General features: G+C 47.3%; 1 protein-coding gene across 2 annotated transcripts; it reads left to right on the top strand.

The window, feature by feature from the left end:
• Window positions 1-63,016: 63,016 nt before the first annotated feature.
• Window positions 63,017-207,382, top strand: LOC8041131 (runt-related transcription factor 1). Of its 2 annotated transcripts, none has more exons than XM_029992700.4 (6): window positions 63,017-63,763; window positions 130,533-130,637; window positions 177,100-177,255; window positions 199,591-199,776; window positions 204,416-204,633; window positions 206,343-207,382. In XM_029992700.4, the coding sequence occupies exons 1-6, from the start codon at window positions 63,370-63,372 to the stop codon at window positions 206,931-206,933; spliced, it is 1,650 nt and encodes a 549-aa protein (XP_029848560.3). In that variant the 5' UTR covers window positions 63,017-63,369; the 3' UTR covers window positions 206,934-207,382. The 2 variants fall into 2 exon arrangements, with proteins under 2 accessions (XP_029848560.3, XP_029848559.3); XM_029992699.4 differs by having other exon boundaries at window positions 63,244-63,763; window positions 130,533-130,646.
• Window positions 207,383-241,935: the final 34,553 nt, after the last annotated feature.

The following is a 241,935-nucleotide window of genomic DNA, read 5'->3' on the forward strand; positions in this document are numbered from 1 at the left end:
AGCGACAAGGAGGGTTAGAGGATGAGTATAACGAGTGAGGGTACGTGTGTGTGAATGAGAGAGCGCTTGAGTGAGTGATTTAATGGTTAGTCAGTTCGTGTGTGATGCGAGAGTGATTGAGTCAGTCCTTCTGTGAGCTATTGAGTCACTGAGTAGGTTAGTACATAACTGAATGAGAGAGCGTTTCTTTGCGTGTTTCATTAAATAATTAGTAACTCGCTCGATTATTCACTCGCTCACTTACTGATACGCTCACTTATCATGGGGGAGTGCTTGAGTGCATGAATGAGTGTGTGAATTTAATAGGGGAGCGGATGACTGAGTTTGTACATGCTAGAGTGAGTGAGGAAGTGCGGCGTGAGTCCGTGAATATATGGGTGAGTAGGTTAGTAGATGAGTGGGTGAGAGGCGTGTGTGCCCGCATTGGTGGATGAGTGCATGAGTGAGTGATTGCATGCCCGAGTGAGTGAGTTGGTGAGTAAGTAGTCAGTGAGTGATAAAATGATTATGTAAGTGAGTAAGTCCCCCCTCACCCAGTCACTCACTCACTGATGCACTCGCTTATTGTAGACGCGTGCGTGAGTTAGTGAGTCTGTGAGTAAGTGATTGCGTGTACGAGTGGCTTAATTAGTGACTGGGTGGCTACATAATGAGTGAGTCGGTTAGTACATGAGTGATTGCGTGGGTGAGTGCATGCATTATTCAGTGGGTTAGTTTCTGGGCAAATGAGGGTTAGGGGCGTGAGTGAGTGGAACGGCGAGTGTAGAGATGAATGCAGTATTCATAGGGGATGTGAGTGTAAGTGCATAAAAACAAACGAGTGCGTTAATGAGACGGTGAGTGCATGTGTGCATGAGTGAGGGTGCGAGTGAGTCCTTGCGTGCGTGAATATTTAAAAGTTTAGTTCATAAGTAATTGGGTGAGTGTGCGTGAGTGAGTGATTAGTGATAACTCCCTATATCACTCCTCATTTGCTCACTGACTCACTGATAGCTTCGTTAATTGTAGGGAGTACCTGAGCGAGTGTGAGTGCGTAATTGAGTGCGTGAGTAGAGTAAGTATGTGTGTGAGTGTGCGAGTAAGTTAGCCAGTGAGGGAGCGAGCGAGTGAGTGAGTGAGTGAGTGAGTGAGTGAGTGCGGGTGTGTGAGTGAGTATGGTACTGAGTGAGTCTGTGAGTAGTGTGAAGTGTGTGTGTGAGTGTGCAAGTGAGTAACTGAATGAGTAAGTGAGGTGTGTGTGAGTGTGCGAGTGAGTAAGAGGGTGAGAGAGTGCGTGAGAAGCGTGAAGTGTGTGCGTCAGTGTGCGAGTGAGTGAGTGAGTGGGTTAAAGCGCACACCCAGCTCGACGCGCTTGGAGCGAAAGCTCGCGCTGCAGAACCCAGGGATCCTGGGTTCGAGCCCCACCCCTGCCCGTTTCGTTCTGGATGAGCATCGTACCGGCGTGCGGTCGTGTATCACTACTGCGTGGTGCACGTTAAAGACCCCAGGCTAGCGGTTGTACTGCACTGGCTAAATTGCTTATCTACAGCTGGGAGACTCGTCGCAACTTCAATGGCTGACCAACTACACGCTGTATAAATATCCCCATAACCCAATTTTTTTGCACGTATCAGTGCCCGCGTCTCGGATCACTGATGGAGATGGGCGGGCAGTGGTTCGAATCGAAATAGCACTGAGTGACTCAACAATTTTACATTCCAAAAAAGAGGCTGTTTGCAGTGTCGAAGCTATAGAAATGATGCAGTGTTTTTGGATTCGGAGCATTATTCGTCCACCCCTAATCAATGCTTGGCATGTCATAGTGTAGCGTGGAACGTGATTGGACCTGGCGGCCCGTGGTTTTGGCCTTTAGTCCATCGTAGGATGAGACTAAGTATAGTTACCCCCGCCGCCCCTCCCCCCCCCCCCCCCCCCCTCGGATTTATTTGACTTTAGGTGTCCTAATGCGCAGTAGGCATGCGCAGTAGACAATTTCAGCTCACATTCTCACATTTCTTCACATTCGCACCCTGTCCGAAGGACCTGACGACCTTGACGTCGTCGGAGAGGTCGTCCTTGAGGTCGTTCTAGAGGTCATCCCGCCTTAGACATCGTCTTGAGGTCGTCCTAAAGGTCGTCCTAGACGTCGTCCTTGAGCTCGTCCTTGAGGCCGTCTTAGAGGTCGTCTTAGAGGTCATTTTAGAGATCCTAGCGACGTCTAGACGTCGTCCTTAAAATAGTCCTAGAGGTCGTCCTTAAGATCGCCCTAGAGGTCGCTCAAAACGTCGTTCTCGACAACGTCCTAGACGTCAACCTTGAGGTTGTCCTAGAGGTCGTCGTAGACGTCATTTTGATGCCGTCCTTGAGGACGTCGTCCTCGACGTCGTCTTAGACGTCGTACTTGAGGTTGTTCCAGACGAATGCTATCGCAATTCATAGAAAACCAGCAATAGTGGTTTCGCATACGTAGCAGAGCGCGTTGGATAAACTATGGTACATACAGAAAGAATACAACCGCTGAAATGGACGAAGGACAGACACAGTTGTCTGTCCCTCGTCTCGCCTTTCCTTGCCTTATACCTTCAGTCCAAACCCGTTAAAGTAGCAGTGCCGTTGCATCCTTTCAATCAAAGCCAATCAGAGCTCGGCGTCGTTCTGACGACGCCGTAACTCCTGTGCAAGAAGCAGACTTGCCTTACGCATACAATACGTGCTTACATTGATGGTTGAGCCGTGGTAAAGAGTGAAGGTGACTTAGAGTCGCTAGTCACCGGGTCGTCTCTTGGGTTGTAGCTGCTTGCAAGGCCGAAGAAAGGTTCGGCCGTCTCCGAGGCGTCCGAGGACGATGCCGAGCCCCCCTGGTCAGTGGTGTAGCCAGGGAAAGGGAAGCTATAGGGCTTAATCCCACCCTCCCCCCTTTCAAAAAAATAAAAATGCAGTTGGCTCCGCAGGGTTGTATATATCTTTCAAGCTTACAGCAGAGCATCTGACGAGCACAAAACAATATTTTAGATCGCGTTTCGTTTACATGTCATTATGATCCTTTGAGTTGCTCACAAGCGTTATATATATAAAAAAAACCTAGAAGCACAGCAGCTGAAAGGAACGCATTCTTTGCGTTTCCATAGAACGCTGAGGTAGTGACTTATGTACTTGTGTTTGTTGATTTTAATATTTTTTTCAGGCATTCTGTTAGCGTGCATAGACAGACGCTTGTATTCGTACCTGCCTGGTGAATTAACTGATGCTACAGCACCGCCTTTGCGGTCGCGTCTCAGACGCCACCGTCAGCTTTAGATGGTCGCGTTTTGGAAGTGCGCTCGCTCCAACTGGCCGAAAGAAGCAGGCCTACAATATACAGATGCCCCATGAACGCCCCCACTTCCCCCCTTCACGTACCCCAAGTCATGGACGTCCCAGTTACCTCAGCCCAGAGCCGTGTATAGAGAGAGTTTGGTCAATTGGAGGAGCGGGCAGAGCCAGGGCGTGCGCCAGACGCAGATAGAGGGCTTGGCATGCTTTCTTGGCCAACAAGAAGGCGAAAAAAAAAAAAAAAAAAACCTTAGGGGTGGTAGCGAGAAACAGGTTTAATAAGGGCATAAGGGTTAAATGTAGTAACTCTTCATGGTTGAAAATGTGGTGCACGTGATGTTTCGGTTAAGATCATGCAGAAAGACGTAAGAAACGAATATGGCGCTCGAACTCTGTGTTGCTCGGACAGAGTGTGGCCGCTCGGGCGGCAGATTCCCGGCCATCGGCGCCTGGCGCACGGATTATATCGATCGTTCATGGTAGTCGCGCCCTTCCAACATGATTTTGGATGGCCGTGATTGAAACATCACCTGCACCATATTTTCAATCACCAAGAGTTACTCCGACGCACATATTAGTTTCGTTTCTCGCGACCACCACCAGGGTATTCTGTCCGGCTTCTGGTTGACCACATTCGAAGTTGTGAAGACGCCCTGGAACACGACCAGCCCGCTTTCGGTCAATGGTGCCTCCTCATTTGACTCCTATGCTTCCCAATAAATGGCCAAACTCTCTATATATACGGCTCTGCCTCAGCCTCCTGCCCCTCCCCCACTCCCCCCCTCCCCCACTCCCCCCTTCCCCCCCCCCCCCCCAAAAAAAAAAAAAAAAAGAATTCCGTCTACGTTGTTGTTCTTTACCCTTTCGGTTAGGCGTAGCTCGGCGTCTGGCGTGGAGGAGCGTCACAGCCCGGAACGAAGAAGCTAAAAGTTCGGGTGGAGTCACCGATAAACTCAGTGGGGTAACTGCTTAACTTCCGGCATCGGGTGCTATCCAAGATGCGGGGGTTATACCCCTGTTACGCGGGCGCCGTTAACCGGGGTTAACTCAGCTTTAACTGCTGTTATGCGGAACCACAGTTACCGCACTATATTTTCGGACACACACTGTACTTCGCAAGAAGTGAAGAGCGCACGTGCACTGCTTTGATGAGTGCTCAAGATGATCAAACGGATGTTCCTCCATAGCTTTGACTGCCTAGCCGCAGGATGTTCGCAAGTATTGTCGCTAACTGTGGCTTAGCGCAACTGCTGTTAAGTGTGGCTGTGTTATAAAATTGCAATACGGGTGATTTTTTCGGAGCTCAATTAGCGGCGAGATGTTTCGGTGGCGCCCTCGTTTGGTTACCTTTCGTGACGTCATTAGTGACGTCATTACCTGGTGAACAACAAGTTTCGATAGTGTTTGTAATGGGCATGGTGGAAGCCCGAAATCATAGCGCTCTCAAAGCAACACTGCCAACACCGTCAAAATTGAAGTTCTTACATTCCTCTTATTTCCGTCGATGAGACATACTTTGCTGACGTCATAGACAGCATTCGGCCAATTCTGGTGGGCCGACCACAGCAACGCTTTCGATCGCTCACGTCGCCAATACCAACTGTTGTTCTGCAGAGCGAGCGCTCGCTTTGCAGAAGAGAGGTACGCATGCACAGTGTGGTCTCATGTAAATGATAAATTGGATGTATACGTACGTTGGGAAAACAGCGGTTGAAGACTTCAAGCCGGAGCACGACGTGCTCAATCCGTTTTCCAACGGGCGCTGCAGGAGCTTGTTTGATTCGCTCGATTGGCCTGATGTTGTGAATGTTGTCCTCCGTGCTCTGTGCGCTGCGTGCTGCGGTAAGGGTAGCGGTGTGCTCCCACGGAGTGATAAAGTCCGATACAAATGAACAACTTTTAGGGGTTTTAGACGCGCTCAGTGTGCGGAGAAGTTTTAAGAAGCACATGAAAGCTATTCTGTAAGGTCCTCTTTATAGCCATGGGGGAAATTGACGCTCATTGCCAAAATAGCTCATTTGCGTTTTTACGGCCCAGTTCCGGTTTGCGAAAGAGAACTGTACATTGAATTTAATGCCCAAAAGACGGGACATGTTCTGTTCGACTTTTCTTCCTAGACTGAAGGTACAGTTCTGTTTGTGAAATAAAAAATACATTGGATGTAATGCCGAAAGACGGGACATGTTCTAGTCATCATTCTCCCTTATACTGACGTTTTTTTAAGAGTGTAGCCTTTTAGATGACCTTCGTGACATCGGCACAGTCATCGTTGATTTCTTTTCGTCCCTTTATCGCTTGGAGTCTGTGGTGCTCACTCCAAATTTTGCCGAGCAGGTTCGAATTTTCTGTGGTGGGCTATCGTCATGCCCTGAATATTTTAGTTCCCCCCTGGTGCGCCCCACCACACGCGACGATCTGTTTGACCTCCCTCGTGCAATGAAAGTTGGGTCTTCTCCCAGTCCTGACGGCTTGCCTGCATAATTTTATAATCCCCTTTGGGACATCCTAGCACACTCTCTTGTCCAACTAGTCAACCACTTCTTGATTACTGAGGAAGTCCCTTCTTCCTTCCGGTGAGGTCGGGTGGTCCTTCTGCCAAGGATGGGCCTGCGGCATGGCGTCTTATCACGCCCCTGAACGTGAACTACAAGCTCGTGGCATCTCTGTTTGTCTCGCGTCTCCGACCAGTCCTGCCCCGCGTAGTGAGCTCATGCAAACCTGCTCTTCTGCTTGGCAGAAATATCTTTTCCTCTTTGTCCCGGCCACACGCAACCTTTTTGCCTACGCACATTTCACCAAATTGTCAGGAACCTTGGTCTAGCTTGACCCGATGAAAGCCTTTGACCGCGTCGAGAATTGCTTCTTGTTCGTAGATTTGTTTTTCTTTGGTTTTCCCGAGGCGTTCACTGCCCTGCTTCGATCCTTGTACAGCCACTCGACCAGCCGCCTCCTCATTAATGGGTGGCTCCTTATACCCTTTCCCGTCACTCGGGGAGTACGGCAGGGCTGCCCTTTGTCCCTTCTGCTGTATGTTCTGAGCCTCGATCCCCTCCTTGGACGTCTGACATCCTGCTCGGAGATTCCCGGCTTCCCTTCACCCGGCCAAGGCTCTGTGTTGGTCAGTGAATACGCCGACGACATTTGCTTGTTTGTCCGAGATTCTGAGAGATTTGAAGTGACCAGGAAGCTCTTCTCAGAGTATGGTACCCTCTCTGGTGCGAGCTTAAACTGCTCCAAGAGCCAGGCTCCCTTATTTTATGCTGTGTATCCCCCAACATTGCCAAAAGACGTTCCGGTTGTCACCGAGCTCCGCGTCCTCGGCGTTGTCTTCGACTACCGGAGTGTGGCGCCCCGTACGTGGGAGACTGCGAGCGATAGGTCTCGGTTGCAGAAGCATTTGCATTGTCCATCCGGGACCGAGTATACTTGGTTAAAACTGCTTTCTGCGGCCAACGTTTTTACGCTGCTCCAAGTCGCCATTCCAACCCTCCGTTTCGTCCAGCGGGCGACTTCCTGTCTCTTTCGCTTTCATTGGACCAAGGGCACCGAACATGTCACAGGGCCAGTGCTTCGCTTACCTACGTCCCTTGGCGGCAAAGGTATGCCGTGTACTGACACCATGTCCCGTCTGTTGGCTCTTCGCATTGTTTTGGGGGTGCTATAGAAAATAGAGCGCGCTGCGCTTTCCCTTGCTTTTTATTTTTTGGGGCCTTCACGTCGTACGCTTGTCCCACGGGCCTTGGGCAACCTCCATCCAAGTGGCTATTCTACACCCTCTTTTTAACAGGCGACGGTGGGCCTCTGTGTTGAGCTGATGCGCAGGTTCCCAGGCCTTGCAGTGGGCAATGCACCACCTGCTCGCCTTGTTGAGGGTGTCTGTGTGCCGCGGGTAACCGCCAAAGAGAAACCCCGGGCGACTGCCTTTTCGTGGCTGTCGCTAGTGCCCTGCCGTATGCCTGGGCCCGTGGAGGATTTTGAATGGCTCCGAGGGTGGAGGATACTGCCCACCAGACAACGTCTTCACCGATGGGGCATGGTCCCTGACCCCCGTTGCCCGAACTGTGGGCAGGTCGAGACTATATCGCGTATCTACGTTGCTTTCCCACTAGTGTAAACTTTCTGGCGGCTCATTCACCACGGTTTCCGAACCCTCCGGATTCAGCACATCGCCCACCAAGACCGGTGCCTTCAAGGATGACTTACGCTTCTTCTCCCTGCAGTTTGTCAATTTTTCCTTTGGCAGAACCGGTGCCTTGCGGATGGCCAACAACGTCGCACCAGAGTCATTAGGCCTTTGTTGTCCTGTCTCCGCGGAGTCTTGGTACTCTACCTTGATGCTGAACTTTTCTAGTTGGGGGATAGGGAGGTCCTGCGGAGGTGGTCTTGTCGCTACGTGACCCTTGTGAATGGGAACATTTTCTTGTTTTTCGCGCCCCTCACCGAAGTGTGAGCAATGGTCGCACGTGGCTGGGCCCTCTCCTCTAGACAAATACTGTCTTCCGTAGCGTAATCGCGCTTCCGTAGCCGGTGCCTCACAGCATGGCACGTCCTTAAAGACGTCAACCTTGTCGATTTATTAACTGCAGGCGTTTCACTGACTCATGCATGTAGATTGGTATACGAAATGTAAATAAACTTTGTCTACACATAAACCGGAAGTTCTTTGGGACAGTCAAATACTGGAGCACAGCCTGGTGCCATTTGCCATGAAAAGGGCCTATATCCTTTTTCCGGGGAAGGTATACACTTTCCATGTTTTTCTCTGTAGCCTGCTACCCACCTGTCTAACACAAAAAGAGGCGTTCTTGTTAAAATGGGGTACTCCTCCTCCGCCTATTTGCTACCCAACGACCCATGGATGGCGGGGCGGTAATTTTAGGATGGTGCTTCTCAGTGCGCTAAAATTAGTTTATTTGGCTACAAATACGGAGCGGTCAGGGGATATTTACGGGCCTTAAAGGGAGGGGGGTGCAATGATTTCCGGACTTCGGTCAAAAATTTGTGGAAGTTGCCCTCTGACACTTCTGAAGTAAAGAGCAGAAAACCGATTTCGCCTGCGTGTCCTAGTTGTTGTAAAAAAAAAAATATATATATATATATATATATAAAGGTTGGCATTTCTGGCAGCCCTCAACTCAATCTCGGCCTTGTGGGATTTCCCTTGCTGCTACCCGTCTTGGGGAATGACTCAGCACACCGGTTCCACAACACGTAAACATTTTATGACCGATATCGCCTGCGCCACGATCCCAACAGCCCCCGCGCATACGCTGCGATGGCCCTTTATCAGCGGCGAAGCGCCGCTCGCGTGGCCAGTTGCCCTTGGCCCCCTCGTGGTGAAGATGACCACTCCTGATTGTCGGAGGGGCAACCTGGGCCAAACATTTGGAATCCCCAGGTTGCCCACAGCATTCAGGGTCACACCTAGTCCCCCTCCTAGTGACGTAACTCGGGGTGCCGTGTAGGCTGTACCTTCCCGTGTGCTCCCTCGGAGGACGCTTCCTCTCCCTCTCTCTGCTGACATTAGCGGGCGTTATGCTGCAGCTTAGAGCCGAGCGAGATCACGTAATCGTTTCGCCGTAGTTCCCTCGGCTGCCACCAGCGGTTGCAGGTGGGGGGAAAAGCTCGACTTTTGCTCTGCGATTATGCAACGAAATCGCGACATTTTTTAATGAAGAAAATGTTCTCTCTATCCTCCGGGACACGATAAACAGCGTAAAAAAGACGAGATGCAAATTCTTTTAATCTTAAAATCGTTGCACCCCCTTTAAGAAAACGAGCATGTTGAGTTTTTAAAGTTGTGTAGAGTAACACAATTCATATTTTAACGCACTCACATGTTTTAAAATTGAAACTGCATGATGCACGAACGCGACGACCAAATTCATGTCGAAGCAGCAGCACCAAGGCCGACAGTCCCTGTCAACGTCTCGGCCGCCATTCCAGCTCCTCTGGCTCTTTGTTCGTCCGCGAGAGGGCGAGCGGCGAGATGGTGTTGCGAATAGCGGTAAACACTGGTAAGTTTAAATTAGAGATACGAAGAAATTGGCAATAGAATTACCACTTCGTATTGCACCAAAACCTACAAACTATTAACTGGTATAAATTATATTAAAGAACTCCGAAATTAAGTTCTTCGAGTCCATCGAGAACAATATACGTATGCCTATGACCACTGACCAGTATTGTACGACGAGCCAAATCTGGGTTTGCATTCCGGTAACAACCCCACACCGTGTCACCCCGGCCTTGCGAAATCTAATTCCAGTAAACCTTGTTTGAAGCACGGGTGATGCGAGCCCTTTGTGACTTTCAGCGTGCCGTTACAATTCTGAACAGTCCCTTTTTATAGGTTCCGACAGTTTTGTGCCACAGCAACCCCGGTCTGAAGAACACGCCATACTTTAACCAGAAAACAATCTCTGTAATTACCAATCAGGGCTATTTGAACTAAGAAACTGTTCACGTGTTCTAATGATACAACTAATAACGACCATTCGCGACATTCATACAGGTCGTATACAAAACTCTACATCCCTATTTTATTGTTTCAAAGAACCGCGCCACCTCGCGTAAATCCCGTGTAAAGAAGTCGGCTCGAGCCGACTACAATAACCGGCTGCCTAATTCCAATTCCAGCAGTTCTGTTGTATCTTTGGTAGCGAGAACCGATCATTTCTCTCGGTCGCCGCTAGGGAGAGCGAGAGCGAAAGAGGGAGGGCGTGATGGAGAGCGACGGAACAAGAGGGAAGATGTTAGCCACGTAGCCACAGAGAAAGCCGGCTAGCGATCCTATCCAAGCCAAGCCGGCCAGCAGTAGCCGACCAACGTAGGGGTCGGTGTTTCGAGCTGCAAATTACGTTAAGCACGCGCCGACTGCGTCGTTCCACGAAGCCCTGGGGCTCGACACGCGGGGAGAAGTGCGTGGCCTGGACGCCCGTTTGATGTGGGCGCCGTTATACTCCGTCTCACCTTGTGATGGACCGCAGCGGACGGCCGTCCCAGCCAATCCCCCGCTGTTGACAAATCACGTGATTGCACTCCCCACGTGTCTTCGAGTCTTTCTCAAGGGTCACGTGACACTGACACGACACTATATTGGTTGATATGGCTCGTAGCATCCGCTGCGGTCCATCGGAAAGTGAAACGGAGTCTAGGACCGTTTCCCCTGTCCGGTGCTATACACTCTAAGAAAAAATGGAGGAAAAAAGTAGCAACGGCGCGTCTTCCTCCCTTCTACCGACGCGCCGCCAAGCGGACACGAGAAAAGGGGAGGAACGATACGTTTTTCTCCTTCTCCAGGCAGACGGGAGAAAGCTTTCGCCCTCCCGACTCATCTTCTTTCGGTTTCGTTTTTCGAGCAGGTCGCGCACGTTGTTTAATAAATAGCTGTTGAGTTGATTGAGCTTCAGCGGCAGTGAAGGCCGCCTGTAATTCCGTCTTCGAGTCCAAACGTGCAGAACATTTCGGTTGCATTGACGTTTTTATCACTAATTTTATCAAACGAGCAAACGAAGCCGCTAAAAACAGCGAAGTTCCGGAGCAGTGCCAGCAGCGCCAAGTACACTAGGGGATGGCTGTCTCCGGATCCTCCGGATAGCGGGACTGGCGGGACTCTCGCGGCCAGGGGGGTAAAGGTGGGTGAGGAGGAGTGGCAAATCCCGTGCGCCGACATCCTGGGTCCCGAGTGAACGATCGCGAAAGAGAGCGACAGAACACGAGAGAAAGAAAGCAACGTCGCCATGGTAAACGCGGTAAACGCGAAGAGTGCAAACTCTCAGCAATATAAACAGTGATAATTTAACGTTGTAAACTAAATTCTGAGCTATTCTAACGCTTATAAAAAGCAATAAAGTCATTACGCTGCATTAACTTCCCTTCTGTCGAAATCTCGGAAATCTGGTGGTTGCGCAGTTTCGTATTCCTCAACCGCGCCCAGCCGCGCTCCACCAGCGAAGCCGGGTATATGGTTTAGTTTAGCGTTAACGCGAGGCCGTACATCTGCGCGCTATGCAAAAAGAAACCTTCGAAAGGAACGCGAGTATTTTTCCACCGGTAAGTTCGTGGATTGTTGAAGTTCACGAAACTGCTCTGATGATGTAACCGTGTTTGGGACCCAGAGGGTCTGCCTGCGTGGTCCGCCGCTTGCGGCAGCCAGAATGTATGGGAAAATGGCGGACCTTTTCCTCTAGATTTAGTATATGATCTCTATGCTCGCGGCACGGAACCGACGGGACTACAGCACTACAGTCACTACAGTAGCGAAACCACGCGGAACTGTGTCGACGTTTTCGACGTTAACGAAACCGCAGGAACTGCGTCCAAGACAGGCAGGTTTTGCTGCCGGCTGCCTGGGTGCCTTCCCCCCTGAGTTCGGTTCTGTTTTCCGATGCCGCGTGCAACCGGTGTTCAACGTGGTTCTGTGTTTGTGCGTGTCAGCAACATAGCAGCAACATCGTGATGGCAGTGCTGTGGGTTGCGAACAGAATACTGGAATTATCGCCGATGTGACCGTGTGTTCGCGTATCAGTGGTGTAACAAGAAGATGAGATCGTAAACTGTTGGGCATTGATGCCGCTGGTCGGGCCGTAATCGGAGGGGGCGGGGTGTCGCAGGTCGACATTCCGCTTTACATTAAAAAGTTTAATACCACTTGAGGGATTACGTGCAATCGATCAACGTGCGGATAGTCATGTTGGAACGCTGGTCTAAACAGTAGAAGCTCCTATCGTACAGTGGCCAATGTGACTGTCGGAATTGTCTCGTCCCCGAGAGCGATTGCGCTCTGGGGCAAGGACTGAACAGTACGAAATCGTGACGGAAAGCATGTATATTTACAGAAGGGAATTTCGGAATTAAAAAACAAAAGTAGGTAAAATCGAGAAAAAAAAAAAAGCTACCCTTTATTTTGCTGTTTAAATATACTACGGTTCCTGGAGAAACTGCCCTCCGTGGCGCGCTGGGATGAGCGAGTTTTCGGGAACGCTACGGCGTAGCTCCGTACACTTAACACCTGCCGCAAGTCGCGGCTTTGACTGCATTCAAGTTGATCGAAAAGCGATTTCTCAGCCCGTGAAACATTACTTCCAGCTGAGTCAATATCCGCTCCAGAGAGATTAATTCAAGACGGCAATTGCAGCTTTGCGCGAACAGAACAAATAGAAAAACCAATAGAAATACAGGCTACGACGTGCCGTGTGGGGAAACAAACTCATGGCTTCGAACCGCATTGGAGCGGCTTGATTTATTGGCTTGCAAATAATTACGGCATGATCGAGCGTTTACTTTTTAATAAGAGATTCATCCCCTGAGCCATTAAAAATACTCTCAGAGGTATGACATTGCTGGGAAAAAATCAACATGCTGGGAATATTTTTTATTGCTTAGGGAGTCACCGAAAAGTTCCGTATGTTCAAAACGACCAGTATAAAAGACGGAAACGCAGAGCATGGGTGTAGTGTTCGGGTTAGTGTGGTGTTCCGTTGTATTGATATTTGTGTGTGCCGTGTATGTGCTCAATGTGTGTTCACCTGCTGCTTGTAATAAGCGTAGTGTGTGTATAGTCGGGATCCCTAAGCCAACCTCGTTGCCCCAAGCGCAGTAGTGGCTTGAAAGAAGCAAATTAGTTTTTGTAGAACTTTGAATTGGGCGGTACCTAGCGCCACCTAGCCTAGCTAGTTGCAATTACTCTGCTTGACCCCGCCATCTGGTGGCTAGCGATGTAACCTTCTTTCACGCTACGCGATAAACAGCGGCTTCGAGTTTGTTCTTTCGAGAGCGGCTTTTGGTTTCGCGGATTGAGTTTGCCCTTTTCCGTGATGTGCGGTTGACTCGAGGAACACCAAAGGTAAGACGCAAAGTGCGCGAAGTAACTAGGTATCGGTTGTCTCCGTTTAATATCGCAGTGCTGTCGACGAGAAGACTGAGTAACTGCTTCCGAAACGCAAGTTTCTGTACCTGTGGGGGGAATGTGGCTTCGGAAATAAACACAGTTTGCGGAAAGCTCGTGTTACGCTTTTATTTGCTGCTGCTCTCGTCCCGTACAAGAGACGTAGCGTCCTCGTCAAGCCTTTTTGGGCTCTATTTGCTCGATTCGGGGCCGCCATATTGAGATGCAAGCGATGGAGGAACTTTTCTCCCCTGCTTTAGGGACGAACGTTTGTCCCTTTCTAAAGGAACATAGGTTACAAGACCGTTCCTCCTCTAAGGGAGGACTATCCATACCCTTTTTTCTAAGAGTGTAGGTGCCTTCCCTGCACCCGTCCGCAAGGAGCGTTGCCTTCGGTGTTCCGTAGTAGCCGACTGACGAGGCCACAATGGAGAGTGCAGGGACGCGATGGAGGACAAAGTATGGCCCGACAGCGGCTACCTCTTACTGTGGGGCGGTTTTGAGCGGCGGAGGCATAGGAACGCAAGTTGGTGAAAGACTGCCTAGTTGCGTTGCACGTTTCCCACGTAGTCATACTGCGGGATCGTATATGCTGCAAAGTAGCAAAAAAAAAGCGCATAGCGGTATTTTCTTTTACTATTTTTTGTTGTTGTTGTGCCAAAGCTACTAAAATTACCAAGGAATCGCTCCTACAGCCGGCGTGCGGTTTGCATTCCGGCGTGGTGTTCTTCCTTTTCGTGAAAATACTGTGAGTGCGCAGGCGAGCTGGTAACAGCTAATTATGTCGTTTAACACCTGAGACTGTCGTACAGAAACCAAAAAAAAAAAAAAAAAAAAACTTTTAGTCGAAGGAACAGACACAAAAGGGAACGTGTCAGACTCAGCTATCTGGTTTATTTATCAAGCAACCTATGTATACCCACACAGCCACTCTCAGCTCCCTTGTGCGCAGAGATATTCTTTATTGAAAGAAATTTTCAATACAATGGACATAAACATTCACAAGAGCCCAAGCGGTCAAACCCGAAATGCAGTCATTCCCAACCACCTTCTCCACAGTGATCTCTTTTGTTGAAAGCGTTCTCATATACAGAGAATGTACACATTTACAAGAGACTACGTGGTCAAACCCACATTACGATGCCCTTATCATCAAGAACGACGGGGAAGGGTTTGGGGACCTTTATTTGGGTGACCTTAGGGTGAATTCTGCTCGCAGATCTCGAGCGCTCCAAAAGTGCTCCATTTGGAGCGCGCATATTCCGCTCGCAGATCTGACTCAAGTTGGTCATCTTCCGCTCGTAGATCTCTGGCAGCGCCCGCTCCACGGAGCGCCCCAAACTCCGCCGAACTTGCTCTGCGGGATTTTACGGATCTCTCCAGAAGCTGACGGAGCGGCCCACATGACTTCCGTCTAAATCGGCGGTGCGCATGCGCGGCGAGGTTGGAGAGATCGGCGGGCCGGTCGGGTCGTGGAGTTGGATCTGTTCGGGTGCGTCGGTTGTTTACTCTGGATTGTGACGGCTCAAACGCTTCTACCTCGCGTAGATCAGGGATAAAAAGCCAGGACTGTGGAACGTGGCAAATCGTAAGCGCTGACGTCTGTGATCGTGAGAGGAAGAACGAGAAAAAGAACAACAGAAAAGCCGGAGGCAGACGCAAGGTTAGGCCTATTCATTCTGCAGCCAGTGATTGTTTACCTTTTTACACTGCATTCCGTCGGCGTTTTCCCATGAAATAAAGCAAGAAGTGGTTAGGCAACGACCGCGCAAGTGATGGTTTGTTACCTCTCTGTTTATTAAAGTCGTACTACAAATCTGAACTCCACGCTGGCAATCGCTGTCCGTGCCCCGCCGCTTCGAGGCGGCCGAAAGGTATGTGACGGTGCCGAACGCGGACGTCTTCGTTATTCGTGACATGGGCGCCGCGGTACGTATAATTTCGCCCGGCCTGTGTCGCGTGCTACTTCTGCAGCTAAGCAGGGACAGTCGTCACTGGTCGTTGGAAAGATCAGCCGGCTGAGGCGTTGGTGGGCTGGTCAAGTTCAAGCAGCGGCCATTTTGTACGGCGGAGGGAGAAGGGGTGGGGAGGAGTGTGGGGGAGGTCGCTCCAAAAATGCAAGTTTATCTTCCCCTCGTCGATTAGGAGCGGGTCCCTCGGAGCGGAATTTTGCCTCCCTCGCGGATTTTGGAAAGCGCTCCAGATCTACGAGTGGAATTCACCATTAGAAGCACGGTGACTGCTGCGCTTCGTACCCCTCCCCAAATAATTACACCGCTTCAAACACCTTTCTTTACTTATGTAAAAAGTCACAAAACAGGGTGCTGTTTATAATCTGAAAAAAACTTTTAGCCGCGGCTTCCCAGCTGCATCGAGGCTTGGCTTATGCAGTTTCCGCATTGTTTTTTTTTTTTTTTTTTTTTGCTCTATATTATTTTTATCTTTATGTATAACTTCAGTCTCTGACCAGTACGCAGTACAACTGTTGCGTTCTCGAATGTGCTTTGCTATTTCTAATTTCAGAGCAGTGGTGCTTAAATTCATTTTATGTTCTAATAACCTGTCGTTTAAGCATCTCGAGGTTTGTCCCACGTGCTTGACCACGCATGCTAACGATATCTCATATACCACACACTCCGAGCAAGGAACTGAAGGGTCCCGATCAGCTTTCTGGCAGCCTCTACTTTCTAAAAAAAATGACTACCCTGCAGGCACGTAGCCAGGGGGGTGGCCCATGGGGCCCGCCCCCCCCCCCCCCTCCCCTGATATCTTCCATTCTGCTGGGACCTCCCCTCCCCCCTCCCCCTCATACAGCCTTTTGTCATGGCCGGCCCCCCCCCCCCCTTCCCCCTCCCCCTAACAAAATCCTGGCTACGTGCTTGGTACACTGGGTAGTCAAAATGGCGTTTTGGAGGCTTTGACTACCCCAAAGTGTGAGCGACTAGTTGTTGAGCAATGTGACGACCCCAAAATGCTGTGGAATGACCACTTTTCTACAGGTGACGAAGGGGCTGGTCACTTTCGAATCCGATATTCACGTGCAGGCAGTCGTAAATAATATTAGTAACTTAGATAACTACAAAACGACTATAAAATAATGTAAAACCCTTAATGTTCGCGAGCAACTGATTTTTGACGAATTTTGCGAACTTTACTGGCCGCCAATATTTCTATTGTGTGTAGAGGCGAATTCCGGCCTTTAGAATTCGTGAAATTTAATGGTCGTGTATATGACCCCACTGCCCAATTCGGGAAAAATCGGGGCCGCTAAAATAAACGGTTTTACAGTATGTTCATACTTAGCTTTCATGATCCTTCAAGATCTGTCAAGATCACATATGTTGTGCAATTCGCGTAAATTTGCGGTATAAAACTTTTGTCGGCACGGGCAGCAATACTGGTTCTTGACGGATGAGAGACAGCCATTTGAGACACCTAAACACAATAACAACGAACGACCGCGCTTGGTTTGACGTGAGTGTTTGTCGAAATAAGGCAACGATATTCTTTCTACCGTATTTTATTGTGAAGCTTCTTATTAAAAAAATCACAACTTGTATATCTGATCGTATTCAACACTTCGACCGACGATCGACAGGGTAAGCATGCTCAGAGGTATGTGAGTGTGTCGCCCGTATTGTTTTGCTCAATCCCGGACTTTGGTCGAATTTCTGTGCTGCACTTGTCGTTGTCGTGATCTCCTGGCTGTACGTAGCGCTTGAACTTTCCGATTCCCTAGCGGGTTACAGTTCAGCGGCAGTGCACTAACAGACCTATTGCTAAATTACCTAAGCATCAAGGAGAATCCAGAGATTGGTGTTCCACGCGCCACACGCGCACGCCTTCCCCGTAGGAAATTCAAAGCAAATCACCAAAATAAAGCGTTGACGAATGCGCGCGCAAGATGCAATTTGTTTTAGGCATTTGCTTTAGAAAAGTTACTAGTGCTGAGGCCAGCACGCGTGGCGCGTGGAACACCAATCCCTGCATTCTCCTTGATGCTTGGGTATTTTAGCAATAGGTCTATTCACTTTTACTAGATTGTTGCGTCGTCACGTGCACTATTTGTTCTATTATAAGCGCCAGCTCGAGCCCGAAATCGCACCGCTTTCGCCATTCGTGTTCTTCAGTTCTGATGTTCTTCTCTATGATTCACTATACCTAAAACCCAAAAGCCCACCACGTCTGCCTCGGCTCCCGTCAGGGCACCCATAGCCCGGATGCTCAACCTGCCCTTCCCGGATGTCTCCTGCTGCCAAGTAGCAGCCTGATCGTCGAACCGCCAACATCGTCGCCTCATTCATCAGAGAATCACTACTTTTTGGTGCGTCGGCACTAAATTTTGGTGTGTGGGCCGCTACTACATTTTGGCGCGTCGGCCGAGCCTGTCGGCCCATCCCATTCTTTTAACTGTTTCTCGTTTCAGGCATAGCTTCGCGTCCCGGTCGCAGAGTTTGCGAACCGGCACTTCTCGCAGTTTTTCTAGCTTTTGTGGCATTTGATTTTAACTAGGCAGGCTAATCCATTGCGGTTTTTTGCTTCGGACGCTTTGACGTTTCATCTCGTATTTTTTTTTCTTATTTCGCTTATTTGAACGCCTCGCGTCTCGATCTCTTTCCGGTGCAAAAAATAAGCCCCTGCGACTTTTCACGGCGTTCTTATGCTCGCGCTCGTTCAGTTTTTTTTAGTAGTAAATAAGCTCCTGAGGTTCATTGGAGTGTACCAACGCTTGTGATATTTTAGTTCTTTCAGGGCAGTAAATAAGCCCCTAAGGTTTTTTACAGTGTTCCAAAACTCGTGATATTCAGTTTACACGTCTGCCCTGCAAGACGTGGCCTTCCAAATCGTCTGATCTTTTCCCTCTGGCCGGCCCCTCTGCTGTACCCGGTTTTGGACTTTACGAAATGTTATTGCCTTGAGGCATGTTGGCCATACACTCTGTTTAAAAAGGTTTTGAAACCAAACATTTTTTATTGTAATTATTTATTTTTTAGGAGTCTTTTAATCTTATGAATTTTACTGCGCTTATTACGCAATTTCACCGCACGCTAACACAGTGTTGCGATTGTTGGTGGTGTCGTTGTTGCTCTTGGCGGTGTTCCCGCTTGCCACGCAGAGTCATCCCAACCTAGGCTCACCGGTCTACTGATGGCTGCTGGCCACGCTGCTGACGTTTCGCTCGCACTTCAGCGCACGCTGAAAAAACAGTTGCGCATTACCCAATCCGGCATACGGTTTTTGAATGTCAGTAATGGTGATGGAGAGATGTTTATGTTATTAGGCTTCTGTAGTATCTGGAGGCCGCGCGTGGCTGTCCGCCATGCCGACTCTAATGCGAAGGAAGTGCGGTTTTATTTTTTCAATCTGGTTAAGCAGGTACAAAGTGTGTTTTCAAACCGAAATACCAAACTCGAGTGGCTCTACCTTTCCAAACCGTTCACTGAAATGGGAAGCTTTTAATATACTCTACAAAATACTTCTAGAGTGTTTTAATGTAGTTATACCGATGGTGCTTTCGTTATGCAATAAAGAAAAAAGAATAGGTAGCAGAGTCGGCAGCGCGCTGGGCTCACGCGCTGATGGCTCGGGTTCGATTCCCGGCACTGCATGTCCTTCTAATTTTTATGTAAGCAGAAGATTCGAGAAGGCTTGAGAGCCGTCTAGCTTGTTCATGTAAAGAATGTATAGTTATTATTACGAACCAGCGCAAGTAGACAGTTATTCAAAATCCAAACACACAAAAAAAAAAACACTCACACAGCGCTGTTGTGTTTGGATTTTGAATAACTGTCTACTTGCGCTGGTTCGTAATGATGCCTTACCAACTCGCCCAATCTGCAGTATTAAGAGAATGTATAGTCCAAGAAATATCGAGACAGAATATTCTAGGCTCCCATGGAAGGATTAAAACAAGCTGCGCCGCGTCGTATTCGCTCTTTCTCGCGTAAGTTGACACCTGGTGGCGCCAATATGCGAATAGCCCCCAGCCACTTCCGGATCTGAACTAGACGGCGGGTTTTGCAGTATTTGCAAAATCAAATATAACCGCTATCTTCTGGAAATGACCACTAATAGCCATGTCAGACTTAATTCACTCCTATGATAAAAGATTGACGAGTAAAAAGTAGAAGTACGTGAACTGGAAGTGTGCCGGGGCTACTAAATAGATACTAAATTTGGCTAGAAACTGAGTTTCTAGCCAAATATAAAAGGGCGAATAAGTGAGTCTTTCGCCAGTGCTAGATCCTGCTGATATGAAAACATCGACGCTCGCGACACCCGGTTATCGTACCTTTTATTTTGGCAGAAGTTCGCCTCGATTAAATCGTTATTTCATTTCGTTTCCTTCTGTTTCATCGTGTCATTCGTGACAATATTCATTTATTAATCCCCTCTTAGTTCATGCCAGCGCCCAGATGGCGTGATCGCCAACGCCGTCCCTCTCCCCCTTCTTCATCTAGAGGCGAATAAACGCTTTCTGAAGGGGTGAATGGCGCTCTTACATGCCTGACTTGCAGCACCAATGCGGTTAATTCCCGAAATATTCGCAAGTGTGAAGTATAGAAAGAAACGTATCCTCGCAGGGGGCACCTGTGAAAGCAGGTGTTTGGAGAGTGGCGTCTCCACGGACCCCGAGCCCTGCAGGGGGCGCCTGCACCTTAAGTACTAGGTACTTGGTGAGTAGCGTCACCACGGACCTCAGTCACGTGGGCCACCATACCCGCACGCAGTAGGCACCTACTTTAGTAGGTGCTTGGTGAGTGGCGTCACTACAAACCCCGAGCCATGTGGGTTCGCCCACCCACGCCTGGCTGTGCGTGGCTTAAGCCATGTCCGCGGAAAAGGGGATCCTGGTGGTTGAGCTGAGCCCGGTGTAAATTTGGATCCTTCGGGGCCCCCCGGGCGAGGCAATACACCGCTTCGGCCCCTGCTTCTCGTAGACGGGTGCCCTGGCTTGGCCACACCAGGATGATTCAGTCAGTCGCCTCTTCTACCCTCTTCTTTATTTCACTCTTTCTTACACCTGTTTACTTTTTATTCTACACTTTCTTCCTTCCCTTTTCACCTTCTTAGGCGGCAAGGGCCAACCTTGTGTGGAAACAGGTCATGTCCCTGCTACCACCCTAGGGTATAGTGCCCAGGCAGCATCGGTAGATTAACTGTGTCAGCCAAGCCCTTCCTGCCATGGCACATTACCTACCCCCTTGTTGGGCTCCGTGCTGAGCGGTGCACCCGGACACTGAACTTTCCTTCCCATCTATATCGGTTCCAAGCAAAACAACACCTCTGATCGAACCCTGAAAGGGGTTCGCAATTAAGAAAATTTCCCTCCTTTGGAGTTACGAAGTAACACCGACTATATTGCCAAATCTTTTGTAGTTCATGCCGAAGACGCATCCAAGCCACTGTATAAGATGTCGCTTTTCCTTGGTGCAAAGGTTCTGAAAAGTTTCTTAGGGGAAAGGTTTAACTGCAAAAAGATGTTTACTGGTGACCGCTTAGTGGAGGTATTCGAGAAAAAAAAACCAGGCACTGGCTTTGCACTGCCTTAACCATATGCAGGAACCAAATGTAATTGTTTCTGCTCACCGGAGACTGAACACCCTCCGTGGTGTTATTACGGAGGATGACCTGATGGACTATTCCGTGGAAACAATTCTTGAAGGTGTGCATGGCCAGGCCGTTGTCGCTGCCAAACTTATCACCATCTGAAGAGATGGGAAGGAAATCCCTTCAAAGCACATCATCTTCACTTTCGAACTAAATATCCTACCATTCTCTGTTAAAGCAGGATATTTGAATTGCGGGGTCCGCCCTTACGTGCCAAACCCTATGCGCTGCTTCCGTTGCCAGCGGTTTGGGCACGGCTCGCGTTTCTGCCGTAGTCGTGAGACTTGTGCTAAATGTGGGAGCAGCGAGCACACTGCTGATGATTGCCACGAAGATCCCAGGCGTGTTAACTGTAAAGGGATTCACCCGGCGTATTCAAGATGTTGTGATCATTTCAAGAAAGAAAACGAAATTCTAACCATGAAGGTAACAGACGGTGTTCCCAACCCTGAAGCGAAGCGACGCCTCTCTGGGTTTCAGAGAGGCTCGTTTGTCGAGGAAATGCGCAGGGGACCTGCACCGCCTACGGCAACTGTGGGAACGCAAGTGTCCTTCTCGGAGCTGGCGCAACAACTGAAGTCCCCAGGTCCCGGGTTGAGACTCCAACTCCCTGGGCGTTCCATCTCAGCTGAACAGGCAGCTGCTGCACCGAGCCATAGTAAAGGCTCTGGTGCACCAACAAAGGAGATGGAGGCCACCCCGTCGCAGACGGAAGGTAGCTCCTCTCCAGGGTGGGTCGCAGAACCCAGCAAAAAAAGGTGGACATGTACCGTGCCGTAGAGAAGCTCGGATCGAGGCATTAGCAGAGGAGAAGGAGGTTACACCGTCACAGATGGAAGGTGTCTTCTCTCAAGGGGGGCCTCAAAACTCACCCCAGACAAGTGTTCCAAAGGAGACAATAACTAGGATCACTGGCCCATAATTCGCAGCCCTCTTGTTTTTGGTTTTTTGACCAGGGGCCTTATGCAATGGAATTGCAGAGGGCTTTTCATAATTTAGATTATGTACATTTTCTGTTGCAGAAACATGAGCCAGTAGCACTCTGCCTTCAAGAAACAAACTTAAAACCATTTTTTTAAATGATGTCATCTATTTAGAGAGGATCGTTTAACCTTCTCTTGCCCTTCAGGAGGAGTTTCCATTGTTGTGAAGAGTGATGTTGCACCTGTGAAGTAACTCTAGCCACTCCTCTAGAAGTTGTTGCAGTACGTATTTTACTTGATCGGTGGTTACTGTTTGCTCATTGTACATACCACCTTCATTTCCTTTATCAGCAGCAAATCTTGAACAGTTGGCGAGAACCCTTTTTTATACTTGGGGATTTTGATGCACACAATCCACTTTGAGGGGGGGGGGGGGGTCAATGGTTTGACAGTCGGGGAAAAGTGATTGAACATTTCTTCTCATCAAGGGAACTCTCTGTGCTTAATACTGGTGAACCAACATATTTCAACTTACCTTACCGCTCTTTTTCTTGTATCGATCTTTCCATTTGTTCCCCGGATATATTCACCTTTTTTCAGTGGAGTGTGATTGATCACCCAATCGGCAGTGATCACTTCCCAGTTGACCTGGCCCCAACGCAACTCCAGCCCAGATTGTCGTCGCGTACTTCCCGGTGGAAGCTTGAAAGTGCAAACTGGGAGCTTTTTTTCAAAATACTGCTGTGTTCTCCCATGACTTCCTTGACACGTTTCCTGTAGATGAAGTAAACGACCATATCACAACAATCTTAATAGAGGCAGGGCGGGTTTCTATTTCACAAACAACAGGCTTTTTTCCTAAACATCCTAAGCCTTGGTGGAACGAAGAGTGCCGTGAAGCTAGGAAAACAAAAAATTAATTCTGGAGAATTCTGCGTCGATATCCAGCCCCTCGAATGTCTTGTCTTTTAAGCAGGAGCGTGCGAAAGCACGCTATGTCCGAAACCAGGCAAAAAAGAACTCCTGTATTGGCTACACCTCCTCCATCAATAGTTCCACACGTGTCAAGGTCGTCTGGGACAGGGTCAGGCAAATAGACGGGGACTACCGTCAGTATTCATTTCCTTTAATTTCGTCACCAGACGGTGATACCCCCTCCTCGCTGGAAAAGCAAGCTAACATGCTGGGCAGGAATTTCCAAATAATACCAGGAAGTGGAAATTACAGCACTAACTTCTTAAGTCACAAGGCAAGGGCAGAGAAGGTTAGGCTTATTAATATTGGCAACAACAACGAACAGTACAACCAACTTTTTACACTTGCTGAGCTACGTTATGCTCTTGCATCATCAAAGCCTTCAGCCCCAGGTTCCGATAGAGTTAATTACATCATGCCAGCCCACCTCGGTGAATCATAATTTGATTTTCTTAAATTTTTAGTCGCGTATGGAGAGAAAGGCAGCTACCCAATGAGTGGGAAAAAAGCCATTATAGGCCATGATAATAATTCAATTATTATCATAATGGTGAATTGCAATGTTATTTTATTTTAAAGCTTGCTATTTAGTTTTGAAAGAACTTCGTGGTTCCCATGGCAAAGTTGCAAACATTATATTGGTGCGCTCAAAACCAGTCCAAGGTCAGAACTAATGCCAAGGCATCTAAAAAAAATAATGCGACCAGAAACAATGTCCTTTATTATGTTGTCAAGCTAGGCCTCGCACATGTTAGCCAAATCGGGTCCACTAATACCCACCCATGTAGGAGGGTGTCTTTAGTGCCCATGCTTGTTATTTAATTAGACCTTGAGCATGATTCATTACTACGGAGGACTTGCATTACTAATGAGTTTTCTAGTTAACGGTGGTGTTCCTGTTAACAAACCACTGTATTAGGTGGGTAGAAAATAAGAGTGAAGAAGTGAACTTTGGTCTTCAATGGCAAGTAGGTTCATATGGAATCATTTTTGCTTCAGTGGAGGCTCAAGTATGCACGACACTGAAGAGATTCTCCTTTCAGTCGACCGAGACAAGGGTACCACAAGAGCCAGTGAGGGAAAGGGAACAGGACCTCTTGGTGTCAACGCCTTGCCGCCTGCGTGGCTGTGCCCCATACCGTGCAGTTTTTGCCGAGGTAAACAATTAGGCCATTTGAAAGTTTTGCGGATACAAAAGCATGACTCACTTGCATCCCTTGCTGTAAACAATTAAATGCAGCACTGAAATTTGTGAGTCGCAGATAATGTCACAGGTAGGATAGATAACCTCTACATTCTCAGTTCTCTGGACTAAGGGGCTGCCCAAAGATTACACAGCAGGATGGCGCCCCGCTACAGAGCACCAGCATATGTCGTACCATAGCCTCCTTTATACTGAAAAAAACCTGGCAGATTGCCACGAGAAGCGGTCACCGAAATGGAAAGGTCGAGCGACATACAACGGAGAAGAGTCTCGCCGCAGCGGACGCGAAACAGGAAAGAAGTATGTTTCAGGTCCTCGCCACTGCAAAAGCTGTGTGCTGACGACCAGGTTCCCCGAGGAATGGCTCTTTAATGCTCTGTGCTACCGAATCCTCACGTTCCAAATCTGTGACCAGGCACTCTATGACTCCGTCATCGAACTGGCAGGCTTTGTGAGTATAGAGGTGCTATGGTCATACTCTAATCCACTTTACTCCCTTTTTTTTTCAGGGGACGAGCATCTTTTTGTTTGCATTCTTAAAAAAGAGGGTTAGACTGTTATGATTAATTTGGTGCAGACAACCACTAACAAGCTCCGTTTGCTTTCGTCAAGGCCTACGCTATTCTTATCAATGCCGATCTTCGCAAAAGAAAACAAGATGGGGGAAGGGACTAGAGCGGAGGAAAGCCGTGCCGTTTGCGTGGTCGATGTAACTACGCATGCTAAAGATAAATCACATGTAACTATGTTTACAAACATACAGATTTATCGATAAATCGAACAGATTTATCGATAAATCGAACAGATTTATCGATAAAACTGTTTGAAAGGGTGTCTTCGCTATGCCAATCTGTAAACATATATTTTTTTTAAAGCTGGAGTCCAAGTGAGATAAGTATCATCCGCTGTCTTCTCAATTGGTTATTTCAATATTTTATTAGGAGTACTTTGCCATGACTTAAAACAAACTAAAGACAAGATTCGGGCTCATGTTCGAAGGCGGTTCTTTCCTGCCAAACTTCAGAAACATTTATCTAAGCAAAGATGATAAACAAATTACTATTAGTTTTAGTGCCCCGCCATTTCTGCATGCAAAAGATGCCTATATCGGTACAGCACACGAGAAGTTATAGTATACTTGGTAATGCAGAGATGCATTATTTTGTTACTCAGATAGAAAATTCTGATGATTACTACCTTGTACATGAAGCGTTCCCTCACATGCACAAAGATGTTAAAGCAAGCTTTTAGCCCTCTCTAAATTCCATCGTGGTTTGCTTTCGTTACAACTAAAAAGGGAGCACAATAAGACGGGGACGAGAAAGGAAGAAGCAAGTGCTCACTACCAACTAGTTTATTCAGAAAAAAAGTCTTCCCTTCCTCCCTTGTCCCTGTCTTAATGTACCCTTCTTTCATTGCAGCCACAAAGCAACTCGCCCAGCAAAGAATTTTATAATGCTTTCTTTGACTGTACTAGGCACTCTCAGTAGATAAGCCCCAGTCTTGCCTAGCACCTAGCTTATGCAGGGTGCTGCAGAACAGGTACAGCTAGACTTAGTACCCTCCCCTCTTTCCTCAGCAGGGACCGTGCCTTTTGTGCTTCAAGTGCTCTCAGTGCACTTACTGATTTATTACTTACGTTCCCTTTGAGCCTTAAATTGATATTCTTTTAAAAGAAAAAGTAGCCAATAGCAGCAGCAGCCTCCCCCGCCTTTCCACTCTCTATCTCTCTCCATGGGAATATTTTAGGTTCCTCCTGATGGCTAAAATAATTTTGAATGCAATGGTCTGCATTTTTATGGTGTCCATCTGTAACCTGATACATCATCAGGGTGTCTACCAACCTGAAATTCTCAGGGAAATCCTCAAAAAGTTGGCTTCATCAGGGAAAGTGACCACTGAAAGTGGAACGGCGGTACGGAACAAAGCTTGACGGTTGCGCATGGGCACGGCTATGCTGAATAACGTTTCTGAATTGTGATCCTTCGACCCAGAAGTGGTCAGGAAGTTTTTATCAAAATAGTCAAGGGAAATTCTAGAAAAGTCAAGGAATTTGAAATCAGTAATTTGGTAGACACCCTGAGGCACTGATTCCACTGTGCGAAACACTTCACAGTCAAGTGAGAATTGGGGAAAGCGAAATATAGAAATGGCAGCAACGGGCGTCTGCCTCACTTGCCTTCACTCTGCTGCATGGACTTTCCATCTATGACACTGTGGGCACTTAACATGTCCTCGACAATTTTAGTTTGCTCACCTACAACTTCGTCTGACTTCCAAAACTTATTTCTTATCATTGGCTTTTTTTTCCCCCAGGACCCAGTAAAGACTTTCGGGAACCCGACGTTACTTTTCACTGGAAAGCACCCATGGACATCTGGCAGCATGTGCGTTGTCTGTGAGGACCTATAAATCGACGTCCTGGACTTTTCAGCAGGAATCTCTCGGGTATTAGCCATGTACTGAGCGTAGAAAGGTCCGTTTGTGGGGGGGAATCGACGAAGCACACTTTTTGTGCTCATGGGTAAAAAAAATACAAAGATTTCGGTAAGAGCCGTGAAAGTTGTGACAGCACTCGGAGCACATTCCTAGAACAGGGAAAAATAATTACCAATAACGGTTACTGTTTTAATGTTTTCCATATGTGTTTGGTGAATATCCCAGCTATAATACAAAGGTTTGTGTGTTCCATTGTGTATCCAAACTTCTGTTAGATTTCTTTTTTTTGTGTGCATCTGTTGATCTGAGGATCCAAACCATAAAAGAAGAAACTGCAAAAAGAAAAACAAAGCTTTGAAAAAACAGCAAGTAGGCAAATCAAGTTTTTAGGAAACTTGTCATTTTTTTTAAATTCTAATTTAATCCTCAACACCAAGCAGGCAAAGCAAGCCTTCAAAAAAACTTGTCATTGTAATTTATTTTCGTTCCTGTCTTGTAGTTATACCAGTTTTGTGTATCAGTATTATTTCTTATGATGTTATTTGTTTAGTTATTGTGATAAAACACCTGGATAAGCCGAAGCAGGCTTTTGAGCCAATATGTATCACATTAGTTTCTAATAAAGTAATTGTTTTAAATACTTGTGGTTTGTTTTGCAGTACCTGCATGGTAGGACTCATGAAGTTGCATGTGCACAAATGGCAGTAATATGAGCTGAGACAAAACAGCTATCTTTATTGTTAAATTTGAAGATTCCTGCAATTTATTGCCCCCCACCTGTCCACTCAAAGCAGGCATGAAGCAACAGAACATGCTCGTTCACACCAGCTCTTGCCAAAAGTCCGGACATCTGATGAAAAAGATATACAACCTATTGTAAATGATAAGTATAATCAGACTAATAGAAAGTTAAGCTGCCGATTAAAAAAACTTTTACTTTTTTTTTGTTGTCTGCGAATTCCAATGTAACAAAACAATGCTGTCCTGAATGCTTCTGTTGTGTTTCATGATAAATTTTAGAGCAGCATTCAGTTCAGCATCGTTAAGACCATCATCGTTCATTTTTCTATGTTTCATTAGAGGAAATTGTAAGATATCAGTTCTGCATTTCGACGTTTACACTTGCAGACAATTGATGTTACCGCTTCTTTTAGGTGGAATCGAAGTTTCCATACAACTTTTATACTTTCACACAGTTGATGTTACTACCCTTTTTCTAGAGAAATTCAAGTTGAACCTCGCAGGCGGCAAGAAGTCTCCTAACGATCACAATGCCTCCCTTTGTTCAACAAACTGATACTTGACTAGGGCTGCTATACTCAAGACAAAGTGAGAGTCAGCACTGACTATCTTTCGGAGAGTCGCTCATACACTCCCTTGACTCTTTTGCAATAGGAGTCGGGGGACTCTTCATAAAAGGAGGGTCCTCACAACTCTTTTTACAGAGTCACGGGGATTACCAGGAAGGAGTCGTGTGACTTTTCTCCGTTGGATAAGAGTCGTTAAAGAGTCGGAGTTGACTACGTCACCTGGAGTCGCCCATACACTACCATGACTCCAGTGTGATGAGAGTCGCAGGACCCTTTTTTTAAATAAGAGTCAAGTGACTCTACAAACTGGAGTCGTGGAGGAGTGAAATCTGCGGCGCGCCAATACCCCCCAAAGGGAGTCATAGCGACTTTTTTTTAAGAGTGTAGAACAAAACTGCGAGGGCAGATAACAAAGAACTGGCAAGAGGAATGGGACTCTGCCACTCACAATAAACTTCACTTCATATAAAGCCCTCTAACTGAATGGAAGATTTGCAAGTATCGTGAGCGTTTTTACGAGGTTATTTTGTGTCGATTGCGGATTGGACATACGTATGTCACTCATGAATATCTTCTAAGAGGGGAAGAGGCACCCGAGTGTGATTCCTGCTCTGAGCCCCTAACTATTGTACATATTATCTTAGTCTGCTCAAAATATGAGCGTGAACGTCGCAAACAATTTGAATTGTTTTACCATGAGCACGCTCCATTTCATCTGATACTTTTGCTTGGGGAAGAACCTCTCATATCTCATACACAGGTTTCTGAGTTCTTGAAGGATATTGGCCTTAAACACCATCCCTAAATTTTTTCTGCTGCTTTATGATAGCTGACTCTGTTATCAATCTGTCTTTTCTACTTCTTTTATCATAGTTCTGGTGCACTATGACCTTTGTTGCTGATGCGCAAAAAAAAAACAGTTTCATTCATTCATCACTGTCTCTTCGTGATACTGCGCACGCTTCCCTTCAGCACCTACGGGATACAAAGCCTTTGCACTGAATTTCCTGAGTCATCAAGAGAGGGGAAGCGCGCTTTTCTGCCCTTTCCACTCCTTCTTGTTCCGCGCGATTTTCCTACACCACCTGTTTCTGCTCCTGTCTTTCTTGCCCTTTCCACCCCTCCCGCTCCTCGCGCTTTCTCACACCAGCTGCTTCTGCTCCTCCTTGTCCTGCGATCTGGTTCCGCAGCTCAGTCAACAGCGCAGTCGGCTTCTACGCCGGTGACCGGGGTTCGGTCCCCGGCACCGGTTGGCGTTTTTTTTTTTTTTTTTTCATGTTGTTTAGCGGTTGTGGACTGTCCAAACTACACATTTCGAAATAATGCGGCTGCGGGTCCTGAGGTTGGCGTGCCCTATAAAGCTAATTCTTTAATAATGGTTACACGGCTTTTGCTCCGGCAGCAGTAAGCCTCCATCAAAATGCTGTCGTCTCGAACAGAATTCATCGAGTCGACTACCTTTATGAGTAGCTATACGTAGCAGTAGTAACCATAAAGCCGTCCTGTATGTTTAAAAAATATTTCGAGGCTGCCTAATAATTGTTTAACGCAGCAAGCAATACGTGTGTTCGTCACAATTCAAAATCTAATGTTAGCGGAAGCTCGTAATGATGTTTGCGTAAACATTGCATGTCCCTCCAGTGTCCCTGCAAGTGCACGTACAAGTTATTACGCGGTCTCAAGAAGCGGGAACGTAGTGCCGATGACCGTAAAAATCAGCCACACAGTCGACAATTGCGTTGCTTTTATATTTAGTTGGCGATGGCATTTAGTTTTTAAGTTTGTTTTATTTTTATTTTACCTTAGTGCGAACACGCTATAATGAAAAAAGATGCCTATAGGTATTTCAACGTTTCGTTTCCAAGAAAAGCCACCACTCGCTAATAGGGCTTCTTCTTTTTTGCTTGGTAAAGATTCCCCGGAGAAACAGAGAACACGGAGTTACCAGACCCCACTAGCGTCCCAGGCTCTCTTTCACGAACGCCTAAAAGCAAACGAAGGGCATTGCAAAAGAGAAAAAGAGAAACAAGCAAAAAGAAGCAAGCAAAAGACGAGAGATGGCAATTAACCGTCTGAGAACGAAACACACAAACAAGCACCGAGACTAGAAAACAACAGTAAGACAAAACACATATTTGGCCTTGAAACCTGGAAAAGCGATCGCTTGTACGGAGAAACCAGAAAACAAAAAGTGCGCCGACTTGGCTGTGGAGGATAAAAACTCACATGGGGGAGGAGATAACACGCCCCTTCCCTCCCCCCCCTCCCGCCAAATGCTTTCTGGTTAATTTTGAATGCCCCTCCCTTTTAAGCGCGTCTACTACGTTGTTCCCTTGTTTTGTTCTCGTTTTTGTTTGTTACAAAAGGAAAGCGAGGAAGAGCGGAGTTGACATGAAGATGGAAGAGGGAAAGAGAGAGAGTTTGACGATGAACAATGAGTATGATTTCCTGCGTTGTTCTTCTTCATTTGCCCGCTCCTCTCAGTGCTCGAGCGGGGCCCTCGGAGACGCCGGCTATTTGGCGAAACCCCAGCAAACAACGGCAACACGCAATTGCCGAAGACGGTGCCCGGCCGCTTTCATAGGGTCGAAAGATGGATCTGATCATAGAGGAGGCGACAGAAAACGAGAAAGCTAGGGAGGTGCCAGTCAGCTTCTAGAAAAAAAATAAATAAGGGGGTGTAGATTTTACGACACTTTTCTGCCACCACTGGAAGCAACCGCAGATCAGATTATTCATAATGATAGCTTTAGAGCATGTCGCCGAATGATATGTGTAATATATGTAACCAAGGCCGAGCAACTTTTTTTTTTCAAGCTCAGTGGTTTACCATTAGCAGTTTTTTTTCTGTTTTCTAAATTTAGACAACAGAAATTATTAACCTAATGCCCGCAAACAAAGCTACTACTATTAGCTGCATACACTGTAACACTGCAGGTGCAAAAATATTGACCCAGGGTTTATCCGATAGTACATATGTTTATCATCGAATTAACATTCTGCTTCTTCAAACGCAGCGAAAAGACTACTTTGATTTTCAAGATTTCGGCAGAAATAATATTGGCAACGATAGGTTTATTTTGGTACGTACCTGCACTTTCCTAGAAACTGCTAACAAATCGTGTGAGGGTTATTTTCCACCCTATCCAATTGTGACTCCATGCCACAACAGGTTTTGAGCCAATACGTTATCTGCAAGCCCATGCCCTTTCAGCGAATCAACGGCTATCTAATTAGAACAGAATGGGTAACGCTACCTTTTTCTTTAAAAATAATGTATTTGTACTATTGACTATGCCACAATGTTTTGCAGAAAACCACCAGTCGCTAACGAATGCCGATGACCAGAGGCGTATCTCAAGTATTGGTGTTAAGCTCCATTCTCTTCTCGGCTTGCAGACGATGATACGCCTATAACGTATTCTAGGGACGCCATAAATAATATAAAAAATTGTAAAGACCACCATTTTTGGTTGCCTATGAATTCCGATAGCATTCATGTGACATTTGCACCAATTCAGGTTCCCCGCTAAATTTAACGGGGAACCTTAATTTCCCTGTAAGTCTCGTGACGTCAGGTCACGGACATAATGTTTTCCGCCAAATTTAGCGAGGAAACGGAATCGGTGCATAGGTCACGTGACGTAAATTTTTCCGCTAAATTTAGCGGGGAACCTGAATTGGTGCATAGCTCACGTGACGTAAATTTTTCCGCTAAATTTAGCGGGGAATTTGAATTGGGGAATAGGTCCTGACGTTAATTTTTCCTCTAAATTTAGCGCGGAAGCTGAATTGGTGCTTAGGTCAGTTGACGTCAATTATTCCGCTAAATTTAGCGGGGAACCTTAACTGGCGCATAGGTCACGTAATGTCAATTTTCCGCTAAATTTAGCGGGAATCAGGACCTCCTTCCTCTCCCCTCCACCTACTACGTTAGAAGCCAGATACCTAGACAGAAATCTGTGGTCAGTAGCTTAATAATGCTATCACATTTAAAAGCAATCAATCAAGAAGGAAACCTCATCGAAAAATGGCGCAAGCACTATATCAGACCAACAACAAAGATATGCAAAACAAGGAACATAACTTTTAAGGCAAACCGAAAGCCCATAAAACCAGAGGAGTGCAGTATCTATAAAGGCCAAAGCACTAGAGTACCCTGTCTTTTCAATTCGTTGGCGCCTATAGTGGTCTCCTCCTCCAATGTGGAACCTTCTGTACATATCAAAATAGGTAACTTACGTACGCAAATTGAAGTCTTTTCAAAGTTCAACAATATTTCGAAAGCGACACGTTGAGAAAAAATTTAGAAGTTTACACGGCAATTTCTTATATATACTTGGAATATGATGCTTCACATAAATCTCGTCTCTTAGGTCAATAATCGACTTGATCGCTCAATTCGTATACTAGACTATTGCTAATAACACTCCAACAGAGCTCCTTTATTTGTGGGAGCCACTGGTTTCTCTCCCTCGGTGAAGACGTACGCCCCGGACGTTTTGGCCGGGGTCGTCTAGCTTCGAGCCTACTCGTTCCGTATCGTGTCTGGTAGGGTACGCCACCATGATGGCATACTCTCTCGCACTCCTCCGAGCGTCTCCCGTTTTCGAGGGACCCACGACAGATCGCGCGGGACAGTCGGGTGTTCCCTCCTTCGATTGGATGGCCGCCTGGCGAGGAGTACTGCAGTGGACTTCGGGCGACGGGTCGAGTCGCGGCGTAAGCTCGTCGGACCAGCGATGACTAAACCCTATAGCGTTTCCCCTGGCTCTGAGAGTCGGCCTTCCGTCCTCCAAGTGGACGTCCGTCTGCAGAAAGCCCTGACTTGATTTCCTGCGACGACGGGCGACGGCTAGCAGCGCTAGCTCGTCCCATCGACAATGACTCTGCTCGCGATCTCCTTTGGCTCTCAGGTCGGCGAGAGCTGCGGGCACCTTCTGTCCACTGCTTGCTTAACCGCAGTGTTTTGTTGGGAACCCCTGTTTACCAAAAAACCCTGTTGAATACCGGGATCATTGTTGTTGGCACGTTGTTGGCGAACCGGGCGAGGCGGCCGTGCTTGCTGGTAGCCGTCGGCCGCGCGGTGGAACGGGCATTGGGTTCCCCTTTAGTACCGGTCCCTTAACGTAAAGGTATGAAGTCCTCCCACATTCCACAAACTACAGGTAACGCTATTTCTGTCTTTGCGTCAGTACGTAGTCGCTGCACTTGTCTACGTTATAGCTATCAAAAATAGTCCTCTTGGAGCTCACTGCTTCTGAATAGCTGACCCCACTACAGAGGGTAACTGAATGTCGAAATGTAAATCATGCACCCTGTCATAACTTATATGGTGGACGAGATAAGTTACTGGTATTAAAATTTGAAATAGTTTTTTTTTTTTGCATAACCCAACAACCTAATAACAGGGGAAATATTAAGAAATACTTTCCTTCCCTAACACATACGTAAAATGCATTGTATGGACAATTTAAACTGTTTGCAGAAATTACCTTGCCAATGTAGGTAGTTAAATTGTGTACGCCGTTCTTTTTTTCAGGCTTCGTGTGTATTGACTGCTGGCTTGTGTATGTGCAGTCTTGAGAATTATGGTCGGTCTCGACAAGTGAATACTAGGCTAGTGCTAAGAGTCGAGATATCAGAATATGTTTCCATTTATGTTTGTTCTAAGACACAACAATAGCAACATAAAGTGGCAAAAGACCATATCTAGTGTTTAAAGGATGTGCATGACCCTGTTCTTGGATCTCAACAAAAAACAGTGCTCGGTTGCTCAGAAATTTTAGAGGAGTCGTGAAATGCGCGTTTGTAGTTCAAATCTTTATAACTTCAACTCCTTGACTCCTGCTTTTTATTACATAATAACTGATGGGAATGTCGGGGCTCAGGCACGTAGCCAGGATTTTGTTTCGGGGGGGGGGGGGGGGGGGGGGGGGCGGGGGGTATGACAAAATGCTGTATGAGGGGAAGGGGGGAGAGGAGGATCCAGCAAAATGGAAGATATGAGGGGGGGAAGCCGGGCCCCATGCCCCCCCCCCCCGGCTACGTGCCTGTCGGGGCTGTTATCGCGGTGTCCATTATTCGGTATGAAATCTCCCACATCATTCATTCAATTACACAGAAAATGTTTCGCTCTTTTCACCTATGTTGAGTGCATAGGAGAAAAGAAATTTATCATGTATGACTTTCCTATGTAATGGGTTAACTGCCACATGTTTGTGCTTCCGGTAGTTTGTTTTCAACGCCGTTTAAAATATTGGTGTCTTAATTTGGCGTGACCTCAGGCACGTGGCATTCAGAAGAAATGACAGCTTTTCGTGTCTACTCCCGCTTGCATTTGTTCATTGCCGTTATGAGCAGGAAGTAGAAAAACAATGCAGAGTGATACATGATTGGTATTGAAGGTACGTCAGCCGCCATTGTGGCGGCTTTGCCGCTAAGCGCATACTTTCTAGAACATGCATTTCGCCCCACCAAATTTCTTCTCGTCTGCTAAAAATAAAGTAGGAATGACCGCCTACATATATTATATATTTTCGTTCTTCAGGTCAACCGCCTGAGTGAAATGGGAAAGTGCACGATCAACGGCATAAATCAATTTAAAATAAACAGCTATATATGTAAATTGAAAAGATGACTAATGCCTAAATAATTAGACTTCTACATTTAAAAAAAAAATAATCTCACGCCCCTCGTCAGGCTGATGACATAAAGCGCTGGGCCTGTTGATTTGCGTCCCAAGTGACCGTTGAGACTCCACGATGATTTCTCGACGGAGCTATTCGTTTAGTACCAGGGGACGCTGTCGAGGTGTCCTCTGGCTCCGTGGAGGTGGTCCAGGTTACGACCGGATCTCAACCGCTAGGTACCAAGGGTCATTGTCTTGGTACTCTAGATACCTGCAGAGGGCTGCGGGTTCGAGTCACGGTCGAATAACTTGCATCTCCGGGTCATGGCCGAGGTATGCAGCCTATTCATGGCACCACCGAATCTGTTGGCATCGGCGGGTCACGGCCGAGGTATGCAGCTTCTTCGGGGCACCGTCGAATCCGTCCACTGCTCCAGCCCCATCCCCTCGAGCCTAAAAATGCATGCATTTTGTTTTTCCGTATTATAGAAAATTGTTTTGGGGAACGCAGGTATTTATTTTAAGGAGACATCACTGTACACAACTCAAAAAATATCACAGTATTCAATAATCTTGGCAACACCTGCTATTGGTTTTAGTTTTAAACTTGAACCCTTAACTGCGTGCTCCGAACAACATACTTATCAGAAACTGGCTATCCTTCGAGAAAAATAAAACGTACACAACCGCCACGTTTCATTTGTGGATGAGGCTTCTACTTTTTTGTAGCTTGTGGGCGATTTCATCTCGAATCGCGCAGCGAAACAAAGGACACGTCTCAAAAACTTTTGAAAAGAAAATATATATAAGATCAAAAAATTCTTTACTAGGACGAAACTGAAAACCGTTTTTACGTCCTATCTTCAGTTTTCGAGTTTTTTACTTCTCAAAGACCAATGACGGATTCTGGGAGTTGGGCGACCATCACAGGTCGCGTATTTGGGAGCTTCTCTAGGCTTATATACCATTCTTACAACAAATAAACCTTTTACGTGGTATTTAAAACTACATGACAAATGCAAAATTCTCCTAATTTTTTTTTATTTTTTTTTTAGCCAGAACTTTATTTTTTTTTGATAATTTACCAGGTTTGGATGATGATACCTCTTGTAACATTCAATCTTATGACACAAATTACATATCATATGAAAGTTTAAACTGGTACCTATTCAGCGAGCACAATTTTGTTATAATAAAACAAAGCTATTTTGGCAAAAAAAAAAAAAGCTCCTATGAGTAGAGGAAACTTAAAAGTACAAATTTCAAAGCCAATTTCCTAAAAAAATCTCTCTGTCTCTCTCTATCTCTTTCTCTCTCTCTCTCTCTCTCTCTCTACACACATATATATATATATATATATATATATATATATATATATATATATATATATATATATATATATCCTGGCTCCGCCGTTTTTTGGCTTTCGGCGGGTTCCTGAAAACTTCAATTCTTTGATTAATTGGATTAAGTACGGTTCATTCATCTGCACATATTCGTTTATATATAGATATTATTTTTTTGCAGGACGAGTTTTTGGTAGGGCACAAAACAGGAGTTTTTGAATAATTTCTCAAGAGGGCCGGATGGGGGTCCTGTTGCAGTCTCGATGGCCGGCAATTAGATAAGACGATATAAACGAAGAAATAAGAAAAAGTAAGACTTTAAATACCGAAATTTATACTTGAGCAAACATTCATAAATAAATGCAAGGTAGACAACCACATATTCTTATGGAGTTTAATTTGTTATATGTTGTCCATGGCCAGGTTAGAACAGATGTCGGCCCATTGCCGTTAGCGCGCGCATCGTCATCGTTCTCAGTAGGTGCTTGCACGCGCCTCAGCCGCACATCTACAAGATAATTTTAGAGCGCAGCTCTTAGGCGCCCGTTTCCGGCTTGAGCGGCGTCGCCGTCGCCGTCGGCGTAACCAAGGTCATCCCAAGGTCACGTGACCCCCATAGTCACCCCAAGGTCACGTGACCCCTTCAGGTCACGTGACCCCCCAAGGTCACCTCAAGGTCACGTGACCCCTCCGAGGTCACGTGGTCCCATTCCCAAGGTCACCTCAAGGTCACGTGACCCCAAAGGTGACCCCCACGTGACACCCCAAGGTCACGTGACCCCCTCCCCGAAGTCACGTGACACCCCCCCCCCCCCGAGGTCACGTGACACCCCCCGGAGCATATTAAAGAATGAGGGGAGGAGGAGGAGAAGGAGGAGGGGTCTACCCTCCCCTCAGTACCCTTCCCTCCTCCTCCTCAAGAGCTGCGCTCCAATTCGGCGTTACAGGGAGTTGTAAACGGCTTTCACTTTTTTTTAGGTGCAATATTTTATCTATTTATGACATTCTAAAATAATCGTTACCCCGACAACTCACCAGTCATAAATCAAAGCGCATAGGAATTTTGGCATATCACACAGGACAGAAGACGAATGAAAATCGTAGGTCAAATCAGATCACTATGCACGATATACATGTGAACGCAAATGAATTTTTTCACAGTTACGCTGACATGACGTTGAGAGCTACAAATAGTAATTCTTGTAATTACCATAAATAATATGCCGAGAGAACCGGCGTTTTTAAGCAGTTTTTATGCTCCGTTTATTTATTTATATATTTATTTATTTATAACATACTGCAGACCAAGATGGTCCAAGCAGGAGTGAATAAGAAAGAGTAAATCACACTCCGTACATGACAATATACAAGCAATACCGTCGACAGGAAGTACAAATAAAGAACTTTTATACAGAGCATAAAAAGCCACTAGCAGCAGAAGGAAATGTAGCAGTGAGGACCTATGAAGTCATGAACTGGGAGGAAATGAAGAGCATTCCAGTCACTAATTGTCCTGGGGAAAAATGAAAATTAATTTAAAAGATTGGTGGCGAGCAATGTAAGGTACCAGTAAGTGTGGCTGATAATGTCTGGTCTGTCTCGCAGTAATGGGTTTTAGGTATCAGTGCCGATTAATAGAAAGTCTATCATTTGCAAGAAGATACAAGAACTTCAGCCTAGCATTTTTCTTCTTTCCTGTAACAAATTAGTTTCGTTTATTTGCATTAGTGAGGAGGAAGAGTCGGATCGCTTGAATTTATCGTAAATAAATCTGACTGACCGCCTTTGAACTTGTTCTAGTTTATTTAGATATTTTTTGGTAAAGGGGTCCCATACAATGCTGGCGTATCCAAGCTTAGGTCTTACGAGTGAGTTGTACGCTAGTAATTTTACATTAGAGGGCATATTCTTTAGTTCGGGCTTAATCAATCCAAGCTTCCTAAAAGCAGCAGATGTTGTGTTGTCTATATGTTTAGACCAGCTAAAATGTTTGTCAAAAGTCCAGTCCAAGATACTTATAAATATCTACCTCAGAAACGTTATAGTCCCTTATTTTGTACTGAAAGAAAAAGTTTTTTTTTTTGTTCGTGATTCTAAGAAAAAGTTTTCTCAAGATTCAGGCTCATCTTCCATTGGTCGCACCAATCCTGTATAGAATTTAAACTCAAATTCAGTGCAACTTGATCACTCAGACACGTTACTTCTTTAAACAACGCACATTCATCCGCGAATAAACGGATGCTCACACCTGGGGCTACAATAGAAACAATATCATTAACGTATATCAAAAACAGTAATGGCCCCCGGACACTTCCCTGGGGTACTCCGGAAGTCACATCAAGCATCCCTGAGCGGCCAGCACCAACCTCTTCATACTGTTTACGGCCACGCAGATAGGAGCCAATCCATTTTACTATGACTGGATCAAGACCAATACTTTGCAATTTCAGGAGTAGTTTTCCATCTGGTACTTTGTCAAAAGCCTTGCTGAAGTCGAGGAATAAAACATCTATCTGTCCAGATTTGTCCAACGTAGAGGCAAATTCGAGTACTGTGGTAACAAGCTGAGTTACTGTTGAATACCCCTTCCGGAATCCGTGCTGAAACTCGGTCATTAAGTTTTTTCTATCGAGCAAGTCAGTCACCATATTTGAAATCACGTGTTCTAGTAGCTTACACGATGTAGACATCAAAGAAATCGGTCTGTAGCTGCTCATAGATAGGTGGTCCCCTTTTTTAAACACCGGCACAACTCGGGCCAAGAGCCAATCATTTGGCAGAACGCCCGACAAGGAAGAAAATCGAAAAATCACTGTTAAAAAGCGTGCCAAGGGATCTGCAAAATGACGCAAAAAGGCATTGGGTATCTTATCGGGCCCAAGAGACTTTTTGGTTTCTAAATTCAATAACATAGAAAAAAATTCCTGCATGAAATATGAAGTCTGCGTTCAGATGTGACGATTCACGATTTTCACACTCGTACATTTCAGCGTCGGAAAGTATTGACTAAAAGTCGGCATTAAAATGACGAGCGATTTTTGTGTCATCAGCAACCACTGTACCGTCAACAGATATTTGGCTGATTGGTTTTCTTTTGTTGCTCAAATAGCTCCAAGACGTCTGAGGATCATTTGTAAGAAAATTAGTCAGTGTAATCACGGGCGTGTTGAATGCATCGCCCCAGCTCGCTCTGCATGTTCTCTAGCCGACCGTTGTTAGCATGTTTTGTTTTTCTAAGGCGTTTAATCCTTCGCTTTAAGTGAACTATTTGCCGATTGATCCAGAAGTTAGCCTTATTTACGCGTTTTTTCTTACTAGGGACAAAATTATGCAAACAATAATGGCAGATAACCTTAAACTTGTCCCATAAAACATGCGCGTCATAGCTGTTAAAACTGTCAAGTGCCATTTCAAGATAGTCCAGGATGTATTCATCATTGACGTCCGAAAAGTCTTTAATGATTTTAACTTCACTTTTCCGTTCAGATGCTTTTCGCCGAAGTGCAACAAAAGTAAACAAGCTTATGATCGGACATTCCCCTCTCGACACTGACCGTATATTCAGATATAAAAACACAAGATCTAGAACGGAGTGGCTTGTACCTCGCTCCCATGTGTTTTCCGTTACAACTTGCTGGAGATCATAGACAAACAGAGTGTCAAAAACAATTTACTATGCTGACATGAATCATCTGACTATCTAGTCCAATCTATACCAGGGAGGATGAAAACACCTATGACTGCAAGATTATTGTTCCGGTACAAGGACTTGTGGTTATATAACTGATTTAGAAAGTCGGCTGGAGAATTGGGAGCTCTATACACAGCGCACAGAACAATGCTGTTGCCCCAGCAATTCAGCTTCATACATAAGCTCTCATGATTCTCGCTCTGGTCTTAAAGCACAGCTTGAATACTGCTTTTCACTATTACAGGAACCCCTGCACCACGTGATGGGCGGTCTCTACGGAATATCTTATAGGATGGAGGGACAACACAGTCATTGCCAATCTCATCATGCAACCACGTTTCAGTTATTACTGTAATTTGAGGGTCCTAATTCAATAAAGGAAGTTCCAGTTTGTCAACTTTATTAACAATGCTTTGTGCGTTTATGTTTAAAATGCGGAGTTGTTTAGATACGGCAGAATATAAGCGTCATTCACTGGAACGTGGCCGCGATGGTGGTAATCGAGCACGGGAATTCGCAACGTCATCCCAGATCATCATTTATTCGGAGTTTGTCATGCACCAGAAAACTTTTTTTCCCTTGCTCCTTATCGTCCTTGGCGCTCAACCAAAGCGACCGATGTTTTGCTAGTGTACGTGACGAATAGTCGTTGCGAATGAATATGCGTGTATTTTTTTAACTTCTTCGCATTGCGAAGTACTGCTTCTTTTTCGTTGAAATCTTGAAAGGACAAGATGACAGGCCTTTTATCGCTAGATTTGCCGAGTCTATGAATCCTTGAAAGAGAGGTGCAGGATACACCTAGTATGCCGTCCAGAACGTCTATAATCACTTTAGCCTTAAGCTGCATCTCCATTTCATCTTTTGTCTCAGCGATCCCGTAGACTACGAAGTTGGATCTACGGCTTCGATCTTCGAGTTCTGTAAGTTTCCGACTTTGAAAACTGACAGTCCCTTCAAGATCTGTGAGGCTGCGTTCAAGTACCTGCATTCGTTCCGTTTTTTGCCCGAGTTCTTGCAGTAGTTTAACAAATTCAACAAGCCTGGTATTCATCCTGCCGATCAAAGCTTCAGCATTAACTTGTCGTGTCTTTAGCTCTAAGATTTCTTTGTGAATTTCGGTCTGTCCGTTTATTATTTCTTCAAACATTTCTTCGGTCGTAGGGCCGGGATTAGACTCAACATCCCCGCAAACAAGCAATTTGCATACATGTATACAGTTATACATAATGGTAATACACGTCTGTGGGCATGGCACAACATTAACGTAAGACTACCGCTAGAAAAATGGGAGGATTTGTCACCAACTTGTATCAGAAAAAAACGTTGTCTTAGTTGACACCATGCTCCTTGTCGCTTTCGCCTTGCCCACATAAGACGAATTCATAAGTCAGTCCTTTTATAGGCGTTACTGCACTTGACGTCACAAACCCTGAGAGCAGCACTTCCACAGCTGGGGGCGGTAAAAGAACTTAGTCATTCTTGGCTGCTGGCTTGTCGCTTCAATCCGTTCCGCAATCGATGGGCGCTCCAAGATAGGAACACCGGTAAAGGCCCGTTCACACCCTTGCAACCGAGTACGACCGAGAGAGACGAGACTTGTTAAAACCTCTTAAAATTTCTTAGGACGAGAAAACACACTGGCACGGTGGCGCCATCTGTGCGGTGACCCTGGAACTGCATTTCACAAGAACGAAGGTTTTTCGGTATTTCCGAGGTCAAATGTGCGTAATACCTATAAAAAAGGCTCATTTATAACGTTGGCAAAAGTTTTTCGAGCCAAGAAAGAAAGGATAATGCGCGAGAGAAATAGATAATATGCCGGACCGCGAAGTTTACACTGCTACCCAATAGATGACGCCAGTGTGTCCTCGTTGTAAGAGGTTTCAAGGAACCCAGTTTTAAAAGGTCGCAAGAGTGTGAACGGGCCTTAAGATAGCAGGGCCTGTATCAGAAAAAAAAACGTTGTCTTAGTTGACATCATGCTCTTGCCGCTTTCGCCTAGCCCACTCATTTAGTTTTCTTCGTACCTTTGCACTGCCCCTCTAAATTGAGACTAGAAGCTCCGCCTTCAGCTCAAACTCGCTTCTTTCTGCAGTGCTTTGGTTGCACGTGCCTGCGCATTCACACTTGTGTTAGCAAGGGCAGAAAGCTCGCGCTGAAGGCGGAGCTTCTAGCCTCAGCTTAGAGGGGCAGTGCAAAGGAACGAAGAAAACCAAACGTTGCACCGAAGGTCGTGCCAATAGGAGTCAAACACGAGCGTTCGATGACGACATTGGTCCAAAGCGTCGGATAATGACGGCATAGAATTCTAGAGGTAGCACTGGCTGCAGAGGTGCACTTGACCTCTTCTGATCTGTTCAAGCACGTGATTCTTTGCTTAGAACACCCGTAAATTGGTGGGGCGTTCACATCTTCATAACTGAATGTTAATTCCAGCAATTCGGAAGATCGCGCACGGTTGTTGCACGCTCTTGTCGTTTCGGTTCTCTATTGGTTTACACCGAGAATGTCATCACAAATCAAAAATGTGCTCAAAATTCTGAACTTCTTTCACATGTTATTTTTAAAATATTAAAAAAATACATCAGATTTCTTCTTTATTTTATTTTAATCTGTTGCTAGAGTCTCACACACTAATTAGAGCGAACGAGGTGCAAATTAAAGAAGAAAAAAAACGGCCAGAAACGTTTTGCAGGGCCCCTTTAACCGCTCATTCGCACTGGAAGCGGATCCGCGTTCGCAAAGCGGTTGCGAACGCGGTTGTATAAAAATCCAGTACAATTGCACGCGCACTCGATGACATCAAGTGCGCGTGCAATTGGTACTGGATCTTTATACAACCGCGTTCGCAACCGCCTTGCGAACGCGAATCCGCTTCCAGTGCGAATGAGCGGTAAGGGTGGACGGAGTATAGGCATGTGCGAATAGTTTTGAGTTCGAAGCGAATTCGAAGCGAAAAGTGGTTCTGACCGAATATTTTCAAACCGAATATCAAATAATGCCTTCAAACTTTTCACTTCTGAACGATGTTTTAACGAAAAGCCATATAAACTCGTAAAGGTTGTCCCAAGCTTCCACGTGTCCATATGTAAGCTAATTTTAATCTACCTATATTTATGGGCAGTGACCTATACCTAGCGATATTTATGGGAATGGCAGCTAAACGATGCTTCTGACATAAAATTAAACTTATAAGTATGCCCAGCTATACATAATCGAGGGTATTTGTAAATATTATTACTATATGCAAATATTGTTTTCTTTTAAATCAAGAATATGAGAAATAAAAAAGACAATTATGAATGATATACGTAGGTTGTCAGGACATCACTGCTTTCATATACTTTTGCATCATAGCCAGAGTTTAGTTTTGAAAATTTGACTGTAGCGTAGATATTAATACTCACAAAATTTTCGCTTATTTTTATACAGACCACGCGCGTGCGTGCACCATCTCGCTTGGAAAGCGGGCTTTCCCCTGAGGAACATGACTGAATTTTTTGTACTATTCGATGTGTTGATCGCGGTGAGTTAGCCGCGTTGACCGCGCTTCCATCTTAAGGACGGTACTCTGCAGAGAAGTCACACACGCGGAAGCGAGCTCCACGGGTGTTGCCTCTATGCAGTCCACCGTTGCTCGGTAAGAAGCATGCTCAACTGAACTAAACTCCAAGCGGTCAACACTTTCGAAATAGACTAATGTCAGAGTTAATTTCAAAACGAATATCGAATACCTTATTATTCGAACCTATGATTGAAAATTCGAATATTCGCACAACACTACAGTTTTCGCTCATTCTTTCTGTTATATCTTCGTTTGCGCTTTTGGTGCGTGTCGCGGCGCCCATTTTTTTCAAAGCGCTTATTCTTTTGCATTGGTAGCGGTTGGCCGCGGGCCGGGCGCACAGGAAAGACCAGGCCATCCGCAGGCCGTCCGGAACAATTAAACGGGCCGGAGTCTTGAGACCGCTGGTCTAAAAAATCAAATAAAAACCAGATATATTATACCGTTTCGTCATATAGATTCGTACATGTAAATATATGAAATTTTTCTAGTTATATCTCAAAATACGAAGCTTGGTCGTCGTCAATTAAATGAATATTAACCCAGACAGCACACGACGTCGGGCCAACATTGGTATTAAATTGGCAAACAATGGTCCAATATTGGGCCAATGTGGCCATCGTAGAACCAATATTGGTGGTACACTGGAATATACTGGCCAACGTTGGCCTGACTCGACCAACGGCTCACCAACGTTGGTAATCGATTGGCTTAGGCCGGCCAACATTGGCCTACCTCAGCCAATGGCTTACCAACGTTGGCAATCGATTGGTTTAGACTGGCCAACATTGGCCAAACTCAGCCAACGGCTTAGCAACGTTGGCTATTGGTTGGCTTAGGTTGGCCAATATTGGCCTGTCTTAGCCAATTGGTTACGAGCATTGGTAATCAATTGGCTTAGGCTGGCCAACATTGGTCTATGTTAGCCAATGAGTTGCCATCATTGGTAATCGATTGGCTAAGACAGGCCAATGTTGGCCAGCTTAAGCCAATCAATTACCGACATTGGTAATCGATTGACTTAGGCTGGGCAACATTGGCCTGTCTTAGCCAGTGGCTTACCAATGTTATATATAATTGGCTTAGTTCTTTTAATGTGCTGATCGCGCACGCTGAGAACAATCTCTAGCTATGCCTCCGGGGGGAATGATTCTTCTGTTTTCACACGCAGATCAGGTTAGCAACTGAATTAGAACGCTGTATGCATTGCGAGCTGTAGCAAGTTTGAACGTCCACGCAGAAAAAAACAGTGTTCGGTGAGAGGTTAAAAATAAACGCTGGGGAGGAGGTCGACTCCTCCTGATCTTTCGATCTACAGATATGGAAAGAGATGGGAGGAGCTTCTACCACCTGTCACCGACTATAACTAACACCCGTCTTCCCAAAACTGATAGTTATGCTTAGTAAATTCCACACAAAATACAAAATGCACGCTTCCTTCGATTTGTGTATATGTTTATACGGCAAAAAGCATAGTGCCTCTTCTCTTATGCCCATTTAGCGACGCAGCCGGGAAACCTTTCCAAAGAGGCGGGGGGGGGGGGGGGGGGGAGGCAGGGTTCAACCCCGAAATTTCCACCCGCCTCCCCAACCTAGGACACGGGTGTATTGTCAGCTGTATGTGATCTTGAAAATCTCAAGGCAACCCGCTTTACTGAGCCGCAAAACGCGGCCTATAATTCAGACTGAACCGGACAAAATTAAAAAAAAAATAAATAAAAAGCACTAATAATTTTAGCAAAAAAATAAAACCTTAAACAAATATCCAGCTTCACGAATAAAAAATTGCGTTGAATTAACATCTCGAACACCATATGTTTGAGGTAGGAGGTGACATAAAGCTGATGCGCATTTCAATCTGCAAAGAAAGGTTATCACGCAACATATAGACCTTTCCAGAAAAGGGCTGCTGGCCGGTTTCATTTTCAGTGTTCGTGCATATCGTGCGTGATTTGCTCGCTTTCCGAAGCGACGCACACGCGCGCGCTGAGCTGTCGAGATCGCACGCTGAGCTGTGGATTTGTAAACATTGGAAAGGTCTATAACAGAAGAAGCTGAGCATTATGCCTGCTTGCCCAAAAATGACTTCAAAGTGCGTACAAAATACGGCAACTGCAGTACTGACTACGGTAGTGACAACGGCCTCAGAAATATAAGCTGTAATAGAGCCAACGGGTTACCAAAGTTGGCAATCGATTGGTTTAAGCTGGCCACCAATTGCCTGTCTTAGCCAGTGGCCTACCAACGTAGCGGCGAGATGTTTTGGTGGCGCCCTCCTATGGTTCCCCCTTGTGACGTCATTACCTTGCGAACAACAAGTTCGATGGTGTTTGTAAATAGCATGGTGGAACCCTGAAATCATTGCGCCCTCAAAGGAACACTGCCAACACCGTCGAAATTAAAGTTCCTTCATTCTTCTTATTTCCGTCGATGGTATACCCTTTCCGACGTCATAGTCAGCTTTTGGGCCAATCGTGAAAGGCCGACCACAGCGACGCTTTCGGTCGCGCACGTCGCCAATTGATTGGCTTAAGGCCGGTTCAGACACTTGCGTTTGAGTGCGTTTGACTGCGTTGCGTCGAGTATACCGAAAGCGAGTCACCGGCACATCTGTGCTTCGTATGAAGCGTGGAATCCAATTCAAGGAATCATCTTGGCACGCGATATAAGCAGCAGGGATGTCCTGGTTTCTCGCTGCCGCAACGCAGTAAAACGCAGACAAACGCAACTGTCTGAACCAGGCTTTAGTCTGGTGTGATGAGCGATCCCGCGACCAGCCGAAGAGGACGAGAAAAAAGAAGACGAGGTGGGGGCATGCGAGGAGCGCGAGAGGGGATTCGGGCGGTTGACAAAGGACGGTGCAGACGCGACCAGGCCGGACCTCCGTCGGCGTGACCAGACGTCAAGAGGCCCGACCCACAACCCACTTCTCACGCAGTCCGGGCGCCAACCTTCCGGAGGTAGACAAGACTGCATGCGTGGCGCAGTTGAACACCCGCTGCCACTCCGTGCCACAGACGTTCTGAGCCTGACTCAAGCCTTCGGCCAACGCCCAACTGCCTCGTCGCTACGTCCTTCGGCCCAGACCTTGGCGGACACCTGGTCATAGGCTGCCACCGGCGTACGGGGCCTGATTCAAGCCTTCGGCCATCGGTCAACTGCCTCGTCACTACGTCCGGACCTCGGCGCTGACGTCGTAGACCCCTGATCATCGGCTACCACGGGTGCTACGCCGCAAGGACTGGAAATTCGTGAGCGAGGGACTTTTTAGGGGACACTCAAACCTTAACATTTGTTGAAGTGCTGCTTGGGAGTGTGCTTTACTAAGACCAATGTGGGTTTGAAAGCGTTGATCTTTGACCTTTGGATCTTTTCGTAGATGCCATCAGTGCGAAGCTAACAATTGAAGAATCGGCAGCTTAAAAATGGTGCTGAAGTGGCTGCCAGGGTCTTGCGACAGGGGAGGCTGCAGGAAGAGGCGTTCGGAAGCCGTAATGGCTCCCCAGCCCCAGGACTCGCCCCAGGACCTTCCCCAGGACCAGGCATAGGCTCCCCGCTGAGCTTCCTCCCTAGCCTCTTTCAATAAAAGTTCCGAAAAAAGTATTAATTGATCTTGAAATAGTCATTTGCTCGCCAGATAAAATAGTGCACAGACAAAGCATAGCAGGACCTTGCCATTTGTGCCCAGAATGTTTTTCTTGCAGTGGGCTGCTAATAAGAAACAGGCCAGGGGTTCTTAAAACCCATGGTTGGAATAACCAGGATTTAAACACATTGCCATCATTGCATGGCCAGCATTAAAGATATGGCATTAACACTGGGACATGCCAATGAATCAGCTTGACTGCAGATAACGGCCTATTCAATGATTGAACTTGTATACCAATGATGGCATAGCCATTGAATTAGTGTGAAAGCCAAAATTGGCATAGCCAATGATCATTGGCTATGCCAATTTTGGCTTTCACACTAACTCAATGGCTATGCCATCATTGGTATGCCATCATCCACACTATGTCGACATAGTGTGGATGCCAACGATGGCTGAAATATTGGTTTAACGATGGCCTAAAAAAGGTGCCAATGATGGCTGGATCATTGGTTGAACGATGGCCCAACGTTGGCGCCAATGACGGCTGGAAGGTTGGTTGAACGATGGCCCAAGGTTGGTGCCAATGATGGCTGGAACATTGGTTGAACGATGGCCCAACGTTGGTGCCAATGGCTGGCCAACATTGGAAGAAGTTGCGCTCGGCCAGAATACCAATGTTGGACCAATCTCCGGAGCCAGCGTTTGCCATTGTTGGCCCAATGTAGGTCCAACATTGGTGTGCTGCCTGGGAATTCATTAACATTTGGCTCCTTATCAGAGTATTTTCTGGCTTCAATTTAATACCCAATTATATATAGTAAGGCTGATGCGTAGAGGGCATGTTATATTTAATATATGAATTGTTTTCCTTCAGATATCCAATTTATTATCATTTAAACAATCCGAAATCACAATAAAGTGGTTTATTAAATTTTAAGAAGAGAATTAAAAGCTTATAGATACTTCCCTCTAAAAGATTTATGCGGAATGACTTATTAATTGGGTGAAACAAAATATTTTCGATGAGCCGACGGCCCTAGCACGAAACTTGAACGCTTCTCAACTCTCGCTTCTCCACGCACACTGAGCCTTGTAAGTAAGTAAGCTTGTTTAAACCTACTGATATTCGGGTTTTTTTTTTTCAGAAAGAGAAGGCTTGCATATACAGTGGGGAAGTACATACAATTACACAAAATATAACGTAACGCATGTGGCAAAACTTTCAATATTACCGAAATTGTGCCGTCAAAGCGAGTTACAACATTATTCTCGGTGCTTAGTCGTTTAACATAACATTGAGGAACCCGTTCTTATTTTGAGTTTTCGTTCATAAGTGGCATGACCGAATGTTCTTCACAAAACTTACGGCATTCCGATCAATTTTCTTGGCGTCGAAGTTGTGAGCCATACGTGCTGTGACGGCATGCGGGGAGTGACAGGTGCTTGTCGCGGTGTGTGGAGACCACTCAAGCATCAAGCCTCCGAGGACAACCGCCGATTGACAGAACTTAAAAAAAAACTGAACGTACTGGGGACTTCGTTCAGGTAGTTGCACCTGAAGCCTTCAATTATTCTTCCGCAAAACGATGCAGAACGCCTAACCTACTGCTGTGACGTAAAAAAAGAAAAAGTAGGTGGCTTGTAAAGCTAGTTTACACACTTGCCACCCCTTAGAACCGAGTGCATTAAAACTAGTAATTGGTCAAAACATTTCCCGAAACAGGTTTCCGACCCGAAACACTGGCTTTAGAAAGTCCCGAAAGAACGCCTGAACCTCGGTGTGTTTCGGATAGGCTCGAATAGTTTCGGAGCGTTGCCAGAGTAGCCAGACCACATTATTGCGCGTTGAAACTTTTTTTAACAAAACAATCTTATAAAACATATTCAATAATTATAACTTTAAAGGAGCTGTGCAACGATATTCAATTGGAAAGTTTTTCTCTCTACACGAGCTTACTGGCACACCTGGGACTCAAGGATACTCACACGCAACGCCATTGGCCAAGAAACTCCTTTGTTGCGGTGTAATTTCAAGGACAAAAGCAATCATTTTCATTCAATCTCTCCTTTGCAAAATTTGATGACGTAACTCGGGGATCGCAGTACACCCAAGTGACGATTTTTGAATGCGGTTCATAGATTGGACCCGAGCATTGCGTGGGCACTCGACTTGGGCTCGTGACAATTGCTAGCTCGAGAAGCATTCGGGTTGTGACCCGTGTTCAATCGCTGCAACGACGACAATAGCCGAGCCATAACAATGTCTGGAACTCAGCGCGTGTCCTGCGCTTTGCCAACCCCAGCGCGTGGCTATGATCAACACTGGCGGCATATAATCGGCTCCAGATCACGTGGCCGCTTGTTCTGGCTGCGAGTTGAGGGGGTGAACGCTGCTCGTTTTTCTTAAATTTTTTCCTGGGACTTCTATTGCGTGGGGTGAAAAACGAACGCGTGTTTCATAGGTCATTAACGTTAGGGATCCGTTTTAAGCGGTATTTGTGCACACTACAAAAATTGTTGCACAGCTCCTTTAAATATAAATACTTAATTTAGCAAAATAATCTTTTTCGGATAAAATGTAAGATACGGACAATTCCATTAACGGACAACACAACACAAAATGTTGACATTTTGTGTTGGTCAAAATGGTTTCGATTACTCGACTTCCATAATCACGTCGTCACGTGACAAAAACAAAGCAGGCCGGTAGGTTAAGTCGATTATAACAAATCGCAATGCTCGTTTTTATCACATTAATAGCTCGACGACGTGTGTGGTGTTCGTTGCAAGCGCCGGTAACGTTGTGCTTTACGTTGACACAACACAGGGGCCATGTGGAAGTGACTGTGTCGGAAGATCTCCATCTGTGTTATTGCAATCGAGAATATGCGCACATGCTGCCCGAAACCCTATGTACTGTATATATGTAATATGTTTATCAGAAATAAACATTGTATATCTAGGTACAGTTGGTTTCAACGCACTTGAAAAGCATATCATCATCACGGGTGCTTACGTACGTTTCCAGGGGGCTCACGGATGGACTATTTTTCACAGCAGCACGGGCTGGAAACGGGTGTATTTCGAAACAACCCATTCTGATTTTAACCCTTTTCGTTAGAACTCATTCGCGAAACGCCCTTCGCGTTTTAACCTTTCGCGTTTCAAATCTTTCTCATTTATACCCGTCTCATTTGAACCCATTCTTATTTGAACCCTTTTTGTTTGAACCCATCCGCAAAACGCCCTTCGCGTTTTAACCTTTCGTGTTTCAACCCTTTCTCATTTTAACCCGTTTTCATTTGAACACATATTTGAACAAGGTGCTCAAAACAAAGCGCAGTGAGGTATAGAAGGAAGGAGGAACAGTTGAGGGATGAAGATTGAAGAAGAAGCGAAGGTGGTACATAGATGCTTCAAAGTGGCGCCATCTCGTGCATAGCACATAGAACAATTTTCATTATACCTGCGTGCCGCCCCGAGTCTGTTGGCGTAGCTACGTGGTCACATGGTGACGTGGTTTCAAAAGTGCTAGCGCTGTTTCGGTACTCTGCTTCCCTTCTGGCTCTCTTGATGTCGTTAAGTTGTCGTCGTGTGGAGCGGATGGATCGTTGTGCTCGTCGTGTGTTATTGCTTGTAAGTACCGCAGAAAGATTGCGAGACCATGATGTTGGACTAATTCGGGTTCGGTGGTCACGTCGAGAATGCGAGTATTATACGCATACTCTTTGAGATGAGCACGTCTATACCGGGGGATGTTCATTGCTCCAATGCTGGGGGGTGTGCACTCCACACTCTTAGAAAAATGGGTATGGATAGTCCTCCCTTAGGGGAGGAACGGTCTTGTAATCTATGTTCCTTTAGAAAGAGAGAAACTTTCGTTCCTGAAGCAGGGGAGCAAAGTTCCTCCGTCGCTTGCATATCAATATGGCGGCCCTGAATCAAGCAAAGCGAGCCCAATAAGGCTTGACGAGGACGCTACGTCTCTTGTACGGGAGGAGAGGAGCAGCAAATAAAAGCGTAACACGAGCTTTCCGCGAACTGTGTTTATTTCCGAAACCAGATTCCCCCCACAGGTACAGAAACTTGCGTTTCGAAAGCAGTTACTCAGTCTTCTCGTCGACAGCACTGCGATGTTAAACGGAGACAACCCATACCCAGTTACTTCGCGCACTTTGTGTCTTACCTTTCGTGTTCCTCGAGTCACAATTCCTTCGTCAACCGCACATCACGGAGAAGGGCAAACTCAATCCGCGAAACCAAAAGCCGCTCTGGAAAGAACAAACTCGGAGCCGCTGTTTATCGCGTAGCGTGAAAGGAGGTTAAATCGCTAGCCACCAGATGGCGGGGTCAAGCAGAGTAATTGCAAGTAGCTAGGCTAAGTGGCGCTAGGTACCGCCCAATTCATGTTTTACAAAAAATGATGTTATTGCCTCAGGTCACTATTTCGCTTGGGGATCCTCTACTATACACACATTACGCTTATTAGAAGCATCAGGTGAACATACATTGAGCACATACACGGCACACACAAATATCAATACAATGGAGCACCACACTTATCCGAACACTACACTCGAGCTCAGCGTTTCCGTCTTTTATACTGGTCTTTTTGAACGGACGGAATTTTTCGGTGACTGAATAAGCAATAAAACGTATTCCCAGCATGTTGATTTTTTCCAGCAATGTCATACCTCTAAGAGTATTTTGAATGGCTCAGGGGATGAATCTCTTATTAAAAAGCAAACGCTCGATCAGGCCGTAATTATTTGAAAGCCAATAAATCAAGCCGCTCCAATGCGGTTCGAAGCCATGAGTTTGTTTCTCCGCACGGCATGTCGTAGCCAGTATTTCTATTGTAGTGTTTGTTTTTCTGTAGAAATAAATGAACTGCGTAAAGGACGAGGACAGAGGTAGAAACGAGTACGATACACGGAGCGCAGACTTCCAACTGTTTATTTGGCGCAGACACAACAGTATATATGACAGCAGCAATCAGTTTGCGGTTAAATAAGGTTTAAACATGAACATCCAAAAAAGAGAATTTCTTGTCTGATAGTGAAACAGATTGCATACTTATGCAGTCGTGACCTTTCTTTTTAATGAAGTAGGCTTCTACGAGTTTTCTTTCCGTTGCCTCATTTGCTCTTGCGAGAACACGTGTCCTTTGCAAATCAGGATGAAACCGCATTTCAAACAATGTACAGACAGATGTCCGCCTGTGTTTTTTTTTATCGTCAAACAGACAGCGTCAAAAGCGCACCGTCATGGTGCTCGTCAAGTTTCTGTACGTGTGTCACAACCCCCGAAAAATCGAGAGAAAGTTCCACGCTCTGGTAGAGTCTGGCCAATGAAGAAAGACAAAGACGTATGACAAAAAGACGAAATAAAATTAATTTGGTTGCGGTCAGAAAGCTATTTACGATACACACTCTCTGCACAAATCGCTTCTGTAATATTGGGTATGACGCTTACGAAAACATGGTTCACAAATCTAGGTTTACGGATGCTGATACAATCACTAATAGAGCTACTACGAATAGCCGAATGAAAATATGATAATCACAAAAAGTAGCGGCGAGTGCGGAAAGTCTCATTTGACGAGTCGATGGTTGACGACGTCCCCCTGCGCGGTCCGTCCAAGGTGGAGGAGTTCCGGTGGTTGACTGTCTCCCAATGGGCGGGGCCCCCTGGCCTCGCACCCACTTCTTGAGATGGCACGCACGCACTCGATGGAACTCCATCCTGAACTTGGCGTGGAGCCGTGGGCAGTGGTCTCGAAGCCCAGCTGGACGACGCGATGCGTCCGTTCGCCTCCGAGCCTCCCTCTCGCACTGCCCTTTATTCTTCACACTCAAACTCCCCATTCGCGCACCAAGCGAGGAAATCACCCCCCCCCCCCGCCCCCCCCCCCCCTTTCCGGACGGTTATTGCCCTGCGGGTCTGTCCTTTGGCCCCCTAAACAGTCGGCCTGCCAAGCCCAAAACATTCCCCGCCGTTTCACATGACAGAAGCCTGCTAGGTTCATAGACCTCTTGGTATGTGTTTTTTGGGCACAGTCACGGGAAAACATGCCTCACAAATATTTACGACTGTGGATGCCACAGGCGCGACCGTCTGCCGCCTATGGCCTTGGGAGTAACCCGAGTCTCGGGCAGGGCACTTCAGAACCAAGGGATACAGGCGTTCCCCCCACCGACCGGGCAGGGCACTTCAGAACCGAGGTATACAGGCGTTCCCCCCACCGAGCGGGCAGGGCACTTCAGAACCGAGGGATACAGGCGTTCCCCCCACAAAGCGGGCAGGGCACTTCAGAACCGAGGGATACAGGCGTTCCCCCCACCGACCGGGCAGGGCACTTCAGAACCGAGGGATACAGGCGTTCCCCCACCGGGCGGGCAGGGCACTTCAGAGCCGAGGGATACAGGCGTTCCCCCCACGGAGCCTGGATGGGCGAGGTGCCGATAGACACTCCCCGCACGCGTCGGGGAATTCGAAGACGGGGGAGTACTCCGGCAAACTAAAGTCACTGCATCTGGGAAAGTATTGGCATTGCCTTCCCACCTGCCAGCCGGACTCAAACAAATACCTGCATACAGACGGCAAAACCTCTCAATGTGATTGGCTCATCGCTGTCGGTTGCCATGGTGATCGCCATTTTGGACCCTTTCAAACCTTCGCAGCTTCGAACGGGTCGTCAAAACCAGTCCCACCAAGATAGCTATGGAGCATCATCGTACTAAAAGCGTTCCTCGGCCAATGAGAGTCTTCGACACAGTGCATTTAATAAGCTTATAGACGCTTTACACACGCGCCAAATTACAGCCGCCATTGCTGACCTTCTCTTGTCTTACCGAGATGCCGAGCAACTGAAACGGTAGTTGACGATCCTCTACAAAGGCCGATGCTTCAGAAAAAGAACACAGTTGAATCTAATATGGCTATAACCAGGCCTGCTATGGTAATGATGAAGTGAAATAAACGGAATAAGAGGAAACAAAAACTGAAGGTCAGTTATGGCGGCGTCCATGCACAGCTGCTGCAAAGCGTCTATAACTCATGCTTATTTACCCAGAACTCTTACAATTATGTTCCTCTTCTTGCTTGTTTCAAGACAGTAAAATTATTTTTCGAAGCACCGAAGCCGCGTGTGATACCGTATATCTTTGTACCGCCATCACACGCAACGTCAGTTCTTAGAGGCATTGCAAAATAATTTTACTGTCTTGAAACACCCAAGATAAGCAACCTAATTCTAAGGGATCTGGGGAAATAAGCATGAGTGATAAGTCTATTGCATGCACAGTGTCAAAGACGCTAATATTGGCTGAGGAGCGCTTTCCGTACGATGATGCTCCGTAGCGATCTTGGTGTGACCGGTTTTAGCGACCCTTTCGAAGCTTGAAAGCTTTGAAAGGGTCTGAAATGGCGATCACCATGGCAACCGAGAGCGATGAGTCAATCACCTTGAGAGGTTTTGTCATCTGTAGACTGTATGTTGGTATTTGTTTGTGTCAGGCAAGCAGACGGGAGGGCAATGGCGCTACTTTCCCCGATCCAGTGACTTTACGGGAAACCTGGCGGCAGCGTACGTCGTTAGGCATTCCCTCCCGACCTTCGTAACTACTCTTGTCATTTTGTGTGACAACGTGTTTTATCATCGTTGAACCAATCACAGTCAAAAAAGGCACTGTGAATTTCCCTTTTTGCCCTGCCTGATAGGTCCCATTTCCTCATAGCGTCGGCTGCGTCCAGACTTAATTTGAAAGTAAGTGTAAAAAAAAAAAAAAACGATGTTTCCTCTTTCCTCCCTCCCTCCCCCCGACACGCTTCGACTAAAATAATGTGAAAAATACTTAAAAAACAAACACTAGGGTCTACGAAGGAGGAGGTCAACCTTCTACGAAAGGGCACAAGGAAACTAAACTTTTGGGGAAACCTGAAGGTCCCATTAACCAGCAGTGACAGAAAGAAGCTCATCTCAATTACTAAGAGATTTTGGAGTCGTATGCTGACGGTCAACCCAAAGCGACAAACGTAAAAAAAGAAAAGAAAAAAAAATAGGAGTTTGACGAACGTCTACATAAACCATATTCGGTGACAAAAAGAAAAATTGCCACATGTACGAAAATATTCAAAAACGGGTATTTTACGGTTTTAACCGATTTGTTTTTTTTTTTTTTTTTTACTTTTGAAACTGGTGGATGTTCTTCGGGGGTTTTCGGTGAAAACCGAAAAGTATACGGCCTAATTAGAAGTAATTAGTTACTTGTAACTCGTTACTTACAGGTCTGACACCACGTGTAATCGCAAGCTTGCCAGGTTGTAATGTATCCCGGGCGAAGCTCAAGCCACGACACCGAGGAGCGTCCAGATGTGCTTTTAATGGCGCCTGGAATTGCAATGCCCGAGCACCCGTCCCTGCTCCAGGTCCGTACTCTTGAAAAGCGCGGGATAAGCGCGTGTGCCCGGTGACGCCATCTCTGGGCCACCAGCTGATACATGACACTTCCCCCTCACTTGGCTGAGAACCCGAATCTTTCTGGCGGCCGTCGCACGCGAGTGCTGGTGCGTATGATCGGCTGGGTGGAACATGAAGGTCCTGTAGGTTGTGAAGGAGCAGTAGCCGGCCCTTGAGGGGTGATTGACACCTAGCAAGGCTCCATGGCCAAGTCCCACACAGGTAAAGGTGTAGTGGTCGTTCTGCGCGGTGGCATGGAACTTCTAGGTCGTATATGTTCCATATGTCACCGTGTCTGCCCCTGATCGGTGTCGATCATCCACGACCGAGGGCCCAGGCGTCTAGTGATGGTACCCGCCATCCATGTGCGTCCACTTGTAAACTTGCGAATCCACACTGCTTGTCCCACCAAAACTGCTTCCGGGACTGTCGAACTCGTGGGTTCATAGTTGGGTCCGTGGAGGAGTCTCTCGAGCGGAGACGGCAACTCTCGGCCAAGTAGCATTTACGCGGGAGTTTTTCCTGTCGCTGTGTGTACGGTAGTGTGCTGCTTGTATAAAAAGCGTGCCAACGTACAGTCCAACGTGCCCTTTCCGCCCTTCGCCAACGCCTTCTTTAACTGCTAGACCATTCGTTCAGCTTGGCCGTTAGTTGCAGGGTGATAAGGGGCGCTGGTGACCGCTGCGATGCCGTTGGAGGAGTAAAAGCTCTTAATTTCTTCCGATACAAAGGCAGTCCCGTTGTCGGACATTACTTTCCGTGGTATGCTAAAGGTTGCAAACACGCTGCGCAGTTCTGAAATAACCGTAGATGACGCCATATTCCGAACTGCACGAACTTCTAGCCATTTGGAATACGCGTCAACAATTATAAGGTAGACTTGCCCCTCGATCGGCCCGGAAAAATCTAGATGGATGGCGTCCCATGGTGCCGTAGGTCTTTCCCAGGTTAGGTTTTCGGCCTTTGATACTGCTCTCTGGTTCACTTGGCACGTGTCGCATTGAGCTACACAGAGTTCAATCTCTTTGTCGATCCGAGGCCACCACAAGTAGCTCCGAGCGTATGCTTCCATGGCAACGATGCCCAGGTGCCCCGCATGTAGAAGTGCTATGGCCTCAGATCTCATTGACGCGGGAATTACTACGCGCGATCCCCAGATGAGACAACCCCGATGAATTGACAATTCTGCTGCCTTGAGCTTGTATGCAACGAAGCGATCACCGTCCAGCTTTCTCACTTCGCCATGTTTGACCGCTTGGAACATTACACAGCTATTCACGACTCCGGCAATCCAATCGGGGACGCCACTATCGGGAAAATATGGCGGATTGATACAGGTCGTTTCGTGCCATGTGCCAGCTCAACGCACACCGCTGGGGTATCAGCATGCAAGCATTGAACTTAAAATGATTTGCCCCGCTTTTTATCCTTCACGTATCGAACCTGCGGCGACGCGTTGGTGTAAGTGAGCGTCCAGAGGCTCGACTTTCTTTAAGGAAAAGATGAAGGGACTGCCTACTCTCCTTCCACGGTGCTGATGAACGTTGACAAACGCGGAATGTCTGGTTCATGCCGTTGCTTAGGTTGCGTGCAGAGCAACCTGGGAATAAGCTTATACTACAGTTACTAAAGAGTCACCTATCGTGCAAATCTCCGACAACATGTGATCACGGAAGCCGCAAGAGACGAGCAGATATCGCGATTGAACCTGTACTGGTCAGTTAAGTGTTTTTCCGCCAATTACGGTCCGTTTTGCTGGAGTTGCGAATATTCCCCCGCATTGACACCAGTCGTGACGTCTTTCTCTGTCCTTTTGGAAATAGCAAGATTGCGCGTGCGTAGCTTTGATGGGCGTTGAAGATGCGCGAGAGCAGATATTCTGAAAACTCCTGATCTGACGTCATGCTCCGGGAAGAAGGGACTTCAGAGGTACTTTGAAAATTATTTTTTGTTCGGCCTCCATGCACTCAATTAAAAAAATAATCCAAATATTTGTGATTCTGCAGGCCAAATGAAGACGATTGAAGTGTTTTTCCTTAAATATAAAACCGTTTCGGTTTTCCGTCAAGTAAATAAGCCGGACCTGTGTATGAAAACCTTAATTTATTATATATTAATATAACATGCTTCAATATTGGTTAAATTGAAGCTGACCAGCACTATGAGTAAACGCCAACAAAACAATTCCGATGACACCTAAGCACTTCTTATGAGTTGTGAATGCGAAAGCATGGATGTCGTCCTTCCGCTCCCTTAGTTCGTCTGCGGTGTACTGGCATGGACGGCCACGTTTCGCTACTGCCGAGCTTGCGGACGCCGACGATATAGATGCCTCAGGCGCCGCCATGTTCCTCGGCGCTGAGCGGAGCAGAAGCGGATGCAGCCCACCAGCCCCCTCCAGCCACGTCTGACACGAGAGCGGCGGCCAAGCGGGCGTTCTCGTGAAACGGCCGCAGCCTCCCCCCCCCCCCCCCCCCCTTTTCCGGCCACGCCTGACACGAGAGCGGCGGCCGAGCGAGCGCTCTCGTGAAGCGGCCGCCAATGGCTATCTAGGAGCCGTTTCGCTCAGCCAATGAGAGAATGGGCATTTCTTTCGCGTTCTTTCGCGGATGCAGACGTCGCCGGCTCCGCTCCATGGGATGGTCAATGATTTCGCATTAATAATAATCTGGTAAAAACAAATGGATATGACCTAACTTTGCACCTTATAATAGAACTTAAACAAAATATCGTTTTATCGAACGTTCGAGTTTATGAGTCCCAACAATGTATTACATCATATTTTATGGAACGTCTTAGCCAGTCCCAAGAGCTCTTCAAAAAAAAAAAAAGAATACAAAAATACACAAATGTAAATTTTGTTTTTATAATTGCTGTTGAAAGTTGAATTTTTTTTGGTTTACTTTGTACTTAAAGGTATTTTTCGCTTGAATGAAATTTTTCGCATATAACGATATTGTGCTTCTTGAGCAGCTATTTATTTAGGTTTTAATTGGATATATAATTTATGCCAGTGGTTCTCAAATGGGGGTTTGCGAAGCCCTGCCTCATCAGTCAAGCCCGGCAATGAAAGTTGTATTTTTTTAGGTCGAGGAGAAATGTTTCCGTTTTCGGGTGAGTTTTTTCGTGTGTATGTCATTAAGAGAGGGCTACTTCACGCTAGCCCTTAGTTATATTCATTTATTAAATCAATATCATAATTAACCTATACCTTCCCCTCACCGCGAATGGGGTCCTCTATCATCTTCGCCGATCCACAAGGGGTCCGCGAAAACGCGATGGTTGAGAATCACTGATTTATGCCATCAGATTGATTGTTAGAAAAGGTATAATCATCCAAACCTGGTGAATTATCGTTAAAGGGGCCAGGCTCTGGAGATTTTACAAAATATAAATAAAAATACAACCTATAATGTTCAGACCACCTTTCGCTTTTAATGTAGTCTAGAAAACCGTGTCCACCTGACTTCGTTGGCATGGCTGCAGTCGTCCGGGTCACCAGTTATGTGTGGGCCAGTTGAATGGCAAACCACATTTTTATGTACTCTATTTACAAAGGACGCGTTGTTGGAGGAGTCGGCCAGCGCAGCCCGTAACTTCCCGAATGCCCGATCTGTCCTGTCTCGCGCCGCTCAATGATCCTTGCGCACGGCAAAAAGCGCACCGCGCTTCTTGGTGATGTAGAGTATGCTCTAGCGTGGACGCTACAAAGGCACGAAGTGCTTTTTAACGTAACCCCCAACCCCAAGGTTTTGTCCGTCCGTCCGTCCATCAGTTCGTCCGACCGTCCGTGCATTTTCCGCTAAGTTTAGCGGGGAAAATGACGGAACATGACCTAATATCACGTGACATAGACTCCAAGTGGAGGAATTGACGTCACGTGACCTATACGTCAATTTAGTTTCCCCGCTGAATTTAGCGGAAATATTGACGTCCGTGGACCTAAACACCAATCCAGCTTCTGCACCAAATTCGCAGAAGGAAATCGACGTCACGTATTCCGATGTCACGTGACCTATACAATAATTTATTTTTTGAGCTAAACTTAGGGGGAAAATATACGTCACGTGACACCAATTTCTTCCGAACCCTCTCCTCCCTTCCCCTCTCTTTCTCTTCTCTTTCCCCCCCCCCCTCCTAGGGTGTCCTCCATATCCATTTCGTCCTCCCCACCCTTTGCCCTCCCTCCCCACTTACCTACCTATGCTTCCTCCTTTCTCCCTCTCCCCTTCTACCCCCCTCTCTCCCCCATTATATTATGGTGCCCTCCTTTCAATCCCTTTTCTCCCCCTCCTTGGCCGTCTGACAGACCAATACAGTTTCCCCATTCCTCTCTCCTCCCTCCCCCTCCCTTTCTCAATCGCTGCCCTTACCGTCTTTTAGTGCAGTCTCCCCCTTTCCAGTTTCATCCCTTTCCTCTCCCTTGTCGCGTGACAAACCAATTCAGTCTCCCCCAAATTGAATAAAATATAGGTTCTTCATTCCCGGAACGACTGTTTAAAGACTTCTGAACAATTGCAACAATCACTCCTCAATACTCCATTTCAAACATTATAGAGCTGTAAAGATAAACTACGTTCCCAATTTTTTTCTGTTTTGTATTTTACACCCCACAGCGCCGTCTCGGGTATTAGTGTGTTGGTGGGGGGAGGCGGCTTCAGCTGGTTACCCCCCCCCCCCCCCCCCCCCCAAACCACAACCCCGAAAAAGGAAATCTGTCTACCCGCCTGGCTCCGGCATTACCATGTCACACAAAATTTCCACGTAAGTCGAGTTTTTCCTTCTTCCGCCCGTGGCCTTCACAGCGCAGTGCCGAACTTCTAAGGTGAGGCCTGTTTACACACATATAGAAGCGCTACCTCAGCGATATTAGTCAGCGATTGAAATCGCTATACTCGGCGACAACTTTTCTTGGCAATGCAGTGGAAGGTACGTCCCGCGTCCCCTCTCCCATTTTGAGTGTGCGCGGACTCTCCTCCTCTCCCCGGAAATGGGGGAGGAGGAGAGCCTGCGCACACTCAAAATGGGAGAGGGGACGCGGGACGTACCTTCCACTGCATTGCCAAGAAAAGTTGTCGCCGAGTATAACCTTGCTGCCGGAACACTGACCTCGCGCTATATTAAAGCGCGGCGTCAATGGCAAGTTACGTTTAAGTCAGCGTTGTTGCTCTGTTGATGTTGCGCTGGAATGTGGTACAGGGTGCGACCGTAAGGACCGACACATTTGGCACGCCTTGCAAAATTCAACTTCCAAACGTACATGCAAGAAATTTGGCACGCGAACGTAGTTTCGCAATAGGTTTTATACATATATATGTTTAAGAGCTCAAGTCAATGGTGGTAAAATATTAAATGTAGAGCAAAAACGGCGGCCACGCATTTCCTATGCCCTATACCGCATCTTTGTCGTCTGCACACTGTTTCGTGAGCTTGCTTCCAGGAGATCATTGTTAATATATTTCTGTAAAAGTATTATTTATCGCGATTATCTCGCCCATGGCCAGCCTCTTCCATTCAATTTTTAGCTGGCAAGCCGGTGTGCAGGCGAAAAACAGGCTGATATAGGACATAAAAGATACACGGCCTCCAATTGTGCTTTATTTTTAATATTTCACTGCCTCCGATTTAAGCGCTAAGAAAAATAGACATAAAACTTCTTGCGAAACAATGTTCGCGTGCTCAATTTGAGGTACGCGCGTTTGGAATTCGAATTTTCTGACGCGCGCCAAATGTGTTGGTCCTTGCGGCCAAACCCTGTATATGTGACCCGGCTTACAGAGTACAGGGCGGGAATCTCATGTGATACATGATCGGTGCCTAGATTACTAGGATGTCTCTGGTAGGCACGTAAAAAATCTCCGGGAATGATAATAAAATAAACGCCGAACTGTAAGCTCTAATGTATGGCGCCCGTTTAATAGATTAATCTTCCTAAGTGTTCCACGTGTACGTGACGCCACCATATCTTTAGTTTACAGGAGGCCAGCGGCAATTAGGCGAGACAACATGTGCCGCCTCGAGTTCTGCTCGCGCACACACGCAGCGAGTGCAAAAAAAGCTAACTTTCCCTCCCAAATGCATGCGTGCAGCTACTGTGAAACGAAACAGGCTGGTCAGATCGGTCTATTATCCTCCGACTCCTGAAAATAATAATCAATAAAAGACTGCCGATCGTTTTCGCCGAATACTGACAACCCAAAGCCTAACATAAGCGAAGAAAGTCGAGGCGCAGAGGCGACTCCCGGAAAGCTTGTTTCTCTGTAAGCACTCAGGGCTAGTGGGGAAGCGAACTTCAAAATAAACGAAGCAAATAATTTTTATTAATTTTTTTCAGGTCTTTTATGGGTGTTTTATAATGAATATGTCGGGCGTCTAACACTGCAAGTCTGTTATGAAATAAATTTGCCGGATGAATGTTTAATTGTATCATGTTAGATGTTCTTAAACGCCAACACGCAAAGAGTGCCTTGTTCTCCTTGGGAGATCACTGCTTTGGTCCTAGTATGTTCGAATATTTTCAGAGAAAATCTCTGACTATATTTATCACTTGAATACAAACCAACCTTAATTTAAGACTTACCTTAATATATACTAACAACCCCTGACGTTTCCTAAGCAGGTAGGACTCGCAGAGGTTTGCAGCAGGATAAACCTTCCGGAAACCTCCGCAACTAGGAAAAGTCCCATAGCTTTAGAGAGGCTTCCATTCTGCTGGTTGCAGAAGTATTTTAATAGAGACGCAAAAACTATGAAGTTGTATATGAACAAAGTCACAAAGGTCCTTTACTTTAATTTTGTAAATTTTCTCCAGCGTCGGGGGCCGGCAATGGTGGCCTCGTCATCAGCTCGAAGTTTTCGTGTGTTCGGCATTGCCTGTTTCAATGGATCAGCGTCTTGGCTAGAAAAGTTAAGAACATAAAGCGAGGCTTTAACTGAAAGTCAGTTCAAGGCATCATTAAGTTCGCGAAACATTCTCTTCCCTCTCTTTCTGAATCATGCGTTGCTTAGAGCCCCCTGTTATATATAGTGCGCAGACGTCGAGAGGTCTAATCGTTGCGCGCTGATTTCGTTGGACATTACTTTTGAATCAAAATTCCGCAGTTGGCTACTCGAACCTCCATTGAAAACGAAACAGATTTTCTAAAGTGCGTTGACACGCGGGCGTGACTATACCCCAGCGTCATAAACATCTGAATGACAGTACAAATATAGGTTCCTAACACATTTCCCCCGAAACGGGCGTGTATTGTCAGTCCGCCTTTGATAACAAAACAGCGGAATTACACATCGAATGTGTTGTCCGTCTGGACATTATCCTGAAAGAGATGAAAAAGAAAAATACTATGCACAATGAAAAAAAAAATACAAATTATAAACAAAGCGTTCCAAGGTTACCGCAAAGTTTCTAAATAAATTCCTGTCCTAGGAAGGAGAAAGTCATCTTACCTAATATGCTCCCCCCATCGGCTTCTAAGTAGAACAACCGATGCACTTGTGATCAAAGGTAACTGAAAAGAATAATAGATGAAAGAAACACGCCCCAGAAAGAAAGGACGTTAACTGCCAAATTAACTCAAACGATCTGGGGTGAAATAACAAAGTTGAAACAACGTGATCACACACAGAGGCCGAACTGATCAAATGAGACCGTAAGGAGACTGCGCGGTTCGGTCTTCGTCTAATACAAAAGATAACTCATGTATGGACTGACATGCCTCAATTTCACCTCGATCGAAAGCCAAACAGAGGCGGTCTACTCCGATACGAACCCGGTCTCATTCCCCAAGCAGTCGGACGAGACCGGGCGCAGCCTCTCCCACGAACCCGCCAAAAGAGTCGGCGGCGGCGCGGTGGCAAGCGACCGGCGCGAGCAGCAGGAAGAGCGTCGGCGGCGCGCGTCCCGCCGCCGAAGAGCAAGAAGAGCGCTCGGCAGCGCGGGTCGTTCTCGCCCCGCGTGCAAGAGACCCTCCCGCGGCGCGACCGCTCCTCCTCCGGGCGAGCTTCCCCGCCAACCAGCGCGGTTTTGCACGTCAGCCACCCCCCGCGCGCGCCACGCAGCCGCCCGCAGCAGCGAGCAACAGGCGCCCCATGCCACCCCGCCGCCGCCGCCGCCGCCGCCGCCACCGTCGGGGGCTTCCATCCCACGCCGCACTGCGGCGCCCCCGTCCTCGGCGGCGACGGCCGGCGGCGACGGAAAGCGCGCCCCGCGGCACTCCTTTCCCCTTCTTTCCGGGCGCGAAGGGCGCGAGCAGGCCTGGCGCAGGAAGCCGCGGCGGCGGGGAGGGGAGCGCCTGGTGGAGGGGGTCGCTGGGGGAGAGGCGGCTGGGCGAGGAGGGGCGGTGCGGTGGTGCGGTCTCGCAGACGGCCGATTCGGGCAGAGCCCGCAAACCTCAGAGCGGCGAGTGCGCGTGCGCACGGAGCAGCGGCTGCTCCGTTCAATGCATCTGCCGGCCGAGCGGGAACCGCACAGGCAGCAGCAGCAGCCTCAGCAGCCTCAGCAGCATCACCGCCGGCGCAGGATGAGCAGCGAGGTGGTGCTGCCGGGCGAGCGGGCGCTGAGCCAGGTGCTCGCCGAACACCCCGGGGAGCTGATGCGCACGGGGAGCCCCAACCTGGTGTGCTCCGTGCTGCCGTCTCACTGGCGCTCCAACAAGACGCTGCCCGTGGCTTTCAAGGTGGTCACGCTCGGGGACGTTTGCGACGGGACCCTGGTCACGCTGCGTGCGGGTAACGACGAGAACTACTGCGCCGAACTGAGGAACGCCTCGGCCGTGGTCAAGAACCAGGTGGCCAAGTTTAACGACCTCAGGTTCGTCGGCAGGAGTGGAAGAGGTGAGTGCCCACGTCTCTTCAACGCGCCATCTCTGTTGTGCTTCCTTAGGAGTCCGAGGGCGTCACCGATGACTTCCCAAAGTTGCCGAAGTCGGGACATTCCCATGGCATTTTCATTCGATCTCTTCAACTTTGTTTTTCGTTGGCCCTTTCATTAGAAACTTCAATTTCGATCGAAAATGTGTGTGGCTGGTACCATTAAATTGTCCTGGACACCATTCCGGAGTCGGGATATCGATTACACTACCTGCGCGAATATCAGAAAGTTCTCATCTCGCCAGGAGGTTATAACTCGGAAGGATTAGCGCCTTTGATAAGTACCCGCGTTGCCGCGCATAAGCGTGTCTGAAGGTTTATGCGGAGCCTCATTTCACTGGAGAAGTCCTAAGGACCTTCAAACAATAGCGAGGAGTTCCAATGAGAATTTCGAATGTGATCATTCACCGTGGACTGTACTCTTTTTAAGCACCACTCGAATTTAGTGAGCAAGTTATAACCACGTCAGTCTTTAGTAACTCAAAGACACCTATCAACGGTCTAACCTATATATAATAAATGCGCGACATCTTGACACCATATTAACTATCTTCATTTTTTTGCGTATGTAGTTTTACAAAAATAACACATACAACTGTTAATAAACACTCTTGAAAGAGCCATGCTTCTACGAACTTCTTGCTGTCTAAAACGTAACGAGGCACTTTGCTCACTTTTCCAGAAGGGCTTTTTGCGTCACGCACGTTGCCTTCTCGCGCAAAAAATAAGTTGACTTGAAAAAAAAAAAAAAAACTTGTCCGCAGCGAATTTAGCTTAAACTGGTAACTAACAGAATAAATGCCTCTTTCTAGATCTTGATTCAGAAAGTTTGACGGCCGCTTATGTATCACCGTAATGAGTCAAGACATCGGGAATAATCAAAGGGAACAGCATCAAGAGCACGCGCCCCCAAGTGTTTTGGTGCAACAATTCTACATCCGTAAGTCTGTACCATTCGTTTGCTGAAACTAGTCACTGGATCGTGCGGAAGTAGCGCCAAGTTATCTGTGTGGTCGACATTTTTGTTCATGGAATGAGCAATTTTTTCTTGACCGCTCCATTCTTGGTAAGCCAATCTAAATTCGTTGGTGACGGGTAGCTTTATAAAGGCGTTTCTTGTATACCGAGATTTTGCCACCCACACACCGGCGAAACAAGGGTATGCATCTTCGTACCGCCATCACATGCAGTGTCAATGTCCAGAGTCATTTAAAAATAATTTGATTGTTTTGAAATGCACATACAGAATAATATAATTGTAAGGGATTCGTGGAGATGGGCATTGTGACTGATAAACTGATTGCATACACAGTGTCAAAGAAGCTTGTGTTGTCGAGGACCGCCTTCAGTACGATGGTGTTCCATGGTGATCTTGGCGCGACTGGTTTAGAACGACCCTCTGGTAGCTTCGAAGATTTGAATAGACCGAAATGGTGATTTTCATGGCAACGGAGACCGATCATCCAATTGCTTTGTGAGGGCTTGGGCGTCTGTATGTTCGTATCTGTTCGTGTCCGGCTAGCAGGCAGGGAAGGCAATGGCGCTACTTTCCCAGGACCGAGTGACCTTAGCTGAAACGATACCAAATTATGAATCTAAAGCCGGGGTCACACTGTTTATGCCCGAGTCCCACTAGAGCGACAAACAGAAACAAACGACAGTGACAAGCCTTAAACACATGCAGCATGCTCCCGATGGTACCCTTGGCAGACGTTTAGTCGTTCGGTGCTGGTAAAGTAAGCACGAATGATTGGAAGCCTGCCGAAGATACCCTCGCGTCAATGATGCTCGTGTTTGAGCATAGCCTCCTTTGTTCTAGAAAGCCTGTCAAATCGGGAAAGACTCTGGTGTGAGGCTTGTCGCTGTCGTTTTGTTTCTGTTTGTCGCTCTAGTGGGACTCGGCCATTATACATCATAGAAAAGACAGTCTGAATACAGATTTAAACACGTGTAACAGCGAGATCCGTGCTTCGAATGCTGCATGGCGATGAGTTCAAGGAGAAAACTTGGCACGCGGCATTCCAACCACGGATATGGTGATGACTCGTGTTTGCAAACTGTCTTGTGTATTATGCATGAGCAATGTGACCCCGGCGTGAGGTCACACGTTTCAGGAAAACACCGCCCGAAGCGAAATGTTCATATCGCATGCGGTCGAAAAGCACTGAGCAAAAACGTGTACGCAGAAGTGTACCAACGAAACAAACGTCCTAGAGCTTAGACCCAATTTTCATTTTATGTGCGAGTGAAGCCGAAACTACAAGCACGAACATATTGATCTGAATGTTAGCACGCGTGCTGAAAGGGACGCTGAATGCCCTGAGCTCAATCTTGTAGCTACATGGTACGCTGACACGTAAACTGAAATGGAGTATATACCCTTACTTTGCGTGCATTCCCGTCAAGATGTATAGCGAGTTTTATTCGGAATAATCTGTTGGGAACAAACGGAGAATCTTCGAAACGCAAACACAGCCATATGAAGCAGTTAATTATGTAGAACAGCGCCACAACAAGGTGTTCGTCTTAAATATATGCATACTTTTGTGTTTATTGCACGTGTGAGGGCACACACCGTAAATTAGTAGATTATTTGCCATTATGGCAGAAATACATTGCAATGAACAGATGGTTTGCCATATTAAGAAAAAATAAATAATAGGCGCGTTAGCCGACTATACCTGCCTTTTCCGGAGTTTTAGTAATTGCTTTTTCGTGGTATGAGGCTTGGTTAACGTTATGTCATCAATTCAATTTTTAAATACCCTCCAGATATTAAAGAGATGTTTTATACGGACCATTTTTATATACCCTACTTTAGTGCATACTATCATATTAAAGGTCAGATTCACACAGTGGTATTTCTTGATAGCTATAGCGTGGTAAAGAGGGCATTAATGGCAAAGATCGTATTTGACTGGTCCACGTTTTGTTCTATAAACGTATATCTTAACTTCCTGGAGTTTTCGTGCAAGCCTGAGACGCGCGTGGTGTACGTTTGGCAGGTATGACTAGAATTTGGTCTGCAAAAGTGAGAAGTTCTCCTTCTTTTTCTTGTCGTCATCTGTCAATACCTCAGCCTCGGGTTTTTCACTAAAATGTTTAAAAAAGATCACCTCTTTTTTCCCCTTCTAACCGCTAATGTTTCCCACACAACTTTCGAAGTTTTGCCGGTGCCTGCTATGTCGAGAGCAACGAGTATTTTTACGCACAGCCGTCCTTGAGAAAGATTTGACTGTCAAATGTACCATAATCAAGAGCTTATATGTTTCACATGACAAAGCCTCGTATCAAACACTTCTGATCTCAGTGTTGGTTCTATACCGCTCAAGAACCAAGAGTGGCACCTCTTGGCCGGCTTGACAGAATCGGCGTCTCAGCAGAGGCTGTGTCGAAGAAGGCACTGCCGAAGAACGTACGAGCAATGGTACGAGCTAGTGGCACGTGAGGTCCAGTCTCAAGCGCTCGCGCGCCCCAGGCTTGGCAGGCTAGACCACAGAGTATTTTCTTACACCGTGGGCTAGCCTAAGCAAAGACGTTGATTCTAGCAAGCCGGTCCTTGTTTTATAGACCATTCAGCCACTGATTAAGACGAGACGATTTCTTCTTATCGCCGAGAAAGTGAGGGGGCATCAGAACATCGAGTTTTCGTTTGAATAATTAGTGGGTAGACCTAAAGCTAGCTGGATTTGTCTCCAATGCAGTCATCGAGCGCGTTCAAAAGGGAGAGTCAAACGGCGGACGCCAGCGTTCCCAGTCTTAACGCGTTCATCGAGCCTTCTGCACGTTCGTGTCGACTGCGTCCATTCCTTTAAGACTGGTGTACGCGCTTGATTAAAGCCCCACTATCGTAGGAAAAGTGGCGCCATTCATTGTTGTGGAAATACTCGAAACACGTGCCGCGCGCCACTTGCGGGAAGAACATGTCGTCCGAAATCTAGCTACTCTAAAAAAACAAAAATTGGGTTGTGTGTATGTTTATACAGCCTAGAACTTGGTCTGCCTCAACGGGCGACGAGTCTCCCAGCTTTAGATGAGCAATTTAGCCAGTGCAGTACAACCGCGAGCCTGGGGTCTTTAACGTGCATCACGCACTAGTGATACACGACCGCACGCCGGTACGATGCTCATCCAGATCGAAACGGGCAGGGGTCTAGCTACTCTAATCTAGCTGAGTGCTGCGCTGTGCCGCCATGATCTTCCCAAGGGCTGCACTTTGCACTTGCCTCGTGCATCGACGAACCTTGCGCTACTTTTAAAACATGAAGGGGCTTTACGTTTGATGTCATTTCTGCGCCCCTGCTACTAGTGTTCTTTTCCCGAGCCTCTCGCACGTTCCTGCATCTTTCATGTTTTTAACGTATAGTACATTTGAGTAGTGGGTTCGCGCTTACCTGTCTTCTGCGTTTCATTCTTGTCCCTGTCCTCGTCTTTTAGTGCGCTATTTTCTTCATCGTGTTCAACCCGTACCGACTCGCCCGGCTTACCACCTAACAGCAGTGGAGACAAAGGAAGTTCGCTTTAGATCTTTCCACTCACCGTTCGAATCACAGCTCGGCGTTCTGACGTCCCCTCTCGCCTCCTCCTCTCCCTCGATTTCTCGGCGCATACTCTTAAGGTCGCTTTGGGACTGCCAATATGATGCAGCGGGTTACTGGTATGAATTTCGCCACACATGTAATTTCCGCACACATTTTGTTTGCGTCTTGTTTCGGGTGATTCAATCATCTCGAGGAAGTTCAATATACATGTACACTGCTTCGGGATTAACTGTCCACATACGGCCATGCTTGGGTGCGTTGATTAGCGCACGCTAAAGGTCTGGTCAGTAAAATAGAAACAGGAGGAACAGGCGAACCTTAAGTGAGCCAGGAGTAAAGAAGGGGTAATCCTCTGGGGTAATCCAGCCGAGCCAAGCTGAAGTTGTCACTCCAAAGGTAAAACTACTAACCGCGTTAATCTCACGGACAGGAGCGTAGCTTCATGATAGGCACGACAGGTGTTAGCAAGCTCTCCCGATTAATATTTTCCGAAGGTCGTTTTCAGATTGTATTAATTACCTGAAACCTACCAAACTGACACTCTTTTAATATTACTCTACTCTCCTGCGTTAGGAAAATAAATTAGACCTATTGCTAGTAATACTACGTTAGCTTCAAACCGGTACTGATAAAGTCAACAAGAGGCAGTTTGCTTGATAAACAAATGCAACGTGGAAAGGTACACAACGCGGATGCTAGGAGCAGGAACAACCGAAGTGGGGTTTTCACTTATTTCCCCTATAATTAAATCGCTGCCATGACAAGTATATTCATGTGGCGGAGAATGTTTGTTTGCAACTCATACCTAAAGGGTGAATTTACGCCTGATGAATACTTTGATTTAGTAAAAGCTGCCGAAAGGGCACTGTTGTGCAGTGTACCTCCGAAATTAATTAAAGAAGTCTTAGCTGGAACTGCGAGTCGGATGTTTTGGGTCCCTGTTATGGCAAACTAACCTCGGCGGATTGCCCAAAGGCGATCCGCCAGAGGCTTCGGTCAAGGAAGTCGCCCAGCCAGTATTAACGGGCTCCCCCAAAACAGCCGCAGCGAACCAACAGCGGTGTGCGTTCCGTCACCGGGTTTGTCCTGATCAATACTTCAGCCGCGCTAAAACTGCGGTTTAATTAGTGCGCGGCCCGGCGGCGTGCCTCCCGAAATCGTCCCCTTCGCACTTACCCCTCCCCTTCTCTCTTTCAGCTTTGATAGCGTGTAGAGACGCCGCTACTGCTCGCCGAGATGGTCGAAATTGAGTCGATTAGAAGGTTCCCGTCGCAAAACCCTACGTGGCCGGCAAGGGGAGCGGAAGTGTATAAAGCTTGACGGAGGGGGCGTTCGTCAAAGTCGGCTCGTCATCGTTAATTTGGCCCTCGGCCGGATTGGGGTACGGAGGTTAATCCATCTTCTTGGGGAGGGAGAAAGAAAAAGGCTCACAGGCTCACTCCCTAGCGAAAAAGTCATTTGTACGAGAAATTTCTTGTGCCCAATAAACACATATGAATCCTACAAGACATATAAGAACCATACAAGAAAGTTATAAGAAACTTCTCACAAGTTTTTTTATATGGTTCTTATATGTTCCTATATATCTCAGTAGTTCTTATATGGTTGTTATATGTTCTTATATATCTTGTATGATTCATATCTGTTTATTGGACACAGAACTTTCCAATACAAATGAGATTTTTCGATAGGGCTGCTTACAAAAATGAGCGCGAGTCTCGTGTGCGCGCAGGAATACGGTTCGATATTTGTCTTTAGATCTGTCTTCGATAAAGTATGACTAGCGTTGCAAGAAATAGCCTGTATCTCTCGGCATTTACCTGGGATATGTATGAAGAAAAACCATTCGTACAGGAAGACTATACACCGGGACTTAGGGGAGGCATTAGGTGCGTTGTTGCCATTAACGGGAGCAAATTTTGAGTGGTTTGTGAAGAGAGAGTTGATCCAGAGTACGTATGAGTTACGGTCTTGAGGGTGTTGGGGTTCTACCAAAGAAGCCTATTAGGCAGGAGATCGAACTAAAAAGGGCGCTTTATGGAGCTTGTCGTTAAAGCCCCTCTATTCTGGGAAAAGTGGCGCCATTCATTGTTGTGAAATGTTCGAGGAACGTGCCGCGCGCCACTTCTGGGAAGTTCATGGCGTCTGAAATCTGGCTCAGTGCTGCGCTGTGCCGCCATGATCTTCCCCAGGGATGCACGTTGCACGTGTCTCGTGCATCGACGGACCTTGCGTTACTTACTTGTCGTCCTCGCAGTCCGGTGTTTATTAAGACAGCATAAAAAAAAGTTAACCTCGTCTAGCACGGCCTGGGCACGAGCGCTTCGCTCTGATCAGCGCTTTGGTCGCACAAGGAGCGGCCTTCGAATCGTCAGCTTCGATTTCTCGTATCAAAAACAAGCAAGAGAATTCGGTCTGTTTTCCCACAGCTGAAGCGTACTGCTAGAGCCGTGAGTGTTCGATCTCGAACCCCACTGCGTGAAAGCTTAGCTGGGGATAACTCCAGAAGTACCCCGAAAATCTGAGAAAAACAATGCAGAGCAGCGGGAAGATTTTGTGTAAATGTTATAGCAGTTGAGATTTTTACTGAAACTCCTTTCCCGAGTTACGTTAACCTAAAAAAAAAAAAAGAAAATCGGAATTTCTGGATTTTATGAATATAAATTATATCACGACTTGCAGGAATGCCTATTAACGAAATCGGACGGAAATTATCAGAGCAACAATACATATTGACACTTCTATAACTAGGTATCGCTATTCATAACTTTCTGACCTTAGGCAGGCAAGTTGCAAGTTGTTATTATTTCAAAAATGTATGGCTAGAATTGTGGTCGAATACATTTGATTGTTCTGGTCTTAGAAACTTAGAATTTATATTACAAACCTCATAAAACAATGATAACTTATTTCTTTTTAAGTACCGCTAGTTTATACATCAGCAAACTGCACGGAAATTGTTTTTCTGCGAAAGAGTTACGCATAAAAGACAAAACAGGGACAGCACATCTTCAAGATTCTAACTTTTCTCCCGGCATTAGAGTAGATTTACGATAGAAGAAACGTGAATCGTGAAATATTAACAAAACTTGGGTAGTCTCTCTATCACGAAATCACCAGCTTTAAGTACACCACGCAGTACCGTTAGCGCTAGCACAACATCGGCGCTCTTTCGCGTTTTGCTTGGAAAAGGCATTGGCGGCCACCAAAATTTACCGCTTGGGTTAGCCCCCAAATCAACACTTTCGGTCCCACTAGTGGACTGGTAACATTGTTTTTAGGAATGAAACATATAACACTGTGGACCGCCTGCTCGCGCTACTAGTGTCCCGCAGTGCACATTATCGTTCACCTCCGTTCCAAGAAAAATATACATGTCACATGGCTCACGGTAGAAAAAAAAAAATTTCAACACTCACAATTTTTTTCTTCTTCGGGACCATTATGTATCGTAGAGCTCGTACATTTTTTTTAATAAAAAATAAGAGTAGCTGGCCCAAATAAATTTTGTATATCAGCGAGTTTTAGAATAGAGGACCTCACAGCTTTAGGTGCCCCAAGCTGTTTGGGGCACCCAAAGCTGTGAGGTCCCCTATTCTAAAACTCGCTAATGACCATATCCAAAAAGAAGCGCCAACAAGCGTACCTATGATCAATCTAGAAGTTTCCACCAAATTGGTGGGTGGAGGGGCGTCCGAATTGATAGGTTCGCCGGAGAGACGATAGTCACGGCAAACTGCGTGTCGTAGAACGAAAGTGAGGTTACACCTGCTACCAGTCCAGTCTGAACCCTTCACACAGCGTCTTCGATAAAGGCTGTTCACTTACCTGGATGACCCAGTTCATTGCTTCAGTGTGATGAGTTGCGGCCTCATGGGCGTCTTCCGTTTCTTTGTTTCACTGAAACCAAATAGCAACCCATTGAATGAACAGATACGTTGCTCTAATGTCATGAAAACCGAGTTGAATGAAGATGTACATGATCCATAGAAGGAAGATGGCGAAAACCGTACAATATAGCGTTTCGAAATGGCATAATGATGATAGCTGGCAGGAATTTTGCCTATGGACTATCGCAGAGCCGTGTATTGGGAGAGTTTGGCCATTAGGCGGAGCAAAGGCCGCCGCCAGCGCCGAATATTGCCCCCGCGCTTAGAGCGTAAACTAAATTTGTGACACAGCGTCGACCAATCAGGAGACCGCGACGTCAGAATATTGCAAACGACATTCAAAGCGTGAAACAGGCGTTCAATCTCGGCCTCTCTGCTCCATCTGACAAATGTCGGCAGTGAAGACAAAGGTACAGGCGCGTGAACCTAGCTCAGCAGAAAGCTTTTGTTTGTACGAGAATTCGTGCATAGGTGCCACTTTCCAAAGCCACGCGCTCGTGCCCATGCCTTTCTCTGCACTGCTGCTGTTGGCTTGTTAGAACAGCGTCCTGTGACTGGCGGAAAGAAAACAGTGCAAAGGGTAGGGCGCGCGAGCGTCTGGAGACGCGGAGTCCCGCTCGGCTCGCGTGCGCTGGCTTTGGCAGTGCTTTCTTTCACCGTCTCAGCTGAGACGCAGTTTGTAGCAAGTTGGCCCTGGTTTGGAGCGCACGTTCGTTTATTCTACACTTGAATATTGGCGTGACGAAAACCTCGCACGCACAAAGTTTTCAGTCACTGAGAGTTACACCTTTTAACTCTAGCGACGCTAAAACAACTTGAATTAGTCGTGTCACAAATTTAGAGCTCACGACCACCGCTAGGGGCTGTTTCGCGGCCTGTGGTTGGCCCAGAGATGCTCGCCTATTCAAACCAATGTATGGCCAAACTCTCTCGATAAACGGCTCTGGCCTATCGGCGACTCCAGCGCCATCGACGGCACCCAGCGGCTAGAACAGAAAGCTGTGACGGCAGGCTCGATCTCCATCTTTCTCGCGCGAATCCGATATTCGGAGCGCCTGGCGGTCAAAAAGACAAAGCCGTGAAAGTAGGTTCTAAAAACGCCACGAAAATCGCCGATTTCCGACCGGGATGACATCGTGTATAGCGCGTCACGCGTGCGTGGTATCTCAGTCTTGCGCGAACATGTGGCTTCTTTGTAACCAAAACTGTACATAAATTTCATTTCAAAACAATTTGCGAAATTGGAGATGTCAGATCACTCGCGATGCTTCCATTGCTGACTGGAGTGAGGGCCTTGCAACAAAGTGGTAGGGTTTGATGAGCGCACGTTCAACGCGCGTTCGTTGTTTATTGCAGTAAAATATGCAAATTATTACATACGAAACCCCGAGAAACAATAGAAGACCATTGAAAAGATGAACACGAAACGATGCGGCACAGAAAATGATATTTGAACCGGCTTTTAAAACGAGGAATAGCCAAACATTTCGTGAGTAATAAGGACTTACTTCTGTCACACTTATAATCGCAATTCGGTTCGGGACGATAAGTAGATTTATTACGCTATTTTACTAATGTCGGTAACGGCTGTAAGACCGCACACATGTTGTACACATGTACCACGACTCAACATACTGGCGTTTGTCTACGTTTGCCGCGTTCAATTAAACGACAACAGGCACTAAGAACGTGCTGCAAACAAATCGTAGGTACGCTCCGTTCAAGAATCTTTTATTGTATCGTAGTGACCAATATCTTGATGATGCGTGAACAAGCTTTTGAGATGCCTTCGATATGGCGCATGATTGTGCACGCGAATACAATGACATAGATTACCGCACGCCCTTGATTCCAGCCGTGTTTGTCGAGTGCGAAAAGTTGCTCCGCAATGTTGCGGCCTCAGACACCAACATTACAACGAGGGAACAGTTCATATGTAGCCTGTTTTCACTCGAATACGTCAGAGAACTCGTGTGATTGGTGTCATGTTCCCTTTCGTGTCGACATTGCGACTAAAACGTGTTTGCTTTGGGGATGTTTGTAGGTGAATTTGGGCGCTCATTCAAGCAATGTCACGCTGTGTATGCGGTTTTAACTTTAGCTGCTTTGTCAAAGGAATGTATTCCCGTGATTTCTTTTACAGCGCAGCTCTTAGGCGCCCGTTTCCGGCTTCAGCGGCGTCACCGTCGCCGTCGGCGTAACCGCGCGGTGCACTATGGAAAACGTCCCGTAATGCACCGCGCGGACATTTCGGCACGGTGACGTTTCGGCGCGGCACTCGGGCCGAAACGTCACCATGCCGAAACGTCACCATGCCGAAACGTCACCATGCCGAAACGTCACCATGCCGAAACGTCACCATGCCGAAACGTCACCACGCCGAAACGTCACCACGCCGAAACGTCACCATGCCGAAACGTCACCACGCCGAAACGTCACCACGCCGAAACGTCACCATGCCGAAACGTCACCATGCCGAAACGTCGCCGTGCCGAAACGCTACGTGACGTTTCGGCACCGCGCCGAAAAGTCGCGTGACGACGTGCGTTTCGCGCGTGAAAGAAGGAAAAGGGGAGAAGGAGAGGGTACAAAGGAGGAGGAGGGGCGTACCCTCCCCTCACCCTCCTTAAGAGCTGCGCTCTAAAGCGGCGTTGCAGGAAGTTGTTAACGTCTTGCATTTTTTCTTTATTCTAAGAGTATCATGGACATTTCTTTTTCTTTTGCGTCTCTAATTTAAAAACACTCCAATTGCAGATATTTCAATCCGCCTAACAGCAATCTCTTAACCTTTACAAATATTAGCTCTTTGGAGAGACATTTTTTAATACTCAGAGCCACCTTGAGGGAGTCTCTAAAGCTCCGATGTTTTCGCTCCAGCGACGGGGATTAAGATCACCTAAATCAACCACCTTCCAGTTTGTGAATTGAAGAAGACGTAATGGAGAGGCTATGTAATGCCGAGAGCGTCAGGTTTGACTCTATACAGGGTGGATAGACTGACTTTTGAAAAGGGTCTAATCAGAACAACTATACGGTTTTTTCAGTGTTGGCGAGATTTGTCCAACAACTGTTTTTCTTTTCGGCGCATAGTTTTTTTTTTTTGCTCACACCTTGGCGTTTAAATTGACCCTTTTTTTTGAGTCTGCCTTTTATCCAAAGCTGTGAACGTTCTGAGCACTGGCGAACGCAAAAGTGATTGGTTGGGGAAGTTGAAACCGCAGAAACGCAAGATATTTTATCGGAGCACGTAGAGTAAAAGTCCCCATCCATGATCTTGGGTTCAATTCCCACCTTGCCGATATGAATAGCCATGAGGTAGAGCACTACGGTATACACAAATTGTGTTAACTGCTTCATATTTGTTTCTAAGACACTCTTCTCACCGCTAAATCTTATATTCTTTGTATGAAACTGAAGTTTACGATGAAAATAACCTTCTTTGTTCTTTAATCGTCATTAGCTAATGTCGAGTGGAATTTCGAAGACGGGCATGTAAACTTACAAGCTAGCCTGCTTTATAAATTCACAGCTATATGGATCACTAAGCTGGGGATGGGAGATCCCCTTTTCTCTTTCACTTTAAAATTCAATCAAACTCAATACTAAGACAAACAAAAAACAGCAAACGTGGAGATTGAAATCAGTGTTACCCATCCCCTCCACAGACTGCTATCATTACCGCAATAGGTGCGTCTTGCGAGCGCATAAAAAATAAAAAATAAGACAAACAGCGTTCCAAAGAATCGTACATACACACGCGATTTCCCAATACAGACTCCGAGATTCGGGCGCAACTCAAGCTGCTGCCGCTTGCCCATGCATACCCTCCCCTAGCAGCAACAACCGCATACAGCGAAAAAGCTAGCGGAAAGGGAGACCGGAACCATCTGGCTTTGCCTCGGGAACGATGGGTGCATACATTTACGCAGTACCGAAACGCTTTAACCCAAGCGTGCGAGCAGTGAGACACAGAGTCAGCCCGCAGGAGGGGCGTTCCACAAAACGCCACGATGGATCCCGTATTTTCTTGTTGGTGTTTTTTTCTACCTCAGTTGCTGCTGCGTTGAGACCACGGTTGCTTCTGAATCAGAGGGGAACGGCACGGCTAACGAAGGCACGACGCGCTTGCGATTTGATCTGCATGTCGCGTGATTCCTCCTCACCAACAAGTTCACGTTGCAGGCGAATTTGCGCCGCCATCGGTCTTCCAACGATCGCTTTTGTTTGTCCCTCCCCCCCGTAAACATACAGAAAAATGTACAACAATAGAAGCAAGAGTATAGTTGACTGTATCTATGCAGGCTGGAACGAAGGGGAACCTGATCTCTGATTATGGTTATTCTTGCTTAGCCTTCTGCGGGATGTTATCGCGGTACAGGCCGACGGTTACAGCACTGAATGCGCATCTCGAAACGTGTTTATTAGCCGATTCGGGCAGCTGCCGGTACGATGCTGGGCGGCTAACGATGCGAGCGGCACCTCGGAGGGCGGGGCCCAAGGTACAAGGCTACTGTTTAGCCGCCTGCAATGGCTGACAAGGCGAGGCTTGCTCACCGCAGGTGGCGGTTCCTCCCAGTCATCAATTAAGAGGACTCGGTGAGGCTGTCGCTTGCGTCATGCGTTGGACGTGGCAGACGTGTCGAACGCTTTTCACCGGCATGTGCATGTTCTCCCCGTACTCGAGGCCGCCACGAGATTGCTCGTATTAAGCACTTCTAATACCCTACTCCCGCGGCTACCGTTCGAATTGCATTCGTGACGCTTTAAATATACTTGATCGACACCTGCGCCAAAGCTGGTTCGGTGTCTGATTTACACTTGGGCAACCTGAAACGGCTCTACGTTTGGAAAACCGAGTGGCGGTATTAGGCATACGAAAGAGCTCATATTAACAGGTTGCTGTGACTAGCAATCTTGATGGTGAGGAACGCACGCTTCAAAAGAATTGTGGAAGCTCGCCGTCAACACGCGCCCAACATTCGCATGCACAGCTATGGCCGCCAGTGAATATTCCCTATAGGCAAAAACAGTTCCCTAAAACGCCCTAGTAGGGAATTTCGCGTGTGATGCCACACCAGATGTTGAGACACCTTGGGAACAGGTTGTACTCCATAAGTGTAGCTCAGTGAGGATATTATTGTTTCGTTTTTGTTTTTTGGAATATGTCATACAATAGAAACTTCGCAGACGACCATAAATAAGGACACGTCAAAAGGCAAAGTCGAATTTCTTGTATGGAGGCGAGGAATTTTATTGAGTGTAGCACAACTTTGTACTTGAAGACTTGGACGCGCATCGCTTACGAGTGACTACACGGCCACACGCCGGTACGGTGTTCATCCAGATTAAAGCTGGCGTGAGGATGGAACCCAAATGTTGTGTTCTGATTTGTATAGCTGCGTTATGTTAGCAACATATGTACAAATCATCATCACCAAATATGATCTGTACCTCCTTTTCTTCTTTGTCGATAAAAGACAGTCTGATTTGGAACGTTGACTGGGCTGGTCCTGTTCTTTTTCTTTGCCGTGTCCCTGAGGACACCACATCAAAATTGAACCCTACATTTTGTGGCGTCGCGAGCTTTCATTCAACCCGCTTCAAGTTGCGGCACACTAACACGCCATTTGCGCGACCGGATTTGCACGAGTTAGTGCCCAAAGTAAGTTGACAACAGAAGACCAGGCATAACTAGTTGAACAGTCCACGTCATTCTGCCCATAAACGACGTCAACACGAAAAATAATTTTTAAAAAAGTAATCGCGAGGGATGAAAAGTCGGAAGTTTTCAACTTAAAATCGCGGATATCTGTCTCCGTTTGTTCCCATCAACACTAAATTTCTTATAAAACACTCCCTAATTTATTTTCGCCTTCCCTTACTTCCTTCGGACGATGTTAACATTTCGCCGCGACTATAGAGTTGAATGCGGGGGATCGAATAAGCTAAACTCCATTATTCAATTTCCTTCAACGGCACAGACGAATTACTCTGGGCATTCAGAGAAATGGGGGGAAAAAAAAGACATACAACTGCCCCCCCCCCCCTCCCCCCACGTGGTAAGCATAAATAAATATACAAATCTAGCTCCGTTCAGCGCTTAAAAGAATTTTCGATAATGGTTTCAGGACGAGGAGGAGCAATGCGGCTTCTTCGGCCACATTAAACTGGGCGAAAAAAGTGTAAAGAAAAAGAAATCGTGAAAATATAAATTCCAGGAGTATATAATAATATTAAAAGAAAGACAAGTAATGATCGCCCAGTCGCGGTGAGCAATAGCTAATCGATGCCATTCAAAGAGATACCAGCACGCTCGGCGGGAAAGCCAGAAACGAGGCGGCAATAAAAGAGGAATTATTAAGAAGGAGCACGAGCACAGCGGCGGTGAAAAAAACAGGCCCGAAAGAGTTGTAGTTCTCGAGGGGGGGGGGGGGGGGGGGGGGGGGGGGAGCGGCGGAGAAAACAATTACAGAGTCAATGTGTCGCGCACATCGTCTGCGCGTGAGAAATACTTAATGTGAATTGATTGCACCTTCGCACGCGGAGCAGCGCTGTACGCTGTAGCCGCCTCTCGTCGCTCCAGTGTTCTTTTTTTCCCCCTCTTTACATTTTTATGCGTTTTTAGAAGTGCCATCGTTACTTTTTTTTGTTTGTATTCAAGTCGAAAAACGTTGTTGTAAGACACTTTCCGTGATACTGCACTGCGAGCTCTGCGAGTGCTCGACCTAAAGCTGACGGAGCTGGTGATCGGTACACTTCTATTAACTTGTTTCTTCACGAATATGTGTCGGAAACGGAGTAAATACACTAGTTGTTAGAGATTGATTTGTTTTAACCGCCAAACATTAATCACGTTAAGCGGGGTTCAAAAAGAATCGCAGGTGAATTCTTTTGTTTTTTTCTTTTCTCGATCATTCGGCTGGTACGGCCTTAAAAAACATTTTCTGAGTGGAGTTTTTTTTATGTTTCGGTTAAACCTCCGGTGAGGCAAGAATAATACTCGTACTCAGGCAAAGTTTTCTGGCAGTGATATAAGTTTTGAGACTCACGCTAAACACACTTACGTCATATATGCGTGTTCCACTGGAATAATTGGGACTGTAGTGGTAGGCTTATCGGTTTTCTCAATAAGTGAGGAGCAGGTGAAGAGGAAAGGTGCCAACATAACTTCTTGTTGTATCCTGGTCATGAGGTCGCAAAAAGCAGCTTTGTGTTCGTTGTAGTTGTGGTCAACACAGCTTTCCAACAAACACAACCATGCCTTCGACGAGGTTTCAGGTAGAGGCGTCACTGGGTTCTTTCGATGCCGTGTCCTTTAGAACCGATTAAAGCCTACACTCATCTAAAATATACCATCTACGACTAAAACGTGAGTTCTTCTTGCGTAAATCTCACGTCTTGCCGAATCAAATCACGAATCGCTTCAGTCTTCGAACGACGTACGACCTCCGAGGAAAAAAAAATAATAGAAGGAGGCGTAAAGCTTTTTGTGTCTATACACCGCGAAACAAATGAACAATCCACACACCATTCGGCCGAAATTCTCGCTAAAGCCTCGGCACACACTTTAGGGCACACGCGCGCGCGATGTTCGCAGGCGTCGCGAGCACTGCTGGAAGCTGCGGCGACGGCCTGGCACACGGAGAGGTACCGAAGACCCCCGAGCTCAGTCGGGAAAAGCTCTTCTCAAATTCCTTAAATTCCATTTTACCCCGACCCATACCTTTCTCCCGGTGGGCTGAGGAGGGAATAAAACGAGAAGTGCGGAGAAGAATGTGAGCGAGGCGTCCCCGGGCAGAATTAAGCGGAAATCCCGCATGTAGAAATCCCTCTGACAAGATTATACCGCTTTTAGAAAAGAGAAGAGGAAGAGGGGGGTACTGAGGTGAACGCGGGGGGCAGCCAAACCAGCGTGCAAATGAACAGAACCTCCAGGTTCGTGTGAGCGAGAGACAGACCGCGGCTTGGCCGCCGCCGAGTTCACAAAGTGGGGTGAACTAAAGAAAATGATAAAAAAAAAGTGTAATATTTTTCTTAGTTTCGTCGCTTTTTTTCCCCCCTACTTTGTTTGTGTTTTATAGCCGCACCGGTGCGCACTGTCAGCGCTGCTGCGGCTGCGGTGGGTGTTCGAGCATTTCAGAAATTAAGAACGGAGAAACGAGCCTCTCTTCTTTTTCTTTTTTTTATTTGTTACTAGTTTCTTAACAGGCTGACGAAGTGTGTTTCTGTGCATAATAAAAGGGGAAGGGAAGTAAATAAGCGCGTCATCAAGTGAAGATAGAAGAAAAAAAGAAATAAAAAAAGCGATCCAACTATTACAAAGAAAAATTCTTCAGTTCTGAGCCATGGTCCATATCGAAGATCTTTTCTTTGAAACTGGAAAATCGCATAGCGGCGTTTATGAGGCGAAAGTTTAAAATGCCACGCGGGCACTACAAGCTGAACAGGGACTATATGTTACAGCAGGTACGCGGAATGGGCTAAAAAGACATTTCCAATTTTGCGAATCGTCCAGTACCGAGGAAGTTATTTTCACATTACTATGATTCACTTGTTAGTGAACCTGGAGTAATCGGCCAACCCTAGCTTCTACGTCGTGCTTAAAAATTTGCAGAAACGACTTTCTCCTCCAGTTCAATCCTTCCTTAGTAGTGGCGAGCGCCGAGAGTAACAGCTGAGCACCGCCTGTTGGTTGCGCAACAAAGCAAGAACACACAGACTAAAAAAAGTGAGAATAATTGGCCGATCCGCACAGTCGACTGAAAGAACCACGAGCGCTGGAAGGACAAAATGTTACCACACACTTTGAGTTGAATTCCGAAGAAGTACACCCGGGAACTAGCTGAAGAAAGAATCGAGGATCAAAAGAAATGAGCGTCTGGATAAGACAGAAAAAGAAAAAGAGAAAGAAAGAAATCTAGGAATAAAAAAAAAAAAAAAAAAGGCAAAGCTGGGCGTTGCAAGCGGCACTTAGCTCGACACAAACTTCGTTCTCTCTTTTGTCTCTTCCTGCCACGCGCCGCGGCGTTCTCGAATTGGCGCCGTATTGTCAATTCGCGTATTTGTGAAACAGAACGTTGTCAACGTCTGGCACCGAAAAAAAAAACAAAAAAAAAACAGCAACCGAGCAGTTCTTGAGAGCTGTAAGTGATAGTAAAAATAAACCCAAAGTGCTACTCAAACGCTTTGTATATGCACGCACAAACTCAAAAGCTCGAACGTTTGAAGGCATGCACGCGCGGCGCGGTACAACAACGAAGGGCGCGAGGAAGTCGCTGCGAGCAAGACGCCGCCCCAGTGGAGCAAAACAAAGCCTCCTCCATTTCCCTCCTCGAGGATTCCGAGGGTTGCGGGAGCGCGTGTGTGCAGGCAGCAAGCACCGCAAAACCAAACACCGAACCACCTCGTCACTCCCGTCTTTTATTTTTCTTTCTCGGAAAAGAAAGAAAAAGAAAAGGTGCGAGTAAAATTCGTCGCACCAAGAACAAAAGGTCGACTGAATAAGTCAGTTTAAAAGGTTTAGAAACGACGGTGGAAGCGCACCACTACAAAGCAACTTCGTTTGTTTCCCCAAACTTCGTTTCGTTCCCGCCGAGAGGAAACTAGTCGAACCCGAAGCGCAAACCGCGCTCGTATGCTCTTTCATTTATTTCTTTTTGTTTGGTTCTCGCGTTTCCCGCGGGTTGACGTAAACAAAACCGTACAGCAAACTCAATTTTGTTACGTGCGGGGGATGGAGAGTTGTGTGCCCTTTTGTTCTTCGCCTTCTTATCGTTTTCCTTATTTCTAGTTTTGCTCCATCAACCGACGTCGGTCACACATTCGCGCACGGGGAGCACGAAAAACAAACATCCCTGGGAAGTTGGAATCAGTCGTGGAAACAAGTAAAACCCAAAGTTGAAGAATAATTGAGGTACAAGGCAAAGCGAGACGTAGGGAAGAGTCAGGATGAGGAAAGGGGGGGGGGGGGGAGGGGGGAGGGAAGAGGAAAGAACGAGAAAAATGGCGCATGTCATCGTGACTGTCGGTCATGCAAGCATGCAGCCGGCCATCCCGAATGAATGCTGACGGGTCTCTCGAGGTCGCCTGGGGACCTGGGGACTTCGAGAAACCAGAATTCCCCTTTCGGTAGCGCTATGCAGCCGCAACATGAGTAGACGAACTTGCCCAACGACACGATATCCATTCTGCGTATTCGCAAATAAAAATTAAGATGCTACTCATCGAACGAAAACTTATTTTGGAGTGGCAATAGATATTAGCGACTCCATTGAAACTTTTTTTTCCGATATGCTTATCAGTGTTTACGCTCGGTGAAAACTTACCGCAATCAAGAATAAGCCTCTGCACACCTAGACTTGGACCTCTGTGTGAACGTAAATGATACATTTGTTTACAGGACTCTCAAAGTAGTTTCAATCGATGATTTTACGCATAAAACTTACCCAGCCCCTAGTGGCCAAAACATAAAGCTGGTGAATCAGATGTAACAAGGCTTCCCCTAAATCCCTAAAAAGATACGGCGTACGATTATATATATATATACAGGCTGTCACAAAAGAAAATTTACAGTTTTTTTCTTGACTGCAAAAATAAACTAGGCATCGCCGAACGCTCAATCTCCGCGCAAAGGTAGCGCTAGAGGTCACAACCAGATGCCAAAGTTTCAGTGATTTTCTGAAAATTTCAATGGGAAAATGGCGGCCGACGGAGGTTTCAAACAGACGGGGCTCTATGGCACCAGAAACCGAAAACAGGCAAAAATGGGCTCCATTTTCCCATTGAAATTTTCAGAAAATCACATATAACTTTTGATCAAGTTATCGGATCGTGCTGAAACTTTTTTATCTGGTTGTGACCTCTAGCTCTACTTTTGGGCGGAGAATGAGCGTTCGGCGATGCATAGTTTATTTTTTCTGTAAAAAAGACCGTGTAAATTTTCTTTTGTGACACCCTGTACATATCACCGTCAAATATATATATCATATTCACCCTCACAAGTGGTGGAGGTTAGGACGATCCCCATCCTCTCTTGTCCTGGAGCTCCGCAGCGGGCGATCAACGCGTACCACCATGCCCAACGAGACCGGGAACGCCACCCAACAACGCGCATGCCGCCACTGTCAAAAACCGACAACGAGACCCACCAGTTTTCAGCGGAGCGCCAGAAGCCGAAGTCAACGACTGGCTTAAAAGTAATGACCGGGCAAGCCAACATTAAAGGTGGGACGACAGCTTCAGGCTCGCAAATGTTGTATTTGTTCTAAAAAATACTGGTTCGATAACCACAAAGACGAGATCGATTCGTGGGAGAGATTCCAGACGGCTTTCGCGGAAGTCTTTGGAAAGCCGAAAAGTCGCAAGCACCAGGCCAAAGATAAACTTTCCAGAAGGTACCAGTCCCCAACAGAGTCATCTACTGCCTACATTGAGGACGTCCTTCGCCTGTGCCGACGTGTCGACTATGACATGACCGAAGAGGACAAAATCCGGGACCTATTTAGAGGGCTGTCACATGACCTCTTCTCGGTCGTGGCTCCGAAGTCTCCTCCCACTATCCAGCAGCTCATCACAGGGTGCAAAAAGTATGAAGAACTCTAAAGTGCTCCTATATATATATATAGCAGCGATTGTCCCTTTACGGTACAAGGCAAAGTCAAGACCACGGATCGCTAATATGCCTGCAGAGAAGATGAAAAAGAAATGCTTGTTCGATAGAAGAACAACGCCCGCATCAAGGGTCAGAATCACAGTCGGCTCCCAACAATCTCTCATACTAGCTATTTAGACAATGGTATAGTCGTGATAGTCTGGAAATTGAATGCGCGTCGTTTAGCCAGCATTCCGTTTGGGCACGTAAGCCTATGATCTTATTATGTATTTTTTACTCTTTATACAGCCGCCGAAACAGCAGTCTGAGCAGGGATTGAAAATCTCTCAAATACATAGCTCCCTAAATTTGTTTCTTCTACCATATTCCGGGAAAGGTCATTGTTGTTGAATACCGGAGTGCGTTTTTCAGAGTTTATGTTACGATGGGAACAAAATTATAGTTATACACGATCGCCGGAAGTCAGAGAGGTTTTTCCCACTGCCTGTGACTATAAGCCATTTTAAGAATCGTGGTTTTTGGGTGGTTGAGTGATCGAAAAATGCACGTTTTATAAATTCTCAGGGTCATTTCTTATGAAATGATAGGAGTTTTGTGTCGTCATCGGAGAAATCTAACGGAAAGTAAAGAAGCCCTGGAAAGCCGCCTCACGACCGGCGGCTTTTGTGCAGAAAAAAGTGTTGAGTCGTGAATTTCTTTTCTCGATTTTTGAGCTCGCGGTACTGTCTGTGTAAAACTCGTGGCAGGGATACGTGCCACGTGCTGCCAACACAGTGCAGTGCAGCGCAGTACAGTGCAATGCAGTGCCAGCCTGATGCACGGAGAAAGACGTACTGCACTGGCGAAATTTCTCATAGCGCGGCGTAAACCAGTGTCCCCGTGCCTCACAGGCAGACCGACCTTGCGCTGTTTAAACGGGAACGTCATTTTATTTTATTTTTTGTTTACAAGCATGCCCAGGTTGTTGAAATACGTTTCTCAGCAACGCAGTCAAGAGCAGCACTATCCAATCGTGGTGAAAATGAGCAAGTTGCTTAGCAGGAAAACCGCGGAACCTTTAGCGGTGGCGCCGATGCGGTGTTCGCAATAACAGAATAGCGCTGCGTACGATGACGTGCTAAGACTGGCAAATTGTATTACTTGCTAAGCACCATGTGCACGCTTTTACAAATAAAAAAAGATCTAAAAAAAGATGGAGCGCTGGGAGCTGAACTTGAGGACCGTGTCAAGAATGCAAGTGATGTAATAAGTCATGCGGATTATTCACCGGTTAAGAACTAACGATGTCTGCTCTTTATTGAAAGAACAGTGAGCTCCCAGTCTTTCATGGTTCTTAGGGTGCGTCCTTATGCTACCCGAGTGAGTTTCTCGTTGAGATGATGCTCTTGGGATTAGATTTGCATTATCGACATACACCGATGTTATTCCTTAACCAATAGCGCAAATATATGCTCTAGATATGTAACTTTTTTTGTACAAGATAAAAAAACTTCTAATGCAGTGCGTGGAACTGATGGACTTCGTTTTAGTGCTAACGCTATTTTCACAATCGGATGCATAAATATAGATGTTGCCAAGAAGACGGCGCAAAGTTAGACATGAATCAAAGCTTAAGCGATAAACGTTTTAAGTGTCGTTACTACATGATTTGTGCAGGACGGGCTAAAAACAAAAAAAAATAAATAAAATAAAACAGCTCATCACAACACCTTTTAAACTAACCAGGGCATCAAATGAGACATCCAGATTCACACGTTCAATGGAACGCCCACCAGCACCAGCCATCCGTCACATCGTAACGCACATCAGTCGGCTATCAGATTCAAATCGCACACACAGACCAAGTGCAAACCACACGTGAAGCGTCAGACCGTGACAAACTACCCACCTGGCTACGTTGCAACCAAACCTACATCCTCTGTGGACATGGCTCCCACACTTGATAGCCTCCTGTCTGAATATTTACCCGGCACCGCCTCACTACGGGCTGTAATAACCTGACCTAACCTCACGCCAAACCAACCCTCACTAACTATCTTTGCCACGGCCGCGTGCTGTTTCCCCAAGTTCCTCTTGGCGTCGTAAGCCTAACTCGCGGCTTCCTGAGTGCAGCGGTAGCCTCAAAACCGTGACGGTTGGGGAGAGAGAGAGGGCATGCAAGGAAGTCTTGTCATAGCGTGGACAGCGCCGAGCAAACACACGGTAGTCGGAGCGCGACGAAGAGCAATACAAGGATGCTGTCACCACCCCGTTCGTGCGGCATTTCCACCAAAAGAACCCCCCTGCCCCTCCATAAACAAACCCGAATCCCGCGCGCAATCTACGCGGGTGCATCCAAGCGCTACCGCATCATCGGACACCCTTCCCTTCCTTCTCTTTCCTCCTCTCTCTCTCGATCACCGTCCTCTCATCTCGTCTTTTGTTTTCTTTCCTTTTACGGCACCGGTGTTGTTTCCGCCGCCGAACGTTGAACGCGCGCGCGGTGACGTCGACGGACTTGCGAGCAATCGCCAATTCCGGTCTCGCTACACGCCGTTTGTCCACGGTGGACCGCGTCGGAAGCCACGAGCCACCTCAGCGAAACCAACGCTGCGAACCTTGTCACGTGACTTCCCAACCCGCACGTCGCTGAACCCCTTAAAAAGAGTCACGTGACACTAACAGGACTTTGGATTGGCTACGGTGGTCTCCGCGGTTCATCGTAAGATCTCGTAAGGTTTTCCTATCTCGAGCCTATATACGCGCCACGTGCGGTATATGTGTTGTGTGTTTTGGATTTGGCGTGTCTGTGTTGCGTACGTCTGCCTTTTTGGGACTTTGTTTCATTTGGGTCGGCTGATTGGTTGGTTAATTAGTTAGAGGAGGGGGCGGCGGCGCGGCGCGCGAGGAGCCGCACGACTGCAGAGCGCTCGTCAGTCGCCTTTAATTAAATTAATCAGAAAGAGGGGGGAGGGGCCGTTGCTGTTTCGTGTACAGTGCGTGAAGAGTGAGTGTGATCCGACTCGAATAACATTAGGCCTGTTCGGGGTCGCGGGGAATGTGCGACTCCTTTGGGTCTGTTTGTTTTCTTGTTGGCTTGTGACGATCACAGCGTATCGCTGACTGCCATTTAATTCATTTGTATTTGCTCGGTGAAAAAGCGCTACGTCTAACCCTTTCCCGTAGCTTTCGTCCTTAAGTTGTCTTTAGGAGATTTTGATAAAATAGGACCGGTTAAAAGGGGCCAACGTCACGGCTACGTGCTTGTTAGACCAATTAATCGCTTACCTTTTACACCAGACACCGCTGTGTAGATGAAAAACTTGTCTTTATTCTCCTTTGGCCCGAAGCCCATACATTTCACTGTCATCTTAGTCGCGAATGGAGGTCTTTGACGTCAGTTTTGTTGCGTGTGCTCGCGTACACCGGCGGCTGCTGGCTCGTGGAAAGAACGTGCGCCATTTATTATGGACACTAAATTCCTTGGTTCAGTATCCCTTTAAGCAAATAACACGTGTCCCGAGTCAATTATCTTAATAATTATTTACTAATTCAACAACAACGCCAGCTCCGCTTTGGTAAGAGGCACTCGCTGCAGTACAATTTGTAGTAAAGACCCCCCCCCCCCCCCCTCCCCTCCAGGAGCCGTCGTTCTTTGCCAAAAGTTTGCAATGTCGACTTTTGCTGGACGCTCGTCGACATGCTTCCTACCTGGTAGTATGTTGCTAGTCCAAATTCCATTTGTGAAACCTCTGCGTCCCTAAGAAGAAACGGTCAATCAAACAGTCGGCGGGGAGTGAGAGACCAATCATGCACATTCCACACCACCGTTCTTGTTTCTTTGAGGGTTATTGTTTAATCGTCACCTTTTAGTTTGGTCCTCATTGTTGTGCGAAATGAACGTATTCGATTAAAATTCGTTTCAATAATAATATTGTTATGTTCTGCGTACTTTCGGCATTACCCATTGGTGTGAAATTCATGACAAGTGGAGATTGTTGAGCGAGTTGCTATTTTACGTGAGAAAACATGGTTGGCGCTTTAAGACAAAGACAGGGGAAGAACTGACACTACAGAGCGCTAATTTGGTTTCTGTTCTTGCTCTGTCTTAAAGCGCAATCATTTTTCCTCACGTAAACTCCACGGTACGCTCTATTTAACCGAAAAAGAAACTGGCAATATAAGTAGTTTTTTTTTTCTCTCGTTTAATAAAGAATTATGTAATCAAATTCACAACACCGGGAAAAGGGTCATTTTGTTTTTACTCCATTTAAGTGGGCATGGCAAATACTGTTTTTATGAAGCGATGATTGCGACTGCTCGATAAAACGTTAACATCGGTGGTCTCGCTACCTACGACCAATCTTTGAGAGTACAGCAACACCAGTGAGACCGAACACGAACCCGTCACGAAATGACCGACGCCATTAACAGTCGCCTCTGCCCTCGTACTGAAATTGTCAACAACTATAATTTTGACTTCCAGCTCAAGAAATATAATTTCAGCCAACCTCTATGGTATAGTCACTTTAACACGTAGCGCTTAAATACTGACACGCAAAATGAGGTAAGCGGTGATCATTCATACGAGGCGAGATTATTGATACAATGCCCGAAATACTTTATTTTTTTCCTCTTTCCACATTTTCCGGACCGGTGCACGCCCGTGCTTCAAACGTCTTCCTGTTCCTGAAGCCCCCGCGGCCCCCGAATCCTTTACGTGACTGCCCGACTTCTTCTCCCCTCTCCCGCCAGAGGTCCTTCCGAGCGAGCGCACGTTGAGGAGAGAGAAGAGACTCGACCGCTATGGCACTGGCCTGTCGCGATGTGGTAGCCCCCAAACCATTAGGAGAGCCCGGGCTTCCAACCTCGAGCCCCCTTTCTCTCTTCTTATGGGCTCCGAGGCTCGTGGTCGAAGACGGGGAAGGGGGGCGGCGAGGGTTTCGGCCCCCGGTTCATTAAAGGCAGGCAAGGTTCCCTTCTTGTCCCTTTTTGCCTGATTCTCTCGCGAGCCTTTCTGACTTGCCGGCCGCGCCGGTATGGTCGCCATCTCGGATCGGTCTTGCTTTTTTTTTTTTTAGCTTTCCCCTTTCTGAAGGTGTAAGAGGGCCGGGGGAGGTTACCGGGGGAATGATACGACGACGCTGGTAAGGGAGGAAAATGGAGCAAGAAATTGGGGAAGGTAGAAGAAGAGGTGGAGGTAAAAAGGGGAAAGCTCGTTTTGCGTTTTCTGGGATGGTTGGGGGAGGATATCTGGTTTCTTGACTGCACTCGTTTTCCCTGGCACAAACGGCTTGCTTCGTTTTCTTTTCCTCTTTCTTTCTATATTTCTGTCGCTCTTCCTTTTTTTTCTCTCTCTCTTCTTTTTCACCCTCTTTCATTCCCCACCTTCCTCCCGTATCCGGAGTGCGCGTCCTTTGTCGGGTAAGTGGAGTGTAATTATGACGACCTTCTCTCCCTCATTTCATCCCCTCCTTTTCTTCCTTTTTCTCTACCTCTAGCTCTCTCTTTGTTCATCTCGGTGAATGCGAGCATGTGTGCGTGCGTCTCGTGCACTATAAGAAAAGATTTTTTTTCTGTTTTGAGGAGGAGGGGGGAGGGAGAGAGCGAAGGTAGCCGCGCTCCAAGAAAGTGGACCTTTGCTTGTCGTTCTTTCGCGCGAGACGCGCAAAGATGGCGCACGGCGGGATGAGAAGTGTCGCTGTCGGGTGTGAATAGGGCGGGCTTCATTTCGCTCTTCTTTCTTCCTCGTCTTTCGGCCGTGTCCCCCCCCCCCCCCCCCCCCCCCCCCCCCCCTTTTTTTTGTGCTCAGCTTAATGTCCCGGGGTCGTTCTGTCGTTTTGGCAGAACGGTGCCGGCTGCCACGCGGGGGAGACGGGGTGCGGCGTTGGAGCTGGCTAGTTTTCTTAATTTGGGGAGCAGCGACGCATTTCGGAGTGTCGGGGCGTTGGGGGTGTAATAAGTAAGGTGCCCCCGTGCGTGAAAGAGAAATTGCGTCTTGTTATTGCCACGGTCGTAAAGGGCAAGAAAGAAACGGTAGGAAAAGAAGGGGGAGGGAGAGAGAGGGCGAGGAAGCAGGAAACGAACTGTCTGGTTTATGCGGTTTGCGCTGCGGCCTCTGTTCCAAGTTGGCGACTGACTTTTTTTATTTGTTTTGTCTTTTGTTTGCTCGTTCTCGTAATATTTGGGTGAGGGTCGGTGGTTTTTTACTTCCTTTCGTCGTTGTTTCCGGTACAGATAGGCATGCACCGGAAAGGATTAAACCTGGACAAGGAAACTGCGGAAAAACAAAACATGCTTCGAGTTCGGGGGCTTTTTGCAAGCGGAACACGTTGTACGCGTGACATGTGTGATTGACACACGAAAATATTTAGAAATAGAGAAATGAGAGGCGTCGTTAGTTGATCATTGAGGTTTCTAACTCGACACCTGAAAACTTGGCAAGCTCTGTCGATTAAAATCTGATATCTGTCGACTAATACTGAGCAAGGGAAAAGGAAGGGGAGGGGAAGGTAACAAAATATCTTAAGCAGGTTTCGCTTCGCCTTTAGGTTATTGTTACTTGTACTACGTAGTTACACGCGCGGTTTTCTTAGTATGTATATATAAGTGAATTGCTCGCCAGGAACAAACTAGATCTCCGAAGAAAGAAAAAACGTGTACCCTGTTGGACGGGCTAAAACGACAACCAGAAACGATCAAAAGCGACAATCGAGCTGGCTGTGAATGAGTAGGGTAGAAAACAAAGACGTACACGCAGGGGCAAGCGATCAGTCAGCCGTGCAGGTCGCCCGAGAACTCTGCCTTCCTCGTGTCACTATTGAACCAATACGTAACGCCGACGCGTTGCGCACGGGCATCTTCCCCAGTGCGTCGCTTCCTCAAGCAGTCCAGCACTTTTTTCGTTTTGTTTTTGTTAGGCATTGGGCGCACCAACAACGCAAGGACCTTCGACGTTCGAGTATTAAGACCCGAATAAATAAATTATACAAAAAAAAAAAAGAGTCAAAGAAAGCGGCGCGAGTTGCGCCTTAACGGAGTTGGCGAGTCCACGTCGGAGCATTAACCTGGGTAGCCAAGCGACACAGGTCACGCCGTTGCAAATGGCCGCCCCGCTGCATGCGCTCAACTGCGACTGGACTCTTGGGCCGCCGCTGCAGCTCGCGTTAAGTGAATGGCGGCTGCAGCCAGTGGCCAACGATTGGCCTAGCCGTGTGTGCTCTGGAGACGGGCAGTCGGCATCGACTCGGTTGGCTGGCCTCTGCTTACACCGAGCAGACATTCTGGCGAAGTCGGTGAAGCGAGCTGGACGTCTGGGAATATTGGCCATCACTTGATGCGAACGGGAGTGCGGAGTTTTGATTTTTTAAAACTTTTATTTGTATTTTTGTCTGGAGATTTGTTCCCCCCACTGCCTCTTGACCGCTCTCTCTCTCTTTCTTTCTGAAGTTTGGTTCGAAGACAGGGTTTGACGTCTGACGTTGTGGTTTGTTGCCTTCTTGCTAGCTCGTGCAGCTACGTTAGGCTTCGTTGTCTTTAATTAACGATGCAGCCTGTCAATGCTAATATATATGATGCAGTCAAAAGAGGAGTATGGACACTCGCTGAACCAAGTATTCATACACTCGCTGTATGGATACTTGGTTAGTGCCGCACTCCAGAGCATGATATGGCGATCACATTCTAATATATACCCTTCCCTGTCTTTTAAACTGTTGTAGTGCACTGAAGATAAGCGTTCTATGCGAGAGTGGTTACGATGGGCGTTTTGTTTTTGTTCAGCGATCTTTATATTGATTTATCCTATAGTTAAGTTTTAAATTGATTGTATAATTTCTCTATCTTAAAATCCTTGTTAAACTACAATCTTTAATTTAATTTTTTGCTGCTGCTACTAGGGGAGGCGGAGGCTTGTCAAGTAACACCTTTGTTGGTTTTTATTTTTTTCTCACTTCTTTTTTTTTAAATTGGAGAAAAATAAAAAAAAGTTTGAGTTCAGGGGAAAAAAGGAAAGGTAGCTTTCAGAAGCTGTGCGCTCAACCGTTTGCATGTAGAGTGGTTAACGTAGTTTACCTGCTTACTGAACTCCCAGAATGGAATGCAGCTTCATGGCGCAAGAGCTTTTGAAAGGGTGGCTCCAGTTTTCAGTAGAGCCTAGGCGTGGCTGTCTGGGACGTTGCCTACAAAGTTGGATGGTGTCAAAAGATCTGTTCTGGTGTTACAGACAGTGAGGTTGATTGTGATAGAGGCATGGAAAATTATAAACGAACAAGATGTGCGCTGTCTATTGCACATTCAACATGTGCAGTGAAAGGCTTTGGTGATCGAAGGTGCTGACATAATCTGAGAGCAACATCAGAGAAGTAGCTGCGGTCCTTAGTCCCGAGGGGTATTTCGTTAATATGATGCATTAGACAGACTTCCTCACTAACGCCCTTTCGTTGCAAAAAAAAAAAAAAATGAAAAAAAAAATAACAGGAACTCTGTAAGATATTTCGAGGATCCTCTACTCTAAGGCGATCTTGGAACTTTGGGAAATGTAATTCTCAATAACCCGAGGACAAATGAAAAGACCAGACAAAAAAATTTTGCCTTTCCGTTCTGGTGAAGAAGGAAGACCAGCGAAGCTGTACTATGGTGGGAATGAAGGAATGATCGGTCGCAAGTCGGCAAGCCAGAGTGAAAAGGCTGGAAAGGTTGCCACCGTCACTCATATATGGCGGTAGCTGTCCGGAGTGTTGTGTCGACATTTATATGCTGGCGGACACGATCCGGGAAAAAATAGCCCTTAACAGCTCCGCTTTAAAATAACTCTGTTCATAATAACGAATTTTAAATCCCACGCGAATTATTCGGACGAGCCAATACAGAAGAGTAAGACAGCATTCCAACGGTGACAACGACACGACGGGAAGCCCTGCAACGGCGTAGAATTGCCACCCTTCTTCGGAGGCTCGAAGAAACAGCTTAAAAACAGTGAGAGGCTCGCGTTTTGTTGTCGCTTCCGGATATCGCTCCGCACAACGACAAGACGACGCGAGACAGCTGACAAACATCGGCACGACGGCGTAAAAACAACGCGAGCGACACGGGAACCCCAGAGCGAGCGACACGGCGCGCTCTCCGTGGCTAATGGGACGACACCTGTCTTGCGCTGTCGCGTCGTCGCGGAGACACTTGTCCGCCGCTTCCTCCAACAGCGGCGACCGCCCGTCGCTCGCGTGGGGGGAGGGAGGGAGCCGCGCGCACACTTAATGTGCACTGTCACGGATCCCCCGTCCGAACGTTGTTGACACTCGGGTGCTCTCTCTCTGGCTGCCGTTAGATGAAAATTAATGAGTCGCCGTGCCCCGCACGACGTGTCTGAGTCCGCGCCGCTGGGAAGGCCGAGTGTCGCGCTTCGCTCGTTCGGACGGAAGAATGCGTGTGTATAGAGTTTGGTATGCTCATCTTGCAAGTTGCGAGCACCGCTCCCGAAGACGGCACGGGCGTAAGCACGTGCATTCGATAGTGTCTTCCACGGGGAGTATTCACTGACGGCAATATGGCTGTGTGTGCGACTGCCGAGCACGTGCTGACGGCTTGCACAGTTAATTTAAGAACGTGCATTCGATGCCATCGAGGTTTGCCGGTCTTAGCAGCCTATAGGGAGTATTCACTGGCGGCCATAGCTGTGTGCGCGAATGCTGATGGCGAGCTTCCACAGTTCTTTTGCAACGTGCATTCCGCACCATCAAGAGTACCGGTCTTAGCAACCTATTGATGTGAGCTCGTTCTGAGCATGCGCTATAAACAGCACCCACAAATATGGCGTCCAGTGAATACTCCCTATTATTGTGAGCTCGTTCTCAGCATGCGCTCTAAACAGCGCCCTCAAGTATGGCGTCCAGTGAATGCTCTCTATGCACTCCGCGCTTTGAAACATACATTTCGAGGGCGCGTGCTCGTTTCGCAAGAGCACGTTTCAAACATAGGTATCTTGTGCCTGTACCCTTCGTTGGCGAACGGATTATTGCGTTGGGCAACAAAGCGTCCTTCCACGCATTCACTGGACACAAGGCTTAGCCTAACGCTGGCGAAGCTGTCGCGTTCTATACACTCCGTGCGGGAACTATAGGGGGCGCTTTGAAAAACGCGCGCAGCGCCGCTAGCGGACGAGCTGGCGTTCGACCGCGAGGCGCGTTCAGCAGCCTGCGGCGCCTTTTCGCATGCCAAGCTGTGGCGGCGGAAGCGCGCACGGACGAAACTTTTGCTTTTTGAGCCGATACATTGAGGGTGACGTTGCATGAGTGCTGGGGCATACCTAAGAAAGACATTTAGTTGTTCTCCACTTCTTATATATTGAGTTTGAGTCGTTATTAGGGGTAATTTCTCTAGTTCCGGTCAAAAAAGGAGTTGGAGCGATTTTCCAAAAAGCAAGACGGCCGCCACGATAATTGCTCTGAGTGGGAAATTTATTTCGCTCGTCGCTGTAAACGTAGGACTGCTGGAACGATGATATTGAAGGCGAGTGAGATGTTCACTAAGTTTGTGCACGAAGTGTGCCAAGTTTCATTTAGACAGCAGGTGTGAAAGTTATGTTTCTAACGAATAAAGAAATAAAGCTGTGCGGTATATCCAATATTGGACCCCAAATGTTGTGTTATAGCGGGCTGCGCAAAGTGCAGATTTGAGCACACAGGTGCTTGGACCTGACAGTAACATGACACAGCACTTATTATACAAAAAAAGGTGCCATAGGGAAACCAGGTGAAAATTTGATTTGCGCGGCGTAACTCAATGGGAACCGGTTTTGACCATGAAAAGGCTGTCAAGAGAATACCACTGATCGGGGGAGGTGGAGACTTTAGAGGTAGGAAGGGACTAGTGGACTGTACTTCCAATCGAAACAACGTTACGAAAGGTGGTTCCAAAGCCGAGAAAACAAAGTTGTCGGCAAACACACGGTTTGGCCGCCAAGGGCTTTTGCGGTCAGCTGTTGTGCGAGGTGCTGATTTTCGGCGCACAGGTACTTTGACATGACCGTCACTTGGCACAACACTTATTATAACAAAAATAGTTGGCATAGCGAAACCAGGTGGAAATTTGGTTTGGCCGGCGTAACTAAATGGGAACTGGCTTTTACCGTCAAAGGCTGTCAAGATAATACCACTCGTGGGAGGTGCACACTTTACAGGTAGGAATGGACCAGTGGACGGTACTTCCAGTTCGAACCACTTTGCGATAGGTGGCTCTAAAGCCGAGAAAAAAAAATTGTTGTCTACAGAACTCGGGGTGTCAGCGTTTCCACATCCAGAAGGAGGCTGATCAAGCAAGGAAGCACACCACATAAACTTCCATACTGAAACGCCGATTCTCCAGTGATTCCGAGTTTTATTGTTGTTTTCTTTAGATTTATATTTGTCACTTTTTTTACCGTTCGAATCTTTCTTCATGAAGTACAGAATGCGTGTCATACTTGTCCGGAAATATCATCGACACGTACGATGGGGACGAAACTTGTTTGGAGGGCGTTCCTCCAACGAAATTGGCACAGCATACCCGCGAGTGTGGGATGGCATTTCAGTTCGTCCCATCGGCGCTTACACATGTAGGCGTTACTGGTATGAAAACAAACGCAGGGCGCAAAGTGGCAGCGTAGAATATGTCAGCCGTGCCGACACAGTGGCAGACATGATCGGGACACCAAATTTCTCGCGTCGTACGGCACGGCTCCATCGTTGTCGCTCCCCCACAAAACATCGGCGAAGTGAGAAACTGTGAAACTTTGTCTCCACGAGATACGACGCATAACTATTGAAGCACTTAATGACGAAGCACAGGCAGCACTTCATGCCGTGAACCCAGCGCAACCGCACCACTCCGTCTTCAATGCGTACCAACGTACGCGGCGTGGTTTCGGTTTCGTTTTCTCTGGAGTTCTCACTGCCCACCTTCGGTACCGGCCGCGCGGCGGCGCGCCAGTCGCGTCGCACGGAGTGTATATATGACCTCGCTTCATCTCACCATTATACAACGTCGAAATGCTAATGCAGGGACTTTGACTATTCAGGGAGGCTCAGCGGCTTGGCCACCAGAATGGCGGCCGATGTGACGTCGGTACGAACGATGTGTGCTCGGTGCGCGCGCGCTTACAAAAGAGCGATTTCCACTGTAATCAAAACCGCCTTATTTATTTACTTTTTTTTTGGCCTCCACTTCTGTGTGTTGTGCCGCGAGAGCGTCGGGGCTTTACCTCGCGGTGAAGAAGTCGCGGCTTGTGGCGGCTTGCAAGCGGCGCACGGAGCAACAGCGCCGAGGGGTGCCTCGCCCCCTCGGCCGGGGCGAGTGGGCCGCATACAGATGAGCGGTTCGCGCGCTGACCACCGACTGACCACAGCGGGGCGAGGCCCCAAATTGGCCCATTGTCTGCCGCCGCTGATTGCGTTAGCCGGCCGCCGAGATGGGGGCCCCTTCTTGAACCGTGAGCAGCGCCCCGTCTCGGGCACACGTCGCCGCCCGAAGAAACCGCCTTTGGGCTTGTCGACTTTCGCTTTCTCGCGGGTCGTGTCAACCGACCACGTGTGTGCGATCAGACTGACTCAATTTTGCTGGCAGAGCTCGGTCAACTTTGAGCCACTTGAGAGCAACGGCACTCCAGCCATCTTGGTTCATAAAATCGTCGTTGCCTACCTCGAACTTTACTTGAAATCAGAGGAAACGCTTTTTTGTTCTCCAAAATTAATGAACGAATGCGAAAAAAAAAAAACGAACGCCTATACCAGCCGATTTTTTCGACAACGTGCCTGAAGCTCAGGAATTCCCAGTTTCAATTCGTAAACGATCTTCATTTTCGCCCTCGACGGCGCCACACAACATAATCGCGAAATGGAGCACCTAATGACCGAGTCCCACTTGAGCACACCGAGCACTATACAGAGCACGTCAACCGACGCAGACGTTAACACGTCTGCGTTGGTTGCGCTCGCATGCAAACCGAAATGACCGTAACGACAAAGTCATCGGGGCAAGTGTTAGCCATACACAGCAGGGAAAGCAACGCAAGGAGTAGCTTCACGAAGCAATCCACGAGTCACTGTTCTTGCGTTGTTTCGGTTTTTACGCTCCTTTCGGTTGCATGCGAACGCAACCATTGCAATTGTGTGAACCGGCCTTAAAGCGACAAACAGAAACATCCGGCACCGACAAGTCGCAAGCACGCGCAGAAAGCACGCGAAAATAGCTCTGGCAAGCATACAATCACTCGTGCTTACACCTCAGCGGAGGGGCTTGAAACTTCTCCGTGTCGGTTGTTTCTCTTTGTCTTAGTGGGACTCGGGCATAATTGTACTTGCTCTAGTGGCTGGAGTTATCCTATAGGGCCTGGAACGCGTCTCTTCGACTGGCGCGTTTACCGTCCAAAAAAACTGGTCCCTCGATTTTCGCCTTATTACGTCACGGAAGTGTCACGCTATCGATGTCCGCGATCCTGGCGGCGTCACAGAAGTGGTCGTGTGGATGTGGCAGACGCCTGTTGTGCCGCAGGTAGCTCTCATGCTTGTACAGCCCACGCAAGCTGCAACGGCCAGGCGTTGGGACGCCGGGACGACAGCGACACTGGCGCCTGCTCGTGCTCCTTACCGGAACTTCTGCGGCCAACCGCCAGGATCGTAACGTCCGACAGCGGGACACTCCGGCTTTAGTGACGTTATTTGTTGCCACTTTTGGACCACTTTTGATGTGTGGGCGAAATAGGACGCTGAACACACCAGTGGGAGACGCGTTCTCGGGAACCGTACAGCTATGCTCTAGTGGACGCAGGGTGTATCGGCCGAGCCGTGGGAGCAATCCCGTGTGCGAAAAAATATACGACGGAACGTAAAAGCATTCTCCGCCGTTGAGAGCATTCACCCGAAGGAATCCGTCATCAGGAGCTAACGGCTATGAGCGAGATTCCGCAGTTAATTAGGTACAAAGGGTAGAGTGGGGAGAATTTTCCAGGAACCCTTTGGCCAGTGTGGGTGCGTTAATAATTGCGTACTCATAATTGCCTCTAGTCTAGAATGGTTGACTAGGGAATGACTCTTACAAACTGCTACCGAAGCACGAAAGTAGACATAAAGAAAGCTGGAGACGTGAAAACGTATAAACAAAAGAGCGGCAGCCACTTCGGGTTTAAAATTTGTTAAAAAAATACGTGTTTTTTGTGGGTTTTTTTACCGCAAATTTAAACTATGCATGGCCGAACGTTCATTCTCTGCTGAAAAGTAGGGCTAGAGGTCCGAACAAGATGCCAAAGTTTCAGCAAGAACCGATATTACATTCAGACGTTATGTGATTTTCTGAAAATTTCAATGGGAAAATGGAGCCCGTTTGCGCCCGTTTTCGGTTTCGGACGCGATAGAGCAACATGCATGTATTCGAGAACTCCATCGGTCAGCATTTTCCCATTGACACTTTCAGAAAATTATTTATAACTTTTGAATAAAATACCGGTTCAGGCTAAAACTTTGCGATCTGGTTTGGACTTCTAGCGCTACTTTCGCGCGGAAAATGAGCGTCGGCGGCAGTGCATAGTTTATTAATGAAAAGAAAAAAGAAATGTGAATTTTTTTTTCGGAGGCACCTTGTATATTGGGAACCTGCTTAACTTTCGCGGGTGGATCGGACGAAGTTGAGTCTTCGTTTTTTGTCGTCTGGTGCTTTCTTATCAAGCAACTGCAAAATCCATAGTTGGTAGCCTGCTTCAGAAACGCTCGGGGAAGGCCAGAAAATGGGGAACGCGAGCTTCTCATGGCTTTTCTTGTTCGTGAAACAGCGCTGTGTGTGTGTGCATGTGTGTGTGTGCCTGTGTGCGCGCATGTGTGCATGCGGGCGTGTGTGTGTGTGTGTGTGTGTGCGTGCGTGCGGGCGGGCGGGCGTGCGTGCGTACGCGCGCGCGCGTGATCTTTTCTTTTGTGATTGCCTTTCGTGTGGGCTGTTCTCACCGATTTTATTTTTTCGTTTCTCGCTCAACATTTCTGATCGAGCGAGCTTGTTTACTAAATGAACGAATACAATCTAATGACTCAAATCTGCTCGAGATAAAGTAAACACACTATAACGCAACGGGCCGTGGCCTGTGGGCCAAGCTAGAGTCACCACACAAGCCACACATTGAGAGTAACTCCACTCCATCCTCCTATTCCCTTGGGGGCGCAGCCATCTTGTTGCCTAGCGCACAGCGGGCGCAATTGGCGATATTTACGGTTCAAAAATGCGACTTCCTCAGTTTCAGGTACTCGGTCTGTCAGGACGCTCGGTCGATATCGTCACTCTTTGTCACGGATTTTTTTCACCGTTCCTGGAGCACGGATAGGCGTTACCGGAGATTTCAGACAAAGCTTCGGATGTATCTCTAGACCAGCCAATAGACACATTTGACAGCTACGTCCAGAGCATCGGCGCTAATTTTCCTCCCTCATTTTACGTCGCTGCAAGAAACTTTATTTATATTTTCGTGTCGCAGGAGATTTGTTTGCAAACCTCGTGGCCGCCGTTTTGAACGCTTATCGTTCCGAAATACATATTTTTGAGCGCTAGATAAATGCCGTCTTGGGAGATAATCTCGGTTTCTTTTGGTTCTGGTATGAGCAGCTCTATTATTCAGATGAACGTCGGAAATCTCTTCCTGCATCTTTTGCCGGGCACGTCTGGAAAAGCAGGTGCCAACAGACAACATTTCTTCTACGCACCACCTATTGCTCAAGTGCGGTTAAAGCGCGAGACACATGCGCGAAAAAACCATCCGATCCGACGTCCGATCCGGCAGTACGACTGCCTGATCCGAAAAATTTGGTCGCTTCAGACGTCGGATCGGCGATCCGACACGCGTCCAACGAGCCAGATAGTTTCGCACGGCGGACGGATTGTCGGATGCGTCTAGCCAATGACAGCACAGCTAGCGCGAACGTCATGATGACGTACTGGGTATGGCGGGACGAATAAGAACACGGGACGGGCGCGGGAAGCCGGACGCGAGGATCTCGCTCACCCATTCGAGAAAGATGGCCCCGGCAAAGAATGCACGCGCTAACTAACGAGAACGAGCTTTAACTTCGCTCGTGTGAGCTAAACCGTCAATCTGGGACCAGAGATCTGTGAACGCGGACCTCCGCTGGAGTGCTTGGATCTCCTGGGCGGAGCCGAACGGATCGTCGTGTCGCATGCAAGGTCGGAAGCGTGTGTCTCAAACTGTCGCGTGCGGCGATTCGGAGCGGCGTTCGGACTGTCGGATCGGACGATTCTGCCGTCCATGTGTCTCGCGCTTAACTCCTATAGACGCCTTGCAGCGCTTGTGCGTGGGCGCCGCCATAACCGACCTTCAGTCTTTGTTTCGTCTCATTCCGTTCACTTCACTTGGTCATTACCGCAACAGACCCGGTTTTTGCCATCTTAGATTCTATAACGTCCTTCTCCCCAGCATTGACCTTTGTGGAGGCTCGTCAACACCCGCCTCACTGGCTCGACATCTGGGTAAGAGAAGAGGAGGTCAGCAATGGCGGCTGTAATCTGGCTCGTGTGTAAAGCGTGTAGTGGCTCTCAGGCCAAGCCCAGAGGCCAGATCTGGCGCGCCCGCCGGAGGATTGAGTCTCTCACCGCAGCGGCGGACGAGGCGAACCGCACGGTGGCCTTGAGTGCTCGTCCTCGGAGCCGCCCATTCTGCCGACTCGTTGCCCGGATCGTCTTCTCGGGCCTCTCCGTCTTTTCTTATTTCTTTTTATTTCGGGCACCGACACTCCCCGAGACGGTAGCCGACCGCGCGGATGACCCACACCCTCGTATTTGGCGGCCATATTTTATACATACGGGCATCCCCGGCATGCCCCCATCCCAGCGGCCGTAGGCGACAGGCAAAAAGGAGGGGGGGGGGGGCACTCGATCCGGATGGCCAAGAAGAAGCCACCACCATGCATCCTAAGAACACATACACACACAAAAAAGAAAAGGCAGACAAGAAATATAAAGACAAGAGAGACCCTGTAGCGCATCCCGAGGTCTATCTCCATACAGGCCGCTGGTGGTGGCGGCGGCGGTGGTACGTATAAATGGCGGAGCGAGTTCGAGACCCCCTAATCATGGCGTCCGTCCTCTCGGACATCAAAAATGTCCGCAGAAAACGACTCTCCTTCGCGGACGATACTTGTGCTCTTTGTTTCTTCTGCCCCCTCCCGCTTCCTCCTCCTTAGTGCTATACGCTTAATTCCGCCCTCCCCTCCCTCCCTCCTCTCCGCCGGCACCATTTCGGCTCGGTTGTCATGGGTGTGTGGTTGCGTTTGTACGTGCACTTTGGTTGATCTGCTCCTCCTATGTTCGTAATGTTTTTTTTTTTTCTTTTCCGTTTCTTTCTTTTATTTTGCGGTGCATTACTGGGTTTGTTGTATGAAGGGAGGTCGCATTTCGGAAAACGAAGGTAGGGCACCTTTTCGATGACGCGGCACGGAGGCGAGCAGCTGCTGCTTTCGAAAGTTATTTCTCGCTGCGCTTTATTAGCTGGCGGCTACTCTTTCTTTGTTTTCGCGGACGCAGTCTGGCATTTGTTGAATAAAAAAAAAAAGTTCAATTACGCTGAGATGAACTGTCTGCGTTTCAGTAGCGATATAAAACAACAGCTCAGAACCTAGCCTGTACCGCAGCGTGGAGAAAAATTGATTTTGCAAACAAGGTTCACTAAGGAAAAGTAGTCTTCCACGTGTACGTGACTCGCCGGTTGTTAGTTCGTAACTGATCACGCAAATTAAATATACGCGGATCACAAATGCGTAGGACGTCTCATTTGCTGTAGGCTGAAAGTAAGCCGTTACCTCGCACGTTTCTGTCGCGACATGAGTCTTTCTTTGGCTGTCGCTTCAGTCGGAAAACCGTGTAAAAACAGCCCCCAAGGGTCGAACGACAGCTGTGCAGGTTTTGACCCCGCGCGTTATCATACGTCTGCGTGTATTCACGCACGTCCGCGTATAATGCATACGAACGTCGAAAGATTTATCCGGAGTTGATATTAACATTGTATAATCGTGCGCCTGCTCCTCTTGTACGTATACACGATTGCACTCGGAGCAACTGGCCGCCGCCATGTCTGCTCGTGCGAGCTAGCCTGTGCCATAGCCTCCTCTATACTGACAAAGCCTGGCAGATCGCTACAAGAGGCGGCCGCGGAAATGGAAAAGATGGAGCGGCAGACAACGGATGGGAAGAGAGCCACGTGACTGGCGCCCTGCTGCGGCGAGACGCCGAAACACACTTCTCGCGAGCGAACAAGTGCGTTTCGGGTCCCTGCAGCTGCAAAAGCTGTGCACTGGCGTCCAGGCTCTCCGAGAAATGGCTCTTTGATGATCTGTGCTACCAGATCCTCGCGCTCTAAATCTGCGACCGGGCACATCTATGGCTCCGTCGTCGAACTGCCAGGCTTTGTGAGTATAGACGAGGCTATGCTTTCCGTGCCCCCGTGTGGCTCGCGCTCAAAAAGAACTTAACAAAATAACCCACCGAAGAAAAAAACAAAACAGAAATTTGCTTGCCCCCGTGCATGTTAACGAGACGCGAAATTAGCTAATGGAGCTGTGCCAAGCAACGCCTCTCGCTTCTCGTCGCTCACTTTGTGTCCAGATATTTGCATGCGCGGTTAGTTGCACGCGCATGCAAATACCTTCGTAAGAATAAATTTACTTCCACCTGAAATGGAGCGCAATCCGCGCCCTCGAGGCGACTTGTGGCCCGCTGAACGAAAACCATCTGATTCGAAATTTATTATGACGCAAAAATTTTCCACCACGAGGACGTCCCCTAAAATGATTATATCAATCATTAACATTTCATCTTAACACCGTGGCGGGCATGATAAAGAACGGCGGCAACCGATTATATCTGTTTGCTCCACCGACTGCTAGCTCCTGGTTAGCTCAATTGGTAGAGCGCTCCCGTTGTCTCGGAGAGGTCCCGTGTTCGACTCCCGGACCAGGAGGATTTTTTCAGCGGCCTCAAGTCGCCTAGAGGGCGTGTGTCGCGCTCCACTTGAGGTGGAAGTGAGTTTATCATTTACTTAACCTTCACCACCTTGAGGACTTCCACTAAAATCATTTTATCGTGGAAATATCTAGACACATATAGAGTGACGAGAAACCTAATGTTTCTCAATCTGAAAAAAAAAAAAAAAAAAAAACATCTGGGAAGTTTACGCGCGCACTCACGAAATTAAGGCATAATTGTTTCGGAATTCGTCACAATCATTTCCTGCAAAAGTTCGCTTTCAGGTACCATTCAGTGGAGAATGAGAGTTGATAGCGCGCCCGCGTGCCATTCGCTGCTAAAGATCTCGTTCTGTTTGCCCAATAATCCCCAAAGAAGACTTAAAGCGCAGTCACACCGGTACTACATCGAACAAAAGGAAGCAGACGTCCGCGGCCTGCTTCTTCCCAGTACCACTGACATGTCACTTGTCACTCCGGTGACATGACACATGTCACATGTCACCGGAGCTTAGTCAAGCTGCATTTCTGCAGCTTTTTTCTCCGGCCTCTCATTCACCACATGTATCTGTGGTGAAAAATAAACTCGTGTCGTATCGTATCGTATCGTAACTGTGCCGTTTTGCCGAGCGCTGCTCCGAGCCAATGCGAGAAGAGGGACCAGGAGTCGGGCAGTACGGCTTTAATTCCGAGGCCGACTCGCCGTCGCAAGAAAAAAAGTAAAAGCCAGCCGGGCGGCGCCAGCAGAATGAGAGCCCATGGTTATAGCCTGTCTTCCTGTCTTGTTGTAACTTGGCAAATAGTGAATGATAAGGCCCCTATTCCGTGCCGACGTATCCGCTACGTATACGAGCGCAACGCACACATATTGGAGCGTGGCGCAGCGAAAAGCCCGATACTACTTCGCGGTAAAACCGCACTCCGGTGATATGTTGCCACGTTCCGATTGGCCCACCAGAGCCGTAGCTTCCGCCATGCTGGAATGTTATGCGATCACGGCTTCCTGGCCCACCCAGTATTTCTTGCTTCAGACACTATGCTAATCGGCGCCAGCAGAGTAATAGCTCACATCTGAACAATGAAGCCGCCACTCCGAGGCATACCCAGTCTTTCTTGCTTCAGTCGCTAGATAGCGCCACACCAAACAGCATTGCAGGTTCCCTATGCGCTGCGGCTGGGGCGCGATATTCCATTTATAGGAAAAAAAACAGTTAGGGCGCAGGCGAGCTGGTGTAAGCTTACCATTTTTTAGACCACCTGAGACTGGGTGGAAGAAACACGACGACGTCTCAATCACAGCTCCGCCGCTAGAAAAAAAATAAGCTAAACAAAGCAGAATGTAGCCCGGAAGAAAACGCTTCCGCACTCGGCGACCTAGGTTATCATACACGCGTGACAATGCAACAAAACCCTAAAAATGTGAAAGAAAAATAAAAAAAGTTTAAGAGAGATAATATTTATGCTGAAAGGCGTTCGCGTTCAGAGGAGCATGACATGAAGGCATAAACTTTAGCTTCGTGGATGAGTGAATATAAGAAGAAGAAAAAAACGTGTAGGTACTACCTACAAGTACGAAAGCAAAAGGCTCACTGCCGTCGGACTTCCGTGCTTCGTCCATTCCGTGCATTCACGCTTCATGACGTCTGATTAGCTATGTCGAGATTCGTGTCCATCCAGCACGACAAGCTTGAGGACATTCCCGTTGACCTCAGCAACGCGTTGAACTGTGCCATGTACAAAATACACTAGCGAACTTTCTTCTTTTTTTTTTTTGTATTAAATATTGATACGGTTCACAAGTATCGAAACAGCCTTGACATGAGAAGTTCGAAGCACAAGGCTTCGAATATACCGACGAGGCACGAGGCCGCTCTAATGGAAGGTGTCGTCGGTGCATTTGGAATCTCCACTGCTCGGACTTATCAAAGAGACACGCTGGTGACACTGTGATGCTGGAATGGCACACCGAGCTGTTATCTGGCACTAACGGTGGAATATTGGTGTATAGACCTTTTCCATCGTTCCACTAATATGCAAAAATTTACAGTCGAACGGTGTGAGCTCAAAATTGCTGGAAGCGAAGGTGGCACGCTTGCGACCATTAAGGCCTGTTCACACATGCAGCGGAGCGCTACAAGCCTAGCGCTGGCCTCGCGCTAAGCGCGTGCTGACGGGAGCCTTCACCAGCATTGAATCGCACCGTCAAAACGGTTGCTCATGGCAGACGATATGTAGCTAACGACACGTGAGCAGCGCTACATCAGCGCTTCGCTGCATGTGAGAACCGACCTTTACCGTTTCGCCTTGAGTTGGTAATTGACAGAAGGCTCGCGATTAAAACAACATTTAACCGGAGACAGCGGGGATGAAAAACCTGCGAAGATAAGGGTGAACAAGCACACGAAGGGTATACACGCCCCGTGCTCTATTCTGCTCTACCTTATAGCCATGGCAAGGTTTTGGTTTGCACCTATTAATATTACCTGTTTGGTTCCATTCGTTTTGAGAGAGCTGGTCTTAACCTAAGTGACTTACCAACGGTTATGGGGCCGTGAGCCCGATGCCACTTCTCTAAATTTACTCTGACTCCTGCCAAGTTCTCGATGCCTCGCCCTGCAGCATCGAGTAGCCCGCTAAAAATGTGTTCCGTGATCTGAAGTCAGGGGTGCGAGACACCTGGCTTATGAAATGCGCCGCGCACGAGCAAGCTGCACCGACAGAAACGTTGAGAGGAGGAAGGGACTAATTGCTTGCGTCGGTTTTTGTACTTATTGGGTTGCCCCTTGTCCTCGATGTTTTTGGAACCTTTTATTCATTCTCTTGTGTCTCTGGTAAGTTGGGATTACTGTTTCTTGTTCTTACTTTGAGAAAGAAAAAAAAACCGAGGGTGCCACTGAGCCTACGTTTTTAGAACAATGATTAACGACTTACCTGGTAAGGGCGCACCTATAGTGTACAGAGCGCGACACTGTTAGCGCGAACAAGCGATCGCCGGTTTTCCCAGTTTTTCTCTTTGAAACCAAGGGATGTCATCCAAGTTATTATTGCTACGGAAAGAGCTCATTTAGTTCTATAATGTAAGCGATAAAATTTCATGCTCGCTAATACTATCTAGAAGTAAAATGCGAAAATCCGCCGACGCCGTGTTCGCGCTAACAGTGTCGCGATGTGTACGTAGGCCTCTGCCCTTAAAGAAGGACGCATATTAAGCTGCGGGCCAGCTGTCAACAAACGAGGGTGCAACGGTAGAGGAGGTTGAAGTATAGAGATCATAACCGTACGCTTATACGGGAAAGTTTGTAGCGGGAAACACACGTCGGGAAAAAAAACCGCATCGCGTCTCTCCGCAGAGAGGCGCAACCATATAGGAACCACCGCTGACGCTAGGACGCGGCCGAATGCCGTAGCGACAAGTAATAGCGTCATCAGCGGTTGCTATGGTTACGTCGCTTGGCGTCGCGACGTGGCGAGATTTTTGCCTCCATGTCTTTCACGCTTAATGATTCGCGCAGTCGCAAAACAGGAGCAGGACAGTTGTTAAGACACAAACATCTTAAGGACTATTTAATTTTGTTGATTTTTTTAGAGAACCGTACAGAGTATTTTCAGGAGAAAAATGATAATCACTTTGTCTTACGGTCAGTACTTTTGTCTGAAGGGAGTGACTTTTGTTTCGTCTTTCCGTGCGCGCCCTTCGACTGTGGTTCTATTTCAAGATGCGCGCACAAAATACCATCCAAGACTAGGATGCTCCTCAGTGTTATTTATAGGATGCTGCTATGTTTCCTAAAAAAGTACTCGATGCCGACAAAATGCGATCAGAACAAAGATATAAAAAACCATGAACCAGAATGGCGTCGTCAAATTGATCATAGCTTAAAGATCGACAGAAAATACACGGAAAGAAAAAAAATGTATCAAAAATAAAGCATTGTGTCACAAAATGACCTGATGTCGCCAACCAAAAATAGACGCGTCTAGAATTGTAGATAGGGGCATATAAAATTGGACAAGCAGTTCCTGCGACAGTAAGAACAGCTGAAATGCGCCCTGAAAAGAGAAGAGAGTGATATGTAATAGACGAAGAACTGAAGGAAGAGACGTACACATACAAGGCGATGAATATAAACATAATATTTATCCAAAAAAGACGTGAAAAAAAGAAAGAAAAGAAATCTAAAAGAGAAACAAAGAATTCGGTTTCGCAGAAACCACCCGCATAAAATACACTTCCTTACGAGCATGTTCGCAAATTTTTCTTCGCTGCTTCGTGAGCCTTCGCATACACGCAACAATCCACGTCTCGAACAAGGGCACTTAACGTGCGGTACTTTGAACACCCACGACACTCCGCAGTACCTTCTTTCGGCTCTCGGAATCACGCCACAGTAGGTAGCGGCGTTGTTACAGCCTAGACGTCCCCGGTGCTCCCCCCTAAAAAAACTCGCCGCTTCCCCGGAAAAGGCGTCGAGCGAGTGCGGCACCGGGGGGGACGCGAGGGGTCCAGATCATTACTAGGGCCTAATGCCGTCTCGTCCGCTTCCCCTTCGTCGCGAGAAGGCAGCTTCGGGGAGGGCGCCATCGGGCGGCCCAAGGTACACACAGTAATTATCCGGGTGCGCTATGGCCAGCCGAGTGTGCCATGCCGACTGCCCGCCCTATTTGCATACGTCGACCGGCCCTGCCGCCCTCCCTCCCTCCGCCCCTCCACACCCGCCCTGCTCTGTGCCAGATAATTCCACTCGACTCAACGTTGGCGAACGCGACGGCATTTTCGAACGCGCAGTGTGGCGAAGTGTGCTCACCGGCGCGACAAACACCGCTTGGGGTTCGCCGACCGAGTAAAATTACCTTTTTTTTGGCGGGTGGAGCGAGCTTTTACAGCTCTTCTTATGTCGACAAACCTTTCCTTGCGGCCAGTTGCGGCCGGTCAAGCGTACAAAAGGTTGCGTCTGCAAGTGATGTTCGTTTTTTGTTTTGTTGTTCTGGCGCGGGCAGGTCTAAAAACCTGGAAAATTGTGATTCCCGTAAGAGGTGTCACGAGGTGCCTGCAGTCACTGCCTCCAATCGCACATCGCGATCTGACCTGAGTGGCTGCACACATGCTCGACAAACTGTGGCAAACTATTGCCAAGAAGTGTACCCAAACTGGAACTGAACCGTGGCACTTGAAAATGTATAATCGTCTTGGCAATCGGAGGAGCTGTGCTCTTCATGTGCCTTTATGCGCCTTTCAACAATATGTATTTCCGCAGTCTTACGGAGCTTTTTATGCCAGCCGATAGAATCTTGGGGACTCCTAGAATTATTGCCACTTCCGACAATTGAAACATTGGTTTCGGCTTTTGGGCAGTTCAGTCGGAGGTTCATAATTCGGAGTATTAAAAACAGAATAGGTTTTGCAACAAAACTCCTGGACCTATGACTTTTCTCGCATTGCCTCCCTGACACTCCATCACTGAAAGAATATAAGAATACCTCTATATTAAAAGACGAGAACAAAACAAGCCTGCTTAAAAAGGCCTTGCATAGTGTCGCTCCTGGTGCAAACCAACCGATCGACAAGGCAACGCGCGTATCCCCCCACGTTAACCAGGCCTTTCGCGTTATACCAGCCTTCGCGAAAACAGGCGGATATCTAGTAACCGCAGGAGAGACGCCGCACGAACACACACGTTGTGCCCGCACGCGCCGGAATGTTGTCTGCACGCACAGACGCACTCTCCTCTTTCGCGGGTCTGGACCCGGGGTCGAAGCGCGCGCTCTGGTCCGCCGTTGACCGAGATGGCCACATCAGGTTTCCCGCATCCGAGTGATTGGGGAGGCCGAAAAATCGATGACGCCGCGATCCCCCTCTCCCCTTTGTGTTTCCCCCCCTTTCGTCACTCTCGCCCTCCTTCTAAATGCCAAGTTGCAACGGGCCGAGAAGGGTTAAAAGGGGTTATATAAAGCCGGCGGTTAGGCGCCGCTAGTCAAGCCGCGGCTCGGCTTCCTCGCCGGGGCAGCCTGGGAGGTGGTTTCGCCGCAGTGTCGTTTTCCTCCGTTGGTGCAATTCTCGTCCACGCGGACACGCTCCAAGAGCCCGTAAGGGACGGGGAAAAAATAATAAAAGATTCGTCTACGGCGATGATTAACGGGGAATTCCTTCGGTGGATTTGGAGTGGCTTTATAGCGCTATATTGTTATATCTTGACTTGGGCGTGCAAGCGTACCTTCGTATCGACTGCACTTTTGGATCGCTTCAAATTGACCCAGGGAATTTTACGTGAGTTTGGTTCGTTGTACTGGTTTGGGTAGATTTATTGCGTTTGCTGGTGGAGGCTGTGTTGGTTTGTCGGGCTTGAACTAGAAGTAGAGATTTCAAATGAAAATAGAGAGAGAGGTACGACTAGAAAGGATTAGTGTGCAACCTAGTCCGTACCGGATATAAAAGTTTTAAATACAACTTACCTCCTCGCAGGTACAAGAGTTCAGTGCGAAGTAGAAATCAAATACCGGTAGATACGCGAATGAATGCGCAGTAGTTAACGCACCACCGTTAATATGTTGTATTAATATTTGACATAGTTCGATTCGATTGAATAAGGCTTTTTTGTCACGGTGGCAACTCAATTTACACTAGCTAGAATAATCTTAATTGATAATTATTTTCATCATTTTGTCTTACCACGAGAGCATTGAGAGTTGTTAACCACGATTCTGACGTTCAAGTATATATCCTCGATTTATGGAGGAGTTATTTTCACGGAAACTCTCCAGCCACCAGACAAAATGAATTCGTTAAATTTAAAGAGGAGGCCACCGTTTAAGTTATCGCCACACACTAATTTTTTTAAGCTGACAGTCTACACTAGCCAATTGGACCGTCTGTACAACTGAACTTCGGGAACAAAGGAACATCGCTGAACTAATGGAAAAAATAGTAACAACGTTGTCGCGAGCGTTGCAACGATGGATACAAAACAAAAATGACAATGGGGGCTGCCAGTTCCAGTTAAAAGTTCAAGACCAACGAGCAGCTGCCTCAAATCAACAGCAAATCAGCCCACGCACACCAACAAAAGCACAAATATAAAAAGAAAAAGACCACGAGTAAAAAAAAAAAAAAGATCGCCCAATGAGTAAGCGAGCCCCAACAAACAAAGATGGCGACAGAGAAGGAACAAACCCCGGTCTTGGCCACACATCCATGCCACGGTGCGAAAGCGATACGATAATCTCGATCGCAGACGGGTCGCCCGATTGGAATTTCGCGCACGCTGGATCTCGAGCGCCGGAGGAACAGTGCCGCCTTGTCTCACACCCACTTTAGTCCCGCGCTTCCCCTCCGTCTCTTCCCCGCATCCTCCCCCGCCATCTTGGCGGCTCCCGACACTAGTCACTCCTCTTTTTACGGACGCGGGGATAGAGACGTAGATGCGCCCGTCGGAACTGCTTTGCCGCCTACAAACAGAGATACACACATACACGATCTCGAACCCGTACACACGCGGCAAAATCAACAAAAAGAGCAACATCACGCTCACTGACACTCACTCCGCAGGAAGCGAGTGGGAGAGTTTTTGGGGATGAAGGAAAGGTGAAAGGGGAGAAGAAAGAAAGAAAAAAAAAAGAGGAAGAGGAGTTGGAGACGCTGGGAATGCACACATCAAACGGGAGATCCCCATCCCCCTTTTTTATTTAATTTTTTTCTTCTTATTGTTTGGGGAGGCTTCCTTTGGCGTCGTTGCCTGCACTGATAGATATCACGGCACTTGTGATTGAAGTGTGGAGGCGGCGGGATTAAACCTTCTCTCCCACCTCTCTTCTCCTTGTCTGCTTTTTAATCATTCTTTTTTTCTTTTGTGGCGTGCTTTTGCTTTGAAACGCGGGATGAACAGAGGCAAGAAAGGGTGAAAGAGGAAAAAAAAAAAAACTGTCTTCGGTTTTTGTAAGGTGACGCTGGGCGCGTCTCCGCACTTGCGGCGGTTAACGCGGTGGTGATAGCGTGACTGCCACTGAGTGAGGCCGCCAAGCTAGAAGTGGTCGTTTGGGGTGCGGGTTTCCATTGTCTCGGGTGGCATTCCTAGCATCTGCATTGGCCACAGACGGTAATCGTCCACTGACTCCAAGTCATTACGACAGTCCAGTCCATTTGATGTAAATGTGTGTTAGAGCTGATGACAGAGGTATATCTGCGGGCATGTCTCAGCCATGTCCGAAGGATTGAATTGCAACTCTTTGTATGTCACTCGCACGTGTTGTAAATATGTTTGTCGACCGATCGCGTCATTAATAAATTGGTAAATCTCTGCAAGAATAAGAACTGAATTCTTGTTCTTGCGTGTTCCTTTGCTTTCTCCTGGACCTTTGTGCGCTCTTACGTTCCATGTGTGGTCACCCAAGTGAGTTGGCATTCTTTTTGCTCCAGGAATTGATTCCCAGTCTGATCAATGGGTACCACATAAAAAAAGAAAAATCCGTATGGAGCATGGCTCATATCGGATGTGAAGAACTGCGCAAGAAATCCATAATCTGAAGGAGAAAAACAACAGGTGGAAAATAAGTGGCAGCGTGATTATTCCGCGCAGATATTTCCGGCTCGCAAACACCCTCGCGCTTCGTCGGGAGGACGTACTAACGTGACTAGAGACGCCACGAGACGACGAGGTGTTCGCGTCATCAGCCGGGAAAGGCGAAAAGCGTTTCACAGTACGCGGGCAACTCGGTCCGCACAAAGCGGATCTCCACACTAGAGAGTTGACAGGCGATTGCGCGTGTCGACGGCGCCATTTGAAACTCGGTTCACCGCGCAAACCATCGCGAGGGGGCGGTGGCGTCGGTTCTCCCTTTCCTCGTCGTCAGACCCCGATCGCACATACGTTTTCTCTTTCTCTATACAGCCTCGGTTTCTTTCTTTTTTTTTTTTTGTTCGTGTATTTGTCGCCGTATTCCCGCCGCGCGCACGTAAATCTTGTTTCTCTCTTTCGCTAGGAATTGTGAGTAAACAAAGGGTGGCGACACTAAAAAAACGAAAACAAAAAAAGAGAGCAGAAGGGAGAGAGGGTGATGCTGAAGCAGGCTGAAGTCTGATTGCGCGTGCGGCGGCGACGGCCGGCGACATCGCTGGCCTGAAACAAACAAACAAAAACAGCCGACCGAAACAACAACAACCATTGCAGCAGCTTCAGCGGCAGCGAAGGCGGCACTGAAAGAGGCGGTAAAGAAGAATGCGGTCAAAAGCAAGAGCTGAGAAACAAAAACACGGTCTCCCCTGTTTCGTGATCCCTTTGTTTGGTGCCTCCCTTCTTATTCTTCGTCGCCGTCTTCCCGGTTTTCCCCCAACCCTTCGGTCCCTTTTATAATGCAGCGAGCGGGAGACAGCCCGGACTGGGAGCACTGACAAGGCTTCCGGGCGAAACATGTTCCCTCGTTCTCTTTCTCAAGCGTTCTTTCGCGTGTTCCATCTCCTTCACTGTTTACTCTCCTGGTCGTATGCTCCCTTTGCGGACGTTTTGTTTCTTGACGTTTCTGTTCTTGCCGGCGAAACAAAAAAACGTCGTGGACGATGTATAGGCGCGCACATATACGGATGTATCCGATTTCTTGCCACGGAATATGGGGAAGATTTTAGGAAGGAAGCCGCGCCGCAGTGGGCGCTACGCGCGCGTAATTCATTCCTTTTCTGCGCATTGGGTCTGCGTATACGAACTTGACGTGACGAAGCGAGGGAAAGATGGGACGCAAAACTGTGCACGGGGTCTCGCGGGAACTTCTGTTTCTGAGCGTAACTCACAGTTCTATCATGCGATCACAGTTCCATCACGCCATCACGCGATCACAGTTCCATCATGACAGTTTCGGCGTTGGCGTTTCATGGTGGCTCTAAACTATTCCGAGAATATTACTAGCACGTAATAACAACTATTTTTGCTTAAAAGAAGTGGTTGTATTTTGGTTGTGTTACCGTGGTAACTATGATATCATTGAATATGTCACTTATTCCCGAAGTAAGTTTTTTTTTTTTAATATATGTATATACGGTATATATATTAAAACACGATCACAAAATAAATCACGTTGGATAAAACAGCAGCTAAGGTAGGTAATGCCATAGCTTGTTAATGCCCATTACAACGAGCGATGACTGTCTGATTCTGCTTGTAGTTTGTTTTATCTTATCAGTGAAAGTTACAGGTTGCACATACGTGTTTTTTATTTAAAGTAATTATCGCTTTAAATCAATAAAAAAAGAGACAACTTCACCTGCTTCATTATTTAGTCAAAGTATACTGCTGTTTAGCCCCCAAGGTACACACGATCCATTATTATATATATTTTCCCGAGAGATTCGCGCTTCTAAGTGAGCGAAAGAGTTGTTTTCCCACTTGGGAGGTCGTTGTTTTGTTTTTCAGCTGCCTTTCAACGTCCGGTCTTATGCAAAGGGTTGCCTTCCCGCGCCGGTTAAATGATCTTAAAGTTCAAACAACATATAAAGCCTTCATCAGACGCTGTAACGACTTTTCTGAAAAACCGCCCTTGCTCTAACAACAGGCTTGTTTGTTCTAACGACACCAGGTGATGCCCGACTGTGACGCGTGTTTCTTTCTTTGTACCTGCCTTAAAGAATATACGATGGTTCACTGCAATGCATGGTTGAAGCGCGGATAAGCGAACTTGGAGTAATTAAAAAACTTGTTTTATGGATCGTTCTTCCATGTGTCGACGTGACGGCTGCCAGCCGTGCAATTACTTAAACCCGTTCCTAATAAACTTAACCGTAAAATCAAAATGTACAGCGGCGTAAGCCTTGTCAGGTATACAAGAACTACACTTTAGATGAAGTTCGAGTAGAGGCAAGTTTAGAGGGGAAACGGGTATGTAAACGAAAAGTGGCGAACTTGCGCGACCACCTGTGTCTGTGTGCATGCATATATGTGCGTGCGTGTGTGCGCACGCGTGAATACGTAAGCATGTGATTATATGTGCCTGCGTGCCTGTACGTGCACCTCTAAACGGTGAGGTTGTAGGGGGCACTCGCGTGTGCGTGAAAAACATAACAAAATACCTTTCACTTCTTTTTGAGCTATCCGATGGTCTCCGCGTTTTATTAGGAACTATATTTTATGGGGTTGGTTGCTAGTGCCCCTCATGTACGAACGCAAAACCCCACTTTATAGCAGAGGCACTGCTCTCCCTCTCCCCGTCGTTGCTCACACACGGAAAGGTTCTTTCTCAGTCTCACCCCTTCCCCCCTCTAGGCCTCCGCTGTTCCGAAAAACCCACGTGAAGGCGGAGAGACCGCTCTCTCTCTTTCCCCCCTCCCCTAACACCTCCGGCAGCCACTCGCTTTCCTACTGCCGCCGCCCAAGCTATGTACCCGAGCTCGTCTGCAGAGGCGCAAATCGCGTACATACTTTCGCTTTTGCCACCGCAGGCGCAGACACGGACACTCCCGTTCTAAAAAAAGCATTTTATCCAAAAGAAGAACAACAACAACAGGTCCCTGTGTTTTTCTCCGATACATGCAGCATCTCGCACAATCGTTCCACCGAAGCGCACATTTACAGCACGCACACTGGCTGAAGGCGAATCTCATTCAACATGCCTTTCCGCAATGCAGCAACTACCGCTGTCAATCGTAGCACACTTTGTGTGGTAGTTCGTAATTTTGTTCTTAGGCGTAGCAGCAGCTTACTATACTAGGCTAGCGCATAACGCCTTTAAGGGAGGCGGCATTGTGAAGCTAGCAACGTTCGTATAGTTCAACAGTTTTCTTTAAACGTCGAGAAACAAAACAAGCTTTCTAAGCAAAGCACACAGGGCGTCTCAATGAGCCCAGTTCAAAAATCTCTCGACACCTTCATGGGGACCGTTCTTATAGCCGGGAACTTTAATCACCACACTCCACGAAACACGAACAAGCGCCGAGCTCGAGCTTGCAACGTGCGCGCGCAGGGTATACGCAGTAACAGCTATAATTAAACGTGTCTAATTAATAAAGATATAATCGGGAAGATTTTAGAGGAGGAAGCAAAAGCTAAAGATGGGGGCGCCCTTACTAATTAATGCCCCGGTAATTAATAACGTTTTTTGTAGCGGCGACAAGTAGGCACTATAATGAGGGGTGACGCGAATGCTCAGTGAAGTGCCGCCCCTATCGGAGCGACATACACCTGAACGAAACTGCCAGCGAGTTTTATGTTTCTTTCGATCCCACGCCTCTGTCGTAGCAGCTAGGGGACACGCATAGTGTCTTGAGCGCTAGGCAGGTTCCCAAGTATACATAATGTAAGCTTCTTGCTTTTAGCACGACCCCATACAAAGGAGCGCTCCGAATTATTTTCGAGATTTTGGAGATAAAGCTGCCCTTGTAGCTCATAAGGTTCGGGCTCCGATAGACTCTTCGTTTCTGCGCGTTTTTTTATTATTATTTCTGTACGCCGGTGTCATCTAAGGATATTCGTTTTTTTTCTTCTTTTTTACGAGTCGATAATTACGGAGTGTGGAAGATCGCCTGCAAACTTGGATGCCTTACCGGCTAAGTGTAATCTTATTCCGAAGAATTTCTTAATTAATTAGAAACATCTCGCTTACGTAAGTTATGTGTGAATTTTTTTTTCGTTTTTTAAAGCTTTGTGTAAGCTATCTCCAAGCGCGTCGAACGATGCGATGCTCAACTCCTGGGTGTGATGCAGGACCCAGTGTGTATAATTATCCCTAGGAAAGGCATTTACGTCTTAAGGGCCGTTGCCACGATGTCGCCTTGGAGCTTATGAGGGTCATCCATGTGTTCGTGAAAGTAAAAACATAAACATAATACGTCATAGCTGGGCGCGTGTATTTTCTTTCTTCGTACGTTATGGCAACAACACGAGAGACTGGAGGTCAATATTTTGGTGTCAATGACCCGAGATGAACAAAGGGTATTCCTCCGGTTCATAGTGCGACAATTTACTGTCTCCTGTCAAATTTGACAGAGAAAGTATATGGAGGCATACGGGGTTCGGGTGACATAAAATAGAACACGTGATAGGAGTTGTTGGATGTTGCACTAATCACGCAGGCTACTAAATCGGTGTACATGTGCCGCCTGTACCGCACCGTGGTACGCCAATATGTGCAGGGATAGGTGAAGTTAACTTGGCCAGCACTCAGAATATGTCTTGTCTTATTCCCTCGCTTATTTTCTTCTTTAGCTGCACTGTGAACAGTTAACAGTCGTTAGGCCTGCTGATTGTCTCGTTCTCCATAGACGACGTATGAGACCGAGATCTTCACTCTGGTTGACTTTCTACGATTGACCAGGTGCGCACTATAACGAATTTGGTAGGATTGCCTATGCTTTCGTCTACGGACATAACAGTATTGTCAGACTCGGAGGGCTACCTTTCGGTGTTTGTTTAAAAACGCGATTACGTCAAGATGCACCTTTTGTTTTACATACACACATCATGGAACTTTGTGTTCTCAACCGATAATCCTAGTCATTACGACACAGGCAGAAACCGTAAGAGTGCGCCCTGCCAAACCGTTCTTCTGGTTTTATAACTCGAATCAGTTAAGATACTGATCCCGCAACGAGAATACCTAACTTTAGAAGTGAAGATTTCAACTCGTGGTTTAGTCGCAACGATGAAGTATTCAGAGAACCATACTCAGGACTGCTTCTGGGCACACATTACTGAATACATAATACTACCTGCAACGTAGCGAGCAAAATGTTAAAAGTATGAGCTATCAGCATAACGATGAATAAACGAGGAAAGTGGGGAAAAAAAAGGGCAGAGGAAAATATAAAGAACGAGAGACAGAAAGGGATAGTGACAGGTTGAATAAACGATCGACTGCAACAAGTCCCGCGTCCCTCGAATCACTTGAGATGAAACGTTGCCGCGATCTGGAGAGACAAAAGGGAGGCCGGCAAGTTGAGCAGAAAGGGCGCTGAAAAAAATAATAAATAAAAGAAAGCAAGCGATTAGGGCATTAGGAACCGGCACCGACGAGAGGGAGTCCCGAGAGCCCAACGTCGGCGGAGAGCCCCGAATTCGGAGCCCGGGCCCCGGGGTCGCCGCTCGGCGTCCTGGCTCGGTGCCCGAGTGCGGTTGGCCGCGCTTGTTAATCGAGGCTCGGCGGCCGAGAATCCACACACAAGGAGCGAGGGAGCAGCGCGGACGGACGGCCGAGAAGCTTTGGGGACCACAGCCGCTACCAAATCCGATTTGCGTTGGTATAGAACCTACCCCTGGGTTGAGAGGGCGGACTCCGGAAGGCAGCGTGTGCGCCAACGCGCCCCGTCGCGCACCGCAGCGCTCGGGGGAAACAAAGGTTGTCTTCTCGCGCGCTCGTTTGCGCTCCTCTCGTGTTTGGAAAGATGAAATGCGAAAACACGGGGTTGTTTTTGGGGGGCGGCGGCGGGAACTTGAGAATGAGGGTGTAGAAGAAAAGTTTGGCTCGGGGCACACTACAGTGGTTCTTGCGCTAAACCGCCGGAAGAGCGAAGTGGGCTAGACCAGCTTAAGTGAGCACAGAGTCACGATAAAGGTAGGATAATTCCGCTGCGGAGTTGATTAGGCCAAGCTGATACCGTGGGGAGGGAAGCTCGAAATCAGAGTTTCGAATCACAATAATCGCCACCTTAGTTCTTCACGATATATATTTCTTTTTTTTTTCTGTTTTTTTTATGGGGGGCTGACCGAAGCTTAACTCTGTGAACGACGATTAAGAAAGTTCGAATTCACCCTTCTTAGGAGGGAGGGAGGAGAGGAAAGGGGGGGGGGGGAGATTTCGAGGGGAACCTGAACCAGTCTTTCCGCGATCCCAAGTTTATGGGCGGAGTCTGCTCAGCGTTCAAAATCAATATAAAAATTATTCTGAATGTTCATGAACGCATCACACTTATGCCCCATTGTATTAAGGTTGATGACTACAAAATTGACTTTCTTTTTTTGTTAAGCGCAGCTCAGCGCGACGAAGTTTAACTGCTTCCTCATGCTTCGGGCCCGTATATCATCCGTGCTTTAACGTCTACAGACGCCTATACCCGCGATCGCGAGCCGTGATCGACGCCGCCGATATAATCGCGCGTCGCGTGCATCGATTTAACAGCCTTCCAATGACTCCGTTGTTCTCAGCCCGTCCATCGCACACATATCCTTTCCTCCTCTTCCTACGGACCCAACCTACAACGAGACGCACTTACAAATATGTACTTCAAAAGAAAGAGCCCTCCGAATCACTTCCCAGCAGCTCGTAACGACCTCGGCAAGGTCGTCAGACGGGACAAAAAGAAGTAGCAGCCTCGCCGCGAGCTGATTCCCAACAATTCCCACATATTTAAAGGTATACGCACGGCGGTGGCGCCGGACGGGGACCGCCCCACGCGCATGCGCAGCGGCCGCGACGGACCAATCCCAAGTGTGGGAACGCGACGCGATCGAAGACATTCCACGTCGCGCAGCCCGCCTCTGTGTATTCGGTAGCCGGCCGGCACGTATACTCCAACCGGCTGCCGCCGCCGCCGATTCGCCACCGACCATATATCACGCCGTAATGCATGTTATACCGCCCATGCGGGTATAAGGCCGTCGATCCAGGTATACGGTTCCCCTTGCGGCGACGTGCGGCTTTTAATTATATTACGGGCTGGTAAAGCACCGTCGGCGCCCCCGTCGGTACTTTTTTTATTTTTATTTTTCCGCGTTCACTGGAAGTTTACTGATTATAGATGGTGACCGAAAAAAGCCGCCGAGTAATTAGAAATTGGAACACGGGTGCGCTGCCGCGTGGAAGGAAGGTAGGAACGAGGGAGCGGCTCTCTTGAGTGGGATGATTGCGTCGACCAGAGTAAATCAAGAGACAGGCTCGCGTTTTTTTTTTTCTTTTTTTTTTTACTTTTTATGTGTGAGGTTTTGTTTTAGTAGGCCGCCGGCTTTGATATTCACTAACATGGAAAAAGTCTGAGTTGTGCAGGCTCTATAGCGTGAGCTTGATACTGTCTTTGTAGTTTCTGCCTTGCGCGAACTCTGGCTCTGGCTTTTTCGTGCGGCTTTACCAGCACGAACCAGCAGGGGGATTGAGCTGGAGAGCTGACAGTGCAGAACGTCGTCTCTCAACTGTCAGGTAACCATTCAAGCTTGAGTTGAAATAGATAAAGATGCGTCGAGGAGGACAAACATGCGGGAGCCCCAAATCCGCTTGCGGCGCTGGATTATTTTTTGCATCATTTGCGAGTCTGATACCTCGCTCTTTCTTCGGAAAGAACTACTAGCTCTACGGTGTGTCTGGAAGAAAGTTGTTGCTACCGGTGTAAAAACAATAGCATAACATACAGCATGTTATATGAAGAAGAAAAAAACTACGCAAGTGTTTTGTAATATTTTGCGCATGCTTGGTTACAACATGAAAGAACAAAAAAATAAGGCCCAGGTTAGTTTTACTTTACAGGTCTTACAGCTGAGACATAATTCGTCACATCTTGAAAACCGAGAAACTTCCGCCTTTCACCTGTCTAGCCACTCGTTCAGTAACTTTAGCAATGATATGTAGAAAGTAATTTTAAGAAATGTCTGTGCATGGTTTCTGATGTGCCACGTAAGCGCGTTTGCCTAAGTGGAATGTGAGAAAGGCAAATTCAATTTGTGGCTGAACTGTTGTCGGGTGTTTGTTTATTAGAAACTGAGTTCAATAACCGACTTAACTTCGAAACTTTCTTGTGCCTGCTTTACAACGTTTGTGCGCCTACCTGCGAGCATCCGAGTGTGTCTGCGCGTTAGCTGTGTGCGTGTCTTCGCTTGTTCCAGCCTGTGTGTGCGTGTGCTTGGGTTGCGCGTGCATGCGTACATACGTACGTGTGTGTCTGTGTATGTGCGTGTGTTCGCGGGCGGTTATATATGCATGTTTCTATGTACCTCTATATTATTAGTGTACCCTAGTTGAGTTCCTTTGTGAGCGTCTGCATATGCGCGATTGTCTTCGTGTTCCTGGGAGGGGGCATCGGGGCATGCGTGCGTGTATGTGCATGTTCCCTCAGAACCTCACAGAGCACATTCGTCGTCCGCCGGCCACCGTTTGTACGGCCTGGACGCGAACGAGGGTCGCGACTCCGCGAAGGGGCCATCCTTATCGCAACGACGTCGACCCCAACGACGGCCGAAGCACCGCAGGCCAATTTGGTGCCGCGTTCAAAGCCCGCAACGACGGGGCTTCTCGAGCGGCCCTCTCGAGACGAGGACGGAGACCCGGAGGGGGTGAAGGACGCCGTGCGGCAAGAAACTAGCCTTTGTCGGTAACCGCCGTCGGAGTTCAAAGCGAACGGCTTCACGTCGGAACGGGGAGGGCCACCGTCTCGGCGCGGGTCTGCCGATTCTGTACCACAGTGCCCTCCAGGAGTCGGTCGCTGGGTCCGATTGCGACATTCGAGTAGCCATATGTCCTCGCAGTGGGATAAAATATATTTTGGGGAATGTCGCTGGATACACAGCAGGAGCAGAGGAAGGAAGTCTCCTGTTTATCGGCGCGTGCCGGTATAGTTATTGGTTTGGGAGCTTTCGTTTCCACCCTTTGAGTGTATTGTCTTTGTAAAATAATAGGGAGTACTAGGGTCGAAACCTGCAAGTGAATCAGAAGCGTTTCGAAACAGCTCTACGCTGGTTCCTTTAAGCCGGGCACACGCGGCTTGCGCCCAAGTCCCACTAGAGCGACAAACAGAAATAACGTACACCGACATGGTATCTTCGGTAGGCCTGCAGTGTCTGAGGGCTCGTGAAATAAGCACGAGTGATTGCGAGCCTACCAAAGGTACCCTGTTCTGTCGTGTCGGTGTCGGCTGTTTGTGTTTGTCGCTCTATAGTGGGACTCGGGCATTATACATCATACAAAATACAGCGTGCCAGACATATCAGTCACCGTGATATCCGTGGGTCGAATGCCGCGTGCCAAGTTTCTCCTTGAACTGGTTGCCATGCGGCATTCGAAGCACGGATTCCGAGGTGACTAGCGTTCGAGTAAGTTGGCAGACTGTCGTTTGTTAGGCTGCCTCAATCTCCTTCTGTTCAGGGTGATGACATCCCTCGTAGTACCCCATGCCGACAGCACGCGCTCACACAGAAAATGCAAAGGAAATCGCCGAAAACAAAATACCACCGTAGCACAATCAACGCCAAGATCGCGTGCAGGGAGGCGCTCTTTGACGCGCTCCTAAACTAACAAAACAAAAAAGGAAGGGAAATAAGCGTTCGGAAGAAAACGGCCAGATGTCATTACCCTAAGCAAAGCGCACATGAAGCAACGTTACTAGATTACCTCAGTTGTGGAACTCCCGCGGAAGCGGCTACCCCCCCTCACTCACTTCAGTCCGCCTATCGCCGTTTGAAGCGCCATCTAGATTGTAGTTTCCTAACTGCATGTTCCATAAAATACGGTAAAACTCCATTTAGACGCTGTGCTTTGAAAGCGGCGTATTCCATAGAATACACTGCAGTTAGCACAGCAACCGCCCGGCGTGTCGAAAGACGGGAGGCGAGTCGGTCGTGGTAGGTGGTACTGCTCGTGCAAGCAGCGTCTATGAGCGGTTCCGTAACTGAGCTAATCCATATCTTGTAAACCCCGAGATGGGCAACAATAAAACAACGGACTGTCGATTCATTACCAGCTCACCTGCACTCTATCACTGCTTACTAATCCATAGCCTCCTCTATACTCACAAAGCCTGGCAGGTGGACGACGGAGCCATAGAGTGCCCGATCACAGATGTGGAGCGTGAGGATCTGTAGCACAGAGCATCAAAGAGGAATTGCTCGGGGAATCTGGACGTCAGCGCACAGCTTTTTTCAGCGGCGAGGATCCGAAACACACTTGTTCGCTTGGGAGAAGTGTGTTTCGACGTCTCGCCGCAGCGGGGCGGCAGTCACGTGGCTCTCCTCTGATACGTTGTGTGCCGCTCCACCTTTTCCATTTCGGCGACCGCATCTCGTGGCGATCTGCCAGGATTTGTCAGTATTAGCGGAGAGATGTTTTTGTGGCGCCCTCCTATGGTTCCCTCTCGTGACGTCATTACCTTGCGAACAACACGTTCGATGGTGTTTGTAATTAGCATGGTGGAAGCTTGAAATCATTACGTTCTCAAAGCAACACGGCCAACACCGTCAAAATAAAAATTCTTACATTCTTCTTATTTCCGTCGATGAGAAATTCTTTGCTGACATCACAGTGAGCATTCGGCCAATCGCGGGAGGCTGACCGCAGCGATGCTTTTGATCGCGCACGTCGCCGATATAGGAGGCTATGAATGTGCTCTTCCAGGAAGCCGGGCATCGAAAAGGAATGCTTTGACGTTTTCATTCCGTCGGTGACTTTACCACAACAAAAACTTTGCACTATCCGCTGCCTAACGGTATTGGCGACGAGCGCGACCGAAAGCGTCGCTGTGGTCGGCCTTCCACGATTGGCCGAACGCTGACTTATGACGTCGGAAAGGGTATATCATCGACGGAAATAAGAGGAATGAAAGAATTTTAATTTTGACGGTGTTGGAAGTGTTCCTTTGAGAGCGCAATGATTTCAAGCTATTTACATGCTATTTACAAACACCATCGAACTTGTTGTTTGCAAGGTAATGACGTCACAAAGGGGAACCGCAGGAGGGCGCCACCACAACTTCTCGCCGCTAATATGTTAAAATCCGATTATTCCACGAATCAACCAAATATCTTCTCGTTCACGTACGCTTACGTATGTTCAGTCGTACGGGTCGCGAATCAGCAATCACCTAGTTACTGGCAGAGCCGTGGTGTCCTTGCGACTGTCAACGACCAAAGTTCGAAGGTCGTGCAAACAACGCTACTGAATCTGAACATTTTGGACACACGTTTCGGTTTATTGTTTGTGGTTGCGGAAATTAAAAGTCAGGTCGGAACTAAGAAAAACAAATCCTCAGTGTCACGAGACGAACAGGTAATCGAAGATACGAAGGAGTCAACTTGGTCGACCGGGCAGAGTTCTTTTTTGTATCATGTGTGCCAGTGTATGCGAACGTGGAGCCGTAACGTGCTGACGAGCGTCGAGGCAACCTCGCAACCCTCCAGGACACTGTGCGTGAAATGCTAGACTATCTTCACTTTTCTTTTATCGCATACGTTATCGCTCTTCTTTCAACGCCGCCTCCTGAGAACGGGCGACGCAATAAATAGTAGAAAACACACAAGCGAGGCATCACCACCTTGTACCAAAAAAAAAAAAAAAAAAAGAGAGAGAGAGAGCAATACTAAGAGGCGTCAGTGACAGAAAGATCTACGTTACACGCCACATCTCTGCAAGAACAAACGGAAGCGAATCACCCAAAACAAACAAACAAAAAACGCCTTAAAAAAAGAAATCCATTTAAACGAAAGGTTTCTGCCGTCGAGCTATTACGGAAAATTACGGTAATTGCAGCACGACTCTCTCGCGCGTTGAAGCAAAATCCTTTCGGAAGGAACTAAAAAAGGGATGAAGAGAAGACGAACTAGGAGAGAGAAAAAAGGAGTGTATACAACCGGCGCTACGAAGACCGCTCAACTCCTACGGAGCAGCAAAAAACCGCAGGGCTGAACGTAGAAAGATATACGAAAAAGGCTCCTCCGAAGAAACAAACCAGACATACCCATCTAGCTCATATATATATATATAAATATACGCGATCCATTGCGACCGCTGCCAGACCGACAGGAAGGCAGGAAGAAGGCGAGGAGGCTATCCAGCCATTGCGGTAGATGGTGGCAATAATTACGGTTTGCAGAGGTCGAGCTAAGAAAGGCAGCCCTCCCAGATCTTTCTTTTATTTGCTTTTGTTTTTACCTTCTGAGCGTTGCGGCGTCCACGTTGGATTGCGGACTGTTAACGTGACGAGGGAGAGAAGAAGGGAGCAGAGGAGGCGTGATGTTGAGGTCGACCTCACAGACCAAACCTCAAGATGCGGCGTTTGAGGTCTCCTATTTTCGATTGTTTTTGCTTTCGGTTCCGCGAGTGATGAGCTACAGTGGTGGTCATTTCCGACGGCGCTTTCTTCTCCGCGTGTGCGCCGCACGCACGTTTGCGGTGTGTGTTTCTCGCTCTTGCCTGAAAAGGGGAGGAACTCCGCACTTAGTGGCGCTTTTGGCGATTTGTACGCCTTCGAAGAGGGTTGCGCGCGCGCGCGACGCTTTTCCGCCCGAATCGTGCGGCTGCTCGCAGAGCGAGAGATATCCCGAGAGCGCCGAAGGAGACGGATCGGCCGTGCGTGAGACTCGTGCTGCCGGCGCCTCCACGGAGCGGAGTCAAATCGAAGGATAAATCGTGCGTCAATTTGTCAAGATCGCTTGGGCCGCGGGGATCGCCGAGGCTGCGCAGAAGGAATCACCGCTGTCGGCTGTGCCTGCCTCTTCTTCGTTCCTCGGCTTCGAACGTTTCCGCCACCTCTTGGGAGGGGTGGGGGGGAACGATTTGATCCGCGAGGTGATGCCAGATTGTTTATTTCTGGTGTTTCGCCCGTTCGTTTGAACCTGCACCGGGACGCTGCGAAGCTATCCCCGGTCATGCAGTTTATCGCATCAATCTCAGAGGGCACATGGCTTCGAGCATTCGCTGCATAGACAAGATCTGTAGCGCCGACGTTGTATATTTTTTTTCCGACGATGGCGAGCAGTCTGCCCTAGGTCGAGTGGCTGGGCTTTGTTGTAATTTACGATTGAAGGTTCGTTGTAAATATTTAGAATTATCGCAAGTTGGTCAATACAGATTCTAAACGTGCATGGAACCGTCAGTGAGGCAAGACAAGGCTTCGCGTTGCGGACGTGATCTCAGATCTGCCAGGGACACGTTTTTACACCATAGGGAAGATCAGGAATAGCCTTCGTAGTTGTTTGTCGAGGTTTCCTAAGCCGGGCTCACATTGCTTATACATCATACAGAAGACAGTCTGCATACAGATTTGAAGGCGACTTACCGCGAGAGCCATGATTCAAATGCCGCATGACAATGAGTTAAAGGAGAAACTTGGGCGCGCGGCATTCGAACTACGGATATTGCGGTGACCCGTGTTTCCAGGCTGTTTTTTGTATGATATGTGAGCAGTGTGACTCCGGCTTTACAGTTGTATTCGAACCTGCAACCAAAAAAACTAGCATTAATGTCGTAATAAACAAAAATACGGCTTGCGCCGTTGCCCTTTTTAATGATTGCAGCAATTGAAATAATTAGTTAGGGCAAAGTACTTCGAGCATCGCGTAATATGCACTAAGAAAGTGAGAGGGAGGATGAGAAGAGAGCGCCCGGGGACGTCGGAACGCCGAGCTGTGGTCGGAATAATTAGTGGGTAGACTTAAGCAAGCTGCCTTTGTCTCCGCTGCACTCGTCCATCGCGTTAGAACGCGGAACGCCGGCACCCGGTGTTTGACTCTCGCATTCGAACGAGTTCCATGAGCGCAGTGCAGTCAAAGACAGCTAGCTTTAGGTCTGCCTAACGTCCCTAGATAACGCTATGCGAGGTAGCGACAACTCCTCCTCCCCTCGCTTCCCGTCGCCTGCTAGCGCGCGGTCCGCCATACCTCTTCCTACCTCGGCCACCATGGCTGTGTTCGAAATCTTCAACTCCGGCGGGTCGTATCACGTGAGAATTCAGATAGAACAACGCTGTATGGGGGTGGGTACGAAACTGTTACTCGAGGTGAGGTCGACTCAAATCCGCCATGTTCTTCCTAACCGGAAAGGGAACGCGGGCATGGACCAATAGGAGAGCGCGTCGGCACATCAATCGTTGTCGCTACTTCGCAAAGCGTTAATCCTGGGACTTTAGGGTTATCCACTAATCATTCCATCCAGAGCTCGGCCTCTCTTCCAGTTTCTCGGCGCATCAGATCGTTGGGTTTCTGCTATATTTACATTTAAAAGTCATAAAAGAGCAAAATTAGTTCTTCAGTGACGTAAAGCATGCCATCATGCTTTGCGATAAAATATCGGAAGCTCCTCAGACCACTTCGCAGCTGTAGCTTAAATTTCTAAGAAGCATCTCATTCGAACTCAACGCTTCGGCTACTAAGCACTAAAAAAAAAGAATATAAAGGCAACTCTATTCACGTTCATTCGATCTGCAGCACATTTGCCAACGAATGCCTTACAGAAAAAAAAGTATAAATAACAACCAGGCAGTACTTTCATTCATGACATCACGGACTAAAAAAAAAAAAATATAATAAGAACAAGTAAACAAGCCCCTGCGGGTTGTTTCCACCCATCTGCACCACTCCGACAACGTTCCGAGACAACGCTCCGGAGATATGCGCGCACCGGCGTGCGTATGTGCGCGTCCGCGTGCACCTTCTTCTTTCTATTAAATTAATACGAGTAAAGGGATAGTTTAATGGTCGGGTCCAGTAAAGGCGTCCCCGAAGGTGCCACACCGCCCAGAATTAATGCGGGATTAATGGTAATGACACAGCGGACTCTCGGAAAAGAAGAGGGCTCGCCAGAAGTCACCCGAGGTCACAAAGTAGCCGGCTCTTCGACCAAGCGACCGTCCACTGCCGCGCGCGTTCCCCCTCGTCCACTTTCATCCCCTCCTCTTCCTTCGCTGCCTCTTCTTCATCCTTTCTTGTTGTCTCGATGGCAGGTGATAGATTAAAAATGTTTCCTCGACGCGCGTTTTGCTCTGTGCACGTTTTGTTATCGGCGACGCGGTGGACAGGAGCGGGCTGCGGAGGTCAAGACCCATTATTTTACGTTTGTTTTCTTTTGGAGAGGATGCAGTCCGCTGCGAGGACAGTACGGCACGGTCAATTGGCGAACGGCGGAGGGAATAAAATAGCGCACGGAACAGGCTCCCGTGGACGTGGCGAGGCGCCGTCGTTTCGCGTGCTCTGGAGACGCTCGAGTCAGGCTGAGAGCTATTGAAGGTGCGCGCTGGTTTTGGAGAGCGTGAGAAAAAAGTTTGCCGCCGCTTAGAGCGGGTAGCCTGGTGGCTAGTACGTACGTTGTTCGGCTGCGGGGAATGAATTCGATGACTTGAGTGGGGAGGGGGGTTGCACTCGGAGCGAATAATTTCGTATTTGGCCTGGCGACGGCCTGTGCAGCGGCAATTCGACACGGCTGACGGGTTTATCTGAGTATGGGTTCTGGGAATAAAGGGCGGCGATCGTTTTGTTGCTGCTGCCTAGCGGGCAAACGAAGGCGCGATAAACGGATAAATGCGAAGCAGTTATGGTCAGGCAAAGGAGATATCGGGCAATTTTATACGGTGGGAGCAGATTCTGTCAACCTGCGAAGTTCCACGTAAGCGTGTGAAGTGCTTTTGTTTTCTAGCTTTCGTTTTTTGTATAGAATAATTCTAAAATGAAGCCAAAGGCATGGAAAAACAACACCTCAGCGTTGCTCACATCATAAATAACAACAACAACATAACCCATGTATTTAAAGGCAGGAACCAAGCACTGAGATGTCGTAGTAGCCCGCAAAAAATGTGGAAGGTAATGTGCCTCCATCCACAAATGAAATTATTCTTACCTTACAATTAAAAGTTAAAAAGTCAGCCGGTGTAATGAATACTTTGAGCGGCTAAGTATTTGATCTCCCACAAATCTTTTAAAGAAACTTCATAAAATATATTACACTAAATTTACGCAAACAGCTTGCAGGCCCGCTAACCTTCAGCAGTACTACAAACGTTGCAGCCCCCCCCCCCCCCCCCCGCCTTTGCCCCTCCCCACTCAGACCTGCGTTCCCGAATGCTTGCAGAGAGCATACCTGAGGAGGTACCCACAACATGTAGGCACTCCGTTCTCCTCCTTAAAAAGAAAACCCAAAACCAACAACCACATACACTAGACATCAAGCAACAGCTTGCCGATGAGGAACCGCACTTAGACAAGCATCCCACTTAACACCTCTCCCCCTGCCCGTTTTGTTCCTGCCGTTCTTGGAGACGGGAACATGCTGGTCCCGGCCGTTAACAAAAGCGTCGAGAAGAGATCTACGGCACTTCCCGACACTAAGAGCCTGTCGTCGGCACACGAGGCGGCAAACACAGGGCAGTCTTCTTCTTTGGCTCTCCGAGCGGGGGAAGGGGGGGGGGGGGGGGGGGGGCATCTCCGGTGGCTGCGTCCACCCCGCCGCGAGCATCTGTGTTAACAGTGTCAACACGGCGGGCGAGGCGCACTTGCTACAGCTATCCATAGCCGCCGTTTCTTTCTGCTTCTGGCGTTACTTACCAAGCCACGGGGTTGTATATAGGGCTGCACTGCTCGGCAGAGGGATTCTTCTCTTTATCAGCGTCCAGAACGGTTGCGTTTGCGATTAACCCGTGTCGAAGACGAAGAGCATACACCCGTGGTGTTGGCTTTGCTGGGCCCCACCGGCGTTGTTCCTGGAGGATGCGGGATCGGCCGCGATGTTTGTTCGAGTATCTATGGCGTCGGCATAGTCTTTGCTTGGGCGCGCGAAATATGGAAGGGTGGGGTTTATGTCTCGGGCTACGTGTCGCCTCTCTGTACAGCGCCTGCCGAGCTACACGCACTCACTGCTACGAAGAACTTGGATACATAACGTTGGGAAAGACATTGAGAAAGGATACCTAACGTTGTAGTTGATTCTAAAAGAAACGTAGACGTTCAATAGGCGACTGCTTGCTGGTGGCATTGCTGGGAAGCCCCGATTATATCGCACAGAAAGTTACTCGGTGGATTGTGCGAAAAGTTCGCGCCTTATGATCTGACAGGTAATCTCTATGGGTTAATTAAATGTAAGAAAAATTACGCCGCCCACAGTGTATACTTTCTGACGGATGCCATCATGAATATGCGAGACTTTAGAAGGTACAACTAACGTGTCTCGCATTTAATAGTTATACAATATTTCTTGCAATGCAATTAAGCTATCTTAAAAAACAAAATGTTAGAGATTGAGGGGGAAGGAATAACAGGTTTGCGATATAAATTTGCAATTTCAGCTTTTTGTTCCCTATTGCAATAAAAGCCCTTACAAAAGTCACGGTCCTAAAAAGGCAGGGGTGAAGCTACGATTTCAGTTTCAAAGGGCCCTATTTCTTATTCTAGTTTGAAGTGAACAAACCCTCCATTATACGGCTGCTTTCTTTTTTGCAACAATGCTAAGTGATGGAGTTAAGCATCTTTAAGGTATATAAGGTTTCAGTAAACGACAATTTTTTTACGCGTGCATAAAAGATTGTCTTTTATCGGTCGGAGCCTTTATGAAAATACGTAGTTGGTCCTTATTCTGTGATAAAAATACAATTATAAGTTGCTCACTCTGGAAAAAAATAACACCTTCACGTATGTTACTTTGAGAAACGAAGTGCTGAACAACGGACATTGAAGAAAAGTGAGGTGGGTCATGAAAAACGAAGCAAAAAAAAAAAACGTACGTTTCGATACGTTGAGAGAGGAAATGCAGAGAATCTCCTGCCATTTTTATATATTTTAACTTTCATTAAAACGTGTTACAGTGCATAGTTCAGCCTAGATAAGTCTCGAGATGTCTAGGTTGTCTCAAGCGGACCTTTCGCTGCTAAGAGCAAGCCGGAAACATCGGCGCCTGCACATAGAAAGCTCAGACTTTCATGGAATGTGCATCGAGCAAGTCAGTTTTACCGCGTGAAGTTTTAAGGCATAGTTAGTTTTCTGTAAAAATGAGGGCGAAAAAATTTCCCAAGTCAAGGTTGGACGCGCTCCCAGACGATCGAGTGATACTATTTCTTGCGGCGCCATCTCCCGATAGGCGCCGCGACAAGACAACAGCGTGCGCCGTCTGCTCGCTGCGCCTATCAGCAGATGGCGCCACAAGTAAACAGCTTCGCTTACTCGGTTGTTTGCGAACGCAGCCAAAACCTTGACTTTGGCAAGCTTTTTTCCTTTCTTGTTTTGCTCTCTTTTCTCACAGAAAAGGAACTATAGCCCTGAAACTTCAGACTGTAAAAGTGACCTGCTCAGTGCACGTTCGATGGAAGTTTGAGCTTTCTATGCGCAGGCCCCGATATTTCCGGCTCGTTTTACAGCGGAAAGGCCCGCTTGAGGCACCCTACATGACGTGAACCTGGCATTGCCACCCACAGATTTAGGAACGCAGGACATGGCCTAAAATGATCACGCTTCTAATTGCTTCGTGCTTGGTTGTTCGGCGTTCTTGTCGTCCGATGCCTCAATCCCATCGACTGCTGAGCGGTAACAAGAGCATAGGGAGTCGAAATGCCCCTTTCTTCGTTGAGCTTTCAGCGACCCTACACCAACTCTACTTTTTGACGTCACGCCTCTGCCGTGGAGCTGCTGTCCGTTCTGCGCTTGCCCAGATACTTCCTCTCACACGAATTTGGTTTCCGCGCACGTGCGACGCCCACACCTGGCGTGGGAAATAACGTGCGAAGGACTTTTTCGAAGGACACAAAGACGGTCAATCACGGCGATCAAAACAAGAATCGCAGAAAATAAAAAAAAAACTCACACTACAAGTAGGCAAAAAAAGAAAAAAAAAAGATACGCGACGTGCGCAGAGACAGTGCGCGTGATGTTGCACTAGCTTATTGTCTGCGCGTAAATCATATTGTTTAATATCTGATCATACTCTGAGCTTCTCTATTCACTGGGATCCTTCCTTTGTTTGTGGTGTTTAACTGTCTTCCTGTTCCGCAGCAAAAAAAAAAATAGCACAGGACGTTTTTTTTTTAATAGAAGTGCGACTGCGTTCTGGAAGCGCAGCTCACTTAATTCTCTCTCTTTCTCTGTTGCGCAGGCAAGAGCTTCACGATCACCATCACTCTGAGTACGAACCCGCCGCAAGTGGCGACCTACACCAAGGCCATCAAGGTCACCGTCGACGGACCCCGGGAACCACGCAGTAAGACGCGTACGTAGTTCCTCGAACAACGCGCCGACGCGCCCGCAGACCACCGACGCGTTGGGACGTCGTGGTCGTGCCCGGTCGGCTGCCGGAACACGAGACCGAGACCGCATTCACTCTCGCGCAAAGAACCCGAAACATGCTGCAGCGTCATCGGTTCGTTGCAAGCATTCGGTCGTCTGTTGGCAAGGGCCCAGGCGCCTGGATCCGAATGACCACAGTGGTCAAGTGACGGTGTGATGTCACGGGACATTAAGGCATCACGTGACTTCATGACGTCACTTGAAAACACGACCTCACGCGACATTACGTCGTCGCGTGAAGGTGTGCCTTTGTATATTTACAGAACTTTCGCGATGTGCCGTTGAGTGGTCTCCTTAGTGTGCCCGCAACGGAAGGACCGCGAAGAGGCCCTATATATGCTAAGCATTTAGAACGCCTTTGGAAAATGCCAAAGAGACAGCCATTTTTGTTTCTATGAAGTTAGTTCCTCGAAGCATAATCGACGTACCGCCAAAAGCCTCGCAGTGGCGGCCTCTTCTATACAGTTTAGACTCGTCAACCCCTATGCAAAAACAGACGCAGCTTTTTATGTTCCGGGTGGCGTGATTGCGCGCGCCGTCCGGCACGCTTCATTTAGTATAAACAAACCTGTCGGGCACGACTATGACGTCTCGAATTTTAAATACGGCCGGTGGTCTGTAGGCCAAAAACGTTGAGCAGCGCCGAGCGACAAGTGAGGTGCGCGTAGCGGCCCAAATAATCGTTCGGGGGTCATTCATCCGCCGTAATGCACTTCAAACGTCTAGAGACCTACTGCAGTGTCAGACGGTTTATTATTCTATTTTTCTTAGCGAATTCTTACCACTCCCCATACGACGTGCCCACTATTCGTAAAACGTTCCAAATAAACTGTCGGAATGGCGAGCTCCAGAAAACGACATAAGGGCGCGCTACAGGCATGTTCTATTTAGAGTGCCTTCATACACACGTGCGCTCTAGTTCTATTTAGAGTGCCTTCATACACACGCGCGTTTGCTTGAGTGGTGACATGTCAGCCATTTTTCCGCCCATTCGTCTTTTTATGCATTTTGAAGTGCGCGCAATCCGGTGTCACTCAGCTCGAGCGTCTAGCTTTGGCTAATACATAGGCGCCATTTTGCCGCCCAAGTCACGCACCGAGTGCGCGAGAGCGTCACGCACTGGCACATTCAGGGGAACAATGGATGTCTTCACCCTCAGACAGACAGACATGTAGGCACCCTAGTTCTATTTACCACTACCGCGTTGTTTTAAGGGTAGGAAGTCTATTTGGATTCGTGAGCGCAGCCTGTCACGAGATAACTGCGATGGGTTCGGCGTCCGGCTATACTGTGGTGCACTTCTTGCACCACAGTATAGCCGGCTCAAATGAGCCCTGTATACTCTTGTGGACAGAGCCGATTATAACATGGGCAACCACTGTTGCGTCGCCTGCTTCGCGCCTAGCAGATTACCAAGGGACGTTGTGATTCACATACTTGAAGAACAACCAATCTTCGTGAGGAATCACAAAATATTCCTCTCGGAGATCATGTGCACATGCTCTCCGATAGTAATATTTTCGCGACCGGTGGCCGTTCCTCGCTTCCAGCGCATGCGCTGGAAGTGCGGAATGGCGACCGGTCGCGTACGAAAGTATGGGAAAGTTCTGCCAGTACGTATTTCCTGCAGAACGGAGACATCTGCCGTATTCTTGGAATAGACCTTTCTGGTAAATCCGAGGAGACCTCGCGGCGAGAATAATTTTGGCTCTGTTCCGCTGCTGGCGCCGACTCAAGCGCTTCGTATAGACGCTTTCAGCGAGTCAGTTACTCGAGCTGCCACCAGTCGGCGCGCCCTTCGCGCGCTTTCCGGGCCGCCATAGCCGACCTTCAGTTCCTCGCCGTTGCTTCGCGTTGTGTGCTGCACAGGCCACTACCGGAGCTTCGTTTTCGTGTTCATTTACGTTCCGCGTTGAAATCTTGCACTTTCTTTGGGTCTTTTCGCTATTTAGAACTTTCATTTAATCATTTGATATTTATATTTCGACGTAGCTCTTGTATTTTCTTATTTATGGAATGGAATCTGACAGCGAATGGGTCGACGATACTTATGAGGCTTCAATGACCATGTAAGTTCATCCCATTCTTACGTTTTTGTCGCTAATAAAGGGCAGTCAACACTATTGCGACACATGCAAATTGCAACTGACGCAGTAAAGCTATCGCAGTCGTGCTTCTCGCCGCATGTGCGCGCTCGTTTCCGTAAAGCCGACCCGCATGCCAGCGATTTAGCGTTCGACAAGACGAGCGACGGAGATTTTTTTTTTTTTTTTTTTTTTTTTTTACAAATACTGTCGCCTGCTGCATCGCTCGTTTTTTTTTTTTTTTTTTTTTTGGGGGGGGGGGGGGGGGTTAAGAAAACGTCGCTCACCGTTTTGGTCGCTTGCTCCGTCGCTTCCATGCGGTTTGCATCGTCGCGCGACTGACTGAGCGACAGCAAAGCGGGTCGCCTTCGCTTATCTGGTCGCTCGCCAAATCGCTTACATGCGGTTTATACTCAATTAATTTCCATGCACACAGCAATGAACCATTGGCGCCTCGATATTAGGTATAAACCGCGTGCAAGCGATTCGGCGAGCAACGAGACAAGCGACGGTAACCCTCTTCGCTGTCGCTCGGGCAGTCGCGCGACGAGGCAAACCGCATGGAAGCGACAGGAGCAAGCGACCAAGACGGTGAGCGACGTTTTCTAAAAACTCAAAAAACCGAGCGATGCAACAGGCGACAGTGAGAAATCTTCGTCGCTGACTCTCGTCGTTGCCGCCGTCGCTCGTCTCGTCGCACGCTAAATCGCTTACATGCGGGTCGGCTTTACGGAAACAAACGCGCACATGCAGCGAGAAGCATGACTGGATAGGCTTACTGCGTCAGTTGAAATTTGCATATGTCGCAATGATGTTGACTGCCTTTATTAGCGAGAAAAACGTTAGAATGGGATGAACTTACATGGTCTCTGAAGCCATAATCGTGTGTCGTCGATACGTTCGCTGTCCGATTCCATTTCATAAATAAGAAAATACAAGAGATATGTTAAAATATATATATCAAATAATTAAATGAAAGCCCGAAATATCGAAAATACCTAAAGAAAACACACGATTTCAACGCGGAACGTAAAAGAACTCGAAAACAAAGCTCCGGTAGGGGCCGACGCAGCACACAACGCGGAGGAACGGCGAGAAACTGAAGGGCGGCTATGGCGGCAGGGTCACGTGACGCCAAGATGGCGGCGCCCATGAAATGTTGCCTGAAAGGGTCTATACGCTGGTGGCGGCACGACTCATTCGCGCTTATCATTACAAGTTTGGATGGCACAAAAATAGAGCGAACGCAAAGAGAGTTTTTCTTCTGCCTTCTCTGCGTTCTGAAATCACAAAATGCTAAACCAACGTACGCTTCGTCTACGATTCCAAGATAATCCAAACCTGCAGCAGTACATCTGAACGCCACAATGCGTCAAGCAGACGGTGGGAAGCAACATATTTCCGGAGAGGTCTATCGTCTGGCCGAAACTTTGTGTCTCAAATTTTTATGCGGTAAATGTAAAACCCTCATTTCCCATCCAAAGAAGTGAGCGTCTTCTTTCTGAATGCTGTCTTTGGCAACTACTTCGCCTATCGGCAATGTGGCACGTTAATGTCACACTACTGTTAGGCAGCGTGGCACGTGCTAGCCGCTATCCCTTTTGTGACATGCAATCTTACACTGAGGAGCCTTAAGCCGCGGCCACCCTACATACACGTCATACCAAAGACAGTTCTATCACAATGTCTGAGGCACGTTATACTTGTCTGTAGGACGGTCTTGTTACATCAGTCATACAAAAACTGTCTGCAAACATGTTTGAAGCATGTATATGAATAACAATAGCGTGCTTCAAACATTCTTCAGGAGTGCCGATAATCGTGTCATCATATCTGCACAGAACACTTTATCTTTTGTACGATGTATGAGACTTTACCGAATTTTTTTTTGCGTCAATAGAAATAAGTGCTTTTAGAATTTGTTTTTTTTTGTGAGCAATGCAACCTTATGTTAGAAACTAGGGTGCATCTAGTGTAGTAGATTCTTAAAAAAAAGTAAACGTCACTACAGTGATTTCTGCGTAGAGTTGAAATGAATCCATGACCAATCGTACGTAGTGAAGCAGAAAAATACGAAATTCGCTTTCATGGGATGGTTACTATTGGACCTTCGATTGGCGGCAATTACGTCGAATAAGTTCTAGTTCCTTTCATGATAAGTTGATGTCAATTATGCCTTAATTCTGAACGTTTCTACACATCACCAAGAAAGCGCGCTAGTGATGGTAACTCCTGAAATCCGAAGCCTATAGGTAAAATGGGTTCAACAGACATAAACTGCAAAAAGTGCTGCGTCTATGTACCTCTTAAAAGTTCGTAATTCATATAAAAAAAAAAACATTGCTGGCCTTTCTTGTTTCATAGTTTTCACTCAGGTTATTGTTTAAGCTCTAGTTACTTTGGATTCGTTTCAAAATAATAGTTTACAGCTACATTTATCTCCGAAGTTGTATAATACGTGAAAGGCAGTCTTTTAGGAGGGAACGTTTAAATGCCTTTGTGAGACATTAGAACATAGAAATTCTTTGCGAATTCAAGAACACATTGTTTAATAATTTCCCATCCAACTTCAGCTGGAAGATTCACGTCACATGACGTCATGGTATAAGGTCACACCACAACTTGACGCCGAGACGTCGCGTCACTTAACCACGCCGCCTGACATCAGTTCTTTTTTTTTTTTTCATTTGAAGGGGGTAAATAATTGTTGTATAGGTAACGTAACGTCAATTTCCCCGCTAACTTTAGCGGGAAAATGCGCGTACCAACCGAGGGGCGGACAAATTTCGGAAATTAGCAGGTTCCGTTAATTAAAAAGGCAATGCGACGATTTTTTAACTTTCAGCAAATGCGGCTTAGGCTTAATCCTTGACCTTCGTAACTAACAGAACACGCGATAGTTTTTATCTCCACGCAATGGTAATCGTTTATAAAATACAATAAACTAAAAAAAAAAAAAAGAAAACGTGCTGCGTTCACTTCTTCATTCGGCGGACAGAACGAAGGGCCACGTGTTCTAGATCAGGCACGTAGCCAGGATTTTGGTTCGGGGGGGAGGGGGGGGGGGGGGGGGGGCGCCGATGACAAAATGCTTTATGAAGGGGAGGGGGGACAGGAGGTCCCAGTAAAATGAAAGATTTCGGAGAAACCTGGGCGCCATGCCCCCCTGGCTGCGTGCCTGTTCTAGATACGATTATATGCCGCCAATGTTTATCATAGCCGGACGTTGGGGGCGGTAAATCACAGTACACGGGTTGTGTTCCAGATATTGTTAGAATTCGGCAAGTCTCGCCATTGTAGCGGTTGGATACGAGCCACTGCCGGAGTGCTCGCCGAGATACTGGTTGTCACGAGCCCAAATCGAGTGCTCACGCAATTATCGTGTACAGTCTACGAGCCGCATTTAAATATCGTCACTTGAGGGACTATGCCAACATCACGACCTCTATGCTAAATAATCAAGTTGCGTGAAGGAGAAACTGAAAGAAAACGTTCGTTCTTATACTCGAAAATACACCGCAACAAAAACGTTTCTTGGTCAGTGGCGTTGTGTGCAAGTATAAACTTGGTTTGCACTATTCGCGACTCCGCTCCCGACAAAATATGGCGGCTGAAAGCAGGTCTTTTGCGTGTTTCGTTCCGGATCAACACATGGCGCTCGGTCTTATGCAGCCAAGCGTTGGCTTTGAAGTGGTTTGCCCCGATTTGTATCCATTATGTCCAAAACATGCGGCGGCTGTGTTGGTGTAAGCGAGCTTTCAGAGGCCTATAGCCTTCGTCAGGGAAGCGATGGAAGGACTTTTTACTCTCCTTCGACCGCACTTAGGAGCGTTGATAAATGCGCAATGTCTGGTTCACGTGGTTGCATAGGTTGCGTTCAGAGCGGCCTAGGCAACACGCTGACACGACAACGACAGAGTCACCGGAACAACTGTTCTCCCTACACAACATGAGAAGCCATAAAAGGCGCACCTAATTCATTAGGCCATTATGACTCACGGTCTTCCCCTCGGTCCGTTATTTGCCGTTGATTTCGCTGCTCTGGGCACAATCAACGTAACTGCTTTACTTTGGTGGCCGTCGCTCCAGTCGCCAACAACATGCAAACACGGAAAACACAAGGGGCAATCAGAAATCGCGAAAGGACTTGTTACGGCCGGCTCAGTGTTATTCCGCTAAGTGGTGCCATCCGTTTTGCTGGAGTCGCGAATACTCACGGACCACTTTGTGCGGCATTTCAGGAGGAGCCAAGAGTGCGCGTGAGCCCATGACTTTAACTGCATGGTCACAATAAGTTTTCCACGCGTATTCACATTTCCGTCAATGCGTATGAGGGCTCGTTCATTGCAGTGTTTGTGTGTAATGCACGCGCACTTTGCCGCAATATACCGATCTCACCAGCCACAGAGCCGTGTATAGAGAGAGAGTTTGGTCAGTGGGAGGAACGGGCAGAGCCAGGACGTGCACCAGACACAGATAGAGGGCATAGCTTGCTACCTTAGCCAACCAAAAGCCGAAAAGAATCACCTATAGCGGTGGTAGCGAGGAACCGTTTCAAACAGAGCGTAAGGATTATATGTTGTAACTCTTCATGGTTGAAAATATGTTGCACATGATGTTTCGATTATGAACATGCAAAACGATGTAAGGAACGAATGTGCCGCTCGAACTCTGTTTTGCTCGGAGAGAGTGTGAGCGCTCGGGCGGCGGACTCCCGGCCTTCGGCGCCTGGCGTACGGATAATGTCGATGGTTCCGCGAGTCGCGCTCTTACGCCATGATCTTGGATGACCGTGATTCAAACATCACCTGCACCATATCTTCAATCCCCGAGAGTTACTCCGTCGCACTTATTAATTTCGTTTCTCGCGACCACCGCTAGGGTAATATTTCTGGCTTCTGGTTGGCCACATTCGAATTTGTGAAGACGCCTTGGAACACGCCCAGCCCACTTTCGGCAAATGGCGCCTCCTCATTTGCCTCTTATACTTCCCAATTGCCAAACTCTCTCTATGTACGGCTCTGACCAGCCAGTTTCTCTACGCCACCGCTGCCGCTGTACATTTAGGGAACCTTATTCCTGTTGCACGCGCGACAACCCCGCTGGAGCTCTACGTGTGTAGTGCACGAGACAGCACGAGCCCTCTCGTGCACTGCCGTCTAGCTTCTGGGAACGAAAGTTGTGGTGGCGTCACGCGTGCGCCAAAAGCTTAGTGAGATCGATCTTTAGTGTGGTTCACTTTACCGCAATTGACCTTTCTGGAAACGCCAGCGCCAAAGGCAGACGCGCTCCGGGCATTATGGGAACTGTGAAGGAGTTGTGCAGTTTATCCAAGTCAAGTCTAAGCTAGTCGAGCTTTTGCACGCTAGGCGGCGCACGCTACCGCCCATACTGCAGAACCATTCTTAATTCATTTCCGCATCCTGGCGATATAACGGTCTTCAAACTTAACAAAACGATCCGCGTTTTCTTTTTTTTTTCTTTTTGAATGAATATAAAAATGTACAAACTAGCACAACTAAATCTCGTAGCAAAAAAAAAAAAAACACAAAGAAAGAAAAAGAAAAGAAACACGCTGGATGCGTGAGTGACACCTGGCTCTTCTAATACGCTGCGAAATATGCTGCGAAATACGCTGCGAAAAATCGACGAATTTCGCCCGGCGGCTTTTGCTCTGCGCGTTGAATCACCACAGTGGCTACTATGTCGCACGCAAAGCGAGCGTGCAGTCGGGCGGCGTTCGTCACTTATTCGTCGCATAATTCGCTCCATGGAGTTCAACCTTAACCTGTCGCCAACGCCCAATGGCTCAAAAAAAAAAAAAAGAAGTAGTTGCACCGCATCTTTAAAAGGCATTCCAGGTGTAAGCATACAACAGTGGATATCGGCATAAAGCTGAAGTTAGACCGCTCCGGGAAACCCCGAACGAGAAGCGTATACATCAGGTCCTCCCTCGGCATACAAGACGCCGTCCTTCGTACCAAGCACGAGTGTGTATCGGCGACCGACGGTGGCTCCCCGAAGCCGTGGCTTCCGTGGCCGAGCTTGGGGGGCCTCGCTATCGGAAACAGTCGGCGGCGGTGACAAAGCGCGTCTCGCGTCTCCTCGCCGCTCTCCTCCGGCCGCCCCCCGCCCGGGGAATTCGGAAATGCAGCTGGAGCCCCTGCAGCCTTTAATCAAGTGTCGTCGCGAGGCGGACTCATTTCTGGCGCGGAGATTAATTAGAGCGCCGACGCGTCCTGAGTCGCTCTCTGTGTGTGCGTGTGTGTGCGTGCAGCTTCTGCTGCTGCTGCGGCCGAAGGAAACGCTCCTGAACGTAATCTCCGCTCACCGGAACCACCGCCCCGCGTGGGCTGGTGAGCTGAGGACGCCGCTGCCGAGTTTTCTTTCTTTGCTCCGATTCTGGATTGTAGTCGCAATTTTATATATATTGTTTTCTGCGTATGGTTTAGCTGGATTGTACGGGCCGAAGTTGCGACGCGTTGCTTGTGTGGGGCTCGCGCTTGTGGCGTGTGGCGAGTCCCGAACGTGTTACGCGAAACTCGGCTGCCACATTTTGAGCCAGTGAAACGTGGTATAGACTCATTTTGCTAAGTGCTCTCAGGGTGGCGTCATTTTGTAACATCCGGGAATTTGAACGGATTCGGCGGGGGAAAGAGGTAGAAAGCAGGCGTTCGATCCCGATAGCAGACGACAAAACGGCCGTTCTCGACGTTTGGGCAGTACCCGTAGTCTGTGCGGTGGTCGTAACGCTTGTTCGCTGCGCAACGCTGAGAACTGGTTCGCTTTTCCAGAACATTTATGTCTACTTTAGGATCAGTCTGTTGTTCTCTCTTGTCTTATTTCAGTAAATGATTAGCTAGCGCATCTCCTATCGTGTCAGCAAGAAAATAGACTCCTGATCGGGCAGTTAATTCCGAGGTCGAGAAGGTCTCGCTTGGTTTCTGTGAAACGTCATGAAAACGTAAATTATTTCCTACCCCCGGAGTTACAAACACTAAATCCCCGAGCGGTTTTCTTTAAGCGTGTTCCCAGTTATATGTGAGAGATTTTTGTTATCCGAGGAAGCACCGTTCCGTCGACGATTGCTGTTTTACTTCGAACAATGTTTGTACAAAACACGCTCCCGACTCACCTGCGTCGTTATGTTTTCGGCCCTGCATTGAAGTCAATTGTGCACCTATTAGTCGCCAAGTGGCACCTACGCCTAGACATAAAAAAAAATTATTTTCGTTATGAGTAGATTACTGTACAAACGTCTGCGCTAATGTAAGCCCTCTGAGCTCTTACTATTCAAGGCTTAGAAGGACACAAATTCCGTGAACTTAAGGAAGAGCCTTTCGCTGGCTCTGTTGTGCTATCAGCGAGCAGACGAGCGCTCCGTCAGCGGATGGCAGTCGGCCGGTCGACTTTTGTCTTTGGTTGGAGACCAGATGTGATTAGATGCCAGTCATATAGCACATGATGTGTTAAAAAAAGAAAAAAAGCAGACGCTCGATTAGACGTGATCACTTTGGCGCAGCGGTGGCAACGGGTTGAGGTATGTTTGAGTGTTTGGTTCTTTTTTTCCACACGCTCAGCTTACCGCGCTTCATGTTACAACAAGTTACGAAGAGGTCGTGTTTACATTGCCACCGCATGAGACGGCACCCATGCTACAATTCGCGCCATCCACTGTCCACATGAGTGCACATTTTCTCCACGCTAACATACCGCACAACGTGCCACAGCGTGGCAAAGTTGTTTCTTTTTTTTTTCACATATTTTTTCGACTTATGCAATGTCCCATCGGGTCCTTAATGTGAAATAAAGTAACTGAAGTAAAAATAAACATACTGCGGGGTCTCACCAGGAAAACGAAGTCTCGCATGGCTATGTTGTAAAGATATGTATATATATTTGTTGAGAAGTCTAAGAGTCAAAATTTCGCTGAGAAGCTTAGTTTTTAATGAACTAAATCCCCTCTGAAAACGAAGGCGAATACTACGACATAGAACACTGGTTCACCGTATTCACATTTTAGACGAGTTTACAATATTGGCTAGCCGGGCAACACCAACGTACGTACGGCTTTATTCGCCCTGGCGCTCGAATCGCTACTGCAAGGAAAAACTCATTTTCTTCGTGAAATTGGTAAGAAAACGATCTCAATCTTTGAGCAAACGCCCCCGGAACCCATGGATCCTGAGTTCAATGCCCACTCCCGGCCCGTTTCGAACTGGATGTGCATTGTACCTGCGTGCGGTCGTGCATTCACTACTGCCTGACGTACGTTAAAAAACGAAGGCTAGTTAATGGTTACGCTGCACTGGCTAAATTTCTCATCTGCAGTGGGTAGCAATATCGCCATGTTCGGGTAGACTAACCTCCCGCTGTATGAACAAATTACGACTAATTAGAAACGCCTTCGCAGCCACTATGTGACCGCGGTTTTGTCATGAATGCTAATCTCTGCCAATAGCGTTATGATGCCCTAAATATTTATCACACTTCAGCGTTTTTCCTTTAGTACCTTATGCGTTAGGTATGTGCCTCTTACGAATTGTGCTTGCTCTTGTGCTCGATATAAAAAAAAAGAATTTGGATTATCTATGCTGTATCATTCTTATCCCATTATTGTGACTCAATAGCCAAAGCAGAAATACACCCAAACATAGTATATATAAAAAACCGTGCAATTGAAAAGTAGGCACGCTTCAGAGCAATGATCATCCCTGACATTGTGAAATTGAAACTATGGAAACAAAGGAAAATATATATCACAGAACAAAGACGCTAAAGAGCAAAACGAGGACATGAAAAAAAGAGAGAGAGAGAAGAAGCACGTAATTGAGCTTACGAGGAAGGTGGTCGCTGGTAAAGCGGTGTAATGTTGGTAAATTACCACATCACGACCGTCGAGACGACGTAATTACAACCTGGACGCTGCAGTCCCCGCAGCGAGAAGACGCGGTAACGAGACCGACATCTCTCTCTCCCGCTGCAGCTGTAACCCAAAACTCGCCACGCTTCGCACGCCGCGTCGCCGAATCCCCGTTCCCGAACCCGCAGCGCCCGAAGAAGCCTCGGCGTGACGGGCTGCTCAGTGCAACGTCACGACGACGGCCCCGAGTCAACCGCCCGAATTACGTCGCTGCAGTATATGATACGGGCTCCTGCCAGAGCAGACGCGCGCTCGCGAGAGCCAGCCAAAGTGGGCACGTTACCGAGGCAGTATACGGAGCGTGCAGCGAGCGTAGCGAAAAGACTGCGGCGGCCCCGGTCCACGGTAGCCGCCACAGGGGCAGCCAGACAAGACAGCGGCCGGGATCGGCATTAATCACGGCGCGGCCGGAGCGAGCGGCCATGCGCCGAGCGGGGGGGACCTGACGGGAGCAGTAGCTCCCTCGGTCTGCCTCCGGGCGGGATACGGGCGGCTGTTGCTGTTGTTGCGTATGGGAACTATCCGGGGGCCTTGCCTTAATGGCGACTGACCGGTGAGTTATGTGTGGTCGCCGTCGGGTTCTCACGGCTCCGGACAGAGCTCCGTCGCTCGATGGCAGCGGCGCGACTGATCGACAACTCGAGCGGGCTTAGGAGCGTTACTGGCCAAGGTCTTTGTTTCGGGATCGAGGCTTACGTCGGCTTCGCTTCGCCCTCACTGGTGGACACAGCGTGGTTTACCAGACAGTATACCTCTGATTTCAGACCGTGTTTTTTTTTTTTTTTTCTCCGCACGAGTATCTTGCGAGATGAAGATTAGTCAAAACGCGACGAGTAAGCGCTTGAAACGTTTGTCGTAAGTAACTGAATTGAAGCCTTCTAGAAAACGAGACAAGAAAAACAACGAAAAGAACTCCATGTTGTAAATTACCGAGCCTGTGCACCTAACTAAGCGACAGCTGAGGAGCAACTGGTCTACTTCTTGCGCAGGAGAAGACAAAAGCTTCACGTGGTTTCCTCGTTAGTAGATCCCCGACCTTCTCCAAGCGGCAAACACGCTGAAACTTGAGGAAAGACGCCGGGCAGACCTATCCGTCTTGACGTCGCCGCCTGAGTAGCATACACGACGCGCTAGCGGCGATTCTGACGCCAGCTAGTCAGATCCTATAGTAATTACGTTTGGTTGGAGGTGGAAAGGGGGGGGGGGGGAGCGCAGGCTTTGTCTTCTATAGGTGGTATTGCTCAAACACGCTTATACCCCTGTTGCGCGGGTACCGTTAACCGCGGTTAACTCAGCTTCAACCGCTGTTTCACGGCACCACAGTTACCACACTATTGGCGGCGATATGTTTTGGTGGCGCCCACCTGTGGCACCATCAAAACATGTAGTGAGTAAGGTTGAAGCTTAAAATCATTGCTCTCTGAAACCAACACTGCCACTTCCGTTAACGAGAAATCCTTTGCTGACGCCATAGTCAGCTCTCGGCCAATCAGGGGAAGCTAACCACATGCGACGCTTTTGATCGCTCACGTCGCCAACACTCTCGGACAGCTATTTCCGAAGAAGTGAAGAGTGCGCGTGCACTGCTTTGATGGGTCCTCAACATGCTCAAGCGCACGTTCGCCCATAGCTTTGAGTGCATAGCCGCAGAATGTTGTCCGCAAGTATTGTGCGCTAACTCTGTCTTAGCGTAACTGCAGTGAAGTGTGCCCGTGTAACAAAGGTAGTAAACGCTCCCGAGCGACGCAAGTGTGTGTATGGGCTTTTACTCTGAAACCTATCTTTCAGGCGCAAGCGCTCATTCTGCGGATCCACGTTTCGAAGCTGCGATGTAGTAGTAACGGATTAAATAACCCATTGAAACTTCAAACAATAAAAATATATCAAGAGGCGATAACATGTCAACATGCCAGACTGGCGTTGACTGGCCTCAGCTGCAGTCATCGTCCGCCCGTAATGATTATTTCATGCCGTCAGATGTACTCGGAGCGCAAGTTCATCCGCTTGTTTTGCAGGAGTTGTGATGACGTCAGAACGCCGAGCTCTGATTGGTTCAATAAAGGATAGTGGGTAGACTTAAAAGCAAGCTGCCTTGAGGTCTACCCAATATCCTTCAGTCAGTGTTACGTTACATCCGTGACAAATACGTTTGTACAGGTGGGCAGTTATTTCTCGAGCCATGACAATCGTGGCTTCCTCGAGTTATCGTAGCAACAATGCGTTCCTTAACTCGATTGCTAAAAAACAAAAGTTTTTTTTTTTTTTTTTTTTTTGCTACTTCTACGAGCACCGCTACCTAGTATAGTTTCTATCCCGAAGCCGAATATTGTTTCACCTTACTGAGCTTTCTGTCGATTGGACATACGACGCAACGTGAAAAAGGTGGTCCTCTGTTGATATTACGACGGGACGCTTATAAATAAAATCACGGGAGAAATGCCTGCAAGTATACATAGGGTCACCACACACTACTCGTGTAACGTTCGCACTAATATAAAATTCCGGTTGCTTCCTTTCATATTTTTTTTCTTCAGCAGAGACAGAGATACTACTCTTTTGCTCAGTTTCTTTTTAACCAATTACTGCACGCCCCTCATCCCCCCCCCCCCCCCAAAAAAAAAAAAAAAGGAAGAAAATTACAGTAAACTAAAAGCGGCTGTGTCAACTTGCTCCCTCTCTGCGCGGTGTTCTTAAACCGATCCCATGAATCGTATCGCTTTTCCATACCTCGGTCATGTATCATTGCCACCTTGTCGCAGGCGCATTTAGCGTACACATGCGAGTAGTTTCGAAAAAAATCTCCACTTAGGCCCGGGCCATTTTTGCGGGCTCGGCGGACGATCATTTCGGGTCTTATTAGAGGTTTTCATCCGCGCGACTTAACGCTCCCATTACGGGTCAAGAATGCCGGGCACACACAGAGCAGCGCGCACCACGCACATTCTTCGGGCAGCGGCGTATCGCGGGTGCGCCCTCCGAATTACGGACGGGAGGGGGGGGGGGGGGGGGGGGGCATCCAGCACCGGGCCCCCGAAGTCCCCAATCGTCCCGCGAACGCGTCGAACGACGGTTGAGGGGGGCGGACTCTCGGTGTCTCCGCCCGATCATAAATCCTACGCCACGGATATGGATTTCCATACGGCCAATTACTGACGCTGCCGCGCGTATACGCGGCAGCGTGCCTCCGAGGCAAGTATACCTCCTCCGAAAAAAATAAATAAAATAGAATCGAGGAGTTCTAAGAGAGAGAGAGGAAGCGGGCACCGAGCCGACACCGGCCGAGCAAGTGTTTCATAAGTGGCCCCTGATCGGGTCTCGTTCATGCCGGTGGCATTGCTTCACCCATGCGGGTTCCAAAGGGATTTCGTCCACCTGTGGATTGGGCTTCCCCACCGCAAGAAAAGTCGTTCCAAACGCCCACGGACATGCCGCCCCGTTCGCCCACGTCGACTGTTTTGGCATCGACCTTTTCACGTATACCGTCTCTGGACATGCAATATTCGTGCGCTTCGCGAGCATGTTTTATTTTTTGCGGTTGTCCAAAGGGCTACGCAGAGCGCGGGTTCGTCTGCTTCTTGCAGATGGGATGCCATGATGTCAGAACGCCAAACTCTTATGGGTTGATTTGAAGAAAAAAAAAAAAATAGTGGGTAGACCTTGAGGTTTCTAGCATCGAGGTCTACCCACTACACTATCCTCTCAATCAAAGCCCATCAGAAATTGGCGTCACTCTGGCGTCACCGCTATTCCCTCGCAAGAAGCAGATGACTTGCCCTCCGCACAGGGAAAGAAACGGAGGGGAGGGGGGAGAAAATGAGCGCGCGCGGAGTCGTCGGAGCGCCGAGCTTTGATTGAAATGATTGGTGGTATAGACGCGGAGGCTGCCTGCCTTCGTCTGTACTGTAACTTAAGGTCACGTGACGGCAGTTTTCCCCCTACATTTAGCGGAGAAATTGACGCGACGGTTCTTCATGCCGGTTTTCTCCGTGGAGGTAGAAAGAAGAGCAGGCGACACACCGGCTCAAGCCAGCCAAATGAGAAAATCTCAAGTGAAGCCGGAAATGGAGGTTGCGGTCGGTGAAAACGCCTCCAAGGGTGACCGAAGCAACTGTTGGCGCCAAATCAGTTGTTCTTTCCGTCCAATAGCGTCTCTTGGTTTTGCTCCGTTTTGGCCATCACTGGTAGCGTGTCCCTCCAAACCGCAAGTCTTCCCCGGCTTTACCTCTGGTGGCATCATGTCGCCTCCAGAAGCTTCATACCTCCATGGTCTTCTCATGGAATTCGGCTGAAAAAAACACATTCTTTGTGAAAAGAAAATTTCGCTGTTCTTAACAAGCAAGCAAAAAGAAATCCTTGAGCACATTCATGCATATCCAGCAGAAGCCCAAGGCTTAGCAGCAGGCGTTCCGAAAGCGAGCTTCGAAGATGCTTGTAATGCTCTCTGCCGACCTTCATGTGCTGCACAAATGGAACCCACCATGAAATGTCGTTCCCGCAGTGCTGGTACGTGCAACTGATTCGCCATATGTTGTTTTTCTATTGGCCCGGAATTATTTTCGCTAATCTCGTTTAGGGCAGACTGCACTGCAGGAGGTTTCCAAAAGCAGATTTTGATTTTGTTGCGATCAAATGTTTCGTGCGTGTCGCGCTAGGGGGATGAGACTTTAGTCGCTATTGTCCCTTCCACGTGGGTCGCACGTAGTGCACCTATTTAGCTCCAAAAGCAGTGATCGACTTTCGCATTTGTCGAGACAATTTCGTACTTAACTGAGTCAACAAACATACGCGCTTTACCTGCTCTTGAATGAAAATGTCCTTTCTATATCGCATTCCCTCTGAATTTGTGTGAGTTCAATTCCCGACTCTTTGTTCTTTATATACCGGCCGGAAATCTCTCCTAACTCTCCAGTTTAGCAGAGCGACCGCTGGAGAGGAAGCGAGGAGGGACTCGCCTTGCTCTCCAACGTTCGCTCTGCCAAAGTAGAAAGAGTGAAGGGCTTTGAGAGAGAGAGAAAAAGAGAGAGACACTTGATTTTAAGACAACTCATAATCCGAGTCGTTGTTACCTAAGGTGGAGTCCACTTGGGCGCTTGGTTGTGGTGCTGTTTCCGGTGTACCGGATCAATATATGTGTTTGATGAGGGCCAGCAGCAAGGGCTTCAGGGTCGAGTAAAGCTCCGGAGGAGCAGTCCAGCTGTCCCAGGAACATGAGAGGAAGGGTGGGGTGTGGGCTGGAGTAAGAATATGGGAGGACGGGAGGGCTCTTAGACAATCCGAGTGGGTATGCAATGTGTCGGGGTCATACCACACACGCCAGTTTGCCCGGTTTGTTCTCAATGTGGTGTTGTATGGCATCGTTGGGTAGTGTAAGCGTTTGTGCCCGACGAATTAATGCAGCGTCCTCTCTAATGTGCTCTTCGGATGGGGATGGGAGAAGAAGCCAGTTGTCTTTGGCATCTTTGAGCCGTGCGCGGCGCAGCTTTCGGTGTTCGGCCCTGGCTTCTCTGGGGCACTAGGTCTCTGGCCACCTAGTGGAGTTGCTCGGTGGGACCGCGAGCTAGGGCGTGAGTTTGTTCATTACCCTCTGTCCCTGGTGTCCCGGGGTCCACTCCAGGAAACCTCAAGTGTAGTATGTATTCAGTGAGTGTTGTGCGAGTGTGGTCTGGAAATGTGTTTTCTGAAAGCTCGTAACGCTCCTTGACTATCTGTCGTATTGTGATGGTGTCAGTGCTGTGTGGGTGTAGGCAAATGACTTCGGTAATTGCTTGAACCTCTGCAGTTTTAGAGGAAGATACTGCTGCATGGCTGCGAGTGGTCTTGCACTTCGGTCCTACGACGGCCTGGGTGGTCTTCTCCGTGTTATGAGAAGCGTCAGCGTAATAAGTGTCGTGGTCAGGCGTGGTTAGAGGATCAGCACGGGCTTGTCGTGTGCCTTGATGATTGTCTACATTCATATTCTTTGGAATGATCAGGACCTTGCTGTTCGGAATAGGGTCCCATAGCGGCAGAGCTGGTTGGATGTCTGGCAGGTGCCGGATATCATTTCTAAGGCTTTGCAGGATAGACCGGCCTTGGAGGCACGTGGTCAGTCGATTGTGTTGAGCGTCTTTATGGGCATTAGTCTTCTCTTCTATCGTGTTGTGCGTCGCGGCTGCTTGTAAGTTCGAGTTCTTGGGATAGGGTGGAGCTCCTAGCTCTACACTTTGGCACCTTCGTACTGTGGCTTCGAGCTTGTGTAGTTGTGATTTATTGAAACGACTGTAGGGGTAGGCATACATAATTCTGGAATAAATGATAGCCTCTATGATTTCACCCACTTTATGTTCTTGGAGGCCGGACTTGCGTTTAGGAATTCTGTGTATCAGGTGTTGGACTTGACGTATCTGCTGCGTAATGCGTTTTATCCATTCTGCATTGCCTCCGTCTTGTTGCCAATAGAAGCCCAGGGGACGGGAATCCGTTCGTGGGACGGGAACCCGTTGCAGATGGAGCTTGATAGAGTTTCTCCTGGTTTTGGCCATTTTGCGGTAGGAGTTAGAACTACGACGTATTCCGAATTCTCCGGGGAGCGATGTAGGCCTATATTTTGTGCATGTGCTGCTATGATATCGAGGCCCTCTTGCAAGGTCGACTCTTGTTCCCCGGCGTTTCCTTTGGTACACCAGAGTGTAATGTCGTCCGCATAAATGCCATGTTGAAGGTTAGAAACCTGGTTGAGCTTGTGAGGGAGATTTTTCAGGGCAGGGTTGAAGAGCGTCCGTTAAAGGACACATGCAAAGGAAAAAAAAAGAAAATTTTTTTTAAACAGCTTAGATCGAAAAAGGATGTCATAAAACAATATTACAACGAAGAAAAAAAAATTAGAGCTATATTTACGGCGCTATACGAATTTGCAGTTGGCGCCCGCCGCCGCCGCGGAAAAGTGGCCCTTATTTATCACGTGACTGGCCTTTATTTATCACGTGGTGCTTGCGCTCTTTCGGAAGCTTCCTATGGCCTCTAAAAGTAACTTATTCATCTTTGTTTGAAGTATAACAAAAAAACTAAGATTAATAGGTAACTTTTAGAGCCCAAAGGAAATTCCTGAAAAAGCGCAAGCAGACGTGATAGACCTGTGCGCCGGTCAGACGACGGTGGCGGCGCCCCGAAGCAGACGAACTTGTGCGGTGGCGGCGACGGCGGCTTGGAGAAACGCGTTGAAGCGGCGTTCGCACAACGCTCAGCGTGCGGCTGCAGCATGACTTTGCGGCGGCGGCGCGCGGGCCTACCAAATGACCAGCGGCGGCTCCCGCGGGCGCCAACTACAAATTCGTGTAGCGCCGTAAATATAGGTCTAAAAATATTTTTCTTCGTTGTAAAATCGTTTTATGACATCCTTTTCCCATCTAAGCTGTTCAAAAAAATGTTTTTTTTTTCCTTTGCATGTGTCCTTTAAAGTATCTCACACTGGGATGTCCCTCGATATACAATTAACGCTTCGGATGCTTGGCCGTCTGGCCCCATAATGCGGATAGTTTGAAAGTGAGAAAATGCTTGATGTACTAAATCACGCGACAACCAGGGATGGTCTCGGCCAGGTTTTGCATGACTGCGATGTGTACGACATTGTCGAAGGTTTTAATATCTACCTCCACGATGGTGCGAAGTTCAACTGCGCTGGGTGTAGCGTATACTTCCTCGTGTGTCATAAGGGCCGCACCTTCAGTGCAGACGTGTTTTCGAAAGCCGATAAGGGTGTGAGCCAGTTGGTCGGTGTTTTCGAGATGCCCTTCTAATCTTGTGAGGACCATTTTTTGTCATGCTATTGCCCACGCATGACGTCATGGAGATGAGGCATAAGTTGCCTTGGTTGTTGAGGGTCTTTCCTGGTTCTGGTAACACAGTTATGTATGCTTCCTTCCGCGTGCATGGTATTTGACCAGTTTCCCGTATTTGGTTGGTGTTCTTCAGAAGTTCTGTTTGTTGGTTGTCAGGTAGGTTCCGTAGAATACCTTACGTGATCTTAACAGGTCCTGGGGCAGTGTTGCGCCGCAGTAGGTTCAGGTCCATTTGAAGTTCTGCTAGAGTAAATGATGAGTTCATGCCAATGTCTTGTGCATTAAATGTAGTGTGAATGTCAATAATTTGTGAGTCAAAAGCTGGATAGGAAATATTTCGGGTCTCCTTGACCAAGTATTCCATCATACAGCCTGTTTATAGTTGGTAGCGTTGCAGAGCGTGCCGCGGTTTCGGTTGGCCGAGCAGCGCTGGAAACACATGCCATACCTTGGTGGTGTGCATAAAACCATTCATGTCGTCGCATAACCGTGTCCAATGTTGCACTGCTAATAACTGTTCTGCATATATTGGACTTTCTTGCGTAATATCGTATATTCTGCGTTGTATATTTTTGCTTTGTATTTTCGTTCTTTTTGCCAGCTTTGGATCAGGCGTCGTCGCTTCGTCTAAAGGGCTAGAAGATAGTTGTCGACTTGGGGATGGTCTTCAGTATTGGCAATTACTTTGGTATGTTTCTGGATAGTGCTGTAGATGAGTCGGGTCCAGTCTACCGGGTCGTCAATGAGGCCTTTGAGTCCTCGAGTTGGCGCCCGGCCTTAAGCCTGTTCACCATGCTAGTCCGGTTATAATTCATCATGCGAGCTTCCCGTTGTTTACATAGTTGGTTGCGGATCTCCAGGATATGATGGTCACTTCCCAGAAAATCTTGGGAGTTTACTCCAGTCGCCAGGAGGTGGCTCCTGATCCATGTATGGTCAGGTATCGTATTCTGTTCTTGTGCCGTGCCAAGGCTTGTAGCTTGTGTAATATCGTTGAGCAACATGAAATGATTTCTCATGTCGCCAGGAAGTTGCTCCTGATCCATGTAAGGTCAGGTATCGTATCCTGTTCTTGTGCCGTGCCAATTCTTGTAGGTTGTGTAGTATCGTTGGGCAGCATGAAATTCTGGTTGTTTGTGAGGTTCTCTAACGTGCGGCCTAGTGAAGTAGTTTGAGCATATCCCTATGCTACGTGGTGACTGTTGAAGTCCCCAAGCAGAAGTGTAGAACGCTGACTACTAGGCCTGGCTCGTAAAGAGGCGTATGGTCCAGTTTTGTTGATTTGTTGTCCAGTAGCAGTTAACGATATCGACAGTCTGCCCACCGATGCCTGATCGCTTAGCAACCTGCTCTGCGGTTTGGGTGTAGATGTGCGCAGTCTTTACTTGGATGGCCTTGATGGATTTTCTTATGTACGTGGTCGTCAAGGCTGGGGTGTTGTGTACGGCTGTTCCTTGTTGCTTTTGCTGAATACTTGACTCCACGAAGTGGTCGTAGCCGCGTATTGGATATATTCCCCTGGTTTCTTGAAGAACCCTGATGTCGGGTTCGGTTTTCGTAAGAAGCATGTGCTGCAGTAAGTGTTTTTTTTTTCCAACGCAGGCCTCTACAGTTCCATTGCCAGATTGTGAGTGTATGTGGTGCTGAGCCTTGATGGGCGTGTTTTTGTGTGGAGTTAGTTGCCAGTCTCGTGTTCTATGGGTTGTATGGCGGGGTGTTTGTGCGGGGGTGATTCTCTTCCAGCTCCTGCACTCGACGGTGAAGTGCTTCGTATTGTTGTTGTATGAAGGGAGCAAGTGCTGTGTTTATGATGCGTGTAAGCTGGTCCTTGAGTATGCGTTCAAGAGCCTGCTGTACCGGTTGTTGGACTAATTGTTCGAGCTGGGCGGTGAAGGTTTTTTAGTAGGGGATGGAAGAAAGGGGGGAGGGTAGGAGGTTGGTGTTGGAGTGGGAGGTGGGAGTTCCGGACCGCTCACCGACTTTGTCGTGGTTGCCTGCGATGGATGATGTTTGGTGACCGATATATTCCACCATTCCTTCTGCAAGGCTGCTGCGATCGGTGTCCCCGTTGCTGGCGGTAATGGGGTCAACCAGGCTTGTTGGAATGGTGATGGCGCGCGCTCACCTACTGGCTTTCTCCATGGCCGATACACGGCGGTAGGGAATGGGACGTTGTCTTTTAAGGGCAGCGGTGTCTTTTTTAGAGATTGTTGTCTAACTTGGTGTTGTTCTTGCTGCAGCTGCGGCTATGGCTTCGACCATGGCTTCGACTCCGGTTTCGATGTTGAGGACCCAGAAGTTCGTATCGGTTGATCGTAGGCAAGCCCGGCCATTCAGTTGATGTGTCACGCTTGGGGAGTGTTGGAGGTCGTTGTAGTCGGCGTGGTCCATGTCTTCGTCTGATTGTACTATTTGCTACCTTTCGTAGAGGGCACTGACGGTCCGTGGCTGTGTGCTCCCCGTGGCAGTTTCTGCACCTCATGTCACATTCATGGGAGTTCTCATCCGAATTCCGGTTTGTTGGGAACTTTCGGCCGCAGTTTGCACAGCATGCATACTCGTTCTGGTTTTGGCATACGTCAGAGCTATGTTGCTATGGGGTCTTGAAATGTGTAGCGTATAGACCCCGGAGGAAACAATAGCGTATTTGGGCATGGTGGGGCCTTCCACCGCGAAGAAAAGAGTCTGGGTAGTGCCGAGCCGTCGGAAACTGATGATTTGTCGGCCCTGGATGTAGAGCACCTCTCCGATAGAGTCATTGCTGATGTTCAGGGGGATGCCGTGGGTAACTGCCCGTGCGTTGTTGGGGCCGTTGGTATACGTATGTCGATAGGGGGTGAAGTTTGACTTGAATTGTGAGGTGTTGAAGAGTCAGGTATCGATGGCTGTCAAATGGCTGTAAGTGTCAGTGGCTGTCAAAGTTTGTGGGTCCAGGAGCTTGATGTAAGTGTCCCGACGTTCTTGTTTGATGAGCTGGGGGTCGTACAAATATGATAGCTAATTAGGACGAATGGAATGGTATAGACCTTGAGGTTATAAATGACTTTCACCATGATCGTCGTAGCTGTCGTTTGCTTGGGTGCTGATGGAATAGTTTTCCATGGATTCGAGTTTTCGGAGGTTTCTATGCCTTGAGATGTTGTGGTATTGTTTGCAGTATCGGTGCTAGGCACGGGGTGTATTTTTTAACATTTTCGAGGCCCAGAATTAAAAAGAGATGGGTACCTGGAGTATCGAGGTCGGAGCTTGATCCCGTCACTAATTTTAGAGGCGATCCAAGGATCGGGACTGGGAATTTCCTAAGTTTTTCCGGGAGCAGAAGATTCGGCGTTGTTTGGTCAAGGCACTTCGTATTCCGAAGGGCTTTGAGAAAGGAGCTCGTCCCGATTTTTTTTTTAACTTGCAACAGGTATAGTTTGTGATGCGCATTAGGAACCTGGAATCAGCTGTCGCAGTACATCTGTCATATTAACTCAATATATTGGTGACATGAGGCGTCATATTACAAAGCCGGCTGATCTCCCGATTTAGAATCTTCATTACAACACGAAGATCGAATGCTTCCGGCAATATGGAAAGAACTGTTTGAAGATGCGTTACCTCACAATTAAAGTGATTTTTATTTTGTCAATTCTGTCATGTTTTTAAATCTTGAAAGAAAAAAAAATTGAAGCAAACGTTTTTTTTAAGAAGTTAGGCTGGTTCATTTCAAGATAATGCTCGGCACATCCGAACACAGCTGGGCTCGCCATGAAGCAAACCAAGCAACAAAGGCAACGAAACCTGCAAAGGAGTCGCCCACCGAGTCGTTGGAGGGGCGGAGTGCTCGCTTTTAATTGCTCATCCAGCCCTGCGAGATGATCACCCAAGGAGAAACCTAGCAACGCGACGGCCGAAATAACCAAACGCTTGCCTGACCGTTCCTTCCATACCAAACATACACAAAATTGCAAAAAAAAAAAAAAAAGAAGAAAGAAAAGAGTGTGCAGTAGGCAAGCAGCGCAGTTCTCTCGGAGAGAAGTCGGAGCGAAAGTCTCCAAACCTCCGCGAGCCGCAAAACAAGCCGCAATTAAATGGGCGGAAACCCGAAGACCATGTGGCGAAGTAACCATATACCAGATTCGGCCCCCTCTCCTCCTCTCCCCCAACCAGAGGGTTCTTCTCTCTCCCGCCGATGCCTTCCCCGAGCGGCGGTCATTACGTGCTCACGGGCGCACATTTCGGACCGAGCCTTCTTTACTTGGACCGCGTTCTTTTTTGTTCTCATGCTCGGTAGCCGTCCTTCTCCGAAGCCGCCTGCTCCGCCATGCGCGCTCTCAGGTATGCCGAGGAGCGCTTATGGGGTTGGTATGGACAAACGACCAAGCAGGCCGACCGACCGACCAGTTGTGCATATCTGCGGCGGGGTGCTGCTGATGCACTGCCGCCACGGCACCTGACCTCGCCAACGGACTGGTGGACGCATTTATTTATTTATTTTTTTCCTTCGCTCGTTTTCTCTCGTTTGGCATCGGAGGTTCTAGGGAGCGTCTACCCGCGGAGATGGGAAAGCCGCTTTGCTTTCTCGGGGCTGCGGCACGCACCGTCTTGCGGCGCTGGCCTCTGGCCCCTCGGGCGAGCTATCGTCGCATCTGAGGTCTAGCCGCACCCTCGATGGGCGTTACCGATGCCTCTTACTTCGGCGGGACGTCCGAGACCCACCGAGAATAGGTTTTGTTTTCGGTGCCGAGGACACCGCGCCTCGGTTGTTTACCTCATACGCATCGCAGTCAACCGAGCTCGGGATCCCGGGGTGTTAATTTGGCGCGTGAAAGCTATGATCCTCGAGCTCGCGCGATATGCGTGAGGTGTCCGTATTGCCCTACCAAGGTTTGAATATTATCGAAGGGGAGCGCGTTCGACCATCCTTCACTAGGAGGTAAGGTATGCGCGAATTAAACGGCCATGTGTTGGTGATCGGATTTATGCAGCTACAACGATTACGGATTGCGCCGAATGATCGATTTCTTTCGATTATTGCTCCCTTAGAGCAGATTTTGTACGCATATAACGATGTACCGCCGAGCAGTTCACACGTCGCTGAGAGTCAATAATTGTTTATAAATATCGTCGAACCTCGATGGTGTACCGGCGATTCATAACGCGAAAGACCAAAGCTTCCCCGAGGGTGGAGGGAAAGCAGGAAGGGAAATTGTAATTTGAGGTCTAACTCGTATAACAAGACGACCACGTAGACATTGCGCGCATTTTGTCACGTCGCACCTGTGGTGCCCCAAAACCGCTTCGATTCGAGCACGTAATTGCGGCCCACAAAAACAGACCGGGCCAGTGGGCGAGAAGGAAATAGACGCGCAGTGAACGAGAGGAACCCAGAACGATCCGTTTCTAGCAGCGGAAACGCGTTAAGTTCCCAGAAACAGTGTTTTCTCGACTTTAAGGGAGGGCGTTACGGCAATTTCTAACCAGCCTATTTTGTTTCACTTTCTATTAACTTTTGGATTTTCGTTTTCTGCAGAGGGCACCTCCCACTAAGTGTAACTAGTTATCATTTACGCGTACCGTTAGAAAGGCTAAGGGTATGCTCGTTCTTAGCCTTTCTCGTTTACCTCGAAGGCGAAAACAAAAGATCTACCCTCGCAGTAAATAATAATGCCAAGAAAGTCGCTAATAAAAGCAAACTCATCCTTGTACCGTCAGCCACATGAACTTTGACCCCCAAGAATATCCTCACACCGAGTGTTTTTTTTTTTTTTTTCCCCTCGGTGTACGTTCACTACCTTTGAGAAGTATATACGCTACATACAAAACATAAGATAATCAAAGAAGGTGGGTGGAGATCCAAAAGATGGTTTGGGGAAAGGAGGCAGGGCTTGAAGAGTGGGAACGCCCCATCATCGAGGGCGGTGCGAGAATCCGGGTAAAAAAAGTTTTGGGGCCAGTTTGCGTTTTTCCGGCAATTATATTCCGAGAAGAAAACCGGGCGCAGCCGAAACTGCTCGAGAAATGCCAACCACCTAATCACTGTGTCTTAGCAGCGGTTATACGGCAGTGTCGTACCTCCTCCTCTTTCTTGGAGGGCAAACGGCGGGCATCAAACAGCTTGTCTTTGCGAGAAAAAGAATAGAAACAAAAACAGATACGGTCGAGTTTCTCACTTATTTAGTTTTGTTTCATCGAGCCGTGGGATGAACACGTAAACATCGTAAACATAAGTCAGTGAGGCTGATATTGAGCTTTGGTACTTAATAGCGCCCAAAACAGCATTGCTACACAGAGCAACGTTCATTGTTTTTGGAGCGCTGTTTCTTTCATTTGAATTAGGAGATGGGGAACCCTGGATGCTATTACTAGAAAAGCACGCTGCGGCTTTGTCGGCGATAGTAACAGCGGAAGAAAAAAAATACAGGTTAAAACTTAGTGTGCATGGGTTAATTGGTACTTTAAACACCAATCGTAGCAAAACCGCATGTTTTTTTTCATATATAACGCATCTTTGCCCTTCTTTATAAAAAACAAAAATAAAAAAAGTGAAGCTGTACACAGAACGTAAGGCCGAACTTTTTTTTTGTTTGTTTAATGACGACACTGGTTATTGTTGTATGTGAAAAACTTAGCTTGTGCAATACAACTGCTTACTTGGTGTCTGCACGCACGTGCTGACACCAACGCGCACCACGCAGTGTCTACACGAAAGCACACCGGTACGATCCTTATCCGTACCGAAATGTGCAACGGCGGGATAGAAAATCCAGGATTGCCTGGGTTATTTTTATTATTCAGACATCAAGGATCCAATCCCCCCCCCCCCCCCCCCCCCCCCCCCAGCGCACCTTGACAAACCACTCGCTCTCATCTATCAACATTTTTCATAGCTACGCTGAGAGCTAGCAAAGAGTAGAGGTGTAGAAAGAGGCTCTCCCCGTCCTCGCTCGTGAGCAGCTGCTTAACTTTGCGTCCTCCCAAGAACGCTTCTAACTCGGTTCCCCGAATCATTCAGGCGACCGCGGTCAACGGTTGCGTGACAGGGGGCACCCGGTGTGGATACGAGACGGGTGAATGCCAAGTAGGTTGTCCAGATGGCTACATTACGAGTGGAGCGAGATCTGGAAGGGAGAGCGGGAAGTGTGCGGCAGCTGGCAACGCCATCTCGCTAAGCAACTTCGAAACACCGAGCTAGTACCTACTCATTACGCAAATTGTTCGTCGAGATGCGGCGGCCACCCGTCGTCAAAACACTCGAAAGGAGTCCAGTGTTCCGAGTCAAACTTGTGGTGGTTGTCCAGCTCGGCGATACGTTGAAATGTATTGCCTTAGAAACGTTGATTAGTGCATTACTCTCTTTGTATTAAATGTTATTAATTGTTGGACGACTACCTCAGTCTGGCTGTAAAGTTTTATTTTTAAAATATTTAGTTTTGGAGCTACGAAGAAGAAAACAAACTGTTAGAGAGGAGTTCCCAGCCACATTTTCATACCGATGCATTATATCGATAAGTGGTCCTAAGATCTGCCTCGTAAAATATAAAACAACCTAGGCGCAATGAAGGAAGCTCTCTCCAGAGATTTGAGTATTACGTAAATGTAATTGCATGTAATATCTCCACCTGGAGGACTCTTTCATTTAATTTCTATTTCATTTGATGATGACTGCAGAACCGTACGTATTGAAAGTTAGACGTTTTCTGGATTTTAGAAAAAAAAAGGGGGAGGGGGAGGGGGGTTAATAGGGTTTCATTTCATCTTGTTTAGCAGATCCCTTTCAAAAGTGAATCAAGCAACATTGACGCTCGCCAGTGCTTGGACACAAAGCGGCTTGACTGGATACGAGTCCTCGCCGGACGCTGACGTCAGCATTCGTATACAGTGAACGCCCAAAGTGCGTGATCAAGCAATGGCGGACAGGCGTTGGCGCGAACTTCTAAAAACAGTCCATTGTTTAATAGTCCGGATACAAAAATTAATAAAGACCGACGATACCGCACAAAGTCGAGTTATTCAAAAGGTGTTTAACGATCATAGCAAGTTTGTTTTTCTTCTGTGCTTGCCCAGTTATTATTATTTTTTTCTTTTTTTTTTTTTGGGGGGGGGGGTGCGGGGGGGGGGGGGGGTTTGGTTATAATTAAACTGTTTAGGAAGGAAAAGTTTTAAAAATAGGGGCGCGAAAGACGAAAGGGTAGGGTGTGGTGGGAAAGAGAGAATGGTAGCTTTGCCCAAAAAAAGTTGGGGGATCTATCAAAATCGGCCCCACATGGCGTTGCTAGACTCAGAATTACCAGGCAGAAGACGATTGCGCCTATTTTGGCGGAATATCCTTACAGTGTGGCAACGTCCCTTAATTACTCGGGGTGACAAAAAGTTGCTTTCGTCGAGTCGTCGGACAACGTTCCCCACGTTTCTTTCTAGCTGGCTTAGGCGGCACAGCTGTATATGCATCTTAGGATCCTCCCTCTAAAGTTAGTTTCGCGATTGATCTTGGGCAAATAATCGCTGAAAGAAGGCTTGACATGGCGTGGTACCCGGTTATTGGGACGTGTTTTTTTGTATTATTACTCTTTTGCACGGTGACGAACACAACACACATTCTGGGAGCGGGCAAAATAACGAGAGAGTAGAAGAGCAGAGAACCAAACCGATTACGGGTTGCCAGGCGGACGCCGAACGGTTTTAGGGGAAACCTGACCCGCTTCGCCTTTAGGACCCCGCGAAGACCGACCGCGGGCTCGGGGAAAGAGAGAGAGAAGGAGAACTAGGATGGGGAGAGCGAGAGCACAGAGCTTTCGGGAATCGACCTCAGCGTCAGATATCAGCCGATGCTGGGCTTCCCAGGACCTGACATCCGAGCCCGAACCCGCAGCACGTGACACCGCACGCGGTTCGGGTCTCGAGGTCTCCAAACCTCGGTTCTTTGCTGACACTCTTTTCCGCTCTCTCCCTCGTTCTCCCTCCCTCTTCCTTTCGGTTTCCCTTCTTTCTCTCTTCCGTTATCCCGCTCGCACAGATGCGTGGGATGACTCGCTGAGTCATTCCCCTCTTGGAGTCCCCCAGTCCCTTCCCCCCGCTCCCTTCGGAGACCCCGCTGCGTTGATGGCGACGGACCGTGGCAGGGAGATGCAATATGGCGTCTTTCTGGATGGGTAAACCTCTGGCTATGCCTGAAGAGTAAACGCTTTCCGTTTTGTTGCGTTTTCTGCACGTGTCGAAGTATTCTCTACATAACAAGGAAACGAGTGACCAGCAATAGGTATAGAAGCTAGTGCTTCTTTTTTCTAGCACAATCTAAGGTGATCAACGCACCCTCGAGTGAGCTCTACTTTTTTTTTTTTACTTTAGGAATAGTTTTTAGCAATATACAGGGTATATCAGCTAACTTGTGCCAATGCTTAGATAAACCAGTGCATGCTATACACATGTTGAACCCATGCAGTGTTGTTCACTTGCCTATTGACCTAGCCGAGATAATTTGAGATAATTTTTTTGTGATATCACAAATGAACAATAAACAAATATTAATTATCTAACTTTTTAATCTTAGCTGTTGCTCAAACCCTTCAACACAAAAGTTCTGAAGCGTGTTCGGAAACATTCCAGCGTGTCGTTTATGCAAAGATTGCCTTTTGGCGGCTAAACATTTCAGCTTTAAAAAAATACAAAAATCTCGCAAAAGATTAAAAAAACAAAAAAAGAAGGTACCACGAGTTTACTTTTTAGCGAAGTGCGGTGTTAATGGCTTTGTTTACGTTTTTTTCTGTTTTCCTTTTTTAGCTTGAGCGTTTTTTTTTTTTTTTTTTTTTTTTTTTATGGCTCGAGAATATTAGACACAAAACAGCGACCTTGCTGGAAACGATACGATAGGATGTTTCTCAAACGCTGTGCAACTTTTGAATTAAACTATTTGCGGCCAAATTAATATTTAATAGGTCAACTAATTAACTTTTGTTAATTAGCCATTGTGGTACATCGCAAAAAAATAATTTGATTCACTCGATAGGACTATGAACATTACTGCGTTGGTTCGATTCGCGTAGCGATCAGCAGCTGTTTTTAAAAGTAAAACAGAAATTAATGTAGGTAGGTACTTTGCTACGAGGGTGGAAGCGCCAGAGAACGGGACGATTAGCTGGAAGACTGTTTACAAGTCCGCTAAATTAGTAGATATCGTACAAACATCAACGCAAAACACTATATATCTCTTTATAAATGTTACTTAAGAGGATGCCTAGAGCGTTTTGTCCAGTTCATAATTGGGCCTTGCAATTTTCTACACCCAATCGCGGGATTGCATCTTGAATGACTTTTTACCCTTCTTTTGTGAATGCACGCGCAACATGCACGTTAGGATTGTTTAGGCATTCCTGCAATGACATATGGTTACCCGCGCAAGTGGGTAGCTTAAGTGCCCAGGTTCTTCTTGCTTTGGCTAAATATTGTAGGGATCACAAATTTTCAATTCAAACTCCCATGGTTTCAAAGAGGTTAATCTTGACAAGATAACTTACCCCGGGTGTTTACTGGCGTGCCGTAATTTGGGGTACTCTCGCTGGTTGAGCAACAACGTTGCTTAATCTTTAGAGAACATAGTATAGAGGAATGTTACGAATCAAAGCGCTCAACTGAGACCATAAATCAATTGAGCAAGTGTGTTGTTGAAAATGTAAGGGCAGTCACTACTTGCAATCGTAAGTTTTATATCGTCTTGCGGTTCATCGCCAAATTGCAGTTATATCTGCTGGAAATATCTTTATGCAATCCTGATTTTCAAGCACCAGTTATCGAAGTAAGTCGGTATCCCCTTGGAACCTCCGAGACTTTTATTACACGCAGCAGAAAAGCAAAAATATTGAAGGTGCATTCATGAATTACGCGAGGCAGAGTCGCTATGATTTTGTCCCCGCCGCAAGATTACTAAATCGAAATTGACTCGCGCTTAGGTTGATATATGTCGCACTTTTGTTTCAATGGTATACCTTGCGTCAATGAAGCTATAATTAAAGAGAGCTTAAAACACTGCAGGACCTTACGCTAATGTTATTGCTTGGCTATCATGAGACGGCGGAACCAATAAGAGTGCCGAAGAGTGGATCCCGAAGCAAAAAGCGTGGACTTAATAGCGTTTCTTAAACAAACACTGAAAGGAAAAAAACAATATTTTTAAGGGCATAGATGGGACACGTATATGAAAAGAAATTTTTACCACGAAAAAGAAATTTGTTCCTAGCAATATCTACGCCGTTAGACTTAATTTAGGTGGAGAAGGTACAGGTTGGTTCTGAATTTGAATCTCCGTGCCGTAATAGCATTTAAATCAACTCTTTTTTTTTTTTTACGCCTGAGAAGCAAATAATCAAGATAGATTCATTATTGTTTTCAGACGTATTTTGAGATTGCTCCTCCCGTTTTGGTTTGAAACGTTAACGAACATGGCTGCCGGAGTCTGCAAAGTGCTAAACGAGCGAAGCTCAATCAGCTCGTCATTTTTTATGAGCGCCAGTGGTTTTGAGTTTAAGGAGTTTTTTTAGAGGAAGATCCCTTCAACCGACGTAGTTTAAAAGAAACCACTGCCGTAAGTACGGAAGCGCTGTGCGAGAAACAGGCCTATTAGCTGCGCCCGGCTCAACATGGGCTGTCACCAAAAATCCAGCAGACGGCCAACTGTTTCCCGAAATGAAAATGGCACCATGAGAGGCACGTTTCCTAACAAACGTTTCCGTTGCAGGTAAAATTTGGTGGCCAAAAATGTACGTCCCTTTGGACCACACTAGCGGAGTAATCGCTCAATTGAACTTGAGTCTGTGGCGCAGGGACAAATACCATACTACCTGTCTTGTTTATGTTCATTTCTGAGTTAAAACGTTAAGGAATGTGACGAATCAGGGTGGCTGATTTCGAACGCAGCGACCAAAACGTTCCGGATCTATTTCACGGGCTCTACGAGGAGTGTTTTGAACGCGGAAGAACTTGAAACTCGAACCAAAGGAACAAGGAAAACAAATATTATAATCGCTGGCAGCATGAGAACGACAGAGGGTGTCTTTCGAACGGTTCCAACACACGCTCTGTGTCTTACGTCGTGCTTTATCTAGTGCGCGCGCTCTCCAGCTGCACGAGACGGCGAAGCGCTATCGAAGGCAGGGAGCTCGTGTTGGATGCGGGACAACTGAAACTACTCCTTGGTGTTTTCACTTTGCCAGTGACTGTTGGCATAGCCTTCTATATATTGACTAAGCCTGGCAAATCGTCACAAGAAGCGGCCGCCGAAATGGAAAAGGTGCAGCGGCAGACAACGGATCAGGGGAGAGCCACGTGACTGGCACCCCGCTGCGGCGAGACGCCGAAACGCACTTCTCCCGAGCGAACAAGTGTGTTTCGGGTCCTCGACACTGCAAAAGCTGTGCGCTGACGTCCAGGCTTCCCGAGAAATGGCTTTTTGATGCTCTGTGCTACCAGATCCTTGCGCTCCAAATCGGCGACCGGGCACTCTATGGCTCCGTCATCGAACTGCCAGGCTTTACAAGTATAGAGGAGGCTATGGTTTCAATTTGTCTGTGACTGTTGGCGATTTCGATCGCATGTTTTTGAGCCTACTTTTACGTTTCGTGTTTAGACCGCCAGGCGCTGCGAAGATCTGAATCGCTCGCGAAGGCTGGCGAGCAAGACTGCCGCCACAGCTTTCCGTTCTAGACGCCAGGCGCCGTCGATTTCGCTAGTGTCGCCATTGACATCATTGGGCTACCATCACCCTGTGAATATCTCCTTCGTATACGAAAACTCTCCTAGAGCCTCCGTGGCACCGAACACCGGAGCGGACTGACTGAAACCGGCGGGCCAACCCGGCTTCGACACGAGACCGCGTCGCGTATACGCTCCCCCGACATGCCCGCCGGCCACGGAAACGCGGGGTCGCAGCCGCGGCCGGCCGGCCGGCCAAGCCGTGGGGGCCGTTCCTTTGTTCGGCGGTCGGCGTCTGTAGGGGGACCCCTAATCGCGTCCCCTCAGCCCCAGCGCCGCCGCAGGCGTGCGACCGACCGTCGGAGGGGGGAAGGGCGCCCGCGGCGACGCCGCGCTCAGGCCGCGTGCCGAACCCCGCCGTGTGCCTGGGTTATCGCTGGTACGGGCTTTGTGTTCCGCCCTGAACGCCGCGTAACTCGGGCGTTTTTGTGTGCAGCGAGCGCTTCTGCAAGCGTTGTCGCGCACACGATAACTGCCTCACGAATTGGATCGGATGAGACGGGGAGAAAAAGTATAGCGCGGTGGTCCTGAATGATGCTGCGGAAAGAACGACAATTACGATATGATACGATACGATACGCTACGCTACGCTACGGTACGGTACGGTACGATACGATACGATACGATCTTTATTCTCACCGCAGATGCAGGTGGTAAAAGGAATACTGGTGAAAAAATGCAGAAATACAACTTGACGAATCGGGTGAGTGTTCTAAGCCAGAACGGCTCTTACTGAAAACAGCGAAGAAAACAAAACGTGCTATAGCGCACTGATAGTCAGGAATAATCTGTTTATGGTAATAACAATGAAGTGCATGTTGCATGCATAGAACCAGGAATACAAGCGTAGGGAATTTGAACTGCTCGAAATATATCGCGGAAAAGAAGAAGGAAATGGTCCATTAGATATTTATTTTTTTAGTCAATGGGAATGAATGCGCTAGTTCGAGGAGAATTTGAGACTTCCTCTCGAGACATTCTTTTTCTCTTACATTCCAATATATAAAGAACTAGTCTTATTTCACTCCACTGTGCGTTGCCTTAAGATGTTGGGTGAGAAAAGCGAATACGGGAAACTTTTCCTAATAATTAAAAAGAAATGAGAGTAATTTATTCGAGCAGTATTGACGAGTAATCACGAAGCGATCAGTTTCCGGGTATTCCGTAATGACCTCGAGTTGTGCGTCAGGAAACCAAGCGGGTTCAAGTTGAACATTGACGAGATTTCTGCGAGAAACGAAAAGACACGAACGATATCGACAAAAGCGTTCGATGATGGTTTGAAACGAACATTCCTTCAAAACTCGAAAGTATACCAGCTTTGATTTAGATGACTCGAATACCTGCTTCATCATTTAGAGATTGTAAATCTGAAACAATCTTTTTGTATGGTTAGTTTAGTTCGAAATTGGACTGTTTCGTGGACGGTTGTAATGCGAGGCCTATATTAAGATTATTTTAGCAAGTTTTACGGGCCTGATGCAAATCTGGGAACCCGAATTAAAGCATGCTTTAAACTTCTGGTACAGCCCAAACGAGATCTGATAAAGCTCCACAATGAATAATATTGGTCCTAAGATCCGATCGTCACTCTCTCGCTTAGGTGAAAATGTTATTATATGATTAGTTAATGAAGCACGTACGTCGTGGTCTCTCCCGTGGAAGCGGTTTCAAAAGGGCAACGGATCAAGCTATCAGTGTTTGACGTGTGGTACATCAACAACGTGGATTGCATTGTTTCTAATTGCTGGATAAGCATGTTATCACGTGAGCATGAAATTCAAGCAGATGTTATGTTTATAACGGGATATTGATATGAGGAGCTTGGGGTACCTCGTTGAAACACTCTTTGAGGCCCAAGCCGAGATCGCCGTCCGAAACGATTTCCTAACACTTCCTAATCCCCCGGCGCTAGGATATGATTAGTAATTAATATCGCGAAAGTCGACATTTAACTGTGGTCTTTCTAAGTCGCTTGCGCTTTAATGGAAATCTACCGCTGGTCGTCACGATCAAAGCGGTCGCTGACAACTTTCCATGTGGTCGTGCTACCGTATGTCCCTTCAGGAGACACAGTTTAGCCAAACCGGTTCGATTGCTTTAAACGATTATTGCTACGAACCCGCGAATAATTGCTTTTCGCCGTAGAGATCAGAAGTAATCTTTCATTTCGCAACAGGAGGAGCGCTTATGAAACCCATTAAATCTGAGCTATATACCTCTATTTGTTTCCTTCATACACGTCGAAGCCTTTCCAATACTCACCGGATCACTTCTTAATCTGGCGCGCCTGCCGAATCGTTACGCAACACTACGTCAGACATTGTAATTAAGAAGAAACAAATTGTTCTCCAACCGGTTTCACACTCCGGGGAGGATCTCGATGCGACGTCGACGCGGATGGCGAGCTGTCATAATACACGGTCCGTGATCTATAGCAACGGTGCCCGAAAGCGTCTTGCTTCATGAGGCTTCTTCTATCAGGCACGTATACGTTACCCCAAAAGGTAACTAAATACATTTACTCCTTAGTCGCTCAAAAAGTAAGTAAATTCGTTATTTGTTACTGATTCTCAAGAGGAACGCGTTAAGTTCCCTCAAAAGTAGCGACTCACTTTTCTTGTTATTTTGACGACCAAATAGATACACCACTGCATTTGTTTCATGGTTTATTGTTTTTTTGTTTTTCTTTTTTCAGTAGTCGTGGCATCTAAGCAGTAGCTACCGTTCGAAGTTTTCATCAGTTATGTTTCCGTGCTTCATTGAAAAGACCTTTCCGGCGACGCTGAAGAGTCATTCTGCCGACGCGCTCGAAGGAACGCCAGTGTTGTACTTAAGGAAGAGCTGGCGAATATGGGATTCCCCCCCCCCCCCTCTCTCTCTCTCTCTTAATTTCTTTGCTTCTAAAGTTCGAAGTTGGCAATGGGTTTTGTGACTTTCCGCGTTGGCAACCTCAGGGTTTACACTCGGTCTGTACACGATTCCAGAAAGTTCAACCAACGTACCTTATTGTATTCTCCGAGGTGAAGGACATTCCCATTTCTAGAGCTCGACTGACGTGTTCAGCGATAAACGTTGTTATACTGTCATACTGTTTAGTTGCTTTTCGGGTTTCTCGTCTGCATTTGTCGCAAAAGATGGATACGCAGGTTCGAATTAAAACTAGGCTGTTTAAATTTTTTTGTATACGTTACTCCTTAAACGTAAGGAAATACCGTTACTCGCTACTTGGCCTTAGAAGTAGCCAAGTACGCTACCCGCTCATACTTGTTAAAGTAACTGAACAGTTACTCGTTACCAAAAAATGTAACTAGGTAGAAGTAACTTTTTTACGTACATGTCTGGCTTCTACGCACGACCCACAAAAAGCGCTGCCGATATCGAATTGTGTCAGGCGCTCATTGTGAGAGGCGGTCGTGGCGTAAATCAAAATCGAGAAAGAAGTGGGGAAGAGAACTTTTCTTAATATAAAGGTGAAATAAAAAAAATAAAAAATAAATGAAATTAGTAAGATTATTATGAGATAGAGCGACTTCTAACTTCTATAAGGCAACGTGAAATGGTTTCCGGAACGAAGAACCTTCAAAATGGCACTCTTTACCCGACTGTTTAGGTATGCATATTCCGTGTTCGGTATTTTAAACTTGTTACTAATTTGCCAGCACGCTCGTCAAACTAGATTGAGTATCCTGAAAGAGCATGGCAGAAAAAAAAAGAAAGAAAACAAGATATAAGCCTCTGCAATGCCACGATACCACGAGGGGACAGAAGTTGGGACTTCAAGGAACCTATCTTCATTAAGGCTCGCAACGGGCCAAAACAGGGACTGTCGAGAACATAAATAAATGCCAATGAAAGTATCGAGGAAAGAGACGGAGCACAAGGAGGCAACGGAAAGACAAACAAGAATCACATGACATCAGGAGCGGCGACACAGAAGAGCCCAGGAGGAGCAGGCGAAGTAGCGGCGTTGTCTCAGCGGCCGTACCACGGTCAGTCCAGCGACCGGCGTGATCGTGGCGGCGTGAAAAGAGCGCGCTGGAAGCAGAGGGCAGCTTGTAAATATCCATCGGTGCGGGCGGGCGGGAGGGAGACCCCCGGGAGAGATGTTGTGTTCATGCTTGAGAGGAACAGCGGCCAGGGAGGCCGCTGTCGCCCCCAACGGTGGAGGCAGAGAGGGAGGCTGCTGACATCGATCGACCAGGCCTCGGACACCTGCTGGACACCGGGGCAGGGCACCCCTCCCCGCCAGGCAGCGCTGGCCACGCCGGCAACGCCGACCACGCGAATGCTGCTTGCTGATGCTGTTGCCTCCGCGGCCGCTGCGGGCTTGGCCGCGTGCGCTGGGCTGTCGACGACGAGGTGGTGGAGGTCTCTGGCGACCGCAACACGAGGGAGGAAAGGAAGGCGATGCGGAGGGCTTCTCTTCTGGACGTCTCCCTGTCTGGGATTCGCCTTTCAATGCAAAATCGTAATTTGAGTCAAACTAGCTCTGATGTAGTCTCTAAAAGTGGTGTGTGCCAAAGGTCGGAAAGTGGCAACCGGCCGCCAAAACCCTGAGCCTCGAGCTCTAGCAATCACACAATGTAATAATAAAAATTAAGAGCAAGTAAAAAAATAAATAAATAAAGGCAGAAATGAGAGCTCCAAGTAGCTTCAAGAAGATTTCGCCAGCTGTGAAAACCTCGAAAGCACCTAGAAAAAGAAGGGGAAAAAAGGTACAAAAGGAGGACGTGGCGACGTAAAATCTAGCTTTCAAGGGACGGCGTAGAGTGTTTTGAAGGCTGATACTTGATTTAGCGTCCATTCTGTTCCTCAGGAAATGCAATTTCACATGTGACGGTTTGATCGATATATAGAAATACCCCTTCAAATGTTTTCATGTGTTCCTGGAAGGGATTGTGGTTTCAGCGAAGAGTGAATATGTGAGTTTCGGTAACCCAGCTTGCAACAGATACAGAGAAAACACTGAGTGGAGGACACGGATAGTGGCATAAACAAAGTACAACAGGTGCTGTCAGCCATGACAGTGAATCACTGCGAGGGCAGCGGTAGGCAGTGAATATACTTCGATTTGTTTTACGATAGTCTGGAGCGTGGCAGAGACTGCGAGAGGGAGGACATAGCTGCGGCCGGCGTTTACACCGAGCCGTTGATTGCGCGGTGAAAGAGGGCTCCAAAGCTACAAGAATAAGTCCTTAGCCTGTACTGCGTATTTTATCACACACGGAGACAACGTTTTTTGTGATTTTTGAAGGGAGCAGCGCGCGTACATGGCTTTGACTGGAATGCTATGTAAGAAAACGTGCTAGCCCGCCAGAGCATCATTTACATTTCCAAGGAAAAATTTCCACGAGTATATCAGTGGAGATTGCCCGATTTATCTCCGCAAGTGTTCCACTAGAGCAGTGATTCTCAACCATCGACGTTTCGCGGTCCCCTTGTGGATCGGCGGAGATGATGGAGGACACCATTCGTGGTGAAGGGAGGAGAATGGTATAAGTTAAAATATAATAATTATTTAATAAACGGATATACCTAAGGGCTTGCGTGAAGTAGACTTCCCTTATTGACATACACACGAGAAAACTCGCCCGAAAACTGAAACATTTCTTCTCGATGTGAAAAAAAAAAAAAAAGAAAAAAACTTCTGTTGCCAGGATTTACTGATGAGGCAGGGCTTCGCGGACCCCTAGATTGCCTTCGCAGACCCCAAATGGTCCGCGGACTCCGCTTTGAGAACCACTGCCCTAGAATATAGGTATCAAAAAAAAAAATCCGTCTTGTAACAAACAACACCCACTTGTTGTTTAGCCAAGACGTGTTATGGGGCTCTAAAACTATAGATGGCGGTTCTAAATCGGGTATGGGTACCGGACCTATACGTTGTAAACGCCTACCTTCTACACATGATATTTTACATAGCATGTAGGCAAGTTTCACCTGATCCATTTGCCCTAATCAAAACGTAATCGAACAAAGGAATTTAAACCCGACACTACGCTCGCTACGTGTACCTAACGGATGCCCCTCACGTTGTTTTTGTATGTATGGTTATGCAGGGCCACATTCTATTTATCTCGGAACAATTTTTTAAATCTTTTCTAATCGCGTAATCTTTTATCTCTTCTTATTGTTTGTAGCCAGAAAGCTCGTATGTTAGTAAATTGAAAGCTCCACATTTTACCTACGTTATAACATGCACGTCATCCCTTCTTCCGAGCCGCACGCTGTAGAAAAGATTTCCCATTCCTAATTATAATGCAGTTGGTGGCGCGCTTTCATGACAAGAACTTCTCTATGGCCTCTACCCACCTTTTATTTTAAATGTGACTCTCTTACGACGGACGCCCAAGATATTCTAGTCTAGTGAGAGCGCCCATCAGTACGTAAAGGGGCGCGTCTGCTCGAGCACGTTCGTAAGATCAACCGACAGTCGTACGAGTCGTATCGGGACTTCGCGTGCGTCGACCCGGAATCGCACTCGCAGAGAAGCCCTTCTCTCGCTGGTAGCCGCAACGGCATTAACGGCCGACGACCAGACACGAGATTCCGCAAGGCAGAAGATCCTCCTCACCGCGGGGGAGGAGGAAACAGGAAACGGTGGACAGGTTAGAAGGGGGAAAGGAGAAAGCGGGAGGAAAGTGGAAAGCGCGAACTGGTCGTCGGTCGTTGACATTCGATAGCAGATTCGGCATCTTCCTCCTCAGTGGGCGCACCGTGTGGCAGAACGAAGTGCGAAGCCGACAGATCCCTGTTCCGCGTCCAGCTCCGGCGGCTTGCCGGCGCTCTCCATGTTTTACGCAAAGCCTCTCGGAGCTCAGAAGGCGTCCGAGTCGCTGCCGAGTGCGGCCGGGGCCACGGCCCGGGTTGCTGCCCCGCGGGGGCGGAGTCCCGGCGTCGAATCAACACGAACCGGGGGGGCTTGCGGCGATCAATAGGGCGCCGATGCTCCACCGCACCTCCTGCGTTATGGATACAACTCCTCTGTCGCCCGAAGCCGCCGCCGCCACCCCGCGATAATTTCGGATACGGTGGGCCGCCGCCGGTCGATACGCATGCGGCACCAGGGCCACTGCTGTACCTTCCGTCTCCCCGATGCACCGCATGCTCTCTCCTTTGGCCTCTACCGGTATGGCGCCTCGCCTCGGAGTATCCCCGGACCCGGTGTTTGGTCCCTTTTCGTTCTCGATGCCACAAAAACCGCGGACACGCCGACATCGTACGAGGGATAGCCTGCAGACACTGTCTGAGGTCTTTCTCGTATGACAGTCACATTGGCCATACAAAAAACAAAGAAAAAAACTTTCAGCCTTTCTACTCTGGTGAAGAAGGAAGACCAGCGAAGCTGTACAATGGTGGGAATGAAGTAATGGCCGACCGCAAGTCGGCAAGCCAGAGTGAAAAGGCTGGAAAGGTTGCCGCCATCTATGAGCGACGGCGGTAGCTGTTGAGAGTTTCATTTCATCATTTGTTTGCAGACGGACACGATACTGGGGAAACTAGCCCTTCGCAGCTCCGCTGTAAAAGTAATCTAAAAGCAATTGCGTTTTATGTATGTGTAGACAGCGTGAAATTAGGCAGCCCTAACGGGCGTCCGAAGCGTCTCCGATGTAGACGGGGAATTTGGCCAGTGCAGTAGTATATACCGCTGCCTGCTCGGGGTCTGTAGCCCGCATCGCGCGGTAGCAATTACGCGAACACACGTCGGTGTGCAGCTCACCCAGGCCGAAACGCGTAACAGTAATAACTAAACTCGGGATCTCCGGGCTTACGCATCGGGAACTTTTCGCTCTACGTGCTCCAAGCTGCGTTGCATTTACCTCGAACTTCATTTGAAAATTGTGGAAGAATCGCCTTTTGCGCCATCGACAAATGCAACAACAGTCCGCGACAGAGCCAGACGATTTTGCCGCGGCTTCCTGACACCATATCTAAAACCGAGGAAGTCGCGTATTCGAATCTAACTATGCCACTTGCGCCCGCGGTCTGCACCGTGCGATAAAATGGCGGCGCTCAGGAATTGAACGCCCATATGCCGAGCGTATAGCGGACTTAGTGGCTCGTGACGTCACGTCTTTGTCTTCCCTTCCCCTTCTGCCTCGAAACTCGCGAGGGGTGCTATCGAGACTCCGTAAAATGCTTTCCCTGCTTGAGCCCTTACTCTATGAAAGCCATTTTTAAAAGGGAAAAGTCCACTCCCGCGTGTTACAGCTCCGCGGAGACACGTTAAATATGACCGACATTCAAAGCGTTTTGTTTGGTTGTTTTTGTTGTTTGTTTGTTTTTTTAAACCGGGTGGTGCACATATTACTGAAGTTAAAATATACGCATGAAACTTATCTTGATAAATTAAAGTGCCGGCGTAACATTTTTTTTACTGTCACTACATTTTAACTATTATTATTTCTTAATTGATATCCATAATCTATGAAACACGGATTCCTTGTTTTATTGTTTTTTCTCCCCGCAGTGGCAGAAAACAATTCCAGAAAAACAAGAAGCGTCCTCAACTCGTAGCTAAACTAAGCGGCTGCGTGGTCTGGAGCCAATAATAAGCCGCCAATGCGTATTGTGGCGACGCGCGGAAGTTCGCGAAGACACGCGCTGAGTTCCACACGTTGCCAAGGTTCAGCGATTCCCGTCGTTGCCGAGGTTGGGCATGAGCCACTGCCCGAACACGTGTCGACACATCGTTTGTCACGAGGCCAAATCGTATGATCAGGCAGTGCTCGGGTCCACTGTATGAGCGGCATTTAAATATCGTCTCCGCGGGGGACGCAAAGTGTTGATGACGAAACTCTGGGGATCGCTTTCCTCCTTGAAATTACGCGGCGACGAAGAAGCGTCTTGTTCAGTGGCGTTGCGTGCCAGTTTGCTTGGACAGCTCTGGCGCCAATACGTGATGTAAAAAAAAAAAAAAATTCCAAGTCAGCATTGTTGCAGACCCCTTTTACTTATGAACGTGTTGGTAAAAACCAGTTCCTTGCGAGTTAAAAAAAAAACAAAATGTGCTTGTGTCGTTCCTTGCTTTACGTGTTTATTTTTTTTTTTATCTATTTGGTCATTTTAGCTATTTGGTTACTTAACGCCCCCGTAACTCCTTGCCAAAGAACTCCGATGTGAGGGTACACCGGCTGTACAAAAACATCAACGTGGACGTCGGTTCTAATGATGATGGAATATTGCTAGCTACGTAAATCTGCAATTGATGACGCGTCCCTAAATCCCTTTAAAATCTGTCCCATTTCCCTAACTTTTTCGTGACTTAAAACTTGTATTTTACTGAATTCATAACACTCTAGAGAGTTAACAGACTCTACAACTTTACGGCATTTTTTTTTTCATGTTATGCTTGAGATCGTGTCTTTTCCAAATAGAAACACCACTAACGAGTAATGTTCGCCAGGCAGCTATTCTTACGTTAAACAATGCAATATGAGACTCTTTTGCAAACAGGGTGTTGTTGTGACTGAAGCCACTGCCACAGTGACTCCATTTACGAGGGAGTTGAACGGCCAAACAAACGAAATCAGGCGTTAGGTGCTTAGATAGAGTGATGATAATCGGCTATATTACGGCGACACTGATTGACGATGTAGATACGGAATGTAGCCAGTGCAGCACAACTTTCATCGTGGCCTTTAACGCACATCAGGCAAAAATAATAGAGACCACACACTGGTGTAGTGCGATAGATATCGAAACAAGTAAGAGTGGGGATTGAATCCAGAATCCTTAAATTCTAACGTGCAAGTTTCTGCTCCACGTACTCCTAGCGTCCGTTCACTAAACCTTTCGGTCATCAATCCCCCCGTGAGAAATGACTATGATTATGTGTACACTACTAAAATAAGCACTGCCCTCTTAATTTCCATGTCTTATCTATATTTTAACAAACTTGGTCTACAAAAAGCATAACTAAAAACTAGGGACCAATGTATCCCTCTCCACAAAATATTGTTACGCGTGAGTCACAGAATGAGCCATACATACACGATGTCTCGGTCCAAATCCCGAACTTGAGATCATAACAAGGCTGTGTTGGCGTACGAGAAAAGGGGATGTAGCCATTTTCTTTTATCGTAAACACTTTTATTATCTATAGCAGAAATAGCAACATCAGATTAACTAAGGAGTTATTCTTTTCTCCCTGTTCTATGTTCTTTTCTGCCGCCCTCGGCTTCCTCGCGGTGCTCGCATCAACTCGGTGGAGTCGCGTCGGCGTGCCCGCCGTAAGGGCACGGCATATAGACAGACAACGCGACGTATTCTAAGCCGCGGGGAGGGAGGGAGGCCGTCCTAACTCCGGTGTTTGCCTTCCCCTCACTCGACTCCGGGCCGACGACGCACACCTGCGAGTCGACTTCATTCATCCGGTAATCAAGTTAGTGCGTCGACAACCTAATGAGCGACGCTCTCTACCTGCACCGGGGCAAGGGAGGCGGAGGTTCGCAAAAAGACCGAGGCGATGGAGGCTCACTGTTGCCAACACCTTCCCGCCTGCGGGCGTAGAAACAACGCCGCACTTTTTATGCGCTCCATCCGGAGGTGAACCGAAGAGCTAGAAGAAAGATGGCGCGTCATACTGTCCCACCTTGCACCTGGGAGAGTCAATCGCCGCAATCAACGGAGGTGGCTCGGGCAATGACGAAACTCAAAATATGTTGAGGCCTAAAAAAATAATAAAAAATAATGTGTGCACGTTGACACTGAACACGACGTTTTAGCATGCTCGGTGCCACAGCGCTGACAGTCTTTTTGACGTCTAAACACGTTATCAGCCTCGTGATTGGCCGAGTTCCCTTCAAAGATTGCGGCGATTGGCTCTCCTACGAGCTTTGCGGGAAAGTAAGCACTTCACGTTTCTTAAGTTGTAGTAACTGATAGCTACAGTCTCGAGCCTCTTATCACTTAGAAGCCAACGAAATGACGGCGGCATCGGTCGATAAGGGAATCGAAAGAGCCAATGATTGGGAAGAAGTGTAAAGATCATGACCCACGCCTCTTGTTTCTGAAGTCGTCGATACATTCGAAAAAAAGCCCGTGCGTCTACATTCCCGCAGAACACTCGTAGAACCAATCACCGAAACTTACGGAGGCAGTTTAGAGAATGACGATGCCGAAACATATGTTTAGATCAAAAAATCGCAGTCTGAGGTGTGACATTAAGCAGTGCAAGCGTGACGTTCTGCATTGCTTACTGTCACAACTCAAACTGCGTTTTTTGGTCTAAACATACGTTTTGGCATCGTCATTCACTGAACTGCCTTCGTAAGTTGCGTTGATTGGTTCTCCGAGTGTTGTGCGGGAAAGTAGACGCACTGGCTTTTTTTCAGAGTGTAGCCGCGGATACACGTATGCGAATCGAGATATGACGATTGCTATTGGACAGAAGGGGGAAGAAGCAGAGGGACTGGGCGCGTGCGATTGGCTCCCTCCCCATTGGACCCGCTACTGTCGCATCCATGGAAACTCAGCCAGTGGCTGACAACTTAAGAAAGGCAGGACGCGGCTTATTATGTTGACGCTTCCCGATGGGTCCTTCCGCGTCCTTATCGACTGATACTGCCATCTGATTGGCTGCTGAGCGATCGTACGACGCTGAGAACTCGCCACGAGTTCTGCGTTCCAAAAGCCGGGGATCACACTGCTCCTACATCGTACAAAATACAGTCTGCAAACACTAGTCACAGCAATATCCGTGGCTCGAATGCCGCGTGCCAGGTTTTCTCCTCGAACTCATTGCCAAGCGGCATTCGAAGCAAGGATCTGGCGGTGACTTCCGTTCGAATCTGTTTGCAGACTGTCATTTGTACGACGTACAACGTGGAGGTAGGAAGCTTCCGGAGGTGACATGATGCCACCAGAGGTGAACCCAAAAGCGTGGAGAGACACGCCCTGAACAAGGACCAAAACCACCTCTGTTTTGGTCACCCTCGGGTGCTACCCGAGGGTGACCCCTCAGCTTTTTAGGCTCTCGGTCACTCGATGAATCAGTCAAAGCTCGGCTAATATGTCGTACCAACGAGATCTTCGAATGTGCTGCACGCTAGTGCGGCACATTCGAAGATCACTACCACTTATACGCTGAAGGTGGACGAAGTGCAGAGCGCCGTATGCGCTCTGCACTTGGTCCACCTTCAACGTATAAGTGGCGGGGCTATCGGGTGCCATCATCTCCTGGAGAAGATACCCGGCTTTCCATTTCCCTCCACCTCTGCCAACTCCCTGCCTTCTATCCCCCGCCACCATTAGGACCGCTCTCGGAGACGGGATCTGGATCGACTGAAACCTAAAATACCCACATGGCGATGCGTGAGCGATTGGTCGTGATGGGCGGCGCGCTGTTGCTTCTTCGATGGAAATCGTCTTTGTCCGCGCCTTGGGGGCCCTTTCCCGGCCGAGCGTGGGCCGTGTGGCGAGCCCGTGCGGTGGGCTAGGTGGTTATGAATGATGGATGGGTGGACGGACGGCCGCCGGCTCTCGCGGCGTTTATTGCGTCGTTCCGTTTCGCCTCTTGTCACGTGATGCAAGATGGAGGAGAGCTCGTTGTTGTTGCGCACGCATGCTTGTACCTTAGGGGGATGCCGCTTCCGCTTCTGGCTCGCTGATTTCTGCGGACAGCAGATGTGGAGGAAGGATATTTATGTAGCTTTCGACGCGCGTCAGTCGTGACTCGAGGATGGCGTTATCTTGCTACGTTTGCGCAGCTGTCCCTGGGTGGCCAGGAGCGTCCCATTGTTTTCACAAGGTGTTTGTTTTTAAAATGAAGAAAAACACTTTTGTGTAATGCGATACGTAGGCCTGTTGGTTTTAGTGGAGTTAACGCGGTAATTGATGACGTAGTGTAGGGGCATGCCGCAGTGAGGCGTTTGTATACGGAAGACAGATGTTTCGTTTTCTTTTAAGTATCCTTCTATACAAACAGTTTGGAGCCACTTGCTGATGATGCTGTGTTCACGTTCAACACACTGCCATCATTTGGATTTTTTTAATAATTTTCAGTACGCAGTTGAGGATAGGTATTTGTTGATGCTATATCTTCGCACGGATGTATGCCGTTTCGGTTGTGAGCCTCATATAAACTTTACACCGTCAGAAAAAAAAAAAAAAAACGCTCTGTTCTAAGAATGTTTTCCTCAAGTTAATGTTTCCGTTAGACGACGTTGTTATAGGAGCATCTTATTGTTTTTAGCCAAGTCGGAAAGAACCTATTTCACAAATTCCTCACATGTTTTGTTTTGTAATATGCTAAGATATGGGAAAACAGCGCGCTATGGACGCAGGCCGAACAGACCCGCATCTTTCTCATTCTCGTGGTTTCCCTTCTTCTGTATTTACCACACAAAATGTTGTCTCTCAATACACCGCTGCGTCTTTGTCATCAATCAGTTTGATTTGGTTCCGTTAGCACCTGCTTCAATAGCGCATGTCGCATCAGTGAGAAAAAGAGGGGAAGGACAGCAACGTATACTCCTATTTTACCTCCTCTGGAATCATCTATAAGCGGTGATTTTATGTTTTTCGTTTATAAATCGCTGTAGCTTTTGTTTTTTATTACATTTACATTTATTTATTTATTTAGTGTACTGTAAGCCCGGTTGGGGGAATTACAAGTGTGGTTTGCACTCTAAAAAAAGTCTGTGCGTCTACTTCCACGCACAACACTCGGAGAACCAATCAGCGCAACTTTCGGAGGCAGCTCAGCGAATGACGATGCCGAAACATCTGTTTAGACCAAAAAACGCAGACTGAGTTGTGACATTTAGTAATGCAAGCGAGACGTTTTGCATTGCTTAATGTCAGAACTCAGACTACGTTTTTTTGGTCTAAACATATGCTTCGGCATCGTCATTCGCTGAGCTGCCCCTGTAAGTTGCGCTGATTGGTTCTCCGAGTGTTGTGCGTGAAAGTAGACGAGCAGACCTTTTTAGAGTGTGCATAAGTAAAACATTTCTTTATAAATGATTTGAAGCGCGGAAGAATAAAACAGATTGGGACGGACTAACACAGACAGGACATTTCTTTCATGTCCTGTTCTTTCATGGCATAAAATAACTGTCCTGTTTGTGTGTGTCCGTCCTATGTATTTTATTCTCTCGTGTTTGAAGACATCTGTGCCAACCTGCTCTGTGTTCATGTTCTTCATAAAGTTCGTTATTTTTCTTTACGACCTCCGTAACGACCTCCGTTGGGCCGACGTGCCGCATCAATGCTCTAATATGTTGCCAGTACTTCTGCGCACGCATGCATGCAGAAGTACTCGGAATATATATTTGCACTTCCGAAAAATTTTCGTCGTTGGAGGCGTGAATGGAACATTGAAAGGAACGCATCGTGTGCATAACTTACACGCCATTAGCACTACCAGCATATATAGCCGTAAAGTATGTACGTATCTTGAGACCGTAACTCTCCCGTCGTGTACCCTCCAAAGTGGGAGCGTAAGTATCGCCCAGTATTCGATTCCGTCGGTATCACGATAAGTATCAACATTGCTCGGACGACGAAGTGCACAGACGAGCACTTCCGATTCCCGTCCGATTTCTTCATACACGAGTTGCTCGTGACGTCACCGTGCACCATGCGAGCGATCATTCCTGACTGTTCTTGCGAACAAATACCTAAATTTAGCGCTGCAACATGTACGCTGCACGCTCAGCGGCAACGCCACCACAATGGCCGCTAGCTGGTGTGACGTCACTCCAAGTTACGTGTCTGCTCGGTTCGTGCTTCGGTGTATTTGATGCGACTTGACGCAATACGGGGCTTGTACCCAGCGACGTCTCACGGGTGCTCCTTGGCGGTTGTCCCTCCCTGTAGGCCAGCAGCAGCAGTTGAGGGCCTTCGCGAGCGCCTTCGGCCAGCGGCCCCCTTTCCTGGACCCCCTCCGGGAGTGGGACCACCTGCGGAGGAAGACAGCGGAGCAGTGGGCCCTGGACATCCCCAGGAGGATCCCTGGGACGGGACCCCACCACGGTCAGTGGGTTCTCCCCTCGCGTCAAAGAAACACAACCAAGTTTCTCTCATTACTCTCCAAGAAAAGGAGGAGTCGGGGGATTACCACCTCGAAGACATGGCCTTGCGCATGGAGTCATTGTTTGTGGATTCGAAACATTAAGGGGGAAATTAGTAACGTACCACCATAGTCTCCTCTATACTGACAAAGCCTGGCAGATCGCCACGAGATGGGGCGGCCGAAATTGAAAAGGTAGATCGGCAGACAACGGATGAGAGGAGAACCACGTGACGGGCACTCCGCTGCGGCAAGACGCCAAAACACACTTCTCCCGAGCGATGGCATGTCCGCTCGTGCTCCTCGCGTTTCTCGCGCTACCGCTTCTTTTCTCGTCGGGTTTGAAAACCATGTTTCGCGTCCTCGCCGCTGCAAAAGCTGTGCCCTGACGTCCAGGTTCCCCGAGAAATGCTTTGTGCTACCAGATCCTCGCGCTCTAAATCTGCGACCGGGCACTCTATCGTTCCGCCGTCGAACTGCTGGGCATTGTGAGTATAGAGGAGGCTATGGTTCCGCGAGAAGCCGGGATTTTTAAAATTTTTTTTCGCTACGGTTCTTGAGAAGAATGCGAGTATAGGAGGTACTGGTCAGGGCAACAGAACTTAGATAGAAAGACGTATAGTTATGAATTTTTACGTCACCTACCAAGGGCGCCGCTGCAGGGCATATATTGAGCACGACTCCAGCGCTCGTCTTGAACTCGCATGCGGTAAGTCAGTTCACGTCTCCCCGCCGGACGCTCACACATTAACCGTGTCTAATTTGACCCAGGCTGGCCTTTAGTAGATGACGGAAACAATTGATAACTATACGGCTCAATTGTTCGGGGTGAAAATGTGCTCAAAGTTCCTCGTGAGCATCGGACACTTAGCTAAGATAACTCCGCTTGTGTGAAAGTAAAGTCAAAATGCGCGTTTAACTTCAATAACCTGTCTACGGGGTCAATATTGCTTCCGATGGTCTTCGAGTCTAGTCCTTTATTCTTTAACGGAAGAAACTGCACACTCTTTGACCCAGTGACACAAGTTACTTCTTGGAGTGCGGGCAGAGTGTACAGGTGTTTTCTTCTATTATAATCCAGCGCAGCGACACTCTAGCCACGCTTTTTTTGTTTATCGTGACAGGAAATGACATTTGAGACAGCGCAATAATATTGTTATCGATCTTTTGCCGCGAAAAGTTTGGTGTAAGGCTTATAATTGGCCAATAGAATGATAGTATCTTTCAACACACCAACATCCTTCACAAACGCTCTGTGATGCCAAGAACACCCGCCAGCGTCACGCATATGGGAACCGCTGACCTTAGGGCGCCTTGAGGGTGCTCCCACATTCTAAGAGTAACCTTCGATAGAAGATTTGCGCCGTTTATATTAGAATTTTGGCCGACGTGATTAAATTTGTTCTAAGGCTTTTCCTTTGCTGTCCCTTCACGGAAGTCAGGATCTCCTTTTATGGAGCACATTTTGTAGTAGCATTTGAGTATATACATACATACATACATACATTTTATTGACTCAGTGGGACTATTAAAGAAGGATATGTTTCGAATCCATCATTCTGATTTTCGTATTAAACATGCCTCCAGGCTCGTACTAAACTGATATCGCGGCGGCAAGAATAATATACATACACTATCTATATTATCAACTCCTTAAGCAGATTTGATGCAGTCTTAAAAGGTTTCAGAAACGAAGTGACGTGGACGCGAGCTCTACCTCTCGCTTCAAAATACAACCAGAAGTGCAACGCTTATCGCCCTCGGGACATCAAGGGCTCCTGCACGGCCAAGGGTATACTGTAGCGCCACTAAGTAAGCTACGCGTCAGAGTAACAACAGTCAGCAACCCTGGTGCTTAAAATTATGGTTGCCAGCTATCTGAAACTTTATGTAATCACAGGAAACGCTTTCCGTCCTTCACAAATGTTTGAGCAGTTCGCGACAGAGCAAAGCATTATTACTTGAGCTTCTTAACACCGAATCCAATGCTGAGGAAGCCGCACATTTGAATCATGATGATCGGCAGTTGAGCCTGCTATGTACTAAGCACCAAGATGGCGGCACCCACAACAATATCGGGGAACAGGGTGCCGATACTCGAAGCCTAGCTCCTTTAGTGGCTCTAGGATGTTGCTGTTCCGAGCGTTCCTGCTTGGTGGCGTCAACGCGTGACAATCTCGCCTAGTTGTAATATCCGAGGACTGTAGGCCCACTGGCCCATTCATAGCTTACACGTAATGTCATTCGCGGCCATGCCGGTGTTTTAATGCAGGGTGTCTAGCGACCGGGGAAGCCGGGAAAACCGGGAATCGTCAGGGAAATTTTAATTACCGGGGAAAATCAGGGAATTGTCAGGGATATTGTCAAAAAGCGAGCCCAGTCAGGGAAAATAAGCCGGAAACGCCATCGGGTGCCCTGAGCAAAGACTTGAGGACTTGGGAGCCGAAAAATAGGCAATAAATTCTGCTTAGAGCGTAGCGCGAGCTTTGCTCACCCGATGCAAATGGAACAGCCGATAAGTCCAGTGCAAGCCTTCGATTGGATTGAGGGCGCGAAACTAGGTGGAAAAGCCGCAGACCCCAATTCAATCCAACCCTTAAGCCGAAAGCATCCGAAAGCGTACATCTGGAGGCCATGCTGTTATTCGGTTATTGACGTCTGCGGTTGAGCGTCGTGCTTTCATCGTGTTTCCGGAAGCGGCCTCTTCACTGACGATGTCGGAGGCAAGACAGTGCCCGTTTACTCCGGACTGGACGAACCCGCATATTTCGGAATATGCAAGTTGGATTAAGCCCGTGCAAAATTATCCTCATGACGCTTCATGCTCAATGCCTCGTGTTGTAATGATCTTATATATTTAACTGGCCCTACAGTGGTCAGGAAATTTCACTTGAAATTGTCAGAGAGAACCGGGAAAAGTCAGGGAATTTTGAAATAATAATTTGCTAGACACGCTCTTTATGTGCCACTAGCGTTCGGCTTACCGCATTTGTTTCACACCAGTCTAGCTCGAGGGAACCAGTAAATAGAAATAACTGTCAGCACCCAGCCATGGCGACACCTGAAAGCTATGTTTATGGGTTCCATATTTTAGCGCGCTATTCACAGCGCATTCGTGGGAAGGGGAGATGGTCTGGCTGGTCTGGCAGAGGTCCCCGCAACCTCAGATCAGCTCCTACCTATGGTCTGCAAAGAACGGCGATCTTGATGGTGTGTAATGCACGTTGCGAAAGCACTGTGGAAGCGTTGACATATACAACGCAGTCAGCTCGATAGGGTCCTCCGTCAAGTCACATTCAGGACTAAAGGCCGGTTCAGACACTTGCGTTTGAGTGCGTTTGGCTGCGTTGCGTCGAGTACCGAAAGCGAGTCACCGGCACATCTGTGCTTCGCATGAAGCGTGGAATCCAATTCAAGGGATCATTTTGGCACGCGATATAAGCAGCAGGGATGTCCTGGTTTCTCGCTGCCGCAACGCAGTCAAACGCAGTCAAACGCAACTGTCTGAACCAGGCTTAAGTAACTCCACGAGCGAGGCATACTGCGGCGAACTAGCTCTGCTTCTTGGAGGCCCGTGATGTGGCGGCATTCCAAAGGAGCTTCGCAAGAGCGCCACCAGGCGCAGTCTTGAAATTAGTTAATTCGTTTTAAAATTAGCTTTCTTTACTTTTCTGTTGGAAGCCCAGAAACACTAGTTTAGACTAGTGTTTCTGGGCTGCCTGCGCAACATAGACCACATCTAATCAAAGCAATAAGTGCACGAATTTTGTTTATTCCGTACCCCTTTAAAGTCGGCCATGACTTTTCAGAGTATGTGAATCTGATCAGTAGCAATTATAACACATTCCACTGACAACTTTTAGATTCTGCCTTCGATCTTCATATTGCGTATTACCTCCGCCAAATGAACGCCAATGCTAGAATGTGCACGCTCTTGATATCCTGAAAATCCTGGTGTAACTAGTCTTTGTCATTGTTATTGTGTTCTAAAATAAACAGAAATAAAAAAAAAAAACCTTCTTTGTCCTGAATGTTGCTCTTGAAGTTAAATGCGTTAACAGGCTTTCAATCTGCTAGGTGTCTTCATCTGGTCGTTTTTGCGCCGTTCAACAATGCCCCAAAATAAGTTCATTCTACGGCGAAACCGTGTCAACGTAATAATTTAAGAAGTAAAAATAGATGATATAAATATAACCAGAAATAGCAAAGCAAGCGCAGTAGTAGAAAAGAAGAAAAAAAAAAACCGGAAGAAACAAGTGGGAGTGTAAAAACCCAGGTGCGGTAATTAGATACGACAGTGGGACAAATACGCCCTACGGGGCCATAGAAATACACACGCTGGAACTCGGATGGCTGCACCAACAAATAGGCGTCGTACACTTTACAAATGCAACACGGGGAGCTCGGCCGAATTCCCGAACGAGATCCTCTGCCCGCGTCCTTCAACGCTGTCGTGCACACAAAGCAGGCGGCGTTGCACTGCCACCGGCGACGTAGACAGGCATAAATCGACCCCTAAACAGGGCACTTTTATAGGTCCGAGGCCTGTGTACTGCGGGGTTCAGAGTGCGTTGTGTTTTGCATGAAAGTGAGAAGGGTAGGGGAAGGCTTGGTACCGTCGGAGGAGAACCGAATTGTAACACGTTTTATTTGGTTGCGTGGAAGGCATGCGATGTAGAGATAGCGATGAAGGGGACCGGGGGAGGGGGAAGAGAATGGCGACTCGTGTTGTGCCTCGTATGGCAAAGTGAAAAGCCCTGTTCTACATCATCGGCCGCTCGTTCGAAACGAAGTGTGCGTTCGTACGGAGAATCCGACGACAACGGCGACGGTGCAAGCGGGAAGGTTAGGAGGCGTGGATGCATCGATGTTGGAGATGGAGAGAGAGGGTCTCGTCATAAATTCGCTCCGCCGAAAGGTGGAGGTGGTACCTGCCTGCCCCCGCGGGAGGAAGGGGCTGACGCCAGTGAGATGAAAACGGTGCCACTGAGAGCGTCTGAATGAAAGTACGGCGTGAGAAAGAATGGACGTGTTCTGTCTGACGTACGAACAAAATCAGCGATAACCCTAAAAGTTAAAAAAAAACAGGGAATACGAGAGAATGCAGTCGTTTCCTTCCTCAAGAAGTCGAGTACAAACTTTTTTCGCCGTGGCTGACTGGAAACGTTGAGAAAGTCTGGTCAATAAAATTGCTCTTCAAACCTATAACGGCCAACGGTGTTTCCTTAAGGCCACGGTCCCACTTAATGTGGCAGTTTAGGTATTTTTTGGCAGGTCATTGCTCATCTCCTTTCACATACTGTTTTGTGGAATTAATGTCATTCGAAAGGCAATGCAATCCTCTTTCATTTCATGTTATATATGTATTGGTTTATACTGTTCATGCGCATTTGTAGCGTTGCAAATATGATGGCGCGGACCCTCACTTGCTCCGCTGGTTCATATTTTATGAACGATCCGTTAAAAATAACACAATAGAACAGTTTTGTTAAGATGATGTCGGAGCAGAATGTAACGATATACTTTTTTGGTATTTGCACTACTTTGTTTTGTTGTTTCATCTCTCCAAATATTGCCCTAAAATTGACATTTTTTCAGCATAAATATGTTCTTAATGACAAGCGCTAGGGCAATGAAATTAGCTACAGATGTAGTGCTTATAATTGGTAACATGCAGAAAAAAAAATGTAATGTTGTGTACAATTTTTTTGTTTAGATATCCTATATCAAACGTAGCACTTTTTCGTGCTTCGAGTCATGGTGCTTCAAATGCCGCCAAGGAGATAACTAAGCTATGATAAAATCTTTTATAACATTTAGAACTACAATGGTTGCCATGGTTGCCCAAGAGATGCTGCTTTACAACTGTACGTGGAACAGGAAAACTGCACTTTGCAGAATTGCGGCTTATTCGTTAATATGAAGGACGGATTTCTAGCAGCATTCCCTGATTGACTACTTGGAACAAATGGCCTCGCTGACGTAAAGTGCCCCCTTTCCAAAAGATTCTTGAAGCCTACTGAAACCGCAAAAAAGCATGAGGCGAAAAATAAGAAAAAGGAGCCTGGTGTGAAAGGTCCTAATCACCACCATAGCTTCTACTACCAAATACAAGGGCAGTTACACAATACACAAAGAGAGTTTTGTGATTTCGTTATATTTACACTCAAGAGCATTGATATCCAACGTATTCGGAGAGATGACACCTTCTGGTCAACCAACATAGAGCCTTTTCTACTCGAGTGTTACATGGAAGGCCCGTCTTCCGCTGAAAATCCTCACGTAGGCGAGTTGTCCGACCGAATAAACTGCCATTACTCCCGATCTGGGAATCTCTCGATCTTCGTTCGTAGGCCATAGTATCATGAGATAGAAAGGTGCAGCTCTTCGTCCGCCGAACATTGCTTCGGCGGGTGTTTTTACCGTGTAAGATGAGACCGTCGCGTGCTGCTGGAACAAGAACCTGGCGATTCTTCACTGAACTGCTTCTTCCGTAAGCTTCAAGAGGGCTTTCTTCGTTTCGCACACCATCTGTTCTGCTTGCCTGTTAGTTGCAGGATGCTATGGTGTACTAATGTGATGCCTGATGCCGTTTTCTTTTTGGTGTTTTTTGTTCAAAAACTTGTTTATTTTATTTGAAGCAAAATTTGGCGCGTTATCAGAGAAAGTATTTTCGGTAGGACAAAAGTAGGGAAAAGAGAGCGTGGAACGTCAACAACGCGTTTGGACGTCGCGGAAGGCATCGTGTAAACTTCCAACCACTTAGAGTACGCATCGAGCATGACTCCGCAGATGCGGATACGTTTCGCCCCCCGCCGACTGAATAGTGGATCGTTTTCAGTTACTGTTCATAATGGCGCTGGACTCGAGGGAGACGTAGAGTCTTTCCACAAAGTTAGTCCAGGTGCCAGCACTTTTGTCGAAAGCGGTAAGTGTTCGAAACGTCGACAACGTCGGTAGCCACGTGCTGTGCTTGACACTGGACGCTTACCATTCGCTGAGAAGAAACTTGCTTGTTCGTCTGCCACGAGTCGTCCGATATCAGGTCATTACCGCAATTCCATCTCCCGACAAAACAGGTCTTCGTTGTCCGCATATCCATAGTTAGCAATCACGTGAACTTATAAATTCCCAAACGCTCATAAGTTGCCGTCGCTAAACGCCGCGTATTCATAGCGTCTTCATGGCAAATAAACGTCTTCCTATTTATTCTGATGGTTTTCATCATATCAATCCTAAGCTGTGCTTACAACATGATGTGTGTCGGTATTTCCGAAATTATTGCAACGGCGTTTGTTTTCTGGGAACCCCCCCCCCCCCCCCCCCCTATAATGTAACAACCTTTGCAACATCTTCCGGATACCGTGAAACAAAATATTTCGTGACGTCACTTTTCAGTCGTCATTATAATGGTGAAGTAAGTACCGTAAATCGCGAAGCAATTTACTTGACGTCCGCTTCCAATGGTGTCTTGGAAGATTGAGTCTACTGAGCGTGCATTCCTGCAGAAGAAATTTTCATTGATAGAATATTGACACGTCAAGCAACAATTGATTCCTCCTTGGTAAGATTTATTGCGAAAGCCCGTGACGACCGCCGAACCGCATCTCCCTATATCAGAGAACAATTTGTACCCAGTCTGGCATTCCCGTGTACATGCGTTTGCTGGGCCATGCTACTTGAGCCAGCTGAGCACAGCTGGCAGCGACGCCAGCAAGGCCACGAGGGGAACGTGTTGGTGCTTGAGCCATCCCACCGTGAACCAATGTTTCGGCCACCCCACTAAATCCCCTTCATGTTTCAAAGGTAGTGCACGGTGCGTCGATGCACGAGGCACGTGCAACGTGCAGGCCTTGGGAAGATCATGGCGGCACAGCGCAGCTATACCCTGTTTCACCTTATGATGTACCGCAGGAAAGGCTACAAGCGCGAGCTCCTTGCTATAGGGCACATCTCGGCGGCACAAGCTCTCGTGCATTAGGGGCAGCTGCCAACGCTATGAGCTCGCGCTTCTAGCCTTCTCTGCGGTACAGCATAACGTGAAACGGAGTATTAGCGATGTGCGCGACCAAAAGCGTCGCTGCGGTCAGCTTTCCACGATTGGCCAGACCATGAGCATATGAGCACTTCCAGATTGTCAACTTTGACGGTGTTAGTTTCGGATTGCGATGGCTCCTAGCTTCTACTGTGCTTTTTAAACACACCATCGAACTCGCCGTCGCACCCGATGGTAAATAGCCAGAATAACAACTGGTGACGTCACGGCGAGGCAAATGCCAGTCGTGACGTCACGGAGGGAAACAATAAGAGGGCGCCACCGAAACATCTCGGCGCTAATAGCGCAGCACTGAGCTGGATTTCAGACGCCATGAATTTCCCAGAACTGGCGCGCGGCACGTGCCTCGAGCATTTCTGCAACAATGAAGGGCGCCACTTTTCCCAGGATAGAGGGGCTTTACACCCCGCGGGTGCGTGTCGCCATCTACTGGTTGAACTAACGCCTTGTTCAAGATGGTTGCCTTAAGTTTCAGAGATGCGAAGGGCCCTGTTACAGACCTAAAAGTTTCTGGAACAAAATATTTCATATAAATTAAATGTGGGATATGTATCGCTGGGATTTCGGAGTAAACGCGAAAGAACATTCTATCTAGTAATGAGTGGCAGAAGCAGTTTAAAATACAAACTATCTTCGTTTGGCTAGCACAAAAAAAAAGATTTTTTTTTTTGTTTTAAGTTTTCTATTTATTTTTCCCTAAACCTGCGTTCCTCTAAATATTTAACTTGCCAGATATTTTTTGTTAATTATGCGCAAAATTCATCCCCGCAAAAAAAAAAAAAAAAGAAGTAAAAGATGTTGAAACGCGAAAGAACTCAGGGTATGAGTCAAAATGTAACTTACTCTCAGATAATATCTGTAAAAGATTATACCATACTGACATGAAACCGACACATTAGCCTATCCGTTGTAGTCTAGTACTTGAAATCTGATCAAAGGTAGACTGCACGACAAGACCATTTTGGGGTTGTCGTTTCGAAGCTATACACTGAACAAGCGAACGTCTTATATCACGCAACGCATACATAATGCGTATAAGTGCTAAAAAAAACAAAAAACAACAACAACAAAAACATGCCCAGCCGTGATTACTTATACCTCGTCTCCCCATCCCAGCACTGAATGTAATTATAGCGGCCAACGAGGACACAGAAAAACGCTCTTCGCATCATCCGACCGGGGAGCCCACACTCAGCCAGAGAGTTCGAATACCGTGTGTTGTGGTGGAACTTATGATGGAGCTACCCCCGTATTCCTATCTTCTCTAGCTGTTATTAGGGGGACGATATGGTGGCTGACGGCAGTACCTCGGGGATGCCCGTACAGCGCATTTGTTGGGGAGTATTTTGATTTTGATTTCCTCTCGTTTCGAGCGCGAGTCGGGGGTGCCTGACTGACGCCGCTGAGACTTGTGGACTCCTGGGAAATGGTGATGATGCTTCCCTCACCCCCCGCGGTGTACCGGCTTTAGTATTGCTTCTTCTCTGCGCAACTGTTCTTCCGTGACCATGGCAATCGCCAAGCGCAAAAAACAAATATATATATATATATATGGCGGAGAGATTGGAAACAACGCGTTCGGTGAGAAGGTGTGAGGGTGTGAGGTGGTGCTGGCGGGCGTGTACTCACAAATAAGGTTAGAAGAATCAGAGCCGACGGACTTTTTTTTTGTTTTTGCTCGGTTTTTTATTTCACAAGAGGGGAATAAATTGTTTTTCTTTTTGTCTGCGGTTATTACTAGGAGGTAAGCGTGTGTCGTGGTCGGTGCATGCCTGTATAAGGAGTAGAGATTTGCCAACCGGCGGTCTTCACGATCGGGCGTCCTGGTGTTGCGTTGAGCCATGCGCACTGCATTCGGAGCCTGTGTATGACCGCGCGTGTGTGAGCTTTCGTGCTTATTTTCATGTGTATGAACCGCAAGACGAGTTGGCGTGCAGGTGCGTGCCAGTGCTTCTTCATGTGTATCATCGTTCTTTTAAATATTTTCTTGGTGGTGTGGGTTGTTATGTATGTGCAAGTTTTGTTTAACTTGAATGAACATAGTTGCACTATACTCTGGAAAAAAAAAAAAAACTGGTCGTAAAAGATCTTCTGAGTGTTCTTTGGCTTGTCCATATTTTGCACCCTAATAAGTTTTAGATGCGGAGCATCTCTTGCTCGGGTCTGTGTCCCGCGGCGTCGTAGTCCGCACTCACACTACGCATGCGCAACTCTCCTCCTTCCCTCTCTCCAACAGCTGCGCGTTACTCTCTCCGCTCTCTCTCTACCAGCTGCGTGCACTTCGCGTGCGTTCGCTTCTACTCACACCGCGCGCGCATGCGCAACTCTCCTCCTCTCGTCTACTCTCCTTCAAGTGTGAATATAAGCAGCGGTAGCGCGCTGCGCGCGTTCAGTTCACCCGCTGTTGACTCCACTTCACTCCGTTCTTCCGATGAAGTGTGATGGAAGCAACAGTCCCGTCAGTTAGTGGGTTGGCGCAAGCAAGCGTCAGCACCACCCCACAAACTAACAGCAACGCTACGTCCACTGAAGACAAAGCTGCGCAGCGAAGGGCACGCGACGCTGAGCGCAAACGCTTGAAGCGAGCGGCAGACGCTGAACTACGGCAACGAGAAGCGGCGTCCATTCGTCAACGTCAAGCGGCGGATGCTGAACTACGACAACGTGAAGCGGCGGCGGTTCGTGAACGTCGAGCAGCAGAACCTGAGGTTCGGGACCGTGAAGTTCAACGTAAACGTACGAAGCAAGCGACTCCGCATCACCCCATGGTTCCCCTCGGGAAGATGGTGTAATTTTTTTTTTTTTCTTTAGCTCCCTCAAAAAGGGGTTTTGTGAAAAATCTATACGGGATTCTTTTAAGTTCCTTTTTCGATGCGAAATAGTTCTTCGTCGCTCAGTTTCCTTTCTAGTGCGCCTGGGGGCGATAGGGCTTGAGGCGGAACTGTTCTTCACGAGCTGAAAGGGTTCTCGGGGCGTCGACGAACCTTTAAAGAACGGATTTCTTTTTTTTTTTTACAGTGATATAGGGCGTCATGTTTAGGGAGCTGTATGTCAGGTCAATGTTTAAAATATTAGGCACGTCTTGGGCCCAACAAGGTCAATTTTTTCGCTAACTTTATGACACGTTTAATAACGCGCACATAGCGTGTATTCATTTGCCTTTCATGCGACAAAAAGACTAAACACCGTACCAGACACAGTTCCCATTTTATTGTATACGATATCCACCCTTAGCGCATCTCATTACGCGAATAAAGCTATGTATGCCACACACACACACACACGCACGCACACACACTGAATCTATAGACGACATGAGATACATCCAACATGACTTATGCCAGCTATACGCGTGAAAATCCTTTCGGAATTGATGTCCTGCAAGTATTTATCGGGCAATCACCTTGCTACGCATTAGGCTGCGACCTTTTGCGAGTTCAAAGGACCTTAGGGCAGATACAGCCACAACGAATGCGAGCGGTGCTTTTGTTTGGCAGCGAACGACATTCTAGGCGGCACATCCTTGGGAGTCGGTCTACACCGCTACACCAGCTCGCTCCGGTACATAATACACACCAACAGAACGAGCAATGGGGAAGACGCATAGGCACACGGTTAGACGGCCGTACACAACAACTTCTCCCCGCCTCCTTTAAAAGCACTTGCGTCCCGGGGCGAAGAAATGGTCTGCTCAATTAGTTCCCAAACCAAGCGCACGGTGGCGCTCCTCCCACTCGGCGCCGTCTACCGTATTTTTTAGCGTCCCTTTTTTCCCCTGCCTGACACCTGTTTTGTTTTTCCCCATTTCTTTTTTTTTTTCTCTCTTTCGGCAACCCCGATTTTTCCAGCTGTTTATATACTTAGCTGCCTGCTTCTTTCTCTTTTTTCATGTTTCTTTTTACGTGTGCGCGAAGCCTTTTTTTTTTTTACGGGAAAGGGTGTAGTAGTGAGAATGCTTTCTTTTTGATCGCCATGCATTGCGAGGGGCAGCGTTTGAGGAAAAATGAAGGCAGTGAGGGGCTGGCTGACGCTACTCAGGGAGGAGGGAGGACTCTTGCCGGGGAAGGGCGAGACATCTGGCGGTACATTTGTCAAGCTGGGCGCTTCTGTCACCGGCGCTAAGGGCTTCCCGCCGAGAAGGGACGGGAGGACGGGGCACCCCGTATCGGCGCCGGAGACATTTATATACGCAATATCGAGACGGACGGCAAAGCCACTCTCGTGAACGGCGCGAGATTGCGCTTCGCGGGACGATGAGGGGGGAACAAAAGAGGAAGACGAGCTGGGAGGAGTAAGTAACCAGTTCTGACCAAAATGGGGACGCTCCTTAGGCGAATGTTATGTGCTTAGAGTTGTCTTCAACAACCCCGAAATGTTTTTCTTAGAAGTTTTATGAGTATGACGTAAATTGAATTAAATCTATTTTGATTGTTTCCGGATAAATAATGCAGATAAGAGGGACAGGGAATGTTGATTTACACTATCAGGACTCTCTTGATTCTACTGTCTTTCAAGTCAAGGAGTGAATGAGCAGCAACAAAAACTAAGCAACATATTCCTGTTATTGCTCATCTTTCGAGTACTCCTTCTATCAAGATTATTTTCGAAAATTTTCTCATATGCCCGGGGCAATTGGATGTATTACTACGTGATATAAATATTGTGCGGTACACACCTAAGTAGTTAAGAAGCATTAAATTAGGTACAACAATACCGCCCCCCCCCCCCTTTTTGTTCCCTTAAATTAGAAAAATACTGCGAGGTTCAAACTTCTAAAATTACTAATGACTCAGCATTTCATGGTTTCATTTGAGTAGGAATTAACTCCATCGCTTTACAAAACAACTTCTTTTGGTGATATTTCGCCGACTAGTTCTGTTGGCAATTTACAACGACCACTCACTGTTTGTATTTTCTTGTGCTACATATTTGTCTCGATTTATTTATTTTTATTTATTTATTTATTCATACCCTTCAGGGCCCAAAGGCATAAGAGAAAAGGGGGGGGGGGGGGCAAAGAAACAATATACAAAAAACAACAACAAATATATCTAACTAGTATTAAAGAGGACACAATATATGAGAAACAATACACAAATAAACAAATTCATTTAACAAGGAAGTTATAGAGGATACAAAAAATAATTGTAAAGAACAACTAAAAAATCGGAGCTCTCGGCAATCTCGACTACAGCCACGGGAAGGCGATCAAAATGTAGTTTCACTTATTAATACAAAGGCACATTGGAAACCTGTTCACATCTTACGTACACCCATCCAAAGGACCATGTAAAAACGATGCGACGCAAAATGCTTTCTTGAGTTCATGTACAAGTAAAGGGTTACATCATTTGTGTCAGTTGGAAATATTTGATGTGCATACAATATCCCATTGTAAGCACATGCATATGCACGTCGCCTTCATCGCAATAGATGCCTCGGTCAAAATTCAAACTTGCCAAATGTGGATCAGCATGCCAGCACTTAACATCAACCAGTAAAGCAGCATATAAAAAAACATTATCTATTTCTAAAGCAACGTAGCGCCCTTTAGAGACGCATACGTCAACATTTCATATTGCTCGGAACATGCATAAACACGCAGTGTATAATCTTATTAGACTTTCTCGCTGTTGCACAAGATTGGTTAACTGAAGAAAGAAAAAAAGAAACATGGGAAATTTCAGAAATTGGGCCTCCTACTTTATGACAGCTCCTAAAGCTGAGATTTCACAGAATAAAGCTAGCCCGAATGGGTACGTAACACCTGACCACATTCTGTCGAAAGCGCAAAGTTAAAAATGCGGTCGGAGACGCCACAACATCCCAAGAGTCATTTCCATCACTTTTTTTTTAAATTTATCAGCTAGAAACCAACTTATATGTAAAACATCTGACACATTATTGTCTTCGGGCCTGTTAAAAGTCTAGTCAGTTATACAAAGTCTGGTAGAAGAAACAATATTTCACTTTTGATGGCTTTTGAGTATACATTTAGAACATCAGTACCCCAATTAGCCGTGCCACACTTCGACGACCGCGCGTGGTTCAAGCGCCTTGCCTTAGGAAACAATTATCGCCGAGCCTGAGACTTTAAGGTTCCAGCCTCACGACAACCGACTCGAATAGCTACAAAACGGTATTTAATTTACCGGAGGAAATGTAAGATCAAATATTCAAAACTGACCCCGTTAACACAATTCTCCCTTTTTTGTTTCTGGGCATTCGAAGGTGAAATATGATAAGTCATAGCTTAACCATTTAATTAATTAATTATTCTTTTAAGGATTGACATGAGTTTCGTATATTTCTCCTTTAACGTTAACGTTAAGACGATGATAATTTTTGTTTCGAATGCTCTATGTTAAAAGTTATAACAAAAAAATGGAAAAAAGAGCTTTTTCAAACTTTCTATTTTTTGAAGTATTTTAGAAATGAACCTTCGGATAGCCTAAACTACTCATTTTATAAAACAAACTTTAAAACAGATTTTCCAAAAAGCTTTCGTCCATTTCTTTATTATAACGTTAACTATACGATGTAAAATGATGGCCGTACTAACTCTAGTGTTAATGAAAAAAAAAAAAGAAAAGAAAAACGAACCCCAAGGCAATATTTACTCGTTAATTATCTATTCAAATTATAATATAGGACCGTAGCAGCTTTTTCTGCAATCTCCAAGAACACCTTGGATATGCTAGGAAAGCTACTTTTGAATATGTAATTTTAATTTTTTAAAATAAACTAAAACTATTTTGTAGCCGTTAAAGATGACCGCCGTGGGATCGGAGTCTTAAAAAGCAGAATCAAGCCCCCTTGATAGAATGACCGGGTGACCATAGCTAGAATGTAGAAAAAAAAAAACGCTCTGTCTCCCACGCTTTCTCTCCTTCCCTGTAGACACTCGGCCTAACAACGTCGCAAGAAAATATAAACAATATAAGAAAGAGGTGGCAGTACATAGATCACGGTCCTTAAAATCAAATTACCTGAGTTTCCTTTCTCAATAAACAGAAGAGGAAAGCACGCTGTGTCTCTTGTGTTGGAACGAGTCGGGCAGATAGACTCTACGTAGCAATAGCGCCGGCAGAGCCACCAAACCCTGGAGGGTCTATTAGTCTTCATTCGCTCCAATTGAAACTTAACGTCTCCTTTGTTCCCATTATAGTTTTCTACTTTCGCTCTAGGTTTATTTCATCCCCTCTTTCACTTTTCCCCCATCTTGCGCCTCAGTTTGCGTTCCATACTTTTTGTTTTTTTATAATTGTTTGTGTAGCTACACTTTTTTTTTTTTTTTTTTTTTTCGGCTGGCTTCGGCAGATGGGAAATTTTGGTTGCTTGGTCACACTTGTCGGAAACCAAGGAGTGGTAGCCATTTTGTCGCGTTGTCTGTAGTTGTGCAAAATGACTTTCTTTACAGCGGTAGGGGAGAAAGAAGAGTCCTGTAGAAGGAGAGGAGATCATAGGAAGAGAGAGAGAGAGAGAACAGCGAACTCAGTTTCGTTGAAGTATTGCTGGAGTTTGGGAAAGAGGAAGTGAGGGGTTAGTTTGTTCCTATCATCGCGGTTTTTATTATGTGTTATTTTTTGTGGGGCTTTGAATTGTGTTTTTGATTCGTTCGACACTCGCTTTCTAACTAGAACAGGTCGGGAGGGAGAGATACTCATGGATCTTTTGTCTTCTGGGTGGTTGGACGTCGCACGGCGGAGAGCACGATTTGTTACTATTAGTGGTAGCAACGTCGCTATGTTCGCTGAACTCGCCGTTAAGAAACCCGGAACGAACGAACTCTCTGCAAGAGCCCAATATTATGAAGTAAGGAACGCAAGAAAAATAAAATGGATAAGAGTATCGTACCTCCAGAGGTTTAATTTCGAGATGTTTAAAATAAGTAGAAATTAAAAGATACCACGCGGACGTGTGCGTAGGTTGTTGGAATGATAAACTTTAGCACTGACCACCCCTACTCTAGCTTATTTTTTAATTAGGCGACACGTGTAAATAAATGCAAATCATATAATTTATTATGTATTTTGTTCATTTTTAAGCGTGATAATGCCCTTTAAAGTTCGTTCGCATCATTACGTCGTAATTAGAGAGCCTCGATTGAAGAGAAGGTCCACCTCAGATCAGGGGAGCGTTTGTAATTTAATGTCGGACGCCTCCTGCGGAGATTAGTCGCCACAGCGCATGCGCAGCGTTTTCGCAGGGTTAGGAGGAAAGCAGGAGGAAAGGTGAAGACGTTTGCAGACGATCTATGCTTTCGGCAGTTCGCGCAGCTGGTATGCGGATCGCAAGTTCGTCTGCTTCTTTTGCAGGGGTTGAGGTGACGTCAGAACGCCGAGCTCTGATTGGTTCTGAATGAAGGATAGTGGGTAAACCTCAAGGCAACTTGCTTCGAGGTCTACCCACTATCCTTGAACCAGAGCCAATCAGAGCTTCACCGCAACTCCTGAGCAAGAAGCAGACGACTCGGTCTACACATTGAAAACGCGGCCCAAAAACCACGTAATCCCGATCGGGCAGTCGGAAACTCCCTGTATTACAGGCTCTCTAGTCGTGGTTGTCAGCTTGTGCTGCCACGTGGTGCAGAAAATATTAAAAATACTTAATACGATGCAACATTTTTCCTTTCTGCTTTGTGGCAATGCGATTAGTTGCCGTCGCGATAGAGTTTGAAGCTTCAGGCAAATTATTTTCAACAAATAGAGCATACACCGAGCACTTCATCTGTATATACTTCTTCTATTTGGTAAGAGGGTAGGTTAGAAAACTCTCGGCTTCATCTCTGAAATGAATTCGGCAATGTTCTCAACCGGAATGCAACGAACAGCAGCAAAAGACCCTCATACTTTGCCACCTGGTAACACACTTCTCGTAAAAAAAAAAAAAGGCGGCCGTTTTTTCTCGTATTCATTTGATAGCACTCTGATGGAACGCAGTCAAGTACGGCCAAAAACGCAAAGGCAGAAAAAGCAGGTGACGTAACATGAAAACAAACTAGCCGACGGAGAGGTCTGACCAAGAGAACTTTCGCCGAAACCAAACAAGAAAAAAAAATCTAACACGGAGGGAACGAACTTCGATGAGAACTTCGAGAAGCAGAGCAGACACCGAAATGTGCAACACTCAGCTCTTCGTGCTTCCTAATGCCTCTTGTGCCGCAGCGTTGGTCTTTTCAGCGCTGGCGGTTCCCCTCTTTAGGCAATGAGGACATCCCTTTCGGTGTGCCGCTCGGATTTTTCTTCCTTAGCAGACGAACGAGCGTAGCAGACGATCGGGACCGACCGACCAGGGTTGTTAGCTCACTTTGCGATTTCGGCTTTCGTAAGAAGAGCTCGGTTGTGGAGGGACATGAACACCAACCAACGATTAGAGAAAGAAAGAGGCGGAACAACAGACACACAAAAAAAAAAAAATCTGAACGGGGAGGCATTAGCGCATTGTGTAGGGGTAATTAGCGACGTCTGTAGTTCCGAGTACACGGCGACGCAATGGAGCTTTGAGAGGTAATCAGGCCAGTTGCGTGCACTCTGACCGAGTTGACGAAAAAGTAAACAGCGCCTTGAATCGAACTTCACGTTTTTACATTTGATGCGCTTGCGCTCGCCGTTGCGGGCGCTGCCTGAAAGAAACGTGCCACAATTGTGGATTTAAAAGGAACTGGCATTTTATAACTTGGTCTGCGAATCGGGCGGGTGCAACAAGAAAGCAACAGAGTGCGTCGTCTACTCCCTGCGCCTATCGGAACATGGCGCCACAAGTTTCACTTATCGCTAATTCCGTCGTCTGCGGAAACGCACGCCGTTGACATTGGCGAGTTTGTTGGTCTCATTTTTTTTAAAGGAAAAGAACTACGCCTGGATATTTTAAAAAGTGAAATCTACCATCTGGATACAGATTCAGGGAAAATTAAAAATTTCTTTGTGCAAGTGCCATTTTTGTTCTTTCTGTTTTAAAGCGTAGAAAACATTGTAGCTACCGTATATTATGAGCTGAACGTTTGACTACGCTTGTTCTCTTTCCCTTACTATGTTTCGGGCTTTCACTGTCATAGCGGATCTTGCCCTGTGATACAACGTTGCAGATGTTACAGTTCAGTACCTACTTGTGTATGCCGAGCGCAAGTTCGTACGCTTCTTACGCAGTGGTTGCGGTGACGTCATAACGTGGCCGAGGTCTGATTGGCTCGATAGGAAGGATTGTGGGTAGACCTTAAGGCAGCTAGCGTTGGGGTCTATCCACTATCCTTCCAATCAAAGCCAGTCAGAACACGGCGTCTTTACGATGTCACCGCAACCCCCCCGCAAGAAGCAGACGGCTTGGTTTCCGCTTAGCTGGATCCACCAATAAGATCCTTAACTGTGATAAAAGCTAGAAAAATGGCAGACCACATACACGCTGCCTACCGCTGTAAAACACGATTGAAAGGTGCCTGCATCTAAGCGCGCACACAGACACACACGCATGCACACGAATAAACAGAGTTCAGCAAACGCCTTTTCCATCCCGCGCACGCAGCCGCACGTCCCCGCGATGAACAAACAAATCCTAGTCAAGCAGCCAACGTCGCGAAAACAACGACCCTGCCAGAACAGCAGCGGCGGCAGGCGAGACAAAAAGGCTCGATGTAGCCTAGGGGTAGGGTTTAGCGAAACACGGGCTCCTCCCTTTGCTCATGCGCGCGGGCAACTCAAATCCTAAATAATTTGACGCGCGCTCGCGGGCAAGAAAGTGGATGGGTGGCTGCCGGAAGGAAGGAAAAACGGAAGAGAAGGAAGTGGAAGGGCGAGCGAGGTAGCACCGATCGTTGCCGCGGACTCCCGGCTTACACCAACGCCTCTCTTACAACTTCGAGGAAGGTATTCGGAGGGAAAAGGCGGCATTAATAAAAATTATCATTAGCGCCAAGGGGAGGAAGGTAACTAGGAACTAAAAATACAAAAATACGACGGGAATACTCGCGCATAAAAAGAAAAAAGAGAGAGAAAGGGGGGGGGGGGGTGCGGGAAAATGTGCCCGTGTGGAAGAGGATTATTATCTGGGGGGGCCAACCGGCGGATGGAAGACTAGGGGAAGGCGATGCATCAGAGACGACGTATGTAGCGTAAACGTGTCAAAAATTTCGATGTTGGCGCACCGTCGTTGGACCGGAGAGATAAGGGAGGCTTCGGTGGTGCTCACCGCCGATACGAAGGCCGTAGCAAATTCGTCTCGGATTAGAAGAGAGACAGAGGCGAGCAAAGTAAAGAAGGCGCCCTCTGGGGAAAGCGGAATTCACGTAGACCGAAGACGAGGGCTGCTGATAATTTTGGCTTTCTTTTATTTCGTCGTAAATTATGAGCCACGGACAAGTACACCCGATGAACTTGCTAGGAAGCTGCTCTTTAGCAACGGGACATATCGCAGGGGTTGCACATTTGTGGCGCGACTGTACGAAGTTGAGGCCTCTGTACGTTTTGCGGCCGTGTGTTATGAAGGCGTAAGCGTCACTTGTCCTGTTATACGAAAGGGCGTCGGCGTTGTGCCCGAAAGATGGCCATAAAAATACGTCATTAAGCAAGCGCCGCACAAGGTCGAAGCGGAGCGCCTCAGAAATAAAACACAAAGAAAAGCACAACAACGCAGATGCCTCGTAACGGAAGCCGTCGTGAAGCCGGCGGGGTTCGCCGCGCCTGCGCAGTGGGGGGAGCGTGATGTCACCGGGCGGAAAAAGGAACTTGTAAAGAGGAAGACGTGGCACGCTGCTTGTAGGAATGCTTTCGCATTTCTACACATAAGCGGTCTTAAGTGTGGCTGCTGAATTGTTTAAGGGATTGGAAAGGGAGGTTGATGGCGTTAAATTAGCATGCACAGACATCCAGGTTGCAGTCGCCTTTAGGTCCTTCATACGAGAGAAGTTTCAGCTCCCGTAACACCGAAGAGGCATCCTGTGTGACATGACGAGACGGTTCACGGTCTCTCACCTGTCTGTTAAAATGACCGCCCGCTTTCTTTTGTTGAGCTATAGGCGAAGCCACATCCAACCTGTCCTGGCGGTGAGCTATCTTAACCAGTACAATATTAATATCGTTGCCATTTAATCCACTTGATCTTCGCAGAAGGCGATAGTTTATTAAATTTGCTTTGCCTTTTTTTGACGAATCTCATAGTTTCATATGCGTCACTCTTTGGTCAGATCTTGGATGCCCATAATCAGCTATGGTGTGGAACTCCTACGGCCCGTTCACACATTTGCGTCTTCATCCAATGCCTTAAAATAAAATATTTTATGATGAGAGAGCACACTGGCACACTGGCGCCATCTATACGGTAAACCTAGAACTGCATTTGACTAGAGCGCAGGTTTTGCAGTAGTTGCGAGATAAAAAAAAAAGGTGTAACGGCTGACAACGGATGAGAGGAGAGACACGTGACTGGCGCCCCGCTGTGGCGAAACGCCGAAATACACTGCACCTGAGCGAACAAGTGCCTTTCGGGTCCTCGCCGCTGCAGAAGCTGTGGGCAGACGTCCAGGTTTCCCGAGAAATGGCTCTTGATGCTTTGTGCTACCAGACCCTCGCGCTCCAAATCTGCGACCGAGCACTCTATGGCTCCTTCGTCGAACTGCCAGGCTTTGTGAGAATAGAAGAGGCTATGCTTGAGGCTTTGGTCGTCGCTTCCCTCACCCGAAGCTCACATGACTCGCACGAGCTCTGGGTTTGTTCCGGTGAATGGACCTTTTTCCAGTAAGCGTCTGCGCACGCGCACACCCTTTCCACTTGACCTTGACCGTCCTTTCGCCATTTTTGGGAGGCACTGTCTTCTTGCGACACTAATCTGTTCCTATGGGAGAAGGGGGATTCGGCCAACTCGTCGAAAGCCAACTCGACGACGGCCAACTTGTCGACGGATAATTCGTCGAGTAGGCCAATTCGTAATAGGGCAGTTCGTCGAAAGGCAACTTGTAGAAAGGGGCAATCTGTCGAAGGGCGATTCGTCGAATAGGTTGAATGACGTTCCGTGGTAAAAGTTCGTGGTTCCTTGTTATCTTTTGACCTAAATGTTTATTTCTATTTGGACCAGAGACTGCGCCCTCCTTAGGTTACAAGACGGAAAGAAAAATCACAAGAGGGTGAATGCGGTACAGTATTTTGAAACAAGTTAAGAAATGCTGATTTCAGAATCGTCCTTTTTATTATTATTTTTTTACTTTTTGTAACGAGCCGCCGCCAACTGTAGCCACGAAGCGGCGTAACTGGTGGGCCAGGTGGGTTAGCATTTCTGTTATAAGCCGCCGCAGACTATCGCCGCGAAGTGGCGTGAACGGGTGGGCGGGTTAGAGTTTCTGTATAGCCTTCCTACGGGAGCCAGAGTTGTGCGTTCATCCCCGTAGCGCCGTCTTTCCTGCATTTCAAGTTGATCCTGCTCCTTACGTGACTGAATTTGGCGAATAGCGGCGCCGCGCCTTCGAGGCTTGCGGCGCGCTCAAAAGCAGGGGAACGTACGGCGAGGCGCGCGCAACGTCTGCTTTCCTGCACGGCATTTGATCCGGCTCCTCACGTGATCGGATCTCGGCGAATAGCAACGCGGAGGCTCGTGGAAAACAGACTCGTAACTCTGGCTCCCGTAGGGAGCCCATACAGGAACTCTAGGACGGGTTGGTTAACACGCGCCCCTGAGATACACGCGCGACGTAGTGTTGTTGTTGTTGTTGAGTGTTGTTATCTTCGACAAGAAAGAGCACACTGGAGGTCTATTACCGTGCGGCGATATTACGCATTACTATAGGGCAGGAGTTTTATTTAAAATTTCAGGACAAAAATTATATATTTATGGCTTTGAAACAGCGGCGATCAGTTGGTCTCTTCGACGAGTTTTCCTTCGACGAATTGCCCTATGACGAATTGGCCTATTCGACGAATGGGCCGCCGACGAGTTGGCCGTCGACGAGTGGACTTTCGACGAGTTGGCCTAGACCCGGGAGAAGGCGAGTCCGGTTGCCCTCCATTTGTAGTAGGCGGCGAAACCGTCATGGGGCACTCCTAACTGGAAAAAGGTCCATTGCAGCGTCCGCTCTCGTACAATGTAAGGCGAAACGGCGCATAGAGGTTCTCTTCCGGCAAAAAAATGAATCTAAACCGAAAAAAAAAAAAACCGTTTAGTCTTTACATTAGCGAATCTCAAATTCTAAGCTGCCACGTTGGAAGCGTGCGTGGCAAGAGCTCACCATTTACGTTTGATGGTCCCGTTCCCGACGCAGACCCCGGTCAAGTCCTGCACCTGGGCACGGACCCGCACTGGGGCCCCTACCAGCACTACTCGACGTACCTGGCGGCCGCCGGACCCTTCGCGGCAGCGCCCTTCGGTCTGGACGCGTCGGCGGGGCCGCCCCCCGACGGGTCCCCTTCCTCCTGTCCCTCCAGCGGAGCCTCGCAGCTGACCCCCGGTGAGCCCCCTTCCAAGGACGGATGCTGCACCGAGGCTTCAGTCGCACTGCTCACACATCACACACAAAAAAAAAAGACAAAAATAAATTACGGTGTGTGTTGTAGACATGGTGAAAATATCGTCTGCTGACGCTCCTCAAGCATGCACGGAGCGCGTGTTTGCTTCGTCCGTATATATGCTTAGAACATGACAGCAGACAGTTTTTATAAGGCCAACGTGTCAGGATCGTGATTGAAGGAAGAAACATGCCGCAGGCAGTGGCTGCAGACTGTCGTTTGCACGACGTATGAGCAGTGCGACCTCGACTTAACGGGAAAACTGCGTTACTGCATAGCTGCCAAACATGCGCACACATTAAAAAAGAATGCTTCAATGGGTTGGCGTTTCCGCAGGGTAAGCTTGAAGAACGTTTTCACCTCAAAATGAGCTACGCATTCAGATGATTAACGTGCTAAGCAGCGCAGCAGCAGGAGGCAGGATTTCGGTCTGCTTTAAAGGTGTGACGGTACCGGTTCACTCTCTACATGAGCAACTTAACGAGTATAGTACGACTACTAACTCGGGGTGCTTATAACGTGAGTCATGCAGCTGGGATACACGAGCGCACGCTGGTACAGTGCTCACTTGGATCGAATGGAGCAGGAGTCAAGAACCCAAGGGTGGTCCAGAAGCTCTGCGGCGCAAGCTTCCGCATCGCGTGTTCTTCGCTTTGTCATTTCCGAGCTCCTGTCTAGATTGCAGTTATTTAGTCTCTCGATACTCTGGGGTGTAGCGGAAGCACGCAAAGTTTTCTAGTTTCAAAAAATAAATCAACAGTGCCGCATTTTTTTTTTATTTTTTCGCGAAAGGTCAGCTGCCGCATTCTGGCTTTTCGGGAGACATCTTTTCAGAGAACTCGGGCATAGCAGACTCTGCTACCTGATCGCCCAGCATAAACTGGGCCAAGGGAAGATGGATACTATAATTTAAATAAACGAAAGTATTCGAAGAGAGCGAGCAGCTTCGACTTGCGAAAATTCGCTCGCGGGAAGAACCTAGCCAAGATGCTTCCAGAGTCTAAGGAGCCTTCTCTGCGTCGAATCTTCGTCTATGAGATCGGGGCGAAGGCCGCTAAGGGGAATTATGACGGACAAAGAAGTGGATCCCGAAAAAAACGCAAGGAATACAAAGAGAGAGTACTGAGAAGTGGCTCCCATCGAATGAATTGGAATCGAGGCAGGAATTGGAGCTGGTGAACAGCGGCCTCATTTCATTTGGAAAAGAAGCCACTCGCTCCGTTTCCATTGGTACCGGGTCGACCTCCAATGCCTCCCTAGGTCCCTACACCTATAGGGTAAAACTGGGCTTTTGTTACGAATGAAATTGCCTCTCATCGCATTTGTATAACAAAAAAGGGGGTTTGCGTTTTTTTTTTTTGTGAGCTCTTCTTTTCGAGACGGGGCTTTCTTCTCATCAAGCGCGTCATCCGCGCCAAACCCGGAAAGATGGGGGAGGCCTTTCATTTCCGATGGTTTGAGAATTCTGTAGCCTCTTCGCCTGCGCACTCTTTCTGATCGCTGCTTGCTTCTCTCGCAAACTCTGTAACTTCTCTCACTCTCGCCACCCTTCTTCTCGGGGTGTACCTTTTCTTTAGTATTTTTTATCGTGCTTTATCACTTCCTTTCTCCCTATCTCGATATCTTCCGCTTTGCTTATCGCTGGTCGCGCTTTCGCTGCCTTCTTTTTGGCGTTGTCTCAATCTCGATTCTGTACGGCGCTCGTGTTCAAATCAAATAAATTATATATGCACTTGGGGAAGAAAAATACCTTATACATACAATGAGAAGAAAGGAACTCACGAGAACAACAAAATAGGACAAAAACAAAATGTAAATGAATAAACGGAAAGGGGTTTCCTCACTGTTTCACCACATGTACTAACGCAAAAAAAGTTTCTCGCTTGCATTGTTTTTGTTGCTTCATTTTTGGAAAGGTTCACGTTGAGAAGTTTCTACTACGAAAAAGGCTAAGCTAACCGGCATAACGCAAAATATGTACCCTACAAAAGTGAAAGAGCGAAATGATTCACTAAAAATTGTAATAGAGGTGAATAGAAACTAAAAGAAACACTTTCAAAGGCTAAAAATCACGAAGCGGGGGTGTCTTTTTTGTGGGTTTAGTTCATGAACGAGAACGCTTGCGGAAATAGAATGTGTCGTTGCTGATATTTATAGTCAGGAGTACATTTTCTAGGTTTACCTAGCTTTAGTTGTACGAATTTTCATTGCCCACCGCCCCCCCCCCCCCCCCCGCCTACAAACACACACACCGATACATAAAAAAAGTATCAAGAATACTGGAGGCGTAAGAGAACGAGGGGAGAACGGTACAAGGTTGCGCGCTTAGAAAGTTTATCTTGATGTTTAATCTTTCCTGCAGCGCGCCACCTCGACTTCGATTGGGGTCTCCCTTCCCAATTTCCCACTTTCATTAATTATTTTACTTCAAACGTCCCCCAACCGACCGACCGACCTTTCGCGGCGGTTTCCCTTAACTCCTACTTTGCGCTTTGTTTGTGTCTCTTTGTTATAGCTTCTCCTCGCGTTTTGCGCAGTTAAATGAATCCTTCGAAAACCCTTAATTCTTGGCCATGGGGCTGGAAACATTGTGCGGGGGCACCCGTAAAAGCAAGAAACACAAAATAAAAGTCGAACTGCAAAAAAAGAAAACAAGAAAACTCACATTTATACGCGCAAACCGAAGAAAAAAGAAGAAAAGAAAAAAAGGAGCGAGAGACAGAGAAAGAGAGAACTCTCCTGAACTGTGGCTCTGCAGCGCTATCGCCACCGTCATTAAACTCAATGGTGTCGCCCCCAATCGGGAGACGTGCGAACGATATCCACTTATTTTAAATTAGGAAACGCGCACGGTATACGACCGATCCCCCACACCCACGCCGACTGCTCTTTGCATTCTTACTTATTTCAGGGCGTTTTATTTTGTAAGTTTCGTTACTTCTACTTATTTTCGCCACTTCGCGAATCACTTATTCCCTGTTCAAATAATTGCGCGCGAAGTTAGCGCCGCACGGTGGCGAGCCAGGAGTTGGAGTGCCCGAAACGGCGAGCAGAAGGAAAAAGCAGCAGACGACAGAAAACCAAAGGAAGCCAGGGAACGAAATAGCCTCGAAACCAAAGGGTTAACGGTCTTTTGCGTGTAAAGTTTTCCCAAGTGCTTATTAGCGCCTTCGACCGCGCCATATTCGGTGCTTATTTGCAGCTTTACGCACGGTACGTGGGGCGTCTTCTTCGGAGAGGCTACACTCAAATTTGATTAAATTCTTAAGAAATAAAACGATAAAAGTCGGAAGAGGGGCGTAGGGTACAGCTCAAACTTTTGCTAATGCTTCATCTGCTTCCCTGCTTGTTTTGTTTTTTTTCTCTTTTTTTTTCGCGCGATGCAAATATTACGATTTTGTTTTGGCATTACCGCACTGCAGAGATAACAGGGTTATAACTTATAAGGGCCATGACCGCGGCAAAGTTGTCTTTAATGGAAGCGTATATGAAGGGGGAAAAAATGTCGTTGGCAAAAGACGCGGTCGTTGTGGGTGTGTAGTGGAAACTTGGCCGAGAAAACTGAAAGGCACGAGAATTAATGTGAAACGATCCGTCATCCGGAATTTAATATCGGTCCTTGTTTTCTACTGTTTGCCTCTAGCAATATGTTTATATTTAACATACAGGCATTTTGAAATTTAGTTGCGTAATTGTGACTTGTGCCTGCGCTGCAAGTTTTAGGAATGATTACCAGCTACAATCGTCAAGAATAGTAGAAGAGCAGAACTCGACAAACTAAATTATTCTCTTACCTACTTGACAGCACTGTTTCGGTTCCTAGTCTGCTAGGGCTGGATTTCATAATAATTTATATCGTTTGGACCAGTCGCATTTGTCTTGAGCTTTCTGAGACAAAAGTCACGAGCTCTGTCATCGAATCTCTCCAGTGGATTTTTCTTGTTTTACAGTTTTGTTTTGCAACATGGATGCTCTGAGAATCTATAGAGAACTATATTCCCCACATACCATTTCTTAAATAAGGCGTCTAATTTGTTTTTTATAAATAATTTATATATTTTGACGTCATGGCCCTATCAACCAATCCTGGATTTTCGCGTCACGCCACCGACATCGGTTTTTCTGCGTCACGAGCTACTTAACGCTATCGTGTTAAAATTATGACGGCCTGAAGAGTGGAACACGCGCAATGCTGTTTCTTCGAGCCGAGCGATAACGGATTTTTCCTCCCTTTCTGTCTGACGGTTCAATTACTACCGGACAGCCAGCATAAAAGGCTTTGCTTATGTAGTGTACCGAATTAGCTGATCGAGGGTTAGTGTCTGACGCTGTTATGTGTGACTGAGTTGGCATAAAAAAAAAAAAATGCCGATGTCGTGTTCGTACTAACGGTGTGGGACAGCAGCAGTAAAATACCCAATAAAGTTTGATGCTTGATATAAACTTCTCTTGGATAACAATCAAGCAATGTACAGTATTCCGCGTTCTGTAGGAGAGTGTCGTAGATTGCTTACAACAGTTCTTATCTGCACTGGGGAGACATCAGAAGTCTGATGTGGGTTTTCGTTGGGCTCTTTCCAGGTGAGCGCTCTAACGGCTCGAACAGCAGCGTTCCTGGCGGCGGCACAGGCAGCAGCGCGGGCGGCGGGGACCCACCGGTGGCCGACATCACGCTCAAGGTGGACCCCCTGCTCCTGGGCCGCTACGGCAACGCCGTGGACCTGTGCCTGTCGGACAGGCTCTCCGAACTCCGCCAGGGCCTGGCCGGCTCTAACGGGGGATCGGGATTCGCGCACCAGGTAAGACGCTCGTATTGAGTCAACACTGAACAATGACTCTTCAACGTTGCTTCCTGTCACGTTGCGGCCGCGACGGCATCTCCTATAGGTAGCGAGGCTGCACAGTGCTGAATGTTCTAGGTAAGGCGGTCAGCGGGGATTAGACACGAGCGCTGAGTCGCCATTGGACTGGTCGAACACGAGCCCCAACCAAACGCAGCATTCGTACCGAATGTTACTTACCTCCAATAGATGGCGTGAAAATCCAGTATTGCGGCCTTGCTATCTGGAGGTGTTACGCAAGGCCACGGCCGGGCTCCAAGCACTGTCATAGGTGCCCAACTTCGAAAGAAATTGGTCGAAATCGAATTTAGATTATTAAGAAACTCTTCGATTTCAAGTAGAAACCAGAGTGGCCTATTCTTTTGCACACTCATAAATTTTCTTTGTGTGATCTGCTCCGCAATTGCTTCGGACGACGGCCATTTCAATGATCTACGTTTAATCAAATTAATCGCCGAAGAAAAAAAAAACCGTATGACCATCTGACGGCAGTAGCATCGAGTGACACTACAGTGGTCCAATCGGTATATAACTTGTAAGAAGTTGAAGTTTTTTGTTTTGTTTTTGTTGCCGAGACTTGATGACAATTGTAGTTACATAACGCTCGAGCTTTTTACTAATATAGTTAAGTCAAGATCAACGATTGGTGTTTTCAGTTCATCATAGAACGCACACTTTTTCAGAGCGTGTAAGATTCCAAACGAATTCTGAACACGACGTCACTTAAATTTACAAACTATTTAACCAAAGTTACTCTTATGATACTTAAAGTGAAATAATAATAACAAAAAAGGGGGCAGGCTTTTCACTTTATGACTCATGTTTTCGGATACAAAAAAAAATTAATTGCGTTAAAACAAGTTTACTTTTTCAGCTCAATTGGTTCTTACGTACAACGTGTCATAGGTTGGCTGCGCTAAAGCACTGATCATGACGCTCACAAGTTCAGTATTCCAGCGCATATCGCAGTTTCAAGTATAACGTTACAATGGCAGTACCATGTGATTTGGTGCTACTCATCTATAAATAGAGATAATTTGATTTTGCACGCCGCACGGAATAGTAGACGCGAAGACTTCGCTCATGAACCATTTGTTTCACATTCGAGAAAGTTAGGGTAGGCCTACCTAAACACTTAAACCATCTGGATGTAAATTCTTTTAGTCACAAATATTGCCAACATTTAGATTTTCAGTATAAAAAACCTTCATAACATTCAATCAATATTCAGTAGCAAAATTATATTGCTGGCATATTCACTCACTTTCTTGTTCAATGAAATACGCAATGAAGTTACCAGATGCAGACACAATGCGTTTGTCGTGTACTCATCTGACGCCCTACCAATTGTATATGTCTTTCTAAGTCACATCGAGGTTAGTTAATCACTGAAAGGGCTTAGAGAGACGTACAATTGGTATCTGCTCGTTACAAACTGACCAGCTCGGCCCCAGCAACTGACAGTCGTTGGCAACTGGCTGGCTATGCATGCTTCACAATTTTTGGCTTACTTTTCCTCACCCTAATAGCTAAAAGAGAAAAGAAAAAAAACAAAAAAAAACTAAAAGTACAGTTGATTGATTTCCGATCGTCGCATAAAATCTCAACCCCAGCTATTTACAGTTGATATGCCTGAAAACTAAGCTGGGGCATTGTTCTTTTCACAGCCGAGCACGACGTCCGGGAGCCTGCTGGCCACGTCCGCGGCGGCGCCCTACCTCACGCACGCGGCTGCCGGCTACGCGGCCGGTCTCCTGGGACCCCACGGCTACTACGGAGGCCCCAACGGAGCCTGGGGTCCCGTTGTGGCCCCGTCTCTCCTCTACCCCCAGCTCTATGGCTCCATGGGCCAGCCGCACGGCCTGCACCCCGGGCTGCAGCTCCTCCGCCACGAACTGCGGGCGGCCACCATCCACTCGAGCCAGGACGAGTCCGTGTCCCCGGACCGCAGCGCCACAGCGTCGCCCACGATGGACAGCGACGTCAGCTGCTCGTCTCCGAAGCCCCTGAGGTCTCAACATGACGACCCGGACCAGAGTGACCGGAGTGTCTCGCCGAGTGAGGACGTTAAGAAACCGGCCTTACAGGGCACCAAGTCGACGCCTCCGCCGCCCCTACCGGTGCCCATGTCTGTGTCCAGTGTCCCGGACACCAGGACGAGTACAGTGACGAGCGGTACCACAAGGACCACTGGTCCTCTGACGAACACCACGAACGGACACACCAGTACGGACTCCTCGCTCTGGAGGCCGTACTGAGACAAAAAGTGTAACGAAACAACGACGTGGGGACCTGCGTGTGTGTGCGTGTGTGCGTGTGTTGGATGACTCCGGTTGAGTGCGCGTGTGGCTTGCCGTCTTGACAAGTGGTCCGGTGAGGCAACGATTGGTCGGCGGTTTTCTTTTCCCGGTCGAGCGGTCGCGAATCAGCTTGGAAAGACCGAAGGAGCTGGACTCACGTGTACATAATAGGGTGCTAGGGAACCTCCAAGCTGCGCGGATATCGAAGCGTTACTTTTTTTTTTCTCTCTTTCCCCATCTTTCATCTGTTTTTGTGCGCTACGCTCATTACAGGATAAATTTTTATATGTGTGACTACGTGCACAACTATTAGGCACAAAATGCATCTAAATGAAGATTGCGCGCAGTGTGATGGTCCAGGTGACGTTGGCGTATAAATAAAAAAACATTTCTTTTTGTGGAAGACACGATTGTTCCTGCTTCAGTGTTTTGGTTTCACCTTCCGGAAAGGCAGCCTTCTTTTTTCGAACACGGTCTCTGCTCATACCGGTTGCAATATGGCATACGGTTGAATTGTCACCTCAGCGTAATACACGCCAAATTGCCTACATGTTAGAACTAAGGGGCTTTACCACACCGCCTCGATGTCTCTTATATAAGTATGGTGGAGGGACCAAATATAATTTTATTTTGGTTCCTTATACCCTTAAAGCGCCTGCGAATGACTTATCACAAAAAAGGGGGAGGTGGGCTGTAAACATCAAGACAAACAAAAGTCTAGCTCCACATGGACTAAATAAGCATACACCAAACTTGGTTAAAAAAAAAAAAAAAACTCTTTCTGCTGAGCGTTATACATACTTTCAATTTAACAGCGATTGAATTGATTCTTGTTTCTTGTTGAATTAATTTTCGTCGTCACGTCACTCACGAGACGACCGACTGGTCGTCACACTAAGGCCGGGGTCACACTGCTTATACATCATACAAGACAGTCTACAAACAGGCTCGAACGCAAGTCACCACGAGATCCGTGCTTCGAATGCCGCATAGAAACGAGTTCTAATAGAAACTTGAAATGCGGCATTCGCGTACCAAGTTCGCTGAAAATTCGGGGGTTATTGGAGTTAATTTTTGTTAGATTTCCAATTCTTTAAATTCGGAGTTTATTTGACCGCGTTCCACATAAAAAAGAAAGAAAAATCAAAAACGAAATGAATAAAGTCCAGGTATCATGACCTGCTGTCCTGAAGGATCCTCGACGTGCTAAAAGGCAAACCCTTTTTGTCAGTAGTTCGAGATTTGAATGGAAAGTGAAGTGGCATCTCCATAGGACCACTTATCCTGTGCTCTCATTAAGTTTATACGTAAAACACCGTTTTTTTTAATTTTTTTTTTGTGTGTGCTCGAATGGTCGTGTTTTTCGGATAAATCCGAATGGACTAAAAATTCACCGGCGAGTGTTTTTCAGAATTTTTCCGGATTTATTTGAAAGCACGGAACCCTGCTTATAAATTAGACTTAAGAAATCAGACGCCACGGAATCGTTTACCGCTTCCTATATTGCTTTTTTTTTACATTCATGCCAATTATGAGTGTTCAGGTTTCTGTGCACATGTAAACGTAACCAAGAGTGTTTACCTATCCGTCTAGTAGGTTTTTCTTAAATACTTTACAGATTGTGGTGGTGGTGGTAATGGTGGTGGTGTTTGCCTGACGTGAGGTTTTTCTCACTGGCTGTGGAAAAGTTTCACGGGCTTGGGTTATTGCAGTTTTTATGAGAATGAATGCAAGGGAAAGGAAGGGGAACAGATGGCGATGAGAAATATAGGATGATGAAACACAAGTTAACAAATTGAAGTAATATAAAGAGTCGGCAAGAAATCAGTCAAAAGCGAGAAAATGGGCACATCTAGAACGCGAGTATCACAAAATGTTCACAAAATTCCCGCAGGAAACTTCACGAGAAAAACTATCACTGGCACACAAGCACGAAAAAAGAAGTGGGTGGCCGTATTTTCTCACTCATCACAGCCGTGCCAGAAGCCCACAGGCATCCAAGAAGCTAAACACAGTCTTTCGGAGACGTGTGCACGTGGATGGTGGACCCTTGAATAGCATATCCATGAGGGTGGGTGAAACACCGAGTCTCTTCAGTGAAGCTAAAAGCATAGTTCGTTCTGCATTGTAGTGTCCACATTAAAAAAAAAAATATATATATATATATGCGTCAGCGTTTCTGGCTGATCGCAGTGCTCGCAGCAGGGGCTGGTTGTTTTTTTGATGCTGTGCAGGTTCACTTGCGTGTTCGCGCAGTCTGCTCTTAAGCGGTGGAAAAGGGAAGCGAACTTCCGAGTTAGGCCACGCGTACAAGCTGGAGGAGGAGGTTCATCAGACGCCACACTGGAAACGGGATGCTTGTGTTGTATCCAAGTCTTATTAGCCAACCTCGGGTCAGAGCGGCTGGGGAGATTCAACGTCGCAGTGGGCAGTTTTAGAGCGGTTGAGGCCACAAGGTCAGCCATCTCATTTCCGGGTAAGCCAATGTGCGAAGGCATCCACTGTACTCGCAGGTTAGAGCCATGGGAGACAAGTAGATGACCGAGATTAATTATTTCACGAACCAAATCGGGATTGGCGCCTTTGCGTCTGAGGATATTATGCACCGCACACCCAGAGTCTGTTGCCAAAAGCCAGTTATTTGGTGGTTTCGTCGTGGTATGAAGAAGAGCTGCGTGGATTCCACTTAGTTCAGCTGTAGTCGACGAGACGGCTTGATCGGACCGTCCTGACCATGAGCAGGGTTCTGAGGGGATGTGCTAAGCTGCAGACGGGACACAATGAATGAAGTCGACAGAGCCATCAGTATAAATGGTTGTAAATGAGGAATGTCGAGACGTCATCACCTCCTCTGTCAGGGCTCGACTAATCACGCAGTGGTGTCGTGATTTTCCGTGGAAACCCGGGATGTCCTCGTAGATGGTGAACGGGTGCTTTCTCCACGGGGAGTCAACTGGAGAAGAATGGACGGAGGGTTTGAAGCCGAGAGCCTCAACTAGAGAGGTGCAGTGACCCCTATTGTGAATGATGATTGTATATCTGATTCGCGTGTTCGTGAAAGCAGCGATGGTAGCGTTGCCATTTGTGAGTTTTAGTATTGCGTATACGTGCAAACGCAAGCACTGGGCGTTTGCGTTAGCACTGCTTGTTCCACACTGAGCGTGCGCGGAGCTTCAAACTGCTTCATAGATTAGCGAATGGAGACGACGCGCATGCGCAGTCTAGAGCACGCAACGCTAACGCAAACGAACACCACTTGCGTTCGCTTCTATACGCAATACTAAAACTCTATTGTCGCTGATCAGTTGATCTAGCGTATTGACTGGCGCAAGTCAGTTCGTTGATCTAGCGTACGTTTTAAAGTGATAGCTTTCGATGCATCACTCTAAAAAAAATGCTGTGCGTCTACTTTCCCGCACAACACTCGGAGAGCCAATCACCGCAACTTACGGAGGAAGCTCAGCGAATGACGATGCCGAAACATATGTTTAGACCAAAAAACGCAGTCTGATTTGTGACATTAAGCAATGCAAAAAACGTCACGCTGGCATTGCTTATTGTCACAACTCAGACTGCCTTTTTTTATGCTTCCGAATCGTCATTCGCTGAGCTGCCTTTTGCGGTGATTGGCTTTCCTAGTGTTGTGCGGGAAAGTAGAAGCACGAGCATTTTTTAGAGTGTGGGAACCCCTCAAGGACCTCGCTTGCCCGTGTTGGCGTTGGTCAGGCCGTAGCAAGGTCATGGGAGGGAGTGTCAGTCACAAAGTGCAGCTATTACTTTGAAGTCAGAGCGAGCGCGATCAATGGCGTAGCACCGCGAGGAATGGAGGCAGGAGGGAAAGGTAATCTGTGCGCTAACCTCTCCCCCTTCCACCCCATCCGCTGCGTAGGAACGGGGTCTGTGTTGTAGGGTAGGAACCGCGTATTAGTAGAATCGTCTTCTAAAATATTAGGTTAGGTTAGTTGGTTCAACATACCGAATTTATAAAGCGCAAGGGGCAGACACGGACATGAAGTAGACAAGTGAAGCAGATTGTTGTGCGTATGTTTATACAGCCGGAAGTTAGTCTGGCTCAGTGGGCTTTTGGTGTCTCAGCTGTAGATGAGCAATTTAGCCAGTGCGGTACAACCGCTAGCCTGGAATCTTTAGCGTGCACCACGCAGTAGTGATACACGACCGCACTCGGTACGACGCTCATTCAGATCTAAACGGGCAGGGGTGGGGTTGAACCCTGGATCCCGGGGTTCTGCAGCTCGAGCTTTCGCTCCACGTGCTCCGAACTGGTTGAAGTATAAAACCCCTGTATCTTGGGAAAAGTGGCGCCATTCACTGTTGTGGAAATGCTCGAGGCCACTTCTCGAGGCACGTTACGCGCGCCACTTATGGGAAGGACATGGCGTCTATCTCAGTGCTGCGCTGTGCCGCCATGAACTTCCTAAGGCCTGCACGTTGCACGTGCCTCGTGCATCGACGAACCTTCCGCTACTTTTATAACATGAAGGAGCTTTAGTTGAAGCAGACAGGACAGCGGTATACTCACAGCTGGGGTTTCAATGGAAAACTAAGGACGAGAAGAAATAAGTGATAATAGTTATACGGAAGAAAAAAACTGACGAAAATAAAAGAAAGAAACGAAAGAAGTATCAGGATCATAGCAAATGTAGATATAAATTTGATATGTAAAAATTAATAAAAAATTAAAACTTAAAAATTTATTTTTAAGGTCATTAAAAAGAATGACTGTAACGTTATTTAAACAGGACTTTGCAGAGTGAAATTTGAGATAATCATCCACCTAACTAGAAGCCTTCTGACACCTCAGGAAGGGTGGTGGAGGTAAAATAGTTCTTTGTCTGACAAGGACACGGAAGGTACACTGACGCAAACCACAAGTCTTGATAGTCTGCGCCTCGTAAAGTTATCTTGACCTTTTTTTTTACGCCACAGTCCGAGGACGTCTGTCTTTTTGAAGATCGGAGTACTGTGGCCGACACGGACGTGCATTGCGAGATGTCCTGCCGGTGAGGGGTTGAGATATGCTGCATGTTCCCGCAATCTTGAATTCACACACCAACCAGATTGTCCCACAGAAACTTTTCCGCAGGTGAATAGTATTTTGTGTACTATACCGTTGCGGCATGGTATATATTTATGTATATATGGTATATATTGTATGTATATGTTTATAAATAAAAAAAAACTTTTATAATTCTTTCCAAATTAAAAAAATATATTTATTTTGACATATTTATTTATATCTACAATTGCTATGATTATTCTACTCCTTCATTTTTATTTCTTTTATTTTCGTACTTTTTGTCTTCCGTATAACTTCTATCACTTTCTTTTCTTCCTTAGTTTTTTATTAAAACCCCAGTTTTGAGTACAGTCATGTCACGTTATTATAGACCCCATTAATATGAATACCCTGCTATATGGACACCATTTTCGGGAACGACTTGAGGAAATTCTTGCATTTTTGTCTCGCTATTATGAACAACTCACATTATGGACGATGTTCGCGGGAACAAAGGTATCCATATTAACGAGACATCACTGCATAGCGCTGTCCTGTCTACTTCATGTCCGTGTCTGCTGTCCCTTGCGCTTTATTATTTCAGTAAGTAGAATCGTTTATAGTCAGTTACTGGTTAAGAAAAGTTTTCGAGGGCAGGGAAGGTTGGGGAGGAGGAAACCGACGGAATGCCGGAGAAAAGAGGAGGAATGTTCTCCTCTCTTTAGCGTTTACTCTGGTTCCTCCTCCCCACCTTTCCTTTCCCTCGAAAACTTTTCTTAACCTGTAACTGACTAGAGTAGTCGCGGAAACACCCGGATGGCTGGCCAGCAGACGCTCACGCGTAGGGTCCCTTGCCTTTCTGCCTAGCCTTGCGAGCCACCCACTGCACCTGTGCTTCGCAAACAAAGATTATTATTATTTATTATTATTATTATTATTATTGTTATCATTAATATTAATATTATTATTATTATAAAAGGTGTGTGGAGGTAAGCAAATAAAAATGTTGCCAGAACTTCCGGAGTAAAAATGTTATTTCCGGTTGGCTATTGTTTTTGCTTGTTTTTAATGACCGGCAGTGAGTAGAAGATCCCTTTAAAGGTGTCACCGTCGAGTGCTAACTTCGGTACTTCCTAAAATTTACTTATACGGGACCGACATGTATTCCTGATACCTTGGGTGAAAAGCAAGAGCACTTGTTTCTCAAGGAAATGACTAATCTGCCGAAGGTAACGTGGGCGCATCATTCAGGCCTACCTATCCGAGTGGCCTGCTCCATATACCTGAGAACGACCCAAGGCCTACAAATGGTTGAACTACTTCGTGAACGTCAAGGCATCGCCGGTAAGCACCTACCTCCTCCAGGCGCCCAACATACGCGCCGAGCTTCCATGCACATATACCCGCAAGGGTCGCCGAGCCGGGTCTTGGTTGTAACAGACAATCTTCCGCAAGTCCTTTATAGGGCGCATTCTTTGGGACGACGCGAGTCTGTGTAATGCTCGATTTTCTAGTGTTTTGACGTGCTTGCTCTGGTATTCAAGGCTTCTTTCCCAAATCACCGTCCACATTGCATTTGTACGTGACGTAATGGTCCATCGTTGTTCGGAGATAGGTCGGTCGAAGCGCCGAGGCGCTGGCGCCGCATATACTCGATTGTCGCGTTGCGCCATCAGTTGGCAGCAGATCGAAGCAGGCTAGTACAGTCTGCCGATGCCGTCATCCAGGTATGGTTCGGCGGCGTCGGTGGCGTCCTTTCGTCTCAACATAATCGAAGCAACTTCACATGTTACATTTTGTACGCGCCGGTACGCATCGGCAGTTGCACGACACTGGGACATTTCTAGAGCCTAGCTCTCACGGAATTGCTTGCTAGTGAACCAACAGTCGTCGCGCACCCGCCCAAACACAAGCTGAGAATTAAAAAAAAAACGAAAGTATGTTTGTCCCCTTGGTATGGCGGCCGTAACTGGCCCGCACATCCCTGATGGTATTTCACGGTCAGATTGTATGCGCGGGGGTATCTCGGAGAGAATGATAGAATGCCTCGAAAAAAGAGATGCGCGGACAACATCATATATACAAAGTCCTTTATGCATCATCAATTCCTTCGCCACTTGTCACATTGCTTACCATTTCGATAGCAAGCGCAACTGGGTACAAACCCCACCAAGTGCTATCGCACCTTGATTGCTTGATTGCCCTTTACGAAATGTCAAAGTCAAACGATTTTTTAATTGAGCGTATTAAGGAATATTGGAACTACACTCGCTGACAGCTTAAAGAGGACAGGGCATGACTTTATGCTCACGCATCTCGCTTCGTGGCTGTTCCTTTTTTTTTCCATTCTTATCAGCTTTTTTTCGCAATCTCCTTGACTGTGATAAGGTGATGTACGTCACCTCAGGACATACATCGTCCCGGTTTGTCCGCTCAGGACGGACAATTCAGGACGTCGGGTGTCCCTCCCAACGTCCTGAATTTCTTAGGCTGGCAGTGACTATACAATACTAGCCTTAAAGGGAAAGGACCGTTCGCTAATTTGCAGACAACAATGTCGAGCACTAGCTGCGACAACTTCCGAGGGCAGAAAAACACACACAAAAAAAGAACTGGACGGCTTCGACTAATTTCACTGATTTTCAAATTAAAATGCTTCAGTGGTACTTTGGTGGTTCCTAAACATAACTAACCCTTAAACACAAGAGAGGATATGCACATGTTTAATTAAAAGTTTAATCGTTGTATCAACCGAGAACACGCTGTCATACGTACTGAACACAGTGATTTTGTTAAGGAGGAGCTTTAAAAGCCACGTTCTCGATCTGTCTCTGACGCCCTAATTCAAGCATAGAACTGCCAGCAATAAAAAAAAAAAAAAGATAAGAAAAAAGAAGTCCGCGCTGCGTGCCGTATCCTCGGCTCCCTTAAAAGCGTGAAAGAGGGTTTCGATTCAAAAGGGTCACCCTCGCGAGCACATGCGCGGACAAGGCCCAGCGAGGAAGCCCCGGCTTGAGTAAAGTGCAACGGCCCTAAGCGAAGCGAAGACGAAGGGAAGCAAGGAGTGGGAGAGTGGTGGGAGGCAAACGGAAGAAGACCGAGACAGAAGCAGCAGCATCCGAGCCAAAGGCGGCCATCAAACCGCACATTACGGTCGCAATGCCGCTGCCGGCGTTTTCCCAGCGCCTCAGCGGCCACCGCCGTCACGGCCTGCTGAGCAACGCTCACCACGGTCGGCCCACGTCCTTCAAAAGCGAGCAGCAGCACCCTCGCAGCTCGAAACACTACAAAACCGGCCTTCGCCCCTCACTGCTTCTTGAGGCTGTTTCCTTTTTTTTTTTTCATTACTGTTTTTTTGGCTTCAGTCTTTCTTTGTGATATTTCCCATGAGCATTGTATTGTGGGGCACTTTGTTCTCTTCTAAAACGTCTTACGAGTATGCACACCCTGAAACATTTCTCGACCGAAATCAGCGTATTGTTCAAAACAAATTTTTTTTTTTCCTGGAAGACACAGGGCACTTTATGAAACTAGAACTTCGTGGAGTGGCAGAGCAGAGGACGAATTTGACCTTATTTGGACTAATCGTCTATCGGCGCAAAAGGGATCGTCGCCTGGAACACACTAGACCATTCTACAAAGCTGTCCAAGGCTCTGACATTTTTCTTGCTAGTATCAGTATTCGTTTGTGCATATGTGGCTGTGAGTTCTAGCACCACCATGATCACAATCCTCTCGTTTTGCTCAACCATCACAGCACCTTTCTTTTCCCTCTTGCTCTAACCACATTACAAATCAGCCGGTAAAAGAAAAACACCCAGGTTAACCTCTCAGAACATTCAATATAATAAGCAGTTTTAATCACGGATACGCCATTAACAGATTCGCCGTTCGATTCACAATGATCAAGGGTTTACAAGGCCGAAAGAAAAGAAACAAGCACTTCGGGGAAGGCATGGGATGGATGAGGTCTTTCAGTGAATTTCTGCAATCGGCGATAAACAAAACATGTAACTTGCAAAAAAAAAAAAAAAAAGATTGAGTGTCTTTTGAAAAAGTGTGAAAGAACATGCGCCACAGGCACATGTAAAATGAAAGCATGCACAGTTCGTGAAAAAACGCTAGCTGAGAGGCCAAAAACGATTACTTAAAGAATCCGGTAAGTGGAAGTTTGAAAGCGGAACCCACCACATACGATGTTAATACCCACGAGTGTTTATATTGCTCTAGGCTCTTGTTGGGAACCTGGCTTAGCTGCCTTGCAGTGAACTAGTAAAAACAAAATAACCAGTTGACGTCGGTCACACTTACAGCTTTGGCCTGTAAAGTTAGAGCTAGATCTCGTCTCCAACTTTCATCTATGCATGAGTTTTGATCTTGAAAACATTTCGACTTAGAGACCGCCATTTAACGCAACGAAAAACAAAATTGAGGCACTTTGTTACGTGACCATTCTGAAATGTCATGCTTCAGCCTACATGCACAGTAAGGGATTATAGGCCATTTTCCCACGAGCTATCGCGCATTATTCACAGTGTCGTGTGCCACCTACAGGGCTGCCAACACGGAATGTCAACATTTCCGTATGGGATGCCTGAAATTTCCCTATTTCTGCCGAAAATTCCCTCGCTTGCCCAAATATTTATATCATGCTACACAACCTTTGTTTCCTGCATTATTCACTTCCATTTTTTTATGCGAAATATCATATACGCGGAGCGCAAGTTTGTCGGTTTCTTGCACAGGGGTTGCGATAATGTCAGAACGCCGAGCTCTTATTGGCTAATTGAAAGGAAATAGTGGGTAGACCTCAAGGCATCCAGCTTTGACGGTTACCCACTTTCCTTTCAAACAAAGCCAATCAGAGCTCGTCGTTGTTCTTACGTCACCGCAACCCCTACGGAAGAAGCAGACGACCTGCTCTACGCGTAGTCTTTACGCCTCGCGTACGTTTCGCAATAAATCAGTATATCCGGCCAACACCGTGGCCAAAGCAAATCTGGCGAGGGGAAGTGTTATCGGAAGATTCAGACTGACGAATGGAAACCGTACCTTCGGCTTAGATTCTTTGCACGTCATAAGAACATGATTCTGCTTTAATAACGTCATTAGCGCTTTTTTATAATATTCAGTCCTAAACAAAATGTGTAACGCAAGTGAGAGTTCTTTAACTCGAACACACATGGAACATGACGGCACTTCACGAAATATTATTAGTCATGGTAAGTCTATATCTCCAGACATTGCAATATTTCTTCTTGTCCTCAAGCTTTTTTTCTTGCGAGAAGGCTCTCCGAATCTTCGACTTGGCTGGTACCTTCCTCCATAGTTTTCAGGGGGTGACGAAAACTGATTTTGCCAAAGAAAGATGGATGGATGCTAACGGCTGTACCCTTTATAATGGGCGGTATCTTGCGCCACCTAGCCTAGTACTTCTCAGTGTTGCCGGATGGTCGCACCACAAACCGCCAAACGGCACGAGGAAATAACCCAAATTTAGCCAAAGCCGCTGAAATTCGATGTTATCTAAAAAAAATCATAATAGACCTATAGAATTCTAGATATAAACGGTGCCCAAAATTTCCCTCAAACCAGAGAGATTTCCCTTATCCCCACAAAGACATGAATATTACCTTAATCTGGGAAATTTCCTTCGGGTTGGCAGCCCTGGCATCTATAGCAACGGCCAATGAAGATGGTTTACAGTGCGTGTTTCTGCACCAGTAAGCTCACACGGCTTCGTGTTCAAAGCGAAAGCAAACACTACAATAGGGTGGTCTTTTTTTTGAGGTAGGACGGCACTGGTTCATGTTTTAGACGAGATATTTAGCCGATGCAATATGACTGTTAACCTGAGGTCTTTACATGGATCACGCAGTGACGATTACACTGCCGACCTGCAAACACCGGAAAGATTCAATTCGCTTCAACACCCTTGCAAACAAATCTGCCTTTTCAGCATTTTTTTTTTCTCTTTCCACGAGACGTCGTCGATTTCCCAAACTTTGCCTATAGGAAGTATTCACTGGTGGCCATAGCTGTGTGCGCGACTGCTGAGCGCGTGCTGATGGCGAGCTTCCACAGTTCTTTTGTAACGTGCATTCCGCACCTTCAAGATTGACGGTCTTAGAAGCCTATTAATGTGGGCTCGTTCTGAGCATGCGCTCTAAACAGCACCCACAAATATGGCGCCCAGTGAATACTCCTTATACCAGCTCATAATCAAATCTTACTCGAGACTATAGATATTCCCAATATCGCTTCTGCGCTCTGCCATATGTAGCAGGGCTATGAGCGTGCGTTCACAGCCCAGTGACTTGGCATTTTCTATTAATGGGATTCGTTCTCGGCGCTTTTATCGGTCCCATTCTCGTGGGTTCCAGAGCGATAACTCGGGACTCGGCATGTAGTGATTTTCTTAAGCTCCCTGTGGCTGCGTTTTCATGAGTGCTACCGCATCGAATCCAAACTTCACCACAATGGTTGGTAGGAGAGCAAGACGGGAATTGGATGTGCGTGATTAGTCCACTCTTAATTCGATGCGCTTCTGTCGCATTCTTGTCAACTTGGCCTATAACGCGTCTTCTGGACTCTTTCTATGCTTCGCCACTGTGATCGCGTCCTCGAGACCCCATGCCCGGGAGCGCATTAGTGTCGCGGTGATGGCGGTTGTATGCATCCACAAAAGTCGGCTTCGAAGCGGCCAAGATGGCCAACCACCGCGAAGAGGGCTCGCTTCACCGGAGAGGCCGTTACCACGAGCCGGCCGCGAGTGTGGGCGTCGTCGGCAGGCGGCAGCAATCAATGCGCGGTCGGGATCGCAGCAAGAAACTCGGCTCGCTTAATGACCCTATTCCGGAGGGGGTCCAAGTACCGATTAGGACCGTGGGCCGAGAGAGCGCCGCGGGAAGCCGCCTGGGCCCTGCCACGGGCGGCTCGCGGCCCGAAAAGGGATCCCGGCAAAGGATTACTGGACTTGGCGGCTTCGCGGGTCACCGTCCAACGCGGCGGCGGCGGCGGAGGCGCTGCTCTGCAAGACGTATTTCTCCAGGGACGTCCCGCCGAAGCCATTCTTGGAGAAGCGCCGAGCGAGTAAATATTTAGAAACTGGAAGCTGATCACCACAATTCAAGTATACACACGGTGCTAGATAACAGTACCGAGCAGAACCAACACCTTCATACATTATAAGATATCTGAAGCGTATACTTTCCCGCAACGCACTTTGGAGACCCTATAGACCCTTTTTCAAAAGTCCGCGCCATCGCCTGTCCGCCACTGCTTGGTCACCTGCTCTGAGCATGTATTGGATACGGGGGGTGACGTCAGCGTTCGCGAGTACCCGGATCCAATGACATGCTTTGTGCCTAGGATGGATGGATGAATGTTAGCGACTATACCCTTTGCAACGGGCGGTAGCTTGCGCCCCCAACCCTAAGTAAAAAAAAAATGGCGTTCATCAATGTTGCTCGATGCACTTTTGAAAAGGGTCAATCGCTGCAATCTGCGAAGGGAACTCGGCGAATGACGAAAATACATATACATACTTCGTTTTGCCTTCAGTTAAGACACAGCCGACGCTACGAGCTGATGGGACGAATCGAACAGCGTCAAAAGTGAACCATCATGGAATTCGTCATGTTTCCGCATGTGTTAGATCTTCCATCGCTGAACGAATCATAAACGGAAAAAGGAACAGTGACTTGCGCTTTATGACGCTGCTTGATCGGTCTCATTAGCCCGTAGCGTCGCTGCGTCTCAACTTAAAATGAAACGAAGTATAGAACAGCGCCCCTAATCTCCCCCAGCGTTAGAAATGAGAAATATTAATCTAAAATGCAGGCCTTGTGAAGAGAGAGGCTGCGCATAAAACAAAATGCTTGCCTTTAACGACACTCTTGGCATCGGTGCTCTTCTTGGAGCTTCGTTACTATGCATTTATGACGTTCTTGCACTACAATATGTCCGTTAAAATCTAAAAAAAAACCATAAAAAAAAACAAAAAAAAACAGAGCCTTGCACAAGGCGCAGCCCGCCTGTTGTGTCGTGGCGTCGGCGTAAAGGTACAAGGCAACGCCCATGAAACAGAGCGGACACGAGTCTAAAAACTTAAAAAAAAAGAACAAAAAAAAAAACAGTCTGTGCTGTGTTACGGAGCATGGTGAAGGATCATGTTGAGCGTTAAAGCGCAGACTTTATTTCTAAAGGTTTAACATATTTTCGAGCTCGTCATTCGTTGAGCTCCCTCTATAGATTGCAGCGATTGAAACTGTGAGCCCTGTGCATCCCATTATTGCTCCGGAACTAATCAGACTAGGGAATTAGTCAACTAGGACGCCGAAGAAGGAATCATAAAGCAAGAGGTACAAACATCATAAGCCACGCGTTTCTTAAGCTGTTTCTAACTGTAGGAAAAAAAAAAACATTAAAGCCTTTGAACAGTCTCTACTAGATCGGCGTAACGTCTACACATTGTACGATGGCGCCAACTCAGCAATTAAGTACGAATAATAAGTGGGGTTGTGTGGATATTTATACAGCGTGTAGCTGGTCCGCCATTTCAAAGTGGCGACTTGTCTCCCAGCTGTAGATGAGCAATTTAGCCAGTGCAGTACAACCGCTAACCTGGGGTCTTTAACGTGCACCACGCAGTAGTGATACACGACCGCTCGCCGGTACGATGCTCATCCAGAACAAAACGGGCAGGGGTGGGGATTGAGCCCAGGATCCTGGGTTCTGCAGCGCGAGCTTTCGCTCCACGTGCTCCGAGCTGGTGTGCGCTAGCCCAGTCGGCACCGATCCCTCCAGAGACCAAACACGAAGCGTTATCGTAGGAGGCCCCGCCCTGCGTTTATTGACCTGTCGGTGTCTATTACGGTGAACTGGTACAAAGCGCGACACTGTTAGCGTGAACAAGCGATCGCCGGTTTTTCCAGTTTTTCTTTTTAAAACCAAGGGATGTCATCCAAGTAATTATTGCTACGGAAAGAGCTCATTTGGTTCTATAATGTAAGCGATAACATTTCGTGCTCGTTAATACTATTTAGAAGTAAAATGCGAAAATGCGCCGATGTCGTGTAAGCGCTAACAGTGTCGTTTTGTGTAGGTACCCATTCCGTCAGAATGTTGCAGCGACGCTCTTCTTGCCTTTGAGTAAGAAAGGCGTTAATCGTAAACACTGAAGCGCAAAGGACGGCGCACAAGAATGAGAAGGACAACGGACAAACGCTATTGACTCCGTAAGTGATTACGTCACAACATGGCGTCTGGGTCCAAACAAACCGTTGCTAGGGACGTTGCTATGGGCTAATGCATGGGGACTCCACATAAGGCTAGACTTTTGCTTACAAGTAAGTAAATAATTTTTTGTAAGAAACCTAACTTCTTGATATCTAATTACGAAGATGTTCTTGTCGTCTCAGTGACGCATTGCAACCATCAAAGCCATTTCTGAAGTATTAAACTCCGCTTTGCTTTGGTAGCAAACGACACGATAGATTTGCTGGCCTCTGTTGCAGCGGGCGTCTTCATTGAATTGCGTCGGTAAACGAGCGACAAAAACAAGTGCATCGCCATGGCCGTAGAGGCCTCCGCAATCTGCGTTTTTTTGTGTGAAGAACCCAGCTTAGTTCAGAGGGATGAAAATGCCGTAAAATCAAACCACGCCGCGCAGATCAGTTACGGCGAGGACCTGAAGTGCATTACCCACGTAGTGCAGGCCGCCATGAGAAACAAATCGTACGCCGTCGAGGTAAGTCGTTTGTTATTATTATTATTCTTATTGAGGTTGTCAGGTTATTAAAGAATTGCATGTCTAAGCCATTTTGCAGTATCTTTTTTTTCCCTTGGTGTACATCAAAGTTCGTGGATGTGCTCTTTTGGTGAAGATCTCTATCGAACCCGCGATGCGAGTACAATCTGTAATAAAGTCACCTTATGTTTTTTTGTTTATCCAGTTCTTTCGTGCTTTGGGGTCTTACGGAATTCTGAAGAAACTGCAAGAATCTTTCTCCACGCGATGGTTACAACCAGGTACAAGCACCCTCCCATAGCGCGAGTCCGCAAACAAAATTTGGGATCTAAACCGATCGACTGAAGTGCTTTTCTCACGGGTGCATGCGATCTTTTAGCAGACGATCAACTCGATCGACTCACGGACTTTCGATAAACCATATTTTGCATCGCACCCCACTATGAGTTCTTATAAGTGTCTGAAACTCATTATATTTCAAACAGATGCAATATCAGAATATCGTCTTTATTCACACGATTCAGACGCCGGCGCCGGCTTGGCCGGCGGTCGTGTGGCAAATGGCACACTTCTTGCATTCGTCGTCTGCTGCCGACATCTTTAGGACCGGAAGTTGCAGTCGTGAATATTTCAGAAACAAACGACTACCAGCACACTTCTGTCGAAACATATATGGCCATCAAGCTTTCTATATCTGTGATTTTTAGAAGTTTAAATCCTACTCCTGATTTTGAACTGTCGGGGTTTGTAGCGAAACCTAGCCACGCATGTATTTGTCCATGACAACGACTTTAGCAACGGTTTGTTTGGACCCATGACGTCACACTTACGGAGTCAATTAGGTGAGTGACATTTGGCAACTTCCGGTTTCTTAGGAAATCTTGTTTAGCTGTTGACAAACGACGACGATGATCTGCAAGCCTGTCTAAGCATGGTTCTGAAAGCAACAGTCTGGAGGTTTTAGAATTATGCTTGCACAAGCTTGCAGCTCATTGTCGTCGTATGTCAACAGTGAAACGAAATTTTCTAAGGAACCGGAAGTTGCCGAACGCCGCTCACCTACTACCGTTTACTTAGCGACACACGAGGGAAGATAAAAAGGAACTGAAGTGAAGGAAATGAGTAAAAGAAAAGAAAAAAAAAAAGAGAAAGAGAAGAATGAGACAAATATATTCATAAGTAAAATTAAAGATGCAAACAAAAATATATATATAAAATAAAATTATGTGAAAGACAAACGCAATCAAATTAGAATCTAAAGAAAGATGAAGTTCAAGTAAAAAAAGCCATCGCAAGAAAAAAATGTAGGTATTCGAATCCTTTGTCCGATCGGGACACAGGCGGCGCACTGATGCCTGATACGCCTTTAAATTTTATAGTTCTTGCCTCAAAGAGCTCTATAGCTCTCAGGTTATAGAATCCTCTAAGGACTCCGACTTGACTGAACAATGGGGCGCACTCGCAGTCTCCCACGTGCACTGCTAGGAGACCAGCTGGTGACGATTGCAACGAAAGAGCGGGCTCCCGCATTCTTGTATTGACACACCGGCCAGATTGCCCTACATAAACCTTTCCACGAGTAAGGGCAATCTTATACACGATTCTAACGCAGCACCTGATGTACCCCTGTGCATGTCTTACCGCGCATTCTTCAGATTGTTCTTTTGGTGAGTTGATTTTGTGGCACAGTTTCTTTAGTTTACCCGGTGCAGATAGAGCCAAAGGAACTTTACACTTGGACGCCACCCTCTTTAGCTTGTGTGAAAGCCTGTGGATGTATGGGACTACAACCAGCCGACGTCTCTTCTTATGTCAAATGTTTCTTCGTCCGTTGGTGTTCGAGAAGCATTCCGCAACATCCAACACAAAAGAACGCGGATATCCAAATTCTTTTACTTGTTCTACTTGTGAGTCGAAGCTCCTCTTGACTGAGTATCCGCAGGATATCAATAGTGCCGCGCTCAAGCAGCTTTTCACAATTCTCCTTTTGATGAACATTGAATGAGCTGAATCATATTGAAAGATTTGTTTTTTAAACATTGGCGAGTTCATCCAACATGTTTGAATGTTTTGTAAAAATATCTTTAGATCTAAAACCTAGAGCAAGCTTTCTATTGGAACCTCGCGTGAGAAGTTCAGCCCTTGGGCGTTTCTTAAGAAAATATTACGTATGTTGTCAACCACTCGAGATATTTCTTTACCCGCATGATCATCAAGGAACACGAGATAATCATCAACATACATAAGAACACGTGATAACTGGATGGTGCTAATGTTCAGGTCTATGTCTCGATCACATTGCGAAAGGAAGATGTCGCATAATACCGGAGAAACATATGATCCTATGCATATACCATTCTTGTTGAAAACGTTCAAGGTTGTGAACGTTTTGAACAATATTGGTATTGTTTAATATGTACAAACCTTGAACGTTCTGAACATACCTAAACTCCGAAGACAAAATTGCGGTGCTGTCTAGCGCATCGGCTGACGAGGCGTTTGATTACTTTCTTGATAAGTTTCTTATTTTGTACGATCGTTCTTTTTCTTACCGAGTTCAGAAAGTTCCCTGCAAATCTCGACAGCCCTGGGTTATTTAAAAAAGAAATGAACAACACAAACAGTCCTTTACCACCAATTTGTGCGCACTAAAAACATTCAAATGTAGTCTTTATTTAAAAAAAAGTACTAACCCCCATCTAAAGACAAGTAAAACGTGCCTACTACAATAGTTGGTTTGAATATGATAAGAGAACGTATGTTGTCTGGGAAAAATTTACTTCATATTCAAACAGGTTGCAGGAAGAGAGGGTAGGAGAAATTACAATTGATGCTGTAGAAGTAAGTGGCTTGGCTTCAGCAGAAAACTTCAGTGAGTATTTCGTTGAGCTCGTAGAAAGCATACTCCCAGAAGATGCTTCGAGATATGTAACAAGTGCTAACGAAAGTTTTTTTTTTTTTTTTTTTTCGTAGTGATGAAAATGAAATGCTTTCAGTGTCTCGATATCTGAAAAAATAGTAAAAGCTATGACATTTATGACCTTCAAATTAAAACAATTAAGTATGTACTACGGTTGATTGTTCCATGCTTGACACACATTTTTAATCTACTACTAAAAATGGAAATTTCACAAAAAAATGAAGGTAGCAAAAACATTAGTGCTCTACAAAACCGGAGATAAAAATAATTTTTGAAATTATAAACCTGTTTGCGTTTCACCTATATTGTTTAAAGGACTGGAAAAAGTCGGACATCAGAGGTTAAATAGCTTTTGTAAAAAGGTTTCAATGCTTACTTCCTTTCAGTATTATTTTAGAAAAGGTCGTTCGACTGAAATGGCACTGATAAAACAAAAGAAGTTCATTTTATATAATATCGAAAAGAAGCTGGTAACACTAGGTGTACAGTGATTTCTCGAAGGCTTTTACACCATAAACCATGAAACGTTGCTCCACAAATTACACCTTTATGGTATTCATGGTATTGCCTTGAAATAGTTCAAAATTTATCTTTATGACCGCAAACAATGCGTTGAAATTGCTAAGAAACTATCTGACTTTAGGGCCAAAAAAGGCAGGTGGACCTCTTCTTTTCTATTTGTACGTAAACGACATTGTAAACATTGACCATGATGAAAGCTTTATTATCTATTCTACGCAGACGATACGGGTGTCTCTTTTTGTTCAGAGAATCCCACCAATCAAATTCTAGAAAGTGGAAATAAATGTTTTGGTAAGTTGAATGCTTGGACGAAAGCCAATTGATTGCAATCAAATGCGAGCGAAAAAAAAAACCAAGGCAGTTTCATTTAATACAGGTAATACAAATAGCTTTTATACGGTTAATATTCTTCTCGGCGGAAATAAAATACATATAGTAGAAAGTGTAAAAGTTCTTGGCATAGTTTTTAATCAGTATATGGTGTGGAATGAAATTGCAGGGTATATGTGAAAAAAAAAACTATCCAGGGTTGAACATGATTGTAAACCTGAGACAGGGGCAGGAAGAGAACACAACAGAAGGTAGTAAAAGAGGAGGAAAGACGTTGCCTCCTCTTTTACAACCTTCTGTTGTGTTCTCTTCCTGCCCCAGTCTCAGGTTTACAATCATGTTCAACTTACACCAGCTCGCCTGCACTCTGACTATTTAATCCAGGGTTGTTGGTATACTTTATAAATATCGTGACATGCTCCTCATTTCGGTTTTGCTGCTCATTTATAATTCTCTTTTTTATTCTCAGTTTAAGTACTGCTTTTTAGTTGGGGTAAACACAACGTACACAAATCTTAAGCGAATACAAAATCTACAGAAAAAGGTCATTCGTATTATATGGCACGCTCCTTAAGACAGTCACTCGAAGCAACTCTTTAATAAATTTAGTATAGTACAGTTCTGAATCATTACTACTGCAAACTTGCACTTCCTTACAATTATTTTTTCTTCAAAACAATGAAAATATTTATTTAGCAATGGCCAATCCTGAACGAAAAAAGTGATCCGTAAAACCCGCTCTGTAGAAAAATTAATTGTGCCGCACTCCAGAACAAACTTCGGAATTAGAATACTAAGGTATATATTCGCTTATCTTTTAAATCGTCTAGACAAACTGAACATATATATTAGTTGTTTAACTAGGACAAATATACGAACGATATTTATTTAGGTAACCGTCAGTATTTAAATACTCCATTGCAAACGGAATGCATGTTACTATTATTACGTGTTAAATTGTTTGCTTATATTTTACATCTGTAATTATGCGCACGCTATTTATCTGTCAGTGAAGGAATGTCCATTACTCTATATTAGTTTGTTTTCTGATATTGTTATGTCTGTGATTCTGTTAAACGATGTTTCCTTATTTTTTTTATCTGCGGCTGCTGGTGCAGTTGGGTTAGGAAGAGGCTTTGTCCAACAACTACTAAGTTCTTTCTCCTCTCCCTCCCCTTTCCATTTCTGAAGAAAAAAGATAGAATCATATTTTTGATTTTGAATTTCGTGGTGTGGGAAATTCCATTAAAAGTAACCACTGTGGAAGAAAGGTAAAATCTTAAGAGTTCCAAAAAAAAAAAAGACTCGATTGATAAGCCATACTGGTTTTAAAAGAAACTATATCATTAGCCTTAATGAAATTCCTTACTGTGGCGAACCGTTTTGCGTGAGGTACTGAATAAAACAAGTCTTCCACATCAAGTGAGATACCAAACCGTACTGCTTTTCCATTATTTGTGAGATATTGGGTCACCGCATCCGAATTGGGTCTTAGGAAAGGGTCATCAAGATTGAGGTTGGATAGATGACGAAATAGAAACCGGGATTTTGAACCTTGCCATGAACCTTTTTCTGTCATATATACGCGAAAAGGACATCTTTTTTTATGTATCCTCGCAGTGAAGAAAGAACATGTGCAGTTGATTACCTTTTGATGTTGAGATTTGTTTTCACAATCGAGACAATTCCAAATTATGGCATAATTGGAGAGCCTTCTCCGTTTTTGGTTTGAACCCTTGTATGATGTTGAAGTTTTTAGTAATGGCAGCGCCAGCTTTTTCGGGGTATGTAGACTTAGGTGCCACCACAAAACCATCTTCTTTTATCAGATACCAGCCTATTCAAATTACGCAGTCTGAAATGATCCACGATGCGGGAAGCTTTCAACCTCAGCTTATGAGCACGACCAGCTTTCATCAACACCTCAACTCATTCCTTAACACATCGGGACCTAGCGGCCTCCTGAGCTTTGGCTGCTGTACCATGGACGTTGGACAACATGTGAATGCCATGTTTTTTTGTTTTTTTTTGTTAGCTATGTAATATTTAGGGCCATTCTCAAGAACCTTGCTTATTTCTGCTAACAGAGAAGCCCCCCCCCCCCCCCCCCCCCCCCCCCCCGAGATGGCAACGGACTCGCCGTCCCGCACTTCATTTCGGGTGCGCAAAGTTTTGAGATGACGCTCATAGGTTTCCACGAAAAATGCAGTCAGCTGGATTGCAGTGAGCAAAAAAGTCATGGTTCCTGGAGCCTTGGCCGTCGTTGGATTAAGAACTGCCGGCAAGAATACGGACGCACAATCGGTAAAACCTGACTTTTCGCCTCATCTCAAACTTTCTTTGCATGCCGCAGAGATGGTCTTGCATAGCCAAATATTCCACTAATATCTTGAGGCACCACATAATATCGGATGGCAAAGGGATATAATCGGGCCTTGCAAGTAGATATGACGATGCAATTAATATAGGCAGAAACATGAACCCCATTGGAGACACACGGGAAATGGCCCATAGTAGATGAAAGAAATTGAATTAGAATTAACTGTTGTGCTAGTTGGTTGAACATTATAAGTATTGAAGCGCAAAGGACGAGACACAAGAAAGAGAAGGACAGTAGACCAGCGCTACTCAAACGGGCGTTTACTAACCGACACACAAAAGAAGACAAAAAGAAAGTGAAGGGAATTAAAAGTAAAGAAAAGAAGACAAAAAAAGAATAATTAGAAAATGTATTGATGGATGAAATAGAAGATGCAAAAATACATAAAAGAAACAAAAAGCAAAGTAAGTGAAAGAAAAGCACGATCAAATTAGAAAGTGAAGAAAACTAAAATTCAAGTAAAAGAAGCCATTATAAAAAATTAGAAAAGTCAGGCAGTCGAATTTTTTGTTTGACAGAGCCACAGACGGCGCACTGATGCATGATACGCCTATTAGTCCCGTGTGCGACCGAAAGCGTCGCTGTGGTCGGCCTTCCGCGATTGGCCGAACGCTGACTATAACGTCGGAAAGGGGATTTATCATCGACGGAAGTAAGAGGAATAAAAGAACTTTAATTTTGACGGTGTTGGCAGTGTTGCTTTAAGAGCTCAATGATTTCAAGCTTCCACCATGCTATTTACAAACACCATCGAACTTGTTGTTTGCAAGGTAATGACATCACAAGGGGGAACCATAGGAGGGCGCCACCAAAACATCTCGCCGCTAATAGATTTTATAGTGCCCTGCTCGTTCTTGTGTCTTTTCCTTCGTGCTTCAGTTTTGTGATGTTCGACAAACTAGCCCAACAGTTAATTTTAAAAACGTGAAATTGGCCCCGGAATTAAGTCGAGCTACTTTGAATAAGGGGAACGGAATGAGCGATAGCGATTGTTAATTTGTATTCGCAACTTTCACAACCTAAGGGGGTGCACTGGTGCCTAACAAATAACAAATAGGCTGTCATCTGGATTATCGTCGTAGAACGGCAGTACGAGGCTGGGTCCGCGACGCGTAGGTAATTTGAGTTTTGTTCTCTGCAAGCAGTATTAGAGCCTTACTTTACTTTGTGACGTCAGCAAGGTGTAGGCAAGCACGTTCATTACGATGCCGATCGTTTAGGAGCCTGGGAGCGCGATTCTTACACCGCTGTGCCACCATCGCTGAAAGTTGCGAATTGCCCGACAGAGCAGCGGCACCACCTGCGCATAGAGACAAGCAGTTCGTGTGTACTGTCCTCGACACACAATATGAAAGAATACGTTAGGGCTGCCAAGGTGCGTGTAAAGTCACTCGACCATTGTAATACTATCAGCGATGCGTGTGTAAATATTGCTTTTATTCTAAATTAAATAAAATAAATAAATAGAGGGATGCAAAACGCATTGTTAGTCACCCATGGAGGGGTCTGGTTCGTCGTAGTGCCGGGATCGGGAGAAAAAGAGGATAGGAGGTAGGAAGTGATAATGGGGATGGGCGTATCTGCAGAAATACAGGGTATAGCCGCTTATACAATGGAAGCACAGGTCGCATCCCCCCGCCGCCCCAACCCCAGACGGAGCGCGAGCTCCCCGGCTGGGCGCCGACTTCAAGAAGCCGAAGCGCCACAAGGGCACGAGCGCCCCCGCCACAATCAGGCCGACGGAACGAAGCACCCGCCGCTTCGACCCATCGGAGACCATAGTATGAAGGCATGTCGTATGCTAATTCAAAGTCTGGATGACATGTTTGTCGCTTCTAAAAAGTCCATGAGGGCTTTCAGGATATTCGTCTTCTCGTCTGGGATCCTGATGGGAAGTGGAGAGCGTTGGAATCCCCCGGCGAAACATGGAGAGCCTTCAGTGTTTTGGTTAATCTGGTTCGCTCTGTCTCTAGTGACTGACACTCCCAAATGATGTTTTCTGTCTTCGATAATGTTGCATGTGGTGCAGTTGGAAGAATTAATGCGCCTGATGAAATGAAGTCTCTTGTTGGTTGAAGCGCAGTCGGCTCGCAACCTGTGTAGGAGAGATCATTGAGACTTGGAGAACTTTCTCCGCGAAATCAAAAGTGGGATGAGTGTTGAATTGGTTTCAAAATACGGGTGCATGTTATTTATTGCCGTTGTTATAAGAAATTTTGCTGAGTTGTACAGGTGAAAAAAGATAGTACGACTTTGGTCTGAGTGGGCCTTGCTGCCAGCAAATCTGCTCTTTCATTTCCGGGTATACCTACATGCGATGGGATCCGTTGAAACCAGATGGCTGTTCCCTGGTTTGCAGCGCGCCTAGTCAAATTGGCAATGGATTTGGCTAGTGGGCACGCTTTTTGCAGGTAAGTTAGTTTTTGTAAGGCGCCTCGAGAGTCCGAAAAGATGGCGATGTTGGATAGGTTAGTGTGTCGTAGAGTTTGGGTAATTGCTAACCAAATGGCGGCAAGCTCTGCAGTGGTAAAATCAACACAGATATCAATTCGTCCTTTACCGTAGTGTCCATTTTCAGGCAAGACATAGGCTGCAGTTCACAAGCTGTCTTTTATGCTTCCATCGGTATAAATATGCGTCATGCCGGAGTAGGTATTTTTTATTGTTTCAACGGCGATGCTCCGCGCTACCACCTCAGAAACATTCTTGCGTCTGGGAAGGTCGGCTCTCTCTGCTGAGACTTGGAGTTGACAGTTGTCCCGATAAGGGGGACGTATCGAGCATAGATCCGTTGGGTAGCCGATAGTCTGGCGGAATGTTTTTACAGCCTTTCCAACGTGAGAGTGGTGTCATGTCATGAGGCGTTGAAGAAGTGGGTCCGAGGATGGAGCATCTGATAGACGGCTGACATATCTTAATGCTTTCTCCTGTGCTTGGAGCTGCAGTGGAGGATCTCCCGCTTCGGTCAAAGTGGGAGTGTTCTGTGCAGATTTAGGTAGCCTAGAGCAAAAACGGAGGGCCTTCCTGTGGAAAATTTCAAAATATTTTTATTGCGTATAATTTATATTGAAGAACGGCAAGGCGTAAAGTATATGACTTATTATTAGTCCTCGTTAGAGTGTCGTCTTTGTTACCTCTCTGGCACCCCAGTTTTTTTGTTGTTTTTTTTCAGATATTTGATGGAGAGCGCCGAGGAGCTTATGGGAGTCACTGAGGATACCTTTTGCTGCGGGGCGCCAAGTGAAGCGGCTGTCTATAATAACGCCCAAGTATCGAACTTGCGGTTCACGTCAAATTACCTTGCCTCCAATTTTAAGTGCAGAGTATTTTCCTTTCATTCTGCCTTTAGGGCGATAGGTGAGAGCTTGTGTTTTAGATATAGAGAGTGTCAGACCGGCATGGTGGAGGAAAAAGGCCATGCGATCTAGAGCTCTTTGTAGCACTGCGCGGACGGTTATGGACAGTCGGATAGGCCCAGCGCACGATAGCGCTACTTCATTCGCGTATATGGCACAGTGTATAGGATAAGGTCCTCCCACAGGGAGAGCAGACGGTAATCCAGCCATTATGATGTTAAAAAGCAGAGGACTCAAAACGCTGCCCTGTGGTACCCCCTGGGTGCTGCTTCGTATCGTGCTCAAGCGGCCAGCTAGTTGGACAGCGAATGTTCTGTTGTTAAGAAAAGAAGTAATGAAGCGAAGGGTGTGACCTTCTATTCCTATGTTCTGTAGTCGTTCTAGGACTGCAGAGTGTGGCAGAGCATCAAATGCTCGATGAATGTCGAGAAAAACGGTGTGCATGACCTTTCCTTGTGCCTTTCCTTGCTTTAACGAAGATACGATGTCCCCGATGGCATCTGTTGTTGACCGGCTTCTTCGGAATCCTGAAAGCAGAGAAGTAAATGCTTGCATTCGTTCCAATTGCCAATTTTAAGGGCGGTGGATCAGGCGCTCAGTCAGTTTGGATAAGCACTAAGTCAAAGAAATCGGACGATACGAGGATAAGTGAGCTGCAGGCTTGTTAGTTTTTTTGATTGGTACTATTACTGAGTGTCGCCAGGTGTCAGGGACACCCCCAGATCGCCAAATAATGTATATAAGTTGTAACAGTTCGGGTAGGAATGATTCGTCCATGTTTTTTAGAGCCTGGTTTGTGATGCGGTCAGGACCCGGAGCTCCACGTTGAAGAAATCGGGAGAGGGCATATCGGAGCTCAGACAAGGTAAAGTCATCGTCTACGTTGATTGATGAATAGGATGGAAACGCCCCATGAGCCCTTGAGGAGGGCTTATCGGGCGTGAGAACTCGTCTGCAAAATGTTCAGCCAGTTCTTCAAGCGATGTTTGATTTTCCATTGTTATTGCTGCATAGGGGCGCATTGAGGAGTCACTGGTTCTAAGAGGAATTGCACAGTAGTCCAAGGCCGTCCTGACCCAGTATCTATCGATAACCTTTCACTGCGTTGGTCCCATTGTAGTCTCCCCAGCTTTATGGTATATCGACGAAGTGCTGCATCGATGCGTCGAGATTTTTTTCAGTCTTCATCTTGGTATGTGCGTCGGGCGATTCGCTGTGCTTGTCTAGCATTGGCGCGTATTTGGAGATACGTGGGATCGGGTACGGGCTTGCTTATCGGGAGCGTGACTTTTTTTGTAGCTATATTTAAGGACGTTAGTATAGCTTCTTCTAATCAAGGGGCCTGTGCGCTTTTCATTAAATTTGAGTATACTTCTCTGTCCCTGTCCCAGTTGGTAACGCTGTGAATCCTGGTTTTTGGTTGGGTGCCATAACGTGGGGTGAGTCGGATTGGTAGGTGCTCGCTCCCCCAAGTGTCCGGTTCGATGTCCCATAGGAGGCTTATTTCTTGTGATACAAAAGTAAGGTCAAAAACGCTCGCCTTTTGTAGATTCGCGCGAACGAACGTTGGATCTTCGGAGTTGAGACAACGCCGTCCAAGGTCTCTGGTGACTTCAAGCAGTGCGGTTCCTCGCTCCGTCGTTGTGTCACTTACCTAAGCGTAATGTGTGGCATTAAATTTTCACACCAGACTATAGGCCCTGGGCATCGGTCTCGTATTACTCTCAGCAGGTCTGGGTCCTGCAGGATTAGGCTGGTCGGATGTAGGAAGATATAATTACGATTGTTTGATCAGCAATCTGTAATTTGACGGCAACATGTTCGGCGACAGTGGTGTTTAGGTCAGACAGATCTATATCTCCATGAAAAATGTGTCGCTTGACTATAGGGGAAGCCCTTGATTTTCCATCGGGGTGAGTAGTGACGCTGTGGTACTCCACATAAGAAGAGATTCGGTGGGAACCCTTCTGGGTGTATGTCTCCTGTAGAGCAAGTACGTCTGTTTTAAGTTCATTGAGTCTACGACGAAGCTGTGGCAGGCGACGGTGTAACAAATTAATATTTCATATGATGATAGATTGAAGTTCTTTAAGGCGTTTTGGGGTTTGTGATCGTTTTTTGGGGATCATTCGGGTATCAAGCGTGGTGTTGGTATGCATATCTGTTAAAGCTCTGGCAGTTCCCTAAGTCTACTTGATCCAAGAGTGGGCGAGAGGTAATGTGATGTCAATTAGGGTAATGCCTGCTCGTGCGAGCGGGTGCTCCAGTTTGGCAAGAAAGGTACGTAGTAGCGTCGCAAGGGTGTACACCGCGGATCCTAGTCATTGAGATTCAGTGTTATTGTCGGAACCTTGGGTACGAGATTGGTACGTTGTTTTGCTAGCCCTTTGATCAGAAATGTTTGTCGCTCTTGCGGAGTTCTCCTGGTGTTGTCGCGGTAACGTTCCGGGTCCAACGATAGTTGATGCGGATGTGGACACAGCTGGCTGACTTGGAAGAGCAGAAAAGCGATCGTCGTCTAGTGGCGGCATAATAGCCTCCTCCACTTTCATGTTTTGACATTTCCTGGAAGACGGATTCAGGGTTCCAACAGTTTTATTCTCGTTGTCGGAGAGGACAGCTGATTTCGCTAGGGGGTGGCTGATCTTGTGGGCTTGTCAATAGCTCGATACAGCTGCTTCCGTTTTATAAAAGGGACAGCTTCGAGAGGTCGCGCGATGCTTTCTTTTGCAGTTGACGCACTTAGGTTGGTCGGCTTGGCAGTCGATGCGGTCGTGAGTGCCGCCACAGCGGCTGCAGCGTTGCCCATGGGAGCATGCGGTCTGAATGTGCCCAAACCGCCGAAATTTGTGGCACTGACGTGGTTTGTCGGTGTACTGAAGAACTCTGAAGCGTATATGCCCCACAACTACGTGTTCTGGCATGATCTCGGTTGCAACGACAAGTTTCACTATTTCTGAAGCGCCTAGCCTTTCGACTAGGATGACTGGCGCAGTTGCGCTTATAGCCCTTTTGAGGTCGGTTTTTGTGATGTCCTTGTCTACGTCACCAATGATTCCTACGGCCGAGGATCGTGTGTTAGCTTCGTAGGTCTGGACTTTGATGCCTAATAGGATTGTTAAAGTAAGGATCGTTTTCATGGACCTGTTGCAATTGCAAGGAGGTTCAGTCTGTAGTTCGGTCGAATTTGAAACACTCCGTTGGGTGTGATGGAATCCAGCTCTTGAGATAGGGTTAGAGAGTTAAGCTTTGCGATGAGCTTTGTCGGGTCTTGTGGTCTGACGACGACCGTCCGGTTCTCGCGATGGGCATCAATGATGGTGGCTTGGCTTGAAGCAGAACCCCCAGAGAGGTGGCGTCGCTCCCTACAGTTGAGGGTCCAACAGGAACCCTCTTTTTCTGCGTCATCCATATCGTTTTCATCGGAGCTCAGAGAGTCGGGCGTGGATTCGCTCATTGTTGCGTCGCTCGGAGTTCGGGCTTCGTTCAGGGTGACTGCCCAAAAGGTTGTGCGAACGCTTCCAGGGTGGGTTGTAGTTTAAATTACCGAAATACTAGTAAAAAATCGATTTACTTGCAGAGGCGAGGAATCAAGCATCCGTTTAAGTACGTCGTCGTCCTATCAGTGATTCTAACATTTAGTTTATCGAGTCATATAGCCCCACATTCAGTTAAAACGAGAAATTACTTACTGGATGCATCAACCATAAACCAACGCGTAGCGCAAGGTCGTCTGCTTCTTGCGCAGGGTTTGGACTGACGTCAGAACACCGAGCTCTGATTGGGTCCGATGGAGGCGCAGTTAGAGTGACGACCTTCCTCCTGGCGAAATTCGGGACACGCGGGGCAAGGGGGGGGGGGGGGGTGTATATTAACTCGCACACTACGAAACTAGGCTCTGTTAACACATTTATTATCCTGCACTGTTTATACAGCTGCTAATTGTATTGCAGCAGTTAAGCTCAAAAAATTTCCACTCCCAGTGATATATTTGTTTTAATGCCAAACATGTTATTAAATGTATCGAAGTTGAAAACATAAAAATCGACGATATCGGAACTCAATGAATGAAATGGAAATAAGAAACAGAAAATCTTTTTCGGGTTATTGTTTCCTGCCAACGCTTACTATTATCAACATGGTCATACGCAATGTTTTAACATTATGTTCTTTTTCGCCCGTTGCAAATGTGGCTGCCTTCACTAAAAAAAAATCCACAGCAACCCTCTCGCATTAACACAACAGTTTGAAAATTATTGCAATATTTTATATTTAAACTTTTGGCGAGCAATTTTTCTTACGATATTGTGCCACCAAAGGGAGAGGCACAACGGCGCATGCCCGTAGAACCTCCTGCAAGAGCGAAGGTCGCTTCCCGCAATGCTTGGATGGAAAATGGCGTATCATTGCGATTCACACGATTACCATGCGACCTCCGCGCTTTCCCGCGCCCCGTTGTTTGGCAGCACCATGAGTTGCGAAGTGAATTTTACTACAGTGTGAAATGCGGGACATTTTGAAGATTTTTGAATTTCTCGCGGGACGCGGGACACGAGCCCTCAATGCGGGACAGTCCCTCGAGTCGCGGGACGGGTGGTCATTCTAGGCGCAGTTGGTAGACCTCAATGTTAGCTACATTGAGGTCTACCCACTATCCTTCCAATCAAAAACAATCAGAGCACGGCGTTCTGCCATCATCGCCACCCCTGCTCAAGAAGCTGACGAACTTCCGCTCCGCACAACAACCGCACCCCTGGCGGTTCCAATGTTTCAATATATCAGCTATTTCTTTCTTTCTTTATTTGGATTTTGTGCCGTCGCCTAAGCCTTCCCGAAAGCCATAAACAAAAAAACACGTAAAGAAAGGAAGAGGGACCCTACAATTTCAGATCTTGCGATAAGAATCAGCGAACGCATATGCACTAAATAGAATTAATTATGCCGGACTCAAATGGTGCGATTATATTTGTGATTTCCATTTGCGTCATCTCCTGCGGCAAACAAAAATAAGAACAAGAGCGTGGTGTAGGCTGTGGTTCTCCAAGTTGCAGCTCCCAAATCGCAACCAAAATCTTACGACATTGATCAAGCTCGATGTATTTTCGTTTAAGAAATTCATTGCCACATTAAGGCACTTGTGAAGCTTTTCTTATTAAGTAAGCGAGGAAAACAAAATCCGTTATTTGTTCGCCTCGTCTTTTCCCACTGCAGGTACACTTATTTCACGGTACACAGTCGCGGACTGCTAACACGCTCAATCGCAGCTTCCGGTCACACCACACTTTGTGTTCATGACCGGTGAGGAGGACCACCTTACCTTCTATGGTAAACATAAAATAACTGAAAAGCCATTATGAGTGTGGTCTCGTGAATATTTCGCAACGTATGTTTCTTTTATATAGAGCACGAATCTAAAGCTATTGTGTTCAGCGAAGGACAAACGTCTAGAAAGCAAACCAAAAATCGCTCTAAATCCGAAATATGTAAAAAAAGAAGAAGAAAACTTTGGGCAGTTATCGCACGTAAATCGAAAGTCTGGTAGTTTTTAAAGCGTATTTTCAATTCCTTTTTAATACACACGCAAGCGTTGTTCATTTTTTTCTTAGAAAAGCTGTACAACTATGACCCAAAGAAGCAATGTTTTGCGATTTTCGGTTAGTTTTTTGCATACTGGTTCCAACCTTCACTGCGAGGGAAATATTCCTCCATTCTTATCTCATTTTTCATTATGATGTTTAAACCCCACTGGGAAGGAACTTGAAACATTAGAAGGGAGAGAAGAAAGGTGAAAGAAGGCGTTTAGACGCTGTCTGTCGCCTATTTTTTCTGTCCCTTCTAATTTTTCTTCAAGCTGCTTCCCAGTATCCGGGTCCTAAACATCGTGATTTTTACGCATCAGCTAGCCTACACTTGGAACATTTTTTAAATCTTTCATCTATAAACTTTTTAAATGACTCCAGACAGTTTTTCATTCCCCTCCTACGCCATCAACCTTGCCGACCCTTGCTGAACAACCGCACCAGTCGACCGAAACTTCTCCAGAGTTTGCCTACATCGGCTGCCATTCGAGCCATCGCCACCGCTGCCGCCACCGCCGGGTTCATTAATGCACGCCGGGCGCTTTTGGCTTGTTTTGTCCCAGTTTAAAGGATCCTCTCACTCTTCCGCCCTGGCCCCGCTTCGGCAGCGGCCCACAACCGCCGACCTCGCCCGCTGCCGCCACCACCACCGACGCCGCCGACGCCGCTTCAAAGTAGAGAGCCTAGACTTTAGAGAGCGAGCAATTCAAGCCCTGAAAAGCGTTTGGAATTGACTGGCGGACGCTTCCCCGGCAAGATTGGTCGCAAGGGCACACGCATTGCATTGTCGCAAAAAAAAAAAAAAAAAAAAATGGAGACGTTTGCAGATGAACAAATTTCTCGTTACCTCCTCGCAGCTCGTATCGTGAACGTGCCCATGAACCACGCTACCGCGATCGCGCAGTTTGGGAACACTCGGTAATCGAGGCACACTACTTCAAAGCGTCCTGGTTTTCCCTTGTTATCGCGGTGCGCGCGGCTCGATCCCCATTCTAGACCCCTCGCCCAGCGGGGGACGAGGGAAGGGCCCCGCTTGGTTTCACTTGATGGTGGATCGCAGCGGACCAGACGAGCCATACCAGCCAATCGAGTGCCGGGAAAGAACCACGTGACCACGCGCGCCGCCCGTCACTGCGTCCCTCCCGATTGTCACGTGACACTCGCATAGTGTGGGATTGGCTCCGGTGGCCTCGTAGCGTACTCTGAGGTCCGTCGTAAGGAGAAACTAAAGGCAGAGCGGTCCATAGCCGGCTGGCTGCTGCAGTCGCCTGTAGTCGCCTGGTGTTTGGAGCGCGATCTAGCTTGTATATCAAAGGATCCCCCCCCCCCCCCCCCCTCTCTTGCCACTCTCGTTCCCATGATCGCCGGGGTTCACGTAGCCGCGTTCGTGTTCGTAGCGCTCTGTGGCGGGCAGCATTCTGAAAGGACACGCGCTGGGTCGCCGGCTCGATTTGGGTAGAGGGCTGGGGCCTCATCTCCGCATTGTGCGCACTGCTGACGTTGTTATCGAAGACATCGTTGGTCTCCGTGCATAAAGGTACGGGGGCTCTGTTTCCGCGGTGCTTCGCCGCAGGCTAGGTCGAAATGCAATACGGAGCGCAAGAACGAAGCCGAGCTCTCACTGGCTCTGATGCAGGGATAGTGGGTAGACCTCAAGGCAGCTTGCTTTGATGTCTACCCCCAATCCTTCGATCAGACCGAAGCAGAGCTCGGCGTCTTTCTGATGTCCCCCAACCATTAAAAAAACAAAAAAACAGACGAAATTGGGTATCGCATAATATTGCTTGTCTTCTATGACGACTGTCTGCTGGTCACACATCATGCGCTGCTCATACATCATGTAAAACACACGTTGTGGCTGCAGACACGGTCACAGGAGCGCCTGCGAACACACGTCAAGTGTCTTCGAAGCTCGTTTCCTTCATACACACGCACGCTTCGAAACATCTGTAAAGGCAGTTTTTGTGTGACCAATGTGCAAGGAAGAGAGAGAGAGAGAAGTGTTGAAAACAAAGGAAGCCTGGAACTTATTGACCACACCGTCAATTGGGGGGCAAGCCAGTTCCAGGTTGGAGATTGGGAAAGAGGGGAAAAAATTAGAAAGGTGAAGAGAGAAGAGAGAAGGCATCTTGGACGAGGTCACAGTTACTTGATTAGGTTTGTCCATTACTGTATGGCTATTCACAGCTCTGTCGGCACTGTTACAAGCGGTCCAGTAGGCAGGTATCTTCCAGGAATACAAGAAGGTAAGAGAATGTTCTAGCGCCATCACGTATGGAGCCGGGGGGGGGGGGGGGAGGGGGGGAGTGGGAGGGGGAGAATATCTTGAGTTGTAGAGCGGGCAACTCACGCGATCTGTAGCCTGTCGAAGAAGCTTTTTCTCCCATCGGCGTAATTGGGACAGGCCCCAAAAAGGTGGTTCACATCCTCAAAAGTGTCACAAGTAGGGCAGTTTGGGCTCATCGATGCGTCGATTCGGTGGATGGCAGATGCAGTATAGGCACAGCCTGTGCGAAGCCAGTGTAGTACGGAGGCGCTTGCACGTGGTAGCTTCGAAGGGACTCGTGGGGGTGGTCTCCCGTCAGCGACCCGTGGGTCCGGATGATTCTGAGTTATCGCTTCGTGAATTAGCAGTTTGGCTTCCTGAATCTTCGGCACCATAATAATGGGAGTTCCGAACTGGTGTGCCGCAGCGGCAAGAAGGTCGGCCGTCTCATTACCCAAAAGGCCTACATGCGAGGGCAACCATTGGAATGATATTCCCCAGCTCTTCGCTTGGGTTTTTTTTTTTTTTTTGCGAGGTGTGCAATGTATCGGACATATTGAGGGGCCTCATCAAAATTACCGAGATTTTGTAGTGCTATTTTCGAGTCGGTAAAAAGCAAAGATTTCCCACAGTAAGGAAGCTTCTCCAGGGCGTCAAGTCCAAGCCTAAGGGCCACCAGCTCAGCGGTTGTTGATTTGGCGTGGAAGCTGAGCTTTCTGGCATGAGACACATTCAGGTCAGGTATATGAACCGCTGCGGTAGATGACTTGCTGCTATAAAGAACTGAGCCGTCGGTGTATATTCGCATCCATCCCTGGTACAGTGTCTCTATACGATCTTCTGTAGTGGTCCGGGCAACGACATGTGCTGTGTTGCGTTTGCTTTTGAGCATTGGAACAGTCTATGTTCAGTGGAGGGGCATATGGTGGCGGTGCGGGGTAGTCGGTGTCCGGATCACCAATAAAGGCCATAAACTCCGTTGCCAGAGAACCAAGGCAAGAAAGTGGGCGTTGGCGAAGGCTATTCAGAAGAGCAGCACTTGAGCGACAGGCAGTTTGCCTCGCTATGTGCCAAAGTGTTAGTTCTCTACCGTGATTTTCGACTAGGTTTACCCTCGCTTCCACTAGTGTTGGGACGTTTGGTGAATATCTGGGTAATTCATGGCACAGACGAACCACCACTCTCTGAAGAGTCTCAACTGCCGAGCTCTGGGCATTGCCGTGGTGCACCAGTGGCAGGGCTTATAGCGACCTTGAAAAAATAAGACATCTGTTGAGTTGCATCATCGTTGCCTGTGCGGTCCCCCATCTGCTGCCAATGATCATACGGATAGCGTTGAGGTGTCGGCGACATCTGATAATGGTTGTCTTGACTGCTGGTCGCCAGGAGACTCGATCATCTAGGAGGAAGCCTAAATAGGAGTATGTTCGAACCCTTGTCAACGTTTGTCCCATTGATCGGAAGCCTGATTAGCTGAGCGAGAATGGTTTCGTGTGGGATAGAGTCAAAGGCCTTTTTGATATCGAGAAATATTGCCGAGGTTGCTTGGCGAGTTGCCTTTGATCGTTCCATGTCTGACACAAGATCACCAATCGCGTCTGTTGTACTCCGCCATTTCCGGAAGCCTGATAACTAACGAGGTAAGCGCCAGATGTCTCAAGCTGCCAGTCAAGGCGCCTCAGGACCACCCGTTCCAGAACCTTACCGAGACAGCAGGTCAGGGAGATAGGCCTGTAGGAGCTGATGTCACCGGATGGCTTCCCTGGTTTTTGAATGGGAACTGCTTCAGATGTGAGCCATGTGCGTGGCAGAACTGCCGAGAGCCAGATGTAATTAAAATATTCCAAAAGGCCCCAAAAGGCCGTTGCATCTAAATTGCGCAAGGCCTGAAAGGTGATTCCATCTGACCCTGGAGCGGTGCGTTTGCGAGCAAAGCGGCGAAAAGCATGTTGCCGTTCCTTCAGCGTAAAGTCTACGTCGCTCGCGGCCGGTGTTGTTGGTAAAGAGTTAGTAGCGGTGCTATGCGCGGTATAGCCTTGGGGTGAGACAGGGACAGAAGTGAATTCATCGGCAAGAAATTCTACTGCTTGAGCCACAGTGATGTTCTGGGCGATGACAAAACCAAGAACGAGTGACCGTGGAACAGCGTGCCCGGCAAGGACACGGGCCATGCGCCACGCTTGTTTTCCTCCACCAGGAGAGTGAAGCGACTCGCAACGCTACCGCCATTGTCTTCTTTGTAATCGTTTGCTGTGCTTCCGGAATGTCCTGTCTATCTTTCGATATCGCTGAATGTCCTCTTGCTTTGATGTTTTAAGTGCTCAGCGCTGTGCCTGGCGTCGCGAGGCACGTAACTTGAGGTATTTTGGGTCAGGGTTTGGCTGATATATGAGAATGATCATGGTTCTGGTCGCTTTGGATAACGCATTGGAGGTGGCTGTCGTGTAATACAAATTGCCTAGAGACATTATTTCGGTAAGCATCCCAGTTAGTCACTTTGCAAGTCTTGTGCGTGGTGGGGCCTCCTTCTAGGGAAGTAATTTTGATTGGAAGGAGGTCGCTGCCCCAGTTATCAGGTTCCGCTGACCACAAGGCTCGTACAGGGGACGTAGTGACGCTAAGGTCAAGTACGCTTCCCTCTAGGCCAGGTCGTACGAAAGTATACTAATCCGTCGTTCAAGCAATGGAGACCAAGGGCAGTTGCGACATCCTCTAGGAGTCGCCCGCGAGGTGTTGTTTTCTTATCCCCACAGGTCTCGTTGTGGGCGTTAAAATCTCCAAGAAACAGCTAGGGTGGCTGGTGCGCATCGCGAGAGAATTGTACGCAATGAGGATGGGT

The sequence above is a fragment of the Ixodes scapularis genome, unplaced genomic scaffold, assembly GCF_016920785.2.
Source record: "Ixodes scapularis isolate PalLabHiFi unplaced genomic scaffold, ASM1692078v2 PGA_scaffold2__306_contigs__length_199485367, whole genome shotgun sequence".
Taxonomy (NCBI): Eukaryota; Metazoa; Arthropoda; class Arachnida; order Ixodida; family Ixodidae; genus Ixodes; species Ixodes scapularis.

Bases quoted from the DNA above. Each gene is read 5' to 3' on its own strand.
- LOC8041131 (XM_029992699.4), top strand. From the start codon at position 63,370: ATGCATCTGCCGGCCGAGCGGGAACCGCACAGGCAGCAGCAGCAGCCT. The intron at 199,777-204,415 runs GTGAGCCCCCTT...GGCTCTTTCCAG, and splicing joins AGCCTCGCAGCTGACCCCCG to GTGAGCGCTCTAACGGCTCG. The intron at 204,634-206,342 runs GTAAGACGCTCG...TTCTTTTCACAG, and splicing joins GATCGGGATTCGCGCACCAG to CCGAGCACGACGTCCGGGAG.